This window comes from Bos indicus, chromosome 14, assembly GCF_029378745.1.
Source record: "Bos indicus isolate NIAB-ARS_2022 breed Sahiwal x Tharparkar chromosome 14, NIAB-ARS_B.indTharparkar_mat_pri_1.0, whole genome shotgun sequence".
In the NCBI taxonomy this organism is placed as follows: domain Eukaryota; kingdom Metazoa; phylum Chordata; class Mammalia; order Artiodactyla; family Bovidae; genus Bos; species Bos indicus.
Window position 1 is genome coordinate 16,848,913 of NC_091773.1, and position 249,398 is coordinate 17,098,310.

Below are 249,398 nucleotides of genomic sequence, written 5' to 3' on the forward strand. Positions count from 1 at the left end.
CGTGGCCAAATGGACTTAAAAGCTTTTCTTAGATGGTCTAGAGAAATGACCAGCTAGAGACAGAAAAGTCAAAAGAAAGACCTAGGAGGCATTTTTGTGAAGACTAAGACCTTGCTTAGTAATACCGTGCGTATTAAATAAGGTAATTCCACTGTGGCTTCCCCAGTGGCGCTGGTGGTAAGGAACCTGCCAGCCAATGCAGGAGGCATTAAGGGATGCGGGTTCAATCCCTAGGTTGGGGAGATCCTCTGGAGGAGGAATGCAGCAAGAGCTCCTGACTGGTTTGTTTTCTACTCCTCGCCCTCTGCCGTCCATTCTCCACTTCAGTATTCTTTGAAGGAACTCAGGTCTGATAGCATCATTTTCTCATACTCACTGATTCCCGTTACAGATCCTTTTTACGGCTCCCGCATCTCTCTCAGCTTTCTCTCCCCACTCTTCTAAGGTTTATGACACTCTAGCCACACTTAAGACTTTTTTCAGTTCTTTTTTTCTACCTCTGGGCTTTTTCATGTTATTGTTCCTTGACTAGAATGCCCTTCCTCTCCCCAGTGCATATCGAACTCCTACTTCTATCCTTTATTTTCATCATGAAAGTAACCAATTAAGAGAAGTTACCCCCTCCCAATCTAAATCCAGATTCTTATATTCATCTCATTTAATCCCTAATAGTCTTACATGACACTGATCATAATTTTTTACTATGTATTCTCTAATGTTTATTTAATATTTACCTCACCACAAGATCATAGGCTTTTTAAAGTTAGGAGCTAAGTTTGTTTCATTTTTATGATTATAGATCTAGCACTTACATAATAGGTTCATGCTGCTGCTAAGTTGCTTCAGTTGTGTCCAACTCTGTGCGACCCCATGGACTGCAGCCTACCAGGCTTCTCCGTCCGTGGGATTCTCCAGGCAAGAACACTGGAGTGGGTTGCCATTTCCTTCTCCATAATAGGTTCATAGTTGACACTAAATAAATATCACTTGACTTAATGATTACATAGTGGATGAAGAGAGCAGAACAGAGTAAGGAGCAGGACAGGAAGATAGGAAGTTACTAGAAATAGAGACCTCTGGGAGTTATGTGAGTGAAAGCCTGTAGTTCAGAAAAGCAGAGTGGAATCTAGCTAATAGCATCTAATTAAAAAAAAAAAAAAGTCATAATTTTAGGAGCTGCTTCTGTTAGGTTTATCCCATTTCAAGGTTATAAAAAGAGTTTTTCACTGCAGTTTTGCTAATAGTTGTCCACATATTGGGCATCCTCATGAAATTGAAACCCATCCAGTTAACGATTGTACAGTCTTAGCTTTGCACAGTCAGAAAAAGAAATTGAGGCTTAGATTACTAATTTACTCAGCTTCACAGATAAGTGGCAGAAGCAGGACTCCACTAGGTCTGTGTGATTGAAATCCATGTTCTTAATCACCTCCCCTGAACACACACTGTAGGTGCCCTACCTGTAGGCTCTTGGCATTCAGCGTTCTGCTTTGTGCCATTGTTGGCAGTCTGCACATACCTGTAGCCCCACCTGAGGATGTTCTCATGATCCATGCTGGATGAGGACTGAAAACAATACGACATTAACACCCTGGGGAATAGTTGCCAACCAGACAAAGGCAGGGGCTTCCCTGGTGGTTCAGATGGTAAAGAGTCTGCTGGCAATGCAGGAGACCTGGGTTCAATTCCTGGATCTGGAAGATCCCCTGGAGAAGGAAACGGCAACTCACTCCAGTATTCTTGCCTGGAGAATTCCATGGACAGAGGAGCCTGACAGGCTGCAGTCCATGCGGTCGCAAAGAGTGGACTGAGTGACTAACATTTGCAGACAAAGGTAGGCAGGAGTCAGTGAATAAAACCCCAGCACCCTCACGTATGGGACAACTTTGAGGTGTGTTCTACCCTTTTAGTTCTCCATGAGGTTTGAGCCGTAGGTCTCAGTGCAGTAACGTGCTTGAAACTGACAGTGAACTCCCTTTCTTTCTCTGTTTCACTTTGCTCCCCTGCCTTTACTTCTTGGCATTACCTCCCAAATAATCACTTCCTCACATTCTTTATTCCACCTCTGCTTTAGGAAGAACACAACCTAAGACACTTGCTCCCTTTACAAAATAAAAGTAGAAAAATGCAAAATGCCCCAACAATAGCTATGAAATTTTTTTAGTTTTCCCAACAATTAGCAAACTCACAAGCCAACATTAATTTCCTCAATATTTTTGTGAAAGCCTAACCATTTCCTTTTCAGTTTTTTTCTCATTTTAAGGATTGTCTTAATTATCTTGTAGCAATGTTAAATTATGTTTTTACTCTGTTTTTAAGAGAAAAAATCTGGAAGCTTCGTGTTTAGGCTATGTAATTTTAGTATGCAAAGGTTGGAATTGAAATCACTATATTTGAGCAGTCAGCCCTGCCAACATCTGAGCTCTGGCTGGGAGTCAGAGAATAGCACTTAACATGCAGTGAGAGGGCTCTTGGAATACTACTACCTTCAGAGCACAGGCCAAATCAAAATGATTTAAACATCCAAAAGATACGGGACTAAAACATTTAATGGATCAAAGAGTGCCAAACACGGGTACCCTGGACATGCAGACATTGTGAGCTGTAAGCATTGGTTTCAAGGCCTATTGTGAAACTTCAGCTGGCTTAAAGATAGACTTGAGGAGAAGGGGAGGGGGTGTGCTCATTGCAATAGATAATGTATTCATGAAATAATTTGGAAACTGATTACGTGTGATGAATCCTAATTATAGCTATTTACTGTGGTGAATATTTAGGAAAATCAAGGTCTCAAAAAAAGACTCTAGCTCCTGCTTTAATTATTTAGGAAGAAAAATAAGTTACTCCAATCTTATATACTGTAATTATTTCTTACATTCAGTTTACGTATTTTATATTTAGGACCACAGCATATGTCTCTCTTCTGTTTCTTCCTTAAATTTTTCTTAAGAGTCCTTGCCCACCCCACCAAGGAGAAAATGTAAATTACCACCATCACTCAGATGAATTCCCTAGTTTCTTCTGAACCTTCACCTCACAGCTGTTGCATGAAATACAGTCACTAGAGTATTAGCTAAATGAAAATGTCTATCTAAAATGACAGTTTTCTAATATTCTTATAACAAATAACTTTGCAGAATAAACAGATAATTAAACACATTTTTTTTTCCATCTGCAAATAGCTCATCTGGAATTACACCAGATGCTAATAGTGGTTAGGAAAGCAGAAACATGAATGAATTCTTACCTCTATTTTTTTTTAAGTTTCTGTAAAATGATTATATTTCTTTGGCAGCAAAAATATTTATAAAAATGTAAAAGTTGCTTTTAAGCTATAATTCTTATTCTAGTTGTGAAAGTTAATATCTAATGAAAGGCAAAAAAGATCAGAAAACAAAACCTGTGTATCTTAAACTGAAAAATCACATATTTTATATATTGTTATATTGTCCCACTACTGTCTTTGGGCAAATATTTCTCAAAAAAGTTGTTAAAAGTCTGCAAATCCCATCTGTGCAATCAGAAAGAAAGCTCTTAACCTATTTAACCTTTGGGTACACGCATTATATAAGCCTAGCAGTTTATCACTTTGCTGGCTGCAAACTGTATACCTCATCCAGTTATGAAACAGGAGGCAAAGAAATACGTAAGCAGGAAGTAAGTTACAAAATATCTGAGCTAGCTACAAAATGACTGAAAAATTGACAATGTAAAGTCCAAGCTAATTGATCACATTTTCAATTTATATCATTCATCTTTTTTTTTTATATCATTCATTTTTAAGATGAGATAGTGATAGTTAATGGCACCCCACTCCAGTACTTTTGCCTGGAAAATCCTGTGGACGGAGGAGCCTTGGTGGGCTGCAGTCCATGGGGTCGATAGAGTCAGACACGACTGAGTGACTTCACTTTCACTTTTCACTTTCATGCATTGGAGAAGGAAATGGCAACCCACTCCAATGTTCTTGCCTGGAGAATCCCAGGGACAGGGAAGCCTGGTGGGCTGCCGTCCATTGGGTCGCACAGAGTCGGACACGACTGAAGCGACTTAGCAGCAGCAGTGATAGTTATAAACTACATTACAAATGACAAGACACAACTTGGAGATGTTATTAAGATTTTTAACATTGTAGTTATCTTTGGCTGCACTGGGTCTTTGTTGCTGCGTGTGGGCTTGCTCTAGTGCAGCGAGCAGAGGCTACTCCCTAGTTGCGGTTCACAGGCTTCTCACTGCGGTGGCTTCTCTACTTACAGGGCACAGGTTCTAGGACATGAGGGCTTCAGTAGTTGTGGCACGTGGGCTCAGTGGTTGTGGTGCAAGGGCTTAGTTGCTCTGTGGCATGTGGGATCTTCCAGGATCAGGAATCGAACCCACCCCCCCTGCATTGGCAGGCGGATTCTTAACCACTTGACCACCAGGGAAGTCCTTATTAGGATATTTTAATCATAGTCATGAGGGCAGGGACTGTATGTCTTGTCCAGTTAATATTTGCTGAATTTATATATTTATGTGTCCTAAAACCTATAAGGCACTAGGATAGATTAAAAACAAATAAACAAGAATGAGATATGTCCTGCTCCCTACAGGATGGGCAAAGTGGTGAAGTTACATGTTAACACACCTCAGTTACCTTATACATCAGTAAAGAATATGTGTTTGCCTTCATCATTCATTGTATAGGACAGACTATAGGCTTCACTGCAGTGGAGAAGCAGAGCCTATGGAGTGGAGTCAAACGTGAGCTTCAGTCCTCTTGAACATGTTCTCCAAACGTGATGCCTTTTGTTCCAGTAACATGGCAGGGAGTTTGCTGCTCACCAAAGTGTCCTTGTGCTCCCCTTTTCTTGTGCTAGGGCTGATAAAAGAACCATAAGCAGAAGGGCCGTGTGTCGCTTCTAAACCAAAGCTTTTAATAACTGGTGGGTATCTCTCTTCCTTCTGCCTCAGCACCTTAGAAGATGTATATTCCAAGTGATAAATGAGCCAAAGAGAGGAAGCAGCCTGGATCCCTGAGTCACCATTTGGTGGGAGTTGCCCCAGAGAGTCACTAAGAACTACAAGAAACCTTGAAGAATAATCAATGTCGTTACATATTAAATTTTTAAGTATTTATGTTTGTTTAGTTATTTGGCTGCGCCGGGTCTTGGATGTTCCATGCAGAATCTTTAGTTGTGGCATGTGGGATCTAGTTCCCCAACCAGAGATTGAACCCTAGCCCCCTGCTTGAACTCTTGGTCCCGATCCTTCAACTCTGAGCATTGGAAGCTCAGCGTCTTAGCCACTGGACCACCAGAGATGTCCCAGTCATTATATGTTAACAGAGGTATTTGGATTTGTTACAGCAGCAAAACTTAGTCTGTTCTGACAAATAGAGGTAAAAGATTCAGTTGATGGGTTCTTAAGCCCATGATGGAAGAATCAGTTTGAAGGCAAGACTATGAGATACACTTTTTAAAAGTAGCCCAAAATTGGGACTTCCCTGGCCATCTAGGGGTTAAGACTCCTCACTTCCAATTTGAGGAGCACAGTTCAATTCCTGGTCAGGGAACTAGGATCCTGCATGCCTCATGGCGTGGCCAAAAGAAAGCCAAAATGGATGTGTCTTTCTGAAGTCTTTCACTTCACAGTGGGAAAGACCTGACCAACCTCCAGACCTAGCCTAGCCAGTCCTTGCTACCCAGTATTTATTTATTTATTTTTGGCTGTGCTGGGTCTTCATTACTGCACGTGGGGTTTCTCTAGTTACAGCAAGAGGCAGTGTGTTGCAGTGCACAGGTTCTCATTGCAGTGGAGTTTCATGTTTCAGAGCTCAGGTTCTGGAGCACGGGCTTTACTAGCTGCAGCTGGCAGGCTCTGTTGTGGCAAGTGGAATCTTCCTGGATCAGGGATCAAACCTGTGTTCACTGCATTGGCAGGCAGATTGCTAACCACTGGAATATCAGATAAGTCTTACCCAATATTTAAGCCAGAATAAACTTTTGTCTCTGCAACTTGTAGGATTTGATCAAAATGATCTTGAGCTTCAGTCTCCTTGCCTATAAAATGGGTCATATCGTACTGTACTCATAAGATTGTTCTGGAAGTAAATTGTATTGCGAAGCACTTAGCTCGGGGCCTGGCAGGTAGAGGTGCTTCACAAGATTTATTTCCCTCCCCTGTCCTTTATCTGAGGCCAGTACTTCTCCACACTGACTGCATTTTAAAATCATTTGGGAAGCTTTAAGGAAAAAACCAACCTGTATCCCACCCTAAACCAGATAATCAGAATCTGTAGAGGTGAGGCTGGGGCACAGACATTTTTAGAAAGCACCAGGGGAGGGATTTCTCTGGTGGTCCGTGGGCAAAGACAGCAGTCCCAAGGCGGGAGGCCTGAGTTCAATCCCTGGTCAGGGAACTAGATCTCACACGCCGAAACTAAAGATCCTGCATGCCACAGCTAAGGCCCAGCGCAGCCAAATAAATGCTTAACAAAGAAACACCAGGTGATTGTGGTGTTGAGCCAGAGTTGAGAATGATTGCCTTAGGCAATGTGTAAACCAACCATTTGGTTACACATAATTTAAAATAAAGCCTTAATAATTTAAAAAAAAACAACCTTCAAACAATACCAGAATGACCACTTCACAGACTTGGAGCTTTAAAAAGGCTTATTTATAAATGACAGACACAAAGAGTCAGTAAGTAGTTGCTAGATGCTCTCAGGGTCTGAAGGGCATTCTGATAAGCCCAGTGATGTTGCAATGGAAAGAATGGGCTCAGATACCATTTCTGTTGTTTATAGTGATGACTTTTTCTGTTGTTACGGGCTTAACTGTGTGTCTCTCTGAATTCATATGTTGAGGTCCTAACCCCAGTACCTCTGAATTTGTATCTGGAGTCTTTGAAAAGGGAATTAAAGTGAAGTTTTTAGAGTGGGCCCTAATCCTATATGATTGATATCCATATTAGAGAGGGTGTTTTTTTTTTTTTTTTTTTGGCTACATGGCACGGCATTCCAGATCTTAACTCCCTGACCAGGGATCAAATCTGTGCCCCGCTCAGTGGAAGCAGAGTCTTAACCAGTGCCAGGGAAGTCCTATAAGAGGAATCTGAACACAGATATGTACAGATGGAAGATGACAGGAATTCACTGGGACAAGACACCCGTGATCTTGATCTTGAACTTACAGCCTCTGGAACATGAGTAAAAGAAATCTCTTGTTTAAGCCACCCAGTCTGTCCTCCTTTATTGCAGCAGCCCTACCAAACTAGTGTACCTGTGTTACAGCTAAAGTGTGTAGTCGGTTTTTGGTGAGTGGGTGGGAGAAATAGCCACACTGCCTCTGTTTTAATAAGAGATGTTCAGAGAGAAGATGGGTTTTTGTAAGCCCTTGAACTTGAGTACTTCGACTATTTGATGTTATATTTATGTTAGTCGCGCCAGTCACATCTGACTCTTTGAGACCCCATGGACTGTAGCTTGTCAGGCTCCTCTGTCCATGGAATTCTCCAGGCAAGAAAACTGGAGTGGGTTGCCATTTCCTTCTCCAGGGGATCTTCCCCACCCAGGGATCAAACCCCTGTCTCCTGTGTCTCCTGCTTTGCAGGTGGATTCTTTACTTAGTCTGAGGCACCAGGGAAGCTAGGTAATGTAAAACAATAGAGCAGGCTGTCTGTGTCCAGGAAGTACAGATCATTGTGTCTTCCGGCTCAGCCGCCTTCTGAAGGGGCTGCTCTTGCCCACAGCCTCTGTTAAACACAGACAGTTGCCTTTTCTCCCCCTACACTGCCCACCCCCTTTTTTAAATTAAATTTATTTATTTTAATTAGAGACTAATTACTTTACAATATTGTATTGGGTTTGCCATACATCAACATGAATCCGCCACGGGCTGCCCACCCTTTCTGCCATAGCAGACTGGGCTAAGCGGACCTTCAAGAAAAGATTTGCTGGGCCAGTCAGATTCTCTCTTGAGATTTTGGAATTGGGACACTGAGAACCAAACCATTTAGCTCTAATGAACAGAGCTGAACAGTCACATTGGACTCCTTGGCTCAGGCCACTTGGCTGGACCATGATCTAGAGGAGTTTTAAAAAGTGAGTCGAGGGAGGAGAGGAAAAAGTAGACCCGCAGGGACTAACAGTAGGTTTGACTTCTTCACTGGAGCCAGCTTGAATGGGTTTCTGTACCACAACCAGAAGGGTTAAACTGGAACATCAAGAAATAAAAAGAGTGCGGACCTTGAGGCCAAAGTTCTGCCCTGAGAGGCCACCAAAAAATCAGTCTAACCTCTCTTCCATGAAGACCCAGAAGACTTCCAGGCAGGAAAACCCTAGAGGACAGCCTCAGCAGCAGCATAGCTAATATTTTCTAAGAAATTAAGCCAGGGGACTTTGCTGGTGTTCCAGTGGCTAAGACTCTACGCTCCCAATGCAGGGGACTATATCCCACACTCAGCAACTAAAGATCCCATGTGCTGCAAATAAGACCTAGTGTAACCAAGTAAATAAAAATAAGTGTTTTTTAAAAGAGAAAAGATAAGCCAGGCCCTTTGCATGAACTATCAAGCTTTTGAGATAAGGCACAACAACAGATGAGTGAAAAGAAAGGTTAAGAAACCTGCCTTAATCATATAGTTATTGCGGTAAATTGATTACAAATATGCCACAATTGTTTGCCCTTCTTGTATCCTCCTTCTTTGCATTGTGACTTTATAGCTGCTCCCAACAAGAGGTGGAATCTGAGCTGGCCCTGCAACTTGTTTTGGCATTAATGTGGCATAAATGACATTGTCAGTTTGGAGGCTAGGCTTTAGAGGTCTTGAGTGGTGCTTCTTGATTTCTTAGAACTCTGAGCATGTGAAGGAGTCCAGGCTACTGTAATGAAAGCTGAGACACATGTGGTCCAGTAACCGCTGTGATCAACAGCCAACCACTGTGGTGTGACTGAGGCCATCTTAGGTGTTCCTCGGACACTCAGCCAACTGCCAGGTGTATGAATGAGTCCATTGTGGACTAGGCAGCACCCAGTCAACCTACCTGCTGACTACAGATGCATGAGTGAGTCCAGCCAAGATCAGCCAAACCACCCAGCCAACCCACAGAGTTATGAACTAATTACTTAGGCTTTTAAGCCTCTATGTTTCAGTGGATTTGTTATGCAGCAACAACCCTCCGCTGGTGCAGAGGGTCTGGGACTTGAACAGAAGAACATCTGACTTCCACCCCAGTGAATTCTCTCATATCCTGAGCACACTGTAGCCTGGCCAATGCAATACCTTCCTGCTGAGAAGCCCCGTATGTAGCATCTTCATTAGATTGTGGGATTGGTCTGGGTTCAAAACCCACTTTCCTTTGCAGGTTTCTGGGCATTATGTTAACTGCAAACAATACCAACTGCCTCACAGAGACACCAGGAAGGTAAAATGAAATAGTACATCTAAAGTGTCCACAGTTGGACTTCCCTGGTGGTCCAGTGGTTGAGAATCTGCCTGGCAGTGCAGGGCACATGGATTCAATCCCTGGTCCGGTAAGATTCTGCATGCCACAGGGCAGTTAAGCCTATGTACCACAACTACTGAGTCTAGAGCCCTCAAGCCACAGTTACTGAGCCCACCACGTGCTGCAACTACTGAAGCCCATGAGCCTAGAGCCCAAGCTCTACAACAAGAAGCCCTTGCATCCCAAGTACAGAGTAGCCCCCACTCGCTACAACTATAGAACGCCTATGGATAGCTACAAAGACCTAGTACAACCAAAATTAAATACATAAATAGAAAAGAGGAATAATAAAACAGTGTCTAGAGTCTAGCAGGCCCTAAAGTTTCCTGGAAGATGGAAGTTTACAATGGGTCCAAAATTTCTTGATAACTCAAATGGAGTTTTTGATGTTCAACCAACTGACATTTTTAGGAATGGTTATCTCTTCTTAGAGATACTGACTTTTTATATACTTGTAACTCTTAGTTCTCGGAGAAGGCAATGGCACCCCACTCCAGTACACTTGCCTGGAAAATCCCATGGACGGAGGAGCCTGGTGGGCTGCAGTCCATGGGGTCGCTAAAAGTCGGACACGACTGAGCGACTTCACTTTCACTTTTCACTTTCATGCATTGGAGAAGGAAATGGCAACCCACTCCAGTATTCTTGCCTGGAGAATCCCAGGGACGGGAGAGCCTGGTGAGCTGCCATCTGTAGGGTCACACAGAGTCAGACACGACTGAAGCAACTTAGCAGCAGCAGCATTGGTTTCTGGGTGTTCCCCTAGGGTCATTTGTGTCCTAAGATTTTAGGTCAAAAAAGATAGACTAGCATATTTTTCAGAAGTAGTGTTGACATGAACACTAACTTTTTGGTGGAAATAGAGTACACACCAATGAATGAACCAACCCAGATGACACTATGATTTTTCTAAGTGTATCAACATTTTACTCTTTGAAAAAATACTGGGAAATCAGTTTTTCCTGTTTTTCATTTTGTTTTTTTGTTTTGCATTTATAATCTTTGTATATGGACTTACACCAGATACAGAAATAGGGGAGCAGAATAGTGGAGAGGGCATTTACAAATATACTAACTTGTTTTTACTGTTGTTATCAATAACATTATTATTTTCACAAAGCATTCTCTAATAGGAATAGGAGATGACCCTAAATGGACTTTGAAAGTTTGTTCAGTCTGAACTACCTTCAAGTAGAAATGTTTTTGTTCACCTTCCGAAGTAGCCCTTAGAGGGAATAGTGGGAGTATTTTACGAAGGCTGAACTAAATTCTCAGGTTCACCTAGCTCTAGTTAAAAGTTTGAAGTGTCTTGGTTTGATGTCTTTTTGGCTGATCTGTTTCATGGTATCATTTTTTAGAAGACTTTCTCGCCAAAAGTAGAAAAAGGAAAAATAGTAACAGAAGGAAACTACTTCAAAAAGTAGTGTTGGAAGTCTGTTCCTCTTCAGATGACACCAGTGCTTAGAACTTTTGACTCAAAGCTCTTCATTTCCTACAAATACTTTTTTCCCACTGTTCCAAAGGTGGAAGAAGCTCTGAATGGCAAAAATTCTGTGCTTTTTTAAAACCTGCTGGATAACTTCTCATCTCTAAGAGTACTGAAGTTTTGTCATACCAGACTGTGTATAACAAATCACAAAACATATGCATAAAGAAATCTAGACTCTTCTAATTGTGCCAATCCATGGGTAAAAAACTTACTTCTGGAGCCACACAGCTGTTGAAATCAGTCATATTTACAATTTTTACAAATGAGTTTATTTTAATAAAAACAAGTTACTCTGTGAACATGATCTCTAAACAGATTTATGTGGGTTGGCACAATCTGCTATGCTAAACATATATTCATATTGCTTAGGTCTGCAACCAGTTTTTTCTTTTTTGAGTGATGATAACAGTCTTGCTTTGTACAAGGGTACCAAATAATTGGCAGCAATTCAGCTAAGGACACTGTTCTCAGCATTGAGCTATTGAAATTGTTTTCCTGGACAGAACTGCCCTCTGGGCATGGCCCTAAATTGGGAGAACTCTGGGCTGCTGGCACTGGGCAGTGAACCAGGCAGACAGCTTATAGAGAGAAGAAAGCGACTATAAATTGATGCTAAAGAAGAGGGGGAGGGGGAGGAGGAGTGGGAGAAAAGAGAGAAGGCAGAAAAAGGGAGGAAGAGAGAGAGGGAAAGAGGGAGAGAAAGGTAAAATTTATATTCATAAATTCATACCCTTGAAGGGGTCTCTTGATGTATTTCTCCTTGATCTTTCTGACTGCTCACCGTGCTTGATGTTTTTATCCTCAGCGTTTTTTGCTTAGTTACTAAACTGTAATCTCCTTGAAGACAGAAACGTTGCCTGACTCAGCTTTTCAGCTTCCACAGTGCCTGGCATACACTGGTACTCAAAAACCTAGTTGTTAAATGCTCAACAAAAGATGAATTTCCCTATCTGAAGCATTTCATTTCCTCAGATAAATCCTAAGCGTGTCTCGGGGGTCACAGTACTGCCCCCTAGGGGACGTATTGAAATTTTGTGGGGGCATGTTTTGTATTGTAGCTCTCATGCTGGTGCCAGGTTTTCCCACAGTGAAAAACATTTTCTGATTTTTATTGAAACTAGTATAATATTTAAAAATACATTCCTTTTGCTTATTTCATCTTTATATTATTAGACCATTACAGTGGTTTCTTGTACATAGTTTACTTGTCAATAAATTGAATTCCAGAAGAGTAATGTTAAATTTTTGTTTTGTTGCATACAGGGTGTGGACTATGGCTGATTGAATGCCTACTTTTACAAGATTAAGCTTTGCTTGCTTCTGCTTCCACAAGTTCTGGGGTTCTAAGACGAACCATATAAGTAAAAGGAAGCGGGTGTACATTGATTTCAACCATCAAGCTTTCGCTTTAAGCAGCTGCATGTTTTGGGATTAATGTGGCTCAGCGGAGCGCTGCTGTCAAAGCACAGACGGTCTAGGACTGGGGTGGCGGCGGGGAATGAACACTAAGCCACCAGAGAGTTCTCACACGTCCTGGTCCGTGAATCTGAGCCGACTAGCTTGAGGGTGAGCCGTTTCTCTTTGCTTTGGTCTGTACTTTTCTCCATTTTAAAAATGATGTGGGGGGCGGAGGGAAGGAGGGAGGTGTGGAGGGGCCATTTTCCCCAAAGCCTGGGTCCCTCGCTGCGGGGCTGGTTCCCATTGAAGCTGTCGGGATTTGACGACCACAGCTTGAAAAGAAAGCCCTTCAGAAGAGTGACTCGTGAGAAGGCAAAGGAGGGCTTTCGAGAGCAGAGGGTGGCTTGGTCTTGAACGGCGGTTCCAAGTGAGGTTGAACCGAACTTTCGGTGTCCGACGGTGGAGGGGCGGCTTTTGGCCGAATAGGAGGCAAGTGGAGGCGGGGCGGCAATTGACAGGAGGTGGGGCTTCGGGCTAGAAATCAAGAAAGATCTCAGGAAGGCGGGGCTTCTATTGACAGTGGGTGGGGCTCCCGCCGAATGGGGTGGGGCTTGGGGTAATATTGCCACCAAATGGAGCTCATGATGGCAAGGGGCGTTTCTCGCGATCCAGCGGTGACACTAGGAAGGCGGAGCGCCCAGAGGCGGGGCCACAACTGGCAGAAGGCGAGGCGCCTTCTGGATTGACCTGAATGAAGACCAGGCTTCTGCCAATAGTAGGCGGAGCTATCACCGGCAAGGGAGCGGGGCCGCTTCAAGACCTGGAGAAGGCGGGGCTTCTGTTGACAGAGGGTGGAGCTTCCGTAGACGGGGGCGGGGCTTCTGTTGACAGAGGGGCGGGGCGGCTCCCTACCTCCCGCCGTGCGCCAATCCCGGGGGCAGAGACCTAGGTCGAACCCCAGGGGAGCAGCAGGGTCCCAGGGTAGAGAGCCAGGCGCGGAGCGGGGTGGGGGCGCGCGGAAGGCGCGCGCGCGGGAGGGCCCCGCCTCGGCCGGCTCTTCCCCTCCCCCCTCCCGCCTCCGGTCGGCTGCTGGGGCGCGCGCCTCGCCTCGCACCCCCACCCCCGACTCTCTGCGCTCCGCCGGGTCCGCCGCGCTGCCGAAGCCGTGAGCCGGCCCACCGAGCGGTTCCGGGTATAGGGTTCACAGGTCAGAGTTGACTCCCTGAAAAGTGCAGCCGGTTTGAAATGCAAGATGGCGGCGGCGGGGCTCTGAGAGGCGCGGCGGCCCCTGCAGGTAGCGGCCCGAGCGGGCTCCGCGACGAGCGGCCCAGGGAGTCCGGGGCTACGGGTGGGAACCAACAGAGCAGAGCTCGCGGCCGGCGAGGCGGGCCGGGAAGGCGAGCGGCACGCGGGCAGGACGGAGGAGGGCGGCCCCGGGGCAGAGCCCCCAGGGGGCTGAGCGCGCTCATCGCGACTGGTGGCAGGACGGACCGGCGCGGGGCGTCCGAGGGGCAAGGACCGGGCCTGCCTGGGCCGGGATCGCCGTCGGGGGACAGACCCCGAGCTTCCTCTGCGCTCTTGGGGTCTCTGCGGCTGTGGAAGGAGCTGGGGGTGGGCTTTGTAAGGGAAAATCTCAGCCCGCCTCCCTACGAGAGGACTGAGCAACTTGGGATTGTTGATGGGAGTGAGAACGGGGTCTCCTTAGAAGGGGGGCAGGCGCCGCAGGGATGGACTACCCCAGCAGTGTTGAGGATCCTAGGGGAGGGAGATCGGGAGTCCTGACCTGCTGGGGCATGTGGCTTCGTGGGGACTCAGTCTCCCTGAGAGGAGAGATTCTCTTGCTGGAGCTGAGCGCACTAGCATTGGGGTTGGAGCCCCCAAAAACCCTTTGGGGAGAGGCTGTACCCCACTTCAGGGAAAGCTGGGCACCCATTTCAGGGCAAGACTCAGAGTTGAGTCCTTAGCTCTATTATGTTTTGAAGAAGCCCTGGGACTTGAGAAGTTGATGAAAGAGAATGGAAATGTTATCCGTCCCTTTCAGGAGGGAGACTGGGAAGCTGACCAGGGACTACTGCGAGCCTTAGGGCCTGAAGGGAACAAGCTCCTGACCTTTGCGGGGAATGAGAGTCTAGGAAGGAGCTCTGAGAGGAAGGGGGTCAAACGGCAGGAAAGAAGAGCCCTGGGGGATGCCCTTTCCCTGTGTATTTACACCAAAGTTCTAGAGAAAGGGACTTAAAATTCTTTGTTCCAATACATCCCTCCCCGCCTCTCTGTGGGTAACAGTAAGGGAAAAGCAGAACCCCGAGAAGAAAAAGGCTCCGTTGCATATCCTTAGCTTAGGTTAGGGAAGGATCAAACTCTCTGGCAGGGCTTCAGTGAGAGATTCGGGATAGGAGGATTAAGAAGCGGGAAAGGGGATGGATAGAGGAGGGATGTGGGGAAGAGATTGGGCAGAGCGGGAATGCCACAGCGCTTTTCTGTCATCTCACCCCAGCTGTAAAGAAAAACAAGAAAAGGGGCTCATCTTTGCTGGGAGAAAACATGTCTGGAACACTACTGATAGAGAATTTGTATGTAACGTGTTTAAGTCGGGATTCCACGTAACTTGAAGAAGCAGTTCTTTTGGAGAGTGAGAGTTTATCTGAAAAGGGAAAATCACAGAATTGAGAAATAGAGTGGTTCCCAGTGAGGGAGGGAGAAGCAGCTTTATCCCAGGAACAGTGACTATTTGTTGGGTTGGAGTGTTTGTGTGTGCCTGACCTACAGGCACGCACCTTAAGATTCGTTAGTATTGGTCACTGTTTCTCAGTCTTTGTCTGAAAGCTTTAACTTACATTATATGGTGCTGTGTGAACTATCCTTGCTTCTGAAAAATTATCCTGAAAAAGTCGTTTGTTTTTATGCCAGTTGGTGAGGGTGACGGAATTTGGTTTTAACAGGGATATTGACCCTAGCACATTCTTAGATTAAAAAAAAAAATGTCTTGAGTAGCAGTTCTGACTCTTGATTTTAAGCAAAAGAAATAAGTGCTGCCAGAAACAGTAATGTAGTGCTGCTGTAACAGGATGTAAAAGAAAAAAGGGCTTTCATGAGTATTTTTTTCTCTTAGTTTTCCCCCCCTTCCTCTAAGCATTTTAGGGCTAAGCAGACTGATTTTGTGCAAAGTAAGTTGTAAAAAACCTTGGGTCCTTTCATTATAGAATTGATAGTGTTTCATTTATCAGTAACTCTCTTTGTAGAGGAATCTCTTCAGATGGTTTCTTTAGTGATCAGGATTAAAATAAAAAAAAAATTTAAGACTTGGGTAACTGATGACAGCAATGATTCATAAAGATTTCTTGAACCATTCTAGTATTTTTAAAAGAGCTTTAACATCTTCAATAGAAATGTTTTTAAAAACACCTTTCAAGTATAAACTAGTTTAGAGCTGCACATTTAGAACATTATTATTCATGTGTGCTGTTCTTTGGTTTCCCCAAGGTGCACGTAGGTCTAGTTTTATATTCAGTTCTGAACAGATTAGACTGGGTGAACCAGAAAGGCATTGCTGCCAGATGGTTTCAAAATATGGTAAGGCTGAAAACATAAATGTTCCTGTGCTGGTGAGCTCTCCTTAGTAGACGTCACTCCAATCAAGTGAGTTGATTATTTCACTGGACTGGAGGACAGTTCATGAATGATGTCCAACTATTTCACCTTTAATGATACTTCTAAGTTCTTTTTTTCAATAAATGTGAATTAAGTTTTACAATTCTTTATGTTGTTTTGTTGTTATTGTTTTTTGGGGGGTTTACAATTCTTTTGTTAGTAGGTGAGGTGGCTCACTTTGAAGGTTTTTTTCCCTATTATATTTTACATTGAGAAAGGTGATATTATGACATACTATACATTTTCTTTCTTGTAATGTTAAATTGGCACAAAAATGTGATATTTGGGACCTAGTTTGCTTTCAGTTATTGCTTTATACTTAAACGGAAGTACTCCTAAAATTACTAAAATGATTCCAAGTGTAGCTTAGGAAATAACCTTTTTATGTACATTACAGCATTGTGGATTTGGATTCAAAAGACTTCTTATTTGAATATTAACAGTGTAGAAATTTCAGTGCCTAAGCTAGTTTTTAATCTAATCGTATTCAATGAATTCAGGGAGATGTCCAGAAATATCTATTGCACTGTTTGTAGTAATAGTCAGTATGGCACATTCATTTGTGTGTTTAAATTTTTTCTGACTTAAAATCTCTTAAATCATTCTGTGTAATTTCAAAAGTAACTTGAATTACATTTATTTGAAGGGAAAAAACTATGGTACTAGCCTTTAATCCTTAATATTATTGTATCCTGTTGCTCAAATATAGTCATAGTGGTAAGTAACAAGATTTGTATGACTGAAGCTGCTGATTTAGATTACCAATCAGGATATACACATTTGCATTTATGTTTTGTAGATTTGTATTTTATACAGTTAATTTATTTTTAAAGCAAATACTTAGGTAAGTTTTTATGAGGTTGCCAGGTTTTGGTCTTAAAGGGTACTTGATCTTTGCAGTTTATATAATCAGTATCCTGTAATGTATTTAAAAGTTATAAACATGGTCTTATGTATGTTTGGTCTAAACAAATAAGTGATATACTTTGGAAAAAGAAGTATGTGTGAGCAAATTAAGAATGACATTTATTCAAGGGAATCAAAATTGAATAAATCATTTTTTATGCAGGATTTTTGTTTTCAGCTTTGAAATTTAGATTTAAAAATCATATTATCAAAGCTTATCTAAAAAATTAAAACATTAAAGTAGACATATCATATACATATTTATCATTTAAAATAAAATAACTTTGTCATTAAATTTTAGTGATTTAATATTTCTCTTAGTATTTCTGGCTCCCTTTTTCCTCTTCCTAAAGGTCTTTTTTTTTGTTGTGAAGAATGAAAGGACATAGGAGTATTCTGATATTTCTAAGCACTTCACTAATAATTATGTTTTTCTCCTTTACTAAGTTTATTCCCTTTACCTTCAAATGTTGTTAAAAAAAAAAAAAAAAAGTTTGTTAAAAATTGGCTGGACTTGTACTATACTTGGCGGGAGGTTGGTGAAAAAAGAACAGTTTCTCTTTATTACTATGATAAGATTATATCAAAAGCTGTTCGTTCTGTGAAACACCCCTTAAATGTGTCATATATTAATGATTCATCTTAAGGCTTAGATCAGAGAAAATATGTGTATGTTGGGGTTGGAGGCATAAATTATGATTGATCAATGTCTACCTGTTAAAGCCAGCTTATTCTAACACTGCTTAATATGCCTAAAGCTATGAAATGGAAAATAAAATTGTTTTGTGGACTTTGAAAGAGTTTATACTGTTTCAGCATTTAGCAAATTATGTGTATGTGTGATGAGAACTCTTAGGATTCAGTCTTTTGACAACTTTCATATACATACAACAGTGTTAATTATATCTATCATGTTGTACAGTATATCCTTAGTACTTACTTAATGGCTCAGCAGGTAAAGAATACGCCTGTAAGGCAGGAGCACAGAAGACAGGGGTTCGATCCCTGAGTCAGGAAGATCCCCTGGAGAAGGAAATGGCAACCCACTCCAGTATTCTTTGCTGGAGAATTCATGGACAGAGGAGCCTGACAGGCTACAGTCCGTGGAGTAGAAAAGAGTAAGACACGACTGAGTACATGGCACATTTTAAAACTGCAAGATTGTAGATTTTGACCACCTTCATCCAATTCCCCTCCCTGAGTTCCTTACCCTGCCTCAACAACCACAAATCTGATCTTTTTTCCTATGGGTTTGTTTGTTTTTTGAAGTATAACTGACCCAGAACACTATGCCAATCTTAAAATTTAGCAAAATTTAAACAAAGACTTTTTTTGTTGTATAACTTAAAAGTTATTACCCTAAATAAGAGTCAGAAAAAGTCTAATTTGTAGGTATACCATGTGCCAGCAAATTTTCTAAGCACTTTACATGTATTATTCCTTTCAATGCCTACAGCACCCCTATTAAGTAGATAATATCATTAGTCCCATTCTATAGATAAGGGGGCTATGCCACAGAGAGGCTAAGTGGCTTATCCAAGATCACACAGCTGGTAAGTGACAGAACTGGGATTTGAACCCATGCACTCAGATTCCAAACCCCAAATCCTTCATCTTTATGTCCTGTCCATCCTCTCCTGCCAAAATAACCAATCTGTTTTATTACATAATGTATATGGTCAAGATGACTTCTTCAATTTTTGAAGTTTAATCCCAAATTTTAAAAAGATACTTTGAATTAGAGAGGTGTTCTAAAGTAATCCCAGTATCAGAAGCTGAAATAACATCAGGTAAGTATGCTTTTCATCCAGAAATACTGAGGAACTTGTTTGATTCTCTGCTTGCAGTGTGCATGTCTTGGCAGCTCTTCTCAATAGACTCTGGTTCAGTAAAACATCTTGCAATGACTGTGTGATTTAAGAATGGATTCAAATAAGTTATCAATTTCCTATAATATTATTAATAATTCATTTTGGACAATAACCTCCCTACTTTTGGCAGCTGTTTCCTATCCTTTCTTCTAGTTCACATCCTGTAGATGGCTGGCTAAGGAGTGTCCGAACAAGGAGACACCAGGAAATGAAATTGTAGATCCTAGGCTACCAACAGAACAGGATTGCTCCACTGGGCCCACCAAGAAAATGCTCTTTTGCTTTTCATGAAAACAGTGTAACTGTTCAGTCTAAGCTTCAACTTAAGGACTGGTGTGTTTACATAATTTCTTATCTTAAAAGGGCTCTTCATAAAGTTGTGAATCAAAAAGCAGGAATCAAAAAGAAAAGGTACTGAGGGAAATCATCCTACCTAATATTCATTCACTGTGGTTTACAGAACTTTGGGGCTTGAAGAACAATAACAAAAATCTTTCAACTCTTCAAAAGCATGATTTACTGTTGTTTAATATGACAAACAGTGATAGTTTTTATTTAATTCTCCTGATTGGTTTACCTACTCTGAGTAATATACCACAGCATTTTTAGACACAAATCTGAATTTTCAAAGAATGATTTTTAGTTTGTACCATCTAATGTTTCACAATGTGCTGATTGAAAAATCATTTAGCAGTAACTTTCTTGCAAAAACAAACACCAGTCATTGTATCGGATATACCATATGTTTAGGAGTGGGGTACCACTAGTTTATTTAAGTAGTATTGGCTTGTTCCCAGCATTAATGATCCATTCCACTTAATACATAGTAAATTAGGATACAAATGTAAGCCTAGTGAGGCTTATACATAAACATATAAACACACAACTTCTCCTACCTCTTAGTTTAACTAAGTTGTCTTTCATAACTTGTGTGGTACTAATTTTTTACAATTCTCAATTTCTTCATCTCAGCTTTCATATTATATCCTGCATATAGTCACATTTTGAAATTTTTTTTCACATTTTGAAAATCTATATTGAAATTGTGACTTGGTTATTTTATAAACCAGTCCATTCTAAAGGAGATCAGTCCTGGGTGTTCTTTGGAAGGAATGATGCTAAAGCTGAAACTCCAGTACTTTGGCCACCTCATGCGAATAGTTGACTCATTGGAAAAGACTCTGATGCTAGGAGGGATTGGGGGCAGGAGGAGAAGGGGACGACAGAGGATGAGATGGCTGGATGGCATCACCGACTCGATGGACGTGAGTTTGAGTGAACTCCGGTAGTTGGTGATGGACAGGGAGGCCTGGCGTGCTGCAATTCATGGGGTCGCAAAGAGTCAGAGAGAGCGACTGGACTGGACTGAACTGAAATATATTTTTAAGTTTTCAGTTTCGCATATTTTACTGAGTTTGGCATTTTGATGATTCTTTTAAAATTTCTATGAGGAAATTAATTTTTTAAAATTATATTTACTTTTAAAAAACCAAGGCATAGGCTTAAAGTTTCCTAGTAAGACTGAATCATATCTAGAATAGTAAAGCGATATTACTTTTTTTGTAGGTGATGGCAGATAGGTACTTTGGACCTGTTAGTAATGATGGCCTGAGCTAAACACCTCCTAATCTGAAGGGACACCCTTCCGTGTCAAAGAACAGAATGGGGAGGAGACTGTGGCAGGTATGTGTTGCATCCTTTTGTTGTGGTAAAACTTGGAGACAGAATGTGCTCAGTTAATATAGTGATACTATATTTGGCTAAAGTCTTAAAAGATTTCTTTTAAAAAGCAGCAGATATATTCTTAACTTTTTTAAGAAATGTACTTTCAAACTTTAAAAATGTAGGAGTATTGGCTGATTTAATTTGAAAGGAAACAGCATCACACTTCTTAATAAATCTTTGTGGTATATTTAGAAGTGATTTTTCAATTAACATTTGCTGAAATCCATTGTGTATCAGGCACTGGACCTGTGGTAATTACAGTGGTAAACCAGACAAATGAAGGTCAGGAGGGTAGAGACCTTTTGTATGGGGAAATTTATCTAGAAATTTTACTGTTCTTTTTCCATATCCAGGAAAATGCTTCAGGACTTCAAGAACAGTTCCTGAAAACACATTTTCAGTATACAGATCTCTAATAATAGTTAATTACAATGATGAAATTTAAGATATTAATAAATACTTTGATTTAGGTTAAGCATACCACTATTTAAGTATATTTGTACATAATTTTACATTTTACTTACTTGATATAAATTGGCTTTTTGAGAAGCATTAGATTTCATACTGTGCTATTGGAATAGTTATACTTTAGTCCAGTTGTTATTGCAGATGATTCCAGAAAGTACTAGGAAAGATTCCATAACTATTAATGTGGTGGTTCACTTTCATTTTTGTGTTTTTTTACGAGTTGATATTGCCAGTATGAATTACTATTATCCTTCAAATTGAATTATTGTATCCTGAGTAAAATAGGTAGCAGTTACTTTATTTTACAAATGGGAAAGATAATGGACAGATGAATGACTTTTCAGCCTTTCAGTGATAAAGTCACTTGGAATCAAGAATAGCATTCTTGTGTTAGACTTCTGTGAAAGATTTAATACACTACCTTGAGAAAAGTAGGGGGAAATTACTTTCAGCCTAAAATAACTTTTGGATCATATCCACAAACTTTAATAATAAAGATAAGATATTTCATTATACGACAGGTTTGTGTTTCACCGTCAAATTATGTTACATACTTACCTACATGCCAGCAGAAGGTACACCACCAGGATGTCAGTGGCCTAAAGATCTTTCAAAAAAACATTTTACTCCTCAAATCTGGGGTCAGAGCTTGCCTGGAGAAATCTGTCCAACTTAGAGGCTTTTAATCTTTAGCAGCATTAAAGTCAGCTTTCTCAGGTAGAAGAAACAGGTAGAGAGGATAGAGTTTCTAAGCCTCTAAGCTTCAATTAGCATTAGCAAAGGGATCTTCTGAAATTAGATTATCTTTGGCCACAGTTTCTTAGATGTTGTTACTTGGATCACATTTACTCCTGTCTGTATTCACCTCGATACTTGAATTTGTATTATCTTGAGACTATTTTGGCAATTTTATTGAAACTTGTCTCTCAGGTAATGATTCCAGCTTACAGTAATTTTTACAAACTCTTGTGGGTACAAATTTGGGTTGTCAGATTTCTCACTTAATTTTTTTTGAGAACTTGACTATTGTTTCTAAATATTTTAACATTAACGCTTTGAAAAATGCCTCTACTATGTAAAGACCAAAAACAAATTGTAATTAAGAAAAGTATCCTCTTGGATACCTTTTAAAAATAAAGTGGTAGATATCCTTGTTTTCATTTGGATTCATTATTCTTTGTTCCTACTATTATTTCAGGCATTCTGTGATTTTGGTAGATTTGTAACTTTTAGTTTGAATACAAACACGTAAAAGTAAGTATTTTCAGCTGGCTAAACAGAACTCTGACTCACAGAGGGAGAAGTGAAACTAAAGTGAATACAGAGTCCTGAGAGTTCTCAGTGTGTGTATGAACACAGATTTCAAAGGATTCTCAGGTTGTGTATTTTAGCAGCCTTAAAAACGGTTTATTTAGTTGGTAGTAGGTCAAAACTAACATGATACTTAAAAATTATAGTTATCTTCTAAAATCTTCTAAATATTCTTATTTGACCCAGAATTGGCATAAAAAACAAAGTCTGTTTTTCTAAACATAAAATCTTACCAAAATAACATGCTTTTGTGGCTAACTAGGCCAATAAACTGTTAATCATTTAATTTAAAGTACAAGACAGCCAAAAAATAGAGGCCTAGAAATTCAGTGTAGCTATGGCCCTGTATAATTATAAAATGTTTTATGACTTTTTTTTTTTTGTGCTAAGCATACAGTTCGAAACAATCCATTAACTTTTTAGAGTGTATTACATTGAGAACCTATTTTTAAGTCTCTTTTAAAATATAGAACATCATTATAATGTAGTTTTCTCTTATAGAGAAGTAATGGTTCTAAGTTCAGATTTGCACTTGTCTATCTTTATAAGAAGTATGCCATTTTCTCCTGAATTCCACCACAGAACTAATTATTTGAAATGAATTTATCACCCTTGTTTTGTTTCTAGATAGTCTACAAATTTAGATGTACACTATTCATACATAAAACTGATTTGTTACAATAGAAGTACAGATAAATTGGTAAATATTCATTAAACATCCATTGCTATATCTTAATAAACAGTGTTTTATATGAGAATGTTTTTGAGCATGTTTTAATATTTTAATGACTAAAGTAATTTTGTTTGTAAGGATTTTACCATTGAAAACGAGCTCAGTTGTTTTGTGTAGCTCCTCAGTAAATGAGTGCTTAATGAAGGAAAATGTATGCTATAATACAAAATATAGATATATTTTAAAGCTTTTTTCCCCCAACAAATATTAATAGGCACTGTGTTTGGCCCTGGGGATATAGTGAAGAGCTAAAGAGACGTTCTTACCGATCACGTAAGAAGAACTACTTTTAGAACTGCCCCAAAGTTTTATACTGTGATGAAATAAATTTTGTTTCCATTAAATGCTTTTCTGCAGGGAAAATTTGATGTAATTCATGAATTAAGAATCATGAATTGATTAAGGAGCATCTGACCTTCAGGAGAAGAGCCAGTACACAGAACCATGGAAATTGGCTTGGCCTAAATCTATTCTCTGGAGACTAGGGGTGCTCTTGCGGACTCTTAGAACCAGTCTGAGTTCTCTACTGTGGGACAGCAGCCCTCCAAAATGTCTGGAATACATCTGAATGCTATACATACTCAGAGATTCCTCCTCCCTCTGAAAAAATGTTTAGGTAGCACGTGTTTTGGCTTTAAGTAAATTTTGTTTCCAGCTTGAGACAAATGACCACAAAAATAGTTTAGCCTATTTGCAATTTTAAGGCCTTGAAACTATTGTTTTGTTTTGTTTTTAGAATATTTACTCATTTATTTGGCTGCTCCCAGTCTAGCAGGATCTTTAGTTGTGGCGTGCGGGATCTATTTCCCTGACCAGGGATGGAACCCGGGCCCCTTGTGTTGGGAACATGGAGTCTTAGCCCCTGGAGCACCAGGGAAGTCCCTGCTTGTTGTATTTTGTAATCAAGCAATGTCATACCACTATTAAAGAAAACGTAACTACCACACACACCATGAAAATTTCATCCATAATCTCATGTGAAATTTTCATTTTTTAGTGTTTTCATCTAGTCTTTGTCCACCATGCATACATATTCTCCCATAGTTATTTTATGGTCAGTATGCAGAGTTTGTTCTGATTATTAAAAATTTAACAGTAAATGGATACTTTGCCATATGCTTTACTTTTTTGAATATCATTTTTAATGGCAGTATAATTGATTGATTATTTTTTAACATCTTTCTCTACTGAAAGGTTAACTGAAAATGGTGTTAAAACATAATTATATTTACAGTGCTATATGCATATAGTGCATAGTTTTTTCTTTTATGGGCAGATTTCACTTTAATTATGTTTTAACTGCAGAGCCACCTAGCTCTTCAGTTGTGCAACTGGACTCTAACCCTCTTTTACAGGTAAATAGTGCAAGGTTTCCCAAATTGATTTTAAGCTGTTTTGAGTTGACCTTCAAAGAGAGGATGAGATGCCTATCAGCTAATAGTGATTTCTATATGGCAGTTTTCCTGTCTCAGCCCCATTACACCGTAATGAGATGTATTGAAACCGCATCATGGCAATTCTTACTCTGTATTTTTACCCCTTTTGCTTTTATATTCAATTTGTGTGCCTTGTCATCTGATTAAGCTGCATGAGAGACAGAAAGAAAGAGAATAATAGTATATAAAAGGTATTTATTCATTCCCCAAATAATTTTCAGGGACTGGAACATAGCATTAATTAGGCACCTACTGTATACTAGTGTGTGGGAAGCGTTTTTATTTGATCAGTATCTGAGGTGGGATACCTCTGTTTATTTTCTCCAGGGCAGCCTTCTCTGCTTCTTTTCTAGAAGTCTCCTGTAATGTGCTTATATAGTTCTCAGGACCTCTTCTCATTGCATTGATCATAGTCATTCTAATTGCTTAAGCCTGTTTTCCTTGTTAACAGCTAGAACCTGGCAGACCAGAGACTATCTGTCCTGTTGACTGCTGTAATCCGAGTGCCCAACACAGTGCCTGACACATAGTTGACCTTCAATACATAGTTGGTCAGTGGATTTGTTGAACTGAAGAATCTTGGTTTTATAGATGAGAAAGCTGAGGTTGATACTGGGCAACTTTTCCAGTCACCTAACTACTGAGTACAGAGGAGACTCTAAAACCTGTGGTTTTAGCCTTTACCACAAAGCCTCTGTGAATTTATTCCCTTGGGTGGGTTTCTTCTTCCATGAAGAATGGGAAGATTGTACTGAGGTCCCTGCTTCCCCTCAAATTATGACTATAAAATAAGGACCACGAGGCTGCCTTTATTTGTGCTTTATTTTTAGGTTGTATACATAGTAATAGAATTGAGCCATTGAACCAAATCTTGAGGCACTTTTGGAAGTTCTCAATCTCCCTTTAGAAATATGTTAAATAATGTACTGATAATGGTTTTGTTAGCAAAAGATGGGCAGTTTTAGGAGTAAAGAGGAGTAAAGAGGAAAGAGTATTTCCCAGGTCTATGTAGTTGCATATAGAAGTAACCCAGGTTGAGACAACTTAGGATACCCAAGATAATCGGATTTTTAGTCTTTTGCATTACTGAGGATTTTTTAAAAGCCTTTCTTTTAAGTAACTTATTTATAGTTTTAAAATTATACATTTAATGTAAAATTTTTAATTTAAATTAATTTAATTTATAATTTTAAAATTTCAAATTCCTCAAAAACCAATGCTTTCAAAGGGAAAAAGCACAGCTGTATGTATATATCATTAGGTTATAATATATGCATATTTTATTATTTTCATGACTTTAGCAAAAATACTCTGAAAATTGTATATCTGTTTCAGTTCTTACAAACTGACCATTCTGAGCTAGTGAGCTATAAGGAAAAGAAATAAAAGTAACAACTTGGTAGCATATTCCTATATTTATACTAGATAGGATGAAAAGTAAGTTTAACCCAGGAGCTACAGAACCAGAATAATAAAAGTATCTTAGCTCCTCCAGTTTCTCTTCTGTATCTCTTATTAGTAGGGGCTACTCTATTCTATCCCAGGGTGCTCCACGCCTGTCTTTTACAGTGAAACAGCCTAAAAGGACACATTAAATTCACTTTAGGTGTCACATTTCATGGCTTAGCACTGCCAGGCTGAGGATTTATGATGAAACTACTTATGTTTTTAAGTCAAAGTCTTCAAACACATCTCAGAACCCATCAGAGGTGAAAGCAGGGATTGTGGGGTCCATGGGATGGGGTCAGGAGTTAGTTAAGCTTCTCCACTTCTCCAATCAGATAGCTATATTCTTTAATCAGTTTTATACTTGGGCTCCTCATAGAATTTTGTCTGAAGAAAGGGCTTTCTTATAACAAAAAGTTTGAAAACCACCACTTCAAGAAATACAGTCTCAAGAAAAACTCCTCTATTAAGACTTTCAGCTCTTAATATACTCCATCTAAATATCATCTAAGGTTCTAGGAGAATAGCTTACTCCCCTGCCTTTCAGTAGTTCTCCTTCACTGTCAGAAATGTGGGTGGTGCTCATTTGTTACTCTTCCACTTACTTAAGGCTATTTGAGGAAATCCTTGTTTCTAATGAGAAAAAAAATGATCAAAAATAGTAGTGTTCCCTATTAAATTGAATAGGAAAGATAGAATTATCTTAGTTTATAGCACTTAGTTAAGAAATCATTTTAAATCTCAGTGATGGATTTATGTTCCCTTAGAAATCAAAGATTTTTTTATAGAAAAAATGACACTTTTAAAAATTAATTCTTTTTTGGAGTATAAGGCTTCTCTGGTGGCTCAGTGGTGAAGAATCCACCTGCAGTGCAGGAGACAGGAGTTCAATCCCTGGGTTGGGAAGATCCCCTGGAGGAGGATATGGCAATCCACTGCAATATTCTTGCCTGGGAAATGCCATGGACAGAGGAGCCTGGTGGGCTACAGTCCATAGGGTTGTAGGAGAGTCGGATACCACTTAGCAACTAAACAACAATAGTTTCTTCACACTGTTGTGTTAGTTTCTACTGTACAGCAAAGTGTATCAGCCATACATATACGTGTATCCCTCTGTTTTGGATTTCTTTCCCATTTAGGTCACCACAGAGTACTGAGTGGAGTTCCCTGTGCTGTATAGTACCCTCTCATTAGCTACATATTTTATACATAATATCAATAGTGTATATGTGTCAATCCCAATCTCCCCATCCATCCCACTCCTGCCAACAATGACAGTTTTGAGAGTGGGTTTTGGACTGTTGATATTACTATTATTACTAAACTGATGCTCTTTATTTTGTAATATGGGAAATCAGAGAATACGAGACAGTTAGTCCAACTTTTCGTCTGTTGCTTGGATACATCAAATGGAAATGTAGTATGATTTGAATAATCCTAGTAAGAAGGATCTTAGCACCTTCAAAGGTACAGGATATTCTCTCTTTGGACAGCTCTGTTTCCTTAAAATGTTTCTCCTTTTACTGAGTCATGGAGACCTAGTTTTGCTTTATAATCATTGACGTAAACTTTTTCTCCTCAGTTCAGCTAGGACAAGGACTATGTTAGTAAATGAAAATAGTTCCTTTGTGGTAGAAAATAACTGATACCATTTATTGTAGTCATTTTCATTTGTTTTAGACTTTAGAAGCACACCAACTTTAACCGATTTAGCATCAAAATTTTATTTTAACTATTTTGGGTACAAAAGTATTAAAATGTATTCATATGAAAATATTTCACTTTTTCTTGATGATTCAAGGTTTTCCTTGTGAATTTTAGCTTTGTTCACTATAGTGATGCCTTTAGGGCATTTTGAGTTTTATAGGACTCTTTCTGTTCATTCTAGTTCAGGTTGGAGGTAGCATTTTTGGGGGGGTGGGGAGGGGGACAGGCCACTCGGCTTGCAGGATCTTAGTTCCCCAACCAGGGGTTGAACCTAAGCCATGACAGTGAAAGTACTGAATCCTAACCACTAGACCACTAGGGAACCCTATTTCAGGTTAATCAACTTTTAGTGAGTCCTTACTTCCAGGCTTCTTTTTTTTTTTTCCCAAGTCAAAGATTTTTTATTTATTTATGGCTGCACTGAGTCTTTGTTGCTGCATGCAGGCTTTCTCCAGTTGCAGTGTATGGGCTTTTCATTGCAGTAGCTTCTCCTGCTGTGGAGCATGGGCTCTAGGCGCAAGGGCTTCAGTAGCTGTGGGTCCCGGGCTCTAGAGCACAGGCTCAGTAGTTGTGGTTCTCAGGCTTAGTTGTCCTGTGGTATGTGGGATCTTCCAGGACCAGGGATTGAACCTGTGTCCCCTGCATTGGTAGGCAGGTTCTTTACCACTGAACCACCAGGGAAACCCCCTTTCAGGCTTCTGTATACCAAAGATACAGAAATAAATGAGAAGTCAGTCAAGACAACTCAGCTGAGAGAGCTAGATTGAAGGTATAAAAGGAAACTGACTCCATCCAGAGTTTCAAGAGCTTTGTTATGTCTCAGTAAAGCTATTCCTTTAAAAAAGAAGAAAAAAAATAAAGAGACTGGAGGTTTCACGACAGAAATGCAACATTCCTCTGGTACAATATAGTAAGTGATGGACTAGAAAATAAACCGGAAAGGAGGTTGGCCCAAGCTAAGGGTGATCTCTAGGACAGATCTGAGAGATCATCACACCCAGTGTGTGCACAAAGAAGCGTCCACACACAAGGATTGGCCTGCGTGGGAGTCCCTGGAACAGTGATCATTTGTGCTCTGTGCCTAAGACATAAGGAAATAGGAGTCAGGAGAGAGATGGTAGAAAATTCAGGTTGCAGTCAGGACGTGGAGGGAGCTACATGGGGCCTTAGAAGTTTGAACTTCATTCTTTCAGCATTAGGGACCCATTAGAAGCTTTGAGTCAGGAAACTGATATGATTAGACATGTTTTACAAATTCTGATAGCATTGTGGAGAATGATGAAGATAATATTTCTGAAACCTTGGTCATTAATATTCTACCTTTGCTGCTTTTGCCATACTTGGGCATGCTTTTAGAATGGTAAGACAGACCAGGAGGAAGAACAGGGCATAACTGATGGATTGAATTTCTTATACACTTAGTGGTCATAGTTTTGAGTATCTGTGGCTACTTTTTATAATTTTAAAGTTCCTCCCCTGTTAACAGATTATCATTTCACATTGAGAGTGCCTGCCAAAGGAGACACTTTCTTCCTCTTCCCTTCTGATATATAGCCAGCTGGCTGAAAAATCCAAATACACACAAGCCTGCAGGCTGACCCATCAGGTATAGTACCTGACCATCAGTGAGCTGGCTTGGAGACATCTGTTTTGATCCTCAGAGAAATTTTTTTCTGGTTCTAGTTTTATTCTGCATCTTTACAGCTGAGCTCTCCAACTTCACGTAAGTGAAATAGAGCTGTAATTTGTTGAAAAGATAACCACTCATTTTAAAACATTTTTTAATTTATCTTAATATAGGTGATTGGAGTTGTGCTTCAAAAATTTCAGCAGTTCTGCAGTATTTTATTTGCCAACCATAAGCTCTTTACTTGATTGCACCATGAAAAAGCTGCTAATGAGACTTGCTGAGCACAAAGACAGACTTGAAGAACCAAAAGCCATTGTTTTCAAATGAAGGATACTGAACAGTTTTAAGCCCCAATGCTTTTTAATCACCACTGAGATTTTCCCCCCATAACATCAGAATGGCAAGCAGGCGAAAGTCTACAACACCCTGCATGGTCCTTGCCAGTGAACAGGATCCAGACCTCGAGTTGGTATCAGATTTGGACGAAGGTCCGCCTGTACTTACACCCATAGAAAACACCAGAACAGAGAGTGTCTCAAGTGATGAAGAAGTTCATGAGTCCGTGGATTCTGACAATCAGCAAAATAAAAAAGTTGAAGGTGGCTATGAATGTAAATACTGTACTTTCCAAACTCCAGATCTAAATATGTTTACTTTTCATGTGGATTCAGAACATCCCAATGTAGTGCTAAATTCATCCTATGTTTGTGTTGAATGCAATTTTCTTACCAAAAGGTATGATGCACTTTCTGAGCATAATCTGAAATATCACCCAGGAGAAGAGAATTTTAAGTTGACTATGGTAAAACGAAATAACCAGACAATCTTTGAACAAACAATAAATGATCTGACTTTTGATGGTAGTTTTGTTAAGGAGGAGAATTCAGAGCAAGCTGAATCTACAGAAGTTTCTTCTTCAGGAATATCTATCAGTAAAACTCCTATCATGAAAATGATGAAAAATAAAGTGGAGAACAAACGGATTACAGTTCATCGTAATTCAGCTGAGGACATTCCAGAAGAGAAAGAGAATGAAATCAAACCAGACCGTGAAGAAACTGTGGAAAATCCAAGCTCTTCGGCTTCTGAATCGAATGCAAGTACTTCTGTTGTAAACAGAATCCACCCACATGCTGCCAGCACGGTTGTGGCCCCAGCAGCAGTTCTTCCTGGGTTAGCACAGGTGATCACGGCAGTATCAGCTCAGCAGAATTCCAGTTTGATTCCCAAAGTCCTAATCCCTGTTAATAGCATTCCTACCTACAATGCTGCATTGGATAACAACCCCCTTTTGCTTAACACCTACAACAAATTCCCTTATCCAACAATGTCAGAGATAACTGTTCTTTCTGCTCAAGCAAAATATACAGAGGAACAGATCAAGATATGGTTTTCAGCCCAACGTCTAAAACACGGTGTTAGCTGGACTCCCGAGGAAGTAGAGGAGGCAAGAAGGAAACAGTTCAACGGAACAGTACACACTGTACCTCAGACCATAACTGTCATTCCCACCCACATCTCCGCGGGGAGTAATGGTTTACCATCCATCTTACAGACATGCCAAATAGTTGGCCAGCCGGGTCTGGTCCTCACACAAGTAGGTGGCACGAACACCTTGCCAGTAACAGCACCTATAGCCTTGACAGTGGCAGGGGTTCCAAATCAAACGAATGTACAGAAAAGTCAGGTCCCCACTACTCAGCCGACCACAGAAACCAAGCCAGCAATAGCAGCAGTCCCATCCGCTCAGCTGGTCAAACACGAAGCCACGTTGGCAAACCCTGATTCGTTTGGCATTCGGGCTAAAAAGACTAAAGAGCAGCTGGCAGAATTAAAAGTCAGCTACCTGAAGAATCAGTTTCCCCATGATGCTGAAATTATCAGACTGATGAAAATCACAGGACTGACCAAAGGAGAGATTAAAAAATGGTTTAGTGACACAAGGTACAACCAGAGAAATTCAAAGAGTAATCAGTGCTTACATCTCAACAATGACTCCTCTGCCACTATCATCATAGACTCGAGCGATGAAACCACAGAATCCCCAGCTGTTGTGACTTCACAGCAGAAACAGTCCTGGAATCCTTTTCCCGACTTTACTCCCCAGAAGTTTAAAGAGAAGACAGCGGAGCAGCTTCGTGCCCTGCAGGCAAGTTTTCTCAACAGCTCTGTACTTACAGAAGAAGAACTAAATAGGTTAAGAGCGCAAACCAAACTCACCAGAAGGGAAATTGATGCTTGGTTTACAGAGAAGAAGAAATCAAAAGCTTTAAAGGAAGAGAAAGTGGAAGTAGAGGAAAGCAATGCAGGTAGTTCCAAAGAAGAAGCTGGAGAAACTTCTCCTGGAGATGAAACTAGTGCACCTAAGTCAGGGAGTACTGGCAAGATATGTAAAAAAACACCCGAGCAGCTGCACATGCTTAAAAGTGCATTTGTCCGAACACAGTGGCCGTCACCAGAAGAGTATGACAAGTTGGCTGAAGAAAGCGGGCTTGCTAGAACAGACATAGTTAGTTGGTTTGGGGACACCCGTTATGCTTGGAAAAATGGAAACTTAAAATGGTACTACTACTATCAAAGCGCCAATTCAAGTAGCATGAATGGTCTGTCTTCTCTTAGGAAAAGGGGGAGAGGGAGACCAAAAGGTAGGGGGAGAGGAAGACCTCGCGGGCGGCCCAGAGGAGGCAAGAGAATGAACAACTGGGACAGGGGGCCGTCCCTCATCAAATTTAAAACTGGAACTGCAATACTTAAGGATTATTACCTGAAGCACAAATTTCTTAATGAGCAAGACCTCGATGAACTTGTTAACAGATCACATATGGGTTACGAGCAGGTCAGAGAATGGTTTGCCGAAAGACAGAGAAGATCGGAGTTAGGTATAGAATTATTTGAGGAAAACGAGGAGGAAGATGAAGTTATTGATGATCAGGAAGAGGAGGAAGAAGAAACAGATGACAGTGACACTTGGGAACCCCCACGACATGTGAAGCGGAAGCTTTCTAAATCAGATGACTGAAATGTAAGTTTTTAATCTGAATGTATATTCACCGACCACATACGTTTAGAACAGCCACCTTATATCTGTCATCTTCACCTTTGACAGTGTTTTTTCTAAAATATTTTCTCTGATGCCCAATAAGAGGGCTAGGTGCCATGAGTGTAGCCCAAGAGATACATGATTATCATGTGTAGCCTGATTTTATGTTGATTTTTATATAGAGTTTAATGTTCCCTGAATTATTTATTTTTTATGTGAAATGGTTTTTTTTGCTTTGTTTTAAGGGAAAGTTACCCATTCTCCAAGAAGAAAGACTGGTGGCGGGTTGGAGATTAACACATACTAAAGATAACTAAAATGTATATTTTTCTTGCAAGCTTCCTTCACTAAAGCTTCACTTTTTGCTTATTTAAGAAAAGAATTAAAAAATGAAAACTAAAAAGAGGGGGGAAAGTATACTGAAGGAAGGACTTACCACAGGGGTGATAATTGCTTAGTTTTAGGGAACTAGGTGAAAATGGGTATCTTTTTTAATGTTTTATTGCCCCCAAACTATCAGATTTTTAACTAGAGTTTAAAATGCTTTATGCGTTAAAATTACTCAATATTTTTCTATTAAAAGCCAAAGATCTGTTTTAAGCAATATATAATTTCATATTCACTTAGGTGGCATCTGTCTTTGAAAACCGTGATATAAATTATTTCTGTTGTAGAGATCAGTGGTAAATAACAGATTTGATATTAACTCATTTGTATAAAATGTCTTTTCGTTACTTAATATAAAACAAACTTGCCACCAGCAAAAACACATCAGTAAGTTAAAAATATCTCTCTGTACGCATAAAAGTGCAAGAAAATGTGCTTTATATTTGAAAGGTTTGGCACATTCCTTGAATCTTAATTCTATTACAGATTGGATTAATTAAAATTTCACTGTGGTTGCAAATCCGATACCTGATTTGGAATTAGAATTCCCATTCTGAATACTTTCAGAATTCAGTAGCATAGTTTGTTTCTTTTCTGCTCTCTGGTTTGGCATGTTCTAGGATAAGTCTATACTTCTTAAAAAATAGTGCGGTTGTCATGAAGTGTTTTGGTCTGTCCATCAGTAGTCCAAAAGCATCTTGTTGACAAAAATCATTGCAGTATTTTCAAATAGCAGGGGAGGGAAAAAAGACCCTCCTCATATGAACATATTTACTTATTTCCATAGCTTTTTGCATCTCTACCCCATCCTCTACTTTTATGCTCTATTCTGCACAGAATTTCCTTAATTTCCGCACACCTTCCTTCATGGTTTTATTTATTTTAACAGTTATTTATAGACAGCTTAATAAGTACTAGGCACTATTCTTATTGCTTAGCAGTCTTTTTCCAGATTTTCTTTCATTAATAGTTTTTTTTTTCAGACAGAAAAATGTACATATTTTAGAATGAATCTCATTCCAGGTTTTAGAGCATAAATGTATCCTCATGAGTCACAAGAAGTTAAGCAGTCTTGTATGGCTATATCCTGAAACACCGACATCCATTTCCTTACGTCAGAAACCTTCAGGACAGGCTTGCTTCTAACACAGATGCAGAAAATATTTTTAACAGGCTTTTTTTATTGCTAAACATAAGAATGTGCACTCAGCCAAGATTACATCAACAGATTTGTTGCTGCAGTGAATTGTTGTTGTGTTGTAGTAACCTCTGCGGTGATTTTGGAAGGAGTTAGAATCTTATTCTAAAAATAATGTGAACTTTTTTCTATAGCATAGTTTGACCTTACTTTTAAGTTTGTGGATGGTTCTTAAGCTATATATGTATATGTTAATGAACACTATGATCAGAAGATTCACACAAAGCCATGGTTTTCAAAAAAGTTGCATAATGTACATTTACCTGACTTTTGTGGTACATACATTGGGATGCCCTGCTTTTAAAATATGCAGAAGTCTAAAACTATAAAACCCATTAATCAGCAAGTTATCATTGGCTTAACAAAATAATTTTTCATCTTATGAAATGATACACCATAAATTTCATTTAAATACTTCTTCATTTAAGTATGGTTTATTTACAAATAAAGGTAACCAAAACCTTTCCAAAATAGTTACAGGAAAAAGTGGTAAATATATACCTCTTTTTTCACAAGTTAGCCCTGTATATAAATAAAAAAGGATATAAGAGTCTTTAGATTTCATAGTCTGTTTATTATAAATATAGTACTTATTTTACTAACCTTATAGTAAATAGGATTTACTATATTTTATATCACATATATTATAATCCTATGAATATCTTTTTTATAAATTATTACATGTAGGTGAAAAATGTCTATAAGCAAATCTGGTATATGCAAAACATATACACTGGAGTTGCACAGAAAATCTACTGCATTATATGTTAATAAGATACATGTGGCAAGTGATCTCAGGATTACTAAGCGAATACAGAGGATGCATTTTAATGGCTAATTTATATCATTTTTGTTCCTAAAAGTGGAAAATGTTAAAATATGGTTATCTTAAAAAGTTTAGTTTTTTATTATGTTTTTCTTTTATAGCTGCCTAATACGTTGGAGGAGAATCAATTCTTCAACTCCAGATGTCTGATTTACTGTGAATGGCCCAATCTTTGATGACATTGAAAACGTTTGGGGGCATATACAATCTCAAAAAATAGGATCCAATACCCAAAAGAAATGGAATTCAGTGTTGTGCCAAAGTTAAACTACTGCAAATGGCAGAAGTCCTACAATGTACATAGAACACTAATTAAAAAAACAACTTGTAAAAATTCAGATTTTAATACAGTACATTTTTATTCTGATATGATGGAGACATTCTGATTCTTAGACTTTCTGAGGGAGTTTAATGACCACTAGAGCTTGTCCTCATATTTTTTTCAGCTTAATACTGTATGTCTCGTAAGATGGGCCTTATTGCCTGTATTCTTTGATATGTGATTAAGCCTATAGCTTTCAGTGACCAAACATTTTACAGAGTAAAAATTGTTAGGAGCAGGAAAAAGAAAAATCTGATTTATTTCTATGTCTCATTTATCAGGCCCTGCACTAAGATTAAGAGTTGTGCATGGGTTTATATAATTTCAATGTATGTAAAAAACTATTGACACATGTTGGAGCAAAGAGGTTTTGTGGTATCATTAGCGCTTAATGATTGGACCTTTCATTGAACACATTCATGGATACCACTATTACTACTTGTAATACTCCATTACTGTTTTTCATTAGAAACTGAATTAGCTTATTTTTTTAAACTGAACATAATCAGTACTGAAGAAGGGAAAGAAACTGGCATAGGAATTTCAAGAGGGTTAAACTCTGAAATAAACGTTGTACCAAAAATGTGAAAAGGAATCATGTAGTAAATATTAACTTACTCTTTTCTTACAACCATAGAGAAATCAGAAATGTTTGTACAGGTGTCAGATCAGAGCTTTCAAAAATTATCTTTCGGTGAAATTCTACTTTGTGTAACAGTTTCAGTGAATAAAGAAAAAGAATTCTGAACTGATCAGAATGAGTTAAAACTTAGCTCTTCACTTATGAATTATGGGAGTGTTAACTGTTAACTCTTGCCATTTCAGGAGACTGAAAGTTCCTCCTAACTCATAAACTTTGTAAAGACCGGTGCTGTTCATTCGTGTTGAGAAGGATCCTTTTCTTTGTGACTATAGGACCATTTTTCAAAATGTGCTTTCTTCATAGAAGAAATGTTCAGTTTCATTAGCTTTGGATTTTAAGATGTTTTTCTGAATGACCAGATGTAGTGGGCTTGGCCAGTTTATTTTATCTAATTTAATGAATAATAAATATTAAGCTCTTGTTTTTACCTTAATGTTTTGTCAGCTAATGAAAATGTTATGAAAAAGCCTTGACTATGCATGCTGCTTTCATTTTTATAAACTTTTCATTTTTAACTATAGCTTTATTAGTAATTCCAAAATGCTGCAATTTAGCTGATTTCTTCACTCAGACAGCTGGCTTTGTGGGTGGCTTTTTCATACTACTGTTAACTTTTTAAAGAGAAGCAATGTAAAGACTGTAACAATTTAATGCACTAAACTGTTCTTTCTTTTACACGTTTAAAAACTTCTTAAAGCACTCTGTATTATAAAGATTAAATTGCTCCCTTTTTTAAACCATTGCCAATGTGGTCTGAGTTTTGTTTGACAATAATTTTAATGTTTTCAAAATTTGAAATGTCAAGTATTGGAAATGAAACCTTTGAATATATTTATATTATGTCTCCCTTGCAATATGTTACTTTTGTATAGCTGTAAATAACTATTAGTAATTTTCCCCGTCTCTTTTATAGACTTGGCACTTTGCTCTGATGTTTGCTAGCTTTTAAATATATTTATTTGACAGAGCAAAGAACTTTTCTCTCCTGGTTGACTGTGTCCTTGAATACAAAATAAAAAATTAGCAGTGATTAGTAGTTTTCAGTGATTTTTTTCATTTTTTAATGTGGTAAAATATAGTAAAATTTGCCATTATATCCATTTTTAAGTGTACAGTTCAGTGGCATCAATTATCTACACAATGTTGGACAACCATTGCTACTATTTCCAGAACTTTTCATCATCCCAAACAGAACTCTGTAACTTAAGCAATAACTTTCCATTGCCCCTCTTCCCATAACCCCTGATAACCTTTAATCTACTTTCTAGATTATTTATGAATTTGCCTATTCTTGATATTTCAAATAAGTGAAGTCATACAATCCTTGTCCTTTTGTGTCTGAATTATTTCATTTAGCATAATGTTTTCTAAGTTCATTTGTACTGTAGCATATATTGGAATTTTGTTCCTTTTTAATGGCTGAATATGCACGCAAGTGTATGTGTGTGTGTGTGTGTGTGTGTATTCAACTTGGGTTGTTTCCATTTTTGGCTAGAAAATTGCTGCAGTGAAATCAGCGTACAACTCAGAAGACAAGTCCCTCTTTTTAGTTCTTTTGGGTACTTATCTAGGAGTGGAATTGCTGAATCATATAATAATTCATGTTTAACCTTTTGAGAAGCCATCAGAGTATTTTGTACAGTTGTTTGTGGCCATTTTACATCCCAGCAGCAGTGTACAGGGCTCTGATTTCTCAGTATCCTCACCAACACCTTTTATTTTCAGTGTTTATCGTTAGCACCATCTCAGTAGGTGTGAAGTGATACCTCACTGTGGTTTTGATATGCATCTCTCTAATGACTAATGATACTGAGCATCTTTTATGTGGTCACTGATCATTTGTATATCTTCTTTGGAAAAATGTCTATTTGAGTCCTTGGCTAAGTTTTTAATTGGGCTGCCTGTTTGTTGTTGAATTTTAGGAGCTTTTCATATATTCTGGATGTTATACTCTTATCAGATACACAATTCGTAAATACAGCCACTTTTCATTCACAGATTCTGTATGTGCAAATTTGACTACTCATTAAAATGTAATCGTAACCCCTGAATCTATTCATGGCAATTTTGTGCTCATTCATGTGCTTGTACATAGTAGCAAAAAATTTGATTTGTCCCATGTGTATGTTCTGAGCTGAGGTCAAAAAAGGGACTGCTTTGCCTCTTATTTTAGCTGTCAGACTGTAAAGAACCATCCTTTTTGTAATCTGTTTAGTGCCACTTTTAAAATATTTTGTGTTTCTTGTTTGGTAACTTCACCGTTTAAAATGACCCCCAAGTGTATTGCCAAAGTGTTTTCCAGCATTACCGAATGCAAGAAAAGTTGTGACATGCCTTGTGGAGAAAAATGTGTGTTAGATAAGCCTCATCCAGACACAAGGAATATGCTGTTGAACTTTAATAACCTATATATATCAATATATATTAAATAAGGTGTCTTTAACATTAATGAATAACCAATATATATCAATATATATTAAATAAGGTGTCTTTAACATTAATGAATAACCAATATATATCAATATATATTAAATAAGGTGTCTTTAAGCACAAACAGGTTTCTTAGGTGGCACAAGTGGTAAAGGATCCGCTTGCCAACGCAAGGGACAGAAGAGGAGCGAGGTCAATCCCTGGGTTGGGAAGATCCCCTAGAGTAGGAAATGGCAGCCTACTCCAGTATTCTTGCCTGGAAAATTCCCCGGGCAGAGGAGCCTAGCGGCCTACAGTCCATGGGGCCACAGAGAGATGACACAACTGAGCGCACACGCATACACACACAAGCAAAAACACATAAAACAAGGCATATGTATTGATTGATTGATGAAACTTATGACCAGAAGATCCCAGGATCTTAACCCTAGAAGCAATGTTCAGTATCTATGGTGACTTTATAAAACACAACTACTGTGAGTAATGAGAATTGACTGTATTCCCTTCTGTGGGTTGTCTTTTCACTTTATTTATGATGCACACAAAAAGATGCACACACAATTTTAATTTTGGTGAAGTCCAATTTATTTTTCTCTCTCTTTTTTTTTTTTGCTCATTCCGAGCAATGTTTTGTAGTTTTTATTTTATAAAAGAGTAAAATACCTATAAATAAATGCAACCAAGTCTTACTTTCACCTCCTTGGTTGCTTTTATTTATAGGTATTTTATTCTTTCAAGATGTTACTATTACTGGACTTGCTTTCTTAATTTCTTTTTTAGATTGTTCATTGCTGCTGTATAGAAGCACACAAAATTTTTGTTCGTTGATCTTTTAACCTGCAGCTTTGCTAAATTTGTTTACTAGCCCTAGTAACTTTCATGTGGATTCTTTAGAATTTTCTATATGTAGCATCATGTTATCCATAAATAGATGTAGTTCTACTCCTTTCCAGTTTGAATGCCTATTACTCTTTTTCTTGTCTAATGGTTCTGGTTAGAACTTCTAGTACTGGGTTGAATAGCAGTGGTGACAGAGGCTTGTCTTGTTGATCATAAGAGAAAGCTTTCAGTCTCACATCAAATATGATGTTTCTGTGGGCTTTTATTAAATGCCCTTTATCGTGTTAAGGAGGTTCTATTCCAAGTTTTCTAAGCAGTTTTATCATGAAAGAGTTTTGGCTTTTGCCAAAAGCCTTCCCTGCATCAGTTGAAATGATCTTATTTTTACCCTTCATTCCATTAACGTGATGTATTACATTGTTTAATTTTCTTTTGTTGAGCCACTCTTACATTTCTAGGATAAATCCCACTTGGTTATGGTGTGTCATACTTTTAATATTCTGTTGTCTCCCATTTGCTAGTATTTTGTTGTGGGTTATTACATTTATATTCATAAAATATATTGGTCTTGATGTATCTCTTCTTGTGATTTCTTTATGTCATATGATAAAAGTATGCTTAGTTCTGGAAGATACTGCCAAACTATCCTCCAAAGTGGTTATACCATTTTACATTCCTACCAGCAGTGAATGAGACTTCCAGTTGCTCCATATTCTCACAAGCATTTGCTATTGTCAGTATTCTAGATTTGGGCCATTCTAATAGGTGTGTAGTGGGATCTCACTGTTGTTTTAATTTACATTTCCTTGACTACATACTAGTGTTGAACATCTTTTCATATGCTTTTTTGCCATCTGTATATCTTTTCTGGTGAAGTTTCTGTTAAGGTCTTTTACCTATTTTTAAAATTTATTTATTTTTAATTAGAGGTTAATTGCTTTACAGTATTGCATTGGTTTCTACCAAACATCAAGTTGAATCAGCCAAGATTTACCCATGTCCGTTCCCACTTGAACATCCCTCCCACCTCCCTCCCCAGTCCACCTCTGTAGGTTGTTACCAAGGGCCTTTGACCTATTTTTAAAATCAGGTTGTTCGTTTTCTTACTGAGTTTTAAGGGTTATTTCTATATGTTAGATAACACTCCTTTATCAGATTTGCCTTTTGTAAATATTTTCAGCTGAGCCATGGCTTGTCTTCTCTTATCATCCTTTTGAAACTGTCTCTTGCAGAGCAGAAGTTTTTAAATTTAATGAAGTCTAGTTTACCCATTATTTCTTTCATGGATAGTGCCTTTGGTGTTTTATCTAAAAAGTCATTGTCATAATAAAGATCATCTCAGTTTTCCCGAGGTTATTTTCTAGGAGTTTTATAAAATGCATTTTACATTTTGCATTTATGGTCCACTTTGAGTTACTTTTTGTGAAGGGCATAAGGTCTGTATCTAGTTTCTTTTTTTTTAAACATGTGGATGTCCAGTTAATCCAGCACCATGAAAAGATGATCTTTAGATACAAAGTACCTTAATGGAATTAAGCTCTCTTTCTTTCAGACTTCCTTTGCACTTTATATTTCTCTTAAGGGGTTCATTACTTTCAATCTTATATTCAGTCTTTTGTTCATTAATTGCATTTTTTTACACAGTAGGTACACAGCTGCTTTGACTGAAATAATGTTATTTAGTCACTAAGTCGTGTACAACTCTTTGCGACCCCATGGACTGTAGCCCACCAGGCTCTTCTGTCCATGGGATTTCCCAGGCAAGAATACTGGAGTGGATTGCCGTTTCCTTCTCCAAGGTATCTTCCTGACCCAGGGATTGAACTTGTATCTCCTGCATTGCCAGGCTTATATGAATGTTACTCCTTCTCTCTGATTTCTCCTTCTGATGTCACCACCACAGTTGTTGCCTCCCCTCAAAGGCCTCCTTCATTCCTTTCCTGCTCCAGTCAGTACTAACTGCTTCCCCTGTGTCCACCCAACAGGTTTTGGTTGACTCTGCGTGTACATCTGTTTCATTAGCTTACAGCGCTTTGAAGGCAGAAAACATTAAAAAAACTTTTTTTAAAGCTAACATTTGCTGAACACTATGTCAAGCACTAGAGTGAGAGAGTTACATGATGTATCTGAATCCCCATGGATGATGCATGAAGTTGTTCAGCAGCTAAGTCCTGTCTGACTCTTTGTAACCCCATGGACTGCCGCACACCAGGCTTCCCTGTCCTTTACTATCTCCTGGAGTTTGCTCAAACTCATGTTCATCGAGTCGGTGATGCTATCCCACCATCTCATCCTCTGATGCATGAAGGTGACACTATTATTACCCCCACAGTGCAGATGAGGAAAGTGAGCCTCACACAGGTTCAAATTCACACACCTAGTATGTGTTAGAGATGCCAAACTGTCTCCAGAGCTCTCACCCTTAACCACTGCCTCTAGTGCCTAACCAGTGTCCTCACAAAATTGTTGTTCAGTAAATGTTCATCAAATTGAACTGAAAGTTGTGAGTCCGGGAGCCAGGAGAGAAAAAAGCAATGCCGGCTAGTTGTGCACATAGCTAGTGTTGGCAGGCAGTGTTTGTCTTTGGGACAACAGCCTGTGACACTGGAATGAAATGATCTCAGCAAGAGACAGTACACTTCACAAGCCCTGAGAAAATTTCAGTTGGCTCAAGAGTTGCTGACCTGAATAAAAGGGCATGAAATTGAGTTTTGTAGAGGAAAAGAGGAAAGAGGCCAAAATTCAGCTACAGAGTCAGACCATATGACAACCACGGGGGTGATGGGAAAATAATGTGACATCATGGGCACCAGACACAGCAAACAGAAGAAATACAGCCAAGAAGCTAGTAAGATACAGTATTTGAAATCTGGGGTCATTAGATCACTTGTTCATTCAGTAAATGTGTAAGGAGCACACGATTTGCTACCTGCTTCACTCTCCTGTCTCAGGCCACACACCAAGCTCTCTTGCGAGCCCACTTGGCCTCAGGACTGTGGCTCACTTTCTGCTCCTCATTCTTGCCTTGCAGTTTTTCAGATGCTCTTGCTCCAGATGTCCTCTTGGCCAACTCCTCTTCATTCCTGGCTCAGCTGTTCAGAGGCACCTTCTTTGACTACCTGGCTACCTGAAGGAGTCCCTTATACATCATCCCCCAAATTTTCTTTGTAGCACTTACCATGGGCTAAAGCTACCTCTTTCATTTACTTACTTGTTCATTATCTATCTACTCACTAGAACTGAAGTTCCATGACAGCAAGAATTTCACCTGTCTTATCACTGTATCCTCCATTCAAAACAGTCCTTGCTTATAGTAGGTACTCAATAAATTTTAGTTGAATCAGTGACTGTACCTCCTATAAAAATTTTCAGAGACTTTCCTGACTGTCTAGTGGGTAAGACTCTGTGCTTCCACTATAGGGGGCATGGGTTCTATCCCTGGTTGGGGAACTAAGATCCTGAATGCCACTCGGCATGGCCGAAGAAAGAAAAAAGAAGACTAACTTTGGCAAAGGCTGTTACGAATATTATTTCCTGGGTGCTAGATAAGTGCAAACTAAAGTCACATTGTCCCCTTTCCTGCCATCAGAGTGTCTGTCATAGGCACTCCCTAACACCTGGCACTTCCTAGGTGTATGAGGTGTGTTTAACAGTTACAGAGCACTCTTTTACTGGTTTGCTTTCCTCTCTCTTTTTTAAAAAGACGTATTTTGAGATTTGTTTTTGACTGCACTGGGTCTTCGCTGCTGCACTGGACCTTTCCCTAGTTGTGGTGAGCCGAGGCTACTTTTTGTTGCAGTGCACGGGCTTCTCATTGTGGTGGCTTCTCTTCTTGTGGAGCACAAGCTCTAGAGCATGGGCTTCAGTAGTTGTGACGCACAGGCTTCGTTGCTCTGTGGCATGTGGGATCTTCCCAGACCAGGAATCGAACCTGTGTCCCCTGTATTGGCAGGCAAATTCTTAACCATTCGACCACCAGGAAAGCCTTACTCTGCTCTTTTAAAATATTATTCCAGGGTCTATCAATTGAGGTGGTGGTTTACAACTTGGGGTACCAGACCCTGGGTCCTCAATGATGATAGCAATCTTTGAGCTGTTTTCAATATTGTCAATGACTTAACATCAATCACGTTTAGTCTTTCCTCAAGCTTCCCAGGGTCCTTGGCAGTTACTTCTTTGCTTTCATAGAATCCTAACATGCAGTGAGGCAATGCTAATAGGCTCAGGCAGGGCAGAGCTTGAATTAGCTGTTACAGAGGACTTGGATTCAAATTTCTTTAAAGGAAAATGAAGCAATCGTTGGTTAGCATATGCAGTTTTACTGCATATGCAAATCCTGCACTACTTTGGAGGAAAATAACTAAGACGGTTCTTAGTGGTAAAAAGGCTGGAAACCCCTTAGCTCAGGGAGCCTGAGTTCAAAAGGCAAAGAACTCTCTTTTACCCATAAACTCCCCTTCCATGACTTCCTGATCATTTCAGCAAAATATCTACCTCAGTTAGTTGTAGGGCCAGGAAGAGGCTAGACTGGAGGCATCTCAGAACAGGGGAGAGTAGAAGTTCCAAAAACCAAGCACCCCTAAAAAAGGGAAAGGTGAAAAAAAAAAAAAAAAAAACTCCCTGCCTCCTTTGCTCTTTGCACCTGGGACAGGAATTTTGAATAAACATACATTACTCAGTTGCTATCAGACAGGCACCTTACATGCACTATTTTAATCAACGCCCACTTCACAGATCAGGTTACACAGCCAGCAAATAACTGAACCAGGATCATGAATCCAGACAAATCTGGTGCTTGAGGGCCTTTGACAATATGCTGTACTGTCTTTGTTAGGACAGAGCATTTTAGAATTAGGGCAACTAGCTCTTCCTTCTTTAGACTCCATTGCTTCTGGGTGATAATATCATGGATACCTTTTTCCCTTCCTTTTCTATAATTTCTAAAATTTTCCTAACTAGGACTTTTCCATAAGGGTCCTTACATGAATGAATTCATCAGTGGTTAATGTCTGTAGGCTATTCTGGTGGAGATACAGGAGCTGGTTCTAGATTTGGGGAATCATCAACAGAGAGATGGATTTTGAAAAACTGGGGAGTGGATTCGGTTCTCCTAGAGTTAATGTGTGGAGAAGAAATTTGGGTTGAGAAAAGAACCCTGGAAGAGAAAACCTCCATGTCTATGACCTGCTATGTAATATGGTGCCATAATACTATGCTGTGAAATACTGGCCCCATATTTTGTCAACAATTTGTACGTTTTTGTCTCAAGGAACATCTTGAAAGAGTAAGAATTCTAGTAAATGTTGTGTTTAGAGTTCTGGGATCTAGTGTTTTTCTGGGAAGAATTAATGCTCCCTGATTGAGTCCCCAGAATAAATCTCCATGTCCCCTGTTTTACAAGCCCTTCAATTACTGTATTACTGTTCAGCCGCTCAGTCATATCTGACTCTTTGCGATCCCCATGGACTGCAACACACAGGCGTCTCTGTCCGTCACCATCTCCTGAAGCTTGCTCAAACTCAGGTCCATTTGAGTAGATGACGCCATCTAACCATCCCATCCTCTGTCGTCCCCTTCTCCTCCTGCATTCAATTTTACCCAGCATCAGGGTCTTTTCTAATGAGTCAGCTCTTCACATCAGGTGACCAAAGTATTGGAGTTTCAGCTTCAGCATCAGTCCTTCCAGTGAATATTTAGGATTGATTTTTAGGATTGACTGGTTTGATCTCCTTGCAGTCCAAGGGACTCTCAAGAGTCTTCTCCAATTCAAAAGCATCAGTTCTTTGATGCTCAGCCTTCTTTATGGTCCAACTCTCACATTCATACACGACTACTGGAAACATCATAGCTTTGACTATACAGACCTTTCTTGGCAATGTCTCTGCTTTTTAATACACTGTCTAGGTTTGTCATAGCTTTTCTGAATTACTATACCCCAATCTTTATAATTGGTGTGGCTCTTCCATGAAGACACACAGACATTATTGACTCAATTCTTTATTTCCCAGCTTTTAGCCACATAATTGGAGAAGGCAATGGCACCCCACTCCAGTACTCTTGCCTGGAAAATCCCATGGATGGAGGAGCCTGGTAGGCTGCAGTCCATGGGGTCGGTGAGAGTCGGACACGACTGAGCGACTTCACTTTCACTTTCATGCATTGGAGAAGGAAATGGCAACCCACTCCAGTGTTCTTGCCTGGAGAATCCCAGGGATGGGGGAGCCTGATGGGAGGCCGTCTATGGGGTCGCACAGAGTTGGACACGACTGAAACGACTTAGCAGCAGCAGCAGCCACATAATAGTTGATCCTGAGCAAATTACTTAACCTTTCTAAGGCCCCAATTTTTCATTTGAAAAATGAGAATCATTGTGTCTTTGAAAAGTTGTTAGAAAAGTTACAGTAAAATGAAAAAAAAAAAAAAAAAGTCTTAGAACAGTGCCAGGAATACTGTCAACAGTGAAAACCTGGTTTTTAACAGCTACCCTGAGGCCAGTGCTTTTTGATGAGTGCACGTAAGGATCGCTCTGTCCATCTCCAGAAACGAAGAAGTCAAGTTCTGTCCTCGCCTTGTGAATTAAATAAAATCTCAGCTCAACAACTTTAAACTTACCATGGGGCAAGTCCCGGTCTGGCCTCTGCCCTAAGACTACAAGTCCCAGCATGCCGCGCGCCGGATCTTGCCGGCCCCTTCCGCTCTAGGTACCGCCTCCTCGATGCGCCGGTGTGGGGCGCGCAATGGAAACGGGATGCTGGCTGCTCGGCGGCGAGTTTGAGGACTCGGTGTTCGAGGAGAGGCGGGAGCGGCGGCCTGGACCACCCGAGTCGTACCGCGCCAAACGCTGCGAGCCTCAGGTGAGAGAGCGGGGCCTGTCGGCCTCACCGCAGCTTCCGGGCCTGGTGGTCCCGGCCCGACAGCGCTTCAGACGTCCTACGCCCGCGTAGCCTGTCCCCCGAACCCAGACCCTCTGGCCGCCCTAAGCTCACTTGGGCCTCCCTGCCATCCCTCCACCTACGAGCCGCACCTGCTGAGTCCGACATCCTCTGCCCCGGAGGGAATCCCCGCGCAGTCGGCCATCACGTCACACCTGGCGTTCGGCCGGTCTCACCGCGCCTCGCTGGCCTCACGCCCCTACTCAGTAATCTGTATTAGCTACCATGGACCTTCGCTGCTTCTGCAGCCGTATAGTCAGGGCCCCTAGAAATTCAGCCACCGCCCACTTTTCAGACCTCAGTGTTGTCTGCTCTCCGAACCGGGCCTGTTCTTGTTCACTGAGTTCCCCTTGCCCACGTTAACCCCGCTCAGGTGGTCAAAATCGTTCAATTATCTCCATTTCTCAAGGTCCACCTTAAATGCCGCCTCCTCCATAAAGTCTTTTCTAACTCCCGCTTCGAACCACATTATTTTTGTCTGTTAACGAAGTTGTCAGTATCTCGTAAAGCTCTTAGACCCAGAATGCTGAATGATCACAGGATGGTGCGTGCCTCACCTTATGTCCTCCACACTGCCTACCAGTTTTTGTTCATAGTAGGAAGTCTGAATACTTTGCGTAAGTAGAGTATTACCTTGGATTTTTTCTAGTCTGTAAATCTCATCTCACCAATAATAGTTCCTTTTTATCAAATAGTATTCCAGGCACTGGGCATATATTGTCTCATTTTTCCTTAAAACCCCTGTACGTACAGATGTCAGGCACTCTGAAATACCTGGATTGGATTGTATTTTTGTTTTATTTCATTTACATTTTCTCCTTGCCACGTGCAGTCTTTCAGAGTGACCTACTTGATCTGTAGACTAAAACTGGGAAATGGACTTTTGAAGTCCTGTGGTACCACATTAAAAAGCCACAGTTGTGAGATAGGACCCTTGGATTCCAGCATTGACTTTACGAGTCAGTAAATTAACTTTCAGAGTGTCAGTTCCTTACTCATCATTTGAGAAAAAAATAAAATAATGTTTGTTGGCTCACAGGGTTATTGTGAGAGTGGAATGAGATAATACTTTGCCAGGTGTGATGTGCTTTTACTTATAAAGTAAAATCCCCAAAATCACTTGTCTTTAGAATTTATTTATTTGGCAAATGGTAACTCTCATAAATTCAGAGAGTTACCATTCAGGCCTCATTCAAGAAATGAATTCAGGCTTCATTCAAGTCCTGTTGGTTTTCCCAAGTGTAAAACTAGGAGTGTGAGATAGATTTGTTTTCCCTTACTGCTTGGTGTGGAACCACGTATTTGTCTTATCTGCACTTCACGTCTTAGTTTTCACCCTTGTTCACAGCTTTTCCCTCCTTTTCTTATCAGAATGGAGTATTTGAAGCCTTTCTCTTCTGAGTTCTTGCATTTGAAAGCCAATTTTGCCTGATCATTTCCTGGTAGAATTTCGACTATTGGATGGAGGTGTGCAGTAATGCAGCTGTTGTTCAAGAAGTTGGGAACTGGGGAGTAGTAAAGTGCAAAGCAAAATTATGAGTTCAGTATATAGACTGTTATTAGGTTACACACTGCTTCAGGGAGGACAGAAAAGCAGTGGTTGCTAGCTTTCTCCACTGTGGGGGATCAGGCTAAGGAGGGAACTATATTACTAAGATAACAGGGTGGCCGTGATACCCAGGCATCTCTCTTAGAAATAGAACTGAGAAAGTTTGACACCATGGTGGAACTATCACAAATGCAGTTACTTTTGAATTAATAACAACATTTAACTGGGGACAGACTTCATTTGACTACATTGTGTTTTACTGTGAGTAAAAGAGAGGATGAGATACTTCTTTGGAGCTGGAAAACTGGCACACGGTATGCTTTTCATCATCCCTGTTTTCTCATCTTAACATTCTTAATGCAATAATAAAAAAAAAAATCTGTTTCACTTTTCTTTTTATCCGTAGGGTTTAAAGCAGTAGAAAAGTGAATAAAATATTCCAGATGGACTTTTCCTGAAACTTTTCTCCTACAATACGTTGGCATTTGATTGCATGGAAGCCTCCTTTCAGCCTTAATTTCTTTTCTTGTCTTTGCTTAGATTCTACTTTTTGCTTTTACACTTTCCTAATAGCACTGTAATAGCAGTTCTTTCCTATGTTATCTCTGTAAAGAGTTGTTCCATCCACCCTAAGAAATTCTCTGCGGGAAAACATATCTCAGTCTAAAGAACCACTGTAAACTGTGCTAGTTAAATGTAGGTTCCCAGGCCCTAAACCCCAAATTGGAAGTGCTATGGAAACTAAATACTTTAACACTTGTTTAGTTGAGGTATCATATTATTGGTATATTTATTACTGGTGATAATTTTCATAAAAACTGAGTCACCATTAAAATTGTCATTCTTGGGACTTCTCTGGTGATCCAGTGGTTAAGAATCTGCCTTGCAATGCAAAGGACGCGAGTTCGAGCCCTGGTCTGGAAACTAAGATCCCACATGCTGCAGGGCAACCAAGCCTGCCGGCTGCAACTGCTGAGCCTGCCTGCTGCGATGAAGACCCAGCACAGCAAAAACAAAACAAAACACTTGTCATTCTTCTTTATCAGATGTTTTCCTGAGTCTTATCCTGGAGAAGTATGTCTTTTCTGAGGTTTAATCAGTTGTATGTGGGAAATTGCTCTTGAGTCTGGGATGGAAAGGACTTCCCAGGTGGTGTTAATGGTAAAGAACCCAACTCCCAATACAGGAGACACGAGATGTGGGTTCAATCCTTAGGTTGGGACGATCCCCTGGAGGAGGGCATGGCAACCCACTCCCATATTCTTGCCTGGAGAATCCCATGGACAGAGGAGCCTGGAGGACTGTAGTCCATGGGGTTGCACAAAGTTGGACACGACTGAAGTGACTTAGCACTCCTGCACATGGGGTGGAAAAGCATAACCTCCTTCTCTATAATATGCTGTTTTCACAATTTCTAGTGGTTTTATGAAGAAACAGGGAGCAGCGATGATGTTGAAGCTCTGACTGTCCAGAAATTCAAAGGGGACCTGGCCTACAGACGGCAAGAGTATCAGGTAGAATTTAACATATAGAAGATTGTGCTGCTTGAAATGTTCTCTTGTTCTGTCCACTGCAGTATATTTAAATAACAGTGTACTATAATAAGTGTTGCTCTTGAAGATGAATTTGATCCTTTGTGAGATGTGTTTGTACTCTTAGAATCCTAAGCTTCTGGCCTTCTCCACACGGCTCTGTATGCTTTGTTTCCTGTCACTCCGGTATAGCGAGCTTGTTTGGATCCTTGTAGATTACTTATCTCCTCAGTATGCAGAAGCCTCTAGCTTGGATACCTCGTGAGGCCACAGGAGTAAGGCACCCCAAAATGTGTTTTAAAAAAGAAGTGGGGGAAAGAACTAACAACTAGCTATCAGCTTGCTTTTTATATTGACTTCATGTCATCTTCACAAGGATCCTGTTGTTGTTTTGCTCATGTGAAAAGATTCTACAGCAAGTTAGTGGCAGAACCGGGAGTCACATCCTGGTCTTTTGGGCTCCAGAATGTTTTAATTATATTCTCCAGACATTTCTTCTCTACCTCTTAGAAAACTAGTACCGACTGAAATGCTCAAGTCTTCCTTTAGTTCATTGCAGGGTCAGTTATAACATTATCTACTGCCTAGGAAACATATCACCCCCATGACTGAATTCTTTTTTCATATTGTGTTTTCTGCCTTTCTCTTCATCCCCTCCCTTCATTTGCCTTTATTTAACAATTATTTGCCAGAAAGCACTGCAGGAGTATTCCAGTATCTCAGAAAAACTGCCATCTACAAATTTTGCCATGAAAAGGGATGTCCAGGAAGGCCAGGCTCGATGCCTTGTTCACCTGGGAAGGCACAAGGAAGCCCTGGAGATTGCCACAAACTTGGTGAGTGGTTTCTGTGCCCGTTTCCATTTGCTTTCCTAGGATGACTGAATAGTTTATTTAAAAAAAAAAAAAAGACAAAACAAAAAACAACTTCTTGCTGGCAGCAAAATCTGTGGGTTTGGATAAGCAGAAGGAAATTGTCAGTGGTAGAAGAACTTTATTATGATGAATAGTTTTGAGCTCCAGACATAATCATTTCCTTGTAATATTTTTTCCTATGTTATGCTCAAAATTTTTCATTGCCTGAAAACCTCACTTGCAAAGGTTTTACTCTTATTAGGAGTAAATAAATACTCAGTAAATTACCAGTGATCTTTTTTCTTCTTTAGGTGTTTCGTTGTTGTTTAGATTTTTATCTTTCGAAGTTTCTACAATGAATATGTATTACTTTTATAAACAGGAAAAAAGACTGCCAGAAATTGAATAAATATCATACTAAGCCAGGCTTAATCCTTTTTATTCTTGATGGAGTCTGCAGAATTTTTTTAAGCAAAAAAAAAGAGCACTGCTAGATTCTGCTTGTTTTTGTTTTCAGATTAAAGCACCTGTAGGTTTTTTGTGTGGAGAAGGCAATGGCACCCCACTCCAGTACTCTTGCCTGGAAAATCCCAGGGTTTTTTGTGTAAATTTTATATGGGAGTGAGTTTGAGTCCACCAATCCTAGTTTATAGATGACCAGTTTTCTTCCTTAGAGGGATGTAATGAAGCACCAAGGCACTGATCTTGAATCCTTCAAATCTTGGCCAGAGGTCAGCCTAAAGTATGCATGCAATTGAATTGTCCTCCTCTATCTCATTAACTAAGAGAAATCCTTAAATTTACTTGCCTGGGCTTCATTGCATAGGACCTCAGCCTCTTGCCATGAGAGGAAACCTTGGCGGTAATGTTCTTCAGAACATGGAAAACAGCTGTGTTTTGTTCTTTCCTTTTCTCCCCTCTACTAATTATGGGTTAATTCTTAAAACCAGAAGATAAGATTACCCTGTTAAGGAAGCACATGGCATGAACACAGTGAACTTGGTGGGTTTTAATAGTGTTCAGCCTCCCTGGTATGCAAATTAGCAGCAACTTGGGTTCTTTTGGTTGATTTTTCTAGATATCCGTCACCTGTCCTTCATTACGGCTCGGCTCTACCATTACCTATCTCTCCCTCGCATCTCCTGATGTCACTGTTGTGCTTTGTCTTCCCCTGAGTACCCCTGAAGGCAGCTAGAGTAATGTCAAGGCTGGACTGTCTCTGGTTCCTTCTAGCTTAGTGACTGTTTCTGTGGCTCAGAAAAATGTGTTGCCAATCAGCAGATGCCATCCGGAGTGTGAGATCCAGGCAGAAGGAGGGACCAGTCAGAAGCCCTTCAGCTCCTCTGTCAGGCCTTGGAGGACTGCTCCTTGGGCTCCTGGGCACCCTGACAGGCAGGAGGATTAGGGAGGAAATGGCACCAGAGGGTCGTGGGTCTCACCCCTTGCTTTGGGGTGAGATCTCTTCACATGATCTCAGTGAACCCTGCCTATTTGCCTGGTTTTCTCATTTCCTGATACCCTGTGTTTTGTTTTCATTTTAAAAGTTTCTCCCTTCTTATAGACCTTCTTTTTTTTATTTGCTCTGTCTTGTTTCTGGGGTTTGTTCCAGCGGTTACTGTCCCCTCATACTCTGTAGGGAATAGGTCAGCATTGAACAAAACAGACAGCAAGTCCTAGAGCTCCCAGCATGACATGAACATTTTATGCTCACAACTTCTGAAGTTTATTCATCTCTCTTCTTAATGATTTTTGAATAAAATTTGTAACAGAACTTATTTCTTAATTTAAATATCTTATAGTCGCTGGTAGGCTCATGTGATAAACTGTGGTAAGGAAACTGCTTTTTGACAGTTAATGACTTTTTTCCCCCCATTTGTCACTTCACAAACATTTCAGTCCTACCATGTGCCCGGTTCTGGGTTCGATGCCAAGGAGAGAGAACCCTGTCCATACCCTGTGTTTACATCACTCACCTAGTAAACTAATGGGAGACTCCTAAGCCCACTAACACACATCAACTCTTCTGAAGTTCCTTTATTCTGTGACTTCTAGCAGGATCTGCTGTAGCTCTGCTGCTTACTAGCTGTGTGACGGCAGGTAGCTTACCTAACTTCTCTGTTGTGACTTGGTTGCCTCGTCTCTAAAATGGGAATAGCGATAGTCTATTTTAAAGGATTGTCATGGGGATTACATGAGTAAAGCAGGTGGAGTAGTGTCTGGCATACGGTTAGCATTCTGTAAATGTTAGCAATCATCACTGTCATTGCATTACAGGACTTGGAATATTCTGGGAAAAAGCACACAACTCATTTAAATGGAATTTAATTTCCAAAGACTTCTTTATTAGTTGTGCTCAGTCATGCCTACTCTTTGTGACCCTGTGGATTGTAGCCCACCAGGCTCCTCTGTTCATGGGATTTTCCAGGCAAAAAGACTGGAGTGGGTTGCCATTTCCTTCTCTTCACTAGTTAGGCCACCCAGAATCGGTGCATCAGAATCATGGTTTGTATGCTACAGACCCCAACACACACTTGCTTTCTCAATGTGAACATGTTTTTATTTGTATTTATTTATTTAAAAGTCTTTATTGAATTTGTTACAGTATTACTTCTGTTTTCTGTTTTGGTTTTTTTCGCCACAAGGGATGTATGATCTTAGCTCCCTGACCAGGGATTGAACCTCTACCTCCTGCATTGGAAGGTGAAGTCTTATCCACTAGAGCACCAGAGAAGTCCCTGGAAATGTTTTTAAACAGTATAGAGCACTATGGACTGATTGTAGAGGAAAGATTGCATTTCCTGTAGACAGTCTATACATGTTGCTTTTCTTACTATAAGAAACATGAAGATGTATTTCTCAACAGTTATTAGACATCTGCTATGTCTGAGGTGCTGTGCTCTGTACTGGGAATTCAGCATTGAACAAAAACTCTTTTGGAACTTAATAGTCTGTGGGGAAAGAAAGAATACTGAGATAGTAATAGGAAGATACAGTATGACCTAATAGGTTACATGGGGCTTGATTTCCTTTCTTTTCAATCAACATATGGATATTTAGAGTCCTCCCCAAGGTTTCACTCACTGACGTGCCAGTATCTTCCGGCTACATGCTGGGTAGTTTTATTCTTATTTCTCACTCAGTTCTGTGCAGGAGCTTGATCCAGATACTAGTAGGCCAGATTTTCCTTAGACTTAAAATCAACTGAATCTCTGCAGACTTTGACGTAGAAAAAGAAGCCCTCACCCACAGGGCTTTTGCCATATGGCAAGTTAGGCAAGAGGCGGTGCCTCTGGTTAAGTAGACTTGAAAAGGATTTTCTGATCAGAAGGAAACCAAGCAACCCCCTCTGGCCAAGAATAACTGGTCTTGGTAATGGTTACCAGAGAAGGCATTTGGATTCAATTACGATGCATCAAGAAACACTGAGAGCTTCAGGGCCATCCTGTTTAAGATGTCTAAGCCAAGTAGATTTGGAAATAGAGTCCATTTGAATCCTCAAGGAAATTGCCATTTGGATTTTTAGAAAGCCTGGAATATTAAAATGGAACCATTAGCCCAGAGTATAAAAAAGTTGGCTTGGTTCTTTCAGATGTCTGGCTGAAGACAGTTAAGATTTTTTTTTTTGACAGTTAAGATTATAATGCACAATTGAAAAAAAACTGACACAGAGGTTTTTGGTACTGAGCTTTGCCAAGCCACTATCATCTGGATTATGTTACTGCTGTGACATTAGGGTGTTTGGGAATGATTGGTAATATTTTGTTGGGTAGTGTATATTGAGGAGCCTGACGGGATCGGGGGTCACAGAGGGTCGGAGGCGACTGAACACACACACATATTTCTCTAGGTTTATGGTTTCAAAATGAGATCTATTGAGAAACATTTAGTTTGCTCTACTTGTGTGGCTAATGAAAGATACTTGTGATTTAGGACATGCACAACTTAGATTTTTAGGCACCTTCATTTTTATATGGGAAACATCCTGTAGTTTAAACATTTTAACCTTTGTTTTTTCTCTTTAGGAAAATAAAGCAACTAACACAGACCATTTAACCACTGTACTCTACCTCCAGTTTACTATTTGTTCCAGTTTGCAGAACTTGGAGAAAACCATTTTCTGCCTACAGAAACTGATTTCTTTGCATCCCTTTAATCCTTGGAACTGGGACAGATTGGGAGAGGCTTACCTGAACCTGGGGCCGGTGCTGTCAGCATCGCTTGCGTCATCTCAGAAAGAGAACAGTTTCACCTCAAGTGACACGGCTATCAAATCCTCCTTTCCCCACTCAGGAAAAGACTGTCTTTTGTGTTTCCCTGAAACTTTGCCTGAGGGCTCTGTGGAAGTAAGCAGTGGTAACAAGCAAAGGAATGAGAAAGCTCTTAAAAATATTCAAAACCGTATGACAGAAGAGAGAGCAGCAGTGTTGCTAGAAACTCAGATGAAAGCCTGTGCCTCTTTTATACGAACCAGGTAAGCTCAGAGTGGATGGAACACACATGGTGCTAAGGTCGAAATAAAGGTTTTATTTTTTCTGATTTTAAGCTTGTGAAAATTCTAGGCTAGACACCTGATATATGTTTTTGAGATTCTTCCCATGGTCTTGACGGGATCCTTTGAATGTGCCCTTTTAGTATGTAAAATTTAAAAACAACTGTGCTTGCTCAGGAATACAGCTCATATCATCAGTCAAGATATTACGGTTGGCAGATGTTAAAATTGAGGGGGGCGGAATTAAATATATAAAACATTGACGAAGGAGGAAACGATATTTTAAACAAGAGATTTTTCACTCAGGTTCCACAGAAAGCTACCAAAGAAGAAAATCAGACAACCCTGAAGAATCTGCCTTGTGGGTGAGGGTGGATGGTGGTGCCTCCCCTGAGACAGGACAGCAGCGGGAGAGCAGAACCAATCGAGTCCAGCTGGAGCCTTCCGTGAGGAAGTGGGAGGTAGAGCTAGAGGAGCTCCAGGAAGGATCAGCGATTATATGGAGTGAGAAATGGCTTTGAAGGCAAGAGCTCATGTGTGGCCTCTTGAGAAAGCAGTTTCAGTCACGGTGGTGACAGGCAGATGGCAGAGGATGGAGGGGTAAATGGACATGAAATGGAGGGAGCCAAGGGTAAGCAGTATTGTCCAGTAATTTCAAGAGCACGAGAAAGAAAGCAAGGACCCAAAGGGGTCATGTGTGTGAATGTCTCCGAGGCCAGTAGATGCTGTGAACAGTCAGAGTGAAGGCCAGTCAGGTCGTGTGTTCTTCTCTAAAACTCCAGCAGCTTCCCGTTGGACTGACATAAATTCCATGCTTCCTTCCATGCTCCGCGAGGACTTAACATGAGTTGGCCCTGCCCTTCTCTTTCACTCTAGTTTGTTTTCTTCCTGGCTGTGTTTCGGTCACAGAGATCCTCCTGATTTTCAAACACTTGAAGCTAGTTCTTGTAGCCGGGCCCCCTTCCCTTGGCTAAGCCCCTTCTCCCAAATGTTCCTGTGGCTGCTTCCTCACCATCTGAACCTTAGCGTGAATGGTGGCTCAGAAAATTCTTCCGTCACAGCCCTGTCTGAGGTAGACGCTTCCTCCATCCTGTGTCAAGTGTTTGTTTCATGGCCTTCATCACTGCCTGAGACTAGCTTATTACCTGTGATCATCCTCCTTCTGCTCCTTGAGGCAGAAACCTGTCTGTTTTGCTCACCAGTATCCCTCAGTACCTGGAGTAGTATGTGCATTTCTGAAGGCAGGAAATGAGTGAACAGGAGAGCGCTGCTTCTGGGTATAGCAGTGAGGCCAGAGGGAAATTGGAACAATCTGCACACTCAGTGTTTTAGAAAACAGTGAAGAGAAAGAGCTGTGAGAGGAGAGCAGGAAGAAGAAGAGAGGGGACCAGGGCACGGCCATGATGGGGAGGTCAGGGGTGAGCTGATTGTAAAGTGGTTATCAGAGGGTCACTGAAGGTTTGGTCCTGCTTCAAGTAATTGAAGCATGCTGGAGAACCTCCTTAGTCCTTGAGATCGGGTTGCTGTGGCTTCAGGAAGACCGAAGGGTCACAGAGCACCGACTTCAAAGGAACTCCTCCTGGCACTTCTGGGGAGGAGCCTCTGATGGGGAGCCTTGTTCTCTTCACTTGAAATCGTTTGTGCTTTCAGTCGCCTGACTTCTACAGGAAGCCCTTTCGAGGTCTTGCTCTCTGAAGGTTCCTTTGGAAGCTTGGTCTATGAATTTTAGAAAAGATGGTTCTCCAGTGTAATGATGTGCAATTCGTTGAGAGTAAAGAGCTTTAGGGATTCAGATGAAGGTGAGGACCTTCTCCTTAGCCTAGAGGACTCGCTTCCAGCCCAGTGCCAGTGCTGTGTATGAACGGGTCTTTGTCCTTCTCGGGTGCCTCCAGACTGGGACCTGCTGTTTTTCAGGCTTTTGCTTCAGCTTGCCCAGTGTCAGCAAACATCGTTTGCTTTGGAGAGGAACTTAAAGACTCAGCAGGAAATTGAAGATAAAATGAAAAGGTTCAGCTTCAAAGAAGACACTTTGCTGTTGATAGCAGAGGTGAGTGTGTCCCCCAGGGTTTATGTGAAATGAAGCATCACAGATATTTTTCCTGGCTCCGAGACCATTAAGAAAAAACCAAAAAAACACAGGGCTAAATTGCATCTTCTAGAGGACTTCTGTCTCCCTTCTTCCCGTACCTTTTGATCACTTAACTGCTGAAAGTGGCCTCTTCCTCCTCTCTGTCCTGCAGCAAGTTCATTTACTTGTCAGTGCTTGTTAGCACCTGCCTACTTGAACATCAGAAAGGCCCCATAATTGTTTCGTGAGTGCTGAATGAATGAATGTTGACATCTGGGCAGCTCTTTTGTCTGTCTTTCCCCCCATTTGTCCTCATAACAGCCTGTGGGAGGACAGAACTGGGGTGAGGCTCACAAAGGCTGTGACTTGCCTAAGGTCAGATTTTAAGTGGCAGAAGTAAATGGGAACCCCTCCAGCTTCAAGTCCATTTTCTTTCTGCTCCACCCTGTTATTACTTTGACAGTTGCTTAGAAACTCAAATGTCAATTTTGTTTAACTGGTATTAGCTTTTTAAAAAATATGCTAATTGATAAGGCTTTCTGTGATGGTCCAGTGGTTAAGACTCCAGGCTTCCACACTGCAGGGGACCTGGATTTGATCCCTGCTGGGGAAACTTAAGATCCTGTATGTCTTGCTTTGTGGTCAAAAATGTAAAAAAAAAAAAAAAGGTCTTGAAATTTCTTAACATGGTGTTTGGAGATTATCTATAAGTTTATGTTATTCATGCTAATTCCTTTTAATATGTAATTGAAACTTGACAGCTCAAGCACTTTTCCCAGGAGAATAGCTCTTTATCCATATACCTTCTAACATCATTCTTTCAAGAACTGCTGATGGTCTATCTATCCTGTCTTCTTCCTGCAGGCTAAGCTGTCACCTGGACCCCTTTTCCCTCTTCTGGGGTCATCACTCCCGTCTGTTCTCTTTGAGCCTTTTTTCTGCCTTCCCCTTCCGTGGGCTCATTCCCTTGAACTCTCAGACATACAGATAGACCATCTCTCCCGAGTTCACGGCTGCTTTCCCTTCCTCTCTGCTTCCCATCTTTCATAGCATTCAGCGCCATTGACCACTCACGTTTAGTTCCCTCTTCCTTGCTTCTGAGCAGCTGAACTGCTAAAAATACTCATCTCTTTTCTCCTTTATTTCTTCCTCTGCTGTTTGGGACTCTGCTGGTTTCCCATGTCTTAAGTAGTGACATTCCCTGAGCTTTCACTCGGGCTCTCTGTTCCGTCTCTTTCTCCCACACAAATCATAACCATGCTTGTAGTTCCTGTTGTCACCCCTGGGGTAATGGACCCTCCAGTCTGTGTCTCTGGTCCCATCTTTGGAACACTTGCCTCCCATCTCAGATCAGTAACTTAGGAGTCATTAATCCAAGTTGATTATTGATCTGCTGTGACTTTGAGTACAAATGTAAAATGAGGCTACTTGGCAAAACCACCTTTAGTCAGTCTCTGGTCAGCGCCCAGTGTAGACTTGGCCATCAGTAAGTACCCGCTGAGGGGAAGCAGAGGGGAGCTAGAGAGAGCCGTGTCTTTGTTCTAGACTTAGTTTGTTTCATCGATCCTACCTGTCTTTCTCCTTTCACCCAGACCTGACCGTCCCTCGCCATGGCCTCTCCTCTCCAGTCTCACCTCCTGCAGGGCCCACGGCCAACACCCTAGTTCCGTTGCCTCACATCTGACTCTCATAGTGACCTCCTGCCTTGGCTCCTCTCTCTCTCCCTGCAGATCTGTCTTCACCTGTGCTGCTGGGCTCATCTTAAAACATGGCTTTGACCATGTTACCTGCTTGCTTTAAAAACTAAAATTCAATGTGTCACCATTACCTTAGAGGTCGGGTCTAGTTCTGGTACCTTGATATGGTGTCTGAGGCCTTCCTGAGAGTAATCTCAGACTTAGGGCCTGGTCATTCCTTCCACAAACCTTTTGCTTCCACTGGACTAATCTCCCATGTCTAACATACCTGTCATGGGTTTTCCCATCTCCATCTACTTCCTATTCTCACCCTCAGAGACCCAGCCTGGGTCACACATCCTCCAGGAACCTTTTACTGAACGTCCTGGTCTGTGGCATTTTCTCCCTCTGAGCTTAATAGAGTGATTGCTGAATTAGGTAGCTCTTTGGGCCCCTGAAAATATGAGTGTCTTATCTTTTCAGCTAGATTTTAAGTTCCTTGTAAGACAGCCTTTGTGGTTGTTATCCACCTCTTGCGATCCCATGGACTGTAGCCCGCCAGGCTCTTTGGTCTATGGGATTTCCCAGGCAAGAATACTGGAGTGGGTTGCCATTTCCTTCTCCAGGGGATCTTCCCAACCCGGGAATCAAACCCGTGTCTCCTGCTTGGCAGGCAGATTCTTTACCACTGAGCCACCTAGGAAGCCCGGTAAGGCATCCTTAGGAGATGTCTTAAACATCTTCATGTTCTTCACCATGTGTGATGGATAATAGTTCTCTGTCTGTGAATTATGCACCTGCTGAGCTCTCTTTTTGAAATATTGCATTGTTTGAATATTGTTATCATTAGATTCTATTTTTTTTTAATTAAAAAAATACACTTTTGGTGTTATATCTCAGATTTTAAAATTCTACATTTCATTGAGTCCAAGCAGTCGTCAGTTGTTAAGACACATCATTAATTGATGTGCCACTAAAAGAAAAGTAAGATGCTTTTTATACTATGACACAGCAGTGGTTATAAGATACAACTTGGTTTTTAGAAATGTCAGGATAGAAAAACAGAAATTGTCTTCCAGTTGATGAAATTACCATGCTTTAATAAATCCTGACAGTTGCTACTCATGCTGTCAGCCTTTGCCTCAAACAGTAAGTAGTCTTTGAAGATTTAAAGCCAGTGGAACCTGTTCTTTGAGTGGGTTTCTAATCCACTATGATTTGAGTATTCACGAACACAGAGGACCTCAGGGTTTGTAGGAAACCTAGAGATCATCTAGTCCAAATCCAAGTGACCAGTTCCCTCTACCACATCCCTGCCAGCTGGCTCCCTGACTTTTCATGATGATTGGTGGGAAATGTTTGGGGTGGGAATTGTTCACTGTCCTTACCAAAAGTGGTCCCATCACATAGTAGGTTCAGATCCAAGCTTCCTGCAAACGCAGCTTTGTGGGTGTCTTGTCGAAGAGAAGCTCACACAGAATCTGGACCTGGTTCTCACCAGTAGGGGGCAGTGTTGCACCTTCAGAGAGCTGGCCCGCTCACAGGTCTCTGGGGTTGCTGTGGTGACCATCCTGGAGGGTTGGAGTCTCTCTGGGTCAGGAAAGAGCAGACTCACCTGCTCGATGCTCAGCTGTTTGCTGCCTTTGGCGTCTCTGGAGAACTTCATAAGAAGGTCTGTGCTCTCTGCACAGTAGCATTATGTTCCTCCCAAGCCTGCTCTTCTGTCCTTTACAAGGAGGAGAACCCCTCACGGTTGCGTTCTTGCCCTCCAAAGATGCTCTGTGATATACGAAGGTCGACTCGGCACTCCCTGTGACCTGAGTGGTAGTCCTGCCACGTTTGTGCCTCCCTGACATGTTCACTCAGGGAAATAGAGTAGCAGTAGGATATTCACGCAGGTGGTCTTGGATCACTACTTCATAAACATCTTTTCAGTATGTTGAATTGTCAGAGTTGTCCCCTGGCTGCTGAAGAAGTTCTGCTTTTGTGTGAAATCCTTTGCATTTGATGACTAGCACGGTCTTCCATTCCGTGTCTGCTGCACCTGTTATTGGGAAAGAGTTTTATCTTTCTTCCCCCCTCCTATTGCAGGTTATGGGCGAAGATATCGTCCCAGAAAAAATCAGAGATGAGGTTCACACAGAGGTCAAGTGTATTGGCCCTGCGGCCCTGACTGCCTTGGTGATCGGGTCTTCGAAAGAGTTTGAAGACAAGTGGTTCAGAAAGATCAAAGACCACTTCTGTCCCTTTGAAAATCAGTTCCACACAGAGATACAGATCTTGCCTTAGTGGTCCCTATAAAAACAAAACAAAAAACATCTTGTACTGTATTAAGTGTTCTGGTTTACTTCAGACAGAATCCTCTGCTAATGGAATATACTGAATTAAAAAGTCATCTATGTTTTATAAAAATGGCTTCTCTCCCAGATAATTTCTACTGTATTCAGTTTCTTGATTTTTTGTTTTCTTTTTAGATTTCTGTCATTCACTTGTGTGACACCTACTGCCCCTTTAGAAGATATCTGTTGGGAAAGTGTTTAAAAGGGACTCTTAGGAACTTGCCTGGCAGTCCGGTGTTAAGACTCTGCCTTCCAATGCAGGGGTTCAGGTTCAGTCCCTGATGGGGCACCTAGGGTCCCACATGTCATAGGTGTGGCCAAAATTAAAAATAAATACAACATTATAAATCAGCTATGCTTCAATTTAAATGAATTTTTTTAAATAAAAGATACTTTTAGATTTTATAATCTTTTAAAAACGTTACTGTATTAGCAGTGTAAGTATCCATGTTGTTTTGGTAAATTCATCGTGAGTGACCAAGAATGCTGAAATGTGGTAGGAAGCCATTTCTAGGAAGGGTGTGTCGAAGGCTGAGATTTACCACAGCTCTGAGCCTGTGCATAAACCTGCCAATGTCATGGAGGCTACAGAAGACTCGATTACTCGTGGCCCAGGGAACAGGATTGATTGCTGTTGTTCGTTGCTCAGTTGTGTCCAACTCTGTGACCCCATGGATTGCAGCACACCATGCTTCCCAGTCCATCACCATCCCCCAGAGTTTGCTCAAACTCATGTCCATTGAGTCGATGATATCATCCAGCCATCTCATCCTCTGTCGTCCCCTTCTCCTCCTGCCTTCATTCTTTCCCAGCATCAGGGTCTTTCCAATGAGTCGGTTCTTCGCATCAGGTGGCCAAAGTATTGGAGCTTCAGCATCAGTCCTTCCAATGAATATTCAGGGTTGATTTCCTCGCAGTCCGAGGGACTCAGGATAAGCTTCAGCCTATTTGTGTCCATTCCTTTGCCTCCAAGTCCCAAGGCAGGTGACAAATATGGGCCCAGACGAATGAGTATATAAGCAGTGAGGTGTATTAGCGGAACCCTGAGCTCAAGAGAATCAGCTCCTTTATAACAAGCAGGAAGCAGGCCTTCCCTGTGCTCCAAGGTAGGACAGGTCTTTTTTAAGGTGGTTTGCTTTTTATGCATCTCTGAGAAGATAGTCTGGAATGAAGTGCCTTGCTCACAGGCTGTATTAAAACATGAGACCCATGTGGCTCTGTTCAGCCACACACATTATACTTGGTCCGTAACATCATCTTCAAATAGAAAAGGCTTGCTTGAATTCTCTGGGATGGAAGAGCTCCCTTATGAGAAATAAATTTTAATAATAGACCAAAACTTCATCAGATATTGCTCCCCACAGCTTTTGATTTTATTTTTCTCAGCAGAAGGAAGAGAATTCCAGCCCTGGGCAAAACGGTAAAGTCATCAGTATCTCCCATCCACTTCACTGTTCATTTCTTTCCCAGGCCCCTTCCCAAAACAGACAAAGGTCTGGTTTTGTGAAACTCTTACTATGAGTGACTGAGAACATGACTAGCAACTGCAGGTTTAGTCATTTAATCTCTAATGTGAAACAAAAGACTTTGTATAATTAACAGACATTTCAATTTTTAGAAACCATTAAAAAGAATGACCCCCCCACCCCCGCCGCCAAAACTCCTCCCCAGTATCCCTCTACCCCTCCCTTGAGTCATCAACAACCACTTACTGAGGTCCTGTATCGCACAGCCACTATGTAGTTGCCATGGAGACACTGGTTACTGTGGAGTTTATGGCCTAGTTGTGGGTGGCCTGCAGGATAGAACCCAAAGGGAAAGTAGTTGCCAAGCCCTTCATGACACAGCTCCCAGGGGCTTCTCATGTGTCCCCACTGTCCAACTTCGAATGTGCCCTGTTTGTCACTGTTGAGTCTTACAAGCTGGCGACTCAGCCCGGAACCCCCCGCCCCTTCGTGTGGCTAGTTTGTGTTGGGCTCACAGGTCTCCACCTCGTTTCAGCTTCCAGAAGTCTTGATTCCCAGGTGGTCAGTTTCACACTATGCTCCTTCCCTGCTCTTTTGCCCCTGTTTTGGCCCTTATGATGCTATCTTGTCATTGCCTGTTTTCCATGAGACACTTAAGCTTTGTAAAATTGTGGACTCAGACTGTCTTGTTCATATTTGTATCCCCAGGGCAGAACACCTGGCCTCTCGCCAAATGTTTGTGGAAGAGAATCACTGAATTAATTGGCCAGCATCTTGCTTTGTTTGCACAAAAGGTTAATACTCCAAAGTTCTGACAGTGTTGAGGCAATCTGCTTGGAAACGCAGTCCATTTCTGTCTCTGTAGCTAAAACTCCTTCCTCCTGCTCATATGGGGCCTGGAAATGCCCTTTTCTGCCCTCGCTTCTCTGGGCTTCCTGTCTCATCCTGGTCCCCTTCTGACTTTGCCCAGACTGTAGCTTGCAGCCCTCTGGCTGTCCTCCCAGGCCCACTGTTGACACAGTCCCGGACAGCTGAGTGGTCTGCCCACGCCCACACCCTCACTCCCGCCCCACCTCCCTTCCCTGGCAGCGGCGTGTCCATACACGTGAGAATCCAGGCTCCTGTACCCCGAGGCTCCAGCTGTAATGCAGGGCAGGAAAGGGCACCCAGGAAGACTGGGTGTCATCACACACAAGTCATCTTGATTATTTCCAGCACAAATGGTGAAGGTAATTAATTGAGCAATGATTATGCTAAAGAGAAATCTCAGGCCTGTGTTCTACCCCCACCCTCTTGTTAGTGAGTGAGTCACTCAGAAGGTGAGCAGACGCGAAGCACTGAGGTGTCTGTGTGCACCCCTGGCTGGGTTGGGGACCCAGGGAAGTTCTTCCTCTCGTGACTCTCAAAAGGCCTGTCTTCAGTGTTTGCTCCCAAGGTGGGCGGGGGGGGGCACATGCCCAAAACTTGAGCTGGTGAGAGTCCTTTGTCTTTTATACTCCAACACCCCTGCAATCTTATACTGTAGCCAAAGGGATCTAGTAAAAATACTGCTCTCAGAATCCTTCAGTCATTTCCCAAATCCAGAGGCCCTATGTGGTCTGGCCCCGGCCCACATCACCCCAGCTCACTCTGATTTTTTCTCGTGTCTATGAAATCCACAAGTGGCCTCCCACCCAAGCCCTAAGCCCATCCAGTTCCCCCTAGTCGGAACACTCCATCTGCAAGCCTCCAACCCTGCCATACACTTGCCTTTCCTACAGATCCCAGCTCAAAGGTCACTCTCAGACAAGATGGTCCTGAGTCCACTTGCTTAGGTTCCCCCTTTAAATGTCAGAGTGACCACTTTTTCTTTATTCCCCAAACGTACTTGTTGTTCAGTCACCGAGTCATGTCCAACTCTTTGTGACCCCATAGACGACAGCATGCCAGGCTTCCCTGTCCTTCACTGTCTCCCAGAGTTTGCTCAAGTTCATGTCCACTGAGTTGGTAATGCTATCTAACCATCTAATGGAATTGACACTGAATAGTCATTGTGTGAATCCTCCTTGCAAAGCATAGGCTCCGGGACTGTCTCTGGTTTGCTGCTTCATGGTGGAGCTCAGCTTCCCGGACACGCCTTGACTTTCTGCCCAGTGCTGCCTTCCTGCGCCCCAGGCCCTGGCAGAGACAGCCTGAAGCCTGGGGAGCCAACAGCCCATTCCCCCAGAGCTCCACTGCCAGCATTGCAGGTGCCCCGCCTACCTGTGGGGTACCACATTCCCACAAAGACGTCTTTCATTTTAGGAAGAGCTGGGGTAGAAATCTATGGAACAAATCCAAGGCCGCTATTTACAAAAGCAATCATTTTAAATAGCAGCTCTTTAGTGCTTTTGAAATTGTCTATAAAAGTAGTTTATACACTACTTTCCAAGGTCTTCATATAAAAACAAACAAACAAAAACCAGAGAGGATTATACGAAAGAATCCAAAGCTCCAGAAACAAGGGTTCTGAAAAGGGACAGCCTGGGGCTGCTCCAGACCTGTTGTCCTGATCAAAGTGCGTCTACCAGGCGACTTTGCTAACGAGGTCAGACAAGCAGGACAGGCCCTTGTCTGCTTGGGGCTCACCGTCTTTTGCATCCTTTCTCCTTGGCACAGGGTGACTTGGTCACTGAAAGCTTTGATGAGACATGAGTTCGATCCCTGGGTTGGGAAGATCCCCCGGAGAAGGAAATGGCAACCCGCTGCAGTTTTCTTGCCTGAGGAATCCCGTAGATAGAGGTGCTTGGTGGGCCCAAGTCCATGGGGGTCACTGAGAGTCTGACACAACGGAGCACGCAGGCAACCAACAAATCCTGGTATGGACCGCTCGGGTCCTTTCAATCTTGGCTTTAGAATAAGACGTTGTATCTCAGAATGCTATTTCTAAGTGACACTCCTTTATAAAACCTTGATAGAGCATCATTGTTAGAGATATCAAAGATAAGATGCTTCCATCTCTTTCAAAGAGCTTCCATTTCCAGTAGACATAACAGGACATCCATATAAGTTACAAATAAGGGTCTGGAAGGAGCAGTGGACGGTGCAGAGGGCAGGGTATCAAGTTTCATGAAGGAGGTCATATCTGAGTTGGGCCTGGTGAGGGGGTGGTTTGTACCAGGCCTGCATGGTTTCTCAGTAGAGGGATGAGAGAACGTGAAGCCTGGTCGTCCAGGTTAGTGGGTGCGTTGGGATGTGGAAGAGATGAGGCTGGGTGGGTTAATCGGTGTCTGATTATGGATAATCATAAGGTCCTGATAGGGAGCTTGACTTGTTGTGGGGATTACTGAGCTATGGAAGATCTCTGAGTCGGAGAATGGCTGGTTTAGGGTTGTGCTTAAAATGGACAGATCTGGCCTTACTTTCCACATGTTAAACAATCTTTGTGATTCGTACAGTATGTGTTTTCTGGGTCTAGGAGATATGAGCACTGACGTGGAGGGTGGAGGTGCTCAAGACACTGAGATGTCCCAGTGCCCTGTGGAGTCCACACTGTTGCAGAGTTGGTTACCCTGAAAGGCTTCCCATTACATGTAGAAAAAACCAGATGCTTGCACCAGCCCACCAGCCTAGAAAGTGTCTGTGTGAATTTGCCTGGCGCGGGGAGTGGGCCGTGGAAGAAGGCGGGCTTGGCAAACATGCTGAGAGCACTGAATTCCAGGCTGCGCTCACCCCTGGCCTTGTGCATACGCTGAAGCCTCACACTGCAGCCGCCCCCTCTGGGGCTTCTCTGTGCACTCAGCTTGGAGCACTCTTGTGAGGACACCCTAGCTCACCGCACCCTGTAGAGGCGTGAAAGATGGCGCGTCTGGGTGTGATCTGATTGTGCCTGGGGAGGCAGCTTGTGTGTCTCAGTGGGAAGACAGTGAACAACCAGGAAAAGGAGGCCATTTATACCAGTGCACATGCCTGCAATATTTACATTCTCCAATGACAGTTTTTCTGGCACACACACGCTCTTCAGGAGGAAGCTGAGAAAGTGAGTGACAGTCTCTCCGTGTCCAACAGCTTCTTGGACTTAGTCCAGAAAATATAGCGCGGGAAGATGTGACTCTGGCATTTCTGGGCCAGGCCAGCAGGGCCAGCAGAGTGGACGCAGGGAGCCGGGGTCAAGGTGAGGGGCAGTGACAGTTGTCCTAGGGTGTCTGAACGTTCAGCCCTCTCAGGATCGCCGAATTTCCTTGACCAGTCAGCATCCGTTGCGTCCGGGACCATCCCAGGGAGGCTTGTAAAGATACCCTGACCTCTAACAGGACAAATAGGGAGGTAAAAGATCAGTATATAGTGAGAACCAAATGAACACCACAGATCATTTCCAGAAGGAGGAGGCCTGAGGGGCAGGGGTGATCATTCCAATCAACACCCCAGTCAGTCCTGGCTAATAACCCTACAGGTGGGTAATATGATCCCTGGTTTGGGGACCGCATTTCCACTCTGTCCCCCAACATGAACATGACCATCATACAGTTTCTTTCATTCCCTCGTGTTCTTCCCTAAATTTATTTTTGGCTGCACTTGGTCTTTGTTGCTGCGCGCAGGTTTCTCACTGTGGTGGTTACTCTTGTTGTGGAGCCCGGCTCCACGGCATACAGGCTCAGTAGTTGTTGCCTTGCGGCATATGGAATCTTCCTAGACCAGGGATCAAACCTGTGTCCCGTGCATTGCATCGGCAGACAGCTTCTTCACCCCTGGAACACCAAGGAAGGCTGCGTGTTCCTTTTTTTTTTTTTATTTATTTTTATTGGTTTATTTTTCTGGTTGTGTCATACAGCTTGTGGGATTTTAGTTCCTCAACCAGAGATCACCCCTGTGCCCTTGGCAGTGAGAACGCAGAGTCCTAACCCCCAGACCACCAGGGAATTCCCATTCTCTCAGGTTCCTCACCACGGGGGTTCACGCAAGTGCTGCTCTCAGCTGACTCTGGCGCTCTCCAGGACCCATGTGAGTCTGGGACTCTATGCCTGTTGCTGTAAGGTGTCTGACACACGGTGGGTGTGCCACTGCTGTCACTGAATTCCACACGGTAGGAGAGACTCCACACATCTCAGGATGGCCCCCAGCAAGACGCCTGCCAAGGCAGGTGTAGGTGTGAGTCCTGCCAGGAGCAGAATTAAAGGTGGGGCAAGCCTGAGTTTAGGAGGGTTGGAAACTTAGATAAGGACTTGCTTTGGCTTTCAGCCATTCCCTTGCCAGGTGTGTAAAGCCCACCTAGCCCCCTAGTGGAAATGGCATCTTGGAATAAGAATCCAAGGCTAGGAGTCCTGGGGGGGTCCAGTCCTGCAAAAAGGGATGGCCCAGCCTCACATCAGCAGGTCCCGAGATTGCATCAGTCAGGCTAGAGTGGATCATGGTACAGTAAGAAACCGCCCCAAGTCTCAGAGGCTTAAATAGCAAAGGTTTATTTCTTGCTCATAACTACTTATCCATTGCAGGTCAGTGGGGAAAGCAAATCTTGATCTTTGTAGACACTTAGGAACCTGGACTGGCTGAAGGGGGCTCCATCCTGAGATAAGAAAATCTGTGCCTAGGAGCTTAGAAACCTGGATGTGCTCCTCAACACTTCCACTCACATCCCAGTGGCCAAAGGAAACCACACCTGATTTCCCAGCAGGTGGAGATCACGGGGAAATGACAAGGTGCCCAGAGGGAGAAAAACAATACTCAAGAACCCCTAAGATAACCACAGGGGAAACTGGCTGGTGGAAAGGAAATGGGAGGAGGAGGGCTTGTTCCGGCTCAGGCCCCCTCTCCACCCAGACGGAGCCAGATGTGGGGACAGAGCCCATCTCTGGACTCTTGGCACCCCAGCAAGCTTTCCCTTCCCGAAGCTTTCTCATCAGGCTGTCAGATTCAGCTTAGGACTCTGCACAGCCCTGGTCATTCTAACCTCATCACGGCAGTCAGCAGGAAAAAGGCAGCATCAGGACCGGGGCTTAAAGAACCTTCAGGAACCAAAGGGCTTTGTTGTTGTTGAGTTTTCAGGAACTAGGGAGGAAAAGGTGAAGTGAGGACAGAAACACTTTTAAGACGAAGCAGACGCCTCTGCCTCTGTCAGGAGCGTTGTGTTGCTTTTGTTGTTTAGTCGTTCAGTGGTGTCTGACTCTTTTGCAACCCCATGGACTGTAGCCTGCCCGGCTCCCCTGTCCATGGGATTTCCCAGGCAAGAATACTGGAATGGGCTGCCATTTCTTCCTCTGGGGCTGCTTCCCGAACCATGAACTGAACCTACGTCTCCTGCATAAGCAGGCAGATTCTTTACCATCTGAGCCACCAGGGAAGCCTGTCGGAAGTGTCTTTGGAGAAATATAAACAGGGCTAGGCTGCAGGGAGATGCCCCCTGCAGAGTGCAACTCAGGAGGCCAGGTGCATGAGGATCCAGAGGCCACCAGGAGGAAGGAGTCTGTACCACACCCCCCCACCCCACCCCCGGGCTCTGCAGCAAAGGCAGAGCCTCTGAGCCGGGCAGCAGGAAGGCATTTGCTGAGATGAGCTGGTGGTAGGGGGGCATGGAAACCAGAAGGTTCTTGCGGGGCTTCCACACCTGCTTCTCCTGGACCAAAACAGCTCATCACACCCCTCCCCCCAGCCATAACAGCCTTGTTCCTTAGGTCTCAGGCTAACTGTCATGTCTCTGGGAAGTGTCCCCCAACACCCCCTCCCCCACCAAATGGCTGGCCGGCCCTCCTCTGTGCTCCCTAAACATCCTGTGTTCTTATTTCTACCCAAGCAGGCCTAAATTTAGGAGGATCTGTTACCCTCAGGATCTATTAGCACCACAGGAACAAACTGGATGAAAGAGCGATGGGGCTGGTGAGGGCACGGCGTTCCTGCTTCAGGATGTCAGCAAGCCAGGTGGAGGGGCCGGAACTGGAGGTAGCTGATGCACCTGGTGGCTGCAAGGTCAATGTGGGGTCCTCCCTGCTTGCTCAAGGCTGCCTGAACCACAACTGCAGGGCTATTCTCAGATCTGACAACTCAAGCCTCCCAGGATCCAGCCCAGACTCCAGGAACCTCCAGGTCAGCCCAAGGCTCTTCAAAGCAAAAAGCTGAGCTGCCACAGGGCCTTGTCCAGCCCCATCCCCTGGAAGACTTGGTTTGCCCCACCCCAGGTGGCCACACTTTGAACCACCTCACATTATTTCCAGTGGTAGGTTCTGGGCCCCATCCCTACTCACCACCCCAGGGACTCTCTAGTGTTAGGCTCTTCCAGGGAAGAGGCATTTCCGTCCCCTCCCAGAAACATCCAGTATGTCCCCAGACTGTCTCCTGAATCTCTCCCTCCTGAATCCCTGGGGAGTGGGCCATTCCTGGGCACTGGGACAGAGGAGGACCTTGGTCACACCCACCCTCTGCCTCAGTGCCTCAGTTTACCCATATGTAAAACCTGGGTTGCATCAGCCCCTTGTTGCATTACAGGTTCAGGAAATGTTGATATTAAAGCCCTGGCGGCTCTTTGGAAGAAAGATGCTCTATTTTCATGATTTTGTCCTCTAGCTCCCTGCCCACCACCTCCCTGGAACCTTCTGGAATGTGCTACCTGGGCCATACCAGGGGGTCAGGAAGCAAATCATCTCAGGCCTGGGAACATTCAAACATGGGCAATGGTTTCGTCCAAGTGCCTTTAGTTCAAAGGGAAGCAGGTCCAAAGCCACTCAGTGTTGAAGTGGGATCCTTGAGCCAGAAAAATCCAAGAATGCCCAGCCTTGTCCCCGGGGAGGTCAGCTGGCAGAAGGGACTCTTCAGAAATGTGGGGAGGCCTGTAGAAAGGGCCTCCAGGTGTGGGCCACCCTGGGCACCAGGCCCAGGTGCTCAAGTTGCAGCCGAGTGGGCCTGTAGGCGTTGAGGTTGCTGTAGAGGGCCGGCAGGCCGTCATGGGGCCTTGGGGAGAAGTGGGCCTGTGGGGTCAGGGCCCCCCAAGGGCTGTGGTGGGGCTGGAACCTGGAGGCAAGCAGTGGGTTTGGGGCCAGGGGGCTGCCAGGCCCTGAGGACGTGGACAGACTCCGGGTCTGGGGGTTGCTGCCCGTCGATGGGCTGTTGAAGGGGTTTGAGGATGTGCGGTCACTGGCTGAGCCACTGCTGTCACTGAGGCGGCCAGGCGGGGGCCCAGGGGCTGCTCCGGGCTGCAGGGGTGTGGCCAGCCTGGGCGACTTGAGGCCCATGACGGGCTTGGAGGAGGCGTAGAGGTGGCGGAACTCCTCATCGAACAGCTCCACTGGCTGGCCTGTGAACTTGGAGAGGATGTTCCGGTGCACGTGCCCACAGAGCCAGGTGAAGCTGGAGGGAGAGGAGAGAGAGTGAGGGGCGGGGGTGGGGAGGCCGCCGGCACCCTGCACCGGAGGAGGACCTGGTCCAGCAGGACCAGGAGGACGGAAGGTATGCCCACTGCACCTCCACGCCGGCTCCTTCCACCCTGATTGAACCCCCAGTTACTCCTCCTATGGATAACCAAGCTGAAGCTCAGAGACAGTGAGTGTGTGTGTGTGTGTGTGTGTGTGTGTGAAGTCACTTCAGTCGTGTCATAGGTCTTTGCGACCCTATGGACTGTAGCCTGTCAGGTTCCTCTGTCCATGGAATTCTCCAGGCAAGAACACTGGAGTGGGTTCCCATTCCCTCCTCCAGGGGAGCTTCCCGACCCAGCGATCAAACCTGCATCTCCTGCATTGGCAGGTAGCTTCTTCACCACTAGCGCCACCTGGGAAGCCCCAGCGAATGTTTGCATGGAAGTAATTAAGATGCAGAGGAAATCCTTGCCTCGGGTCAGGGCTCCTCCCGGTGCTCAGTTGAGAGCCCCTCAGAAGTCCCCGTGGAGGCACAGAGGGGCCACGTGCTGGCCGAGCGCCAGTGTCCCCCACTGTGCTGCTGGGGGTCACCAGCCGCTGGGGCTACAGCAGCCCCACCTGTGACATACACGACATCTGCCTCTTCCAAACAAATGAGGGTCTGGGCTGCTCCTCGGACGGCAGGGCTATGGGCTCATGAAACTCTAAAGGGTGTAGCCAGGTTCACGGGTGGGACGGGGAGGGAGAGTCCTGTGCTTTGGGGGAATGGGAAGGAGAATACTGTGGGGGTGGGGGGTGGGGACAGGACAGGGGAGATGCTGCATGGAGGGTCTGCCTGGACACTGCGGGAGGACACCCTCAAACAGAGGCCCTGACCTTCCCCCTCATTTACACATTTTATTGAACAAAATGCTTAAGGCATTTACGCGTTATTTTTATGATTCCCTAATTTAAACAGATTCCTTTCTATCTCTGATTGAAAACTCTCATCACCCAGTCACCCCTAAAGAGCCAGATGATACCACAAAAGACTATCAGGTTAGTCTTGACAGTCTAACTATCAAGAGAATCAATAATGTGGGCCCAGGCCTGGAGCAATGGACACAGAATGGTCAGAAGGAGACAGGGTCACTGCGTGGGATGTAAACAGCCTCACCAAGGGTCTCAGCCTCCAGGCCCCAGCTTGTCTTTCCGCCAAAAGGCAGGTCCAGCTTCAGGAGTCCCCTGCTCTGTGAGGCAGGGCGGGGCCCATGCAAAGCTGGGGAAATCCTGGGAAGAACAATGAGGCTTTGTCCAAACCTCACCTGCCGCCCGGGAGCCACCCACACAACCCAGAGAGGTGGGCAGCTAATCTGGGACAGCAGCACTCTTGGCTACGCTAGGAATCAACTGTAGAACTTCCCTGGAGGTCCAGTGGTTAAGACTGTGCTTCTACTGCAGGGTTCATTTCCTGGTCTGGGAATTAGGATCCTGCAAGCTGCACAGAGCGGCCAAAAAAAAAAGAAATCGCCCTGTGTTTTTTGGAATCAGGCTAGATTAGACCAAGCAACTGTGTGCTTTCTCAACAAAGAAGGTCCAAAGGCGCCCAGGCAACTTCTTAGGCCCCACGCACCCTGTGTGCCCTGTGCCCCCGCCCCCAGCGCCCCCATGTCCTTATAGCACCTGAGTGCTACCTCCTTGCCATACTCACTGTGTGAGGGTGCTCCTCCCTTACACCCCAAAAGTCCATTCATCCTGTACTCTAGCTTTTACGCTTTCTTTTATCACCACCCATAGTAAGAATTTTATTTTTATTGGGTTTTTCTTTTCTGACCCTTAAGTACATAGGGGCTTTCCTGATAGCTCAATTGGTAAAGAATCTGCCTGCAATGCAGGAAACCTCGGTTCAATTCCTGGGTTGGGAAGATCTCCTGGAGAAGAGATAGGCTACCCACTCAAGTATTCTTGGGCTTCCCTGGTGGCTCAACTGGTAAAGAATCCACCTGCAATTTGGGAAACCTGGGTTTGATCCCTGGGTTGGGAAGGTTGCCCTGGAGAGGGAAACAGCTACCCATTTCAGTATTCTGGCCTGGACGATTCAGGCCATGGACTATAACAGTCCATGGACTAGCAAAGAGTTGAACACGACTGATCGACTTTCACTTTCACAAGTACATAGAATTGATTTGATCATAATCTTTGGCTCAAGACCCATGCCAAAGATCTATTAATGGCCCATTTACAGTTACGTAGCTTTATTTGGTTATTTTAAATAACCTAAGCACCTATAAACACGGGAACGTGGAAGCCTATGAACAGGGAAGCCTGCCATGGTGCAGTCCACGGGGTCACAAAGAGCCAGACACAACTTAGCAACTGAACAACAAGCATCTATGAACCTACCACCCAAAATAAAAGGCTAGCATCTTGACAATGACCTGCATTTAACCACATGGTTAAATGCAGGAACACATTTTTCCAGTTTCTCCAAAATAGAAGAAATCATCACCCAGAATCCTGTGTCATAGTTCCCATACTTTCCTTTTTCTATAATAAGAAAAAGTTTTATATATTCTCAAAAGTACTGTCAGCCTTCCATATACTCAAGGATGAAAAATATTCAGAAAAAAAAAAGTCTTCCAGAAAGTTTCAGAAACCAAGACTTGAATTTGCCAGTTGGCAACCATTTACATACAGTTTACACTGTATTGGGTATTTTAAGTAGTTAAGACGTGAAGTATGCAGGAGGATGTGTGTAAGTTATATGCAAATTGTACACCACTTGGCTGGATGGCATCACCGACTCGATGGACGTGAGTTTGAGTGAACTCTGGGAGTTGGTGATGGACAGGGAGGCCTGGAGTGCTGCGATTCATGGGGTCGCAAAGAGTCAGACACTACTGAGCAGCGGAACTGAACTGAACTGATATGAGGCACTTGGGTATCCTTGAATTTTGGTATCTGTGGGGATGCTAGAACCAGTCCTCTACAGATGATGAGGAACAATGGTAAATATTTTACTTGTTTTTAACATACATGTCATCTCTGGGGACTTTTTTTCTCTTGCATATTGCTGGTTATCCGTGTTATTTCTTACTGCTGTACTTCACTTGTCTTTGTTGTATGAAGTCCCACCGGGGGCTTTGTCATCCATCCTTTCATTGATAGGCATCTGAGTTGCTTCGATGGTTTTCCTGCTGACCGAGGGAGGAGCACCCTCTCGCACCAGTGCTTCTCCTTGTCTCCTAATGTCTCACAGACCAGTCTTTCTATCTAGGAGTGGAACTGCTGGGTAAAACCAGGTGAATATTCAGCTTTAGAGGAAATGCCTAACTCTTTCCAAAGTCACTGTGCTGATTTGAAAACCCACCAGCGATGGAGAAATTCGTTAAATCCACTATTTGTATGGTCAGTCTTTTTTTTTTTTTTGATGAATAGCCATAAAATGGTAACTCATTCTATCCTTGATTTGCATTTTCCTGATCACTGATGATGCTGAACATCTTTTCAGGTGGTTCCTCCTGCATGAAACTCCTGCTCTCACCTCTCGCCCACACTTCCATTGTGCTGTTTCTCGTGTGTGGTTTGTGGGAGTTCACTGTGATTCTCAGCGCTAATCTTGTCAGGGCATCATGAAAACCTGCTCCCAGTTTGTAATCTGACATTTCACTTACTTTAAGCCATCTCTCAGTGAACCAAAGTTCTTCACTGTAGTATAGTTAGATTTAGCAATCTTTTTTGGTCAGTGCTTTTTTGTGTTCTGTTTAACACAGAGGAGAGTCTGGGTTAAGATGTCTAATCCTTATCCTAAGGTCTAAAAGACATCCATCTCTATATTTTACTAAAAGTATTAAAGTTGTTTTTGACATTTAATTTCTTTTAATCTATTGGAGGTGATTGTGTGTGTGCACGCATGTGGGTGTATGTGTGAAGTAGAATCCGGTTTTTCATATGGAGAATTTTTCCCCCGGTTTCCCCTTTCCCCACGCCTCTGACATGCCCTGTCAAGCACGGGTCTGGGTCTAGGCCTTCTGTCTATCCCTCTGTCACTTTGTCTGTCTCCCCGCCATTGCCACGTTGTCTACAGCACCACAACAAGTCCTGATCTCTGGACAGGCAAGTCCTCCCCACCTGTTCTTCTTCAGACCTATCTTGGCTATTCTTGGAGAAACATATTTTACATCCTAAACTGTTTCCATATGAAAATACGTGCATAACCCCACAACAATTTCCTGAACACCCTTTACCTCAGTGTGCTCTGATTAGTTTTATTCCATCTTATTTCATTTTTTAAGATTTCTGGGCATCATCCACTAACTCAGTTTCATAGATGGTGATGTACCAGGTTGAAAAATGGTGTTCCTCTAGCCACACTGGGGGCTTCCCTGGCGGCTCAGCTGGTAAAGAATCTGCCTGCAATGTGGAGACCTGGGTTGGGAAGATCCCCTGGAGGAGGCCATGGCAACCCACTCCAGTATTCTTGCCTGGAGAATCCCATGGACAGATGAGCCTGGTGGGCTTCAGTCCATGGGGTCACAAAGAGCTGGACATGACTGAAGCAACTTAGCACACATGTACGTAGCCACATTGGATGGCCAGGACCTAACATGAACATTCATTCATTCCTCAGATATTTATGGTCATAGACAAACATGCAGGCACTGTATTGTCTGTACTTCCTTCCAGGAAGCAATAGAAAAGAAAACAGACCCAGTCTAGGTCCTGACACCATGTTTTTTATGATCTTGGCTAGCCAAGTTCATAGATAAGCTCTCTAGGGAATCATGTGGAAGCTGCCACCAGCAAGATGAGTTAGCAGGACAAATACAGCAGGAATGAGCTCTCCAGCAAAGGGAATACACAGCAAGTGCAAAGACTCGGAGGCAGGAAGGGCCTGGGAGGAGGCCCATGTGGCTGCAGCAGCGTGGACGGGAAGAGCCCTGCTGAGACAGAGGCCATGGCAAGAAGGTGGGTTTTTTTCCCCCTAGGACAGTGACACGCATTGAAGGATTTTAAGGATGCAAGTGATTTGATCTGGTTAGCATTTAAAAATCTTTCTGTTCCTGGTAGAGAAAGCCCAGGGGTGGCTGTGCGGGTCAGGTTAAGGTTGCCCCGCCCTCCTCCAGGGATCTTCCCAACCCAGGCATCAAACCCAGGTCTCCCCCATTGCAGGCAGATTCTTTACCAGCTGAGCTACCAGGGAAGCCCCCAGTGTGGCTAGAGGAACACAATTTTTCAACCTGGTGCATCACCATCTGTGAAACTGATTTAGTGGGTGATGCCCAGAATTTTTCAAAAATGACTTAAGATGGAATAAAAATAATCAGAGCACACCGAGGTAAAGGGTCAGGGAAGGAGTGGGAATCAGGGGCCGGTTAGAAGGCCATGCTCTTATCATGTTATTCCTCGAGCTGTTTCAGCTCCCTGCTCTTGCAACCCGTCCCCCTGTTCCAATCTTTTTCATCCTCCAAGCATCAATCCAACCTCCAGGACCTGCCAGCCAAGACCCCACGAGGGGTCATTTCTTAGCGCATACTGACCTTAGAGCACATACCACACTACACTCTGGCCATCCATCTATGTTTCTTGATGAGAGGGAGATGTTCCTAGCACGTGGCACATCACCTGGGCTGAATGAGACCCTCAACAAGAGCTTAGCTGTTGGGACGCAGACCCTCCCCAGCCCCACCCTCAAGGCTCAGCTAGAGAGAGAGCTCTCTGGTTAGCCCTTTGTGTGCATCCAAAGGGAAGGGCCAAAATACCTGAAGCCCAGAGACAGCCAGACTGGAAGGGTGGGGTGAAGGCTTTTCTGGGGGTTTTTTGTTTGTTTTTATTGGTGACACCTATAAGGGTTCCAGGGAAAAGGATCCTCTGAAAAGCTGGCAAACAGATCAGTTGTTCAGTCCTCCCCCTGGGAGCTGGGTTCCCTATAGTTCTCAGGATGAATGGCCTGGTGGTCCTCAAGCCCACTGCCACCCTCCTTCTGAAAGTGAAAGTTGCTCAGTCATGTCCCACTCTTTGAAGTCCCATGGACTGTAGCTCTCCAGGCTCCTCTGTCCATGGAATTCTCCAGGCAAGAATACTGAAGTGAGTAGCCATTCCTTCTCCAGCAGATCTTCCCGACCCAGGAATCTAACCAGAGTCTCCTGGTTCATTTTGCAGGTGGATTCTTTACCAGCTGAGCTACCTGGGAAGCCCTGGAGTCCCCCATATCAAGCCCAGCCTGAGATCCTGGTCAAGGAAGCTGGTGACCCTGGCCCAGTCACCTAACCTGCTATGTGCCTTAGTCCCCCCATCTGTCAATCAGAAGAATGATGCCTCCCTCTACATGTGATGAAGATTAAATCCTTACTAAAGGTCTGATGGCACCTGGCCCAGGACCTGGCTCAACAAAGTGGTTCCTGCTTCCTTCTGCCCCTTCCAAGGTCAAAGCCGCCCCTGCATGCTCTCAGGGCAAATACACATGAACAGAGAGAGGCCTGATTGTCCTTATGGAAAATAAGAGAAGGCCTCCCTCCTCCTTCATCTTCTCTTTCAGAATTTCTTTCTCTGTCCTTTTCAAACATACAGGAATCTTTTTAATGGCTAAACAAGGGCTTCCCTGGTGGCTCAGAGGATAAACAATCAGCCTGCAATGCAGGAGACCTGGGTTTGATCCCTGGATTGGAAAGCTCCTCTGGAGAAGGGAAAGGCTACCCACTCCAGTATTCTAGCCTGGAGAATTCCATGGACAGAGGAGCCTGGTGGGCTACAGTCTATGGGGCTGCAAAGAGCTGGACACAACTGAGCGACTTCACTTTCACTTTCAAGGCACTTGCCAGTCGCACCGCCAGCTCCCCAGAGATGGGGACAGGGGAGATGACTGCTCAGTGGCGGAGGGGCCGTGGACATGCTCTCACCACATCCACGGATGCCACTGTGACAGAAGATGGACGTGCTTTAGGCCAAAGGAATTTGAGAAGCAGGTGCAGGAAGGACTTTCTGACCTCCCCCTTGTCCCTGAAGCTGGTCACACTTTAAATGGATGCATTATCTGGCATATGCATTAATGTCTCTGTACACTGTCTATATTAAAATAATGAAACATTTTGGAAGTAAAATAGGGCCCCCAAAGACAACAAAGCAAATTGCACGGCTTTAGAATCACACCTGAGAGCTCTGAGAAAGGAAACGAGGAAACATCCTATTGCAACACAAAGGGAAACCAAGGCACTTGTAAGTGTCTCCCCACCCAGAATTCCTCCCAGGAAGGACCCAGATTTCCCCCTTTCTCCCAGGCAGGTTCTGTCTCCAGCCTTGTGTAGGTGATGAGTCCCCAGTTCCCCCAGGAGCTGCTTGTGGGTATGTGGGCCTGAGCGGTTGGGGCTGGTCTGCACCGAGCTCAGCCTTGGCCTCCTCGAAGCCCCAACAGAAGGTGGAACCCAGCACTCACCTATACGATCCACACAGGACATATCTCCAGTCTGAGATGATGAACTTCTCCCGGATTTGGCCGGAGAACTTCCTGCCTGACTTGGCACAGTACACCTCTCCTTCCACGCTCCGGATGGAGATGTTCTGTTGGAAGGGAAGTCAAGGTGTCCTCACTATGTATTTATGGTCACACACCTGTCTAGAAATGTCTGGAAGGATGCTCAGCAAGAGCAAAAGGGTTATCGCTAGTTGGTGGGATTATGCGCCATTTTTATGCTCTCCTTGGCTGAATCTTCTAAATTTTCTTCCCTATCCTGACATTATTTGAGTAATGAAGAAGAAAAGAAAAGGGAGATGGTAGAATTCAAACAAAGCAGAAAACAGGAGTGACAGGATGCTCTTCCAGTTCAGGCTCTAAGCACATCCCTCGGAATCCTGCCCTCTCTCCCCTGTCACTGTTTCTTGGGGCCGTATGTTCCTTGTGGCACAGCTACACAGCTTTCGGGCAGGATGGGGTTGAGGTCCTCTGAATCCAAGTCCAGGGGTGTGAGTTCAGCTACTTCTGATGGGGAAAGCAATCATATCACGGGTTTATGGTACCCTTCATTAGTGTCTAGGGCTTCCCTGATAGCTCAGGTGATAAAGAATCTGCCTGCAAAGCAGGAGGCCCCAGTTCAATTCCTGGGTTGGGAAGATCCCCGGAGAAGGGACAGGCTACCCACTCCAGAGTTCTGGCCTAGAGAATTCCATGGACTATATAGCCCATGGGGTCGCAAAGAGTCAGACACAACTGGGCCTCACTTTCACACCGTGAGGAAGGGCCATCTGACCTGGACTTTGAGCAAGAAGTAAATGTTTATTATAGTGAGAGGGGGCATGTGTCCCACGGCGTAGCCTATCCTATGCTCACACAAAGTACTTTCACACCATCACGGGGCCCTACCTTGAGGTGAGTGTCAGAGATCTGGGCTTTGTCACACATCTCCTGGAAGAGCTTCACGCCTCCCTGGTCCAGGAGCACACAGACGAACACCCCGCGCTTGTTGGCCGCCTCTAGGATGTCACAGAAGATCTCCACGTCCGTGAACACGTCCATCAGGATCGCCAGGACCTGGGCCAGGGCAGAGGGGTCAGGGCCAGGTGCTAACTGGTTTCAGCCTAACTCCTCAGTCCCAGCGGGCCTGGGAGATCTGGTCCCATGAGTGCTGAGCTGGGGGTGGTGGGGGATGACGGCAGGACTATGGAAGCATGCAGAGCTGCAGCAGGGCCCTACCCCTCATCTCCAGCCCCTCCTCATATCTTCTGGCCTCTCCTCCCACTGTTGGAGTGGAAAATGCAGAGGAGAATGGAGAGAAAAGCAAAAAAGAGGAGGCAGAGAGGCGGAGATGAGACCAGGGGAGGTGGTTGGGCAGAATCACAGGAGAGGGACAGATTTACAGTTATGGGTTCTTAGCTGTTTGGAGCTCGAAGGCACTCTATGGCCCCTGGCTTTCAAATGTTTTTAAGTCTCAAACCAGACCCTTGTGGAGACCCCAGGAAGTATAAACTAGACTAGATACTGAGCTGCCCCAGTGGGTGGAGGAGGGAGTCCTGCTCAACCAGCAGGAATTGCGTCGTCCGGCAGAGCAGAAACTCGGGGGGTGAGGGGTCTAGATATCCAGTCACGGCGAGAGAAGTACGTGTTCCTGCCAGGCACCCACTCATCCTTCTTGTGCCAACAGCACCCCAAGCTCATTTTATCTTATTTTTGACCACACCACATGGCTTATGAGATTTTAGTTCCCCAACGAGGCATTGACAGGTAGATTATTCAGCAGCCATTAAAATGATCATTATAAGGGTTACATAGAAACTATAAGGAACAGTGAGATGTTTAAGCAAATCTTGCTGTTTAGTATAATGCTCACCAAATGTGTATTAACAATTAACTAAGTGAAAAAAGAAAACAAAGGACTAAATGATAGCACGTCTACTACAATTGCCAGTGAGGGAAGCCGGTATATAGGCAGACAAGAGCAAAGCCAGCACTGGCGGTCATATTTGGCTGGGGCACTGGGGTGAGTTTTTTCTTCAATGTCACCTGTAATAATAATGTTCTGCCACTTTCCTAATAGTTACAATACATATTTTTGGACCATAAACATCTGGAAGTAGCAAGAACAAGAAGAGTGTCACAGAGAGAGGTGAAGGAGTTGGCTGGCACCTACATGGAGCTGACTTGCTGCTCAGTTGCTCTGGGTATCTGGACAGTGGAGGGGACCACTGAGAAATTGCTCATCCAGGGCTACAGGTCACTAGAGATGTTTAGAAACGTGGCTCTGTTAACACACAGTTAAGTACATGTGTGTGTGTTAGTAGCTCCGTCATGTCTGACTCTTTTGTGACCCCATGGATCGTAGCCCACCAGGCTCCTCTGTCCATGGGATTCTCTAGGCAAGAATACTGGCATGGGTTGCCATGCCCTTCTCCAGGCGATCTTCCCAAGCCAGGGATCAAATCTGAGTGTCCCCGCATTGCAGGCAGATTCTCTACCGTCTGAGCCACCAGGGAAACCCACGGTTAAGTACATGTACACATTAAAGCTTATGGCGCCAATAACTCTGAGGGCCTCTCTCCTGAAAGACAAATGCCTCCTCCTCTAAGGTATTGGCAAAAGAGACAGTTCTCTCCCCTTAGGAGGTCAGTAAATCCTCCCAGTTGTGTCCCAGTGAGTCCCTGTTTCCCAGAGCCAGGGCTGGTAAGTGGGTGACTAATGGACAGAGTGTTTTGGCTGGGTTTACAAAAAGCCCAGCACCCTAATGTAAGGGATGCTTGGAAAGACAGGCTCATGGCATCCAGGTTCATCTTGTTTGCCTCCTGTTGGCATTGTCTCCCAGCTGGATCAATTCAAGGTCAGTAACTTCTTCCCGGGGCTCCCCAGGTGACACTAGTGGTAAAGAGCCTGCCTGCCAATGTGGGAGACACAAGAGACTCGGGTTCGATCTCTGGTTCAGGAAGGTCCTCTCGAGGGGCGTGGCAATCCACTCCAGTATTCTTGCCTGGAGAATCCTCAGGGACAGAGGAGCCTGACGGGCTACAGGCCATGTATATGACTTCTTCCATCCCCTGTGTGGGAGTCCCACCTCACAGGGCCTAGTGAGCTGAATGATGAAATCCCAAAAGATACGTCTACATTTTAACCGCCAAAACCGTTGCTGTGACCTCATTTGGAAAAAAAAAGAGTCTTTGCAGATGCAATTAAGACTCTCAAGCTGAGATCATCCTGGACATTTTGTGCACATGTGCTAAGTTGCTTCAGTCATGTCTGACTCTTTGAGACCCTATGGACTGTGGCCCGCCAGGCTCTTCTATCCATGGGATTCTCCGGGCAAGAATATTGGAATGGTTACCATTTCCTTCTCCAGGGGATCTTACTGACCCAGGGATCGAACCTGCATCTCTTACATCTTCTGCATTGGCAGGTGGGTTCTTCACCACTGTACCATCTGGGAATCTTCTTAGGGCCAATCAGATGGGCCAGCATGGAGGCATGGGGTTGGCTGAGAAGGAGAAGGAGGTACTTCCCGTGCTAAGGAAGGAAGTCAGCCTGGGAGCACAGCCTGGCAGGGCAGCTTTGGGGATCTGGAGTCTCAGAGAGATGGAGGGACCCAGTCAGGGGCCTGCAGGTCTGCTGGGGCGGTACCCACAAGCAGCATTCATCCTGCGGAGACCTCAAATCGTGGCTGAGAACCCTCCACTACCAGCCAGGCAGACGTGAGTTTCTCATGGGCTGGAAATCTTGCTACTTTGGGGGAGGCAGGAGGCAGGAGGGGAGAGGCGATTTGGATCCTGGTGGGGCCACCAACCATGTTGGGACCAGTTGTTGGAGGCACTTAGCACCCCACGCCCCACTTTGTCCTTTGATTGCTACTCTTCCCTCTTTCTTTCATATGTGCTGATGCTCCCTTAAAAAAAGCAAAACATAATTTTCACTCTTTATTTATTTATGCCTCACAGCATGCGGGATCTTAGTTCCCCGACCAGGGCTTGAACTCGCGCCCCTGCAGTGGAAGCGTGGAGTCCTGGAGTCCCTGATGCTCCCTTTTTGAGTTTGGTTGATGTGTAATAACCGCAGCACCTGAGCACCTGATTTCCTGAGCAACTACTCAGCCGCACGTTTATTTTCTGTGACCTTCACAACACCATGACCCGGACTTCCCTGGTGAAGAACAGGGGTGCAGAGATGTTAAGTAACTTGCCAAAAGCCGCAGGGCTGGAAGGCTGGAGATGCCCTAGATCCCAATCCAGAGCCACGCTCCCAACCAGTCTACCGTGAGCTAAGAGAAGAACTCATCTCTGTTTACATCAGATGTAGTCTGTCCCTTCTCTGCTTGTGGCTTAGGGATGGGTAGGGAAGGAGAGTCAAGCCTGGGAGGGTTGGGGGACCCCAGAGAGCAGAGCTCAAAGAGAACATGAGCAGAAAGGGCCCAGGTGGGCCCTCCACCATCACCTATCTGCTGACCACAGGGTGAGGGGGCCAAGACCCCTTAGAAAGGCAGCTGTGAGAGGCCTATCCCCTCCAAGCATATGCTCCCCCTTTAGCGTCACCTCTGTCCGTGCCTGGTGCTTCTTGCCATCAGTGCCCACCTGGAGCAGTGACAATACAGCACTGAGCCCCAGCACTCAGGGGAGGAGGGACTTACTCTAGGGAACCCCATGGGAGGGGAGACAGGCCAATCACAGAACCCAGGAGGATGGTGAGGGTTGGGGGGTGGGGAAGGAGCACTTCCACTGGTCTTTGGAGGCTCCCCACCCCATCCTGGTGGGACTGGGCTCTGGCCCCCAGTGGAGGCGCCCTGTTGCCTGTAAACTCCACAGGCCTAGGGGGTGGGGGGTGCTGGAGCCCTCTCTCCCAGGTCTGCCCTCCCTCAGCAGCCCATGTCAGAGGAACAGCCAGAGAGCTCGCCATGGGGCCCCTGGTGGTGATCAAGGCCCTGGAGTCCCAGTTACCAGGTGCGGGGCGGGGACGAGCTCATCAGCTTCCTCAGCGCTTGGTGCGGTGGGGGCAGGTTTCCTGCTGTGTCCCACCCCTGAGCCTTGTTCTCCCTTCAGCTGCTCCCAGGGCAGGGGCTCGGCCTGAAAAGGTGGTCCTTGACACCTAGGGGTGGGGGCATGGAGCTTCTTGGGAACCGGATTACAGCTGCCCCTTTGCTCCTCTGCATTGCCCCACTCCCCCACCCCCCACCTCCCCAGGGAGCTGGGTAGAGTTTTCTTTCTGCACTGAAAGGGAGAGGAAGAGGAATGCAGCAGAGCTGGGGGCTTGTCTGCTCAGGGTCTCCAACATTTTGGCCTCAGGACCCCTTTACACTCTTAAAAATTACTGAGGCTTCCAAAGAGCTTTGTTTATGTGGATTATAACTGTTGATATTTGTCATATTAAAAACAAACTGAGAAAACATTTAATGTTTATTAAGCATTATTTTAAAACAACTAATATTTGTTACTTAAACTCATCACATGCTAATATGAATAACAATTTTAGGGCAAAAATAACTGTACTTTCCAAAGCAACAATGGAGTGAGCAGAATGGCATTATTTTTCAGTTTTGCAAATCTCTGTGGTGTCTGGCTTAACAGGAGACAGCTGGTTCTCATATGGCTCCTGTAGCAATCTGCTGTGATGTGTTGTTTACGGGGAAGCATATAAAGATAGTCCAATCTCACACAAATGAGTGGTTAGAAAGGGCAGTACCTCACAGACTCACTGGAGGGGTCTTGGAACCTTCGGGGATCCTGGACCACACTTGGAGGATGGGTTATTCATGTTTTTTATTTTCTGTATTTTGTGATGCTTTGACATCCCAGGGTTAGTTTATTATTAGAGGTGGCAAACACCTTGCCTAGGAGCAGCCTCTGAGATGCTAACCAAGCAGTCCAGACCCATGTCCCAAGCCTCCGTTATCTAAGTCTCCAGCATCCTGACAATATTTCCCTTCCCACCCTAAATCACCCCAGTGCCAAGTATGGGACAGCCAGGGACCACCTGTGGCTCCGAGCCTTCGGAATTATTCAAACGAACCAGTTCTCAACAGTTTACCTCACCCTGCCTTGCCTTGCCTTGCCTGCAAAATCACAATAAAGACTTATGCCCATGCATTCCCTGGCTCCTCCCACCCCCCAACCCCGCCATGGACCCTGGTGCTCCCCACGTGGCCCTGCATGGTGTGCAGTGCCTCCTGCTTCTTGGTGAAAGTGAAGTTGTTCTTTGCGACCCCATGGATCATAGACTGCCAGGCTCCTCCGTTCATGGGGTTTTCCAGGCAAGGGTACTGGAGTGGGTTGCCATTTCCTTCTCCAGGGGATTTTCCGGACTCAGGGATTGAACCCAGTTCTCCTGAATTGCAGGCAGATGCTTCACGGTCTGAACCACCAGGGAAGAACTTGGTACTTAACCCAAAAGCCAGCTATCTTTAGACCAGCCATAAAGGTTTGCAGAGATCAGAGTTGACTTGGCCCAAGGGTCCAACCAGCTCCTCTTTGGAAATTTTAAATTAAAAGACAAAATTTAAAACAAGGAGACAAGGAGAAAAGCCACTCTAAGTTGCTTTGAAATCACTAGCACTTACATACTATCATGAATAAAGACTAACCTATATAAACATCTTCTACTGCCGAAATAGGTTCTGGTACTTATTTCCTGATTTGCTGCTGCTGCTAAGTCTCTTCAGTCATGTCCGACTCTGTGTGACCCCATAGACGGCAGCCCACCAGGCTCCCCTGTCCCTGGGATTTTCCAGGCAAGAACACTGGAGTGGGTTGCCATTTCCTTCTCCAATGCATGCAAGTGAAAAGTGAAAGTGAAGTCGCTCAGTCGTGTCCAACTCCCAGCGACCCCATGGACTGCAGCCTACCAGGCTCCTCCATCCATGGGACTTTCCAGGCAAGAGTACTGGAGTAGGTTGCCATTTCCTGATCTATCCTATGTATAAATCTGTAAGGAACCATGGCTATTATCTGTTTTCTTGTATCCTTAAAGTGTGAATGAGTACTCTAGGGAACTGCAAGTGAAAACCTCTTCCTTCCTGATAGTCCTTTCCAGGTCTCCCTGCCTCCAGGGCATCCAGCCCTCTCCCTCCTCCTGACCTCTGCTCTTGACCCACCCTGGGCCTGAGTTCCTTTCCCTCCCTTCTGTGCTCAGCAAACTCTTACTCATCCTCTGAGACTCAACTCACAGGTTAACTTTTCCGTGAAGCCTGCCTTAGTCACGCTCCCCTCTGCTCCCAGGCACAGAGGGTTGTTCAAGTCCAGTGTCCCCTCCACTCCCCTAAGGGCAGGTGGCTGGGAGGAGGGATGCCTCTTGTTCTGCTCTGCCATCCTGGGTGCAGGGCCTGGCCAGTGTAGGCTTTGTGGAATAAAGGGATGAGAGCATAACAGGAAACAGGGTGAACTCCTGCTCCATAGGGAATGTAAACTGCTGGCTCTGTTCGTCCCTCTCTGTTCTTTCCTGCAGGGGCTGAAGCCATAGGAGAGGGAGAGCACAAACCTGCTCCCGCCCTCCCCCTCTGTGTGGACGCTGCTTCCCAAGGACCGCCTGTGACTGGGGATCCAGCCTCCCTGGCATCTCTGTCACTCCTGAGCCCTGTGTGTGTGTGTGTGTGGTATATGGGAGTGATATCACAAACTGCCTGCAGGAGCCTGACAGCTAACAAAATGAAGGTCATCAGGGCCTTGACATTGTTGTAGTTTAGTTGCTAAGTTGTGTCTGACTTTTTGCGACCCCATGGTCTGTATAGCCTGCCAGGCTTCTCTGTCCATGGGACACGCTTTTGAGCAAAGTCTGGGAGATAGTGGAGGACAGAGGAGCCTGGCATGCTGCAGTCCGTGGGGTCACAGAGAGTCAGACACGACTGAGCGACTAAACAATGTCAGGGCCCAGGATGAGAGGGACTGATGAAGAGAGCAGTGACGGCGACCCACACAAAGGGGTGGCCTCGACTCAGCACCCACAGAGCCAGTCTTCCGACTCGCTGAGAGGAGCTAGAAATTCTTACTATTGAGTGGAATCTTGTGATTTTTAAGTGTTGCCCTAAGTTTGTAACATGCTGTGTGGATAGAGCAAAAGTCAGCAGCAGGCCTCGAGTTCACAGAGGTGAAGAGAGAGCCGCCTCCCTGGGTGGGGTTGGGGCAGGAGAAGGGTTTGGTGGGGGGGGCGGGGCGGGGGACACGGTGTTTCACAAGCCCTCACCTGGCTGCTTTCCAGGAGCCTCGCTCCCCCTTTAAGCTGCAGCTGCGGTTGAGAATTTCACCACCACCCCTGGTCCCCGCCCCTCGGGAGAGCACTGAACTTCAGCACAGAGAGGCCAGAGGTAGCACACTTCGGAACAGGCCCTGACAGCTGGAAAGGACCTTAGTCCAGTGTGGAATCTGGGGCCTGGGGAGGCCCAGGGACTTGCCCTGGGTCGTGCAGCCCAGCCCAGGCAGTGTGGGCACTCCTGACTGCCCGCCTGAGCCCATCAGCAAAACGTGAAATATTGCTCTGAAGTAGTCTAGCAATGTGAAAGTCGATGCTCTACCCCCTGTTATCTTCTATTTTGTTCTTCAGAATTCTACTCCCTCTCTTCTTTTAAGTACAGCTTCCCCACTGCTGGTGGCTTCTTCTGGAGCCATGAGATTTCACACAGGGACTTTGGTCCAGTGGCTAAGACCCTGCATGCCCAGTGCAGGGACCTCAGTTTCGATCCCTGGTTGGGGAACTAGATCCCACATGCTGCAACTAAGATCAAAGATCCCATGTGATACAACTAAGACCCGGCACAGCCAAATACATAAATATTAAAAAAAAAAAAAAGGATTTCACACAGTATTGGACTTGGGAGGGGAGTCCATCATGAGAGTGGATCTTAGCAGAAAAGGAGCTTAAATATCAATGTGTTCTTTTTCAAGTTCTTTTAGATGTAACAGAATTAATGCTTTGGTGGCTCAGATGGTAAAAAATCCGCCTGCAAGGCAGGAGACCCAGGGTTGATCCCTCGGTTGGGAAGATCCCTTGGAGAAGGAAATGGCTACCCACCCCAGTATTCTTGCCTGGAGAATTCCCATGGACAGAGGAGCCTGGCAGGTTACAGTCCATGGGGTCACAAAGAATTGGACATGACTGAGCTACTAACACGCACACACATAAATGTAAAATAAATAATTTGAGTGATGAGACAGGGAGACCCTTTATGGATAACAAAGTATTCTCCTGGGAAGCCATTCTCACCTCTGGCTCTCTGCAGTTTTAGGAGAAGAGGTGGCACCCATACCCCTATGCTAAGGAGTCATTTTATGCATGTGGGTAGAAAGATCCCCTCTCCTGGGCCGACAGTGTGCAGCCCCTGTGGATCCACAGTTCCAGGAGCAGCAGGAGAACTCCTGACCAAGTGCCAGTCTCGGCGCCTTAAATTCTGCCAGCTAAGCTCTGGTCCTGAAGGATTTTTCTTCCTCTAAAGTCACCTATTCAAAGGTAAACACTCTGGGGAGGGAGAAATCTTTTCTGCTGCTTCCTCTGTCCTCTGCCGACCACCGGCTGGATTCAAGCGCTGTGCTGAATTTGTGGGCAGACAGGGCCAGACAAGTCTGAGAGGAAACGGGACAGGTTTGCATCCCAGTGGAGCAGCCCCTTCATTCAGAAGCACAGACACGAGGCGCCTTGCCTGGCCTGGGGAACTCAGGAAAGCCTGCCTGAGAAGGGGACTTCAGTCCCCTTTGGTCTTGAGAAGGAATAGGTGTTAGAGGAGACGCCAGGAAGGTGAGGAGGCTCCAGGCAGAAGGAACAGCATGTGCAGAGGCCTCAAGACAGAGCCTGGTGGGTTTGAAAACCTCCAGGTCACTCAGGATTGAGTGGCAAAACAGGGGAGAGGAACTGGAAGGGCTGTGAGCTGCGCTGTGGAGTCAGCTCTTCCCAGTGGGGGCAAGTGGGAGCCACTAAAGACTCTAAGCAGTAAAGGGGACAAGTTCAATTTGAAGTATAGAAAAATTGTCTACAGGGATTTCCCTGGCTGTCCAGTGGTTAAGACTGCGCTTCCACCACAGGCAGCATGGGTTCAAGCCCTGGTTGGAGAACTAGGATCCCACAGGCCGTGTGGCAAGGTCAGAATGTAAAAAGTGTTTACAGCAGCTTGGAGACTAGGCGGTCAGGGATCAAAATGGGAGAGGAGGGTCAGAAGGGAAGCTGTTGTAGGAGTTCCAGTGATGGGTGGCCAGGAAACCCGGATGGTGACAAGGGGGAATCCAGAAGTCAGTGATCTAGGGCCAGGCAGAGAGAAACATCCCTGGTTCCACCCTACACTCCAGTCATCTGGACTGCATGCCTTAGAACAGGAGGCACCCCTTTCTGCTTTCCTGAAACCCCCACCCCTACCCCTGTGGCCAAGGAGGCGCGGGCTCCGCCATCGCTACCTGGCTGGTCCGGGTGATACAGCGGCGGATGAGGTCCCTGATGTTGCTGTGCTTGTCCGTCTGGAAGTACACGGTGGCGCTGGACTTCTCCTTCATGTAGGGCTTCTCCGCAGAGGCCCAGGTGTGCAGTAGGGCCGGCTCGCTGCCCTCTGAGGCCACGGGGAAGTAGGTACCTGATTGCAGGGAGCAGGTGTCGAGCCCCTTGGGGCCTGCCTCAGCCGCCCCTGGGGGCTCCGGGGCACAGGGGGGCTCCTTGGCCTGGGCCTGGATGTACTGGGCCTCCACTGAGGACAGGAAGTCCACCTCGCCTTCTTGGCTGAGCGCCTGCCAGTAGGCCTCGGGACCCCCATCCAAGAGGGCATCTGTGGCCAGCCGGGCACTCTCATTGTCGCTGAAGTCAGCCCTGGCTGGCTGGACCCACTGGCTCTTGACATCTTCCAGGCGTTTCTGGATCTTGCCCACGTGTCTTGCCCGGCTCATGCTGCCCTGATCCTGAGTCGGGGGGTGGGGGAGCAGGGAGCAGCTGGCACCTGAGCCCTTCCTGATGTCAGGGCCACACTGCCCAGGAGGAGCGGGGCTCCTGGCACCTCTGGAAAGCACCCTTTCCTGGCACTGCTGTGCGGCTCACAGCCAGGACTAGCTGCTCCTAGGAGGTGGTTTACTGCTGTCCGGAGCAATGCTTCACAGGGCTCATCACCCACTGCCAGGGGTTGGCTTATCTCTGAGCAACGCCCGCCCTGCCCGCTGGCCAGGAGGGCCGGCTCCTTCATGCCTGGGCACACTCAGCCCTGGGAGACTTCCTCTCCTCCCAGCAGCCGCGCTGAGCCGGCTTTCCAGCTTGTTGTGCAATTCTCCCCAAGCTCCTCAGGCCCCACTTAGGAAGCCAGCAGGCTCTCCCAGCTCCGGTGTCACCTGGTGCCTGGGGTCCCCCTCCTGAGCTCTTCAGTGCAGACGCTGATTGGTTCAAAGACAACAGTTTTCCTGCCAAGTCCCTGAGATCCTGTGTCCATCTGGTCCCTGTGTGAGGAGGGAAACTGGGTGCCTGCCAGGCAGAGCTGTCTATCTGGCTTTCCTCCTTTCTCTCAGTGACTCCTCAAGTTCCCCGACCTCCCCATCCCCTGGAAAAGCCTTTTCTCCCATCGCTCTTCCCTTCTTGTGTTTGCCATGGTGGTGCTTGAGCAGAACCACCAGAGAGGTACCAGTCCTGGGCTGTTGGAAGTGTCTGCTTGGAATACTGTCTTGAGAATCTTCAGTCATGTCAGACCCATGGAGCAATGGGATTGTTCGTTCTCAGTGCTGGAGGGGCAGGTGGCCACAGGTATGTTTAAAGTAGATGAACCGCTACTTTAAAGGGGGAAGCCACATTTTCTTTTCAGATCAGGGCATCATCAATTCCATGTCAATGGACTGCAAAACCTAGAGTCCTGGTGTTACCGAATCAGGTCTCGCTGCTCGACACTCAAAAGTCAGTACTCCACATAGAGACAAACGTTGGTAAAAAGGAAAAGTTGCCTTTAATCAGAATTCTGGCAATTTCGGGAGATGGTGGATGCAGTATCCCCCTAAAACCTCCTGAGAGTCTGCTCAGCCATGAGATTTTTAAAAAGAAAAAGGGAAGTAGCCTCAGTTACTCTTTGAGGTAAGGACTCAGGGTCATCACTGTCCCCCACTGCATACAGGCTTGTTGACCTCTTGTGATCCTTCTTAAGATGCAATCATATTCACACAGCTTGTTCATGAGATGACTGAAGGGGAAGTTAGGGAAGAAATCTGATTATCTGTTAATTACTTATTCTTATTTAATTTCTACTTCTTTGATCTATGGAAAGAACCAACAGATTAGGCAAGGTATTCTGTGATCAAAAGATCTGAAAGGTGCGCTAGGGCCAGAAGATGAGTAGAGCACAGAGGTGCCTCTTTAAGATTAATGACAAGACAAAGGGGTACCTCCTGCAGAGAGCTCTTTCCTGCCAAAAGCTATTTATGCGACTGTCTTTGAATGGGTTCTTTCAGAAACAGACTCTGAGGCTAGGATTCCAGTACAAGTGATCCCAAGAAGCAGAGGGGGCAGAGGAGTGAGACAGAAAGGGGAGGGGAGCTGCTGCAGGTCACCATCATGGCCATCTTCCCAGGTGGCGCTTGTGACAAAGAACCCACCTGTCAGTGCTGGGATCGTAGGAGACGTGGTTTGATCCCAGGTTGGGGAGATGCCCTGGACGAGGGCATGGAAGCGCGCTGCAGTACTCTTGCCTGGAGAATCCTCATGGACAAAGGAGCCTGGCGGGCTACAGTCCATGGGGTCACAAAGAGTCGACTGAGCACACACGTGGGAACAACTGGGCTCCACACCCTCGCCCTTCCTTCAGATCCTGCTCGTGCAGGTGGACTTCACCTTTTGCCCACGTTCTCCTCGAACCTCCCCTCCTCCCCCATCTCCTCTGGGTCCTCAGCCTGTTCTCCAGTCTATGTCACCAAGTCCAGTCCCCAGGCCGATGAGGGGATGATAACCCATGGGATTTGAGCTGATTGACTGCGAGGCTCAGAAGCTCTCGATTACCTGGCCCCTTGAGTACCAAGTACTGAGTCCTGAGCCTGGTGTTGGAGACCCTGCATGTCTGTGATGTGTGCGGACATCTTCCACTTGGCTGTTGTCGAGTCCTCCCTGCACACTGGCTGTCTGTGCTAAGGGACACTCAGAGGATCAGGCCTCACTTCACAGATGTGAAACGCAAGGTTCAGAGAAGTGGAGTAACTTGCCCAGCTAGTGAGTCCCTGGCATGGTCCCTCCAAAGCCCATGTGCTTTCTGCCAAGCTTCACCCTCCCTTCCCTTCCCCTGCCCTTTTCCATTGCTTCTGCTGCTAAGTCGCTTCAGTCGTGCCCAACTCTGTGCGACCCCATGGACTGCAGCCCACCAGGCTCCCCCGTCCCTGGGATTCTCCAGGCAAGAGTACTGGAGTGGGGCGCCATTGCCTTCTCCACCCTTTTCCACTAGAACAATCCAAATCTTCTTTTCAGTTCCAGAAAGTGTGTAAGGGAGAAAGCCAGGGACTTCCCTGCCGGTCCAATGATTAAGACTTCACCTTCCAATGCAGGGGGTGTGGGTTCGATCCCTGGTCTGGGCGCTAAGATCCCACCTGCCTCATGGCCAAAAAAACAAAACATAAAACTGAAGCAATATTGTGACAAATTCAATAAAGACTTTAAAAATGATCCACCTGAAAGAAGTCTTAAAAAAAAAATAGCGCTAAGGCTGAGGAACCCTGGTCTAGGTCCCTCACCCATGTGGGAGATCCAGTCCCCGGCCTTTGCTCAGCCTGCCCCCTCAGCGGGAAGTCCTTGCTTCCACCATCATGGTTGATTCAAATCCTTCTCAGAGTTCAAGGTCTTCCTGAGTCCCATCCATGGGAGGGAGCCTTTGCTGACAGTTCTTAACTGCTTCTCCTCTGAGCCGGCAGGGTGCTTCTAGAACTTGCCTCAGTCAGTCTTGTCTAATGATAGGTACACTGCTTCATCCTCCCATGATGCTTAATTCCTTGAGTGGTGCAAAAGCAAAAAGCTTCCATGCCTTGGGAATCAGGCCCAGCTGGGTTCAGACTGTGCCTGTGACCGTATGTGAGCCTGGGGAGGTAACTTAGAGGGCCCCCTGGACTTGACTTTTCTGTCCATATAGTCACAGAACACTCAGGGAACGTGGCCTAAGTACTAGGTGCTATTCTACGTGCTCTGCGTGTGTTAACTCATTCGGTCGTCACAGCAGCCCTGTGAGTAAGTGCTGTGACCATTTCTGTTTCATGGATGAAGGAAACTGAAGCACAGAAGTTACCTGACTAACAGGGTCATCTGACTGGGAGGCGGCAGTGCCAGGAGCCACAGGTGGGTGGTCCGGTCCCCGTGGCAAGCACAGCACCCTCTGAAGCACAGCACCCTCTGCCTCTTTCACGGGATGAACCTCAAAAGGTGTGAGATCTAAGAGAGAAGGCCTGTGTGATATGAGTGGTCCAGCCTTGCCCAGTTTCTGCTCCATTCTCCAGCCTAAGACAGGGCCCGTCTATTCTCTAGGATGTGGTTGATATTATATGACATACTGCATCCTGCCGCAGCCCTGCAATGTGTTTGTAAAACTGAGGCGTTGGGTGGTTGTTCGTCACTCAGTCGTGTCCGACTCTTTGCAACCCCGTGGACAGTAGCCCGCCAGGTTCCTCTATCCATGGGATTTTCCAGGCAAGGATATCGGAGTGGGTTACTATTTCCTCTTAGGAAGGTCAAGGAAATTCCTCAAGTGCCCAAAGGCAAAGCCTGGATTGGGTTTATCTCCGAAGACCTTACTTCTACCGGCACCCAAATTCTGGTAACTGTGGGTGTAAATGAAAATCTCCTTCTTCCTACTGTGAGCAATTTGAGGAGGGGGATGGGGGACAGGCAAGACATGACTTAGCTTCCTGGCTCCCCAGCACCTCTCCCACTTTGGGGCTGGCACAGAGTAGGCATTTAATCAATGCTTGTTGGGTGAATAAACGGCTCAGAGCTCCCAGGGCAGAGGCCAGCTTACACAGGCAGAAGCTACTCAAGCAGGAATCCAGAGCTTTCTGTGGGGTGGCCCAGGGGCTGAGGGCCTGCGCTCTGGGCCCAGGAACCTGGAGGGACAGGGTGTCTGTTTGACTCGAGGGGCAGCCGCCACCCTCCCTCTGCTACCTCCCTGTCAAGGCCTGCATCAGCATGAAATTTATACAGTCTCATTACCCAGTGACCCAAGAAGTGCAATTAAGTTGAAAATTGGTTGGCATAATTAATTAGACGGGTAAATAGCTCCCTGTCAACACCAATCAATCCATGCTGCATATCATCAGCTCAGCCCAGGCAGGCAAGGGGCTCGAGCAGCTGCTGCTTCTGTGGCAGGCCAGGGCCTAGGGTGGGAGCGGAAATGGGACATGGTGTCCAGACAGTTCCCCTAAACCCCACCCCTCTCCAGGTCCTTCCACCACTGCTTTTCACGAGATCAGCCTCCCAACAGCCTCCCGTCAGTCTCCCATCCTTGGTGCCCAGCAAAGCCACGACTTAATTCCCAGGGGCCCACAGTTCATGGGGTCACAAAGAGTTGGACACGAGTTAGAGACTGAACAGCAGCAACATGGCAGCAAAGCCCTTCATTCCCTCCCATTTCCTACTTTTGAGTTCCCGATCCCTTGCCCAAGAATTCGGACATGCATAAGAACCACAAGAGCTCCCATTGTTTTTTGGCTAATAAATTTGCAGAAGCTTTTTAAAAAATTAAGGTATAACTTAGATGCAATAAAATGTACCCTTGTTACTACACAGCTTTATGAGTTTTGAGGAATGTGTAGAGTGGTTTGGACTTCCCTCGTGGCTCAGTGGTAAAGAATCTGCCTGCCAATGCAGGAGACCTCGGAGAAGGCAATGGCACCCCACTCCAGTACTCTTGCCTGGAAAATCCCAGGGACGGGGGAGCCTGGTAGGCTGCCGTCTATGGGGTAGCACAGAGTTGGACACGACTGAAGTGACTTAGCAGCAGCAGCAGCAGGAGACCTGGGTTTGATCTCTGGTCAAAGGAAATGGTCGGGAAGATCCCCTGGAGAAGAAAATGGTAACCTACTCCAGTATTCTTGCTGAGAGAATCTCACGGACAGAGAAGCCTGGTGGACCACAGTCCTTGGAGTTGCAGAGGAATGAGACACAACTTGGCAACTAAACAACAACATACAGTTGTGTAAGTGTAACCAAGCAGGACCCTATGTGGCCTTCCTGAGACAGACCTCCCCATGTCCTCCACCCGCCTCTTGTTTACAGAAAATCTGTAGCTTCCTAGGCCTTCCTCAAGTTCCAGAGAATAAATTTAACCTGAAAAGTGATAAAAAGCAAAGCAAAGGAAAACAGTGAAGCAAGACAAAATCATAGTTTAGCCACTGAATAAAGTCAAGGACATTTAATGCCTCCTCAAGGGCTATAGATAATATTATGAGCCATGTCCTTGGAGCCATTTAGCAGATACTGAAACCCCCATCAGGTAGAAGAGTTAATTGTATGATGCCCACACGCACGTAGACCCCAGACCAGCTGGAACCAGAAAGTTGATGATGTTGACTCCAGATTACCTCACCACCAACCAATCAGAAAAATGTCCACAAGCTGATCACCCACCCCACAACCCCTCTCCCCTATTCTGTTTTTTTTAAACCTTTTCCTGAAAGTCACCGGGGAGTTTGGCTCTTACAACCACTAGCTGCCTGGGCTCCTTACTTGGGGCCCTGCAATAAAAGCTGCACTCTCAGAAAATGCCCCCTTGTAACCAGACTTTCACCCTTTGGCCATCAGATTGTCACCTAAATTAGTCGAAGTCTCTAAGCTTTAAATTATGAGCCAGATACCATAATTTTGCCACAATGTGGTTTACAATTTCAGGCACAAATACTATGTTTGAAATACAGGTGCAGGAAGAGATGTTAGAGATATGATTTGAAAGGGTTAAAGTGTAAGAACCCTGGATGCCTGACTACTTTGGGTCAGACTCATGACACCCATTAGCACTGTGATGAAGTGGCCCCAGGCTCTGCACCCCGACATAGCTGGGGGTGCCAAGACATACACCATGACCTCTGCCATTGCCATCCATTACACCTGTTGGAACTGTGGGCAAAACCACTGCCCTGTTCCAGGGCTGAACCTGGAAGGGGTAGGCTTAGCTCCTTGTGGCCCCGGGGCTGCTGGGACCACGTCTGCCACCACACCTCACCTGTCAGAATGCGGAGTGGAGGGCCCTGCGAGGTGAATGCTGTAACCCTCTCCTCTGGCTAGGGGACCTTGCTGGCCTCCCCACCCTGGATGTGCAGCATGGGAGATGGCTCTTAGTGCGTTTCCAGCCAGGTCATGGAAAGGCCTGCTCGGTTCCTGAAATCAGAACCTGCACATCTTTGGAACTAGGTCGGACTAAAATTTGGAGATCTAGAAATGAATCCACTGCGGCGTCTGCCCTCAAGGAAAGAGAAGCCAGTACAGTAGAATGTGAGAAGCCTTTTATGTCATCATCAAATGCTCAAGGGCCTATTCTGGGCTCAGCACAGCTTAGAGCATGACCTGCTCTATGGCCTTGACTACAGTCCAGTGGGAAAGACAGCAAAGGAGAGTCATGACATTGAACTGGGATGAATGTTAAGGTCTTGGGAGCAACAGAATACAGAGCAGGGAGGCTGACCTAGCCTGAGGTCAGGAAGCCTTTCTGAGGTCACCACAGGTTGGTGGAATTAGCTGGGGGAGGTGGGAGGGAATGTGTGCCCTGGGGGTACAGAGCTGAGTGTGTGCTGGGGGTGGGGGGGTGGTGGTGGGAAGACTTGAGTTCCAAAGGTCAGACCTGCGAGGGGTGGGGTGGGAGGGATGGGCGAAGGGACAAGAGGACTTCTGTCTTCATCTCTCGGACAGTGGGATCCACAGAAGCTGTTAAGCGGGATACAGAGAAAACTGCTGCCACTGGCCTCAGTGTGGAGAGAACAGAGGCCCTCAGGGAACACCCAGCTGTCAGGGGTGAGGCCGCCCTCCTCCTGGCTGCTGTGTCAGCGTGGCTCAGAGCAACGACTCTCAGATGCTTCCAGCAACAGGCTGACTCACACAGCGCTGTCCACTCGTTCAGTTAAAGCTGGAGCTGGAAGGGCCATGGCCCTGTGCTGCCCGGACCAGATGACAGAGACGAGCTGGCTGCTCCCTGCAGGGCGTGTCTGAGGAAAACTTCCTCCTCCGGCCCTGCACTCAGCCTCTCTCAGCCTCCCTGGACTTGCCCAGCTAGCTGCGCCCTGGCTTCTGGCTTATCACAGCCAGAATAACCAGATGAGACCCGTGGGCCCGCAGCCAGGTCCTGCCACGTCACGGAGCCCTGGCTGGGAAGGGGCCAGGCCTGGGAAATCTCTGCCTCCTCCCAGAGCACCTCCACCCCAAACCGGTCCCTTCTCTCAAGCCTCCTTCCCTCCCCAATAATCCTTCTCCTCACTCAGCCTCTTGTTGTGCAGTCATTCAGTCGAGTCTGACTCCTTGCAACCCTTTGGACTGTAACCCACCAGGCTCCTCTGTCCATGGAATTCTCCAGGCAAGAATACTGGAGTGGTCTGCCAGTTCCTCCTCCAGGGGATTTTCCTGACCCAGGGATCAATCCCACATCTCTTATGTCTCCCGCACTGGCAGGGGGGTTCTTTACAACTAGCTCCATGTGGGAAGTCCCAAATTGTATGGTAGATGAATTATATTTCATTAAAGCTATTTAAAAAGAAAACTACATCATTTAAGTCCTTAAGTTTTGGAGAGTTTGTTAAGCAGCACTAGCGTAGCAATAGCTGACTGATACACTATGTATGAGTGTGATTTATAATGAGCATGGGGTATTTATGTAATGAAAATTATGCAAAATCAGAATTTACTGGGTTCCCCACAAACAGGCCCCTCTTTCCTGTTTTCCTGCCCAGTGATGGCAGCAGGACATTTCTGGGCATGGCTTCTCTGAATCTGGAGTGACACTTCACTTCTCTGTTCTTGGAAGTAAACCAGAGACAAGTCCTGGAAGATCCTGCGGGCTGTGTCTCCACTCGGCTCCCTCCCTGAGGTCTCTGCAGCCGTTTCCTGGAGGTGTTTTTATTTCCCCATGCCTGGATTGTCTCCTGGCTTTCCAGGTGGTTTCCCTGCCCGGGTCTATCCAGGTCATAGGGAAAGAATAATTTGCAACATGTTTCCAGTCAGTTATTCTGCTTAGCCAGACCTGAACCTGCCTCTCAGCACACACATACACAAATACCTGTAAAATAGGTTTAAACAGCCTCTGCTGCCTGTCAGATCAAATCTAAGCCTCATCAACTGTCACCTGGACGCGTACCCCAGGAGTACGATGTTATGATGTTCAAAAATTAATCATCTGGGGAAAGAGCTGCTGTCAATGGTCAGGCTAAGGCTTCCTTCCTGCCTCTCCTCCACATCTGGTCTTCACCTCCAGGATTTTATTGGACATGAAAAAACTCCAGGGCTGCAAATAAAGGGAATGTTTGATTCAAAACATGGGTTTAGAAGTGGAATACGTGGACTCTAGTGACTAATTACTTCAGCTTCTGAATCAAAATTTGAGAGGACATACATAACCAAGACAATAGATAGAGGAGAGGTGATTTTTCAGAATATAACTTGAAACTGTTTAAGGAATTGAATTTTAGTGTTAACACAAAAGTCTTCCCATCGTTTTTCATGTCTTCACGTTAACAGTGTCTCAACATTTATACCCGTAAATATAAAAAATAGGAACAGAATTAATGCTCATTTTCTCATTCTAGAAAAAGGAAACAGCCATCCACACAAACATGAATTAAATGGGATTTAAAAGCTGTATCCATCTCATGGATATTTGTTTCAGATTTTCCATTTTTCCATTTAATACTTATTCTTTAAATCCATAATATATTTATGATTTTTGATTGTGTAGTAATAATGATGATGTCAATTAAGAAAAAAATATGACACAGAGACTTATATCCATAAAGGAAACAAAATTTTCAATGTATGTACTTATTTTTGTTAAGAGGCATGTTAAGGTTCTCAGTAACAGACATTCTAACATAAACTGTGTATTATATGAAAATACCATTCCAGGGGTAGGACTAGAATGGAAATATGAGTTCTGGGGTGAAAATAAATCTAAGTTCAGTTCAGTTGTGTCCGACTCTTTGCGACCCCATGGACTGCAGCATGCCAGGCTTCTCTGTCTGTCACCAACTCCTAGAGCTTGCTCAAACTCATGTCCATCAAGTTGGAGATGCCACTTAACCATCTTATCTTGTGTCATCCCCCTCTCCTCCTGCCTTCAATCTTTCCCAGCATCAGGGGCTTTTCCAGTGAATCAGTTCTTCACATAGGTGGCCAAAGTATTGGAGCTTTAGCTTCAGCATCAGTCCAATATTCCAATGAATATTCAGGATTATTTCCTTTAGGATTGACTGGTTTGATCTTGAAGTCCAAGGGACTCTCAAGAATATTCTCCAACACCACAGTTCAAAAACATCAATTCTTTGGTGCTTAGCTTTCTTTATAGTCCAACTCTCACATCCATAAAAGACTACTGGAAAAACCACAGTTTTGACTACTGGAATAAATGTAAACAACAAATATTAAAGAAGAGCTTATTCACATGTATTTAAAATAGATTGTGGTTTGTATGGGATCCCTAAGGTATTTCAATTTCATTGGACCCCTGTTTAAAAAAAAAAAATCTGACACGCAGTAACATTTTTAGAAAATCAGCATATACTATTTAGTGGAAGTTACACCCTTTGAAACTGAATTTACAACGACAAAGTTTAGATATCAATTTAGCATTAATGGAGGAAGTATGTGGATGCTTTTCAAGATTATTTTAGGAGGTGCACGTGAGGAAACACTTCTGGAAACTGCTGCTTTGGGCGGGGGAAGCGCTGGTGAGAGCTGTGAGGTAGAATTCTGCCTCCCTTAGCTACAAGCTGCAGGTCCGAGTGACCTCCTTGTGAGTTTGCGCATCAGTACGCGTAGGGCAACAACTATACGGAGCCCTCCAGGTTGTTCCCAGAGTTAAAGAGCCGCCCACGGGAAAGCGTCTAGCCGAGAGGAGGGAACCTCAACTCCGCCGAGTTTAGTTGGGGGAGAAAGAAGCGATCCTTGGAGGAAATGGGGATCAGGTTGCTCAGAGTAGGTGACCATTGACCTGGCTGAAGAAGGGCGAGGAGGAGATGTCTGCACAGAAAAAGGGCCTGGTGAGGGGAAAACCGTGTCAGGCGGAGGGAACAGTCCTAGTAAAGCCCTCGAGGTGGGAAGGGCTTGCTTCGAGAGCCCCGGACCCCACCCCCGGGTCCCTGCCTCCCCAAGCCTGGGGGTCGCCGCCTGCTGGCGACCCTGACGGGCATGTTAATACCGAACTTTGAGTCCTTTCTGTCGGACTCAGTCAGGGCGCAGCAAGTCGTCGGGTCCCCCCCACCGCCTGCAGTGGGTTCTTGTCTGCAGAAGTTTGGGCAGATAGCAAGCGTCCTTGAGGCAGTAAGGGGGTCAGTCCGCACTCTTCGGGTCTGGAGATCTGGGTGAAACCGCCGTGACACCTCCAGTGTGCAGTTCTCGGGAGGTCCCTGGATTCCTAGGGGGGGGGTGTGTGTGTGTGTGTGTGTGTGTGTGTGTGTGTGTGTGTGTGTGTGTGTGTGTGTGTGTGTGTGTGTGTGTGTGTGTGTGTGTGTGTGTGTGTGTGTGTGTGTTGGGGGCGGGGTCTCTCGTTTGGCCTTCTGCCTGGATTCCTAGGGGGTGTGTGTGTGTGTGTGTGTGTGTGTGTGTGTGTTGGGGGCGGGGTCTCTCGTTTGGCCTTCTGCCTGGCCCTCTGTTCTCCTCCAAACCCAGGGCGAGCACCCTCCGCTCTGTCGGGTTCTGGCGGGGGGCGGGGGGGGGGCGAGGAGAGCTTCCCCCAGGATTGGGAGATTGTGGGTTTCCCACTGGGGACCGTGATGTGGGGAAAGCATCCCCAGGACTGGGTATCCAAGTTACAAGGTATCCAAGTTACATCCAGCCCACGAGGTCTGGGATCCAGACAACCTACTCCATGCACGACTTCCCCTGTGGAGACAAGATAAGGCTCTAAGAAGCCCACCCTTCGTGGCGCTGACCACACTCCCAGGGGTGGCTTCTTCAAACGTAGCGAGATCCATCCCCCGCCCCGCACCCCTTACGCCCACCCCCCACCCCTGCCCAGCCCTCCGCCACCAGTGTTCTCTTCCCCAACTCCCGGGAATTCTGATGCCTACTCTTAATATTATTTTTTGCCACCTCCTTACACTCATGTTACCAGTTTCCCCCTTAACATTCCCCAGTTCTGGGCGATTTAAAAATTCCTCTCCAACACTTCATAATGAAAACATTTCAGATAAACAGAAGCATTGAAAGAATTTTTATCCAGTGAATATTCATATACCCATCACCCAGATCTAGGTTAACAGCTTACGACTCTTGCAGCCTCTCGCTTTCTCCACCTCTGTCCTTAGGCTCGTCGGTCCATCAGATGGTCTTATCTTTTGAAACACTTCAAACTTGGAATCTTCAGTAATCACTCCTGCAAAGCCCTTCTGTTAGCCTGTCGTTGGCTGCAGTTCAGTCTTAGAATACATTTTTAAATGTAAAATTTACACACAGGGAAATATACAGATCTGAAGTGTGCTTCCCTCTGGATGATTTTGGACACTACATGGAAGAGTTTTTTATTTTAATATTTATTTTAATGTGTATTAGGAGAAAAATAAGCCCCGGTTTTCCGTTTATAACAGGGACAGAAAGCGGCCTTTAACAATGAATGTATTTAAATAAGCTGATAATTAACATAAAGGGCTCGGGGTAAAGGAGAGGAGAGGGCTTCCAAGATGCCGAGGCTGCGGCTCGAGGTATCGTTTCCAGTGCTGTGGGCGCTTCTAAGAAGGGTGGTTTCAGCCGCCGAGCTCCGAGCAGCGGCGGAAACTTGGGGCGTCAAAAGGGGCTGGGCACCAGGCTAGATCGAGGGTTTGTGGTGAGGCCGGAATAGTGTACGTGTGTTGTATGTTTTCAAATCATTATGCTTGTGGGCCCCCACTCCAACTGATTGAGGCTGGGGATATCTCTGTGATCATAGCACGCAGCACCGGGCCAGGAACACCAAGAAGTGTTTCGCGAGATTACGACTGTGCAAACGCTTTGTAAGCACTCTACAAAAATAAGACTTTACAAGAGTAGGAAGAATCTCGCGGCCCAGGGTCTCCCCTACTCAGCGCCGGGGGTCCAATAAGCCGCAGTGTTTGTTGATTGATAACCAGACCATCAGGCGGAAGAAGACCAGAGAGGCGTGGATGGTTCAAGTAAGGCGAGCGCCCCGGCGGGAACTTCGGTATCCTGGGTCAGAAACTCTGCGGAGAAAAGTGAAGCTGTGATTTTCTGAGCATGCGCACTGGGCCGCCGCAACAGCCTCATTATCCTGCTCCCGGAAGCTACTCGTAGGTGCCTCGTTAGCGCAGTAGGTAGCGCGTCAGTCTCATAATCTGAAGGTCGTGAGTTCGATCCTCACACGGGGCACAATACTTTTGCTCGCTCCGGCTTTTTTCACTCCTGCTAGAAAGATGGGTTTTGCTTGAGTAGACCCGCAAGCCCCGGACGTCCGTGCCACCGGCGTGCTGGCTCCGCCTCCCCGAAGTACCGAGTGCTGCGCTGCGGGCTCCAGCGTCCTGGGCCCGGGTGGAGGACTGGAAGGGAGGCCAGGGCATGAAGATAAAAGGTTGGGGGGCGGGTGTCCACGTGAGGCAGACTAGCGCACCGTGGGCTGGGTACCGGATGAGCCCCTCGGATAGACACCCACTCTCACCTCTAGCGCTACGAGTCCGGTTACCCAGGAGGTGCAGTCACCCCGCCATCCCGCCCTCCACCAGGGATCCTGCCCTGGCCCCTGAGCCCTGTTGGCGGCGGGGATGTGTACAGCCCAGGGTGAGGGAGCCCTGGGGTGCTCGCTATCCCGGAGGGCGCTGCGGACGCCGCTGGGTGCAAAGCCCCCTAATGGAGGCCTCTGGGGGAGTAGCTGGAACCCAAGGTTTCCCGGCGAGGATCCTGGTTATTGACACTTGGCCTTGAGGAAGGGTGGGTCTAGGAGGCTGTGGGGAAGGGGGTGGCACTGTGTCGAGAGACCAGGCCGCGCACGGGCGCTGAGCACCACGTGAGCAGGTCGGGCTGCAGAGCTAAGTGGCCGGCTGTGATGGGGTCTGGGAGAGGGCGGTGTTAGGGACTGGGCATAACCTGACAAGGACTGCTGACGCTGCGTTTCCAACAGCTGCTGCGTCCTAATGTTCATCCATGAAGTTTCTGATAATTCAGTCATTCTGAACAGGTCAAATAGCAAATTAAATTAAGATCTGATGTAATAGGGCAGAACCTGTGTACCCTATTGCAAGTTAATCACCTCAAGGATGTTGCCTATAAGCTTAAATTATACACAATGGCCCATCTCTGGGAACCCTGCCTCCCAGGTAATGAGCATTAAGCTGAAATACTTTGGTTAGCTCACAAGAAGTCTCCTGACCAGGCCCACATGTGCAGGAGTGTACGCAGAAGAAATTAGCACAGCCCCTTCTGAAGGCTAACCGGAACCGGAAATGTTTAGCTACACGCCCTCCCCTTTTAGTATAAAAGAAGCCTGAATTCTAGCGCAGGTAAGGTGGATCTTTGGAGTCCACCACCATCTTGGTTTGGTGGCTTTCTGAATGAAGTCGCTGTTCCTTGTCCTAGCAACTCCTCTCTCCATTTATTGGCCTGCCTTACCTTGCCACTCATGGCGAGCTGACGGTTGGGGGATTTGGGGGTAAGGCCCTAGCAGCTGGCAAGACCACTTGTCCTGAGGCTCTTCCTTCAAAACTCCCCAAAGCCGCACTGGTTGTTCCAGCGCTGGGCAGTTGGAGCAAGGAATCAATATTTGGGAGCAGACAGGCTCCAAACAGTAACCGTAAGTCTCTCTGAGGGCGCGTACAGTTGGGAACTCTATTTCTTCTCCTTTTGGGGCTTTTTCTCTGGAATAAGCCAATTTGTTTTGTCTTTGAGTGGGATACCCTGTTGGAGAGAGGAAAGAGTTGGACTTCTGCCTAATTTGTGAACCAGTTCATTTGTTTCTTTGGATGCTAGCCTTTATGTATGCGGTTTGTGTTTTGCTTGTCTTTAATTCGTTTTTTTTTTTTTTTTTAATTTTGCTGAGTTGGGGTCTTAGTTGGGGCACTCGAGATCTGTAGTAGCTGACCAGGGATCGAACCCCAGGCCCCTGCACTGGGAGCTCAGAGTCTTAGCCATTGGATCACCAGGGCAAGTACCTCTCTTGAATTCTTTAATGTGTTTGTTTGGCAGGGCCAGGTTACAACACTCAGGATCTTTGATCTTGCAGCACGTAGGATCCTTAGTTGTAGCATTCAAACTCTTAGTTGTAACAAGGGGTATCTAGTTCCCTGACCAGGTATTGAACCCAGGCCCCATGCATTGGGAGCATGGAATGTTTTTGATATTTGGACAGACTTTCCAAAGATAAAATTCTAAATGAAGTTCATTTAGCCACTATCTGACTTTGAGGTTTTCCAAAGGATCCCTGGAACTCCTAAAATTATGTGTCTCTCCATCTCAGAGAGAGGAATATTAAACTAGGCTTATTTGGTGTGTTAAATCACATGGGAAGCATTGTTAGATAAGTGGTGGTAAAACTTCTTACTTTGTATTGTATGGGTAAACAATTATTATTTAATAGTATACACATCTTAGAAATTATATGGAACTCCTATAGTTCTGGTGTATACTAGTAAATGATATCAGGCATAATCTTAGTAATTATCTTGCACAGTATGTCACAGCAGTAACCATGTTTCTTTTCAATTGCATTGTAATTTGGTTGATGCCAAAGCAAAACAGCATCCCTTAGGTGAGCAATTGCTATTTATGGGTCTATGGTGGCTTTTGAAGGACTCTATAGCTACTTTGTGAAGAAGCAGGGAAGAATGATGAAATCTTTTATGTGCAAGCATTTGTGCTATTACATCAGGGGAAGTAAGATAAAGGAAGGGAATGAAAAAGAGAGTGAGGATATGTTGCTTCAGACTTTAACTTCTCCAGGTGAGCTAGCTGTCCCAGCCACTCTGGCCATTATGCCAATATATCTACCCCTTCTGGTGACTCAGCGGTAAAGAACCCACCTGCCAGTGCAGGAGCCACGGGTTTGGTCCCTGAGTCAGGAAGATACCCTGGAGAAGAAAGTGGCAACCCACTCTAGTATTCTTGCCTGGAAAATCCCATGGACAGAGGAGCCTGGTGGGCTACAGTCTCTGGGATCACAAAGAGTCGGATATGATTTAATGACTAAACAACAGCAATCCAACCCTTCCATCACCTTCCATGCCTGTCCAGACTCAATTCCTGACCCTAGGGCTCTGGGGCTCAGGACTTCCCCTTTTTCTAGGGATCAATTAGAAAAGCCTGTGTTAGTGTCTGGGGCAGGAACTTGGTCTGGTGTCATCATCTAAGACCCAACAGGGCATCCAATTTGGGCCAAGAGCCGTTCCCTGGGCAGGGCAGTTTCCATTGCCGTTATCTCATATAGGGAGCTAAATACAGATGACTCACCAGCTGTGTTAGTCAGATTTGTTTAGTTGGAAAGATCACGATCCTTCTTTATAGAGAGGATTCTCTATACTTGAAGCTACAGTATGCTTGAAACTAACATGATATTGTAAATCAACTATACTTCACTTTAAAAAACAGAAAAACAAAGAGACTTTGAATCTAGGGATAAGTCTGTGTGTGTTAGTCACTCAGTCATATCTGACTTTGTGCGACCCTGTGGACTGTAGCCCACCAGGCTCCTCTGTCAATGGATAAAAATTGACAGGCAAAAATATTGGAGTAGGTTACCATTCCCTTCCCCAGGGGATCTTCCCAACCCAGGTATTGAACCTACATTGCAGGCAGATTCTTTATCATCTGAGCCACTGGGGAAGTCCAGCAATGAGTTCAGATTTGGAAAATGGGTGACAGGCAAGGCTCTCCATTGTGGTGATGTAATCTAGCAGGACTCCATGGGGCCTTCCTGGGATAGACCTTTCCATGTCCTCTGCTTGCTGCTTTTTTTTTTTTCATTTTGAAAGAATCATTTTCTCTGCTTTCTTCTTATTTGTAGAAAAACTTTAGCTTCCTAGACCTCCCCCAGTTCCAAAGAGTAAATTTAACTGGAGAAGTGAGAAAACGAAGAATTAAAGGAAAACAATCAAGCGAGACAAATCATGGGTCCATTAAACAAATGCACGACCTTTAGCTCCCCATCAGAGGCCATAGATAACAATGAGTCAAAGTTTTTGAGCAGTTTAGCAGATACTGAAAGCCCCAGCAAGTGGAAGAGTTAACTGTATGCTGCCCACAAGCATGTAAACCCCAGACAAGTTGGAACTAGAAGGATGACGTTACTCCTGATTACCTCACCACCAACCAATCAGAAGAATGTCCTGACTGGTAAGAGGGCTGTGGGGTAAGCTGATCATATATCCCACAACCCTCTCCCTCACCCTGTCTTTAAAAACCGTTCCCTGAAAGCTACTGGGGGAGTTTAGGCCTTTAGAACATTAGCTGCCTAGACTCCTTGCCTGGTGCCTTGCAATAAACACTGTACTTTGCTTCGCCACAACCCAGTGTGGATAGATTGACTTTACTGCATGCAGGCGAGTGGTGGACTCAATTTTGGTTCAGTAACAATGACTCAAATCTGGTTTTGGGCCACTGGATGTTAAGATTTCCTGTTAGATATATCAAGCAATATTTAGTAGGCTGCTTATCTATTTCATTCTTGGGGAAAACAATCTTTGATAGCCAAGAATCACTTAATACTTCTCTGCTGCCTGCAGCTATAAATGGTGATCTTGGTGGCTCGGACAGCAAAAAATCTGTCTGCCATGTGGGAGACCCGGGTTTGATCCTTGGGTTGGGAAGATGCCCTGGAAAAGGGAATGGCTCCCCACTCCACTATTCTGGCCTGGAGAATTCTATGGACAGAGGAGCCTGGTGGGCTCTAGTCCATGGGGTCCCAAAGAGTTAGACACCACTGAGCGACTAGCACTTGGCAGTTAAGCCACTGTCACTTGGCCTCTGCTCCATGAATCCATCTCATCATCCCCACTGAAATTAGGAAGCATATCAGTAGGCATCTTTTTAAAAAAATTAATGTTATTTTTGACTCGCTGGGTCTTCGTTGCTGTTCATGGGCGTTTTCTAGTTGCAGCTAGTGGGGGCTACTCTTCGTTGCTGTGGGTTCTGGCTTCTTACTGCGGTGGCTTCAATAGTTGTGGTATAGGGCTTAGTTGCCCTGAGGTGTGGTCCAGGGACCTTCCTGGACCAGGGATCAAACCTGTGTCCCTTGCATTGGCAGGTGGATTCTTAACCACAGGACCACTAGCAAAGTCCAAGAGGCATCTCTTGTCACAGAGTTTTCCAAATTTGCAGATACTCCCTTCACTCAGTGTCTTAAGAAGGGAGTGTCTTTAGGGCTGAGCATGAAGCTGGGAAGAGTGAAGTTCGTATGTGATAGATCCACTCCTTTGTTGGTGCCTTTCTATGGCTTCATCTACATCACACAAGGGAAATTCTGGCATCTTCGAGTGGTTAAGGAGGCCAACACTGAAGCCATTATTCTGTCAAGCAACCAAGTAAACTGTAAGAGATACTTTCAATTGCATAAGCGTGCCCGTGATCCGTTCATGGTCTCTGAGCTCCAAATGCACTCTTCAGTGCCCACCCTGCAACCGTGGATGCGACCCTTTATGCGTCTCTTCAGTGTGCACGGTGGTAGGCCGCCAGTAGAGGGCGCTAGAGGACACCGCAGAAGGAGTGGGGTCTCTCTTTCTAGCCCAAGAGGTGCTGCATTCTTTATTCCGGTTTACTGCTTTGTGGTCCGTCGGAGGCTGGAGTATGTGGGGACACCCAGTGGTGCCCTGTCCAGCCGTGTGCCCGGAGCCCACAGTCTCCTAGTGACTTCACAGCCCAGCCTGATGACTGCTTTGCTGTAGTCTTCCTTGGCATGTTCCGTTCTGGTGCCAGAAGCAGCACCCTGGCCTGCCCTTAGCGCCTGGTCTCTAGCCTTGGTTTGTGGGTGCCCCGGGGGGTGGGTCCCCATTGTGCCCAACAGGGGCCCTTGGCCTTCCTTTGTCAATAGAAACTGATGAGGACAGACAACTTCCGGCCAGGTTTTACTGGGGCCCCTGCTGCAGCAGGAGGGAGTGAAAACAGGGTCCCTTGCGTGCTCCCTGAGGTGGGTGGCGAGCTCGTCCCTCTCACGGGGTGAGGGTACGGGCGAGTCCGGGGTCAGGCTGGCTGGAAGGGCGTGTTAGGTGGTTTCCCTGCCCCTCTGGTGGTGCGGTGCTCAGGGGACATGTGCAGTACCCTGCTTTTTCTCCTGACACCCAGTTTTTGCTCTCAGGTCTCAGAAGTGGCAGTTGGGTTTTTCCGGTCTTTTTGTATCTTGTCCATAATTTGTCCCAGCTGTGCATGCGTGCTAAGTTGCTTCAGTCATGTCTGGCTCTTTGCTTTCCTTCCCATACAGTCTGAAAATCCTGAATAAATGTCAAAAAGAATTCACTGAGTCAACAGTATTAAAACTCTTAGGCGTGAACCATTTCCTACATTACCAGAAGTGTAAAGGGATGTTGTGCTGTCACTTCAGTTGTGTCTGACTCTGTGCAACCCTATGGACTGTAGCCCCCCCAGGCTCCTCTGTCTATGGAATTCTCCAGGCAAGAATACTGGTGTGGGTTGGCATGCCCTTCTCCAAGGGATCTTCCCAACCCAGGGATCGAACCCACATTTCTCAGTCTCCTGCATTGGCAGGCGGGTTCTTTACCACTAGCCCCACCTGGGAAACCCCCAAATGTGCTTACACACAGTTATTTTGAGTCCCTTACAGTTTCTTTGTATTCTGTTGATGGAAACGTTTGTCCAGGTGCAAGCAATGCAGCAGAGGGCCCGGGTCCCAGCCTGTCTTAGTGGACTCTCCCCTTTACAACATGACTGTTGCTGGCCAGGCCACACACCAGTGCTCTGACAGCACTCAGGGTCCTGACTCCCCATGAGCTTTCACTCAGCAGCCTCGGAGTGCCTGCACCCCAGAGACTTACTTTCTGCTGCCTGAGTGGGCACGTGGGCCAGCTCTGGCCTGGGCAGCCCACCAGCCCCTTTGCTGTCCAGTGTGTCTGAACCTGAGCCTTGGGGAGGGAGGCTCTTTCTGAGCTTGTCCTTCTTTGGGTACTTTCTCAGCCCTAGGTACCCTTAAATATTTGGCTGCGCTGGCTCTTATTAATAGTTGCCATACTCAGGATCTTCATTACCACATGTGCTTTTAGTTGGGGCATGCAAACTCTTAGTTGTGGCACATGGAATCTAATTCCCCAACCAGGGATCGAACCAGGGCCCCTTGTGTTAGACGCTCAGTCTTAGCCACTGGACTACAGGGAAGTCCCTCCTTTAGCATTTATATAGTATCATAGTTTAATAACTCTAGACTTCTGTTCAAATGATCTGGTTTATCTCCTGATTGAACTTAGCACTGATCTGAGATGAATCATTAAGAATGTTAAGTGTACCCACATTAGTAAGTTAAGTCTTTGCCAGTCCTTGTAGTCATTACCACTGTAACGGTCAAAGTGGAGGCACTGTGGAAAGGCCTTGGCAAATGCTCAAATCTTGCTCAACATCAGAGAATTCAGACCAGAGAGTAGCCATGTGAATGCAATAGATGTGAAAAGGTATTTAACCAAGTCAGTAACGTATTCGTCACCACTGAACCCATACTGGACTCTTTAAGTGGAGTTGATGTGGAGAGGAATTTAGCTGAAGGACTGCATTTCTCCAACCAGAGAGAAATCCTGTGAATGTGATATGAAAAGGCCTTTAGGAACTGCTCTTCTCCAGCTAACTCAGAGGAGTACTGGAGAAAAGCTCTGTGAATGTAGCCAGTGTGGGAAGAATTTTAGCCAAGCTTAATCTTCATTCAATTCCCCAAGAATTTATATTATGAAGGAACTGGGGTCAGGTTGAGGATAGACTGTCAAGAGGCAGGAAGAGATAATCAAAAATTTACTTCATTAAGTGTGATAACCTTTGAAATAACAACCAAACCCACGTGACTGAAGAGACTCAGCCAAGTATCTGAACTCTGCTAAGCCAGTGACTTTATCAAGATTATTATTGGGAGAAACGTAGGCTTAGAGAAAACCGGAAGGAGGAATATAATAAAGAACTTTATGTGACTGAATGTATAACTCACTTTCACTGGATGAACAGAAACTTTTTGAAGAAGGTTAAAATATTATAAAAGAGGACTGTGTAGTTTTCAAAATCAATATGAGTGGATGTAAATTCTAGTAAAAGAGGACTTGAAGTAGAGGTCAGAAACTCAATAACCAGCTAATTCTATTTGGCACAATCACAGTATTTTCGAAGTCGAATGCTGTTGGCGAGCTAGAGATTACTCACCTAAAGTTCCCATCACACCCAAAATATTTTATATCTTGTGATTTTGTTGTGGCCCACACCTCGACCATGAAGGCATGTTTGCACCTAACTGCAAACAGACAGAAGGACAATGAGGCTGACAAGGTGCTCCTGGGAATCCAATGCCTTGCACAGTGATGGGCTATTATCTGAGGACTTTGGACAGAAGAGAGCATTTGGTTTACCATAAGGTTATACTCTGTGCCAAAAAAAAAACAACAAAAAACTCAGTGTGTTAAGCACTATACCAGGAACCTGACCATGTGCTATTTCTATGCTCCTTTTAGAAATGGGTTCGGGGAAGTGACCTGCCAGCCAAGATGATGAAGCCGGGAGCAGCTGTGCTGTGGAGCTGTCGGTGCCTTGCGGAGAAGCAAAGCTGGTGGCTGCGTGCGGTGAGTGCAGTGGGGTCGCCGGTGAGGGGAGGCCCGGCTTCTGGGGGACGGAGGGGCCCTGGGGCGGGCCTCTCCTCACCGCTCGTGGTCTGCGGCTGCTGCTGAGTTCAGGTCCTGGATGCATAGCTGTTGAGATGCTGTCCTGTTCTTTAGTTCTCCATTTATCCTTAAAATAAAACCTCATCAACAAGTCCCTGAGGTTCATGCTGGTCCCTGCAACCTGAAAGGGCCTCATACAAAGCTTTAAAAGCTTCAAATATTTTTTTATTGTTAAAAGTATAATAATAATAAGCCATTTACAAGTCCCAAACCACCAGAATTAAGAACACATAATTTTTATACACACATTTTCCATACAAAAGGTTGATCTTTATAGGCATTTGAAATAAATAATCTGAAAATCAGCAGCACTGATTGCAAAATAAGTATCTTGTTCTCTGACTGTCTCAAGGTGACCAGCCTCCTATGTAGCCAAAAGGTGAGGCGTTTGACATCTGTTCTGAGCCTGGGTGATGAGTCTCTGGCGGAGGTTTCTCGCTCTCTCCATGAGATCCTGTTCCATGGCGTCCCAATGCATTTTTCTCTGGTTTAATGAAACTTGGAAACAAAATTTTAAATTAACAGTAGTTAGTTTGAGCAATGGTATAGCGTTTAAAGATAAATATGTTGCAAAGACCAATAATGAAATGAATATTCTAAACCAAATTTCTTACACGGAAAAGCCTAACGTATTACCTGGTCCTGTGAGGTTCCATTTACAAGTCAAATATTTGGTGGATTGAACAAATGCTATTAGAGAACTTATTTGCTTTTGGTTATCTTTTTTTTTTTTTGATTTGGGAATATAGATTAACTTTTAAATCAGGAAGAAAGCTTGTCTAAGAGAGAATCTGAGTTTTTTACAATAGTAAGTTTTTCCACCATGATATTTATTGTAATGAGAAAATTCCAAGGTGCCAAAATTAATAGTGAAATATACACCATGACCACTTTCTAATGACTCAATACATAAATCAAGTACTTGTTACAATGACCAACACAAGGAAAGTCCAGAATCAAGCTTAGAACATTACAATGTGTCTAAGTGTAACAGCCATTTCATATTGATTTAGAGGGGTAGTAAATACTGGAATTCAATAAAGAAGCATCTTAAAAACATACTTCTCTGAAACTTATATACCCAAAGAGCTTCAATTTATGAAAACTATTTTCCCCCAAGGAATAAAACATTTATGCTTTTTCATTTTGTTGCCAAGTAAGAAACTTGCCAAATGTCAACTCGATTTTGAAGTTTAGAATATCTAGTTAAAAATTCTGATGTGTTGGAGTAGAGAACAGTTGAGAATCTTCTGTACTTTCGTCTGACTTATGCATGACTTTTGGTTAATTTCATATCGTGACACAGTGTTTAGAGATGCACATAAGAGTATGTATGTTAGTGAATAGTTTATACCATACTGGAACTCATGACTTGTTGTTAGGTATATTTTTTATAAAGCTGGTCTTTTGGGGACATTCTGTAAAAATCTGTTCTTGTAAAAGAACTCAAAGGACCTTGTGAAGTTCTGCTTCATTTTTATGACAGTTTTATTGAAGAAGTTGGTTGAAGAGTCTGAGTTTCCTGTCCTCTCCCCTCCTTTTAAAAACAAACCAAGGAAAAAAAAACAAACAAATAAAACCAAGGCCTTTACAGGGGAAACTGTTAGCTCCTTTATGGGGTAACTCTGTGACTGCATTTCTGTAAGATGTTTCCATTCCATCCCATCCCTTCCAGAAATGAACAAAAACCTCCAGTGAATCAAGTCAAGGGATCAAAAGGCAATTGATCAGCACGGAGCCCTTTGCCCTCAGCAATTCTGAGCAAGCTGGCCCCGCAGTATATCTTGGAGTCCAGAGCAGACTCATTTCCAATGGTTGCTGGAGGCAGCTCAGCCCAAAAGAGTCGAGAAAACTCAAATATGGAATAGCTTTGAAAAATAATCCTGCGATTTTCTTTTCACAAGGATGTAAAAAAGTAGTTACGAATATCATTCATTTAGTCAGGGACAGACTTCCGTCGGTGCCTCCAGCTGCGCTTCGGGCAGCAATGCTGTGCTGAGGAAACAGTTGCATTAATGACGCCTGGCAGACCTTCCTTCCTTGGGGTTTGGTCTGACCCAGTTTTCCCCAGCTGGAAACTTGAGAATCTTGCTGCTTCCACTTTAGGATTTCCATGGCCAGTGCCCTGGGAAAATGGTCTCAATGTGCTGTAAATATAATTTAAGCCACAATCTTGCCTTGTTATTGCTTAGTTGCTGAGTTGTGTCTGACTCTTTGCGCCCCCAATGGACTGCAACCTGTCAGGCTCCTCTGTTCATGGGATTCTCCAGGCAGCAATACTGGAGTGGGTTGCCATTTCCTTCTCCAGGGGATGTTCCTGACCCAGGGACTGAACCCATGTCTCCTGGGTTGGCAGGAGGATTCTTTACCACTGAGCCACCTGGGACACCCCCACTCTTGCTTAAACATTGCTAAATCTAACATGATAGGAGACATCTTTCTTGTTCATCGACTTACTCTGTGTCAAGGACTCCATTTCAGAAATGTCATTTAATTGTGAGGCTCTAGGCAGACAGCCTGAGGCGAACTCTTCATCTCGGCCCTTGGGCACTACTGTTATAAAAGTGGAAAAAAAAAAAATGAAAGAGTGGAGTGTATAGAAAGCCTTGCTTAATTCCAAATGGTCCCTAGTAAATTAAAATTGCCAAGGATAAAAAGCCCCTTCCTTTTCTACCCTGGGAAGAATGCTGTCACAATTCAAAAGGCAAGCAAATTGCAGTTACTGAGAATTAAAAGCTGAGCTGAAAGTAAAGTACTTTAAAAACACCTTTAGCAAAAACAAAAAACCAACAGACCACTGAAAAATACAGCTGCTAGGACAGAGATCCCAAACAACTGCTGGGAGAGACTATGAAACATGGTTAGCAAGCCTTTCTTGAGAACTGGGAGCTGATCTCTATTGGCTTTACCCAAGCAGGGCCTGATCACAGAACACAGCACACCAGACGCAGTGATGGGCGAGGCTCACCCGGGCTTCTTAAGACTGGGAAGCATGGCAGTGTCCACACCTAACCAGTGCCTCCTGATTTTTGAATCCCATCCTTTAGCTTTGTTTTTGCTGTCTCCTAACCCTACAGCTTTACATCCAATAAGATATCAGAGTCTCTATTTCTTGGCTTAGGATGCCCCTTCCTTTCCACTCCCGTCACTAGGGCCCAAGCCTCCACGAGTCAGACCCAGACTGCTTGGGTCACACAGACTCAGCAAGGTGACACTTGCCTTTACCTGGGCTCAAGAACTTCAGCTAATGGTTTCAACTCACAGTTTTAGCTCAATCAGTCTTTGCGATAATGTGTGTGCATGCTAAGTCATGTCGACTCTTTGCAACCCCAAGTGGAGCAGGTTGCCATTCCCTTCTCTAGGGGAACTTCCTGACCCAGGGATCAAACTCCTTTCTCCTGCATTGCAGGTGAATTCTTCACAACTGAGCCACCTGGGAAGCCCAAGACAATGGATTACCAAATGACTAATTTGAACTGGTGTCAGGGAATAGAATATGAGTCATCTTCAAGTAACTGAAGGGCTATCATATGGCAGAGGTAGTAAGTGCATAACTGTAGTTTATTTACAATGTTGTATTAGTCTCAAGTGTACAGCAAAGTGATTCAGTTAGGTATTCTTTTTCATATTCTTCTATATTCTGGGTTATTACAAGATACTGAATATAGTTCCCTGTGTCATACAGTAGGTCTTTATTTTATATACAGTAGTGTATGTATCTGTTAATCCCATACTAATTTATCCTTCTCTCCCTGCTTCCCCCTTTGGTAACTATAAGTTTGTTTTCTGTCTGTGCGTCTGTTTGTAAATAAGTTCATTTGTATCATTTCTTTATAGATTCCACATGTAAGTGATACGATATTTGACTTTCTCTGGCATACTTCACATGGTATGGTAATCTCTGTGTCCATCCATATTGCAGCAAATGGTGTTATTCTTTTTCAAGGCTGAGTAGTATTCCATTGTATACATGTACTACATCTTCTTTATCCACTATCCATCAATGAACATCTAAGTTTGCTTCTGTGTCTTGGCTATCGTGAACAGTGCTGCAATGAACAACGGGGCACATGTATCTTTTTGAATTTGAATTTCTGTCTTTTTTGGATACATGCCCACCAGTGGAACTACTAGACCATATGGTAATTCTATATTTAGTTTTTAAAGGTACCTCCACACTGTTCTCCACAGTGGCTGCACCAATTTACCTCGCCATCAGTTGTGTAAGAAGCTTCCCTTTTCTCCACACCCTCTCTAGTATATTTTTAGAAACTTTTCTGATGGCCATTCTGACCAGAGAATGGGCTTCCCTTGTGGCTCAGCTGGTAAATAATCCACCTGCAATGCAGGAGACCTGGGTTCGATCCCTGGGTTGGGAAGATCCCCTGGAGAAGGGAAAGGCTACCCACTCAGTATTCTGGCCTGGAGAATTCCATCAACTCTATAGTCCATGGGGTCAAAAAGAATCGGACACAACTGAGCAACTTTCATTTCACTGACCAGAGAACAGTTTTTAATCAGAAAATTTACAAAAAGAAGAGCAGATTCAACTATATATAAGGAAGGAACAACTTTTAAATAAAATAGTGGTAGAAAATGGAATAAGGTAATATGCTGACAGCTCTGTTAGTGCTCTGGCATAGGCTGGGCAACCACCACTGCAGAGATGATTCACATATCAGATCCTGCCAAGTCTGAGTTCGCGTAGTTCCTTGTCTCTCATTTGTCCTCCCAAATCCATCCTGCCCACAGCTGCTTAATTCATCCTTCCAAAGGGCTGGGTTATAAACACGGAGGGGCCAATGGTTCCCTCCTTTGCTTATAGCAACGCTTCAAACACTGCTGAGCAGATTCACCTGAAAAACTTTAAAACAAAAATCTAGCTTTCCAGTTTCTATCTTAGATCTACGAAATTAAATCACCATTGGTCAGGTCCTGAATATGTATTTAAAAAAAAATAATTTTGTTTTTGGCTGTGCTGGGTTTTAGTTGCTGCGTGGGCCCTTCCCTAGTTGCAGCGCCCAGTGCTCGGCCTCTCTTGTTGCCGAGCACGGGCTCTTAGGGCATTTGGGCTTCAGTAGTTGGGGCAGGAGGGCTCAGAAGTTGGGGGTCCTGGGCTCTAGAGCAGACTCGGTAGTAGTGGCACACGGGCTTAGTTGCTCTGTGGCAGGTGGGATCTTTCTGGACCAGGGATCAAACCTGCATCTCCTGCATTGGCAGGCGGATTCTTTACCACTGAGCCACCAGGGAAGTCCCCAAATATGTATTTAAAAAAAAAACAATTTGTAATGCACCTAAAAAATTGCCAGTCACTTGCTAATTATAACATAAAGGTAAAAGGTGAAAGTTCTTTTTTCTGTACTTCTTGTACTGGAGCTTGCTTATTTCCTTCATTTAATTAAGGTATTTATTTTAAAGCCCCAAAGGTGATTCTTATTATTTAAAATTATCTTTTTCTGAAGTGGTACTACATGTACCACACAAAATTCAAAAGGAGCAAAAAGGAACAAACTAAATTTCCTTCCTTTCCTTAACTGCATTCCTTGGCTGGGAGGGAAGCCCTGTTCTCAGTCTTCCACAGGTCACTCTGCTGTCTGCCAGGCTGGTAAACAGGATGAAGCCCAACTGCTCAGCCTGGCACTGAAGGTCCCTGTCACTCTCTTGAACCATCCTTGTACTGAAGCCCTCTATACCAGTTAGCCTAACCTGAATCACCATGACAGGCAAGTTTCTGCCACTGATTAATTATTTTTAATAAGTTCTGTCTCAGACAAGGTGGTACTAGTGGTAAAGAATCTGTCTACCAATGCAGGAGACACAAGAGATGTGGGTTCGATCCCTGGGTCGAGAAGATCCCGTGGAGGAGGGCGTGGTGACCCTCTCCAGTATTCTTTCCTGGAGAATCTCATGGACAAAGGAGCCTGGTGGGCTACCATCCATGGGGTTGCAAAGAGTCGGACATGACTGAAGCAACTCTTATACGAGGGTAGTCATGGAGGCTTTAATTGGTCAATGCACAAAAATGGTAAGGGAAAACGGTGTGTATGTATGTATGTGTTCCTGAGAGAGATCCTTGGGAAGCCTGCAAACCATGAGGGGTTAGAAAATGGTGTAATACAATGCTAGAACTGTAACAAAATTACAGATCACCTAGTCCATACTCTTCTCATTTTACAAACGAGGAAACACCACCAGGAAACACTTCCTAATAAACACAGGTTAAACACGAGTAAATAAACTAACCAGAAGGACACAGCTTGGTGACTCTGGCTAAGTCTATTTGAGCCTTGTCTTCCTTTGCCGTGAAGCTGGGACTAGGTCTTCCTGTCGCCTCACCATGAGATCCTGCCTCCCTGAACGGTCCTCCCACTGCTCCAGGCTCCTCCCTTTCTTCAAGGCCCAGTCATTTTAAAAACCTGGTCCAATGGCTCCGCTTGGCCACCAGCATTTACTAATGTCATTAAAACAATAAATTTTGTTAAGATAATTCACTTACCACAAAATTCACCCCTTTGAAGGGTACAATTCAGTGTTTTTAGTACACTGAGGGTTGTGTAATCATCACCACTAATTCTAGAACATTTTCACCATCCCCAAAATAAACCCCGTATGCACTGGTAGCCCACTCCCCTACCGCTCCCACCTGCAAACCACTAACCCACTTCTGCCTCTAGAGATTTGCCTATTCCAGACATTTCATGAAGAGAAGCATATAACATGCAGCCTTCTGGTCTAGCTTCTTTAACTTAGCCTAAGATTCTCAAGGTCCATCCATTTTGTAGCATGAATCAGTTAATTCCTTTTTATTGCTAAGTAAAATTCCATTGTATGGGTATACCAATTTATTTTATCCATTCCTCATTTGATGGGTATTTGGGTTGTTTCTCCTTTTTTTGGCTATTATAAATATTGATGCTGTGGGCAATTCAGTATACAAGTTTTTGCAGGGATATATTTTCAATTCTCTGGGTGTGTATATGGGAGTAGAACTTCTGGGTCATACAGTCTCTCTGGGTTTAACCTTCTGAGGAACTGCCGGATTGTTTCCCGCAGCGGCTGTGCCACGCCACACTCCCACCAACACTGCTCTGGTTTGGCTGGTCCTTGCCCACACCTGTTAATGGATTACATCGATGCTAACTGATCGTGAAGCTGCATCTGATTTTTAATTTTTTTCCCCATGTGGTTTTGATTTGTATTTCTTTAATGACTAACTTAGGAAGATCCCCTGGAAGAGGGCATGGCAACCCACTCCAGTATTCTTGCCTGGAGAATCCCCATGGACGGAGGAGCCTGGCGGGCTACAGTCCGTGATGTCGAAGAGAGTCGGATATGACTGAAGCAACTTAGCACGCAAGCACAATGACTAATTTAAGCTGAACAGCTCTTCATATGTGTGTTGGCCATTTGAGTATCTTCTTTGGAGAACTGTTCAAATCTTTTGCCCATTACAAATCTGGACTAATTTTATAAGACATTGCTATTCAGCTTCAATTTAAGTTTACGGGCCTGGGATTTTAGGGTCAGTGAGGGCCACTCATACTGTCCAGAAGGTTCTGTTTTCTGGGAAACGGTAAGAATATCCTCCCCATTGCTAAGAGAGACCGGCACTAGGCAACATTTAAATAACCGGTCTGTTGTTGGCACACTTGCCTGTTTCCACTTCCTCTGCCTCCCTTCCAGCTCTGAGTGACAAACCAAGGCAAGCACCTGTGATCAAAATGCCATTTTCCTAATTATAGCCGATTATCCCCTGGTTTTAGGATTAAATGACATGGATTTAATTTCTATACCCTGATTAAGGCAATGATCAAATCCTTATACATATGCCTTTTGAAGATAGATGATTATCAACCACACACTCTGTGATTGGTGAAACTCAGGGATGTCGACAAAACGTAGGGGACAGAACAGGAAGACACCATGGAGGTGGGAGACCCAGATGCAGGCAGACTACGGAGCAGGCAGTCTTTTGCAGTTTCTTCCCTTTTACTATCTCTAAATTCAGAGGTTCTTGAAAAGGGTCTATTGTTTTCTTCTAATGTAGAGGTCAGTGTGATAGGGTTAGGGAGTAAGGCGGCTCCAGTGGTTGGGGTCTTCTACAAGCAGGTTTTAAACATAGCTTGCCTAAGGGCTCTGAGTACTATTTGAGACCTAAACTCAAAAGCATGAGAGGTAATGAGGGGTTTCAAAAGTAGCCTAGTTAAATGAGCATGATAGCATCTAATTTCTATTTTTACTTTTCAAATTTGTGCCCTACAAAAGTAATTAAGGTAATACACTGCATTAGTCATAAAAGCCCCAAACTAGACATAACCCAATGTTCACCAGTTAATGAATGGATAAATAAAACATGGAATACACATACAGTGGACTATTACGCAGCATTAAAAAGGAATGAAGTACTGATACCTGCTACAACATGGTTGAACCTCAAAACATTATCTAGGTGAAAGAAGTCAGATACAAAGGACTACATATTATATGATTCTATTTACATGAAATTTCCTGAACAGGCAAGTCTACAGAGACAAGAGTAGATTAGTGGTTGCCAGGGGCTGGGGGAGTGACAGGAAATGAGGTATGACTGCAAATGGGCATGGGGTTATTGGGGGTGCTGAAAATGTTCTAGAGTTGATTGTGGTGATGGCTGTACCACTCTGAATATATTTAATATATGGTAATACAATACCATTGAATTATAAACTTTGTATAGGTGAATGGTATGGCATGTGAATTATATAGCAATAAGGCTGTTATTTTAAAAAGTAATACATACACATTTTATAAAAGACTGAAACAATATAAAGTATAGTAAAATACAAGTTCCCTGTGTCTGTATTGGGCTTCCCTTGTGGCTCAGCTGGTAAAGAATCCGCCTGCAATGCAGGAGACCTGGGTTCAATCCCCTGGGTTGGGAAGATCCCCTGGAGAAGGGAAAGGCTACCCACTCTAGTATTCTGGCCTAGAGAATTCCATGGACTGTATAGTCTGTGGAGTATCTGTACTGTTTTAGAATTTTAAGTTACAATTTTGATTTTTCATTGAATGCCACTGTAAGTGAAAAGTGAAAGTCACTCAGTCGTGTCTGACTCTTTGCAACCCCATAGACTATACAGTTCATGGAATTCTCCAGGCCAGAATACTGGAGTGGGTAGCCTTTCCCTTCTCCAGGGGATCTTCCCAACCCAGGGATCAAACCCAGGTCTCCTGCATTGCAGGTGTATTCTTTATCAGCTGAGCCACCAGGGAAGCCTTGCACCATAAACTAATGTTTGATTAGATCCTATAAGAAGTTTCCTCGTGCTACTTTCATGTACTGCTGTTCTGAGGACCAGTTATGGACAAAGCACACTTTATTTTTTTACTAAAATTAACTAGATATAGCACTTTGGGAACAAATTATATTCTAGTATATTAAGGGGATGCCCAGCAATGGCAACCCACTCCAGTACTCTTGCATGGAAAATCCCATGGACGGAGGAGCCTGGTAGGCTGCGTCCATGCGGTCATGAAGAGTCAGACACGACTGAGCGACCTCACTTTCACTTTTCACTTTCATGCATTGGAGAAGGAAATGGCAACCCACTCCAGTGTTCTTGCCTGGAGAATCCCAAGGACGGTGGAGCCTGGTGGGCTGCTGTCCACCAGGATTGCACAGAGTCGGACACGACTGAAGCGACACAGCAGCAGGACCATGGAACCATGGAATAAAACAGAATTCTATAGGATGGTTGAGAAATTTTTCTTGGAGCTTTTTTTTTTTAAACAGCCCCACCTCCTCAGCCCAGTCTTCCCAACCAAAAAGTAGTAACTAGTGATTATCTTTCAGCTGAGCAATAATTTGACTAGAAGTGCCAAAACACATGTAAGGATTTATCCATGATAAGAGACCATACGAAATGAACGAATGTTTAACACTGTGAAGGAATGCTCACCTTTATCACACGGATGCTGAGCATCATGTATCTCTTTCTCTAGGAACCATCTTCTAGAAGCATCTGAAAGAGCAGCAGTTTTCTTTTCTGATTTCAAATGAAAGTCTTTTTCTTCAGCTTCCTCCCACTAGATACAATAAAAAAAAATGACATAATGATTGTGCTAAATGCAAGTTCCTACAGTGAAATAAGCCTGTTTGTTTCCTCTCCTTGGTATTAGGTAATCTGGGTCCCTATGCTGGCTCAAGGCTGTTGAAGAGCCTTGAAAGCAGAGGCACTTCTGACGTCCCTACCACTCAAAGCCTCAGTGCCATGTAAACATGTAGGTCACAGCTGTCACTGAAATAATTCATTTCAGTACATTTCAGATCTCAAATATTAAGGGACTGAGGTGTTTTGGTTTTTTTTTTTTTTTTTTTTTGAGTTTTTAAAATTAATGGGTGGAAAGGTGTCCTTGCGAATGAAAAACATACTCTAGGAAGTCGTGCAGAGAAGTTCAAGGATGCAGTTTTCCTGATGATCTTGGAGACAGGATACCAACCCTGGACTGCCTACTCCAGACTTCTTCATGTGAAAAAGAAAAATATTTCTATCTTGCTTGTAGTTACAGTTATTTTGGGTTTTGTTACTAGTAGCTCTCTATATATTTCCTAACTGTTCAAAGTCTTTTATGTTATTAGTATAAAAAATTCAGTGAATTAAAGTGCTAGTATACAATGAGCCAGCACAAATACAGGAAGCTGGAAAGTTGAGACACTGATGTAACTGAGAAAGACACTCATTCTTGTCATGTCCTTCTTGCCTGTGTGCATGCCAAGTTGCTGCAGTCCTGTCTGATTCTTTGCGATCCTACGGATGGCAGCCTGCCAGGCTCCTCTGTCCATGGGATTCTCTGAGCAAGAACACTGCAGTGGGTTAGTCATTCTTAGGTGGCATCAATATTGGACTTTCTGAGCAATACCTATTAAAATTAGATCATCTTTAAGGTGTTTTCCAACAAAAATTATTTGGTTTGATGCTTTTGCCACTTGATTACATACTATTTCAAGATTTAAATAATTAACAAGAAGTTTATAACATCATTCTTACCTTTTTAGCTTCCCCTTCCATCATGGCGTTTAATACTTCTATTTCTTTCTTCCTGTTTTTCCGAAGGAGTTTAGCTATTTCCTGGTAGCATTCATTTCGGTGTAGATCACTGCACCTTTGTTTATGTAAAGCTTGAATTCGCCAGTCAGTATTTAGACATGCTTGTTCCGCTTTCGCCAAATTTTCTTCAATTAACTAAGAATTTGTAAATTTCAGAAACAAGATCAGACTTGACTACATAAAATATGGTACATCCATTCAGTGTCTCCAAGTGTCCAGTACAGATGTTCACAATCCTGTCTGCATATTAGCATCACCTCAGTGTTTAAACCAATATCCAGGCTCCAGCACAAACCAACTAAATTGATCTCTGGAGCAGCTGGATACTGGTACTTCCAGAGCACTCTCCAGGTGGTTCTAATGTACAGCCAAGGTTGAGAACTTCTACGCTAAGGGGCGGGGAGAATTAAATAATTTCCATGTTTTAATCCTTTGAAAAGGAGTCAGAAGAACGTATCTTACAGACTGGACAAAAGCCTGTAAGGAAAAAAGGCAGGGGGCGTTATTCTTGGGGAAACAGTCAAGGCACAGAACAGAGGCAGGGAAATCTTACATTTATTCCTGGCTTTTGGGACAAGGCCCGGCCCCGCCATAGACCCGTTTAACATTTTGCTGAAGGGATAACAAAGTTCTTCCCTGAAGGCCTCGAATTCCATTTCAATTCATTTAAGTCAGCATTTCTGAAAGGATACTCCCCCCAAAATTCTATAAGTTTAAGAAAATTTCTCAAAGATTCACAATGTGCCATATATCTTCAAATCTGGCATGAAAAAGCCTAACTTTTAAGACAGCTTTTTCAATACTTGTCATCTCCATTTTATTTAACACTAAGTTACTGATATTCTACAGAATACACCTGGAAAATGCTGGCTTATATACCAGGCAGAGACCTGATGTTTTGCAACTAATCTACTCAGGTATAATTTCTAAGACTCAGTGTAGGACAGTATCATTCACCAAGTTATTTCCCTTGTATTTTCTTACAAGTCCTGAAATTCTCAAGGAGTATAAAAGACACATGGATATGCTGTCAGTGAAACCTGCAAATAAAATAATGAGTTTCTAGGAATTGTGATGACTGAAGCAAAGAATCTAACTTTATAGGGTTCAATATTGAATTCCTTCTTTAAAAAGAACAGTAGATGGAAATTCTCCCCTCTATAGACACTAAATTTACCATATTTACCTTATGAATTTTTTGGTTCTGAGTTTGATCGGTTCCTATCAGTCTATGAAACATGTGTTCTTCAAGATCCACTTTCTGTCTATAGGCATCTGCATTTTCCTTCATTTCTTTTGCAACAGCTTCTTGATTTCTAGAGAGATTCTGCTAAAAAAAAAAAAAAGTCACCAATCGATATAGTAATAATGCTAGAACACAAAAATGATTTTTCTGTTTTTTAGAATACCTAAACTATAATCATCTAATTTTCAAAGTAAAGAGCAAACAGTGGTGAGTGACACCAGTGGAAATAAGAGTAACGATGTCTGAAAATTCTCATCTCTAAAGGCACCGAGATCACTGGCAAAACAAGCTTTTTCAGAACTCTGGAAACTAACTGAAGGCTTGCAGCAATCTGGGGAGCATTTATTCATAGAAAATGGCTGAATCTTAGATGCACTTTATGGCATTTTAAACTTATGTTATTCCCATTCCATGCCACACCTAAGTTCTGCCGCTGGCCTTGAAAACTGGTAGCCTGGCAGTCAATGGAGGGGGCAAAATGGAGGTCCTTCAAACTCCCATTCCCAGAGAACTGTCATCACTTGACCTGGAAGACCCTCCTCCCAAAGCTGTTTTTACTTGACCTGACTCAGAACTCATGTACAGCCTTTCCCTGGGGATGTTTGCTGAAGACCAACAGGGGAAACTGTTGAACATCGTGGCTGTCTGAGGCAGTGGGTCACAGAGCAAACAACAGGCTAATCAAAAAGCTCGGTAGGAAAAGCTGGGGAACTGGAAGTCTACACGGGGCTCTGAAATGCTCCAGTGGATTTCTGGGGCTTTAGAAGGCACATGCGTGTGTCAAAATGTGCACATGCCAAGGGCTGTGTGAATGCTCAGACCTGAGAAGGTCCTAAGGTTTCAACTCTGGTGAACTGAGGTTTTGTAAAACCTCAGTTTTACAAATGAAAAGAGCTGTCAACTGCCTAGCTGAGTGTGGAAGGTGTGTCACAATGTGATCCACACACAGCCCCTTGGCAAAGGCTGGAGGCTTACTGGTTCAAGGGACCTAAGGAAATCTTTGTCCAGTCACCAGGTTACCTGAGTAGAGATTTCAGTGACTATGCATGACAGAAAATACTTTATAGAATTTAGAAAAGTCACTAAGCAAAGAAACAAGAAACCCTAGGGAAAGAAGAGAATCTGATTTCCAGATTTGTCCTGTTATTTAAAATATCTTGTTTTCAACAAAAAATGACATGATATAATAAAAACTGAGAAGGTATGGTCCTATATATTCTGAATAGACATTAATCTCATGACCTCCAAGGAAGACAGAAAAATGGACAATTAACACATGAGAAGATGCTTCACATCATTAGTCATCAGGTAAACAACAAGTCTAATTGAGAAACATTCTACAATATATCTAGCCAGTATGCTTCAAAAATATAAATGTCATAAAATATAAAGACTCAAGAATGGTTCCAACTTAGAATAAAGAGACATACAACTGAAAAAATACATTATCTTAGATTTCGTTTTGCTCTAAAGGACATTTTTAGGACAACTGATAAAATGTGAATAAGGTTTTTTATAATAAATAATGTTAATTTCCTGATTTTGATCATTGTACTATGATTGTGTAATAATCCTTGGTTTTAAAAAATATAAACTGAATTTTTTAGGGCAAAAAAGCATTAAGTCTGCAACTTTTAAACAATTCGGAAAAAAAAAATGCGTATATATAGATTGAAAGAGAACAATAATGCAAATTTAGCAAAATGTTAATATCTGAGAATCTAAGAGAAAAAATTTTGAAATTCTTTGTATTTTTCTTGCAAATGTTCTGTTAATTCTGAAATCATGCTTCTGATGCCACCACCCCACCTCCCCCAAACGATAGTTAAAAAAAATAAGCTTAGTTCAAGTGAATTAATTCTAATTCAAAATCATAAGAAACTCAGTGAAAGTGTCAATCTCTGGGGCTCAGATTTAGAAAAAGTTCAGTGCAGAAACTTAAGTGATTTAGTGAAGAATGGATGCTATGTTTTAAATCTTATTTAATGTGAGCAACAAAGAGTCACATGCATGTTTGCATATCATATGCAAATACCTGTTACATATTTGTAGTTATCACTGATTTCAAACTCAGTCTGACTTTAAGAGGGTTGAGAGAAGTGAAAACTTATGGTTTCAACATCAAGTAAGTGAGCAACGTAATGCTTTTCCTCAGTAATAAATATTTATATCAGTACCAAAGTTTTCTTTTCCAGTGTCATGGAAACTGAATTATATGTGCTAAGGTAGGTACCTGATGATTTGATTCCAGAAGGTTCAAATTTAAAGTGTGCTTTACAGCTCTTGTCTGATTTACCTTATAGGATCCTTGTGAAGTACTGGGTTAATTTTGCAGTCACAATCACACAGATATAAGAAAACCTAGTAAGTTAGTAAAAGATCCTGAGGCAAAATCTGGGGCTTACATCTGGTGCTTCAGACACTAGGGTAAGTTGTTAAGAGAAACATGAATTAAAGAATTACAACAAACTCTGTGCATTCTGGCTACCTTACAATCCTGGATGACACTATACTCTTCTTGAAAAAACACAAACAAAATGAACATTAAAAAACCTCGAATAAATACAGCCTAAAAAGAGTCTGTACAAGCTCTGCTTTTCTTACACTGGAAACTGTTGATTTATACCTTCTCATAAAGTCTTTTTTGTGATTCGAGTTCCAGATGTCTCATTTCCAGGTCTTTGGCTGTGGCAGCAATTTCTCGATCTCTCATGTGTACCTATGGCCAAATAACAAACTGTGAATATCAAAAATAAATAACAAAAATAATTTTTGTTTAACAGATTTAGTAATCTTGTAATATGAACAAACCACTAAAAGCATTTAAAAATAATAGATACTGGGTTTTTGAAGCCAGAGTAATTCACAATATATTAACATTCAGCGTGGAATCCAGAAATAATGTCTTGAGTTAAAGTTAAGTGTAATTTTCTAAAAAAGAAAGCACAATTACCATATGCTCATTTGCCCAGGCTGGGAGAACAGATGGCAGTTCTTTCCATACTACATTAGCCATATTATGAGTTAGAAAAACTTGAGCAATTTAAATTCACAGTGGATGAAAATATAAAATGTTTAATCTTATTTGATATAACATTTATTTAATGTTCTTTTTGATTAAACTGTACTTTTCTAAATTCAGTTTGGCAACGAGTAACTCCAAGTCAAAGTGTACTGTGGTCTAGTCAACCTGTGTGTGCCCTGCTTGGATTCAGCCAATTTAAAGTTCACCTTTCTCCAATATCTGATTACTTGGAAGCATTTCACGCCTATACACTAGAGGATTTGGATAAAGGACTCTTTACATAGAGAATCTTGGGAAGTGTCTTAAATACTTGGCTGCCTAAAGTCCTCATTTTTTGGGGGGTGAGAATAACACAATATGTGTTTCCGAACAAAAAGTAAAACCCATTAGCATCTAATCTAAACATATCATCTAACCAATAAGCAGTTAATGACTACATTACTATTTCTGTGCATAAGGCAAAGTGTTAGATATTGTAGGCACACTATCAAATATAATCAGAGAAACAGTAAAAATGAGAATATAGTGGGATGTGCAAGGACATACATCCAAGGAGTAAAAAAAAAAAAAACCACAGACTGAAAACCAGTTCAACTTAAAGAGGTTCCTGAGATAGCAGTTAGCTCAAAGGTAGGGACACTTGAGTTGATGGACCAAGAGCAGTTACAATGCTAAAAGGCAGAGGAGAAGTTTGGCAAAGCAAAGAATGCTTTTTAGGAAATTCAATTACAGAAACTCTTTAGCTTATGAATTTTCAGAGGTACAAAGAGCCAGGTACCACAGCAGAACAGATCAACTCTGCTCGTTACTAACAGATGTGTCACTCTGGACTCAAGAAGTCTCTCCTGCTGGCCCCTGAATTGTGAGTAGAGAAGCTCCTGCAGTTTAGCAGGCTCAGAGCTCACTGTCAGGACAGGGAGTTGGAAGGGCAAGAGGCTGGAAGGGGAGGCAAAGGCTGATCACGCCACTGAAAGGACTTGACAGGATGCTTTCACCAAAACACTGCCTTCACTATCTCAAAGGAATAAAGAGATCACAGAGTTCTAAGCCCGAAATTACTTTTGGGGAAGAACAGACTTTTCTAGAATAATGAATTATCAACCTCATTTACTAGATGAGATTATTAAAAGGAATCATTAGATTTTAAAGAATTTAAAATTAGTTGGCTTTAAACAAAGCATTATCTCATGTTATAAAAAAATGATTAATATATAAAAAAATTTCATATGTGATCAAAACCAAGTTTTAAACTCTAAATTAGTTTATAAATTCAATGCAATCCTAATAAAAATTCCAATAGGATGGGAGGATTCAGGGAGAGAAGGGGGGAGAGAGAAAATTTTCAGTCTATCTGAAATGATAAACACGAGAATACTGAGGAAAACTGAAAAGTAATGAGGCCTGCTAATTAGCAAAACATTACACAGGTGTTATTCCAACAGTGGGACTGGCTTAGGAGGAGATCAAATTTATAAGGGAACTGAACATTTAATAACTGTTAATTATTATTAACAGCTGACTAATGACTTTTGCTCATATTCAACAAAAGCTGTTGGGAAAATTGACGTGCCTTTGGGAAGAAGTAAGCTTGGTCCCTAACTCATTTCTTACATTTATCAATAATTTTCAGACATCAGGGGCTGGCAAACTTCTTCTGGAAAGGGTCACAGAGTTAAACACTTGAGGCTCTGTGGGATGTAGTCTGTTTCAGCTGTTTGCCTCTGCCACTGTAGTACGAAAGAAGCTGAAGGAACATGTAAACAGGTGTTGGCTGTGGTCCAGTAAACCTGTGTTTATGGTCACTGATGTTTGAATTCCATATGTTTTAAAAAATCTAGTATGATTTTCATGACATGGAATATTCTTTGATTTTCTTAACCACTGAAAAATGTTAAAACAATTCTAACTTATGATGAGCCTTACAAAACAGGTGGTCTTATAAGAGTCAGATGTGCTGGTGCACAATAATCTACTGATCCTTAAGACAGAGATTAAAAAAAACAACAGAAAAACACAGAACTAGAAAAAAACTGCATAAGTGGTAATAGTAATGTGCTAAGTCACTTCAGGTGGGCCCAACTCTTTGTAACCCTATGGACTGCAGCCCACCAGGCTCCTTTGTCCGTGGACCTTCCCAGACAAAAAATACTGGAGTGGGTGGCAATTTCCTTCTCCAGCGGATCTTCCTGATCTGGGGATTGAACCTGCGTCTCTAACGTCTCCTGCATTGGCAGGCAGGCTCTTTACCACTAGAGCCATGGTAATACAACCTTAAATGGGAAGTTAATGAACAGGACACAAAACCTAGACATCATAAAAAATTAATGAAGTTGGTTATCCAAAAATTAACATATTTTACATGATGAAGAAAAGACACTGTAAACATTCTTAGAGACATGCAACACAGAGAACACAACACAAGGAGAACATTCACAACAGACGGAAGGATGAATGCCCCAACCGTCTGCTGGGTAGCTGCCCAACACCTAAAATGTGACCAGTCCTAACTGAGGTTTGCAGCGAGTATTAACTGACTGCTAGATTTCAAAGACTTAGTACAAACAAAAGGTAAAATAGTTCAAAGATGTCTGTATACTAATTACATATTGCAATGATAATTTCAAATATACTGCGTTAAATGTTATTAAAATTAATTTCATCTATTTCTTCTTACTCTTTAATGTGGCCATTAGAAAAGTTAAAATTACCCACATGGCTTACATATTTCTGTTGGACACTGCTGCCCCAAATGATAAAAGAGCCTGTGTAAACTGACAGGAAAAGGAGTAACTTGGTAGAAAGATGAACAAATGGTTTAGTTATGCAATTTACAGATCTACAAATGGTAAATGAAAAGATAGTTAACATCATTAGCAAAAAAAAACCCTACCCCAAAACCAAAAACCATTTTTCACCTATCAGACTGGCAAATACTAAGACTGATACACTCCAAATTGACTAGGGCATGAGTAGTCTTATACTCTTAAAACAGCTTAAGTGGTTTCATCTTTGGAGGACAATTTGACATTCCTTGGAATTTACTCAACAAAACTGTGTGGAAGTACTCAAAGATTTGTACTGAGAATGTACAGTCTGGCACTGTTTTGTACAGCAAAATACTGGAAACAACCTAAATATCCAACAGCAGAGGATTAAATAACCAATGACATGGCCATAAAATGGAATATTATGCAACCATAAAAAATAATTTATCTCTGGGGATGAAATAAGAGAAGAGTGGAGGAGGTCCATTTTTAATTCTAGGCTATGTGTAAATTTTTATATTAAAAAATATATTTCCCTTACTTCACAATTAACTTCATGGTTAATTGATATTTCCATTTTTAGAGAACCAGTCATCAAAGACCCTTGTCAACTTGACTCATTTTCCTGAAATTCCTAAAATATTTAACTATTAATAAAATACAAAAGAGAGTAAGAATAGCTGGGGGATGGGGGAAACTATATAAAACTAAAGGGGCTATTTAGTATACATTGTGAATTCTAGGAACAATATTTAACTTGAAGGTATTTGTTACATTTAAATGAGAGTAAGTGGAGATAATGTATGAGAGTTAAGAATAATAAACCTTTCTCTCAATTTCATCATCCAGTCTTCTTAGCTCCATTTCACGCTGATCTTGTTGAAGCTGCAGGAGACGTCTTCTTGCAGCATCTTGTAAGTGCATTTCCTTTACTTTCAACTCTCTTCTCACAGCAGCTAGTCTTAAACACACAATACATCAAGAGGAATAAATAAAATCATTTCCGAATATGTATTTAAATGGAAAAATACTGTGTTCCACAACAACGAAAGGCCTGAAACCTATTTTAGCCTGCTTTCCCAATTTAACTGGTGCCATCATAACATGGCTATTTTTATAATACAATGAAAAGTGCTCAGTTAGAAAACAAGTCTGCATTCATGAAAATGACAAGTGTACGTGACTGTAGCCAAATTACAGCTAACCTGGCTATTTCTTCATACTTAAACGTTCTCTTTAACAGGTCTACTACTCAGATCACTTCAATACAACTGATATCTTTTACTTGAGAAAAGAATGCCAAAAAAATACTCCGATGTTACCAAAGATTATGTATGATTATTCTTTTAGAATTTTTGCAGAAGGCTAACGGCTCAGTTCAGTAATTTTTTTTAACCCACACCATAAATCTGTTTCATAAAGTCCTATCCAAAAATAATCAATAAACACTTACAAAAGTGATTTTCCTAACAATTAGGGTTAGTGTTAATACTTATCCCATAATCTTAATCAACTTAAACATTTTGCCTTATGTTTAAGGCAATACTTACTTTTGAGTAGCATACTTTTGAATAAGCATTTAGTACTTCTTTCCCCATCCTCCAAAGTATGAAATGCACAATGAGAATAGCATTCTATGTTTCAATTCTTAACTCAAAGGTATGTTTAAAACACAATTTTTAAAAATTATGGAAAAAATCATGCTCCTCTTTTAATTTTAAAATTTAAATTTTAAAATTTTCCATAATTTTTAAAAACTGTGTTTTAAACATACCTGTGAGACTTAAAAATTGTCTCTTAATCTGTGTGACTTGAAACATATTTACCCAGCACTGTGGTACAAGGCATTTGTGTCCACTGTAAAATAACATTTCTAAGTAACAATATCCTTCCAGGTACCTTAGATCATGTATTACTTCTGAATAATCAGAGCAAGTTATATCATACTCAGTAGAGTTTTAGAATTACATTTTACTATAGGCCAATTTTTTGAAAAGTGTATTACAGTTTCTTTTTATTAACTTAAATATATGCTTAATGGAAATAGCAGAATTGGGTAATGACATATATAGTGAGGCTATATATAATTTCACAGTAGTGAAAAATGAAAGTAATACAAATTATTAAAATAACTCAGATGTCCAGCTTTTTTCAAAGTGCTAAACACACCTCTGTCTTTGCTGTATCATCTTTTCCTCCTCTTGTAAGAGTATTTCTCTCCTTGTTTCCTCAGCTCTACGAAGCAGTTCCTGTTTTTGGTACCAAGCTTCATCTTCAACTCTTTGCTGGTCTACTTCAGCTTGCATTTCTTCAACTGCCTGCCTAAGTTGATAATGTTTATTATTGTAACAAAAAGCAAACAAGGAAACAGTAATTTAAAAGTCCAAGAACAACCACAATACAAAATGCACACCTGATTAACACGTAATTGTTCTACTTCTAGATGCAAAAGTATCTTTAAAGATATTTCCTTCAAACTCTGATTTTATGCAACTACTTAATAATTTACATGTATTTTTCATAAAGCCTTTATAACAGATTTTGTTTTTATCAAAGAACAACCAGAATTACCTCTCTCTTAAGTAATCCAATTCATCATTCCGTATTCTTTCTCGTTCTTGTGTCTGATAGTCCACAATGAACTTGGGATATTGATTAAACACCGGATATTGCCCTTTTGTCAGTGCAACAAAAGCATCAAGCATGCTGTCTGGATGGATATCAGCGGGTGTGGTATCCAGGAGACGATACGCCTCTCTAATTACAGCACTTATATCCAGGTTATTCCGATGGTGAAAAAAATACTGTAAGAAAACTTTGTGATTAAACTGAGATTTACAGAGTAATGCAATTATAGTCATGTGTTACATAAAAAATTATGTAACAATTTATTCATTGAATAAAACAAACTTAAACATGTAAATGTGAATTTAGCTGTAAGAGGATTTTTTTTTTTTTTGCAAATTCACTGAAGCTTTTCTTAACCCAAGTTTTAAAATGAAGGTCAAGTTTCATATTCTCAAAAATGTAATAAAATCATACAACCATATTATGAAATTGTGAAATAACACTTCTCAAAAATGAAGCCTTCCTTTAACAGTTGTAACAGACTGTTTCAACAAGACAAATTCTTCTACTAGAATTTATTTCTCTTCAAAATCCAAAATACAGAAACTCAAACCTAAATTAGCCTTTGAAAACAAGTTTGATTTTCAAAAACTATCTGATAGTTTCCACATTATCTCATTCCACTGGCAGATCCAAGTTCTAATATACATACACACATACATATATGTTCTTGTGAAGTGAAAATAAAATTTGATAGGAACCACAAAATAAGTAACAAACAAGCAAAACCAACTTACTTCATCCTGTCTACCAAAAGAACCTCTCCATTTAAAAACTTCCTCCAGTGCTTTCTTTCAGTCATTGTCCCACTAAGCCTCAAAATTCTCATAGTTACCATCCTGCATATGTAATAAGCAACCAGATTATCACAGACCAGTTGGGTTACCGATAAGATCATGCACAGAATGAACAACTACTCAACTGTTAAACGTCCTTTAAATAGGCAAAAAGCATGCAACTCCAATATTATCATGAAGCTATGATTTTAGGTGAGCAGTCAAGCTATAACTGACTATAGCTATAAAAGGGCAAGGATGCAATGGTATAACTTGTTCTCCACTATATTCCTACCATCTGGCACCAGGACTTGACATACAGTTGGCACTCAATAAATAAAACGGGTTTTTTTAGTTGAAACAAATGAAACTTGAGAACTATGACTTAACAAGGATATGTACCTCAAAATCATCTTTACGCTTACAGTTGAGCAAAGGTGCCCGAGAACAGATGTTGTAGGCCACAACAGTCATCAGGAGGAACGAAGGATGGTTGGAAAAGACATTATCGAATAATTTGAGCCACTCCTCTCTTGTCAGTACTTCTGAGAACACAGTTTCAAGAAGAGGCCATGCATACAGCTAAAATAAATAAGAAAAAAAATGTAATAGTTCTTGAGGAAAAAGTCATAACAGTCATTGCTAATGTGCTCATGTTTGGTTTAGATACTAAAATCATTATATTAAGAACATAATTATGAAAAGAGCTACCCTAATTTGGGTTCTTCTTTATAGACTTTCAGGAAAGCAGTTTAAGGAAGAAAAATAATGGAATATTGTTAAAAATATAACTAGTATTTTTTTATTATAGACTTTCAAGAAAATAGTTTTATTTATACCAGAACCAATGTTAACTTCCAAAGTAAGCTATGTTATTCTAAAAACCTTACACTTCTTACCTGGGAAGTTACATCATGATTTATGAAGTGTTGCAGGAGTTCCTTGTCATGAAATGCCAAAACATTTTCTATCATACTAAGAATATTGATAGGAGGATTAGGAAAATATTCAAACCAGTGTTGACACCAATTGACTATGAAGAAAAAAATTGAAAATTTATCTTTACCTTTCTGTATCATTACAGGGCTTTGCAGTTCTTAACTGTATCCACTTTTATGTCCTCATATGCCCATTAATAAAGAAAACACGACTAAGTTCTAGAACAATACTTTACACCTACATCAGAGCCAGTTGATGAGAAAGTGTCAATTAAACAAACAAACCTTCCCGAAGTATTCTTGACGGTAGCTACAAGGCTCTGGTTCCTGCTCACTTGCGTGCGACCTGTATTTAGATTTCCCCTGGTTAACAAAATGACCCTCCTAAAAGAGGTCCCTATTTAAGCCTTTGATACACGTGATCAATGTTAAATGGCAATCTCAAACTGACTAAAATTCATACCTAATTAAGAGTCCCATTTCTAGAAGACTGTTCTGTAGCCATGGTAACAGGTAACCACCACAGTCTGGTTTTAAATCTAATTGATCAACAACTTATTTCAGTAAACGTGACTTTGAAAACCAGCCGATCAGTGACAGCAGCAGCAGTAAGTATCCTCTGAAAGTCAGCCAGGAGAAAGCAGAATTGACTCTGCTGAAGAGGCTTCTAAGGCTGACTTTTTAACTCACTCTCACTTAATAACCAGCACAACCCCCAAAACAGTCTTTTCCCAAAAAAGTTCAGTAAGATGATCATTTTTGCTCAGTGAACCTATGTCTAACCACCTCAGCTCTATGTAATTATTAAATTCTGATTTTCTATTTTAAATACTGAGCTGTGGCTTCATGTTGTGCTAAGATCTTTCTCAAATTAGCAAGTGAAATGTCTGATCAGAATACCAGATTAATAGTTTATAAGGTCCTTCCAATTCTAGAATTCCATTATTTCATTTATTAAGGACTTAGATTTGAGTTAATAATTCAGTCATAAATAAAATCTTGCAAAGACTAAGCTTTAAAAGAAGCATTTCAGCTTCTTTAACTGCTGCTTTTTTGGGGGGCAGGGGGATTTTTCTTGTGTTTTAACTACTGCTCTTAGTAAGTTAACTTTTAAAAGAAAAACCTCAGTTCAGCAACAGCTCCTTAGGTAAACACCTACAGTGTCCCAGACAGTGCTTGTTCCGGGAATTTTAAAACACCACGCACATACCCAAAGCCCTCTTCTATCTAAGCTTCATCAATAGGACGGCTGTTTTCAATTAAGCAAGAGGGCATCCTGTTTTATATAGTGACTGTCTCTTCTCTTCTGCCGGGTGCCACCACACAGAAGCAGACCTAGAGACAGCACTGACCGAGAGCAGAAAAGAGACATGATCACTGCATGGAGGTCCTTCACTAAACCTGAAGCTTTTCCTCCTGGTTATAAGAGGAACCCTAAAGAGTGATCAAAACTGACCTTTATCAACATACTCCAAATTATACACAGAAGTAACTATATCCTTCACAAGTTCTTGGCCCCAACTAGACCGTAACCTGAAAGCCAAAGCTATGGCTTATCCCCAAACAGGGCTAACATTTAGTTGAAGCTCAGTTTACTGAATAAAACTAGTTTGAGACCCTTGATGAAAATCCCTAGCTACTCATGCTGTCGTGGATCTCCTAGATTTAGATTTCATGTTTAGAAGAGAAAAATCAATTTCCTTAGTATATAGTCATGTGTTAGCTACGTAACAAGATTTTACTGGAAGTAAAAAAAACACATAGTTGTGCATGCCTACCTAAATTAGATATGATCTATCTTTCTTATGGTAAAATATAATTCGCCATTTTAACTATTTTAAGCACACTGTTCAGTGATGTTAATTTTATTCACAATATTGTGCAACCATCACTATTTCCAAAATCCTTTCCTAAGAGCAATTCTGTACCTACTCAGTACTGACTTCTCATTTCCACTCCCCCGCCAGCCCCTGGTAACTTCTAATCTACTTTCTGTGCCTTTTTGAGAAATTCCACATATCTATCCTGTGTCTAGCTTATTTCACTAAGCATGCTTTCAAGGTCATCCATGTTGTATAACATGTGTCAGAATGTCACTGTTTTTTAATAATATCCCGCTGTCTTTGAGACCCCATGGACTATTCAGTCCATTGAATTCTCCAGGCCAGAATACTGGAGTGGGTAGCCATTCCCTTCTCCAGGAGAATCTTCCCAACCCAGGGATCAAACTCAGGTTTCCTGCATTGCAGGAGGATTCTTTACCAGCTAAGCTACCAGGGAAGCTTGCATATATACACATATGGTTTTTCCATTCATCCATTAATAGACACTTGGGTTGTACCTATCTTTTGGCTATTTAAGACTAATGCTGCCAAACATTCATATACAAGTATATATTTGAGTCTCTGTCTTCAGTTCTTGGGGGGATATCCCTAGGAGTACTATTGCGGGGTTATACAGAAATTGTATATGTAACTTTCTGAGGAACCGCCAAACTGTTTTCCAGTGACTGCATCATTTTACATTTCTATCAGCAAAGTATGAAGGGTTACAATTTTTCCATATCCATGCCAACACTTGTTATTTTCTTTTTCAAGACTACAGCCATCCTAGGAGGTGTGAAGTGGTGTCTTGCGTGGTTTTGATTTGCATTTTTCTAATGACTAATGATCCTGAGCATCTTTTCATGGGCTCACTAGCCACTGTACATCTTCTATGGAGAAATGTCTGTTCAAGTCCTTGTCCATTTTCAAACTGGATTGTCTGTCTTTTGTTACTGTTTGTTTTCCATTTAAAACTCTGTGTTATTCTCAGGGCAAACTAGTACAACCTCTTTGCAGAATCAATTAGAATATTCATATTTTATAATACCATCCTGGGGATCCACCCAAAAGAAATTAGTATAAATTTATGAGCTTGAAGCTAGTCACAAAATTGTTATTTTTAATACATAAACATTAGAAACAACCTGAATGTCCAACAATAAAAGATTAAACTAGAACATGTACATTATGGAATATTACAATACAGGATAAAATGTCTAGAAAGTTTACACAAATACGAGAAGTGTATATAATGCATTAAATAGAAGTAGTATAATTGTAAAAATAACCCCCCTAAAAGTCTAACAGTTGGGGGATACATTTTATGGTATACCTATAAGAGGAAATACTATATTTAGGCAAAAAATTATATTTTAGAAGATATTTAATGATTTGGGGGAAATGCTCTTATAAGAAATTCACAAATATATTATCAAGACTCTCTAAGGAAGAGGAATATTCATAACTTTTCTTTTGTAAATTTTCCTATATTTTCTCCAATGATCGGTAAAAATTTATTAAAGCAAATACAACATAATAAATGAAAAACTGTCAAGAGAAATACACTCAAATACTCACAAGATGTATGCTGGGATCTTTTAATTTCTACTTTTCAGAATTTTATTGTTATAGTTGAGTGCTTATCTCCTTTGTACAACAAAAATACATATAAAATTGGTTATTTTAAACCAAGCTTGGATTAACTTGGATCCAGTTTATTAACCATTCAGTTGACCTGATCTTATTTATATAAAAAAAATGACTCACTTTTTAGTGTATTAGTAGGTAATGGGGAAGCAGTAAACATATGGGAGTGCAAGCTATAGGTTCTGACTGCCTGGGTTCAAATTCTTATTCTACCATTAACCTAATCATGGAGCTCATGCTCTCTTCATCTACAAAAAGGAGATAATAATGAACAACACCTACCTCACAGGAGTCCTGTAAGAGTTGAGTGAGTTAATAAAGGCAACACTGAGAATGGTACCGGGTACACACACAGTTCTCAGTGAAGGTACCAACCAAAGGATGAGGAGAACAGGGTAACGGTCACCAGCTGCCACATGGGGCATCGTGTGCTGACTGCTTCTCAACCCTACTGTACTCTTCTGAACAATAACTGACTTTCAGTTAGTGAAGCACCTGCTTCCTTCTTACTAACGAAATCTAGCCTGTAACAATATCATCTAAAATGCAACCATCTAAACTTTATTTAAGTAAAAAGGTTTATTATTGTGTTAATGTCCAAACTGTCCATGCTCTAGGTCTATCTCACACTAGAATTATTAAACATTGCAAAGATGAAAAGATATCAGGAAAAGGTACAAGTATCTACGCTTGGTTTCATTTTTCACTTACTTATAAGCGTAGCAACAACTTCAAAACAGATGAGCTGGTTGTTCTGGAACAGTTTTACAAATGGAAATGCCAGAAGTGGAAGATATGGTGTGTCACTAAAAATGGCAGACCAGTGAGCTAATGCAGAGAGGGTTCTGTGAATAAAATAAGGAAATAAAGACCAGAAAAGCTTGATAAATTTGACTAAATAATATATTCAGATTATAAAAAACGATACAGAAGATAAATTTGGTGAAACTTGGATTTGCTTGTTTTCCCACAATGAGACAGAGGATATAAACCTTTGGCAAGAATACCACAAAAGTGCTGTGCAGTGATACAGAGGGAAGCTTTTATTACTGGTAATTGTAAATTTGATTACTTGCTGAAGAAGGTGTCTGCTAAGTTTCTCTACTATAAATCACTGTTTTCCCCATTTGTAAGTAATAAGTACCCTGGGGGAGATACACACCGCTGCAAATACTGAACATACCTCTGTAATACTCTGAGTAGCTTCCTGCTTTTGATGGGGTATTTCTTCTGAAGGTTGAGAAATGCCACATGAATGCCTTTATCTATAAGGTTACTAAATGCTGTTTGATTTTCAGGCAGCTGTAGCAGTGAGCGCCAAATGAACATTCTGAAATTAAAACATAGTTTTAACCAAGAAAAACTGGAAGGATAAGACTGATTTAACATGTAAGAATTTAAATTTTACCTGTATTTCGTTGGAAATTCACCATAGCCTTTTAATAAGATTTGTAAACGCTTTTTGTTTAATCCATCTGACAACTCATTCTATAAAGAGAAAAAAAATAGTATCAATAAGTCCATTGTGGCTTTCTAACTTCAGAACACAATCAATACACAGTAAAAAATATTTTGTATCATGGGACTCTCTCCATACACACAAAATCTTTCTCTCTCCTGAGTGTGTATATACACAGCACATAAAGTTTATGATCTATTATTTACCCTATTATAGGGTCTGACCAACTTTTTCTGTCAACAATCAGAGAGTAAATATTTTAGGTTTCAGGTCAAAAGGCAAGATCAAGGATATTACACAGACACTTATATAGATGCCTATATAATCATTTAAAATGCAACCATTTAATAATGTAAAAATCATTCTTGGCTGGACTTCCCTGATAGCTCAGCTGGTAAAGAATCCACCTGCAATGCAGGAGACTCCGGTTCGATTCCTAGATTGAGAAGATCTGCTGGAGAAGGGATAGGCTACCCACTCCAGTATTCTTGGGCTTCGCTTGTGGCTCAGCTGGTGAAGAATCTGTCTGCAATGCGGGAGACCTGGGCTCGAATCTCCTCGAGAAGGGAAAAGCTACCCACTCCAGTATTCTAGCCTAGAGAATTTCATAGACTGTGTAGTCCATGGGGTTGCAGAGAGTCGGACACGACTGAGAAACTTCCACTTCATCCTTAGCTTGAGCAGCCAGGGGTCCCAGCACTCAAGCTAAGGACCCCTTAGCTTGGGTCCATGGGCTGCCATTTGTTAATCCCTGTAGCATGAACAATCCATTCTAATATCTTCCTCCTTCTCTTGCTCTCTTTTTTTTCACTTTTATTTTTAATTCAATTTTTATCTTAATGGGAAAATATTTTGTAGATTTAAGAATCATAAACCCGTATGTATAGTGTATCTCGTTTAAGCTTAACCATACAAAGCACAAGAGACCATCTGGCTTCCTTTCTTTGAGGAAATGGAAAGGTCAGTAGAAGCTCCCCAACTTGCTCAAGGTCACAGATCTGTTAAGTGTTGGTTCAAGACTCAAAGCCAGATTTTCTGACTTAGTTCAGTGCATTTTTTACCGTAAGAAACAGGTAATCCAGTGTAAGAGGGAGGTAAGGGACAGCCTGAGATAACAGTGAATGAAGAGTCCCCATTTGAGAGCCACGGACCAGATGTCGAGGGCAAGTAGCACAGACTGGAGCAACATGATCCATGAAAGAGACATGTTCACTGCTGTCATCACCAAGAGACCTGCTGCCATTGAAGCCTCTTTAAACAAAGGACAGATGCCCAGATGAACTGGTCTGAGTTTCATCCTCTCGTCTCAACCATGAGCGGATGAAGTCCCTACTTCCTTTCTGTGTCCTGAAGCCATGATTAGCTGAGCACATGCATTTCACCCATAGAAAGGACCTACTTTGACCCATCATTTAGAGCTGGCTAAGGGTTTCCCAGGTGGTGCTAGTGGTAAAGAACCTGCCTGTTAATGCAGGAGACATAAGAAACTTGGGTTCGGTCTCTGGGTCAGGAAGATCCCCTGGAGGAGAAGATAGCAACTCACTTCAGTATTCTTGTCTGGAGAATCCCACGGACAGAGAAGCCTGGCGGGCTACAGTCCAGAGGCGGACATGACTGAAGTGACTTGGCGCACACACACGGGTTTTTAGAAGCCACCTGTTCTCTGACACATTTCTGTGGGCCTTCCACCTGTAATCCAGACCGAGTGCGGCCAGATGCCCTGATTGTGCGTCACTTTTATTTCCCAGAAGTCAGTCATGACCAGGCCCACTCGTTTTCCCAGGAAATGCTCCTGTAAACTTTCAAGAAAGCTCAAGCCAGACTATGTCTCAGGTATACCATTCAGCTCCTTTTCTCACTAGCGCATTCAACTCATAGGGTCAATATTCCCCATTCTTTACACAGCTAGCTTTGTGCCTGCTACTTAAACTAGGCAATATTTTGTTTAGGGCTACATTGTAGAAGTGATAAAACTATAAAGAAAACCAAGGATATAATTAATGCAGAAGTGGGGACAATGGTTACATCTGTGGGACAGGGAGAAAAATGTGATTGGGGACAAGCACACAGGGGACTCCAAAGCTATTGATAACACTCTATCTCTTAATGTGGATATGACTAGGTCCAGAAGAGATTTCATGTGGCAGGTCTGAGACTGCTACCCTTAAAAAGGCCTACAGGTTGGCCCTTGTCTGGTGTCCACATACCTGGGTTTTCAGGAAGTTTCCACCCTCCTCAGAGCCAGTGGGAGCAGCTCACTGTGCCTAACCCGTACAGCGTGGTTTAAGCTTTCTGTGCGGGTCCTCGTGTGGAGTTTTGCAATGTACCACACAGGGGGTGCCTATAACCAGCTTCCAGTAAAAACCCTGAGCACTGAGTTTCTACTGGATTTCCCTGGTAGACAACACTTTACACATTCCTCTTTTGATGCAAGCTTCACTTTTTAAAACTGCTTATAGCAGAAAAGAGGCTGTCAAAATTAACGTGAAAAACACCAACAGTTGGTAAGAACATGAAGTGACTAGAAACCTCAAATACCTCATGGTGAGAATATGGATTGTTTAAATCAACCACCTGGGAAACTCTGACAGTATTTACTAAAGCTGAACATATGCAGAGCCCATAAGCCAGGAATTCCATCCCTAGGTTTATACCCAACAAGAGACACATCCTTATGTTCACCAAAGATGCACTAGAATGTTCACAGTAACACTGTTTCTAATAGCAAAAAAACACCTAGAAAACTACTCAGATGCCTACCAACAGCAGAATGGATAAAGCATGGCTTATTCATACCAGGGAATTCTATACAGGTATAGAATGGTTTATGACCACATGGATCTTTCAGATAAAAAGAAGCCAGACACAAAAGGGTACCAATTAAATGATCCAATGACCATAAGCACAAAAGAGGCAGAACTAATCTAAGGCGTTAAAAGTCAGGAGACAGTTATCCTTGGGGTAAAGGGCGGCGTGCCTGGAGGGGAGAAGTGCAGGGCCTTCGCGGCTGCTAGGAAAGGTCCCTTTCAATCTGGGTGCTGACAGCGCAGGTGTATTCAGTCTGTAAAAATGTACTGAGCTCTCCATCTATATGTATGTGACTGACTGATTTACTGTTAATAAAAAGTTTTAAAAGTTCCTGAAAATGCTAGCAGTTTCTCTATTGTTGATATTTTCTTTCAATTCCAGGAAAAAAAAAAAAAAAAACACCTTATAAAGAAGATAATAAAACTGACTGAAATAGGTAATTCTATTAGTAACTCAGTCTTTCCTATAGAGTTTTTTTTTTTTTTTTCCTATAGAGTTTTAAAAATAATACATAAGTACCCCTATCTTTTAAAAAGTGGCTCGGATGGTAAAGAATTGCCTTGCAATGTGGGAGAACTGGGTTCAATCCCTGGATTGGGAAGATTCCCCTGGAGGAGGGCATGGCAACCCACTCCAGTATTCTGGCCTCGAGAATCCCCATGGACAGAGGAGCCTGGCAGGTTACAGTCCATGGGGTCGCAGAGTTGGACATGACTGAGTGACTAAGCACACAGATAACCAAATATATAGTTCTTGTAGCTTGCTTTTTATTTATATATATATATATATATATATATATTTTTTTTTTTTTTTTTTTTAATTCGGCGGAGCCGCAGTGTCTCGGGCGGCCTTTTGAAACTGGGCGAGTAGCCGGGTACAGACAGGTCCATAACGCCCAGCGGAAGCCGAGGGGGGCAGCCCGGCAGGAGGTTCCCCTGCTTTTTATATTTAACATACTACAATCATTTCCCTTTCCTCTTAAATATTCTTAGATTTCTACTATAAAGCTCTACCATAATTTATATTGATTAGTTACCTAAAGGCGGACATTTTGGTTGCTTCTAAGTTTTTCTTGAATAAATCACATACACACAAATTCTGAAGAACAATTTGGCTACTATGAAAATTTTTATGCACATACTCTTACTTAAAAATTCTTCTACAGACATGTTTGTGCAAATGTTCAAAGAATAGCCACTGCATCACAGAATGTATTAACAGAAGACTAATATTACAACCTAAATGCCAGTGAGCAGAGTTCTGGTGAGATAAATTAATATATCTCCATCAATGCAATACTATGCAAATATTTTTAACTGCTGTAGCACTACCTGCACTAACAGTCAATCTGTTAAATGATAAGAGCAAGTTATAAAACAGTAATATAGTGTGACTCCATTTATTAAAAAAAATTAAAGGTAACAGACATAGATATATATGTATATATTTATACACAGAAAATTTCTGAGAGATGAACAATTATTAACGATGATCACCTCTGGGGAGTGCAATGAAGAGTGGGCTAGGGCACAGGGAGAAAGAAAAGTGTACTTTTGGGTTTTGTCCCTTTACAGCCTTCAGTGACAGGTAACTGTTAATCCAAGAGACAAATGTAGTTTTAATTTTTCTAGGAACCATGTTAAAAAAGTCACAAGCAGCAGGTAAAAATTAAATTTAATCATCTAACCCAATGCAATAAAAATATTATCATTTGAAAATACAATCAGCATAGTATTATTAATTAATATGATGCTTTTCCTTCTTTAGGGGTAGGAAATTAAGTACAAACTACTATATATAATAAGCTTGTTACATATATAATAGTATAGATATATAACAAGATACACAGCACAGAGAATATAGCTAATATTTTACAATAGCTTTAAATGGAGTATAATCTATAAAAATACTGAATCACTATTTTGTACTAATATAAAACTGTAAATGAGCTACACTTCAATTTTTAAAATATTTTACTTATGCTCATAATAAAATTTCAGTGTCTGATGTGTACTTCACACATACACCACATTTCACATCAGTCCAGCCACTTGTGACTAGTGGCTACCATATTGGACAGTGAAATTCTATACTGTTTGACTTAAAAAAACAGTATGCATTAATTTTATATTAAAAAGGCTTTTAAATTTTATATTAAGTTTTAAAAAGCATGTTATAATTTCAGTTACAACTTGCTGCTTTTCTAAAATTTTCCTTTTAATTCTTGAGAGAAGGAAGAACGATAATGGACTAGGAATCATGAGACCTGTTTACAGCCGAGTCGTGACAAATGAAAAGTTTAATACAGTCTTACCTCTTTCTTTTCAAAACCACAAGTCAGGTCTTGTTTCAATATTCTGGTCTGTATTTTGCTTTCCCTTGACCTCGCTGGCCGCCGTACTCTTCCTGATGTCACTTTCACCTTAAGATCACCAGAATTCCCTTTCTTCTTAGGCAAATCCTCAATCACTTTCACTAAAGGAGGAGGTGGCTAAAAGGGAGGAAAAAAAATCCAGTGGCTATCTTTAGAAAATAGACCTGCAAACACAGTATTTAAAAATTTTATTTTTAGAAAGAGAAATTAAGGAAACAATTCCATTCACCATTGCAACAGAAAGAATAAAATACTTAGGAATATATCTACCAAAAGAAACTAAAGACCTACATATAGAAAACTATAAAACACTGGTGAAAGAAATCAAAGAGGACACTAATAGATGGAGAAATACACCATGTTCATGGATTGGAAGAATCAATATAGTGAAAATGAGTATACTACCCAAAGCAATTTATAGATCCTCAATGGTGAAAAATTGAAAGCATTTCCTCTAAAGTCAGGAACAAGACAAGGGTGCCCACTTTCACCACTACTATTCAACATAGTTTTGGAAGTTTTGGCCACAGCAATCAGAGCAGAAAAAGAAATAAAAGGAATCCAGATTGGAAAAGAAGTAAAACTCTCACTGTTTGCAGATGACATGATCCTCTACATAGAAAACCCTAAAGACTCTACCAGAAAATTACTAGAACTAATCAATGATTATAGTAAAGTTGCAGGATATAAAATCAACACACAGAAATCCCTTGCATTCCTATACACTAATAATGAGAATATAGAAAGAGAAATTAAGGAAACAATTCCATTCACCATTGCAACAGAAAGAATAAAATACTTAGGAATATATCTACCTAAAGAAACTAAAGACCTATATATAGAAAACTATAAAACACTGGTAAAAATTTTATTTTGGTCATCTTAATACTGTGCCTTGATACAAAAAGTATAAATAAAGTGTCCAAGAATGTTTCCTTGCTGAGTAATGAGTTAAAGCAAATTTCCGCCAAATTCCTTTGAGGAACACAATAAAGATCTTGATTAACAAAGATAAACAGAATTGAATGATTCCTGGAAAGCTGGCCTTAAGTCATACAGCATCAATCCATCTTTTATGCCTGCACAATAAAAGTTCATAGTACAGTAGTAATCTGCAGCCCATGGCCCTCTAAAAGGCTGGCAGAAGCACCCTAGTATTCTTTGGGCTCCAGTGAAATTTCTTTTGAGGGAAACTGTCACATGACTTTCCCCTGACAGCCAGCACCCCTGCCTCTGTCCTCGGTTACATTTTCTAACTTACATGGAGATGGCTCAGTCCCTCAACTGCATCGACAGCTTCAGAGGCTGTGCGCACACAGCACGGCCTAGACGCCAAACCCTCATTTTGATGGGGCTTGTCAAATAGGAAGATAAGCCTCCAACAACTTCAACTTACTTGACTAAGACAGTTCCTTTATGAATAACACTTTCTTTGAAATAAAACGATCATCCTTGTTCAAAGGAAATGAGCAGGTAAAGTACCTCTGGCTTTCTGAGTTCCAAACATGATTCAAGTACGCTGACTTTCACAGGGTGTTTAAATGTTTGAGACCATTATGGCCAAGTGTTTCCTTAGTAATTGGCCCAGACCCAGATCAAAGACAGACGGATTTGTGTTTTTTAAATAATTTTTTATTGAAGTCAAAGTGGTAATGCCTCTTATATGAGAACACAAGGAAAACCCCAAAAGTCCAAATGAACGAACATATTTTCAAAAAACACAAATTATATCCATTACCTTGAATCAAGCTGTCATGAAAGCCAGAACACTGTGCTTCCATGATGACATACAATGGAAATAAATCACCATTCTGGGAAAGCTCTTTGACGCAGAAACCAAACTTTTTTGACCTCCTCCTCCCTCACCCGCAAAAGAAATAAGTAGAACAAGGCAAACATTCTGACTCTTTCTAAATAAGACTATAAATAGACTATGAGGTTTCAAACAAAACTTCTTCTCATGCTGCCTTCAAAGGTTCAGGACTTCTGCTTTTGAAGGAACAGCAGTTGTTCATTTAGTTGCTAACTTGTGTTTGACTCTTTTTATGAGCCCATGGGCTGTAGCCCACCAGGCTCCTATGTCCATGGGATTTTCCTGACAATAATAATGGAGTGGGTTGCCATTTCTTTCTCCAGGAGATCTTCACGAACCAGAAATCAAACCCATGTCTCCTGCATTGGGAGGTGGATTCTCTACCATTGAGCCACCTGGGAAGCCCTTGTTTTTGAAATTTGCACCTATTACAGGAGACCCTCGGAGAAGGCAATGGCAACCCACTCCAGTACTCTTGCCTGGAAAACCCCATGGATGGAGGGGCCTGGTGGGCTGCAGTCCATGGGGTCGCTAGGAGTCGGACACGACTGAAGCGACTTAGCAGCAGCAGCAGCAGCACAGGAGCCCCTATTGTCAACTGCAGTATGTATGACATGTAACATTATGACGTGTCTAAGAGTAGGTAATGCAATGATATATACGGCACTGCTACTGTACTTTTGTTTTACAATTATTATGAAAACTATTTAAAGTTTTAACTGTATCAGTAAGGGGTTTTTTAAATAGTGGTTTTCTGGGATACATTATTATTCACATCTGAAAGAATATAAGAATAATGCAAAATATAGTAGCAATAGCTCTGACTAAAGAAAAAGTACAGCAACTACTTACTCTGATTCAATTCTTTGTCTATGAAATATAATTAATAGTAGTCTGACTTCTGAATACTATCCATCTTTAATATCCTTGAACTATCTTCCAACTTCAGTCTATTCTTCTAAATCATTATTAAAATACTAATTCTAGCGCCACAGTTTTCATAGATCTTGCATAAAAGAATCTCCCAAAAGTTGGAGCCTGAGATAGGACCTGAATTGCCACACCTCAGGAGTGTTGAAACTTCAGCACAGAAACAGGAATTAGCTTACTTATTATCAGCAGAATACCAGAAATTCTTTAATGGCAAGAAAATAGGACTTGAAGGAATGGGACATGGTTAATAAGTTTTGTATAAACCTGGGCATTTTGTAAGCCTGGAATAGCCATAGAGACACCAGTGGTGGTGGTTAATATGTCAAAAAAAATCCTACTTCTGTTATAAGCTAGCGTTTCATCAATTTGATCTCAATTTGCTTAACAAATAACAGAGAGGAAGCCAATGACATGCTTATCTTGGTTTTTCTCAGAACTCTCCTTCTGTTAATGACATTTATCTAGCTCTTGTATCGGAGAAGGCAATGGCATCCCACTCCAGTACTCTTGCCTGGAAAATCCCATGGATGGAGGAGCCTGGAAGGCTGCAGTCCATGGGGTCGCCGAGGGTCGAACATGACTGAGCGACTTCACTTTCACTTTTCACTTTCATGTACTGGAGAAGGAAATGGCAACCCACTCCAGTGTTCTTGCCTGGAGAACCCCAGGGACGGCGGAGCCTGGTGGGCTGCCGTCTATGGGGTCGCACGGAGTAGGACACAACTGAAGCGACTTAGCAGCAGCAGCAGGCTAACAATTCTCATTAAGTGCAAATAATGTTATTAAAATTGTTTAAGTCTGCAAGAATAGTAGAGTATAATTCCATATGTTTAAAGAAAATGTATTCACATGTGCACACGACACATACACACAATTCTCATTATCCGCGGTAGTTATGTTTTACAGAGTTGACACAACACTGAGTTACTGAAAACTGAATTTCACCAGCAGACCGATTCACAGATAGAATCTGTGAATATGAAGGTTGACTGTCTACATTTACACACATAGAAAAAAATACTTAGTAGGCATACATTTCAAAATCATCTGAGAATGGTTAGACTTATTGAATTATTTGCTTATCTGTATCTTTTCCTTTTTCTCTGTAATAAGAATTTCTTACTGATGAACTCATTTGTAGGGCAACAGAGACTCAGACATAGAGAACAGGCTTGTGGACACAACGGGGAAAGGAGAGGGTGGGACACATTGAGATAACAGCACTGAAACATGTGCAATACCACATGTAAAACAGCCAGTGCGAATTTACTTTATGACACCAACACCGGGAGCTCAACCCTGAGCTCTGTGGCGTCCTAGAGGGGTGGCACGGGGCGGGAGGTGGGAGGGCCGGTCAAGAGGGAGGGGACACAGGTGTATCTACGGCTGATTCACGTTGATATACGGCAGAAACCAACACAACACTGTAGAGGAATTATCCTCCAATTAAAAACAAATAATTTCTTTCTTAAAAATATTCCCCTCCCCACCCCAGAAAAGAGAAGGAAACAATCTAAAGTAAAACTTGCTTTGTTATTTGATGCAACAAGCCGGAGAAATTCTACATTACTGTAAGAGAAGTGGGAAGTATATTTCAGATGAAATGTGCAGGGTAACAACAGATGTAGAAATGCACACGGTGTCTAAAAGGGACAGTAAGAGAAGCAGAAAGCACAGGGAAACACACTAGGTAGAGAAGACAAGAACAGAGAAGACTGAGAGGCAGGCAGAAGAGTGGATTTAATGCAAGAGGCAAAGGAAAAGAGGCCACAAGAACAGCATTATTTTAGATGATGAAAGTCTTATTTTAGAAAAATGGAATGTGGAAGATGATTGATGAGGAGGAGCAGGCACCGAGGGCTCTGAGTTTAGGTATATTTATCAAGATTACTATTATTCGAGAGCAGTCAGTGAGCACCAATACAAGGATGGCTGAGATGGCGAACAGGTGGCCCACGTATAGACATTTCAGATTCAAGGATTTCATGACTTAGTACTGACTCAATTCGGGAAACAGAGGAATAGACACAGTCATAGGTGCTCCAAGGTATCTACACTGCAATAGGGGAAGAAAGAGAAAAAAATGAACAGACTGGGATTGTGGACCTTTTGCAGGAAACAGATCAGAGGGGTACCTCGAGTGGGACAGGGACAACAAACAGAGGCCTTTGACAAAGGCAGCAGTGTAAGAATGGAGCATAGGTGAGCCAAGTCTGGAGATGTGGCTTTGGGAGTAAGAGCGAAAAAACACATCTAGAAAAAGGGATAATGGTGCGAGGAAGTTACAAAATTGTAACAGAGCTTTTACTTTTGATGATACAACATTTAAATCTTAAAAGAAAAAAGGGAAGTTTACTTGATAACATACCTTATTTATTTCTTTCGTTAAAGTCTGAACTGAGTATATGTTCAGACTGCCATTTTCCATAACTGATGCAATGTACCGTCCATGTGGGCTAATTACTGATGAGCTAATTCCATCATCAAGGCTCCCAATTTCAAAGAGAAGTTTACAAGTCTGTATATTAATAAATCTCATAATACCATCCTGACTTAGCACTCCAAGAACCTAAGAGTAGAGAGAAACAACATGTGAGTTCCTAAAACACATTTAAACTTCAAGTCTCAGATGTTAACTTGACTTACTATGGTGATCATTTTACAATATATACATACAAATACTAAGTCATCATGTTACACACCTGAAACTAACATGAAAGTGAAAGTGAAGGTGCTCAGTCCTGTCTGACTCTTTGTGACCCCGTGGACTATACAGCCCATGGAATTCTCCAGGCCAGAATACTCAAGTGCGTAGCCTTTCCCTTCTCCAGGGGAATCTTCCTGACCCAGAGATCGAACCCAGGTTTCCTACATTGCAGGCGGATTCTTTACCAGCTGAGCCACAAGGGAAGCCCATGAATATTGGAGGGAGTAGCTTATCCCTTCTCCAGTGGATCTTCCCAAGCCAGGAATTGAACCAGGGTCTTCCTGCATTGTAGGCAGATTCTTTACCAACTGAGCTATGAGGGAAGCCCCGAAACTAACATGTTCTATGTCAATTACACCTCAATTTTAAAAAGTCAAACACACTTACATATGTGTGTATTTACATATGTTCTCTCTTGGGGGGCATGCAGTGGTGGGGTGGAGGACAATCAGAGGAGACCATACTCGCAGAGAGCCACGATGTTTATTTAAAATCCCTGATCACGGCTCACGCAGATTTGCCCAGTTCAGGTCCAGGTAAGCCTGGCCCTAACCAGAACCAGTAAGGAGCCTATCCTAGGAGACTACAGAAGGGCCACCTGAGCCTCTTCCCTTCCCACCCAGGCAGGCCTATCTCCACCAACCCCTCCAGGGGAAGGAGAGAGGAGTACAGTTCTCCACTTTGACTCCACACTGGCTGGCAGAAGCGGGAAGGCTGGAGGGCTTCTTTCCCTTCTCCATCCTCAGCTTGAGCAGAGCTGACAGCTGTCCTGCTGCCCCACACAAACCTGTGACCTCGCTGTTGTAACCAGCATTTGGGTTGTGGAGGGAGAAAGTCTGTGAGCTGCAAAAAAGGACAGTGTTGGGGTGGGGGGAAGTCCAAAGGAAGCTAGTCATTTAAGGGGGAAAAAACAGCTGTAACTCATACAACTTGAAAAATTAAAAACACGTACTAAGAAAGCTTAAATGCATAAAACAATAAACTCCTCTGCTGCTTCCTCTACAGGCTCTCTCCCCGGGGCCAGGGGCTGGCAGGCAGCGTCACCAGGTGATTCTGTGAAGCACTGACATCCCTTGTCATGTGAAAGCCTACAGTTTGGAGGTAGCTGGAGGCAATTTGAAGGTGACAATCTAAAAAGCATGCTTTTCTGTTGGTCACATGGAAGGAATCCCCGCATTCAGTTGACGGCACTTCTCTGGAAGGCAAGGTCTATCAAAACTACAGATGCACATAATGCTGGTGCCACTACTTAACTCTGGGATTTTATTTTTCCCTGCAGACAGGATGTGTGAGGTGACATGTGCAAAAGTGATGCAGTGCAGTATTATTTGTGCTAGAAGAGAACTAAAAACAGGTTGAGTGCCCAATAATAAAGGACTGGTTAAAACAATTTATACAGCTGTAAAAAAGAATGAAGTTTTGTACTGATACAGGATAATCTTCAAGGTAAACTAAGTAAAGAAAAAAATGCAAAATGGGAAAAATATATTATATAACAGCAGTGGTTTTGGAGAGTGAGTAACTGGGCAAATGAGAGAGAAAAGTAAGAGTTCACTTTATGCCTATTTTTTTTAGTGTTTTCAACCATGTGAAAGCATTATCTACTCAGAAAACTTAAAATAGATATGATAAATACACACACACACACACACACATAAAATTTGTTAATGGCAAGACCCAAGATAATTTAAAATAAAGAAGTTAAGGTTCAATTGCCCAACTATTAAACTATTAAAAAGAAAATGGGTGTGTGGAAGGGAAGCACTTTGTAAACTAAGGCTAAATAGAAATAAAACATGTTTCATAGGCTCGAGGCAACCTGTTATGGTAGATAAAACACAGCACAACAAAAAGGCAAGGAAATTTCCGTTCTAGTCCTACTTTTAATCCTTGTAACAGCAGTGTCGACAAGTCACTTAGTTTCACGTCACAGTCTGTGAAACATTTCCTGCCTATGCTCAAAGAATTCTTTAAGGATCAAATAAAAAAAATACCACACTTTATCACCCTGTAAACCGGAGTAAGACATAAAGTATACAGATTTTAGGGAAAAGGGTAAATTATCATTAACATATAGAAACTAAGATGTTTTCCATTCTTTCAGTTTTAGACTCTTAACAAGTTAGAGTCGGACACGACTGAGCGACTGAACTGAACTGAACAAGTTTTTGGCAATTTCAAATCCTTGAAACAATCAGGCTGCCATAAGTTAAATGAGAGCATACAGTGCAGAAATTGGTATGATTTTTCAAAAAAAGTACCACATTACTAACCTTTATGTTACTAACCTGATTAGAACCAGCATCAAAACTATCAGGAAGAAATTCGAGATGGCGAATGGCACGAACTTTGGTGGGCATCTGGATAATTCTAAATAGCTGTTTAGCTTCCAAGCACCACAAATGAATGTGATTTGATTTGCCTCCCGCAGCCAGGATTCGGCCATCCCTGCAGAACAGACAGGTAAAAAAGACTGGATTAATTATTTATAGCAGCACTATCCAACTTGATCCAGTATCATGATGGAAATGTTCTCACCTATGCTGTCCAAAAATGTCACTACTGGACTTCCCTGGTGGTACAGTGGATAAGAATCTGATGCAGAGGCCACAGGTTCCATCCCTGATTGCGGAAGATTCCACGTGCTGTGGGCCACTAAGCCCACGCACCACAACTACCGAGCCCTCGCTCTAGAGCCTGAGAGCCACACCTGCTGGGCCCACGTGTCACAACAAAAGAACCCACCACAGTGAGAAGCTTGCGCACTGCAAGGGAGAGTAGCCCCCACTCACCACAACTAGAGAAAGCCTGCGCCCAGCAGAGAAGACCAAACGCAGCCAAAAATAAATAAGCAAAAACCCAAAGAGCAAGAACCAAAATAGTCACGATTAGCCATGTGTGATTACCGAGAACTAAAATGTGGCTAGCACCTGAGGAAATTAATTCTTAATGTTTATTAATTTAAACAGGTGATGTTACAGAGCTGGGAAACGAAGGAGATCTACTGCAAGAATGATGTGAATGGGCCAGTCACAGGGTGACCTGGAGGAAGAATTCCATGCTTGTCAGTATTGCTGATTGGCCAATACAAAAATGTTGAGACAGGAATAAGGTTAGTATATAAGGAAGAATGAGAAGCAATATTCAAGTGTGGCTGAACACTTAAATTAGATGGGGAAGGAAATAAGATGACAAAAGGGAGGGAAGCCAAGACCAGAGGACAAAAGACCTCAGGGGATATGGCGGGGAGTTGGACTTTCCTAAGAGCAATGTAAAGCCTTTCAAAGGAATTGGACAGGGGAATGATTTAATGATTTAAGAAGGCCACTCTAGCTGCTTTGCAGAGACTGAGTTTAGGAAATGAGATTAAAAATACACAAAGTAAGAAAGCTATTATATTGCAGTAGCCTGTAAAAGGGCTTCCCTGGTAGCTCAGTGATCAAGAATCTGCCTGCAAAGACACAGGAGACATGGGTTCAATCCCTGGGTCAGGAAGATCCCCTGGAGAAGGGAATGGCAACACTACAATATTCTTGCCTGGAGAATCCCATGGGTAGAGGAGCCTGGCGGGCTCCAGTCCACGGCATTGCAAAGAGTCAGACATGACTGAGCAACTAACACACACACATCATAGACAAAGGGTTGTATCAAGAGGGTTCAGAGTCAACCTGAAGATAATCTCACTGGTCAAAGATGAGAGAACCAGAGCATCACTAAGGATAATAATTTTAATGAGTCAAACCATGTCAACTATGCTTAAATCCATGAGTTTACAAAGATTAAAGACAGAAGACCTTCAATGGCCACCTCTGAATATGCCAATAAACAATCCATTATTTGGGGGGAAAAGGGTTTTTTTTTTAAGATGAAGAAATCAAGCATTTTATCCTGCTTTTCCTTTACTAACTGTACAGGAAAGTAACCAAAGAGTTGATGAGAGGAAGCTTCTTTCTCGAGAGGGTTCTGGTTAATAAATGAGAAGGAAAGACAGAATAGTTCCATTTTGCTAACCTCCAATGCAACACAGGATATTTAGGTGATGATCACCAATGACCACTAACATCATAAGAAAGAGTTCTATGTCCCTCCAGATGAAAGTACACCAACCACCTACAATGTCTTCTTGCTCCCAAATCAAACCAGATCAGATCAAGCCTCCAACTTACAGGAAATATGACATAACCAGTTTATAGTAAATATAGATGAGAAAAGATCACATTAAATAGCATCACAGGGATGTAAAAAGCAGAATCTAGAATATAGAAAACTACAGGACAAATGACCAGTTCTTTAACAAATTAACTGCAAAGAAAATATAAAGATAGTTATATCAACCAAGGCCATGTGTGAACCTTATTTTGTTCCTAACTTGAACAACCAACCACAAAAATGATTAATTAGACCAATCGTGAACTATGAATAATAATTAGATATAGTATTATGAATTTGTAAAGGTGTAATATAGTACCACAGTTGTGTTTCAAAAAGGGTCCTATCCTTTAGGGATACATGCGGAAATATTTATGCACGAAATGATACACTTGGGCTTTGCTTTACGACGACATAGTACACAAGTAGCAGATAGTTAGCAGTGGTGAAGAATCTGCCTGCCAGTGCAGGAGACACAGGTTTGATCCCTGGGTTGGGACGATCCCCTGGAGGGGGAAATGGCAATCCACTCCAGTATTCTAACCAGGAAAACCCCACAGAGGAGACTGGCGGGCAGTTTATGGGATTGCAAAGAGTTGTACGTGACTAAACACAGGCAGAATTATAGACAAGATAGGAGTGGCTATTAGTTAATGCTTATTATAGCTAATGAGAATACCAGCCTTACGATTCCATATACTTTTTATATTTTTGTGTACAATAAGTAAAAATCTTAATACCATATCTGAGATCAAATCTTAGTTTAAAGGAAACTTTTGCTCGTATGACAATAAAATACTGAATGAAAATTTATAAAATTTCACTGGAAGTTAAATTTCTTAAAAATCCTCTGTCTCAAAGTGAACATTACCTGGTCACGGCAAACACTTTGTATAATATATTAGAGCTTTCAGGTGGAGCTGGCAATTGATATTTGCAAACAAGAGTATCACATTCCCAGGCGAAGATGGAATTATCTTTAAAACAGCTGAGGATGGTATTACTTAATGGTAGAAAGAAAACCTAAAAAGGGAGGAAAAAAAGTTATTGTTTATATAAGGATCATTTAACCCTCTTTAAGTTTAAAATTTACAAGTAGTTAATTCTTTCTTAAAATTATTTTTTCTTAAACTGGAGAAAATACATTTACAATATATTCCAGGGGATAAAACTGATATTTTATAAACTATTATAAACCAAAAGAAAAGGTAAACTCCTTTAAACAAAAAACAGGTGACTAAAATGACAAGTTTATTCATAAAACACTAACAATTCTTAAATATTTAACCTTATAAAAGATTCAAATGGAAATAAGATACCATTTTATGTGTATCAAATTTACTTTAAAATAATGCACAAACTATACAAAACACAAACCATACATATACACAAAATGTACATAGTATATTTATACGTTATATACTAATATACAGTATTAAGTACTAACAACCAAGTGTTAAAAATATTAAATGTGGGTGAAACTATAGAAAAAGGAACTGTGATACACTCCTGCTGGTAGTAAAAACTGACTAAAGATACTGTATATATCTCAAGTCTTATATTTCTTCTGAATAATCAATCTGCTTCTAAGGGTTAATTCTTTGAGGGAAAAAACAGCAAAATGCTTTAAGATAAATATGTATAAATGTTTGCTAAGCATTTTTGCAAAAGTAAAAACTTGAAAACAAATACATGATGTTAGAGATTTTATATTTTATTAGGGATTCTCATATTTTATTAGAGATGCAATTTACTTAATGCACAATTGAGACTGAAAGGTGGAAAAGCTGAAAATGTCATTTTATTCTCATAATTTCTATTTCTCTATTACATAAGCAGTCAGCAATGCTTACTTCAATCATGTAACATTTTTATTAAAATTGACCAATATTTTCTCATAGGTTTCAATGGCCTCAAATAGACCTTTGTGTGCCATCTGTGTAAAACACACAGAGGGAGGTAGAAAAGGAAGCAAAGAACATGAAAAAAATTCAATACCCTAAGGACAAGCATTCCTAGCTATCCCCTCAAAATAAATTCCTGCAAACAGCTAACAGTTACAGCTCTAGCTATTTATTCTTTTTTCCCTTTATTTTCCCCTCAATACAGCTTTGGTCTTCTATTTTATTCCTCTGAACCACAGAAGAATTATAATTTCTTTATACACTCGTCTGCCCACAGGAAATCTACCCTAAGACCCGATGCATGGAACCCCAAACACTGCGGACAAAACTGAGCAAGAGACGCAACACCCTTCACAGCTGAAGATACTCGGTTGGTTCTGAGCGGGCAGAAGTCCTGTCTGTCTTGCTTATTCTTGTGTGGTCAGTGGCAAGCACGATGACTAGAACTTAGTAAAGGTGCACAACAGTTTTTTGTGAATAAATGAATGAACAAATCTTTTTCTTACTAGGTTGTATAGTATACGCATCTTCACCTTTAACAGTTTATGTCGAGTTCTAGGTATTTGTTCTTTGGTTCCACACAGATCAGCCTTCTTACCCGCATTAGAACTGACTCTAACACTTTATATCTGAACACGTCTTCTTGTGTCTACTACTGCGTCTTTACAAGCTTTATTATTTTTATTTATTTTTATTATTTTTAAAACATATGACTGTTTTTGTGTGGAAAGAGAGGGGCAGGGACTCATAGAGGAGGCAGAGCACCTTTAAGGATTTGTTACCTTTCATTCTGACATCTTCACAATTTTACTGGTGTCAGAGGGAGTGCTATTAATACATTCCTTGGGGATGAAGTGTTCAGCATCTCTAACACTGGTCTAGAGTGTCTCTAAGTATTCAGAATCTAGACGTGACCATCATCACAGTAGTGAGAGAGATGTCCTGAGAAAGAGAAGGATCAACACGGCATCTACCATGGCTTTCCCCAGTGTTACAAAAACAATGGGTCAATAAAGCATCCACATGAAATATGGCAGCCTTGCAACTAATTTGTATTATTGTCATCCAGCTATTGTATACATATAGTCATGCAATGATTCTAACAGTTAAAAACATTACTATAAAAATTTTAGAGAATTGTAAATATATATATTTACATATATAATACATTATCTCTTTTTTGATAATAATGCTAAAAAACATACATACATGCATACAAAATGTACTATGGACCATACCGGTTAATTAGAACAATCTACTAAGGACCACAGCTGTAAGACTCTAAAAGATGCTAGCTCAACTACATCAGATGCCCAGGCCCTTGCCTGATCCAGCTTCTCCTCACTTTTGTCCTGGGCTCCCTTTATCAAAGACAATCTGGTAGGTCTTTTGCCAACAGTTCCATTTTATTAAGAAGATTTGTAATATGAAGGTCTTACAGAAAGAACTTTCTGTAAGAAAGTTCTTTCTGTAATGAATGCATTAAATGAATGCAATCTATAATGAATGCATTAAAACAGTTTCCAATCCGATGTCAAAAAAAGTGTCTTCAATTTTTTATTATAATTAGCAGTATTTTTCTAGAAAAGTAATAAAGTTTATTCCTACTGAGAGAAGCAAAAGCTTAAAAGTTAATGAGCATCAGCTGCTATTTTGAGGAATAGCTGTGATAGATTATTGCCTACATGATTATTCATTACTAGATTTGTAATTTTAATTGCCAGATTTTAATGATTATACGATTGTTCCTAATGAATCATGTCATTATTTAGATAGTGTCATCTCCTGACAAACAAAAAATGCTTAGAAAAAACTTCAAGAGCACTAACAAAATATACTTTATGAAGGCTGGCTGCACCTTTTCCTTACAAAATATGAAAATCCTAGGCTTCCCAATTCACTTTTGAGAGGTATGTGAATTCTTTTCAAAGTTGAAAGAGTTCAGGATAGTAGTTAGAGAAAGTTAACAGTGAAATGTACAACTCAGCAAAAATTTACTGAATGCCCATGTATATACAGACTAAGCATCAGATCAGTCGCTCAGTCACGTCCGACTCTTTGCGACCCCATGAATCGCAGCACGCAAGGCCTCCCTGTCCATCACCAACTCCTGGAGTTCACCCAGACTCACGTCCATCGAGTCAGTGATGCCATCCAGCTATCTCATCCTCTGTCGTCCCCTTCTCCTCCTGCCCCCAATCCCTCCCAGCATCAGGGTCTTTTCCAATGAGTCAACTCTTCACATGAGGTGGCCAAAGTACTGGAGTTTCAGCTTTAGCATCATTCCTTCCAAAGAAATCCCAGGGCTGATCTCCTTTAGAATGGACTGGTTGGATCTCCTTGCAGTCCAAGGGACTCTCAAGAGTCTTCTCCAACATCACAGTTCAAAAGCATCAATTCCTCGGCTTCTTCACAGTCCAACTCTCACATCCATACATGACCACAGAAAAAACCATAGCCTTGACTAGACGAACATTTGTTGGCAAAGTAATGTCTCTGCTTTTGAATATGCTATCTAGGTTGGTCATAACTTTCCTTCCAAGGAGTAAGCGTCTTTTAATTTCGTGGCTGCAGTCACCATCTGTAGTGATTTTGGAGCCCAGAAAAATAAAGTCTGACACTGTTTCCACTGTTTCCCCATCTATTTCCCATGAAGTGGTGGGACCAGATGCCATGATCTTCCTTTTCTGAATGTTGAGCTTTAAGCCAACTTTTTCACTCTCCACTTTCACTTTCATCAAGAGGCTTTTGAGTTCCTCTTCACTTTCTGCCATAAGGGTGGTGTCATCTGCATATCTGAGGTTACTGATATTTCTCCCGGCAATTTTGATTCCAGCTTGTGTTTCTTCCAGTCCAGCATTTCTCATGATGTACTCTGCATAGAAGTTAAATAAACAGGGTGACAATGTACAGCCTTGACGAACTCCTTTTCCTATCTGGAACCAGTCTGTTGTTCCATGTCCAGTTCTCACTGTTACTTCCTGACCTGCATACAAATTTCTCAAGAGGCAGATCAGGTGGTCTGGTATTCCCATCTCTTGCAGAATTTTCCACAGTTTATTGTGATCCACACAGTCAAAGGCTTTGGCATAGTCAATAAAGCAGAAATAGATGTTTTTCTGAAACTCTCTTGCTTTTTCCATGATCCAGTGGATGTTGGCAATTTGATCTCTGGTTCCTCTGCCTTTTCTAAAACCAGCTTGAACATTAGGAAGTTCACGGTTCACATATTGCTGAAGCCTGGCTTGGAGAATTTTGAGCATTACTTTACTAGCGTGTGAGATGAGTGCAATTGTGCGGTAGTTTGAGCATTCTTTGGCATTGCCTTTCTTTGGGATTGGAATGAAAACTGACCTTTTCCAGTCCTGTGGCCACTGCTGAGTTTTCCAAATTTGCTGGCATATTGAGTGCAGCACTTTCACAGCATCATCTTCCAGGATTTGGAATAGCTCAACTGGAATTCCATCACCTCCACTAGCTTTGTTCGTAGTGATGCTTTCTAAGCCCACTTGACTTCACATTCCAGGATGTCTGGCTCTAGGTCAGTGATCACACCATTGTGATTATCTGGGTCGTGAAGATCTTTTTTGTACAGTTCTTCTGTGTATTCTTGCCATCTCTTCTTAATATCTTCTGCTTCTGTTAGGTCCATACCATTTCTGTCCTTTATCGAGCCCATCTTTGCATGAAATGTTCCTTTGGTATCTCTGATTTTCTTGAAGAGATCCCTAGTCTTTCCCATGCTGTTGTTTTCCTTTATTTCTTTGCATTGATCACTGAAGAAGGCTGTCTTATCTCTTCTTGCTATTCTTTGGAACTCTGCATTCAGATGCTTATATCTTTCCTTTTCTCCTTTGCTTTTTGCTTCTCTTCTTTTCACAGCTATTTGTAAGGCCTCCCCAGACAGCCATTTTGCTTTTTTGCATTTCTTTTTTATGGGAATGGTCTTGATCCCTGTCTCCTGTACAATGTCACGAACCTCATTCCATAGTTCATCAGGCACTCTATCAGATCTAGGCCCTTAAATCTATTTCTCACTTCCACTGTATAATCATAAGGGATTTGATTTAGGTCATACCTGAATGGTCTACTGGTTTTCCCTACTTTCTTCAATTTAAGTCTGAATTTGGCAATAAGGAGTTCATGGTCCGAGCCACAGTCATCTCCTGGTCTTGTTTTTGTTGACTGTATAGAGCTTCTCCATCTTTGGCTGCAAAGAATATAATCAATCTGATTTCGGTGTTGACCATCTGGTGATGTCCATGTATAGAGTCTTCGCTTGTGTTGTTGGAAGAGGGTGTTTGTTATGACCAGACTAAGCTTAGTGACACACTATTAAGTGTTCTCTGATGCCATCATCACAAAACCTTGTCTGATACATACTGAACCACAGTAATCAGAAATCTTAGGATTTATTCCAAAATCTCTAGCTAACAGAGCTAAATGTCCTACCTCCTAGTATCAACAAAAGAATTAAAATTTTCTAATTCAAAGAAATGTAATTGGTTCACCTGAGAGCATAATGGAGCCACTTCAGAGTAAACCAAGCTTCAACTCAGAACTGCACCTCTTTCATAAGCTATGTGACACTGGGCAAGTTACTTAATATTCCTGAAGTGCAGTTTCCCCAATTATAAAATGTGGATAATTGTATCTACCTTTCAGGATTATTTAAGCTTAAAAATAACAAAACAAAGTGTTAAGTACATAATAAGGACTCAACAATTGGTATCTATTACTGCTGTTGTTTAGTTGTTAAGTTGTGTTGGACTCTTTGCAACCCAATGGACTGTAGCCTGCCAGGCTCCTCTGTCCAAGAGATTTTCCAGCCAAGAATACTGGAGTGGACTGCCATTTCTTCCTCCAGGGGATGTTCCTGACCCAGGGATTGAACCCAAGTCTCCTTGCGTCTCCTGCACTGCAGGTGGATTCTTTACCACTGAGCCACCTGTGGTATTGCTATCTATTACTATCAATTACCAGTACGGCTAGGTACAAAAATCAGTGGAAAGCAGATGGAGCAGTTAATTCTTTAAAAACATTTTGAAGTCAAACTCAAACTATTGACTGATAGTTTCTAATCCGAAACCTTTAGGGAAGATGTGTTCCAGAATTCAGAACTACTTATGATCTGAGAAAGGGATCAAACCTGGGTCTTCCACATTGCGAGCAGATTCTTTACCATCTGAGCCACCAGGGAAGCCCAATACAATGCATATTCTCTAACATTATGTAGAACTCTCAGTGACTTGGAGCGACACCCCATACTCAAATATATTAATATTTCAGCCTCAGGTCAACTTAGTTCAGATTTTGCTGCCAGATGAATTCCAATCAGATTCTGCCACCAAATGAGTTATTAAAAAACATCTGGGTTTTTGAGTTGCTAATAAGGGATTATGCATCTACTTAATATAGTTCAAAAGAAAAAGAATACAGTTACCTTATAGCTTTTTAGAAGATACCTAATTGCACTGAAATAATCTTATAAAGCTGGATAACAGATAACAAAAATAACAGCAATATAGAAACAGCAGCAGCTGCAGCTAACTAAGCACTTATTATGCACAAGCTTCGTGCTAAGCGCTTTGCACAGATTATCATTTTCAATCCTGAAACCAACCCTGAGGTAAGCACGATTATTATTTCCATCTTACACACAAGGTGAATAGCTTGTCAAAAATGATTCATGTGAATCTACTCAAGACTTTAGACTTAAATTCAAGTTTCCAAGAAATCAGTAGCATCAGCTGCTACTTTGCAACAAAGGTTCGTTAGTCAAAGCTATGGTTTTTCCAGTAGTCATCTATGGATGTGAGAGTTGGACCATAAAGAAATCTAAGCACCAAACAATTGATGCTTTTGAATCTTGGTGTTGGAGAAGACTCTCGAGAGTCCCTCGGACTGCAAGGAGATCAAACCAGTCAATCCTAAAAGAAATCAGTCCTGAATATTCATTGGAAGGACTGATGCTGAAGCTGAAACTCCAATACTCTGGTCACCTGATGTGAAGAACTGACTCACTGGAAAAGACCCTGATGCTGAGAAAGATTGAAGGCGGGAGAAGAAGGGGACGACAGAGGATGAGATGGTTGGATGGCATCACCAACTTGATGGACATGAGCTTGAACAAGCTCCAGGAGGAGTTGGTGATGGACAGTGAAGCCTGGTGTCCTGCAGTCCATAGGGTCGCAGAGGGTCAGACACAACTGAGTGACTGAACTGAACGTACAAGGTATCAGGTGAGAAAACAAGTTAAATGATGCAATGAGGAGACAGTAACACAAATCCAGAATGTGTGGCATTTTCCAACACAACTAACTGGCCTGGTGTCTTTAAAAAAAAAAAAGAATTAATGTTAGGGAAATAAAAGAGAAAAGGTGGGAGACCATTTTAGATTAAAAGAGCAATCATAAATGAAACCCATATCATCATGTGTTACCATGTGTCATCAATGGGAAAAAAAAAAATGACAAAATTTGTATTTAAAATACAAAAGCAGACTCAGCCATAAAAAAGAACAAAACAATGGCACTACAGCAAATGGATGGACCTAAGGATTGTCATACTGAGTGAAGTCAGACACAGAAACACAAATATCACTTAAATGTGGAATCTAAAAAAAATGGTACAAATGAACTTAGTTATAAAACAGAAGCAGAGTCACAGATGTAGAAAACAAACTTATGGTTCAGTCGCTCAGTTGTGTCTGACTCTTTGAGACCCCATGGACTGCAGCACGCCAGTCTTCCCCATCCATCACCAACTCCCAGAGTTTACTCGAACTCATTGAACCCATGATGCCACCCAACCATCTCATCCTCTGTTGTCCCCTTCTCCTGCCTTCAATCTTTCCCAGCATCAGGGTCTTTTCAAATGAGTCAGTTCTTCGAATCAGGTGGCCAAAGTACTGGAGTTTCGGCTTCAGCATCAGTCCTTCCAATGAACACTCAGGACTGATCTCCTTTCTGGTTGGATCTCCTTGCAGTCCGAGGGACTCTCAAGAGTCTTCTCCAACACCACAGTTCAAAAGCATCACTTCTTCGGCACTCAGCTTTCTTTATAGCTATGGTTACCAGGGGATAAAAGGGGGAAGGATAAACTGAGAGACTGAGACTGACATCTATACATTACTGTAGGTAAAACAGATATCTAAAAAGAATCTACTGCAGAGCACAGGGAATTCTGTTCAATACTCTGTAATGGCTTATATGGGAAGAGAATCTAAAAAGGGATTTCTGTGGTGTTCCAGTGGTTAAGAGTCTGCCTTGCAACACAGGGGATGAAGGTTCAACCCCCAGTCAAGGAACGAAAACCCCTCATACCTCAGGGAAACTAAGCCCATGCACAATTACTGAGCCCATGCACAACCTCTGAGCCCACGTGCCACAAACTAGAGTCCATGTGCCGCAACGAAGATTCTGTGTACCTCAACTAAGACCTGAAGCAGATGAATAAATAAACTTTTTTTAACAAAAAGAATCTAAAGGGTGGACATATGTATAACTAATTGATTTTACTGTACATCTGAAAGTGACACGACATTGTAAATCAAATATACCTCAATAAAATTTAAAAGTAAAAAACTGCAGTAAAAATATAAGTTTAATAAAAACTTGATAAGAACTAAAGTTTTGCTTTAAGTTTAGTTTACAATTACTTCCTGTTTTCAGCAGAATAAGCCAGGAGTGACAACGATCTGACTCATCTCCAGTTCTTGTATGGCCCAAGAGAATGAGTTTTATGTTTTAAAATTATGTCATTTCAGGTGGTTATGTAAGTACACACATATCCTCAATTTTGCTCTTTGCCAGCAAAGCCAAAGATGTTTACTATCTAGTCTTTTGAGGAAAAGCTTGCTGGTAACCTAAAGATAGACTATGATATTCTATTATTTTAGAAGAATATACTTATATGTATATTGCATACTGTATTTACATTTACTACATTTAATTTTATTTTATCACTAAGATTTGGAATCCTATTTTTTTAAACTAAAATGTCTGAACCACCAAGCCAAGGTTAAACCTGGCGGCTCTTTAGTGTATACTATTCTAGTTTCATGGTAAAAATAATAGATGGTTTTTGTGTCATTGTTTCATGACTGTTTCCATTGTGGCTTCAACTCTCAGTGTTCTCTTTCTTAGACTTTAAAATAACTTAAGTATTAAAGCAACTGAAGAAAAAACCTACCAAGGCATTTGACCAAAATAGCTGATGAGTAAGCTGGCTGTAACTTATATCTTTTTTAAATGATTAAGAACCCTGGGATTTTTGTGGAGACTACAAAATGACATGAACTGCTAGTTGTTCATGCTAATAACCAAGAAATTAAAAGCAATACTGCATGTATAATATAACCTGAAGCAAATTAATTAAATGGGAGATGCAATCCTGAAAACAGCATTTAGCTAATCAAATAGCAAGCAAAAACAAACCTTAAAAACAAAAGAAGTGGATTTTTAAAAAGTGATACAAGTGTACAATGGAATACTGATGAGCAATAGAAAGGTAAAAACTACTGATGCATAAAACAGCAAGGATGAATCTCAAAAACATGATGCTGAATGAAAAAAGGCTTTACACAAACCATTACTGAAAAGCTCTACTTCTGTGAAATTTTAGAACAGATAAAACTAACCCACGGTAGAAGAACATCAGAGGAGTGCTTACCTGGGAAGGGATATGCTGGAACTTTCTGGGATGGTGGTAACAATGTTATGCTATGCTAAGTCACTTCAGTCGTGTCTGACTCTGTGCGACCCCATAGACGACAGCCCACCAGGCTCCCCGGTCCCTGGGATTCTCCAGGCAAGAACACTGGAGTGGGTTGCCATTTCCTTCTCTAAAGCATGAAAGTTTAAAGTGAAAGTGAAGTCGCTCAGTCGTGTCCGACTCTTAGCGACCGCATGGACTGCAGCCCGCCAGGCTCCTCCGTCCATGGGATTTTCCAGGCAAGAGTACTGGAGTGGGGTGCCATCGGTCGGCCAGGCGCGGCGCGGCGCCTCGCCTCGGCCGGCGCCTAGCAGCCGACTTAGAACTGGTGCGGACGAGGGGAATCCGACTGTTTAATTAAAACAAAGCATCGCGAAGGCCCGCAGCGGGTGTTGACGCGATGTGATTTCTGCCTATTGCTCTGAATGTCAAAGTGAAGAAATTCAATGAAGCGCGGGTAAACGGCGGGAGTAACTATGACTCTCTTAAGGTAGCCAAATGCCTCCTCATCTAATTAGTGACGCGCATGAATGGATGAACGAGATTCCCACTGTCCCTACCTACTATCCAGCGAAACCACAGCCAAGGGAACGGGCTTGGCAGAATCAGCGGGGAAAGAAGACCCTGTTGAGCTTGACTCTAGTCTGGCACGGTGAAGAGACATGAGAGGTGTAGAATAAGTGGGAGGCCCCCGGCGCCCCCCCGCCCCCGTTTCCCGCGAGGGGGCGGGGTGTGTCCGACTCTTAGCGACCGCATGGACTGCAGCCCACCAGGTTCCTCCATCCATGGGATTTTCCAGGCAAGAGTACTGGAGTGGGGTGCCATTGCCTTCTCCAGTGGTAACAATAGGTTTGCACATTATAAACGTATATGCATTTATCAGAATTTAACAAATGAATGCTTAAGACATACATTAAAAACAAAGTTTACATCAACAAGTACTGAACCCAATTTAAATGCAGGCTGAAGCACTGATGAGCAAGTATACTGATGTCCGCAATTTACTTTAAAAAAAAAAAAGTGAGTTAATAAACAAAGGGACAGACAGATGGATAGATTCATAATATAGTTTACTAATATGTAAGTATGATATGCGCTTCCTAGGTGGCTTACCAGTAAAGAATTCACCTTCAATGCAGGAGACACAGGTTAGATCCCCAGACACAGGAAGATCCCCTTAAGAAGGAAATGGCAACCCACTCCAGTATTCTTGCCTGGAGAATCCCATGGACAGGGGAGCCTGGCAGGCTACAGTCCATACAGTCACAAAGAGTTGGACACAGCTTAGCAACTAAACAGCAACGAAGTACGGTATGGTACAGGGGGACCTAGGTGGTGGATGCACATGTGCTCACTGTGAAATTCTTACAAATCTTCTATACATTTAGACGTTTTCATAATTGGGTTAAGAAATAAAACAAAATCAATCAGCTAAGTAAAAACTATCACCTAACTAAAGTTGAAGTTACATACTATAAATAATAAAACAGTTTTGCTTGTTGCTGACATAACTGAGGCAAAATGAAACATTACTTATAACATCCGTATCCGGCTGATCCACAAACTAGCCTGAGAAGCACCACAGACCAAGACGCGCTCTGTCCGCTGACCTTCTGTATTCCAACAGACTGGAGAATATTCAGCTTTCTTTTCCTCTGGAAGGTATCCAAGTCCCAGAGCTGTGCTGTATCAGAGGAGGTGGTAATGGCGTATCTCCCTGATCCGTGCACAGAGATCGAAAACACCGATGATTCATGCCCTCTCATCCAGCTAACCAGCTCCTTGGTGACTGAGGGAAAAAGGCAAACAGTCATACAGGTCAAACCTGGTATTTCATCCAAGAACAGATTCAACAGATGGCCAGGGATCACATGAGGTCCCTTCAACTCCATTAACATCTGAAAAGAACAGAAGCCTGTGACTGGCTGATGAAATGCACCAGGGGACATGGTAGTCACGTGGATTATCAGGGAGGCAGGAGGAGATGAGGCTGAAAGGGGGTTTAAGAACAGTCTTGAATGTGACATGACAGAAGCCTGGGCTTTCTCTTGAAATAGTCTTATATGTAAGAATACCGTATCTGGGCTGTTTCAGAAAGAGCACTTTGAAGACATAGTGAATGTACTGGAGAGGAGGAAGAGATTACAAAATGACTAGTTAATCTGTTGCTGTGATAATCCAGGCAGGAGATGAAGAGGGTCTCTACTAAGCGTGTGGCAATGGGGAAAGGAACAAACTCAAGAGCTACAAAGGAAAAAAATCAAAGGACTCAGTGATTCAGTGGATCCAGCGGCTCCAGTTCAGTTACGTAAACAGGAGGTGACTCTACTATGTGACATAAATACACGAGGGGGATCAGACTTAGTGTGAGAAGAGATAACAGATTTGATTTCTAAAAACTGACTGTGTGTGTGTGTGTCTGCATGTGTGACACACAGGCAGAGAAAAAAGACACACACAACTATGTCAAGAGAAAGCCCAGCCTTCTGTCGTGTCACGTTCAAGAGAACATCAAAAATCCTCCAAGATAATTATCAGTGGGTAGTAAAATTGTAGTGATTTTTATTTTCTCTTTACATTTTTCTGTGTTTCCAAGTTTCCTATGACAGGCATGTTACAGTTTTATGGTCAGATTTGGTTTGTTCCTCCAGAAAGATGAACCTGGGGCCCAGAAAGCCAGATGTAAATCTGGGAAACATTAAGATATAAAGTAGGTCAAACTGAAGACAGAGGAACAGATAAACGCTTGGGAAGGGAGGACTGGCTTCCAAACACCAGTCTGAAGTCTGGCATCACTTAATGGGCAATTTTTCACTGGCCTTCAGTGAGAAAAGAAAAATAAGCATAACATGATGAGTTTTCCACAAAACTGAATTTAAAATACTACCTTTAAATCTATTATATCCTTCTAAGTTTGTTAAAAAAAAAACAAACTCCATTTCATGAAGTTACATTGTTTTTTCCAATGTCAATTAGCAAAATTAAAAGTTGACAACCTATGTGGGTTCCTCTACTTTTTCTTTTTAATTGGGTCAAATACCCAACTGGAGTGGGTTGCCATTTCCTTCTCCGGGGGAACTTCTCAACCCAGGGATTGAACGTGGGTCTTCTGCCTTCCACGCAGAATTCCTTACAGTCTGAGCCATCAGGGAAGCCCCATCCAAAAGTCTAGGAATCACAAAAGAACCCAGAAAAGAGTCAGAAAAGTAGACCCAAGAGAGGTTAACAGTAGAAAACCAAGACTCCTGAAAGGAGCTAAAGTGTTAGAAGCTATGGAGAAACAAAATGAAAAGTATGAAGAGGATTTATATGATCAGAGGTTACTAAAGACCCTGGAGATAGAAGTCTCAGAGGCATGGAGTGGGGGTTGCAGGGGAAGAGGCAAGGGTCAGAACCCACGCATGGAGCGGGGAAGACACAGGATCCGGCAGTGGAGAGAGGGAGGTGGCTGGGGAGGTGGAGACGACACTAAGGAAAGGGCTTTGTTACGAGGGTTTCCATAAAACAGGAGAGGGTATAAAAGATACAACTAAGATGAGAGGAGAAGGGGCTGATGGAATCCAAGGAAAGCAGTCACAGATGAGTTTAAAGACTTAGTGTATCAGAACTTCTGTATCAGCAGTGTGTGTAATACCAAAAACTGAAAACAGTTTCAAATCCACCAAAAGGTAATAGTCATTAAAAGGTAATAAACATTAATAGTCATGGTATAAGGAATTCCCTGGTGGCCCAGAAGCTAGGATTCTGTGCTTCCACTTCAGGGGGCACCGGTTCAATTTCTTGGTTGGGAAACTAAGAGCCCACAAGCCTGCAGGTGAGGCCAAACAATAGTAGTAACTTGTATTGCAAACATTTCTAGAGTAGAATTATTGAGTATTGATCTTAAACACATAAATTTTTCACAAGGGAAGGAAGTGATTCTATCAAATGATATAGATAGGATGATCATATATTTTATAAAAAAAGTATATGCAAAGAAAACAGATTAGACAGGTGGGCCCCTGATATAAAAGCACTGACTGTCTCTGGGCACGACTGCCTTTCCTTCCTGCAGGTGCTGTGAGAGGGTGGCAGTGACTGGGAGCAGGGGCCTGCAGCAAGACTCCCAGATTAGAAATCCTGGCTCTGCTGCTTACCAAGCTGTGGAAACCTGGTTAATCTATTTCTGTGCCTCAGTTTCCTCATCTGAAAACTGGGCATAAGAATAGTAACCATCTCTGTGGGTTACTATGATGATTAAAATTAATAATATGTATAAAATCATAGACCAGTACCTGGCAAGGAGTAAACGCTATATAAGTGTTAGCCAGCACTATTATTACTATTCTTATTGTTTACAATCTTTCTAAATGTTGTATCTGATACATTAATAACAAGAAAAAACAACACAGTTGAGATTTTTTTCTTAATAATAAGTTCAGTTTATAGAACTCTTTAGTTCTCTATTAAAAAGTGTAATGTGGCAAAAAATATCAATACACATGTAAAATTTAAAAAGTTTTTATCCTTGTACATATGCAGTAAGGAATTTGGCCTACAAAGAGAGGTATGCATGGCCTTTGTCCAGCAACCTCTACACCCTTGGAATTTCCCCAGTGGTGGGAGTGTCTCTGTTATCTGTGGTAGGTCCCTGGACAAAACAGATGGTTTGTGCTACACAGAGAACCTCAGAGTGGGGGCTGGCCACACCATAACGACCAACCACGTGAGTGATTAGAAGGCTGAGGCTTTGGGTCTCATACTATTTGCCCAACCTCCAGAGAGAAGGAGGCTGGAAACGGAGTTCAACCAAGTTGGCAACCAAACGCTGATGTAATGGAGTCCCAATAAAAACTCAAGAGCTTGGGTCAATTTCCTGGTGTGGCAGTACTCGGTGCAGATGGCCACATGTGGATGCTGGGAGGGTAATGTGTCCTTGGGGATGATGGAAGCATCTCTTTTGGGAGCCTCCCAGAATCCACCCTATGCCTCTCTTCCTTTGGCTGGTTTTAATTTGTATACTTTTGCTATAAAGTTATTTTTTAAAAACTATAATCATAAGCATAGTGAATTCTGTGAGTCATTCTACTGAATTCTAAAACCTGGGGGTAGCTGTGGGGAACCCTGAATTTGCAGCCTGTTGATCTGATGTGAGGATGGCCTTGGGATCCCAAAATTTGTTGCCAGTGTCTGAAGTGAGAGCTGTCTTGTGGGGTCTGCTCCCTCCCCTCAGACTGTACAGACTGGCCAACTCCCTGCAGTATTTCCACCTACATGTCACTCTGCTTCAAAAAATAAATAGGACTTCTTACCTGTATCGAAACATTTAATAGAATAATCAGCTAATGCCACAAGGAATTCAGACTTCCTATGAAGATTAAAGGCCAGAGCTGTGCAAGCTTGCGCTGTTCGCTGAACAAGATTAAACCTAGTAAGAGATTACTGTGTTAGTATCAGAATTTCTTCCGATATTGTAAAACTTCATGTCAGCAGAGTCCTTAGAGAAGAAGAAAATGAAACCCAGGAAAATGAACTCCCATTTTGGCAGAACAAAGCACATGACGAAGAGGGCTACCTGCCATGCAAAGGCGTTTGGATCTTACTTCCATGCGATGGGGAGCCATGGAGAGCTTTTGAGCAGACCAGAACCACGGCCAGGCATGTCTTTTAGGAAGAGGATTCTGGGTGTAAAATGGAAAGGTGTCAGAAGTCAAGGGGAGAAAGGTCTGGTGATGCATCAAACGGGGGGTGAAGAGGGAGGAATCAGGAACCCTCACATGTGAAATGGAGATAAAAGATGTCTCATAAGGTTGTCGTGATGGTTAAATGAACACATGATGATTAAGTGAAATAATGTATGTTTAAGTGCTTAGCAGAGTACTTGGCACCTAGCTAGAGTTTCATTAACCAAAAAAATGAAGTTTTCAAACTTCAGCAAAAGAGGAACAAGTGCGGCGGTAGGAAATAGTAATTCTGGTTTTAAACATGTAGCATTAAAGACAGGGAGGCCTGGCGTGCTGCAGTCCACCGGGTCGCAAAGAGTCGGCACGACTGAGCGACTGAACTGAACTGAACTGATTAAGGCCTTTGAAAAGCATTTAGAGCTGTGCTGTCCCAAAGAAATGGAATACAGGCCATGTGTGTTACTAAAAATTTTCTAGAAGCCACACTAAAAGTTAAAAACATATAAAATTAATCTTAACATATTAAACTTAATTCATTGTGTATCTAAAATATTATCATTTCAACATTTAGTAAAAAATCATCAGAGATACTGTACATTCTTTTTTCTCACAGTGAATCTTCAAAACCCAGTGTATTTTATACCATCAATGAATCTCAACTTGGCCAAGCCACCTCTCAAGGGCTGAGGGCAGTCGGTGGCTACGGCTTTAGACAGTGCTATCTAGAAGCTCCCCAGTGGGCGGGGGAAGCAGGTCTGAGTTAACAATGTTCCATGGCAGCTGAAGCCTGAGGCCTGGTGGTAATGAGCTGATTAAAAAGAATACAGAGAATACGGAAAGAAGCACGCTGGGGACAGATGCCCCAGTGGCAGGACAATAAGGGCAAAGACAGTGGAAAAGTCAGCAAAGCAAGGGGAAAACCGACCTCAGAGGCGGGAAAGTCAGGAAAGACTTGTACCTTGAAGCAAAAGAAAAATTTCATAAAGGATGGAAGACAAGAGTATTTAGTAAGATGAGAACTGAAACAAGACCACTGGATTAAGCGACTAGGAAGATTACAAGTGGGCCCACTGCAGTGGCCTTCAGGATTAGACAGGCCTGATCTCAGGTCACAGCTACGCCACACGTACCTCTACTCGGATGTGAATATCTACAGAGAGAAAAGGAACAGTGGACAGAATAAAAGAGAGGAACATTCAGGGTGCAAAGTCCCACGGGCAGCCATAGAAATAGAGATTAGCAGTGTTACAAATGAGGATCATCTAGTTTTACAAACAGTTGGACTTGCAGATATATTGGAGGTTGTGGTGGGAAGAAGGAAAGGAAGCTTGAGGGTGTCTATTTTCCCATGAATTAGGAGGGTAGGCAGTCAGAGTAAGAGTAGAGTCTGAACACAAGGAACCGCAGAGATTGGTTAAGGTTTGGAAAACTCGGAGAAGAATGGAATGAGTAAATGACAATAGATAAAAGCAAATGAAGTACCTGCATCACTGATGTTGAAGTTCATTGCTCTATAATGCAGTCAATCAACAATTATTTTTATTTTGTTCAGTTTGGGATTTTTATTTTATTTTGTTTAGTGGGAGCAAAGAGATAGGTATATTGATTTACAATTGGGAACTGGCTGCGTAGGTTATGCAAGAGTAATGGGTGGGAGAATTATGACCATTAGGTAAGGAGTGGAAACAATGATTAACACATTTCTACCCAGTAAATCACAGACAGATAAATCATTTATGAGCTCTTCTTTCCCTGAACTATTTGAGAATTAGGTTACCGAAATCACGTTTCCTATGAACAAGGAAAGTTTCCTATATAACCACAATAAAATCATCAAAATCTGAAAATTACATTATATATTACTACTGTCTAATCCCCAGACCTCAGTTTTGTCCACTGTCCTAAAAACCTCCTTTACAGCAAAGGGATCGGTCCAGACCCAAGCCTTGACTTGTCACGTGTCTAGGCTCCCTCTGTCTGCAAGTCTTCAGGCTTTCCGCATCCTTCATGTCCTTGACCCCTGTGAAGGTCACAAGCCAGTCTTGCTATCCAATGCCCCTAATTTAGCTTTGCCAGCTGGCTCTACTGATGAGACTCAGGTCACCTGTCTTTGGCAGGAATATGACAGAAGTGACACTATGCTCTCACCACTGCACCCTATCAGGTGGCACACAAACTCTGATTTGCCCCACTACTGGTTATTTTAACTTTAATCCTTTGATGAGGTGGCGTCTGCCAGGCTTCTTCACTGTAAGATTACTGCTTTTTTTTCTCTTTAGTAAGTATTTTGGGGGGAGGTACTCTGTGACTGCAAACATCTATCCCCATTAAACTGTTGACTGCAGCATGAATTCCCAGATTTCCGTTTTATTCAGTGGGCTACAAGCCACCACTATCATTTATTTTGAAACTCACTGTCTCCAATCTGCCCAGAGAGAGAGCCTTCAAGGTGACACTTCTGTCCTTTGGACACATCCCCATCCTTCTTTGACAGAGTCCTTCTTTCTGGCTACAAAGCACTGCAGGCTTATCTTGTATCTTCCCTGCCTCCATCCTAAAACTGGCTGTTTCTCCAAGGATCCCGAATTCCTTGAAGCAGACTAATATTTAGAAAAGAACTGGGCACTGGGTATATTCATTACTACTGGGGTGTTATTGCTTCCAGGCCCTATCAGTGAACAAAGCTAGGAAATTTATGTCCATATAATTCATTCACTTTCTTATACACACACCTCTATTTATTTCTCTGTCTGTCTACATATATTCAAAACCAAGGATTCATACAGACAGAACCAAATGCAATCCGGGTCCACAGGGTTTAGTCTAGTTTTCTCCTTCTCCATATTTGCAACTCCTCTTTCCAATAGTCAGGAACCTGGCCCCCATTAGCCTCAATACACTCATTCGACCAAAGTCCCCGTCTTTCCCATGACTGCCCCCATCCCCACACAGACACTTTCTGACTCTCTGGCTGGGCCAGCACAGTTTTCCCGTTCCACCGACCCCCACTGCAACGATGACTACCTCCATCAATTCCCACCTAATGCATTCTCACTAAATTGTTTGGTAAAGGAAAAGAAGAGGAGGAAGAGTGATGATCAAATCTGTAAAGATTCCTAGGTCTAGTTCACTCTGACAATAATGCATTATATAAAGGCCACTGTGCTTTTTCTAAACAGGTACCAGACATTAACTGATAAACTAGAGATAATGAAGGTTGAAATTTAAGAAAAAAACAAGCTATTAGAGATGCTGTTAAAACGAGAACTTTAATTCTCTTTTAAAAAAACCCCAAAACCCAACCATTTTGTCTTTCTATTCTTTCTCACTTTATTCCACCAGCACTAACGGCAGAATTTTACAAAGTGTCTGAAATATAGTAAGTACTTAATAAATCTTTCTAAATGAATAATCAATGGTAGGTACTAAAACAGTCAAGAAAGTAATCACTTGGTAAATATCCAAAGTATTTGCTCACCTGTTTCCACACAAGTCAAAAACATAGATATTTCCATGATGGTCCCCAGCAATTAAACAATCACCCGAGCTATCAAAAGCCACGTTCAAGAATCTTAAAACTTTGGGAAGGTAATCCGAAGTGTTGTGAATGATGTTCACTATAATTCTGCCAAAAAACAAACAAAACAAAAAACCATTAAACTCTATGTCAAGCATTACTTGCTATTATGAAGCCCATGCATTGTGTAGTACACCTCACTAATTTTGAAGTTTTTTGCCTACCCCTTCTTCCCTCTTCTACTTCTCCTCCTGTCCTAGAAGCAACCACACAGTGACTTCTGAAAACTGTATAGGATGTTATTATCAGAGTTGCTACTGTTCGTTTATTCATCAAACACCTAAAAACTCACAAAGCATTGGACACTGCATAAGCCAGGAGATAAGGGTAGTTGATAGGCAGAGGCCCTGCCCTTACGAAGCTTTCAGCACAGGAGTAGAGACAGACACTAAAAAAATAGTTTCTCTGGTGGCTCAGGGTAAAGAATCCGTCTGCCAATGCAGGGAACACTGGTTCCATCCCTGGTCCTGAACGATTCCACAGAACAACATGCTGGAGAACAACTAAGCTTGTGCACCAGAGCTACGGAGCCTGTGCTCTAGAGCCCAGGAACTGCAACCACTGAGCCTTTCCGCTGGAACCACCGAAGGCTGTGCACCCTAGAGCCCGTGCTCTGCGACAGCAGCAACCTGCACACCACATCAGGAGAGCAGCCTCTGCTCGCCACAACCAGAGGAAAGCCCGTGTGGCAACGAAGACCCAGCACAGCCAACAAATTACTTAAAAAAATTATTTAAAAAGATAAACACACACATGAGCAGATTTAAGTGACAGACAACAGGGTATGATAAGAAAATGTATTTTTGACCGAGTAGTTGGATTGTTACACCAAGCAAGACATAAACAATGAAGTAATTAACGAAAAGTAGTTTTATATAAATCACAAACTACCATATGTAAGAAAAATTTCAATTCAATATCCTAATTTTAAAATACCCTGATGAGACTTTGTTTTTGTGACTCTGGGTGTTCCAAGTATACATGAATTTTATTTTCAAGTATATCTGTTGTTGTTGTTCAGTCGCTTAGTCATGTCCGACTTTTTGCGACCCTATGAACTGTAGCACTCCAGGCTTCCCTGTCCTTTATTACCTCCAGGAATTTGCTCACTCATGTTCACTGAGTCAGTGATGCCATCCAACCGTCTCATCCTCTGTCACCCCCTTCTCCTGCCCTCAATCTTTCCTAGCATCAGGGTCTTTTCCAATGAGTCAGCTCTTCGCATCAGGTGACCAAAGTATTGGAGCTTTAACTTCAATCTAAAAATATGATTATATCTGTCTAAAGGTATTATTTTTTGAGAGCAAGATCAATACCATATATCTGCTGAAAAGCAAACTTATAAATCTGCAGAACTAATTAACTCCTTAAAATAATACATGGGTCATGAAGACCAGAGTAACCCCACTCTCTCCTGCTGCTGCTGCTGCTAAGTTGCTTCAGTCATGTCCGACTCTGTGCGACCCCATAGACGGAAGCCCACCAGGCTCCCCCGTCCCTGGGATTCTCCAGGCAAGAACACTGGAGTGGGTTGCCATTTCCTTCTCCAATGCATGAAAGTGAAAAGTGAAAGTGAAGTCGCTCAGTCGTGTCCGACTCTTAGCGACCCCATGGACTACAGTCTACCAGACTCCTCCATCCATGGGATTTTCCAGGCAAGAGTACTGGAGTGGGGTGCCATTGCCTTCTCCGCTCTCTCCTGCATGCATGCATGTTAAGTCGCTTCAGTCATGTCTGACTTTTCGAGACCCCATGGACTGTAACCTGCCAGGTTCCTCTGTCCATGGCATTCTCCAGAAAAGAACACTCAAGTGTGTTGCTGTGCCCTCCTCCAGGGATCTTCCCAACCCAGGGACTGAACTCCCGTCTCCTGTGTCTCCTGCATTGGCAGGTAGGTTCTTTACCAGTAGTGCCACCTGGGAAGCCCACTCTCTCCTGCAACAAGTTTTCAAATCATGAAATTTCTTAATTGACTTTTAATGAATTTGAATTTTAATACTGGAAACAATTGCCTCATTATCACTTCATTTAAAAACCACCAAATTAAGTATATCAAACATTTTCTTTACTTTATTTAAAAATAAGGCTTCTGAGACTCATTGGATGAAACAGTAAAATTATTTCTATCTAGTTCCTGACAAAGATTCTCGGCTTGACCAAACTTTAATCAGGCTTCAGAACCTTCTCCTAGGCTCATCTGTACATTCCCTTGAAAAATCTAATTTTAGCAAGCATGCTCAGTCAGTTTAATAAGAACCCCCTACCTTTAATACCATCATCCTTGACACCTGATGAGGTTCCTCATTCTCCATCATCTCCCAACTGCTGTCTGATCACTCTGGCCCATCTTCAGCAAGAATCCTGTGAGGTAGATTTACCCTAGATGTTCTCTCTTGGTAACTTTCCATCCTCTGACCCCCTACCTTGGTCTCTGTCTATAACTTCCCTCTTGCTCAGGCTGTGTTCTGAACCCAGCCCAGAACACATCAACTCCAGTTCTACACTGAGGTCTTGCTTCCTCTCTTGCAATAATAGTCTTGAATAATGTTTCTTTTCACCACTTTAACTCTTGTCCAGCTCTGGTTTTTCTCTGACATTCCCAAAGGGGAGTGCGGAGAATGTATTGAGACAATAAGTAACAACATCAATATGTTCCCTGGCAATTAAACTTCGACCAAGCAAAGGACTTTTCCCTCCAGTCTTTTTTCTATAATGTTTACGATGTGTGTGTGGATTACGAAATTACATGATCATTGTTCAAAATATGGAAAATACAGAAAGACACTAATAATTTTATTATAACCGTACCATCATGACATAATCACATTTAATAGCAAAATTCTGTCTTTCTGACTTTTCATATAAATCACACATACAAGTATTTATTTTAGAACTGTTTTTCAATGGCTCATAATTTGCCTGATGGTGCTCCTCAGTCCTTAAACATAATAAAAACATCAAATATTTACTGAATACCCAGATACATGAGACACTAATTCCCTAAGACAATCTTGCTGTTAAGTACCATTATCTTCACTTACTGCCTAAGATTAACTTGCCCAAGGTCACAGAGCTGGTGGGTGGACATTTACTTCAACTGCAGTCCCTCTGACTCCACAGTCAGCGCTCCCCACCCCCCTGCCCTTCTCAACATCATAACAACGGGTATTAATGAACAAAAAGAAACAATGTTTTAGTGGAAGAAACAGATAAGGACATTTTCACACAAATGTGAGTCATTTTCTGAATCTTGTATGTGTATCTAGATATTAACAGTAAGGAAAAAAATTATTGTGGGCAGGCATAATTTTTAGAACATTTAGAGAATCTCAGAAGTAGAGGCGGCGTTGGGACTTCCCTGATGGTCCAGTGGCTGACAATCCACCTTCTAAATGCAGGCGACGTGGGTTCAACCCTCGGCGGGTGAACTATGATTCCACATGCCACAACTAGTACCCAGCACAGCCAAAACAAACAAACAAACAAACAAAATTTTTTAAATAAGTAGAGGTGATATTTACATAAACTCCAACTTTGGGAGTGAAAAATCTATATGGAAGAATTCCTGTTCCAGACGAAATGTTAATTCAAAGGAGAGACTGAGACCAACCAGAAACCAAATAAGCTAATGGAATCATGTGCAGCACTGTGCTTTTGCAGTTGGCACTCAAACTCTACTGATTTTTTGAGAAGCAACCAAAGAATCAACAGAAAAATTACTAGAACGAGAAACACATGAAATATGAACACAAGTGAGGCAGTAAAGTCAATGGAATCCTAAGGGATTAAAAGCAGTAAGATTAACACGGCACCAATATGGCACCACTTTGGGACAAAGGCTCCCATTAAAGTCACACAAAAGCATCAAACAGGACAGAGACCGGGGAAAAGCATGAAAGGAAGAGCTGGGGAGGAAGGGATGACTGGGCAGAGCAAGAGGATTCTTAGAGCAGTGAAAATATTTTGTATGAGACCATAATGGTGGATGGGTCATTATACATTTGTCCAAACCTACAGAATGCAGAACACGAAGACTGAATCTTAATGTAAACAGTGGAATTCGGTTGGTAACCATGTGTCAACACAGGCTGAGCAACTGCAACAAGTGTACTGCTCTGGTGGGGACACTAGTAAAAGTGTGGCTAGGCGTGTGTGGAGGCAGGGGATGCACGGGAAATCTCTGTACCTTCCTCCCAATTTTGCTGCGAACCTAAACCTGTCCTAAAGAAACAAAGTCTATTTTTTAAAAAAGCAGCAGCAACGCTGACCTTACTAGAAGGCTGACCTACGCTGGATACACATTAATTCATAAACTCCGAGAGAATCAGAAGTTTGTTGCGTTCCGCAACTGTCCCCCAGCGCTTAGAAGCCTGGCACAGAAGTAGGTGCTCATCAAACAGTTGATGACTAGAATGCTTGCATGCCCGACTGCTAACAATGATTCAAGAATGGATAAAAGATTTAAGGATGGCATTTGGAAGAGGGAGAAGTGCATTCTTTTCCGGCATCCGTTCCTCCTCCTGAGTTCTTTCCCAGATGTTATAATTAACAAATAAGTTACTGAGCATCTACCGCGTGCCAGGAATACCACAGGGATTCCGGGCTAATTAAAGCAGGCAGTCCTGGCTCCCATCAGAAGTGCAAATTCCCCAGCATAAATCAGGCCCTCCACGCTGATCCTAATTGAGACTCCAGTCCCCAAGACAGGGGAAGGGGGTTTCTAACGATCATCAAAGTCAAGCTACCTGCGTTTATCAGAGGTCACCCAACCCGGGGATCACGAGCAGGGTAAGAACCAGAACCTCCGTCCGGTTCCCCGCACCCCCCTCCCGAGACCTTCCCCAACGGACCCGCAAACGCCTCCCCGAAACCGCGGATCCGCCCCTCGCCAGCCTCCATCCCCCTCCAGCGCGCGCCTCCTCCCGCCGCGGCCTGTACCCGTCCCGAGTGGCCGGGGATGGCTTGCGGTGCCATATCTTGCCGCTCTCCTTGCTGCCCAGGTCTGTGCTCTGCATGTCGCAGCTCCCGCGCGGCCGCCGCCGGCCCGGACAACGGTCTCGGCGCCTTCCCAGCAAGCGCCGCGCTCCCGGCCCGGGAAACTTCAAGCGCCGGCCGAGGCTGCAGGGATCCTCCGCGTGGATCGTACCAACCGCGCGCAGGACGCCGATATTTCTATTTACAACTAATCGGGCCTTCCCTCCCAAACTCCGCCCAGCCAACCCTTCCCGCTCCGGAAGATGGAATCGGCCAACGACCTTCTCCCTTAGGCTCCACCCCTTTCGCGGTCCGCCTCCCAAAGCCTTCTGGGAGTCGTAGTTTTCTGCAGGTGTAACATGGGCGCTTGGTGTCGCCTTGGGAATTCTGATCTCTGGGCGCCTCGGTGAGTTTTAGACTCCCAAGGGAAGCAAAGAAAATAACTTTACCCAGTGGCCCCGGATTGTGTTTCACATTGCGTTTAGGGATTAAGAAGTTGTACAGACAACTAATAGAGAAGAAAGGACCCAAATGCATGGAGAGTTAAAGGGTTCCTTTTATAGAGTATTGCGGTTCAAAAAGAATCTTGATAAGTCTGCTCTTGTTGACCTTTTTACCGTCGTCATGAGTGTTGTTTCAGTTCCATAGTCTAGTTCAGTTCAGTCGCTCAGTCGTGTCCGACTCTTTGTGACCCCATGGACCACAGCATGCCAGGGCTCCCTGTCTGTCACCAACTCCCAGAGTCTACTCAAACTCATCTCCATTGAGTCGGTGATGCCATTCAACCATCTCATCCTCTGTCGTCCCCTTCTCCTCCTGCCTTCACTCTTTCCCAGCATCAGGGTCTTTTCAAATGAGTCAGCTTTTCGCATCAGGTGGCCAAAGTATTGGGGTTTCAGCTTCAACATCAGTCCTTCCAAGGAACACTCAGGACTGATCTCCTTTAGGATGGACTGGTTGGATCTCTTTGCAGTCCAAGGGACTTTCAAGAGTCTTCTCCAACACCACAGTTCAAAAGCATCAATTCTACGGTGCTCAGCTTTCTTTATAGTCCAACTCTCACATCCATACATGACTACTGGAAAAACCATAGCCTTGACCAGACACAGGCTCACTATTATGGTGTCCAATTCACCAGACATGCACCAATAAAGCAGTGTGATCAACAGTAGGTTGTGTTGACACCAGAGAAATTCTTTCTGAAGACTATTTACTTAGAACTTTCATAGTGCTTTGTTGTTGGTGTTTTGTAGCTAAGTTGTGTTGGGCTCTTTGCAACCCTATGGGCTGGTAGCCCAGCAGGCTCCTCTGTCCATGGAATTCTGCAGGCAAGAATACTGGAGTGGGTTGCCATTCCCTTCTCCAGGGGATCTTCCCAACCCAGGGATTGAACCAGAGTTTTTTGTGTCTCCTGCATTGGCAGGGGAGTTATTTACCACTAGCGCCACCTGGGAACTAGGTATCAAACATGCTTCCCTGGTGACTCAGACTGTAAAGAATTGGCCTGCAAAGCGGGAGCCCTGGGTTCAGCCCCTGGCTTAGGAAGATCCCCTGGAGGAGGGCACAGCAACCCACTCCAGTATTCTTGCCTGGAGAATCCCCATGGACAGAGGAGCCTGGCAGGTTACAGTCCATGGGGTCACAAAGAGTTGGACTTGACTGAGCAACTAAGCACAGCAGGTATCGCTCTTCCATAGTGCTTGAGGAGTATCAATTCATTTAATTCATTTAATCCTCATAGCGAACCTACAATATTGATAGTACCATTGTCCCCATCCTTAGTGCTCTGTGAGGTAGTGTTGGTTTCCTGACGCTGCGGCTAAGACAACAGAAATTTATTATCTCACTGTTCTATAAGCCAGAGTCTGAATCAAGTGTTGGCTGGCTGCTCCCTCCAGAGGTTCTAGGGAAGCCTCCGCTCCCTCTTTTTTTTCTCTTCCAGCTTCTGGTGGCTGCTGGCTTCCTTGGTTTGAGACCACATCACTTCATTCTCTGCCTTCATTTTCACCACACCTTCTCTTTTCCTCTAATCTCTATCTCAAATCTCCCTTTACTTTTCTCTTATAAGAACACCTGTCGTTGGATTTAGGGCCTACCTGGATAATACAGGATAATCTCAAGACCCTTAATTTACTTACACCTGCAAAGACCTTATTTCCAAATCAGGTATCATCCATACATTCTGGGGATTAGACCGTGGGTATGTATTTTGGGAGCCCACTATTCAACTCACTGCAGGGAGAAAAATCACTTTTTCAAAATTACATGGCCATGATATTTTAAAAGCTCAAACTCTATCAGAAAAGCAGAACTCTCACAAAAATTTAGCCATCCAGATTTAGAAACTTTTTGTATTGTTATCAAGGGGTGGCTCTGAGAGACCAGACAACTCTTAATAACCCATCACAGAGAAGATGACTGCATTCCTTATTTTTATTTATTAGCTTTGAGATGGTAATAAACTATGTATGAATGTTTGATTATCCATGAAATTTAGGATGTTAAGCTTATGGGCAGAATACTAGAGTGGGTAGCCTTTCCCTTCTTCAGGGGATCTTGCCAACCCAGGCTTCAAACTCAGGTCTCCCACATTGCAGGCAGATTCTTTACCAGCTGAGCCACAAGGAAAGCCCAAGAATACTGGAGTGGATAGCCTATCCCTTGGGTTATTAAAATAAATAATAAAAATATTTATTAATAAATATGTTTAAAATTTTGTTAGAATTATTATAATTATTTTAAAATAAATATTTTAAAAATGTTTATTTTACAAAAATATTTATTTATTTGGCTCCACTGGGTCTTAGATGCAGCACTGGGGTTCTTCATTGTGGCATGTGGGATCTAGTTCCCTGACCTGAGCCCCCAGCCTAAGCCACTGAAGCACCAGGGAAGTCCTTCTAGTTCCATCTTGAATCATTACTTAATCAATAACTGATGCATCCGATACCTATATACATATATATTTTTTTCAGCTTTATTGTAATTGACATTGAATAAGCTGCACTTTAAACTGTATTGAAAGTGTGTAATTTTATAAATTTTGGCATAAATATATTCCTGTGAAACCATCACCATAATCAAGATAATGAATACATCCATCACCTCCAAAATTTTCTTCCTGACTCTTTGCAATCTTTTTATTCCTACCCCTCCCTATCCAAGGACAACCACTGATCTGCCTTCTGTTTCTTAGATTAGTTAATCTAGAAATTTATACAAAGGAGTGTTAACTAGGTACTGTTTTTTTTTGAGGCGGGTGGTCTGGCTTCTTTCATTCAGCAGAATTATTTTGAGAGTCAACTATGCTGTTGGGTATATCAGTGGTTCATATTTTGTTATCGCTGGGTAGTATTCTATGGTATATACACACCACAGTTAGTGGGTTTATTCACCTATTGAGGAACATTACCAAGAAAGCTGTTATGAACATTCCTGTGCAAGTCTCTGTATAAATATATGTTTCCATCTCTGGCGAGTAAACTCCTAGATATGGAATGGCTGGACCATATAGTAAGTGTAGGTTTAACTTTTTAAGAAAGCATCAGGCATTTTCAAAGTAGCTGTCATTTTACATCCCCACCGATACTGAGTAGTGTAGGGTATTTTCAGGTACTCTGCATCTATGAGAAGTCTGTGTAATTATAGCCATTCTAGGGTATTATGGTACCTCACGGTGATTTTAATTTCTATTTCTAGCATGACAAATGACGTTCAGTATCTTCTCATGATTATTTGCTTCTGCGTATATTTGCTCAGATCTTTTGCCTGATTTATAATTGGGCTATTTATTTTCTTATTATTGAGTTTTGAGGATTCTGTATATGTTCTGGATATAGGCCTTTTATCGTATTTAAGTTTCACAAATATTTTCTCCCGTGTCTTGTTTTTTCATTCTCTTGACAGTGTCTCTGAATTTACTGTGGATGAAGGGTTGACCAGGTCAGTCACTGTGGAAGGGATCCAAACAGGCAACAGTTGGATGACAAGGGTACGTTGACACATTGTGTAGGAAAGCTGACATTGCACAGGAAAGAGCTGTTTCATTAGTAAAACAGAAATGTGTGTCATGCTGCTAACTGACACAAAGCCAGGCAATGTTTTCCATTTCCTAGATGACTATTTGGCCCTGTAAGCAAAGGGGTTAGGAGGCCAAAGCCATTACAGGTGAACTATGACACTGTGCACCTCTCCTACCCTTTAAACATCAGTGAGGACAGAAAAAGAAAATCAAAGGGATATGCTCCGAGTTGCTTAAATAAATATTCATGCCCAGGGGTACTCATAAAACATACATGAAAGCAATCCAGGGTAGTATTTCATGTAGAATCAAAAGGATTTGGCACCTACAGCTGAAATGGTACAGTATCAAAGCAGAGGGGAAAGTGTGATGTTGATCTTGACAGGCAGCAAGATCATTCCCACATACTGTGAGAAACTACTCACGTAGACTAGGGTTTCTAGAAGGCCTTCTCTTGACTAAAGGCAGGAGGGGACCAGAGGGTGAAGCTCCCATTTCCATGGCAGAATGGGCAGTGGTTGCAAATTTCCCACCTTTTTTTTTTTTTTTTAAGATTTATTTATTTAATGTTTTGGTTGTGGTTGGTCTTTGTTGCTGCACTTGGGCTTTCTCTAGTTGCGGCAAGCAAGGGCTATTCTCTAATTGCTGTATGTGGGTTTCTCATTGCAGTGGGTTCTCTTGTTGCAGAAGAGAAGCTCTAGCCCCCTGGGCTTTAGTAGTTGTGGTGCATGGGTTTAGATACAAATAATCTCAAGAAGGGGACTTCCCCGGCAGTCCAGTGGTTAAGTCTTTGCCTTCCAATGCAGAGGGTATGGACTTGATCCCTGGTCAGGGAGCTAAAATCCCATATGCCTTGTGGCCAAATAACCAAAGCATAAAAAGCAGAACAATATTGTAACAAATTCAATACAGACTTTAAAAATGGTCCACATCAAAAAAATTCTTAAAAAAATAACCTCAAGACCATCAGTTCAGTTCAGTTGCTCAGTCGTGTCTGACTCTTTGCGACCCCATGAATCACAGCACGCCAGGCCTCCCTGTCCATCACCAACTGCCAGAGTGCACTCAAACTCACGTCCATTGAGTCGGTGATGCCATCCAGCCATCTTATCCTCTGTCGTCCCCTTCTCCTCCTGCCCCCAATCCCTCCCAGCATGAGAGTCTTTTCCAATGAGTCCATAGATAACAGTAAAAAGGAGTATAATAATTAAGAAATGATAAAATAAATAATTAATAAGGACCTACTGTATAGCACAGGGAACCTTAATCAATACTCTGTAATGACCTATATGGGAAAAGAATGTAAAAGAGTGGACATGTGTATATATATATGTATAACTGATTCACATTGCTGTATAACAGAAACTAACACAACAGTGTAAATCAACTATATCCCAATAAAAATTAATTTTAAAAAAGAATGATATGTTTTGATTATGTATTATTTTTTAAATGTAATTTATTTCAACCTATAATTTAACATTTAATAATTGATTCCGAAAATTCCACAGTTCACTCTTGTAAGCTAACATGAGCCTGCTCCAATACTGCAGTGTTTCTTACTTTCATCAACTTGTTATTGGTGTTGTTGTTTGGTCACTAAGTCGTGTCCAAGTCTGCAACCCCATGAACTACAGCACGCCAGGCTTCCCTGCCCTTTACTATCTCTGAGTTTGCTCAAACTCATGTCCATTGAGTCTGTGATACCATCCAACCATCTCATCCTCTGTTGCCCCCTTTTCCTCTTGCCCTCAATCTTTCCCAGCATCATTTTCAGTTGACTATTGCCGTGTAATACCCTACCTCAAAACTTATTGGCTTAAAACGAAACTGATTTCCTGTTTTTCACAATCCTGTGAGTTGATTGGGCTCAGCTGGACAGTTCTTCTGCTTCATATGGTGTAGCCAAGGTCACTCATGTTTGCATTCAGTTGCAGTTGAATCCTGGAATATCCTCATCTGATAGATATTCTCATCTATCAGTGCTTCTCTCCATGTGGCCTCTGGTCCTTCAGGAATCTAGCCTGAACTTTGTTCTGGCTCCCAACAAAGGAATGTTCCAACAGGACAAGCTCGAACGTGTCAGTGTTTAACAAGCTTCTGTTTCCATCAGCATGCCTGTCAATGTCGCATTGGCTGAAGTCGGCCACATTATCATGTCTAGACTTAGTGTAGATGGGAACTACGCTTGGGCAGGAATTCAGAGAGATGTGTTTTGTTGGAGGCTACTAATAAAATGGTTGACCACAGATGACCTCAGAAAATATCAGGGCACATTCGGAGGGAGTCCACAAGGAATAAATCGTCTTTGAGGGGCGTTGAAGGGTTGTCCTCCTACGTGTGTGTGTGGAGTTACAAATGAAGGAGGGAGAGTGGACCAGCACCACATGTAACTGAATGGTTCTCAGCTGGGGTGAGTTTGCTCCCAGAACCCCAGAGGATGTTTGGCCACGTCTACAGACGTTCTTGGTTATCGTAACTGCTGAGATTGTCGTTTGCTGCCAGTCATCCTTTGCACAGGGAAGGCTCTCACCAGCCAACAACTGTAAACAGCACCGAAGTGTCGACAGCACCGAGGCTGAGAAGCCCTGTGTGTGACCTCACAGCACGAACGTGGCTTGTTAATACGTGTTTTCTCTTCCCAACACGTTTTCCCCTCCTGCTGCTGACAGCATGTACAAGACATAACATTCTCTCAGAGCTCTCCAAACGCACGTTAGCCTACTTGGATTGGCTTCAAACGAATGTGACAGATGTAGCCTTTCTGGCTCTAGTGCCTTGCCAGGCAAGCATATGCATGTTTTGCACATCACATCTGCAACTAAAATTCCATGACTAAAAGAGGACACACCTCCAACTCCCAGTAAAATATCTCACATGACTTTTCCTCCAGGTTTTCCGGCTCTCAGAACCTCTTGGTATCTCTGATTGCTCTCTTCTCCAGGGGAGCTAGTCTCTTCTTTTCCTTACTATGTAACAGTTACATTTGCCCTCCTCTGCAAAGGTGTACTCACTTATTGGTTCAGTAAATGTCAATGAAATGCCTACTGCTGGCCAGGGCTGTCCTGGGTGCTGGTGTGCAACAGGGAACCAAAGTCAGTCACCTTTGCATGGAGCTGGCATGCTAGCTGGGGCGACAGACAACTAAAGAAAGAAACGATATCACGTTTGGTAATGAAAAGTAAAGAAAATTTTAAGCAGAGTAAAGGGACGAGAGCAATGGGGTGGGGTGATACTTGGATTAAGGGATTTAGGGAAGATACTGCCTGAGGGGTGATGTCTGAGCAGGGGACTGGACACTAAGCAGGAGGGAGACACAAAGACAGGAGTCCTGTAATGTGTTCAGCACCCTGTGTGAGCTTTTACTTATTTATTTATGGCTGTGCCGGGCCTTCATTGTTGTGCCAGGACTTTCTCTAGTTGTGCAAGGGTTTCTTATTGTGGTGGCTTCATTGTTGCAGAGCACAGGCTGTAGGTGCACAGGCTTTCAAGTTGTTGCTCCCATAGTTTGTGGAATCTTCCTGGACCAGGGATCGAACCTATGTCCCCTGCATTGGAAGGCAGATTCTTATCCACTGTGCCACCAGGGAAGTCCCATGTGGGAGCTTTGTATTTGGTTTCCAGGGCTGTCACCAACTATCACAAACTTGGTGACTTTAGGTACTTGCGTGCTTAGTTGCTCAATCGTGTCTGACTCTTTGTGACCCCGTGGACTGTAGCCCGTGAGGCTTCTCTGTCCGTGGAATTTTCCAGGCAAGAATACTGGAGTGGGTTGCCATTTCCTCCTCCAGGGGAATCTTCATGAACCAGGGATTGAAACTGCATCTCCTGTGTCTCCTGATTCTTCACCCGCTGAGCCATCTTGCTAAGTCGCTTCAGTCATGTCCAACTCTGTGTGATCCCATAGACCGCACCCCACCAGGCTCCCCCGTCCCTGGGATTCTCCAGGCAAGAACACTGGAATGGGTTGCCATTTCCTTCTCCAATGCATGAAAGTGAAAAGTGAAAGTGAAGTCACTCAGTCATGACTGACTCTTCGTGACCCCATGGACTGCAGCCTACCAGGCTCCTCCATCCATGGGATTTTCCAGGCAAGAGTACTGGAGTGGGGTGCCATTGCCTTCTCTGGCTGAGCCATCTTAAAACAACCCAAATGTATCTTCTCAAATCTCCAGGAGCCAGAGGGCTGAAACTGTGGTACTGGCAGGGTTGGTTCTTCCAGAGGCTCTAGGAGAGTCTGTTTCCTGCCCCTCTTATAGCTCCAGGTGGCGGCCAGCAAGCCCTGATGTCCCGTCTAGCAGGTGCATCACTCAAATCTCTGCCCTTGTCGTCACATGACCTCCTCCCCTCTGTGTGTCTGTGTCTGTTTTCTCTTTTTATAAGGATACCAAGTCATTGCTAATCCAGTGGTTTAGCTCACCCTAATCCAGCCTAGTTTCATTTTAACTTGATTACATCTGCAAAGACTCTATTTTCAAATAAGGTCACATTCACAGGGTACTGGGGGTTAGGGCATTACTATATCTTTTGGGGGAGTACAAGTCAACCCATATCATGATTGTTTTGGGATTATCACAATGACTGGGGGCACCACTGGCATTTAGGTCGGGAGCAAGGATGCTTGGCTGACATCCTGCAGTGTATAAATTGGTCTCACACCCTTTGGAAGGTTACCAAGCTATTCCTGTAAATGAAAACTGTATTTGGGATAGTTACACTAGAACCAAATTCTGTTTTACATATAAACATAAAGGATATTTAAAGGGATTTTACATACACTAAATTTTCCTAGAGTCCAACTACCATACTCATTGAGGCAAGATTGTACTTATTTTCTTTCTCCTTTTTTTAAAATTGAAATATATTTCACATATAAAACTGTATAAGTTTAAGGTGTACATATGTGTTCTTTCTAATGTATGTGTGGGTGTATTCTTATTTTTGCTCCTATATTACATGATTGCATTATATATATGTGTGTGTGTGTATGTATGTGTGTGTGTTAGTCGCTCAGTCATGTCCGACTCTTTGCTACCCCATGGACTGTAGCCGGCCAGGTTCCTCTGTCCATGGAATTCTCCAGGCAAGAATACTGGAGTGGGTTGCCATTCCCTTCTCCAATATATGTGTATACATACACATACTATTCTGCACTTTCTCTTTTTCACTCATCAAAGTATCCTGGATGTCACTCCATGTGTATTTGTAGAGATCTTCCTCATTCTTTGTTTACAGTTGCATGTTATTCTAATGTGTGACTTGTACTATAGTTTTCTCAATCTGTTTTCTATGTATAGAAATTTAAGTTCTTCCCAATATGTTGCAGTTACAAATAACACAATAAATAACCTTGCATGTAACTTTAAATATATATATATATATATATATATATATATATTTTTTTTTTTTTTGTACTGTTACAGGTTTATCTTCAGGTTGACCTACCAAAATTGACATTGTTAGATTAAAGAATAAATGTATATGTTGTTTCTATTGTGATAAATTCCCTCCCTAGGGGTACTGATTTTTGCCAAACTAATAGGTGAGAAACAGTATCTGAGTATGGTTTTAAGTTGCATTTCTCTTATTATGAGACAAGTTTAATATCTTTCAATGTGTTTTCAGTTCAGTTCAGTTCAGTCGCTCAGTCGTGTCCAACTCTTTGCGACCCCATGGACTGCAGCAGGCCAGGCCTCCCTGTTCATTACCAACTCCCGGAGTTTACCCAAACTCATGTCCATTGAGTAGGTGATGCCATCCAACCATCTCATCCTCTGTCATCCCCTTCTCTCCTGCCTTCAATCTCTCCCAGCATCAGGGTCTTTTCCAATGAGTCAACTCTTCGCATGAGGTGGCCAAAGTATTGGAGTTTCAGCTTCAACATCAGTCCTTCCAATGAACACTCAGGACTGATCTCCTTTAGGATGGACTGGTTGGATCTCCTTGCAGTCTAAGGGACTCTCAAAAGTCTTCTCCAACACCACAGTTCAAAAGCATCAATTCTTCGGCGCTCAACTTTCTTTATAGTCCAACTCTCACATCCATACATGACCACTGGAAAAACCATAGCCGTGACTAGATGGACCTTTGTTGGCAATATGTTTTAGGGTAATATAATTCTTGGTGAAGTATCTGTGTACTTTGTCCACATTTCTGTTCAGGTTTTACTCTTTTTTTCCCTCACTTTTTACAAGTTCTTTATTTCCTTGGGGATATTAGTCTTTTATCTGTGGTATACCTTGAAACTATTTTCTTTCAACTTTATCTTTATTTTTGGCTGTGCTGGGTTTTGGTTTCACTGCTGTGCGTGGGCTTTCCCAAGCTGTGGCAAGGAGGGGCTACTCTTTAGTTGTGGAACATTGGCTCTAGGGCACCCCGGCTCAGTAGTTGTGGCGCATGGGCTTAGCTGCCCTGGGGTATGTGGAATCTTCCTGGACTAGGATCAAACCCATGTGCTCTGCATGGGCAGGTGGACTCTTAACTACTGTATCACCAGAGAAGTGCTATAATATTTGGAGCCATGTCTTTTGAGTTGTTTTGCAGACACTGAAACTCCCACCAGATGGAAGAAGTGTATGGTGCCCACAAGCACATAGACCCCAGACCTGTTGGAAACGAAAGCCTGAGGATGGTAACTCCTGATTACCTCACCACAAACCAGTCAAAAAAATGCCCACGAGCTGACTATGCCCTGCTCCTTGAACACTATAAAACTCCTTACTACCCGCTCCGGGGTGGGACACACAGTTCTGAGGGCAACTGCCCACTGTGGCCCCCTTTGCCTGGCAAAGCAATAAAGCTACTCTTTTTTATTTCACCCAAAACTCTGTCTCTGAGCTTCTACCCAGCACCAGTGAACAGAGCCTGAGTTTTGGCAACAACAGTGTGAACAGTAATGGAGCTGATGCCCCAAAACACAACCACAGTGCTTGGTAAACAGCAGGCTCTCAACAAACAAACAACAACCTCGACGTAGGTGGCAGGTAATACTGTTTCCCCTTTTCAAAGAGTCAACTAAGAGGTTAGTGACTTGCCTGTGGTCACACAATCAGCAGAGGACAGAGACAGGACTGGAATCCAGGTTGATTCTTCTACACTGTGTAGAAGGCTGCTTATTTAGTATACACACACACACAAATCAGAATAACAAATAGGAAATGCTTTATATGCTATTTAGTAATCCCCTTGTCTCCCAGTCCAGTGTGCCAAATTTTAAATCCCAGGCATATGACTACAAATACAGGACTGGTTCTGCCAGGTATATCTGAGATGAATTATTATTCTTGCCATAGCTTGTTCATCTACAAGACGGGGCTAACAAAACCCCCCTCCTACTAATTAACATAAAGATTAATTACATCTTTGCAGTGTGTTTTGGATTTCTTGAATCTAGAAGGCACTTACATGGCAGTCATTCCACTGGGATGGTGTTCCTATATAACTGTTGCGACAGAAAGCTATTTAAGTCATCAGTTCCCTGTCTGTCAGCGTCACTCAACAGCGCACTGCTGAGTTTCAGCGCTAGGCAGTGTTGTGTTCTCCACTGTTGGTCTCTCTCCAATTAAAGAAAGGTATTTATTTATTTGGCTGTGCTGGGTCGTAGTTGAGGCACACGAGACCTTTCAGCTGCGGCATGAGAACGCATAGAGGTGGCACGTGGGATCTAGTTTTCCTGATCAGGGATTGAACCCAGGCCCCCTGCATTGCGAGTGAAGAGCCTTAGCCACTGGACCACCAGGGAAGTCTCTCCCTCCAATTTTTAAAGTTCTTTTTTCTTTGTTTAAAGAGAAAAAATAGGAAATATATTTTGGATATAGCAGGAGAGACATAGTTCAGGTTATCCTAACCACTAGGCCACCAGGGAACTTCATAAATTTGTGTTTCTAAAGTCTGAAGTTGAATTTCAGAGTGAACACTCTCAATTCTAGAACATGACCCAGAAATAACTCCTGACAAACACTGGGTGAACGTTGTTTTGTTCTTTATTTCCCCCCTCATGCACCTTACTTACAATTTCATCAGAGAAACCTTATTTGGCCCTGCACTTAAGCTAGATAACCCACTTTCTCTCACTGTACCTTGGATATGTGTGCATGCGTGCTAAATTGCTCCAGCCATGTCCAACCCTTTTGAGACCTTATGGACTGTAGTCCCCCAGGCTCCTTTGTCCATGGGATTCTCCAGGCAGGAATACTGGAGTGGACTGTCATGCCCTTCTCCAGGGATCTTGCAGACCCAGGGACTGAACTCGAGGCTCTTATGTCTCCTGCGTTGGCAGGCAGGTTCTTTACTACCAGCACCACCTGGGTTATGATGGGTAGTGGCTAAAAGAAAATGGGGAGAGATTTGGGAAGGAACCACAGGCAAATTTTCCAAATGTTGTTATTTATACAGCATTTTTACTTTTATTTTATATCAAAAGTATCTTCTCATAAAGTTTGTACCAATGTACATTCCCAAACAGCTTTGTACAGGTAAGTGGTTGCTTCACATATTGGGTTGGCCAAAAAATTTGTTCAGGTTTTTCTGTAAGATGTTCTAGAAAGACCCAAACAACTTTTTGGCCAACCCAATATTTACTGTGTTTGATATCCATTAGGCCCCCAAATACTGTATATGCTTTTTAGATATGGAATATTTTGTGCCTTTTTGTTATGTAAAAAAATGCTTTTGTTAATTAATATCGAGGACGTGGTGCTGAGGAATGTTCTCAAAAAATAATAGATTGATTGAAACTTTGCAGTCTGAAGTTATATCCTGGTGGATGGAACACCCCATTCTTGCTGAAGGACCTGAAGAATATGGGTCATTGTGACACAGGCTGTTAAGTCCAAGCTCAAAGCTTTAGATAAGGAGTTTTCAGGCCCAACATCCTACGTTTATCTTAATTTTGAGATTTCCAAGGAAAGAGGACCCGGGATCAGCTTCTCAGCTTAGGCTTAGGTCTGATGTTAACACTTTATACACAGCTTCTCTCTGTTCTGATACACAGCTCCTCTCTGTTCTGAGCCTATCAAAATGCTGCTTCATTGAAATTATGCCAGAACTCTGCCCTTCCTTAGAATCCAATAATGACCTTAGTCTCTTTTGTTTGGCAAGATGCTCAGCTTCCTCCGGAGTGCATTCTCCCTGACCAGCAAATTAAGAAATCTAACCCTCTGGACTACAAGTGTGTTCTTAGTGGTTTTTCTATTGGCTGGCTGCATCAGTCTTAAACTGCAGGTCCTGATATGACCCGGCCAACCAACATGGCTGTTCTCTTGCTCACAGTACATTCCCTGCTGCACAGTGCCTGCTTCACCTACACCTGACTCACATGGCTGGCCGTCCTACCCCTGACCCAGCCAGTGACTGCTCTAATCTTTAGATCCGAACATCTTCCCCAGGATAGCTTATCAAAGGGGCAGTGAAGGGCACGCTCCTCCGCTAGTTTCCCTGGTAACCGATGACCCAACCTAAGGCCAATTTCCCCATAACTGTAACTTCCCCCTTTCCCAAGTAGCAAAAATTGCTACCATGTCTTGACTACCGTCTGCCACATATGGTGAGGTGTTGCTCCAGTACCTTGCTTCAGAAGTGTAAACTACCTTTATCCAGTAAACCATTGATGTCTCCATGGTTGAGTCTGGGCTCTTCCTTTGGCCTTTTTAAAAATTTTTTCTTTATATATAAATATATATTTCTATATATATATAATTGAAGAATAGTTGACTTACAATGTTTCAGGTGCACAGCAAGGTGATTCAGTTATATGTATGGACATACGTTATTTTTCAGATTATTTTCCATTATAGGTGATTACAAGATAGTGACTATAGTTCCCTGTGCTATACAGTAAACCTTTGTTGCTTGTTTCATATCTTTTTGTTTTTAATTAAAAGCCTAGCATTCTATTCATACTAAGTTAAACAAGTAGAATCAAAACATCATACTTTTTTTTTAGTTAGACAAAAATTCACAAGTTTTCTAAAAGATATATTATACATACTATTTATATAAATGTATACAAAAGCTTTTGTACTGTGCTTGATAAAGTCTTGAGAAAGATTAACAACAACAAAAAGAGATGGAAAATTGGAAAACATAAACTAAGGGAAATGGGAGCACTAAATATGAAATAGAAAAAGTGAAATGAACTGATAAAAGTAAAAGATCATCATTTCTTTGGTCTTGAAGCTGGGCATGTAAGGGGCTTGTAGGGTCTGCAGGGTGCAGCCCAGCAACCCTACATCTGAAAACAACCGGAAAACATCTACTCTGCATCCTTTGATATATTCCTTTAACAGCATGATAGATTTTCATCTACTTGTAATTTAAGTCCTACCCAGCAAACTAGATTGAGTCTTGAGCATTTCTGCTTTCAGTTCCTTCAACAATCCAAGCCAGTTGGAGCTGTTGACTGAAGAAAAACTGCATAACCTAAAAGTGATGAGTTAGGTTTTATTTGAGGAATTTACTTCCCAGGTGGTGTGAGTGGTAAAGAACCTGCTTGCCACTGTAGAAGACACAAGAGACACAGGTCCAATCCCTGGGTCAGGAAGATCTGGAGAAGGAAATGGCAACCCACTCCAGTATTCTGGCCTGGGAAACCCCATGGACAGAGGAGACTGGCGGGGCTACAGACCATGGGGGTCGCAAAAGAGTTGGACACAACTTAGTAACTAAACAACAACATAGCTCTGAAGACCTGCTCTGAAGAGGCAAGGGAGAAGTCAGGATGTATAGGAGGTTTTGCTGAAACAAAGCAGAAATATAAAAGATTAGTACTAATCACAAAAACCAGACATCTCAAGTTAATCGTTTAGTGCTTTTCGATTTATGGGAAGATGCAAGAATCTGGCTCATTGAAATTATACCTTAGATATGCATCTTAACTATTTAGAGCCAGTATCGTGTTTTTCTCCTGGGCGCCCACTATCTGGGTGCGGCAGTGGCTGATGGCTTGATGGCAGGCAATAGTCACTGTTTACTGGAATGGAAGTCAACATTCTTTGTTTACTGACAGGGCAGGGAACATTTTTGTGTGTGTGCAAAGTGGCTATTTTCTCTGCCTGGAAAACTCCTCAGAGTTTTGCTTCGGGGGCTCAGCTCAAGGGTCACCTCCTGTAAGTTCTCTTTGACCATTTTCATCTAGAGTGGCCATCTCTCAGGAACTTCTCCAGTTGTCCAGTGGTTAAGACTCAGTGTTTCATTTCAGGGGGTTCAGGTTCAGTCCTTGGTTGGGAAACTAAGATCGTATATGCTGCAGGGTGCGGCCAATAATTAATAAAACCTTTGAAAAAAAAAAAACTGCCTTATGATCCAGCAATCCCACTGCTGGGCATACACACTGAGGAAACCAGAAGGGAAAGAGACACGTGTACCCCAATGTTCATCGCAGCACTGTTTATAATAGCCAGGACATGGAAGCAACCTAGATGTCCATCAGCAGATGAATGGATAAGAAAGCTATGGTACATATACACAATGGAGTATTACTCAGCCATTAAAAAGAAAACATTTGAATCAGTTCTAATGAGGTGGATGAAACTGGAGCCTATTATACAGAGTGAAGTAAACCAGAAGGAAAAACACCAATACAGTATAATAACGCATATAGCGTTAGAAAGATGGTAACAATAACCCTGTGTACGAGACAGCAAAAGAGACACTGATGTATAGAACAGTCTTATGGACTCTATGGGAGAGGGAGAGGGTGGGAAGATTTGGGAGAATGGCATTGAAACATATAAAATATCATGTATGAAACGAGATGCCAGTCCAGGTTCGATGCACGATACTGGATGCTTGGGGCTAGTGCACTGGGACGGCCCAGAGGGATGGTATGGGGAGGGAGGAGGGAGGAGGGTTCAGGTTGGGGAGCACATGTATACCTGTGGCGGATTCATTTCAATATTTGGCAAAACCAATACAATATTGTAAAGTTTAAAAATAAAAAAAAAATTTAAAAAAAAGAAAAAAAAATATCAAAAAAAAAAAAACCCTGAAAAAAAATATTTTTAAAAGTGGTCATCTCTTCCCACACTTCTGCACTCCCACCCTGCCACTGTACCCCCCACTATCCTATTTTATTTTTCTTATCACTCGCTTGTAATTATCTTATTCAATTATTTGCTCATTACCTCCCTATCTTGGTTAGTATGTAAACTCCAGGGGAGAAGGTACAACAGCTCTGATGATTGCATCACCTCCAGGGTCTAGAACCCTATTTGGCACTTAGCAAGCCCTCAACAAACTTCTGTGCGAAACAATGAACAAACGAGGAGCTATGTGGTAGTTTAATTTCCTCCTTCTCCTTTAAATACCCTCCAAGTAGACCCACCTGGATTATAAATCCGCAGGACGAGGTAGAGGGCGTTTAGCCTCGCCATTGGCCGGAATATTTGTCGTTGCTGCTGGCAACCACTGTTCCCCACCAGTCGTGTTGTCGCCCCGGCCCGGCCCCGCCCCTCTCCGCCCCGCCTCCGAGACGCCAAGTTTCTACCCAGTGGTGAAAAACTACGCTTGCCCTTTAAGCGGCGGGGCTTCTAGTCAACTTCGTCGGCGGCCGCCGGAAGGGGAAGTTTCGCTGCCGAACTCTCCCTTGCTGGTCCGAATTCGGTGGCGCCACGTCCGCCGGTCCCCGCCTTCTGCACCGGGGGCTGGGGCGGCTTCCGCCTGGACATTTTCCACTCGCAGAGCAGGCCGCGTCGTGAGGGGGCCGGGACGGGGAGTCGGGCGGCTGTGCGCATCCCGGCCACCGAAGAGGCGAAGATGTCGGACATCGGGGACTGGTTTAGGAGCATCCCGACCATCACGCGCTATTGGTTCGCCGCCACTGTCGCGGTCCCCTTAGTCGGTAAACTCGGTCTTATCAGCCCGGCCTATTTCTTCCTCTGGCCCGAAGCCTTCCTCTATCGCTTCCAGGTACTGACCGACGACCGGGCAAGTGGCGCCTACAGACCCCAGGTGGCCCCGCCGCGGCGGAGCGTAGACTGGCCGGTTGCGGACGCGCGGTGCCTGGTGGGACTTGTAGTGCAGAGGCTCCCGCGGTTTAGGGCGGGGTCCTTTGGTCCGGGGGTCGGGTGGACGGACGGGTGGACTGCTGGCCAAGGGGTCCGAGCGTGGGCCTGGATTGCTGGAGACATGGAGGCTCCACGGTTTGGCCCGGTGGGAAGGGACTGATTTCGTCCTTCTGTTAAGATTGTGCTCCCCGCCCTCTGTGCCCCGAGAAGGCGGCAGTGGGAAGGTAAGACTGATAAGTTGTCGATCTGTGGTACGCCAGTGAGTGGCAGGCTGGGGCCACCTGGAGCACCTGCCCTCCGACCTCGCTCTGTCATCCACGTGGGTGGCATGTGGACGTCGCCTTGCTCAACCACCAGCCGAGTTCTTTTTATGTTAATGGAGTTTCTTCCCAGCAGGAGTGATTTGAAAGTCCGAGGTGCAAAGAGTGAGTCTGTTTATTTGTGTGTCTCCCAAGTCCTTAGTATCTGGCAGTCGTAGTTGAATTTATGAAGGACCTAGTAGAGTAAATTGCTCCAGAAATGGAATCTTTTTTTTTTTTAAGCATTCAGGAAACAGTCCAGGGTAATATTTCTGGTAAGCGAATATTAGTTTTCTGGAGGTTTATCTTTATTGACCGGATTCTGTGATTTAAATCTTTAATCAGTGCAGGTCTGATACTAAGATCTGACAGTAATTTCAACACATTGTTTGGACTGTGGGTAACACTCTCTTGTCTTCTCTCTCTTCCCTGGCTATTTATTAGTTTTCTTTGCTGGTTCCTCATCTTCCTGATCCTTAAATACTGTGGTGTACCCCAGGCCCTCTTTCCTGTATTCTCCCTAGCTGCAGGTGATCTCGTTTAGTTCATGGCTTTAAATCATTTCTACAAGCTGAAGTTTCTCAAATACAAATATACATACTTTGAGTCCAGATCTGTCTCACTTCCAGACTTGTACACCCAACCATATACTTGAAATGACTACTTAGATGACTAACAGACATCACACACTTAATGTGTCCAACACTATACCCTTTCCCCTAGAAGTAAATAGCAACTCCATTTTTATAGGAGCTCAAGCTAATAGTCATGGAGTCATCTTTGACTTCTCTCACATCCCACAGTCTGTTGGCAAATTCTGTTTACTTTTAACAAATATCCAGAATGCAGTCCCTTTTTATTCTCTGTTGCAAGCCATTATCATACCAGCCTTGTTCCTTTCAGTCTTAACTCTAGACAGTTAGAGTGATCCTTTTAAAACATAAACCCATGTCCTGTTGGTCTTCTGCCCAGATCCTTTTAATGTCTTCTCAACTGATTGAGTAAAGTTCAAGTCCTTTGGCCTGCACGGCCCCCTACTGCCTCTCTGAGCTCATCTCCTACTACTCTTCACCTTGTACATTAGGTTCCACAGTGGGATCTTTCCTGTTTCTTCAGCACCAAACTCCATCCCTCCTCAGGATATTTGCATGTGATGTTTCTCTGCTTGAGTACGATAGACATAGTGTACTTCCTTACCTCCTTCAAGTCTGCCCAAATGCCACCTTATTGACATTTATGATTGCTCTAAAATAGTGCCTCTCCTTCACTCTGTCTCCCTTACCCATAATTTTTCTTGCTGCATATCAGCCCTTGATGTTTGTCAGCCTGCTTCCCTTCAGAGAATAAAACTCCACGAGCACCACTTGTCTTGTGTACCACTGTCTTTGTTACCTGGATCCGTGTTTGGCACATAGCAAGTGCTTACTTATTGGTTGAATGCATGGAACCAGTGCTGGGCACTAGGGGTACAACAGTGAACAGGAAGAAAGTAAGAGAGAGGCATGCAATGGTGACTTTGATAGAGTATTCTAGAAAGGCCTCAGAGAATATATTTGAACTGAAATCTGAAAGATGAGCCAGTTTTGGGAAGATGTGGCTCTGGGGACAGTCTTGCAAGAAGAAGAAATAATAAGTGAAAGGCTTAGAGGCAGGAATTAGAATCAGGAAGAAGACTGAATGGTTAGGACAAAGTCAGTGGGAGGGATGAGGATTAGTAGGGAGGACAGAGAGATAGCCAGGGGTAAATACAATAAAGCAAAGATGGAAAAGTAGGCTGGGGCTCGATCGTATACGGCTTTGTGGTTGAACTTTAATTTGAAGGCACTAGAAAGGCAGAGCCTTTTGAGCAAAGGACTGAAATATTCTTTTGGCTACTCGTTGTGGGGTGAGGGGAGGCCCTAGTGGCTCAACAGTAAAGAATCTGCCTGCAATGCAGGATTTGATCCCTGCATCAGGAAGATTGCCTGGAGAAGGAAGTGGCATCCCACTCCACTATTCTTGCCAGGAATAATCCCATGGACAAAGGAGCCTGGAAGGCAACAGTCCCTGGGGTCGCAAGAGAGTCGGACACAACTTAGCGACTAAACAACTCTGTGGGATGGACTTGGTGTTGTGAATGGCGGCAAGGGAGGGCTAGGTAACGGGACCAGAGAGATAAGTCAAGTTAGATTGCAGGAAAGATGGTGATTTGGACCAGGGTGTCTCAGAGATAGAAGTGGATAGATTTGGGAGTTGGAGTGGGCAAGATTGCAGCCTAATGGATGCAAAGGGTGAATGGCTGAAGAAGCAGATCTCGAAGAGGTCACTGTTTTCACAGGAGCAACTGAGTGGCTGGTGGAGCTCTTTTCTGAGATTGGGAATGTTTAGAGAGGCCGAGTTTTGGGGGTGGAGGAGGGTATGATAGAGAGTTATATTTTGGCCATAGTAAGTCTAAAGATCCTGTAGGCATCCGGGTGAAGTTCAGTAAGGCAGTTGGGTATTAGAGTATGATCTGAGTGTGCAGCCAGAATTGCATATTCTTTTCTATTTGTTTTGGTGAAATGTTTGTTGCCTGGGTAAATGCTGTGCACTTTTGCCCAGTGGCATGTTAGGTAATGTGCAGTGGTCATAAATGATCGTAAATAGTAAATGGTCATAAATGAGAAGGGCCTGGTCAAAACTGGCTGTTCAGCTCTCCTTGCAAAACCTTGGTTACATCTGTAGTCAGCTTAGTAAAAGCAAGTCTTTCTAACAGACTGTGCCAAGTCGCTTCAGTTGTGTCCGACTCTTTGCAACCCCATGGACGGTAGCCCACCAGGCTCCTCTTCTGCGTTGGTAGGTGGGTTCTTTACCTGTAGCACCATCTGGGAAGCCCTCTAATAGATTCCAGGTGTATAATGTTAAAAACGGTGAACCGATCAGAAAGGTCATCATTCATGTCACACTTTGCCTAGTTTTCCTACCTTCCTTGGGTTATTTCTTGTGGGCTTGTTATCCTGAGAAGGGGGGGAAGCTGTTGGCAGGAGGCAGGACTGTGCACTGACTGCCCAGGTGTGGAGAGACCAGTATCTGTCCTTTCTTTCTGCTGCTCTGACTCCTGCTGTTTCTGAACAAGTTTAGCTTTCAGACCCACCTGGAGGAGCTCATTTCAGCTGAAGCAGTTGAAGGAAAAACCACATCTGAGAGACTGATGGATGGGGGCAAAGAGTGTGTTATGTGCTTTGTGCAAGAGGCTCATTTTTTTTCTTTAAAATCTGCATCTTTGAACAACTTGGGGATGGTCGATTTAAAATTGTGAATTCATGTTGGAAGTGAGAAAGGTTACTTTTCCTCCTCATCCGTGGGTTTCCTGTGAGAAGCTTGTTGATTTGGAACTCTAACATTTGTAATGTTAGTTCCTTAGTTTGGGTAGATGGAAAGGCATAGGTGTGTGTTAAGACTCATTGTACTGTTGTCCACAGTTCTTCATCCTTCACATCTCACACCCATCAGTCAGCTAGTCCACAGGGATGAAATGGCTCCATATTGGTCCCTGATTAACTGGAAGAGAGATGGCAATTTGCTGCTGCCCTTGTGGTTTCTGAAATGTCTTTCAGGGCTCCCTGCATGGGGATGTTTCATTTCTTTGGGCAAAATAACATCACCGCCTTACATCTGTGTTGGCTTCTTCCTAGTTTACCTCGTTGAGCCCCCACAGTCATCCTGAGGTCAGTGTTACCCCAGTTGATAGACAGCTGCTGTTTCAGTTTCTATTTTGGTGAGTTTCAGATAGTTCTCTTAACTCCTTTGCATAATATCTACCAAAATACACACTGAAGTATTTAACAAAACATTTTTGAGCGTGATTTCTTTCTAACCAGGCATAGCAAATTATTGTTCCTTTTCTGTGAGAGTAGAAAGACTGTGGATTTCAAGTAGTTCAGTCATGGTCCCCAGGCCTGGCTCAGCCCCCTTGCTAGCGGCGTGCCCCCAGGAAAGCTGTCCTTTTTGAATATTGGTTTCTTCACTGAAAGTGTGTTAGTCTCTCAGTCGTGTCTGACTCTTTGTGACCCCCATGGATTATATAGCCCACCAGGATCCTGGAATCCTGGTGGCAAGGGAATTGCCAGGATATCCTTGCCAGGATTCCCCAGGCAAGAATTCTGGAGTAGATTGCCATGTCCTTCTCCAGGGGATCTTCCCGACCCAGGAATCGAACCTGGGTCTCCCACATTGCAGGCAGATTCTGTACTGTCTGAGCCACCAGGGAAGCCCTCTCTTCACTGAAAGTGGGGATAATTTATAAGTTAACTCTGTTGTCACTCCATTGATTATGACATGCTCCTTTAATATTTTTTGGAAGAGTAGGAAAGTACAAATTACACTAAATGAATGTATTGATTATAAGGCACATCCTAATTTTGGGGAAAAAAATGATTATCTTCAAGTTGAGGAAAAATGTTATCTACTTCATGCCTCTCTTATATAAAACATGTAAAAATGTTTGTGAAGTGCCCAGTAAATAGTCTGGTGGATAATCCATTAAAAAATAGTGCCTATTTTTATTTATTAGCCAATTCCTGCCTTTGCTGCCTTCTCTCCTTGAGCAGTAATATTCTAATTTTAATTTGTAATTGAAATTTAACTATGTAACTGCTGAATTATTTTCCTGTCCTATTAAAAGCATCGTGACTGGAAATGAGAAGATACGAACTCTCAATTTTTCTTGTTTCCAGGAATAATAAGAACTGGCACCAGCCAAATCGGTGTTCGGGCCTGGTGCCATATTTGCCAGGCTTTTGCTCATGTTATTGCATTTAGCCTGATGACAGCAAGCCTAGCCGCCTGACACCTGAGTGTGTTGGGGAAGCATTATATAGACACATAACTGGGAGGGGAATGAACTTGGTCTGGGGGCTGAGCATAGAAGTAGCTTCAGGGTTTGGATTTAGAACTTTAGTGGCAAGTGTTGTGGTATGTACAGGTTTTAAATCTTTCCTTTGCAGCGCTCTCCACATTACATGGTTCTGCTGTGGTCTGTAGCTAAGGTTACCCATTAGCTCATAGCTTCATTTTTAAACTTTTTGTTGAGTTACAGTATACAGGCAGGATATGTGTGTATATATGGGCTTCCTTGGTGGCTCAGCTGGTAAAAAATCTGCCTGCAATGCGGGAGACCTGGATTCATTCCCTGGGTTGGGAAGATCCCCTGGAGAAGGCAAAGGCTACCCACTCCAGTATTCTGGCCAAGAGAATCCCATGGACTGTATAGTCCATGGGCTTGCAAAGAGTCGGACGCAACTCAACAACTTTGGCTTTCATGTATATGTGTAAAGTAATTGCCTTGTAGCTAGCAACCAGGTCAAGACACAGAATATTGCCAGCATCCCCCAAGACCTTCCTCCTGCTCCCTTCTGGTCACTCTCATCTCCAGGGGTAACTACTGTCTTGACTTTTGATACTGTAGATGGTTTTTGCCAATTTTCTTAACTTGTCCATAAATGAAATTACACAAGTATTTATTTTTGTGTGTCTAGCCTCTTTTCAGCAGTTTGAGAGTAACCCACATTGTTGTGTGTGGTTACAGATTGCTCATTCTTGTATTGTTCCCTTGTGTGAACACACCACCATTTATTTACCCTTTCTTCTGGTAAGAGGGTTTTAGGGGGAATTCTGGCTTTGGCTAGGATGAATAGTGAACACTTCTTGGTGAACATAAGCATACATCTATATCTAGGAGTAGAATTGATGACTCCTAATAGCTAGTCCACAATTGAAATTGAGTGGGTTTCATTTGTTTTTCTTGCCTGTCTAGTATTCCCTTCCCTATCCCCTTTCCCCCGCCCGCCCAAAAAAAAGGAAAAGCTGGAGTTTGCTAATACCAGCATTTGGCACATGGGGCTCTTCTTTCTTACTTACTTGATGACCCATGTAGAATTTTTTTTTTAACTCCAAATCAACCAGTCCTTACTGTTGCAGACAATTTTTTGTTTCTGATAGTATAAAAAAAAAAAAAAAAAAAACTACCCTAGACTCTGGATGGCATTTGTAATGTTTTCAGTAGCATGTTGGCACGTTGTTTGGGAGATTTTCATTCAAGGATGGTTGAACTAAACACTCATCAGAAGTCACTGGACCAGTAGCTGACGCTGATGAACAGTGTCTGGTGTTTCTTTGAAGGCCTCTATGCCAGGGAGCACATGGGCTTCTTGCCCCCATTAAGTGGGGAACTCTGGGCATGATACCATGATACCTCAACTCTAATGAGGGACCTAGCTTTCCTCTTGAAAAGGTGAGTGGTGATGTTTCCTGCCTTGGGGTTTCTGTGGAGTTAAAATAAGATGCTTGCCTGTAAATCCCATGCCCTTTTCACTGCCCCTGGCTGTGTCTTAGGGATCAGGGGATCAGTGCAGGCTTTCTAGGGTCTAAAAAGTGCCTTTACCACTCCCAGCCTTGAAAATAAAGCCATTTCCTTATACTAACTGTCTCCATACCCATTAGAGGAGAGGAGAGCATTTAGTTGGCTATGTTGTTCAATGGGGATTTCAAAAATATATTACATTGTGTCCTTCTGAAATGATGAACTATCTCCTGGTGTTTTCATATTATAATTTTAAAGTAATACAAAGATAATTCCAAGTCCCTTAGGTCAGTGAGAGCACGTATAACTCAAGGGTAAGCTTAATGAACTGGGAAAAAAAGTGCAGTATTTTGACAGTTGCTGATTTCCAAAGCACAGGTGCACACAGTGGCTGAAAATAGTGTTGTGTCGTCAGTGTTGATGAAAAATGTAGTTGGAAAAACCTGGAGGTGTCTTTTCCAAAATCAGGCCTTGAGTAACGTAGAAGAATGTGGGGGTAGATTAAAATGGGAATTTGTAAAAACCAGGTCAGCACGTGTCTTCTAAAAGATATTGTAATGATAGTAGTGCACCCACTTTTTTTTTTTTTGGTAAAGCACCTTTTTCATCTACTTTCTTAATTGCAAGCTTTGACAAAATCTGAGTCAAGGAAGGAGAGAGTCAAAGACAAATGTCACAGGTAGATGAAGATGCAAACTCAAAGGTCTAGACATTTCCAAGGCCCCACGGGTTCCTAAGAGCCAAGGACACAGCTCTCTTGCTTCTGGTCTTTTACCCCCAGTGTTTTTCTGAAGCAGAGAGTGTGAATTTGTGGGCTTGCTCTCAGTTCATTTGAGGATTCTACAAGCAGTATAGTAGTACTGAACATTTTTACCAATTTTAATTATACCTCGTAATAATGATGTCACTTGTGAGAGGCTTTGTAAAAATAGAGGCTTAGTGTCATAAACTCCCGAGTCTGGCTGTCTGGGACAAACTTTTCTTAGCTCTACCAATTATTAGCTATTGCTTAACCTTTTTTCATCCTGTTGCCTCATCTATAAAATCCACCTCTTGAATTAGGGCATGCACGTGAACATAATAGCACATTATTATTTTTTTTTAAGCCATTGACCAAAATGGATAAAACCAAAGAGGATATCATTCCTCCTTTACCATGGAAACTGTGGCTGAAGAATGATAACATGTAAGCCCTGGCTGAAATCTCTTGTCTTTTCAGATCATTTCCAGGGCTCTTTCTGTCTGACTGTTCTGTTTCTGTGATAAAATTGTGAATAAACCCAAATGAATTTTAACCTGTGTTGTTTTACTGGTTTAAGCACAAGGTTGCTGGAAAGTGACTTTTCACGGTATGAAAAGTGCATTTTCCCCCACTAGGAATGAAGCTCAGAGGGTTACAGTCCTGTACTTGGAGAATGTGACCTGCCAGCCATGCCTGGCCAGGCCCCACAACGAATGCCCTCTGATCCAGCCACACCCAGATTATTAGCCGTACCCATTCATTTATTGTGCTCTCACAGTTCTTTGAGAGTTTGTACTCATTTTTCTGAGACTAGGGTTCCCTTCCTTGTGCCCACTCTTGCTTCTTTGAACAGGCTCCCCATTATTGAGACCTCCTTGATATAGGGACCCCGTCTTTCATACTCATGCAGTAAGACACACAGCCGTCAAGCCAAAAGCCAGTGTTATGTTGGCTTTTCCAAAAGTCTGGGAAGGCTGCCATCTTCAGCCACTACTATTTGATGTTCTGGAGGTGTTAGCCAGTAAATTAGACAAGAATAAGATACACAATGTTATTTACAGGCTTCCCTGATAGCTCAGTTGGTAAAGAATCTGCCTGCAAGGCAAGAGACCCTGGTTTGATTCCTGGGTCGGGAAGATCTGCTGGAGAAGGGATAGGCTACCCTACTCCAGTATTCTTGGGCTTTCCTTGTGGCTCAGCTGGTAAAGAATCTGCCTGTAGTGTGGGAGACCTGGGTTCAATCTCTGGGTTGAGCAGATCCCCTGGAGAAGGGAAAGGCTATCTGCCCTAGTATTCTGGCCTGGAGAATTCCATGGACTTTATAGTCCATGGGTTCACAAAGAGTTGGATATGACTGAGTGACTTTCACTTTCACTCAGAGTTGAGTACTTGGACTGCATTGAGAGCTTGGGGTCTTAACCAGTGGACCACCAGGGAAGTCCTGATACTGTAATTCAATTTTAAAATTTTTATTTATTTATTTTTGGCCACAGTATTCAGAATCTTGGGCTTCCGGTGGCGCTAGTGGTAAAGAACCCGCCTGCTAATTAATGCAGGAGATGTAAGATGCTGGGTTGGGTAGATCCCCTGGAGAAGGGCATGGCACCCCACTCCAGTATTCTTGCCTGGAGAGTCCCATGGACAGAAGAGCCTGGCAGGCTGCGGTTCAGGGGGTCATAAGTGTCAGACACGACTGAAGCTCTTAGTATGCAGTGCACATTTGAAATCTTAGTTCCCCCAACCAGGGATTGGATCCACACCCCCTTCAGTGGAAGCGCAGGTTCTTAACCACTGGACCACCAGGGACGTGGCCTATAATTCATTTGTGATAGGCATAGCTGTAAGCCTGATCCTAGTAAGGATTAGCCATGTACTTCTGTTGTATTGTTTTCAATTTGTCTAGAAGTATTTATTGTTTGTTAAATGATGCCATCTTAACTCCATGGACTTGCAGGTTGATGGGACTGTAGCTGATAAAACTTTTCAGTTGTTTTCTTAAATTATATTGGTGGTAGCTCTTATCACTGAGGAGAATGTTTTGCAAGGGTTAATTTTGTTTAGTTAAAAGGAAAAAAAAACCCTCAGCTTAGAGAAACTAACAGCTGTGTTTTATTTTGATCTGGACAGATTTGGAGGCCAATCACTGCCACCTTTTACTTCCCTGTGGGTCCAGGCACTGGATTTCTTTATTTGGTCAATTTATACTTCTTATATCAGTACTCTACTCGACTCGAAACAGGTATGTCACCCCTGGTTTTTTTAAGTGTTGTTTTTGTCTGTTTTGCTAATCCGTGTATTTATGTAGTGGAGGCATTTTGAGGGCAGTTAGCATATATAAAGAAATGACTCAGGACTTGCCTGGTGGTCCAGTGGTTAGGAGTGAGCGCTTTCATTGCAGGGGGCCCAGGTTTAATCCCTGGTCAGGGAACTAAGATCCCACAAGCCACGCAGTATGGCCAAAAAAAAAAAAAAAAAAGAAATGGCCTAATGATGTAAACGTTCAGTAAGTAGTAACTCTGCCAGAACTCTACAAGGCACTTAGATTGTTTGATTTTTAATCCCCACAGGAGCATCATGGGGTGTCGGCAGCAGCGTCACCATTTTATAGGTGACAGAGATACAAGGGCAGAAGTTCCCACATTGTGTTCATATCCTGAGTGGCTAGGTGGTTTACCTCTCACTTATCGTGACATCTCCCTCATTTCTGTCACATGGCAATCCCTGTTTTTTAAGGCACATTTGGGCTGAAGTGTATACATCTCCTAAATTGGTGTTGAAAAACACTACCTTATTGCAAGTAAAAGCCTAGACTTCTCTGTAAGTGAAACACTCAACTTTTTTTTTTATTATTATTAATTTACTTTAATTGGAGGCTAATTACTTTACAATATTGTGATTTTTGCCATACATTGACATAAATCAGTCATGAGGAAACACTCAACTTTTAAAAAATATATAGCTAGGATTTATTTATTTTTTGCCATACTGCGTGGCATATGGGATCTTAGTCCCCCAACCAGGGATTGAATCCTGGTCCCCTGCATTGGAAGTGTGGAGTCTTAACCACTGGACTGCCCGGGAAGTCCTGAGAGTCATTTTTAAAAATATACTTATTTATTTCGGCTGTGTTGGGTCTGAGCTGCGGAATGTGGGCTCTCTAGCTGTGGCATGTGGGCTTAGATGCCCCACAGCATGTAAGATCTTAGTTCCCTGACCAGGAATCGAACCCATGTCCCTCGAATTGGAAGGCAAATTCTCAACCACTAGACCCCCAGGGAAGTCCCCCGAGAGGCATTTTTAAAAACAACCTTATTGGCCTATAATTCATATACAGTTCTACCCATTAAGGTGTATAACTCAATGGATGTTCACAGAGCTGTGCAGTCATTGCTGTAATGCGTTTTAGAACATTTCATCACTCTACCCGTTCCCCATTTCTACTCAGTCTCATTTCCCCTGACCCTGCTGCGGCCCTCAGGCAACCACTAACCTGTGTTCTGCTTCTTTAGGTTTGCCTCTTAGGAATTTCTTATAAATGGGATCATATAATCTGCAGTCTTTTGTATGACTGACTTCTTTGACTTAACGTGGTGTTTTCAAGGTTCTTCCGTGTAGTATTTATGATTAGTACTTCATTCCTTTTTTTTTTAATTTTAAAAATAATTAAAAAAAAAAAATTTACCTGGCTGTACTGGGTCTTAGTTGCAGCATTCGAGATCTTTAGTTGTGCCACGTGGGATCTAGCTCTCCAACCGGGGATGGAACTGGAGCTCCCTGCATTGGGAGTGCAGAGTCTTAATTGGGAGTCCAGTCTTCTCTAGACCACGAGGGAAGTCCCTCTTCATTTCTTCTTATTGCCAGGTCAAGATGCTGTCGCATGGATTTACCACATTTCGTTGTTCCATTCATAAGCTGAGGGACATTTGACTTGTTTTCTCTTCTTTGCTGTTATGAATAATGCTATACCAGCATTCATGTAGAGAGGAACTTTTGAGATCTTTCAGTTTAACCCTCTCAATTCACAGACAAGAAAACCATGGTCTGGAGCCGTGGTGACATGCCCCACAGGTCACAAAGCCATTTGAGAAACATAGCTAGGACTGGAGCCCAGTTTACTGACCCCTGTCTGCCTTCCACCATACAGTTTCAAGATAACATTGCGACAAAATGTTTGCCACCTGCATTTTTTCCTGCTTGGCTATTTTAAGTCTCTAGCAGTGTTGGCTGGTTTATAAGGATTCTGATGTGAAACTAGAAGACTGCAATTTGAGGACCAGTTAATTTGTAAATTTCCAGTTGCAAGCTTGCCAAATAATACAGTACTGTAGTTTATGTAATTACAGCATTTTACATATTCAATCTAAAGAATCCTTAGAAATCACAAAGCCAAAACCACAGCAAAAGCAGCACAGCTGTTACTAGAATTTAGAGATTTTGTGAAGAGTTTCAGCTCTGATACATCATCCTGATCCCCTCCCATTAAGCATCCTTAAAACTGTGGCTAGAGTGTGCCTTTGAGGTGGGGTCGGGGGTGGATAAGGAAAAGAGAAGCGACTTTGGCCTGAAATCTAGTTTCTTTTAGGTAGATTTTCTTTCTGCCTTTCTGATACTTGTTAGGTTGTTATTGTTACTTTATTTTTGTCTGTTTATTGGCTGCGGTGAGTCCTCGTAGCTGCGCTTGGGCTTTCTGTAGTTGTGGCAAGCAGGGGCAACTTCGCTGTGGTGCGTGGACTTCTCACTGCGGTGGCTTCTCTAGGCAGCCCACGGGCCTAGAGCATGTGGGCTCAGTAGTTGTGGCACAGGCTTAGCTGCCCCATGGCATGTGGGATCTTCCCAGACCAGGGATCTAACCAGTGTACCCTGCGGTGGCAGGCAGATTCCTTACTGTTGGATCACAAGGGAAGCCCAAATTTATTGTTTAATTAAAAAATTTTAGGTTTTAAAGGCTGGTTTCCATTTATAGTTATTAGAAAATATTGGCTACATTTCCCACGTTGCACAGAACCCCCTTGAGCCTGTTTTACACCTAGCAGTGTGTGCCTTCTGCCCCTCAGCTTCATATTGCCCCCCACAACTAGTAACCACCAGTTTGTCCTCTGCCTCGGCGAGTCTGCTTCTCTTCTGTTATATTCACTAGTTTCTTACATTTTTTAGCTTGTTAGGATTGTTTTTAAACAGTGGACTTTGTATCATGTCATTGTGATGGGGTGTGGAGGGGAGGGGAAGTGGCCGAGATAGAGGGACCTTGGCCTCATTCGATTCTTTCCTCTGCCCCTCTCCTAGTCTGCCAGTGGGAGGCGTGAGGACCATCCTCAGAAGGGAAAGCGGGGCTGATGTCCATTCTTCGGCCCGTAATAAGACAGAGCCCAGGACGTGGTGTAGCACAAATAACCCTTAACTAGTAGTTAGGCTTCACTCTGCTTCTAAAAGCCAGGTGGCTTTGGTCAGGTAGCTGTACTTCCTCGTCTGTAAAAAGGGGTTATAAGTCTTCTCCTTCTCCCTCACTTGGGGGAGGAGGAGGAAGAATCAAGGCTGCGGAAAGGTGTGGCTTTGCGCTACTCTCCCCACCATCGTTGTCTTTTGCTAGAGTGTGAGCTCCTGGAAGATGGAGACTGAATCGTCTCAGTAAACCCAGTGCCGGACCGAGAGGTAGCGTGTGTGTGTGTGAGTACAGCCTCGTGGGGAGGAGTCACAACGGTAGGCAGTATGGACGTGATTCCTCCCGATAGAGCTTACGGGCAAGTGGGTGAAGAAGGGATGAGCCAGGCAATCACAAATGCGCCTCCATCTCGTGATGGGAGCTGAGAAGGAAAGTCCAGCAAGCAGGCTGTGAGGGGCTTCGCAGTAGCTGTGACCTGACTGTCCTCCCTTTGGATCTCTTCTGGCTCCTGCCAGTTGAGCAGAGCATGTAACGGACTGGAATTCAGTCAAGAGGGCACAGATTAGCCTCGATTCCCAGGTGACTTTCCTCCACGGCTTTACTGCAGACGTGGTTTTAGGCTGTAAAAAAATGTTCTTTTGCTTCCGAGGAGTGATTTAAAAATATTCTCATGTTTTTGCTTCCTCTATAGTTTTTTGAAGTATTTCTCAACATTGAAGTTCCTTTGTTCTGGAATTCCGAACCATGACATTTGACTTATTTTTGTTTCCAGGAGCTTTTGATGGGAGGCCAGCAGACTATTTATTCATGCTCCTCTTCAACTGGATTTGCATCGTGGTATCCTTTCATCTGTTATTTGGGGCCAGAAATAACCAGTTGTTTTTTTTTTCAGGTTTGGGAAATAGGCAGGAATCTGTAGAACATTTCCAGTGGTAGTTATTTGCATCTTTATTTACTGTAGTTAATGATTAAGAATCATTAAATCTTTCCAGTAGCGGTTGTAAATCACATAGTCCCAGAGTGATGCCTTCTCTTGCTGTTGTCTTTGTGGGGTTTTTCCACATTTGGTTGACTTTGATTACCGTCCCCTCTTCTCGTTCCCAGTTCTCTGTGTTCTCGGGTGTGCCAGCTTGTTGACTGCAGCACAAAGAGATTCTGTGCCGTGAGACAGCTTTCGAAAGCTGCGGTCCTTATCAGAAAACTAATTTACAGCCAGCATCCCTTCCTGACTTCAGTGCCGTCCGGTACCTCAGTCCCTCTGTGAGGGCCCGGCGGGCCTCTCTGCTTGCTGTGTATCAGCTGCGGGTGTCAGCAGCTTTGCGGCTTGCAGACCTTCCCAGGTGGTGAGTGCGGCAGAAGGGGCTTGTCGGCTCCAGCCCGGTGCAGAGTTGGGGAGCTAAGAATGGCTCTGGGGCTCAGCGTCCACTGAAACCTGACCAAGAGCCTGAAAAGTGTGGCACTTTGCACGCCCTTTCCCCTCTTCTAAGGGAAGATAAAAAGCTTGTTTTGGACTTCACCTGTGCTGGGGAGCCCTGAATGAGAGTAGAAGCATTAGCTATTTCAGGGGGCACAGGCCCCTCCATCTCCTAATTGCAGTGGCAAGGCACAGAGGACACAGGCGACCAAACTGAATCATGGGCCAAAGCAGTTAATTTCTAGTTTCTTCATCATTGGAGAGTCTAATAGTGTGCTCACAGTGACGGTGATTAGATACCTTTGTGTTCTGGGATGTTTTAAGCAACCTGAACAATAGAGAAGGGTTTTTCCTTCTGGAAACTGGAATGAAATGAACTTTTATTAGGTGTGGAATGCTGTGTTTGTGTCTGATCTTTAACTTGACGAACCAAGATTACTGGCTTAGCAATGGATATGCAGGTAAGTGTCCCTTGAAACTGTTTGCCCTTTAGTATGTTTCAGATTTATTGTTAATGTCCTTCGACAGAAGTTTAAACTTCGAAAGAAGTTTCACTTGTATTACATTGCATTAATTATATGGTATTTTGAAGATTCTAACGTGAGTTACCTAAATCATTACTTTCCTTGCTCATTTCTGGCTTCTTTATTAAGTGTGAACATTGAGAATGATGGTTATCCATTATTTTCTGTGCGTGTACATGGATGTGTATTTTTTAAAAATAGAGAATACACCAAAAGTAAAGCTTTTTGCATATTTTTTTCAAGTAACAGAACTTGACCCTGGTATTTCTGAATCTATCCCAAATAATGTAATTGTATTTTATTAGAGGATTTTAAAGCATGCATTGCATGTTTAAGTAAAAGGGCTGATTTATAATTGTGGTGAGTTGAATTTCTTTTCTGCATTTTGAATAGCCATGTGAGAATTTATTTGGAGGAGAGAGGTTAAAAACAAAAAAGATGGATTCACGCTAAGCCTCTGTTTTTAGCCTTATCTTTACATGTTCACTTCTTTTGTTGCAGTTGCTGATGATTCCTCTGATCATGTCAGTACTTTATGTCTGGGCGCAGCTGAATCGAGACATGATTGTGTCATTTTGGTTTGGAACACGATTTAAGGTACTCTAACCTAGTTGGGAAAATTGCCTTTTCATCTGTCTCTGCAGAGATCTCGCTTTTCCGCCCAGAGGTGTACTTTCTGACATGTCCGGCAGAGGTCACTGCAGAGCAGTAAACCATCAGCAGGCCCCTTCTCCCCTCCTCAGCTCCCCTGGATTTCTTTAGTCAATCCCACCTCCTTTGCTGACCTCACTCTCTCTGGACCTCAGGCCCCTCAGGCATGTGTCCTGAGTGATCTCATGGATGTGAGTGTGGTAGAGGGAGGGAAGGAAGGATACTCAGATGGAGCCCTCCCTTTAAAAATCTCTTCTTAATCATTCCCGTTAGGTATTTTACACTTAAGCTGAAACAGATTGGGTTTTTGCCCCCCCAACACTTCCCTCTGTGCCTCCTCTCACAATTTTCCACCTGTAACATCGTTTTGATTTTCTTCCTCGTGTAAATCCTGCCCATTCTTAATCTGAGTTGGGACTGAACATATTTCTTCCTCTCCTGCCTGGAACTGGTCTTGCCTTTGTCTTCTGAAATATTTTGTGTTCTTCTTACAGTCCTTACCACATTCTGCCTTCAAGTTATTGATATGTAACCCTCTCTTTCCAAGTTTGTGATATTTTTGTAACTTCTTTAGTTCTTAAGTATGATGTCTTGACTCTGTTAAGGGGTGTTAACCTCAAGTAAACAGGCCGCCAGATGTATCTCCAGACAAGACGAGTTTACTGGGGACCGGTAGAGAGCTTCTATAGCCATGGCAAGCCACATCCTAGTCCCTGCAGCCGGTGATAGGAGAGTGCTTTTATAGAGAGAGGAAAAGGAAGTCAAGAGGGCTGTGATAAACAAAGCTTTTCATTGGCTGAATCCTTATAAGGAAAGAAGTCTGTCTTCCTGTTGGGCTCAGCTGTTGAAACAGGACGTGAGAGCTCCCCCTTCTGGTCTCCCAACCCTACTTAATTGAGGTTTCTGTTCATAAATTTTTCACAGGGGCTCAAATGTTGAATGCATCTGGAGAGCTGTCTTATTTAGGAGAGTAATAGTTCAAGGTACTGATGTATAATTTGATAAGAATTCAAAGTAACCGTGAAATACGTAAAAGGAGACTCTAAAACAATGAGCTGTTTTATAGTTGATTGGTAACAATTAGCTGGCTGGAGCCTTCCTGTGAATCTTATTGTGGACCATTTTTTTATTAGCATCCACAGGCCATTCATCTACTTTCTAAAGCTGTTTGTTATAATTCAGCAGGTCCTGTATTGTATCTGAAAACTATGAGCAAAGTACTGTCTCTCCAGTTGCTAACATATGAATAAGTATAATTTTAGATGGGACGTTTCAAGTATACTAGGAGTGATGCTAGATTGAGCTAAGGAATTTCTGCAGTGACTTTTCCAAAGGATGTATAAAAACCCTTGTCAGGACAACCTTACCCAGTTCAGCCCCCTGGCAACTGTATCCTCTGCAGGTGTAGTTATTCATGTTTCTGTATATTCTCTCCTAGGCTTGTTATTTACCTTGGGTTATCCTTGGATTCAACTATATCATTGGAGGCTCGTAAGTGATAGTAGATTTATTTAATTTCAAATTAACCCTTGGAAGACTTCCATTATTCTTTATGTTCCTTCCCTAATCTTTATAACACGTTGAAGATTCTCAGCATTGATGATGCTTTTGAAATAATTTCATTTGGATGTAATCAATTAAAATCGCAGGGCTTTAGGCACATTTAGCACTGAATGGTTTTTTGTTGCTGTTAGTTTGTTGTCATAGGATAGCTTCCATATATGTGTTTTCAAATAAATATTTATTTCTGGATTCACTGTCCAGATTGAGCAAGTATAGACCTAATTTTATCTGAGCTGTCTCCTCTGTGCATAAAATTCATATTTTAATTTTTAAGGCATTTCCAAAACGCCTTGGAAACTGCTCACCAGTCACAAGAATGCACAGATTCTCAGATGGGAAGTTTTGTCAGTGGTTTGATAGTACGAAAGTTTGGGCCAAACGGTCAGATTTCTAGTCTGGAATTAGACCTGAGGCTTAGGAAAACCTTGAAAGGATCCATTCAGAATTTCGGAAGGAGGATTTCAAGATGTGGCTCTTCTAAGAACTCCCATTTCTTACACTTCAAAATATTTTTAATGTTTTAAAACAGATTTTGATAGTACTAGTTCTTAACCTGGTGATGTCTTTGCTCTCTGGGGTTCTAACTTCGGCTGCGTATCCCTAGGCAGAAGGGAATGAATTGGGTAAACAGACTCTGTTAGAGCAGAGCAAGTCCTGGGCTTTGGTCTGGGAGCAGTTGTAGAAACTGATGAGTCCCTAACAGGAAGGATGTTGCAGGTGGAGACGGAGAAGGATGTGTAATGGTGAGTGGATCTGTAAAACCTTGAAGTGGCTTATATGTCAGCCATGGGAAAACTGAAGAAGGGCCATGCTTATTTTAGGTTTACAAGGTGAAGCTCAGCTTTCCAGAGTGATCTCTGTGGTGTCCTACAGTCGGGGACACAAGAGGCGAGGGAGACGTGATCCATGGCTCCAGGAACAGGAGGAGCGGACATTTTTCATTCTTCCTTGCTCCTGTGACTCTCTCTTGCCAGCCGTCAAATATACCCCTGTTTTGCAAATACGGTGTTTGTGACTGAAAGCGTTCAGAAGCTTACAACTTCCCCCCACCCCCCCACCCCTTCCTGACGCAGGAAAGTAGCAAAAACAATGTTTTGAGAATGGGCTGGGGCTTGAAAAGATGTCAGAGAGGCAGCTGGCCTTGAAGAGCCCAGACACCATTGGTTCAAGAGGATCGATTTTGCTTCTCATTCAGAATGTGCACGCCCCTCAGACTGCACAAGGGCTCACTGTTGAGCTGTCACAGACTCCCAGGACCAGAAATGAGCTGCCACGAGGGATCTCTTCTCCCTGCTATTAGTTAAAACTTGCTGCGGCTCACTTTACTGCTTGAATGTCTTAAAACTCATCTGGCTCTCTGTTTGCAGGGTCATCAATGAGCTAATTGGAAATCTTGTCGGACATCTTTATTTCTTCCTCATGTTCAGATACCCGATGGACTTGGGAGGGAGGAATTTTCTATCCACACCTCAGTTTTTGTAAGTGCTTCTACCCCGTCTTGTTTGACAGTGCCCACGGTCGTCTGCCTCCCGATAAAGACTCCATGAGGGGTAGGAGTTCCCTCTTTGTCTGATGGGGAAAGGGTGAGCCAGCCAGGGACTTGCCTTGGTCACTCCAAGCTGAGGCCCGCTCTTCTCCTGGAATCTTCTTCGATCTATAAAACCCCGAAATGGCCTGTATGTCAGCCATGGGAAAACTTAAGAAGGGCTGTGTTTATTTTAGGATTGCAAGGTGAAGGTCAGCTTTCTAGAGTGACCTCTGTAGTCTCTTACAGTCAGGGACACAAGAGCCTGAATCCAGGCTCCAGGAGAAGAACAGGGAGCTGTGGGCTCTGTTGAGCGCGCGGGGCGCTCATGTGTGGCTCCAGTATGAGCATTAGGGGGCCAGGGTGACAGAGGTGCCAGTTTTACCCAAGATTTCAGCTGAGGAAGGTGTAAGAGGGTAAGTAGGTCCACCGGTTAGCAGTTTAAAGCATTTGTATATTTAGTATCACAGACCAGAACGTTTTGAGGGCTTCGCAGTGTTACAGTGAGAGGCTGGAGGGCTGTGTCCTGCTGCCTGTCCTGTTAGCAGGGTGTACTTAGGGAGGAGGCTGAGGGCCCATCTTTGATTTGGAGGCAGACTTGGGTCGGAGTCCCATTCCCCTCATCGACCAGTTTGGATATTGGGAAAGTGACTGAGTAAATTCCCCCCAGCTTTCTTTCGAGTCTGTGAGTTGAGGGGTGGCCCCGTCTCGCAGGACGGCCGGAAGTGGGGTTCACCCTCGCCAGCACAGTAGTGGGTGCTCAGTAAACGTAAGCTCTCTCAGCCTCACTCCTGAAGTTGGGGCAGGGTGAGGGGCGGGATTCTGATGCACACTCCCACCCACTCAGAGATGCTGACACACTTAAGTGTGTAAGCAGTGTGACCATCCTGTCAGGGAACCAAATGGCTGTTGGAGACGGGACCAGTAAATCGCCATCTGGTGTCGCAGCCAGCCTGACAGTCTCTCCTGATCTCTGGTCGGGCATATGTGGTGATAGCTTGCACTTAGAAGCTTAAAAAAAAAAAAAAAAGTGAAAAAAACCCTTTTCACGTCTTGCTCATTTTAATGTTGTGCAGTTCGCCATTCTTCCAAGGGGCCAATGAGGCCAGTGAAACGTGAGTGCCTCCCCCTGCCCTCACTGTCATAGGCTAGAGGAAGGTATTTGAAAATCCTTCATTGTGAAATATACAGAGAAGTAACACTATTGTTGTGTATGTGTGTCTTTTTCTTCGTTTTTCCCCCCCCTTCATTAAGAGCATGAAAAGAAACTTGTTTCTCGTCTGAGTCTTGAGTTGCCTTCAGGCTAAAAAAAAAACTGATGACCAATCTGCTTTCTAATTATCAAAGGACACAATAACAGCAGGCTTGGATTTTTAATCTAGGTTTATCAAGTCTGATGGCAGATGCATCATTAAAAAACAAAACTTGTTGCTTTGGGGGGCAGCCAAGAGTTATTTTACTTTAAACGGCTGTATTCTGATGTAATGGCTTGGAGACATTTCTCAGTTGTGGGCAACAACATGTATGCGATTCTAGTGGCAAAACCAGCAGCCCACTGGAGCCTGCCTTCCTCATGAGCTTTCCCTGTTGGTGGAAGCCCTTCTGTGAAATTTTGCATAAAGATCAGATGACAAAATGTAGCTCCTTACAGAAGCAGTAACTGCTTTGAAATTATCATAAATCTTTGTTGATTATGTATAATTGGGTATCTTTTTATACTAATTACTTGCATTTAATTTCACTATCTGTTTAAGCAGTGGCGATGGCTTCCATATTGTCTCAGAGTCAGAAGCAAAGCAAGACAGCCCTGGCGTTGCCTTTTTTAAGTCTTCCAATTTATTATATACTTTGGAGGAATGTTATTTGTGCCAGAACGTTATGAATGTTGGGAAACCAGTGCTTGGAAATACATGTTGATTTAATGATCAAGCTGAATTTGTTTAAAAGGGAAGATGTGAATTATAGAATTCTAAGATGTATCACTGTTTTGCATTCTGCTTAGAAACGTAGACAGGGACTTCCCTAGCAGTCCAGTGGTTAAGAAAACGCACTGCCCTGCAGGCGGCAGGGCTTCGATCCCCAGTTGGGGAGCTAAGGTCCCACTCGCTTAGAGGTAAGGCCAAAAAAATAAAAGGTAGACGGATCCTCTTCCGTTGTTTTTGTTTTTACAAGGCGATTAATTGTCTTTCTGCAGAGGGAACGTACAGCTAACAGGGTTGATGTGTAAAGACACGAGGACTTTGGTCACTAACTGCTGTCGTCTGAATCAAGCGCTCTATGCTATGGGTGGCGGCAGGTGCGGGCTGTGGGACGGGGTGTGAGCTTGAGGCAGGCTGCCTGGGTTTGAATCCTGCTTGTCACTTCAGAAGAGCTCGACTCAATTCTGCCTCAGTTTTCCCATCTATAAAATGGGGTAATAGTAGTACCTGTTGTAGGGCAGTTGTGAAGATGAGATGCGTTTTTAAACAAGCAGTACCCAATGTGAGGGAAATGCCTTATGATAAGGTTGAGCTCCTCAGGCTTCCTGCTGTGGGCAGGTCACCCCTCGTGGTTTGTTTTTGGTGCCAAGTGAAAGTAAAGTTGCTCAGTCACGTCTGACTCTTTGCGACCCCATGGACTGTAGCCTACCAATCTCCTCAATCCATGGAATTTTCCAGGCAAGAGTACTGGAGTGGGTTGCCATTTCCTTGTCCGGGGATCTTCCCGACCCAGGGATTGAACCTGGGTCTCCCGCACTGCAGGCAGATGCTTTACCATCTGAGCCACCAGGGAAGCCCTTGGTGCCATGAGGGGTTTAAAACGGGATATCAGATCACAGTCTCTGTGCTTCAAGCCAAAAATCAAAGCATCAGGATCTGATAAGTGGAACAGGTGAAAATAGATGCTCAGTTGACTAATAATCAAGGAAGGGAAATTGTTGGAAAAACTACTGAGAGCATAGAGTCCTGGGTTTACATTTTCTTAGCTGTTCTGTGACTCTGAATTTATTAATATGTAAGTTGGGAAATCAGCTAACCTTTTTGGGCCTCAGCTTCAGGCCCAATGAGATGGAAAGAATGCAGTTGAAGGACACACAATGAATGAACTTGAACACATGCCCGAACTCCAAGACAGAAAGCCGCCTTCTCCACTGTCTCTTGATGGCCGCAAAGAACCCAGTTGCATCATGGAGATGCCGTGAGGCGCTCAGACACTCTGGTTGCGGATTTGTCCTTGGAACTGAATTTACTTAGGGCCCTTTGAGCAAGCTAGCTACGTATTTATATAAACCAAAATGCTATATAGATGGTTCTTTCTGGTTGCTGGGCTTGTGGGTGTTGACGTTTTTGTTTCCATACTTACTGTTCCCACATAAATTGCTTTTGTAATCAGGAAAAAAAAAATTCAGAGTGTGAAGTTAGTGTGAAACCTTAGTTAAAAAAAAAATCATAAAAAGTGAGTGCCTTCTGTGGTCAGGGCATGGAGTCCACCGGGACTTTGGACTGTAGCCCACCAGGCTCCTCTGTCCACGGAATTTTCCAGGCAAGAATACTGGAGGGGATCCTCCAGGGGATCTTCCTCCAGGGGATCTTCCCGACCCAGGGATCGAATCTGTGGCTCCTGCGTTGCAGGTGAATTCTTTACCCACTGAGCCATCAGACAGAGTTAAATGAGACATTGTCCTCAGCCTCTCCGTGGCCACAGATGAACGTAATTCGATGTGACAGATGCCATGGGAACCCCGGGGAGGGAGATAAGGATGGACAACTACGTGGAAATGACTTTGTGGTTTTCTCTCATTTTGTGTCTCGTCCACTCTGCTCCAGGTACCGTTGGCTACCCAGCAGGAGAGGAGGGGTGTCGGGGTTTGGCGTGCCCCCAGCTAGCATGAGGCGAGCGGCCGATCAGAACGGCGGAGGCGGTCGACACAACTGGGGCCAGGGCTTTCGGCTCGGGGACCAGTGAAGGAGCGGCCTCCGCCTGCCCACCAGCCTCTCCACTCAGATGACGTTTCCTCCCAGCTCGGGGTGACCTTCACCACTGAGTTCTAGCTGATGCTGTTGGATCTGACCCACACTGAATGTAGTCTTTCAGAACAAGACAACAGTTTTTTAAATCCTGGGGAAAAAAAAAAAGTGTTCCTCGAGTTTCATGATTCTCATTCAAGTCCTTACTGCTAAGAAGAACAAATTATCAACTGTGCAAATTTCAGAACTGGCCGTATTACCATTATTATTAGTATTATTTTTGATGTCTTTTTTTCCTTTTCCATCTGAGTGATGGGTTTTGGCAGGTCCGACTCTGCCGGCAGCAAGCTGGGTGTCTGGCATTGGGTCACCAGACCCCTGTCCACCGGGCTCTTACCTCTTCCTCACACACACGTCTCCTTCCTCCTTTTTCCCTCTCCCACATTCCCAGCTAGAGGAGTCTGCCCGTAAAATGGTTCTGCCTCTGACCAGCTCTTTATTTATTGACCTTTGCCACAGCTTGGCCACAGAGACTTGTTCACAGCATTTTGCAGTGGCAGAACCGTAACCCTAGGGCAGAAGCCAGAGCAGTGGACGAAGAGCTCCCTCGGCCTTTGGAGTTGCCGTGACCTGCTGTCAGTTGTCACCGTTTGCCACCTCATCAGCTATTTTGATTAAAAAAATAAAAGCGCCGCTGAGTCAGCGAGGACTCCAGATCGGTATTAATGGGGCACGAGAGGCCCTGCTAGGTGTTCTTTAATCCCAAGTTAAGCGATCAAAACTAGTGGGGTTGCACCTTTCATAGGGGTAGGCATCTTGTGTAGGGCGCTGTGTGTACCCAGAGTAGTGGGTTTGCATTGTGCTAGAAAATTCCAGCTCACATTGGCCACAGGGAGAAGCTCTTGTGGCATCTGGTCATTAATCCTGCTTTGTTCTCATTCTGGGTATATGTTTATTGAGTGGAGGGGAGAACTTTAAACCCTATTTAAGTTGTCTTTTTTTGGGGGGGATAAACCAGCCCCCCGTCTTCACCCCCATGGCCATATGCTTCAGTTAGTTGTGAGGAGGGTGCAGCTCCTTGTATGTAGATCTTATTTCAGGAGGTGTTATAAGCACATCTAAGTGAATCACGTAATTCTGGGTTGTAATGGCTTTAGACACATCTGTGTTTGAAGGGCTTTTTTATTTCGAGTCATGAAGGTACATCAGACCAACTTCAACACCCACAAGTCTTCCCCCCCTCCCCCCCGAAGGTGGGCTTTTTCCATCAGAGCTAGGCTTGTCACCAAATAGTTTTTATTTTGAAGGCTATGATGTTCAGCACAGTTTTCTCATTTTATATTTTTATTCTGAAAGTGAACTGCTTAGGAGCAGTGCTGAGAGGCTGCCATACTCCTAGTCAACTAAAAAGTCTCTGGACGTTGGCCGCGTGGTTCTGTATGGAAGCACTGTGCACTCATAGGATGACTCTGAAGCAGTGATGTGTGTTATTCTAGGAAATGGCGATTTGAAAACATCTCCTCGGTTTTCATGAGGCTTGTTTGCGTGTACCTCTCCATATTTAATTTATATGATAACACAGGAGACGGGGAGAACATGAACCCCAGCTGTCACGTGTTCTGCTGTTGACCTGTGGCCACAATAAAATTTACTTGTGAAATTTTAAAAGCCCTTCTTCCTATTATGTCGCCCTAGCACCCACCAAGCAGGAGTGGAGACTCTGTGTGTGTGTGTGTGTGTGTGTGTGTGTGTGTGTGTGTGTGTGTGTGTAAGAAGAATCTCATGGTAAGTGAGCTAGTTTCCTGCACGCCCTCTCAGCAGCTCAAATGCCCAAGAGCAAGAGTCTTTCTGAAGGTTCCAAGTGTTGTTTAGAATTCTTCAAGGCCAAGTGTTCACTACGTTCTTCCATTCAAGCAAATTTAAGAAGCTGATAATCGTATTAATTTTTGTCTGGATTACCTCGGAATAATTTTTGCCATGCGAGCTATTTGAGATTTGCTTTGGCAAGGCGAGACGTGACAGTGGATTCTCTTTGTGAAAGGGAAAAGAAATCCTGATTTTGTATAGAGATTCTTTTTTTGTAACTAATCTTTTTATTGGCAAAAACTATAAATTAAAATGTACAACCTGATGGTCGTCTGTCTTAAGTTTCCGTATCGCTGCTCTGCTGCCTCTTCTAGATGGGATGTGGTTTATGTAGCCTGTCATCTCTTGGTGTCCAGTGTGTGTTGCTGTGATAGCGACACAGCAAACATTTTTGTAGCTACTTTGGTTCACGTGCTGGAAAATACCTGTAGGATTCATTCTTGGAAGCAGGGTTTATAGGTTTTCATTATAATGAAGCAGGATGGGGCTTCCCTGGTGGCTCATGGTAAAGAGTCTGCCTGCCAGTGTAGAAGACACGGGTTCAATCCCTGATCAGGGAAGATCCCACCTGCCACAGAGCAGCTAAACCCATCCACCACAGTTACTGAGCCTGTGCTCTATAGTGCTGTATAGAGCCCAGGAACCACAACTATTGAACCTGTGTGCTGCAGCTACTGAAAGCTGCGTGTTCTAGAGCCTGTACTCCACAATAAGAGCAGCCACCATGATGAGACCATGTACTGCAACAAAGAGTAGTCCCTGCTCGCCACAACTAGCGAGAAGTCTGCACAGCAACGAAGACCTAGCAGAGCCATAAATAAAACTACATATAAAAAAGAAACGAAGCAGCATGCTTCAGAGCATCGGATCAGGGTTTATATCTGATTGTAGTATGCTTTATGGCATTTCTGTCACCTCCACACATGTGTCTCGGTCTTAGAATTAGAATTCACTTAATTCTCTTATTGTGAAACAACCCACAGGCCATTCTGGAACCATCCAAGTCCAGCCCAGGTCTTATGTGGGCCCTCTTCGTTTGTCACAAGTTGGGTGATGGGAAGGAGCAGGGCTGTGCATCCCCATCTCATACTGGAGAAAGGCCGAAAAAATAGGAACTGCTGGACTTGTCTCGGAGGACAGCACGTTGCCAGTATCACCATGTGCTAAGCTAGTTAGTCCCTCAGTCAAGTCCCAACTTTGTGCTTCCCCATGGACTGTAGCCCACCAGGCTACAGTCAGTCCTTGGAATTCTCCAGGCTTGAGTGGGTTGCCATTTCCTTCTCTAGGGGATCTTCCTGACCCAGGGATCAAACCTGGATCGCCCGCATTGCATGCAGATTCTTTACTGTCCGAGCCACCAGGGAAGCCTGGTGTGCTGAGCTACCTTTGGAGTAACACTAATGTAATAGGTGAGGCTGCAGCTGCAAACAGTGGGATCTGCAGTCTGCTGTTTCTGAGATCCTGGCCCCTTTGAAATTTTCAACATTAACTTCACAACAAAACCTAACCTTTGGAAAAATTTACTCCTCTCTGTACTGTTAGTATCTTGAAAGTCTGGGCTGAGAACATAGTCTTCCTGGCCGTTTGTGTGCTTTCCATAATGGCTCTGGTGATTCTGATTGGAACTGGAGGGAATGTCATATCATATAATTCCTTCTGTGTATAGTTAACACCCAGAATACTTTCACACGTTCCTCTTATTTTCCCACCTCTGTTCCTTAGGGTCAGAGAAGGCAATGGCAACCCACTCCAGTACTCTTGCCTGGAAAATCCCGTGGACGGAGGAGCCTGGTAGGCTGCAGTCCATGGGGTCGCAAAGAGTCGGACACAACTGAGCAACTTTTCACTTTCATGCATTGGAGAAGGAAATGGCAACCCACTCCAGTGTTCTTGCCTGGAGAATCCCAGGGATGGGGCAGCCTGGTAGGCTGCCATCTATGGGGTCGAACCGAGTCGGACACAACTGAAGTGACTTAGCAGCAGCAGCAGCAGCAGCAGCAGTTCCTTAGGGTAGAATCCCATTTTCTGCAGCACATCCAGGGATTGACCATTCATGTGACAGGTACTTCACAAATAATTTCATCCTCCAGTCTTTGTTTTCCAATCCAGCTATATTTGAAAATCACTCGGGGCTTTTGAAAAAGCCAGACTTCTTGCTTCATTCTCATTCTGCATCTTTTTTCAGTTTCCTAATGGGGCTCCCTGGTGGCTCAGTGGTAAAGAATCGCCTGCTAATGCAGGAGATGTGGGTTTGATCCCTGGTCCGGGAAGATCCCACATGCCATGGAGCAACTAAACCCGTGTGCCACAGCTGTTCAGCCTGTGCTCCAGAGCCTGAGAGCAACAGCTACTGAGTCCACATGCTGCAGCTACTGAAGCCCACTGCTCCTCGAAGCCTGTGCTCTGCAACGAGAGAAGCCATTGCAATGAGAAGCCCACACACCACAGTGGAGAACCTGCACAGCCAAAAATAAAATTACAAATTTATAGATTTCCCAGGGATTCTGATATTCAGCTGGGTTTGGGAATCAATGTTTAAACCCACTTGTGAAGTAGGTAATACTATCCCCGTTTCCCAAGTAAGGAAATTTGAGAGAGGTTAAGTCACTTAAGAGAGATTAAGTCATTTAAGAGCAAGCAGCTAGAAGGTACCAAAGATTAGATATGAACTCAACTCTGAGTTAAGACCTCAGAGGCTGCTTTGCAGTTGAGGAAGCCAAAGTCTAGAATCTGGTATTAAGTGGCAAAAAAAGATTCTTTTCTTGCCAGGTGGAAGGCAGGCCAACACAGTAGGAAATATTAACTGAAGGTATAAATTCTTATCATCCTTGGGGGGAATTGTAGTCGAAAAAAATTATATTAAAAAATTAATATAGTGTAATAAATATACCAATAAATCCTGAAGGAAATCAACCCTGAATATTCATTGGAAGGACTGATGCTGAAGCTGAAATTCCAATATTTTGGCTACCTGATGTGAAGAACTGACTCATTGGAGAAGACCCTGATGCTGGGAAAGATTGAAGGCAGGAGGAGAAGGGGACAACAGAGGATGAGATGGTTGGATGGCATCACCAACTCAGTAGACATGCTGCTGCTGCTGCTGCTAATTCACTTCAGTCATGTCCGACTCTGTGCGACCCTATAGACGGAGCCCATCAGGCTCCTCCGTCCCTGGGATTCTCCAGGCAAGAACACTGGAGTGGGTTGCCATTTCCTTCTCCAATGCATGAAAGTGAAAAGTGAAAGAGAAGTCACTCAGTCATGCCTGACTCTAAGCGACCCCATGGACTGCAGCCTACCAGGCTCCTCCGTCCATGGGAGTTTCCAGGCAAGAGTACTGGAGTGGAGTGCCAGTGCCTTCTTCGCGGTAGACTTGAGTTTGAGCGAACTCTGGGAGATGGTGAAGGACAGGGAAGACGGGAGTGCTACAGTCTATGGGGTCACAGGGAGTCGGACACAACTGAGTGACTGAATAATAAAAATATTTTTGTGTCTATTGAGTAGTGACTGGGCAGATGCAAACAGGAACTGATCTCTGTCTTCACAGCTTTTTCTTTGCCCCGAGGCAGACAGCCTGGCCTGTTGTACATACTTATGTATTTGTTGAATAGGTGAATACAAATTATAATATGACTTGATAAGATGCTAGAATAGAAATAAGTAAAAGAAATTGTATTGGATGGAGGGGTTAGGTCTTGAAAAATGGATGGAAAATTCCAGGCTGAGAAAAACAAATGGGCAGTGAGAACCACTGAAAGATTTTCACATTTGTTCCTTTAAAATAACTGTCTGAAGCACCAGGAGTGGGAGAAAGAGCTGGTGAGAGGAGCAACTGAAGGTCAGATGACTGAGTTTTGAGTTGGTTGCTGTGGTGCAGATCCAAGGTCATGAGTAGGTATGAGGTTGGCCTGAACCAAAGCCGTGGGATTAGGGGCTGGGCTGGGGAGACTTCCTTAAGGGAACTGCTGGGATTCAGCGAGGAAGAGGAGGCCTTGTGAGCACCGTTTCCATCAGGACTCAATGTAAGTTTTCCATAGAAACAGGTTGCCTGGTTAAAATGCTATATATGGTGCAGCACATTGCAGATAATTGGGTGATAGTGGACCAGCTTGGAAACCTAGCCACTATTTGTAAGTGTATTTCTGCAGAAGAAGAAATGAGCTCTAAACCCATGAACTTGAAAACAAACTTTTAGAACACTTTCTGAACAGGGGCCAGCTTTCCAGAAAGTCCCAGTGGAGAAGAAGCAATTCTCTTGACTCCTGCTGCCCACCCTGGCACCATCCTCAGGTCCCCTAGCTTCCACATTATTTCATCAAGGAGAGGCCTGTCTAGGCTTGTAGGTCAGGGAGAATGTTTCCCCATGTGGCCACTGGTACCCTGATCTCTAATCAGACCCGTCTCATAATCACTTGCTTACTGTCTCGCTCCTGTGGTCTTTTAGCATCATGGGGATAGTGACTGCACCTCATTCAAGGCTGTGTTCCCAGTCCATAGAACAGTGGCTTCTGTGTCTGGTGCACCTGAACTGAAATTTGAACCAGGTAAGAGGTTGGGCAGGAATTTGGCCTACTTAGTGAGAAAGCAAATGGTCTGATCTCCTAGAGCCTTAATGGGTTTTTTTTGAGGAGGGGCGATTGTCTGAAAGGGGATGTTAGAAGAGGTTGGAGATACTGGGAAGAATGGATTCAAAACTGAGATACTTTTTTAAAGAGGCAGCTAATAGCTTCTGTTTGCAGTCATGTAATTGTCTGTTATGTTAATGAGTGTGTATACTTGGGCTGATTTGGGCAAAAGGAGTCTCAGTATAGACTGACAGCAGGCAAGAACATTTGGGAAGATTAATGGAAGGTGTAAATTTCATTTTCTCTCCCATGAGGGCTTCCCCTGTGGCCTGTGCGTATGCATTTAACAAGAAGGAGAAACCCTTGCTCTGGCATCCGGGCCAGAGAGACCCCCCCGACCAAGGAGGGCAGAGTTGAATTGAGGTGCAAGGTTTCAGGAACACTCAGGAAATGTTTACTCAGTCCCGTGTGTCATTTGAAGCCTCAACCTGACCCAGAAGAACTCGATCCCTCTCTCTGCTCTGTCAGTGTGTTGGCCTCTTCCTGAGGGCTGGCACTGATATGGGGAGTGTCCTTGTTAGTGAAGGGCAGTCACTGTTAGCTTAAGAGAGACTTTGGATTTTGATCGAAACTGTCCTGATGCAGAAGTCGTGAGCCTGGTGTTTAGGATGGAAGATGCATCTGTCCTGTAGCCGGGCCCTCATTCCCTGTGGGTGTACTCTTGCTGGAGAGGAGGGATGGGGGCTTCTCATGATCCTTCTCATCAGAGTCCTTTGATTTTAGGTACCCCAAAAGGACTGGTTAATTTATTTTATTTATTTTAAAAATTATTTTGACTGTGCTTGGTCTGCATTGCTGTGTGAGGGCTTTCTCCAGTTGCAGTGAGCGGGGTCTATCTCGAGTTGCAGTGCTCGGACTTCTCATTTAGTGGCTTCTCTTGTGGAGCACGGGCTCTAGGGCTCACCGGCTCAGTAGTTAGGGCTCACGGGCTTAGTTGCTATGCAGCATGTGGAATCTTCCTGGACCAGGGATCGAACACATGTCGCCTGCACTGGCAGGCAGATTCTTAACCACTGGATCAACAGGGAAGTCCAAGGACTGGTTAATTTAAGCCAAAGGGGATTTATTGGAAGAGTATAGATTATTTCAGAGATCCTAAGGGTCTGCTGAGAAACATGATATGGAGAGGGTGTCAGGGGTCCAAGGAACAGGAACAGATCTTGGTACCTCTGTTGAGTGAAATCAACTCCACCTTTTATTCTGTACTTGCATCTCTCCCTTTATGATTGAATTCCTGGGTCTTATTGATCTTGCTTGGACCTTGTGCCTCTCCCATTGCTAGGAAATTAGGGAAAGACATTTGATCGACAAACCAATTAAGACTCCCTGTTAGGGCCTTCCCTGGCAGTCCAGTGGTTAAGATTCTACCCTTCCACTGCAGGGGGCATGGGTTCAATCCCTAGTCAGGGAATTAAGATCCCACATGCCTTGGAGGCATGGCAAAAACAAAAATAAAAACATTCCCTGTTAACAGGGTAGAGGTAATTTTCCAAAAGCGAATCAAAGCTCTCTTGCTTCTTGAGAAGGGGGACATGGATGCCTGAAAAGCCCTGGCTGGCCCAATGATGCATGTAAATCACATGACCTCCTGGAGGAGCCTCTGGGTTTGCCTCATTCCAACCAGGAACAAGACAACACCTCCTCCCATCTCTTCCCTCCGTCTACAGATCGTATGCAGTGTAGATTTTGCAGAAGATTTTTGGGGAGAGGGGCTTCCCTGATAACTCATTTGGTAAAGAATCCGTCTGCAATGCAGAAGACCCCCGTTCGATTCCTGGGTCAGGAAGATCCCCTGGAGAAGGGATAGGCTACCCACTCCAGTATTCTTGGGCTTTCCTTATGGCTCAGCTGGTAAAGAATCCGCCTGCATTGTGGGAGATCTGGGTTCGATCCCTGGGTTGGGAAGATCCCCTGGAGAAGGGAAAGGCTACCCACTCCAGTATTCTGGCCTGGAGAATTCCATGGACTATATAGCCAGTGGGGTCACAAAGAGTTGGACATGACTGAGAGGCCTTCACTTGGAGGAGAGAGGTATTGAACATCAAAAGAAAGTGAGTCCCCACATTCTGGAGAGCAGGGACTGTATCTGTTCATCACTGCTTCCCCAGTACCTAGTACCAAGCTTGGCATGCATAGACTTCTTGAGATAAATATTTGCTGAAGCAATGAATCCATTTGATAACCTAGATTCTCTTTAGCTATCAGTTGGCTTCCTGCCTTTCTCTTCATGCTTTTCTCATATGGCTTTTCCAGCCCTCTCTAATGTCTTGGTCAATTTAGCTATAGTTCCAGAACTCTTGACTCAGCAAAATAAAAGCCACACAGTTAATCAGACCTACTCATCTCAGAAAGGTTTATCAAAGTTATTCAACAGACACAAAGTGAGACTCTTGGTCAGTGAAGCAGAGGAATTCTGCTGCTAAAAATTTTACATCATTTCATTATGCACAAGCTCCTCAAATTCTGGTATGCACCCTGGTAATGCACAGAATTGGAGAAGGCAATGGCAACCCACTCCAGTACTCTTGCCTGGAAAATCCCATGGACAGAGGGGCCTGGTGGGCTGCAGTCCATGGGGTCGCTAGGAGTCGGACATGACTGAGCGACTTCACTTTCACTTTTCACTTTCATGCATTGGAGAAGGAAATGGCAACCCACTCCAGTGTTCTTGCCTGGAGAATCCCAGGGACGGGGGACCCTGGTGGGCTGCCGTCTATGGGGTTGCACAGAGTCGGACATGACTGAAGCGACTTAGCAGCAGCAGCAGTAATGCACAGAATGGTGACCCTGAAAAGATACATTCATGGACTAATTCCCAGACCCTAGGAATGTGACCTTGTTTGGGAAAAGGGTCTTTGCAGATGTAATTAAGGATCTTGAGATGAGATGATCATCCTAGATCATCTAGATGAATCCTGAATCCCATGACAAGTGTCCTATAAGAGACAAACAGGAAATATTTAACAGATGCTAGAAGACTCAGACACACAGAGGAGGAGGTGATGTGAAGACAGAGGCAGAAATGGGAGTAATGTGGCCACAAACCAAGGAATGCCCAGCTATCAGAAGCTGGAAGGGACAAGGAACAGAATCTTTAGAGCTTTTGGAGTAAGTATGACACCTTGTGACACCTTGATATTGGGCTTCTGGCCTCCTGAACTCTGAGAAAATGAATTTCTATTGTTTTCCGCTGTCAGGTTTATGGTGACTTAGCAGCCCCAGGAAATGAATGCCTCCCTATATGAAGTGCTGCAGTGAAGTGTCAACTGCTGCTGCTGCTGCTCAGTCGCTCAGTCATGTCCAACTCTTGGCGACTCCGTGGACTGTAGCCCGCCAGGCTCCTCTGTCCATGAGAGTTCCCAGGCAAGAATACTGGAGTGGGCTGCCATTTCCTTCTCCAGGGGATCTTCCTGAGCCGGGATCAAACCCGAGTCACCTATATCTCCTGCACTGGCAGGTGTCTTCTTTACCGCTGAGCCACCAGGGAAGCCCAAACTGGCAGCCATCTTCTCTTAATTCCTTAAATGCAGTGTGCCTCTTTCTGCCTTTCACACCTGGAACACTGTCAGAATCTCTCCAAGACAGGTTGACCACCAGTGTCCCACCAGCTAAGGTCACCTGGATGCATCTCTTTGCTTCCTGAGAGAGCTTTAACAATTTAGAAGCGGCCATGAGGTTTCTCTCTGCATCCCAGTGTCTGTCTACTTTTGTCATAGGCAATAATCATTGGCAAAACAAAAACGCAATTTGGATTTCTTTTTAAAAATTTATTTATTTGACTGTGCTGGGTCCTAGTTACAGCACATGGGATCTAGCTTCCTGTCCAGGGATTGAATATGGGCCCGCTACCCGAGGAACTTGGAGTCTTAGTCCCCGGACTACCTGGAAAGTCTCTGGATTTTTTATATAAGCTCAAAGACCCTTTAGGCTGGGAGGTCCTGAAAAAATTATCTAAATCAGAGATTTTTCCAATGATTTTTAGACATGGAACTCTGCTTTAATGAAATCCCCAATCTTAATATGTAAAAGACAAAAGTAAAGCTAATCTAAATTGGGAGGGAAGAGAAGGGTCACAGCTCGTGCTGGCTCAAGTCCACCTCCTATTTCAGTCCCTTTTTACCTATTTTTAAAAAAATAATAAATCCCTTGAAATTTCCCTGACTTCTGTTCTTAAAAATGATTTTTCTAAGTTGGTCTCATTTCTGGACCACGGCTACAGAGAACAGCTCCTTTCCTAGTCTTTGTTGGCTTTTTAGGGACCAGTAAATCACTCTCCCCATTTCCTTCTCAGTATGGAATGACACAGAGAGAGAAGCACAGTTATCAGACACAGGTAAAAATGTCAGCTTCATTACTGAGAAAAGCTGGCTTGGAAGATGCGGAAGTGGCAGTGGCGTCATGTGGGTGTCCTAAATTGGATCCCCAGAATTTGGGAGTCCCTTGTTCCTGGCACAGCCACCACAGGGACAGGACAGCCTACCGCTGATCACAGGGAAGAGCAGAGAGGATGGCCTTCCAAGGCTTCACTGGCTTCACAAGGGCTGAGGTCAGTTTCTTCATCTGCTCACAAATCACACAGGTCTTCCAGTGGGGAGAAAAATTAGTTTCTTGCTTACTTAAAAAAAAAAATGTTGATTTATTTGGTTGCAGCATACGGGACCTTCACTGCATTATGCAGGATCTCTTTTGATTCGGCACACAGACTCTCTAGTTGTGGCGCACAGGGTCAGTAGTTACGGCTCACACACTCAGTTACTCCATGGCATGTGAAATCCTAGTTTCCCAACCAGGGATCGAACCCAAGTCCCCTGCATTGGAAGACAGACTCTCAACCATTGGACTACAAGGGAAGTCCCAGTTTCTTTTTCTTCCTGGGAGATCCCTTCTCCTCTGGTAGCTCAGCTGGTAAAGAATCTGCCTGCAATGCAGGAGACCCCGGTTCAATTCCTGTGCCAGGAAAATGGAGAAGGGATAGGCTATCCACTTCAGTATTCTTGGGCTTCCCTGTGGCTCAGCTAGTAAAGAATCCACCTGCAGTGTGGGAGACCTAGGTTCAATCCCTGGGTTGGGAAGATCCCCTGAAGAAGGGAAAGGCTGCCCACTCTAGTATTCTGCCTGGAGAACTCCAAGGACTGCACAGTCCATGGGGTCACAAAGAGTTGGATACAACTAAGTGACTTTCACTAGGGAAATGCTAGAGGAAGGAATAAGTATTTCTCCTTGAGAATGTTCACTTTTATTCCATTGACAAGAGAAGATTCCATTTGGAAACCCAGAACCCAAATGGCATTTTCTGGGAAGACATGTTGTATATTAGTCAGAACAGGTCAGGCCAACAGCTATAACAAGCAATCCCCAAGTCTCCATCACATCTCCATCATGACAGGAATATTTCTCATTCACATCACAGCCCACTGTGGGTAGGCAGGTAGGATGGTGGAAATGAGGAAGGGGCTCTGCTCCATGCAGTTATTCAGGGACTCAGCCTCCTTCTCTCTAGCGCAAGGATTTTAAACTTACTCGTGTGCCATGGTGGGAAATATTAGTAGCTCTATGACCTCCTGGGACCTCAAAGTCCTCCGCTGAATTCTTGGCTGGTGGTAAGCAGACTGAGGCACAGAGCAAGTGGCGGATTGTGCAGGAGATTTTAGGGGCCAGGCTGAAAGTAGGATTTGTCATTTCTGCCCATGTTCTGTTGGCTAGTACTCAGTCAGTTCAGTTCAGTTGCTCAGTCATGTCCGACCTTTTGCAGCCCCATGGACTACAGCATGCCAGGCCTCCCTATCCATCACTAACTCCAGGATTTTACTCAAACTCATGTCCATTGAGCTGGTGATGCCATCCAACCATCTCAGTCACGTGATCCCAACTAATCCCGAGGGGAACTCAGGATGATCAATCTCCCTGGTGGTGTAGAAGGACCATCAAAGAAATTGAGAGAATACAAAGCCTCAGCACAGTATCACATTTACAGAAACATGATCCAGCCACCAAAGCAGCTTCACAGTGATCCCAATCTTTGAGGAGTCCAGAGAACAGACCCACTGCAGGGCTGCTGCTTTTCCAAAAGTTTTTATCAAGTTGGGTTCATTTAGAAAATCTCACACATCTCAAGTATAGGGTTTGATGAGTTTTTACAAACTGAACATCCCTGTCTAACTAGCACTAGGTCAGCCCTTTAGAAGCCCTCTAGAACCCCCTAACGGTCATCAACACCTAAGTGAGCCACTATCCTGACTTGTAACTACGTAGATAACTTTTGGGGCTTGCCTGGTTTTGAATATTCTATAAATGGAATCATGAATTCTTTTGTGTCTGGCCCCTTTCATTTACCACTAAATGACTTGTGGGAGTCATTCACATTGTTGTGCAAAATTGTTCCACTTTCCTTCTTGTTGCTGTATCGGTGTAAACACATCCTGATTTATTTACTCATGCTACTGTTGATGGGTGCGTGGGTCATTTTAGGATAAAGTGAGCCGTGCTGCTGTGAACATTTTAGCGCACATGTTTTGGTTGAACATAGGGACACGTTATCTGCTGGGCAGGGACTCCTGTACCTCCTTCCTGGAACTGAGAATCCCCGGATCACAGAGATGTTCGAGTTCTGCTCTAGAAGAAAACCACCAGTTTCTCAAAGAGATGGTACCCCCCCACCCCCGCGGGAATGGGGTACAAAGGCACCAACGTTTGGTTGTCTTTCTTTCTCCGGAGTTCTTAAAATCCTCATCCATTTTGTTCCATTTTGACCCTCATACCTGAGGCTGTACCCCTAACTCCCCACCTCCAAGAAAACTGCTTCCCAAACCAGAATCCTTGAATCTCAACTTTTCTCCACTCGCCCCTGTTTTCACTTTCTTGCTTCTCTTTGGTGCCTCCCAGCTCATTCTCTGATTCTCTGTTCCCCAAATGTAGGAATAAGCCTGGCTGGAAGGAAGTGGAGGAGGTGGTGGGAGGGATGGGGTGTGGTGGCGGGGAGGAGGGTGAATATGCAGAGATAAAATTTCCTTTAGAGATGGAGGGGGTATGCGTGGGGAGCTGGCAACACTCACTCATTAATAATTTTTGTATCTGTCACACAGAGAAAGAGAATGAAAGAAAACCCTTAAAAATCATTAAGATGAACTGTCTGGAGGAGCGTGGGGTTGTATGAATATTCACATGCACATGGGGTGTGGTGGCAGGGAGGGCCATGGAGGGGGCCTGAAGTGAGGAAATGAACTCCCCAGATCCTCCCCCACCCCAACCCCTTAGGGAAGAGGGGCAGCAGGGTGAGGCGAGGGGCAGGGGGGTGTAGGACCTGCTGAAGTGGGTGTTGAGCAAAGGCCTCTGGAACCTAAGAGCGACCCTGGCTGGGAAAGGTGTCAGGCAGGCGCTGAGGCGGGAGGCAGCTGAATGGCCCCCACTCTTGAGAAACACGCAATCATTAATCAGCATCACCAGGCCCCACTCAGACTAAGTGGCCTCTTGTGATTAGGAATGGGCCCTTGAAGAAGAAAAACTCAGCCTTTAAGCATTTTAAGTGTGTGCATTTGACAATGGCTTTCTTGATAGCAGTGGGGTTTCGGAGGGGAGTTCCAAGTTCAGGGCTCTGAGTGTGTGTGTGTGTGTGTGTGTATCAAGAGTGCAGGCCTGGCTTTGGGTCCTAAGGAACAAAGGCCATCAGAGGAGTTGTGGGCCTGGCCTTGGCAGCAGGAGACGAGACAGTCCGCCCTGCAGGTTCAGTTCTGACTGGGTGCCTCTCTCTGGGTAGGAGCTGGAGCTTCCAGGAATGGTGGTGAGGGCAGCTGGGGACTGGTTACCCTCAGGACTTCTGAGTCACACGGTCCTGACGCACCCAGAAGCCCAAACTAGAAGGAAATAATCTGGCTCCCACCTTGGAAGTCTGTTAAGTCAGGGTGTGTGTGTGTGTTCAGTTGTGTCTGACTCTCTGCGACCTCATGGACCCCCCAGTCTCCTCTGTCCATGGAATTTTCCAGGCAAGAATACTGGAGTGCTTTGCCATTTCCTACTCCAAGGGATCTTCCTGACCCAGGGATCAAACCTGCGTCTCCTGTGTCTCCTGCATTAGTGAGCAGATTCTTTACCACTTAAGCCACCTGGAAAGCCCTGTTAAGTCAGGTAGTATATGTAAATAATTTAGCTCTGCTCAGGAATGTTATTTCTTTCCTTCCCAACCATGAACTCAGGTCATCCCCACAATCATTACACTCTGAGGGTAGTATTGATGTGAGAGTTGGACTATAAAGAAAGCTGAGTGCCAAAGAATTGGTGCTTTTGAACTGTGGTTTTAGAGAAGACTCTTGAGAGTCCCTTGGACTGCAAGGAGATCAAACCAGTTAATCCTAAAGGAAATCAGTCCTGAATACTCATTGGAAGGACTGATGCTGAAGTTGAAACTTCAGTACTCTGGCCACCTGATGCGAAGAACTGACTCATTGGAAAAGATCCTGATGCTGGGAAAAATTGAAACCAGGAGGAGAAGGGGATGACAGAGGATGAGATGGTTGGATGGCATCACCGATTTGATGGACATGAGTTTGAGCAAGCTCTGGGAGTTGGTGATAGACAGGGAAGCCTGGCATGCTGCAGTCCATGGGGTCGCAGAGTCAGACACAACTGAGTGACTGAACTGAACTGAGGGCAGTACTATCTTCATGCTGCAAATGAGGATGCTGGGGCTCAGAAGAAGCCAAAGATCCACCCCCTTCTCAATTAGAGGCAGAACCCAAACCCCTGTCTTCTGTATATTTAGCATGGACTAGGGGGTCCAGCCAACCTTGGCACCACTGACACTGCACTTTTCCAGCCCTAGAATCTCAAACCAGTTATTATATCTCCTTGAACCTTGAAAGATGAGGCCCACCTCATCAGGTTGGTGTGAGATCTCGGTGAGCGAATGTTTGGGGAGCACTGGGTGCAGACGCTGTCCATGGAAATCACTTCCCAGCCTTCAGATCAGTCATCAGTTTGACCCTCACAACAGCCCAACGAGGTTGATGCTGTTACGGATGAGGAAACTGAGGGTCCGAAGGTGGAGACTTCGCTGGCCCCTGGCTATACTTGCTTTGTGGAGCTGGTGCTTGTTTCCAGGTGCGAGAGAGGCTGGCAAAAGGCGATCGAAACTTCTGTGCTGAGGTGGAAAGCAGGAATTCCACAAATGGAGGAAGACTGCCAACAGGCACAGGATGGCCACAAGGCAAGTAAATGTCCACCGTGCTCGTGGCCCAAGTGAGGGCGTTTTGGGGACATCACCTTATTCTCTAATGACCCTAGAAATGTACAGGTTTTGTCTATTGGTGTTCAACTTGCTGGATTTCCCAGGTGGCTCGGGGTAAAGAATCTGCCTTGCAATGCAGAAGATGCAGGAGGTTTGAGTTCATTCCTTGGGTTGGGAAGATTCCCTGGAGAAGGAAATGGCAACCCACTGTAGTATTCTTTCCTGGAGAATCCCATGGACAGAGGAGCCTGGCGGGCTACAGTCGGTAGGGTTGCAAAGAGTCAGACACTACTGAGTGACTGAGCACACACACACATTCAACTTGATACGTGCCCTTTCATACTTTTTCCTGCACTACTATGGCTGAGGAACTGTGTTATTCAGACTCCCTTGCCAGTTGGGCTTCAGTTAATTATTGCAGTGAAAGTCACCTGTGGGAAGTCAGCACGTAGAAGCTGTTTATCCTCTGGCAGCAGGTAAGACAGCTCTCCTTGGGGAGTGTCTTCAGCCCTCCCAACACTGGTTATGGATTCTTGGGAGTCACCCCAGCCCCGTGTTCCTGATGGACATGGGCCTGTACCCACGGGCACTTGAAGAGCCATGGAACTCGGGGGAGAATCAAGGCTTTCCCACTATCCCAGGGGTCCCCTGTGGAGTTGTGGCTGCTGCTGCTGCTAAGTCGCTTCAGTCGTGTCCGACTCTGTGTGACCCCATAGACGGCAGCCCACCAGGCTCCCTCGTCCCTGGGATTCTCCAGGCAAGAACACTGGAGTGGGTTGCCATTTCCTTCTCCAATGCATGAAAATGAAAAGTGAAAGTGAAGTCGCTCAGTTGTGTCCGACCCTTATCGACCCCATGGACTGCAGCCTTCCAGGCTCCTCTATCCATGGGATTTTCCAGGCAAGAGTACTGGAGTGGGGTGCCATTGCCTTCTCCGGTGGAGTCATGGAGTGGATACCATGTCACTGGAGGGGCCTGAGCGGTGACTGCTCACCTGGATCTCAGGCTAGTGGGCTCCACCCAGTGATGCCAGAGCCAAGGATGCATGGATGGGAAAGCAGAGGAGCTGGGGAGCAGTGCTGAGCCGGAATCAGATGGACCTGGGGCCGGTCCTCTCGTCACCACCTCCCACCTGCCTCTCAGTTCCCAGAGTCGCTGAGTCTCCGGCTCACCATCAGTAAAATCAATAGACTGATACCTGCCCCTGGGGGTCGTGGGGAAGCTAGGTAGAAAAGTGCACGTGAAGCCCTTTGCAAGCAGAAAGAAGGGAGTGTCTTTTCATATGGAGGGAGCACTCTCAGGCCCTGGAGAAGGACCCTTCAGCTGAGGAGTGATCTGGATTTTCTGGTCCTCCTGATGGGAGGCGGTGGCTCCCACAAGAGGGTGAATGTTCTCTCCACATGTCCATGTGGCTTGGCACATGTGTAGGCCTGGTGCTGTGCTGGGGACGCTAAGGTGGAAAAGTTTCGGTCTCTGCCCTGAAGTAGTCCTAACGGGAGATGCCACAACCCAGCGAGATCACAAGTCACCATGAGAGATGCATTGAAGGGGTGTGTGGAGGACACATGGGAGCTCGAAGCAGAGGCAGCTCCCCTGGACTTGGGGGTGGAATCACAGGAAACTTCTAGAAGGAGGGGTGGCTCAGCTGAGACCTGAGAAAGGAGCAGGGTTAACCAGATAAAGGAAGCAGGGCTGGGGAGAGGGTCTCAGGTAGATGGGGCAGTGTTGCTAGGGTCTAAAGACAAGAGACATGGAGGACTGTGCAGGCAAAGGGTGAGGACTGTGGGGGTGACAGGCTGGAGCAGGGAGGCCAGTCACATCCTGCTAAGTCAGGGGTTTGTATTTACTGCTCCAGGAGAAACCCAACTGGCCTGGGCCCAGCACCAGGCTGATTTATCAGCTCCAAGTGCCAAGAATGGGCGCGTCACCTGTTCTGAAATCCGAGGCATACAGGGACCAGGGTGAATGCTCTCTGTCCCTTGTCCAGTGTTAACCCCAGCTGCCTCGGGCCCCGTGGACTCTAGCCTTGGTTCTTGGCAGGAGAAAAGTTCCAGGAATGGAAATGGCCCCTCCCAGGACCCGCTCCACCCTCTATTCACCTCTTGTCCCTGCTCTTTATACAAATCCGAGGTCCTCTCTCTCTCCTCACTCGTCAAGTCAGGCAGGAATGAGCACCGTGGTTCCCACGTGCCCTCCAGACAGGTGATTCGCATGTGGAGACCGGACGGGCTCACCCTGGTGTTTCTTTTTATTTTTTTAAAAGTAATTTTATTTCCTTATTTTGGCTGCCAGGGCTTTTCTCTGGTTGCAGTGTGTGGGCTGCTTCTCTCTGCAGTGGCTTCTCTGTTGCGGAGCACACGCTGTAGGGCACGTGGGCTTCGGTAGTTGTGGTTCCCAGGCTCCGTTGCTCCACGGCGTCTGGGATCATCCCAGATCAGAAACTGAACCCCACTGGCAGGTGGATTCTTTGTTTCTATGGAACAACCAAGGTTGTTTTCCCATCAGAGAAACCCCTTCAGCTGTGCAAAGGGAGGCAGATGGAAATTAAGTAGGAGAGAAGGTGAGAAGAGAGAAAAACACTTGTTACCAGTGTTTCTGTTAAACCCTGCCTCCTCCCACCTGCTACTGCTTGTGGTTTATTCTTCTTTATCTCTGAACCCGGAGTGGGTGGCACCTCCTCCAGGAAGCCAACCATGCCTCCCCACTTCTTAAAATTTACTTTTTATTGAAGTGTAGTTGATTTACAAGGTTGTATTAATTACTGTCCTGTGCTAAGTTGCTTTAGTCACGTCTGACTCTGTGTGACCCCATGGACTGTAGCCTGCCCCTCCTCTCTCCATGGCATTCTCCAGGCAAGAATACTGGAATGGGTAGACATACCCTCCTTCAGGGGATCTTCCCGACCCAGGGATTGAACTCGTGTCTTCTGCATTGAAATGTGGGTTCTTTACTTCTAGTGCCACTTGGGAAGCCCCGTGTTAATTACTGCTGTACAGCAAAATGACTCACTTATACATATGTGTGCATTCTTTTTTATATTCCTTTCCATTATGATTTATCACAGAATATTAAATATAGTTCCCTGTGCTATACAGTAGGACTTTTGTTTATTCATTCTATATCTAAAGGCTTACATCTGCTAATCCCACCCTCTAACTCCTACCCTCTCCCACCCCCATCCCCCTTGACAACCACCAGTTTATTCTCTGTGTCCCTGATTTTGTTTCAGTTCCATGGGTTAGTTGATTTGTGTCATATTTGGGTTTCCACATATAGATGATATATGGTATTTGTCTTTCTGACTTACTTCACTTAGCTAGTTGTATTCACATTGCTGCAAATGGCATTATTTCATTCTTTTTTATGGTTGAGTAGTATTCCATTATATATACATAATAGCATACACAGACACACACACACACCCCACATCTTCTTTGTCCATTCATCTGTTGATGGACATGTAGGCTGTCTCCATGTCTTGGCTGTTATGGATAGTGCTGCGATGGGCACCAGGGTACCACACTTCTGCTTTGAATTGATGCTTCTCTGCTTTCCAGTTCTCTCTGCTGGTGTCCAGCTGTAATTGTTGTTGACCATTATGCCTCCCCCACTAGACTCTGCAGGCAGAGTCTTTATAGTCTGAGCCACCAGAGAAGCCTCAAAGGATACTCAACTTCATTTCTCCCCAACCAAGCTTCAGTTTGAATTTGGACTGATTTGAATTTGAAGGAAGATTTGTCCTTGATAATTACTTGAGAACTAAAGACTGACTGTTTGTAATTCTTACTTGCTTGAGCCCACGAAAGAGGAGGTTACTCTGGTTTCTCATACTTTACAAGGGACAGTGGACCTTTTATGGCTCAGAGGCTTTAGGAGTAAGTGAACTGATGGCTCTACAAAGACGACTTTGCTGCTGCTGCTACTAAGTCACTTCAGTCGTGTCTGACTCTGTGCGACCCCATAGACAGCAGCCCACCAGGCTCCCCCGTCCCTGGGATTCTCCAGGCAAGAACAGTGGAGTGGGTTGCCATTTCCTTCTCCAATGCATGGAAGTGAAAAGTGAAAGTGAAGTCGCTCGGTCGTGTCTGACCCTGTGCGACCCCATGGACTGCCGCCTACCAGGCTCCTCCGTCCATGGGATTTTCCAGGCAAGAGTACTGGAGTTGGGTGCCATTGCCTTGCTACATGGCTGCAATAAAATGTTTATGCATGCCATGCCAAATTGTCTCAGTTGTGTTCAACTCTTTGCGACCACAGGGACTGTAGCCTGCCAGGCTCCTCTGTCCATGGGATTCTCTAGGCAAGAATGCTGGAGTGGGTTGGAAAATAAAAAGTTGGTTCTGGAGTATAGTATTTCAGTTCTGGTCTTGGGTATGTAACTAACTGGAAGATGACCTTAGGCGGATGACTCATATTGGACTGTTTTTCCCCATCTCTGAAACAGGGAGGCCTGGGTTAGATGAATTCTGCCACCTTGCATCTTGGTGACTCTGAATCAATGGCTTGTTTACCTGGATTCCTTGGCCAGAATCCCCTGGAGTCCATTTGAGTGTTTGCCTTCCACAGGCTGGACCTCCTCCAGGGCTGTACCACCCAGAGCCCTTTGTCACTGGCTTCTGGTTGGGCTTGGCCCTGGGAGGCAATGGCAGGAGATTGGAGGGCTGGGGGCTGGCGGGGAGGGAGTCTGGCATTCCTTCATTTCTCTTTTCCTCTCTCTTTGGTGTTGTGTCACCAGCAGTAGCTACAACCAGGACTCCAGCTAGTGGTCCTTCCTACATGGCACTAACGGTCACTGGCTTCTGGTAACACTCTTCCCCCGAGGTTCCTTCAGCCCCACAGGCCTGGCCAGATCCGGGCACCTTGGTTGTTCCTTTAGCCCCGACCACACTCATCTAAGCAGTCCCTTCAGCATGCTCTCTTCAACCGAGCCACCTGTGGTGGGTAACGTTTCCTCTTGGGCTTCTGACCCTCCAGCACTGCATCAGGGCTTCACGTTTGTTATCTAATCGGTCCTCACAGACCTCCCTGATGCAGCCATTATCTTCCCATTTTACACCCAAGAAAGCCAAGGCTCAGAGAAGTTCAGTGACTTGCCTCCAAAGACAGGATTTGTATGGCCCAGCTCCGACGTCAGTGTTCCTCCTCTTCCAACTGCTGGTCGTGCGTATCCTCATCTCTTCCCCTGTTTCCAGGCAGAGAGACTTCTCAACCTTTCCATCCTTCATAGTTTTCCTTTCTGGTATCTTGGGACAGGACATTCATCTATCTAGGCTCTAATTTTTACGTCTAGAAAATATCAATGTGCCCACCTGGTGTCTTAATTCATCTGTTTTGGCAATAGTTGGTGAGAGCTGTTAGTCGAAACCCTGCTTTCCTGCTCGTCTGCAGTCAGCCCAGGCAGGCAGGGGGCATGATCCTAGGGAAGAGCATTCTCCTGCTGCGGGGAAGAGGCAGGGATAGGAAAACAGTGGGCAGTCTAATGCCACCCTCTCTGGCTCCAGCTTTGAATCCTTCAGGTTTGTCTTTGATCTTGGAAGCCAAAAGCCTCTCCCCAGTTTATCCTAAGGAAACAATCAGAGACACAGGAGACCAAGGATGAACAAAGATTGCAGTAGCAAAAAAACTTAGAAACGCCCTGCCTGCCCATCAGCAAGGCGTTGGTTAAATAAATCATGGTCTGACACTGAAAATGACTCATTTGAAAATCCACTGAAACCGGTCTGCATGTGTTGACATGGAAACAATGTCCAGAGCAAGTTGTGAAAGGAAAGGGGTTATAAAAGCGTGCATGTGGTGGGACGCAATTTTTATAAAAAATAATCTTGATCTGTTTTGTTCTCTCGCCACATCCAACCAGGCAAAACTACAACCTGCAGACTTTAGGCCCTTTGACTCCTCACTGATCCAAACACTCGGGCAAGGCCCATTTCCGCACGGGCGGGCGGGGTGTGTGTCCCCTCCTTCCTTCACCACGGGTCCCATTCATCTTCCCATCCCTTCTTCCCGTGACCTTTGGTGGGCCACTTTGCTCACTGCTGTGACAGCCCATTGCACTGGGATGAAGTTAGTCATCTAGCCTCCTGCCTTCCTCACTAGTGAAGATGTGGATTCAATTTGGGGGCTCCAGAGCTCAGCCCTTAGTATGTGTTGTATTTTTAAATTTTTTTATTTTATATTAGGGTATAGTCGACTAACAATGTTGTGTTAGTTCCAGGCGTGTGGCAAAGTGATTCAATGATACATATACATGTATCTATTCTTTTTCAATTCTTTTCCCATTTAGGTTATTACAGAATGTTGAGTAGAGTTCCTTGTGCTATATAGTAGGTCCTCGTTGGTTATCTATTTTAAATATAGCACGTATGTGTTTGTAGAGTAAGTGAATGAGTGAATGAACCAAGATGGGATGCTGGAGGAAAGGGTAAAATTGGTTTAGTTTCTTTCACATATATGCTTTAGTCTGGGCCCTGCTGAGGCTACACATAATGTTAGAGGCAGAAGAAATTGGCACCGACACCTAAAAACTCTAAAATGTAGGGACTTCCCTAGTGGCCCAGTGGTTAAGACTCCAGGCTTCAACTGCAGGGGTGGGGGTTTGATCCCTGGTCAGGGAAGTAAGATCCACAAGGCATGGCCAAAAAAGAAAAAAGCTAAACTGTAGAACACACCTTTCTAATGTCTCATGGAAATGCTTATATTAAAAAACAAAACAAAACATTTTTGAGTCCATTATGCTAGGAGGAAAAGAGAAAGCTCTTCCCAGTAGAATGCCAACTAAACACATAGAAGGAAAGATATGCTTTACCATCTGAACTGCCAGGGAAGCAGAGGAAAGACAGAGCTACAAAAATCACGGTTTTGCAGCCATCAAAGTATTCATTGATTTAAGCAGATGTGATTCAACTTGATTTTCAAGTTCATTGAGAATCAATAGCAGAGGCCAAAATCATTGGGAGAAACATTAGAGAACAGGCTATTTACACAGTCTCAAGATATCTGCCACAGATTACAGATTATTTACAAGGGGAAAAATGATAGCTTTACAGTGGAGAAACCTGGCGGACACCACCTTCACCAAATGATCGATGTCAACATCACCAATGAGAGGATAAATGGACATCCGGTACATTCCGACGTGTGGCACTGAGAAGGCCATGCCGACTTATGTCATATTCCTGCCAGAGTCCTTTAGCATTTGAGAACCAAATCATGAGGACACCTTCAGACACGTGCAGCGAGACAGTGACCTTACTCGTTAAGGATGTCAATGTCTTTAAATGTGGAAGCCAAAGGCTGGGGAACAGTTCCAAATAGAGAGGAAAGAGGCATGACAAGTAACTGCAAAATGTAATTCAGGGTTGGATCCTGGAAACAAAAGTTGGTGTAAAGGGAAATACTAGACAACAGGCAAAATTAGAATGGATTGTATACGAGATAGTAGGATTGTAGTAATGATACTTATGGATTGTATACGAGATAGTAGGATTGTAGTAATGATATTTATGGATTGTATATGAGATAGTAGGATTGTAGTAATGATACTTATGGATTGTATACGAGATAGGATTGTAGTAATGATACTTATGGATTGTATACGAGATAGTAGGATTGTAGTAATGATACTTATGGATTGTATATGAGATAGGATTGTAGTAATGATACTTATGGATTGTATATGAGATAGTAGGATTGTAGTAATGATACTTATGGATTGTATACGAGATAGGATTGTAGTAATGATACTTATGGATTGTATATGAGATAGTAGGATTGTAGTAATGATACTTATGGATTGTATATGAGATAGTAGGATTGAGGTAATGATACTTATGGATTGTATACGAGATAGTAGGATTGAGGTAATGATACTTATGGATTGTATACGAGATAGTAGGATTGTAGTAATGATACTTATGGATTGTATACGAGATAGTAGGATTGTAGTAATGATACTTATGGATTGTATACGAGATAGGATTGTAGTAATGATACTTATGGATTGTATATGAGATAGTAGAATTGTAGTAATGATACTTTCCTGAATTTGGTAAGGGCATTATGGTTATGCTTTATTGGAATTTTGTGTGATGAAACATTTTGAATGTACAGAAAAATGAAGAGTATAATAAATATTCATTACCTCGTGTTAACCATGAGTTTGCCATCCTTTGTTTTCTGAAATATTTTAAATATTTAAAAGTAAATTATATATATCTCATGAGTGGTGCTAGAGGTAAAGAACCCACTTGCCAATGAAGGAAACAAGAGATGCGCGCTTGATCCCTGGGTGGGAAAGATGCCCTGGAGGAGGAAATGGCAAACCACTCCAGTATTCTCACCTAGAGAATCTCATGGATAGAAGAGCCTGGTGGGCTACAGTTCATAGGGTTGCAGAGACACAACTGGAGTGACTTTGTATGCATGCACACATGATATTTCACCTCTTCATTATACATCTTTGAAAGATGACATTTTCTTACATAATCCCCAGACCATTAATATAATAGTAATGAATGATAATTTCCTAGTATCATCTAACATCCATCCACATTCAACTTTTCCCATTTGCCTCTCAATGTCTATCTTAGAGTTCCTCTGGTCAAACCAGGATCCTGTCAAGACCACATTTGGTTGTTATATAAGAAAAGCCTGAAATTTTTGTCCTGGATCTTGGCTTTCTTAATCTCCTTCTACGAAGGGAGGGAAGTTCCTCCCTTCGGTGCTTCCCTCCTTCCTTTCTCCCACATTATTGATGGAGAGCATTATGCTGGGTGATTCATCTGGGGGTACACAGATGAATAAGATAAGATCCTTGCCTCGGGGATTTCAGGGCCCAATGAAGGAGGAACAGTCACAGGAATAGGTAATTATCAATCAGGGTGAGAGAGCTCTGCCAGAAACAGATGCTAGGTATTCCACGCATCTTCAACTTCCATCAGATGATGGAGGAAGAAAAAGAAAGAAAAATTGGTTCAAAGAGGCAGCTGGGAGAAACAACTAAATAAAAGTTTTTTACAGGTCATGACGTGGATGTCAAATTCCCTTAGTCTCTTGGTCCTTCATTCTTAGGAGTGCACAGGAGATGATCATGAAAATCATTTGATACCCAGTTACTCAGTCTGCTTTTCTCTTCAAAGCTCCTTGAAAGACTCCACCCAATCCACACCTCCCGTTCCAGCCAGCCTTCTATGACCACAAACATGAAAGCCAGGCTCCCAGGATGGGGGATGGTCTACACCGGTGGCCTGGGGTAGGATGGAAAGTCCTCAGGGGCTATGACCCTTGGGGCGTGTATCCCATATACCAGCCTGTTTTGAGTGCTTGTGCTCGTGTGCTGCTTCCAGGGTTGTAGTGGGTCTCCAGCCTTGATGAACACTTGAGGGGCTGAAGCTTTGTGGTTAGAAGCATGGGCTTGGAATTCCCTGGTAGTCCAGTAGTTAAGAATCCACTTGCCAACGCAAGGGACATGGGTTCGATCCCTGGTCCCAGAGGATCCCACATGCTGCAGAGCAATGAAGCCCATGTGCCACAACAACTGAGCCTGTGCCCTAGAGCCTGGGATCTACAACTCCTGAGGCCTGCATGCTGTAGAATCTGTGCTCAGCAGCAAGAGAAACCACTGGAGAGAAAGCCTGCGAACAGAAAGGAAGACCCAGGGCAGTCAAAAAAAAAAAAAAAAAGGCATGAGCTTTCCTTTCAGAGAAACATGGGTTCAAATCCTGGTTTCCCTGGTGGCTCAGACGGTAAAGCATCTGCCTGCAATGCAGGAAACCTGGGTTCAGTCCCTGGGTCCCGAAGATCCCCTGGAGAAGGAAATGGCAACCCACCCCATATTCTTGCCTGGAAAATCCCATGGACAGAGGAACCTGGTAGGTTGTAGTCCATGGCGTCACAGAGAGTTAGACATGACTGAGCGACTTCACTTTCTTTCTTTTTTTGGGTTCAAATCCTAGCTCCAACACTCACTCGTTCCTGTGGCTTTGGGCAGACTCCTGAATCCGACTTTGATGAAATCGTTCTGAAGTCTGAACTTTACTCTGATGTGGAAAATGATGCAGTTTCTCCATTTCAGAGTTTCATTGTTTCCCTGTGCCATGGAAATCTTTCCTCCTTGGAGTCCTAGCCATTCTGATAGACAGCTTCATCCTGCTAAGACCAGCCCAGTTCCCAGCCTGATTTCTCTGATGGAGCCTGGGAGGTTTATTCACCTCTGTGGGCTGGAGACAGTGCCTAGCAGACAGTGTCCAGGCAGAGAGCAAGGGCAGCTGTCTTTCCAGGGCTACTGGTCAAATGACCCCAAACAAATGTTCTCTATTTTTCTAACAAATACCATTGTGTGTGTAGTTTGGTTGAGGAGAGATGCAGAGTGATATGCCCTGGGTTGGGGGAAATATTCTTGTACAGCCTACTTTTTAGTAGGCTGTTCACTGTGTTGCTGTTCGCTGCTCTTTAATTAAACACCGTTTATGGGCACACAAGCACCTTCAAAGTTCCCATGGGCGGTGCTGACAATCCTCGTTCAAAAGCTTTAGACCTATCGCCCTAAAGCTTTCTTTAGCTCACTGCTGGCCAAGTGAGCTGGAGTCTGGAGACTTTTAAGAGAATGTTGGCCCAGATTCCTAGGATCATATGATCACACCATCTCAGAGTTGGAATGAATAGTTGGTGGTTGTCTGATTTAAACCGCGTCATTTTCCAAATGAGGAAACTGAGGCTTAAATAGGGGAAATGACTTCCCCAGGGTTGAGAAAGCCATTAGTAGTAAAACAGGGGCCAGAATTTGGTGCCCCTTTATTCTGGGATAGCCTTGGCATGGATGGGGCTTTCCAGGTGGTGGTAGTGATAAAGAACCTCCCTGCCAACGCAAGAGACATTAGAAACTCAGATTTGATTCCTGGTTTGGGACTATCCCCTGAGGAGGGCATGGCAACCCATTCCAGTATTCTCGCCTAGAGAATTCCATGGACAGAGGGGCCTGGCGGGCTATACAGTCCATGGGGTTGCGGAGAGTTGGACACAACCAAAGCCACATAGTACACTTGCCATGGATACGCCCCATGATCGTGGAAAGTTACTTGTCCTCTGCTGCTTAACTGTTTTTCTGTCTGTTGGTCTCATGAGAATTCCTGCCAGACAGAGAACAGTCATGAACAGATGTGAAGATGAGCATGGTTCCATAGAAATGGGTAATGAGACTTATCCTATTAATAGCAGGACACGCTTTCAGTTGGTTTTCCAGTTTCATTTCGCATTTACTCAAACAACTTCTCATGTAACCCTATTGAAGCTGTGAGCCACATGGTCCAGTCCTAGGATTAGTTACAGAAGCATAATCCAAATAAACCAAACCATGAAAAGGGAATTTAATATTTTTCTCATCTTTCTGAAAGGACATTCAGCAGGCTTCTGTGTATATCCCATGGCAGCATGTCTTTTTCTTTAAATTTTTTTCATAGTAAGTTATTAAAAAAAAATTACTTATTGACTGGGCTGGGTCTTCGTTGCTGTGTGTGGGCTTTCTCTAGTTGTGGAGAGTGGGAACTACTTTTTAGTTGTGGTGTACAGGCTTCTAATTGTGGCGGCTTCTCCTGTTGCACAGCATAGGCTCTGGAGAGAGTGGGCTTCAGTGATTGTGGTGTATGGACCTAGTCGCCCCACACCATGTGGGATCTTGCTGGACCAGGGTTTGAACCCATGTCCCTTGCACTGGCAGATGGTTTTTAAACCACTGGACCACCAGGGAAGCCTGGTAGCACGTCTTAAAGTTCTCTGGACTCTTGCTCAATTATATATATATCTATATCTATCTTGTACTCTGAAGCTGTTCCCTTACCAGAACTTTGAAGAATTTTTTCCTTCTCCACCAGCTGCAATGGCTTCCACTTACTGAACTTCCTCTTTTTTTCTCTCTTCATTCTTTATTACATGGATTGATTTGGCCTGTTTTCCTTACATCCTTCTGCTTCAACCCCTTTGCTACTCTCTTTCCATGCTGACTCTAGACTCTACACCAGAAACATCTAGGACTTAATCTCTCGGGAGATGAGGGAGGAAGAATCAGGCTGTCAGTTAGGAGTCTCTTGGGCAGGTTGGGTAAAGGGAAGAAGTCTGTAAACAGTAATCTATTTTATCCATCATGGGTATTTTCCCACAAATGATTTTTTTCAAATATCTTACTACTGTCCCTAGTCTAATTAAACTTTTGATATCGCTAGTGCAGATTTCTTTTTACAATGAAAGTGAAAGTCACTCAGTTGTGTCTGACTCTCAGCAACCCCATGGACTGTATAGTCCATGGAATTCTCCAGGCCAGAATACTGGAGTGAGTAGCCTTTCCCTTCTTCAGGGGATCTTCCCAACCCAGGAATCAAACTGGGGTCTCCTGCATTGCAGGCAGATTCTTTACCAACTTAGCTCTCAGGGAAGCCCTTATTTATACAATACACAACCTAATTTTGCATGCTTGCCTCATCCTGAACCTGTGTTAGCAATAAAGATAAAGAAGACCCAAGTCACATTGTTATGCTGTACACCTTAAATGTGTGCAGTGCCGGATGTCAATTATATCGCAATAAAACTGGAAGGAATAAAAAACCTTAAAAAAGTTGTAGATTTTATCTGCAAGGAGATCATAGGTTATATGACAGGCACAGAGACAATTATAATACTGTGTGTCTAGAATTATAATAGAGGTATATGGAAGGGGTTTTAGGAGCACTGAGGATTGAAGCCCCTGACTTGCCTGGAAGGGGTCAGGACAGGATTCTTGGAGGACGTGATATTATTCCTCTGGGTCAGGCAGGAGAGAACCTGGACAGAGTGGGGGATGCAGAGTAGTTGAGGATGGGCTTGAATAATGTGCACACACACGTGTGTGTGTGTGTGAGAGAGAGAGAGAGAGTGGGGATGAAGGGAGAGGTAGGATGGGGGATATAGGGGATTGGAGGTTGGGAGGTACAGGCAGGGTACCAGGAAGAGCAGGGCTGGAGCCAAGAGGAGCTTGGGAGCCCCTGAGGGATGAGAGGCATAATGGGACTTCTGCTGTGGAGAAGATGAGCCTGGTTGCCACCTTGAACACAGATGGGGCTGTGGGGAGAGATGGGGTCGGGAGGTAGGTGAGGAGGCTGTGCAGGGAAACGAGGGGAGGGTCTGCATGATGACTGTGGATTTGGGGGCAGTGGAGGGGTTTTTCAGAGAGAGATTTGGGAGCTAGAAGTGAGAGAAACTTGTGTTTGGTTAAAACCCAAGAGAAAGGCTACCCACTCCAATATTCTGGCCTAGAGAATTCCATGGACTGTATAAGCTGCTGCTGCTGCTGCTAAGTCGCTTCAGTCGTGTCTGACTCTGTGCAACCCCATAGACAGCAGCCCACTAGGCTCCTCTGTCCCTGGGATTCTCCAGGCAAGAGCACTGGAGTGGGTTGCCATTTCCTTCTCCAATGCATTAAAGTGAAAAGTGAAAGTGAAGTTACTCAGTCGTGTCCGACTCTTCGCCATCCCATGGACTGCAGCCTACCAGGCTCCTCGGTCCATGGGATTTTCCAGGCAAGAGTACTGGAGTGGGGTGCCATTGCCTTCTCCCTGTATAGGCTACGGAGTCGCAGAGTCGGACACAACTAAGCGACTTTCACCACACACACACACACACACGCGTGCGCGCAAGCGGATGCAAAAACTGCCCCCGACTCCTGGCTTGGGTGATTGAAGCTGCTGCCATTAACTGTTCACCAAGACAGGAAATATAGGAGCAGGTTTTGGGGGAAAAAGATACAGGTAATTTTGTAGTAATTTAAATGTTCCTTAAATCAGCCCTCCTTATAATTCAAGAGTTAACTTTATTCAGTTTCTACCATCACACTCTTTCTCTCTCTATATATTTACATATAAAGCTATGTATTAAAAATATGTAATCATATATAATATAACTATAAAACATATGTATTAAATACATCATATATAACTATAAAATATATGTATTAAAAATACATAATCATATATAACTATAAAATATAAACATATATGAAAATTTATAAATATATTTTATGTAAAATTGAGACACTATAAAATTCACCCATTTGATGCATACAGTTCAATAGCTTTTAATATATTTGGAGTTGTGCAACCGTCACAATATCAATCTTGTAACGTTTTCATTACTCCACAAAGAAATCTCACATCTCCTAGCCCTCACCCCCAATCCTCTCTCTGCTCCATCAACCCCCACTTTCTGTCTCCATAGACTTGCTTATTTTGAACGTGTCACATAAGTGGAATCACAGCGAGTATATTTTCAAACTGTAATCCAATCTGCCCTGCATCTTTGTTATCAGTTCTGCAGACATGTGCTGAGCAGTGGGGTAAGAGTGTAGGTTTTAGTCATGACTCTTTCATTTCTAAATGACAGTAAAGCAACTTGAACTAATTTCGAAGCACAAGGGGATTTATTGGCTCACATAACTGGGAAAGATGGGGTGGACCTAACTCTAAGGTTGACTGGATCCAAATACGTAAATTATGTCATTTGTCTCTCTCCTTGCCTCTGTCTCTTTCTACCTCTTTCTTGCTCTCTCCCAGCTCTCTTTGCTTCAATTTCTTTAAACCTCAGGGAGGACTCTCATTAACCCAGCGTGTGTCACGTGTGTATCCCTTGGGCTACTCACTGAGGTCAGAGATCATGCTATGATTGGCTAGGCTTGAGTCACATGACTACCCATGGAAAGAAGGGTCTGGTCCTGGGCTTACAGGGGAAAAGCAGGTGTATAGAAGACTATCCTGCGGGGAAGGGGTGTGAATGTTGCTGAAAGAGAGGACGAAAAGAATGCTGGATGGATGTTCAGCACATTTCCTGGTCAGGAGGAGCATCACACTAAAAGAAGATTGAACAACCAAACGGTACCTGGATAGAACTTCATAACATCTCGTGATACAGGAGTTCAGAGCAGCAGGGCTTCCGGAGAACCACCTGGGATACGTGTGTCTCCCTTAAATCCAGCCTCTCTGTCACCCAAGATGTACCTGTGTTTGGTCGGTGGAACTTCAACTGGGACTGGAAGAAATGGGGAAGGGGTGCATTCTAAGAGGGGAAATTGCGTGGACTCAGGGAGTGCTCACTATTCAGCAAGCAGACCAGAGAGCCCCAAGGAAGAGAGACTGGGTGAGGAGTTGGGAGATCATTTGGAGAGATGGACCTGAGCCCGAAGCTGTGACCCAGATTCAGCAATGGGAAGCAAGTCTGAAGGAAAAGATGTGGAAGCTATTTTGTTTCGCTTTACACATCTTTTATGTAATATGTTACTCATCTTGGTAAATCCCAAACTATGGTTTTGATTTCCCATCAGCAAGCAAATAGCATATTCTTTGGCAGTTACTCAGGGTCTTTCCAAGTGGATAACCACTTTAGTTTCCTTTATGACTATGTTTGAATTAGGGTGATTCGGTTGTTTGTCAAAGTGGGTTGTTCAAAACTGATGGTTTCTTGTTTTGTTACACATTAACAGACTCCTTGTTGAATTTCTACTACTTAACATCCTGACACTGTATACCTTTTTCACTTCTGCTTCTTGTACTATTCTCTGATTTATGCATTAGGCCAACCCCTACTCATCCTTCAAAACATAGATCACGTTTCCTTGAGGAGAGAGATTATACCTAACTTCTCTCTCACCTGGCAAGTGGCACAGGGAGAAATGAACTCATGCATGAATGGGAGGACTCATATCCATCCAGCCTAAGGATGGCATGTAGGTTTTGTGTCACTTACGAGTGCACTTTAATGCAAGTGTCAGTCAAATCCAATGAGTGGTGGGTTAAACAAACAGGTATTTATTTTTCTCACATATCAAGCTGCTTGAAAATTTTCAGCTGTGGCACTAATTCAGAGACTCAAAGACGCTATCAAGGACTTAGTGTCAAGATCAGCAATGCACACAAGGTAAGAACAGGGAGGAAGGAGACTGGCCCCAGCACGTGCATCTTATTGGCCACTCCTGGCTGCAAGAGAAATTGACTTTCTCACCTGGGATTGGGGTATGTCAGTTCCTGAGCAATATCTTGGGACGATATTAGCAAGGATGAATGAGGGGGTGGATACTAGCCAGGCAACCAGTGCCACCCACCACCTATGTCATAGGTTAATAGATTCAAGGTGAGGCTGTGTTCAGTATTGTGAAAGCTGTCCAAGTCTGCCAGGCAAAGGGACTTCAATTGATTTTTAATGTCTGCTGTGAATGTGGAGTGGGCCATATAGCATTCTTGGTGTGTATTGTTTTTTCTGATCCAGCCCCTAGATTGATCTGTGTGTTGGACCATCTGTTTCCCCCTCCTCATTTAACCCACCTGTTCTGTGTGCTGGGAGGCAGATTCCAATGGACTGAACCAACAGATCCCCTTACCCTTTGACTTCTGGGTTGATTTGGCCACTGAGAGGCGGAGAAGGCAATGGCACCCCACTCCAATACTCTTGCCTGGAAAATCCCATGGATGGAGGAGCCTGGTAGGCTGTAGTCCATGGGATTGCTAAGAGTCGGACATGACTGAGCGACTTCCCTTTCACTTTTCACTTTCATGCATTGGAGAAGGAAATGGCAACCCACTGCAGTGTTCTTGCCTGGAGAATCCCAGGGACAGGGGAGCCTTGTGGGCTTCCGTCTATGGGGTCGCACAGAGTCAGACACGACTGAAGCGACTTAGCAGCAGCAGCAGCAGCAGGCGGTGACTGGAGAACAGAGGGTGGGAGGAGAATGATGTCAGGGTATTTCTCCTCCTGTTGGGTCACCATGGTTTCCTGAAGGCCACATCTCCTTTCAGAAACCCCTTTCTGTCCATCTATCCTTTGTAGGTTCCGGTAACTGCCCCCACCCACTTACCCCTTCAGACCAAGCTCCTTACATCCTCCCTTTTTGTCTTCTCCAAGCCCTGCCCACACCTTTGTAAACATCATTTTAATGCACTTCCTTTAAATCCCCCGGTTTGTGCCCTGTCTCTTTTTCTCAAGGATCCAGCCTGAGGCAGTCTGTAATGCTTTAGGGGCTTGTTCTGCGGGAGGGTGTGAGAGTTATGGATGGAAACCTTTGTCTTCCCCCTTCTCAAAGTCCAGGGCAATGTGCCTCCTACCTTCTGGACTTGCAACATGTCATGGGATGCTCCTGGATATCTTTTTAAATTCATTTTTATTAATCAAGCTCCCAGAGGTAATGATGGGCCCTCTACTGTGGTTTGTAAGTACATCCAGCTGCAAGGTGCTCCAGATGGGAGCTCTCAGGAATTGGTAGGAGGGAACTGATGTCTCTCCTGGTTCTCTCCAGATTGTATCGTGGCTGGCCAGTGAGAGCTGTCATTTCTGCAGGCTGTTGGTCAGAAGTGACTGTGTACCAGGTGGTCTGGAAGGACAAGGGTACCCGCAGCTGGGGTTCCACGGGATCGCCATCCTGTTACTGCGTCTGCCTTCGGGCTCCCCAAGGCCTGGGGCGTCCACACTCTGAGAACAGGCTCCGTGATGTATCAGATCCCACACCACGCCCCGGTTGTGGAGGAGGCTGGGGAGGAGCCCTTCAAAGCCTTCAGAGCAGTGTTTCTTAAACTTGAATGAGCAGATGAGTCAACTGGGCATGATATCAAATTGCAGATTATGATTCAACAGGTCTGGGGTAGTGGCTGGGTTCTGCATTTCTCACAAGCACCCTGGTGATGCTGCTGCAGGGCACACACCTGAGTAGCAGAGACTAAGAGATGGGCATCCAGCATGGTAACCACCAGCCTCATGGGGCTATTTATATTCATTGTC

At 43.5% G+C, this 249,398-nt stretch overlaps 5 protein-coding genes, 3 long non-coding RNA genes and 1 other non-coding gene across 25 annotated transcripts; 6 read left to right on the forward strand and 3 right to left on the reverse strand.

Moving 5' to 3' along the window:
- The first annotated feature begins 13,307 nt into the window (after positions 1–13,307).
- On the forward strand, positions 13,308–36,410 carry ZHX1 (zinc fingers and homeoboxes 1). 2 transcript variants are annotated; one of them, XM_019973749.2, is made up of 4 exons: positions 13,308–13,665; positions 20,363–20,479; positions 29,423–32,274; positions 34,805–36,410. In XM_019973749.2, exon 3 carries the CDS (start codon positions 29,650–29,652, stop codon positions 32,269–32,271), a length of 2,622 nt encoding a protein of 873 aa, XP_019829308.2. In that variant the 5' UTR covers positions 13,308–13,665; positions 20,363–20,479; positions 29,423–29,649; the 3' UTR covers positions 32,272–32,274; positions 34,805–36,410. The 2 variants fall into 2 exon arrangements, with proteins under 2 accessions (XP_019829308.2, XP_019829309.2); XM_019973750.2 differs by having other exon boundaries at positions 13,308–13,578.
- Positions 36,411–38,841: 2,431 nt separating this feature from the next.
- Positions 38,842–77,158, forward strand: C14H8orf76 (chromosome 14 C8orf76 homolog). 6 transcript variants are annotated; one of them, XM_070802495.1, is made up of 7 exons: positions 42,540–45,792; positions 48,287–48,493; positions 48,838–48,933; positions 49,644–49,787; positions 53,828–54,276; positions 56,209–56,341; positions 76,282–77,158. In XM_070802495.1, the coding sequence occupies exons 1-7, from the start codon at positions 45,676–45,678 to the stop codon at positions 76,387–76,389; spliced, it is 1,254 nt and encodes a 417-aa protein (XP_070658596.1). In that variant the 5' UTR covers positions 42,540–45,675; the 3' UTR covers positions 76,390–77,158. The 6 variants fall into 6 exon arrangements, with proteins under 6 accessions (XP_070658598.1, XP_070658597.1, XP_070658596.1 ...); XM_070802494.1 differs by lacking the exon at positions 76,282–77,158 and adding an exon at positions 60,130–60,728 and having other exon boundaries at positions 42,726–45,792; XM_019973995.2 differs by lacking the exons at positions 42,540–45,792; positions 76,282–77,158 and adding exons at positions 45,804–46,487; positions 60,130–60,728.
- FAM83A (family with sequence similarity 83 member A) lies at positions 68,971–88,618 on the reverse strand. The gene is made up of 4 exons (XM_019974145.2): positions 87,952–88,618; positions 78,476–78,643; positions 77,552–77,676; positions 68,971–70,135 (listed from the first exon to the last, which is right to left on the reverse strand). Exons 1-4 carry the CDS (start codon positions 88,429–88,431, stop codon positions 69,601–69,603), a joined length of 1,308 nt encoding a protein of 435 aa, XP_019829704.2. The 5' UTR covers positions 88,432–88,618; the 3' UTR covers positions 68,971–69,600.
- A 12,344-nt stretch (positions 88,619–100,962) lies between these two features.
- On the forward strand, positions 100,963–101,035 carry TRNAM-CAU (transfer RNA methionine (anticodon CAU)). Its single transcript has one exon. It is a non-coding gene; the product is annotated as a tRNA-Met (tRNA).
- A 1,135-nt stretch (positions 101,036–102,170) lies between these two features.
- On the forward strand, positions 102,171–155,615 carry LOC109568534 (uncharacterized). Of its 3 annotated transcripts, XR_011570560.1 has the most exons (5): positions 102,171–102,449; positions 109,297–109,404; positions 148,538–149,770; positions 150,502–150,644; positions 153,863–155,615. It is a non-coding gene; the product is annotated as an uncharacterized lncRNA (long non-coding RNA). The 3 variants fall into 3 exon arrangements; XR_011570561.1 differs by lacking the exon at positions 148,538–149,770; XR_002182263.2 differs by lacking the exons at positions 150,502–150,644; positions 153,863–155,615 and having other exon boundaries at positions 148,538–149,824.
- On the reverse strand, positions 109,647–176,735 carry TBC1D31 (TBC1 domain family member 31). 7 transcript variants are annotated; one of them, XM_019973888.2, is made up of 22 exons: positions 176,479–176,735; positions 171,442–171,588; positions 167,592–167,707; positions 163,911–164,089; positions 152,553–152,704; positions 149,821–149,980; positions 147,194–147,394; positions 142,020–142,196; positions 136,847–136,926; positions 136,622–136,768; positions 136,150–136,283; positions 131,930–132,063; positions 131,433–131,612; positions 130,198–130,430; positions 129,796–129,948; positions 128,452–128,587; positions 124,463–124,555; positions 121,777–121,920; positions 120,531–120,725; positions 119,442–119,568; positions 111,961–112,056; positions 109,647–110,001 (listed from the first exon to the last, which is right to left on the reverse strand). In XM_019973888.2, exons 1-22 carry the CDS (start codon positions 176,553–176,555, stop codon positions 109,868–109,870), a joined length of 3,195 nt encoding a protein of 1,064 aa, XP_019829447.2. In that variant the 5' UTR covers positions 176,556–176,735; the 3' UTR covers positions 109,647–109,867. The 7 variants fall into 7 exon arrangements, with proteins under 7 accessions (XP_019829447.2, XP_019829448.2, XP_070658600.1 ...); XM_019973889.2 differs by having other exon boundaries at positions 121,777–121,917; positions 176,479–176,734; XM_070802499.1 differs by lacking the exon at positions 167,592–167,707 and adding an exon at positions 173,805–173,901 and having other exon boundaries at positions 176,479–176,733.
- A 12,179-nt stretch (positions 176,736–188,914) lies between these two features.
- LOC139186883 (uncharacterized) lies at positions 188,915–192,988 on the reverse strand. The gene is made up of 2 exons (XR_011570562.1): positions 192,858–192,988; positions 188,915–191,269 (listed from the first exon to the last, which is right to left on the reverse strand). It is a non-coding gene; the product is annotated as an uncharacterized lncRNA (long non-coding RNA).
- Positions 192,989–193,102: 114 nt separating this feature from the next.
- Positions 193,103–218,034, forward strand: DERL1 (derlin 1). Of its 3 annotated transcripts, none has more exons than XM_070802501.1 (8): positions 193,103–193,441; positions 203,027–203,138; positions 207,052–207,116; positions 208,128–208,154; positions 208,719–208,814; positions 210,307–210,359; positions 211,799–211,909; positions 215,763–218,034. In XM_070802501.1, exons 1-8 carry the CDS (start codon positions 193,289–193,291, stop codon positions 215,899–215,901), a joined length of 756 nt encoding a protein of 251 aa, XP_070658602.1. In that variant the 5' UTR covers positions 193,103–193,288; the 3' UTR covers positions 215,902–218,034. The 3 variants fall into 3 exon arrangements, with proteins under 3 accessions (XP_070658602.1, XP_070658604.1, XP_070658603.1); XM_070802503.1 differs by lacking the exon at positions 193,103–193,441 and adding an exon at positions 193,628–193,763; XM_070802502.1 differs by lacking the exon at positions 193,103–193,441 and adding an exon at positions 193,822–193,964.
- A 3,116-nt stretch (positions 218,035–221,150) lies between these two features.
- On the forward strand, positions 221,151–239,695 carry LOC139186884 (uncharacterized). The gene is made up of 3 exons (XR_011570563.1): positions 221,151–221,794; positions 222,217–222,316; positions 238,656–239,695. It is a non-coding gene; the product is annotated as an uncharacterized lncRNA (long non-coding RNA).
- Positions 239,696–249,398: the final 9,703 nt, after the last annotated feature.

Excerpts from the sequence above, each read along its gene's own strand:
- ZHX1 (XM_019973749.2), top strand. The coding sequence starts at position 29,650 with ATGGCAAGCAGGCGAAAGTCTACAACACCCTGCATGGTCCTTGCCAGT.
- C14H8orf76 (XM_070802494.1), top strand. The coding sequence starts at position 45,676 with ATGGAAACGGGATGCTGGCTGCTCGGCGGCGAGTTTGAGGACTCGGTG. Across the intron at positions 45,793-48,286 it reads CCAAACGCTGCGAGCCTCAG|TGGTTAAGAATCTGCCTTGC; the intron begins GTGAGAGAGCGG and ends CTGGTGATCCAG. Across the intron at positions 49,788-53,827 it reads TGGAGATTGCCACAAACTTG|GAAAATAAAGCAACTAACAC; the intron begins GTGAGTGGTTTC and ends TTTTCTCTTTAG.
- FAM83A (XM_019974145.2), bottom strand. The coding sequence starts at position 88,431 with ATGAGCCGGGCAAGACACGTGGGCAAGATCCAGAAACGCCTGGAAGAT. Across the intron at positions 78,644-87,951 it reads GTATCACCCGGACCAGCCAG|GTCCTGGCGATCCTGATGGA; the intron begins GTAGCGATGGCG and ends GCCCTGGCCCAG. Across the intron at positions 70,136-77,551 it reads GTCCTGTGTGGATCGTATAG|CTTCACCTGGCTCTGTGGGC; the intron begins GTGAGTGCTGGG and ends CTCTCCCTCCAG.
- TBC1D31 (XM_019973888.2), bottom strand. The coding sequence starts at position 176,555 with ATGCAGAGCACAGACCTGGGCAGCAAGGAGAGCGGCAAGATATGGCAC. Across the intron at positions 132,064-136,149 it reads AGTTGTTGCTACGCTTATAA|TCAATTGGTGTCAACACTGG; the intron begins GTAAGTGAAAAA and ends TTTTCTTCATAG. Across the intron at positions 120,726-121,776 it reads AGAACCAAAAAATTCATAAG|TTAATTGAAGAAAATTTGGC; the intron begins GTAAATATGGTA and ends ACAAATTCTTAG.
- DERL1 (XM_070802501.1), top strand. The coding sequence starts at position 193,289 with ATGTCGGACATCGGGGACTGGTTTAGGAGCATCCCGACCATCACGCGC. Across the intron at positions 207,117-208,127 it reads TCAACTGGATTTGCATCGTG|ATTACTGGCTTAGCAATGGA; the intron begins GTATCCTTTCAT and ends TGACGAACCAAG. Across the intron at positions 208,155-208,718 it reads GCTTAGCAATGGATATGCAG|TTGCTGATGATTCCTCTGAT; the intron begins GTAAGTGTCCCT and ends CTTTTGTTGCAG.